This window comes from Lepus europaeus, chromosome 6 (assembly GCF_033115175.1).
Source record: "Lepus europaeus isolate LE1 chromosome 6, mLepTim1.pri, whole genome shotgun sequence".
Classification (NCBI taxonomy): Eukaryota; Metazoa; Chordata; class Mammalia; order Lagomorpha; family Leporidae; genus Lepus; species Lepus europaeus.
Window position 1 is genome coordinate 98632556 of NC_084832.1, and position 243793 is coordinate 98876348.

General features: G+C 52.7%; 12 protein-coding genes and 2 non-coding genes across 43 annotated transcripts; 10 read left to right on the forward strand and 4 right to left on the reverse strand.

Moving 5' to 3' along the window:
- Window positions 1–13884: 13884 nt before the first annotated feature.
- COPS7A (COP9 signalosome subunit 7A) lies at window positions 13885–19541 on the reverse strand. 5 transcript variants are annotated; one of them, XM_062194708.1, is made up of 8 exons: window positions 19426–19541; window positions 18787–18990; window positions 17182–17257; window positions 16854–16942; window positions 15846–16048; window positions 15208–15313; window positions 14905–15056; window positions 13885–14737 (listed from the first exon to the last, which is right to left on the reverse strand). In XM_062194708.1, the coding sequence occupies exons 2-8, from the start codon at window positions 18946–18948 to the stop codon at window positions 14698–14700; spliced, it is 828 nt and encodes a 275-aa protein (XP_062050692.1). In that variant the 5' UTR covers window positions 18949–18990; window positions 19426–19541; the 3' UTR covers window positions 13885–14697. The 5 variants fall into 5 exon arrangements, with proteins under 5 accessions (XP_062050692.1, XP_062050693.1, XP_062050691.1 ...); XM_062194709.1 differs by having other exon boundaries at window positions 19399–19541; XM_062194707.1 differs by having other exon boundaries at window positions 19328–19541.
- A 17203-nt stretch (window positions 19542–36744) lies between these two features.
- On the forward strand, window positions 36745–42551 carry PIANP (PILR alpha associated neural protein). Its single transcript, XM_062195444.1, is given in 7 exon segments — window positions 36745–36836; window positions 38662–38721; window positions 38961–39326; window positions 39328–39464; window positions 40132–40213; window positions 40953–41174; window positions 41490–42551. Coding segments are annotated over 6 exon segments (846 nt in total). The 5' UTR covers window positions 36745–36836; window positions 38662–38704; the 3' UTR covers window positions 41512–42551.
- Window positions 42552–48525: 5974 nt separating this feature from the next.
- Window positions 48526–75347, forward strand: ZNF384 (zinc finger protein 384). Of its 9 annotated transcripts, none has more exons than XM_062194716.1 (12): window positions 48526–48631; window positions 49765–49824; window positions 58702–58817; window positions 61645–61715; window positions 61969–62206; window positions 62437–62484; window positions 62686–63019; window positions 67664–67888; window positions 68584–68766; window positions 70258–70336; window positions 73087–73245; window positions 73776–75345. In XM_062194716.1, the coding sequence occupies exons 4-12, from the start codon at window positions 61650–61652 to the stop codon at window positions 74181–74183; spliced, it is 1740 nt and encodes a 579-aa protein (XP_062050700.1). In that variant the 5' UTR covers window positions 48526–48631; window positions 49765–49824; window positions 58702–58817; window positions 61645–61649; the 3' UTR covers window positions 74184–75345. The 9 variants fall into 9 exon arrangements, with proteins under 9 accessions (XP_062050700.1, XP_062050697.1, XP_062050699.1 ...); XM_062194715.1 differs by lacking the exon at window positions 48526–48631 and adding an exon at window positions 48708–48896; XM_062194713.1 differs by lacking the exon at window positions 58702–58817.
- Window positions 75348–77327: 1980 nt separating this feature from the next.
- ING4 (inhibitor of growth family member 4) lies at window positions 77328–90143 on the forward strand. 3 transcript variants are annotated; one of them, XM_062194721.1, is made up of 8 exons: window positions 77328–77391; window positions 85403–85474; window positions 87437–87603; window positions 87782–87896; window positions 88065–88170; window positions 88429–88576; window positions 88823–88884; window positions 88996–89900. In XM_062194721.1, the coding sequence occupies exons 1-8, from the start codon at window positions 77355–77357 to the stop codon at window positions 89033–89035; spliced, it is 747 nt and encodes a 248-aa protein (XP_062050705.1). In that variant the 5' UTR covers window positions 77328–77354; the 3' UTR covers window positions 89036–89900. The 3 variants fall into 3 exon arrangements, with proteins under 3 accessions (XP_062050705.1, XP_062050706.1, XP_062050707.1); XM_062194722.1 differs by having other exon boundaries at window positions 87782–87887; XM_062194723.1 differs by lacking the exon at window positions 88429–88576 and having other exon boundaries at window positions 88996–90143.
- Window positions 90144–90469: 326 nt separating this feature from the next.
- On the forward strand, window positions 90470–101091 carry ACRBP (acrosin binding protein). Its single transcript, XM_062195445.1, has 10 exons — window positions 90470–90599; window positions 90882–91100; window positions 91300–91394; window positions 92547–92664; window positions 95136–95586; window positions 96068–96200; window positions 99178–99357; window positions 99445–99612; window positions 100433–100516; window positions 100969–101091. The coding sequence occupies exons 1-10, from the start codon at window positions 90557–90559 to the stop codon at window positions 101089–101091; spliced, it is 1614 nt and encodes a 537-aa protein (XP_062051429.1). The 5' UTR covers window positions 90470–90556.
- Window positions 101092–102726: 1635 nt separating this feature from the next.
- LPAR5 (lysophosphatidic acid receptor 5) lies at window positions 102727–118326 on the forward strand. Its single transcript, XM_062195446.1, has 2 exons — window positions 102727–102761; window positions 115803–118326. The coding sequence occupies exon 2, from the start codon at window positions 116018–116020 to the stop codon at window positions 117128–117130; it is 1113 nt and encodes a 370-aa protein (XP_062051430.1). The 5' UTR covers window positions 102727–102761; window positions 115803–116017; the 3' UTR covers window positions 117131–118326.
- Window positions 118327–127721: 9395 nt separating this feature from the next.
- Window positions 127722–162867, forward strand: CHD4 (chromodomain helicase DNA binding protein 4). Of its 12 annotated transcripts, none has more exons than XM_062194725.1 (40): window positions 127722–127827; window positions 128668–128848; window positions 132133–132254; window positions 132436–132651; window positions 132849–132967; window positions 133087–133328; window positions 133560–133687; window positions 133928–134063; window positions 134192–134370; window positions 134571–134810; window positions 135422–135625; window positions 135749–135954; window positions 137245–137376; window positions 137457–137553; window positions 138237–138428; window positions 138900–139100; window positions 139286–139423; window positions 139679–139800; window positions 139905–140078; window positions 140410–140551; window positions 140642–140773; window positions 140885–141002; window positions 145129–145253; window positions 145540–145777; window positions 145915–146090; window positions 150413–150593; window positions 150678–150764; window positions 150854–150942; window positions 151043–151176; window positions 151516–151660; window positions 151774–151939; window positions 152199–152296; window positions 152383–152512; window positions 152943–153014; window positions 153286–153423; window positions 153669–153777; window positions 153886–154018; window positions 160619–160817; window positions 162053–162216; window positions 162353–162867. In XM_062194725.1, exons 2-40 carry the CDS (start codon window positions 128749–128751, stop codon window positions 162368–162370), a joined length of 5742 nt encoding a protein of 1913 aa, XP_062050709.1. In that variant the 5' UTR covers window positions 127722–127827; window positions 128668–128748; the 3' UTR covers window positions 162371–162867. The 12 variants fall into 12 exon arrangements, with proteins under 12 accessions (XP_062050709.1, XP_062050710.1, XP_062050711.1 ...); XM_062194726.1 differs by having other exon boundaries at window positions 160619–160814; XM_062194727.1 differs by having other exon boundaries at window positions 150416–150593.
- Window positions 151978–152113, forward strand: LOC133762667 (small Cajal body-specific RNA 11). Its single transcript, XR_009866334.1, has one exon. It is a non-coding gene; the product is annotated as a small Cajal body-specific RNA 11 (non-coding RNA).
- Window positions 162868–163732: 865 nt separating the features above from the next.
- NOP2 (NOP2 nucleolar protein) lies at window positions 163733–173761 on the forward strand. 2 transcript variants are annotated; one of them, XM_062194736.1, is made up of 16 exons: window positions 163733–163816; window positions 164032–164141; window positions 165881–165926; window positions 166096–166184; window positions 166344–166576; window positions 168056–168108; window positions 168202–168353; window positions 168449–168648; window positions 168770–168859; window positions 169281–169368; window positions 169445–169585; window positions 170108–170247; window positions 170399–170488; window positions 170618–170740; window positions 170845–171073; window positions 173017–173761. In XM_062194736.1, the coding sequence occupies exons 2-16, from the start codon at window positions 164036–164038 to the stop codon at window positions 173640–173642; spliced, it is 2406 nt and encodes an 801-aa protein (XP_062050720.1). In that variant the 5' UTR covers window positions 163733–163816; window positions 164032–164035; the 3' UTR covers window positions 173643–173761. The 2 variants fall into 2 exon arrangements, with proteins under 2 accessions (XP_062050720.1, XP_062050721.1); XM_062194737.1 differs by having other exon boundaries at window positions 166347–166576.
- Window positions 173762–174304: 543 nt separating this feature from the next.
- On the forward strand, window positions 174305–193849 carry IFFO1 (intermediate filament family orphan 1). Of its 3 annotated transcripts, XM_062194740.1 has the most exons (10): window positions 174305–175077; window positions 178259–178319; window positions 178463–178558; window positions 183284–183424; window positions 183680–183688; window positions 184235–184416; window positions 184505–184625; window positions 184833–184928; window positions 192322–192452; window positions 192947–193849. In XM_062194740.1, the coding sequence occupies exons 1-10, from the start codon at window positions 174305–174307 to the stop codon at window positions 193050–193052; spliced, it is 1716 nt and encodes a 571-aa protein (XP_062050724.1). In that variant the 3' UTR covers window positions 193053–193849. The 3 variants fall into 3 exon arrangements, with proteins under 3 accessions (XP_062050724.1, XP_062050722.1, XP_062050723.1); XM_062194738.1 differs by lacking the exon at window positions 183680–183688 and having other exon boundaries at window positions 184259–184416; XM_062194739.1 differs by lacking the exon at window positions 183680–183688 and having other exon boundaries at window positions 184259–184416; window positions 184836–184928.
- Window positions 193850–194431: 582 nt separating this feature from the next.
- Window positions 194432–198160, reverse strand: GAPDH (glyceraldehyde-3-phosphate dehydrogenase). Its single transcript, XM_062194741.1, has 9 exons — window positions 198121–198160; window positions 196175–196274; window positions 195986–196092; window positions 195787–195877; window positions 195582–195697; window positions 195181–195493; window positions 195000–195083; window positions 194814–194911; window positions 194432–194709 (listed from the first exon to the last, which is right to left on the reverse strand). Exons 1-9 carry the CDS (start codon window positions 198141–198143, stop codon window positions 194640–194642), a joined length of 1002 nt encoding a protein of 333 aa, XP_062050725.1. The 5' UTR covers window positions 198144–198160; the 3' UTR covers window positions 194432–194639.
- A 2757-nt stretch (window positions 198161–200917) lies between these two features.
- On the reverse strand, window positions 200918–230282 carry NCAPD2 (non-SMC condensin I complex subunit D2). 2 transcript variants are annotated; one of them, XM_062194743.1, is made up of 32 exons: window positions 230034–230282; window positions 228476–228625; window positions 221782–221857; window positions 221104–221162; window positions 220441–220622; window positions 220003–220145; window positions 218610–218737; window positions 218416–218539; window positions 218088–218235; window positions 214478–214675; window positions 214045–214179; window positions 213863–213950; window positions 213603–213777; window positions 209746–209870; window positions 209174–209404; window positions 208725–208899; window positions 208389–208473; window positions 206475–206608; window positions 206076–206208; window positions 205896–205980; window positions 205647–205814; window positions 205244–205416; window positions 204522–204633; window positions 204317–204440; window positions 204082–204237; window positions 203614–203791; window positions 203435–203529; window positions 202985–203065; window positions 202692–202875; window positions 201653–201779; window positions 201416–201559; window positions 200918–201232 (listed from the first exon to the last, which is right to left on the reverse strand). In XM_062194743.1, exons 2-32 carry the CDS (start codon window positions 228600–228602, stop codon window positions 201147–201149), a joined length of 4179 nt encoding a protein of 1392 aa, XP_062050727.1. In that variant the 5' UTR covers window positions 228603–228625; window positions 230034–230282; the 3' UTR covers window positions 200918–201146. The 2 variants fall into 2 exon arrangements, with proteins under 2 accessions (XP_062050727.1, XP_062050726.1); XM_062194742.1 differs by having other exon boundaries at window positions 213603–213783.
- On the reverse strand, window positions 220699–221030 carry LOC133762676 (small nucleolar RNA U85). Its single transcript, XR_009866342.1, has one exon. It is a non-coding gene; the product is annotated as a small nucleolar RNA U85 (small nucleolar RNA).
- Window positions 230283–230973: 691 nt separating the features above from the next.
- MRPL51 (mitochondrial ribosomal protein L51) lies at window positions 230974–232311 on the forward strand. The gene is made up of 3 exons (XM_062194744.1): window positions 230974–231166; window positions 231240–231350; window positions 232001–232311. Exons 1-3 carry the CDS (start codon window positions 231088–231090, stop codon window positions 232195–232197), a joined length of 387 nt encoding a protein of 128 aa, XP_062050728.1. The 5' UTR covers window positions 230974–231087; the 3' UTR covers window positions 232198–232311.
- The last annotated feature ends 11482 nt before the right edge of the window (window positions 232312–243793 follow it).

The following is a 243793-nucleotide window of genomic DNA, read 5'->3' on the forward strand; positions in this document are numbered from 1 at the left end:
TGGCTCAACAGGCTAATCCTCCGCCTAGTGGCGCTGGCACACTGGGTTCTAGTCCTGGTCGGGGTGCCGGATTCTGTCCCGGTTGCCCCTCTTCCAGGCCAGCTCTCTGCTATGGCCCGGGAGTACAGTGGAGGATGGCCCAAGTCCTTGGGCCCTGCACCCCATGGGAGACCAGGAGAAGCACCTGGCTCCTGGCTTCGGATCAGCACGGTGCGCCGGCCGCAGTGCGCCGGCCACGGCGGCCATTGGAGGGTGAACCAATGGCAAAGGAAGACCTTTCTCTCTGTCTCTCTCATTGTCCACTCTGCCTGTCAAAAAATAAAAAGAAAAAAAAAGAAAAAAAGAAGAAGATGGGCTAGGTACTTGGAGAGACCAGGATAGAGTTCCTGGCTCCTGACTGACCTTCCTTCCTCCTCTCCCCCTTCTCTCTTTTTTCTTCTTTTCTTTCTTTCTTGATTTATTTTATTTATTTGAAAGACAGAGTTACAGAGAGAGGCAGAGACAGAGAGGTCTTCCATCCACTGGTTCACTCCTCAGATGGCTGCAACAGCCAGAGCTGCGCCGACCTGAAGCCAGGCCTGGCTCCTGATTTCAACCTGGCCCCAGCCCAGCTGTTGCAGCCATATGGAGAGCAAACCATCAGCTAGAAGATTCTCCTATTACTCTAATTTTGTCAGTCTGCCTTTCAAATAAACAAATGTTTATTTTAAAAAAAAAAATAGTTCATGCCCAGCCTGTCAGCTTGGTTTCTGTCCCAGGGCCCACACTCAGAGGCATAGTTCTGAGTGGGGGCTGGGCAGGGTAGCAGCTCCCACCTCAGTCTGAGTGAGTGGGCCTGGGTGCTGTAAGTTTTTCGTGTTAGTACACATGGACTAATTTTCACCCCTGCCCCCGACTCTGGTGAGGCCCACGCTTCAGCCTGGGGCCTGTGCCTGGTTCTCAGCAGGGATACGTGTGGGGGTCAGGTGCTGGCAGTGGTGGGGTACGATGCCCAGGAACCAGCCCCTGGCACTTCCTCACCTGTCTGCCACTGTGGGGTGAGGATCAGGCAGCAGAGAGGGAAGGAAGGCTCCCGGCTCTGCCCCTCAGCCCTAGCCCAGCACGTGGGTGGAGGACGTGGGCAGGCTCACGTTATTTCCCCTGCCCCAGATAATTACTGGTGGGAAGAAGCTGGTATTTGGGCTGAGACAAAGCAGAGTGGCAGCAGTGACTTCATGCATGCTCATTGGCAAGAGCAAGGCCTGGCTCCCCCACGTAGTAGCAATGACCGTAGCAAAGCTTTTTCTTTCCCCTGAAAGTAATGCTTTTCATTTTATTCCCATTTTACTTAAAAGGCAGAGACAGGTCTTGCATCCTCTGGTTCACTCCCCAAATGCATACTAACAACAAGAGCTGGGCCAAGCTGAAGCCAGGAGCATGGAACTCAATCTGGGTATCTCATGTGGATTGCAGGGAACCAAGTACTTGAACTATTACCTGCTGCTCCCAGGGTGCACATGATAGGAAGCTGGATTGGAAGTGGTGGAGCTGTGTCGTGTGGGCATCCCAAGGGGTTCTTAACCATTGCACGAAGCATTCACCCTGTCTAGGGAAGATTCTTAATCTAGCTCCACATCGGCTCCCTATCTTCTACGCTGGGCCCTTCTGGCATTGGCACCAGAATGGTGAGCAGGGAGTGCACCCGACAGCGCAGTGCATTGCTGGGATTCCTCCCCAGTTACTTTATCCTTTTTCTTTCCGTTCTCCCTGGTGGTCGGTCCTCAGGACATTTTTTGTCCTGTCCCTGCTTCAGCCCCACACAGGATCCCTGGCCTGTGTGCAGTTTGGGATTTGTTCCCCCACTGTTTTAAGAAACCCAGGTCCTAGCCATACCCCTTCTCCCTTTTTCCTACCCATAACCAGGCCAGATAAGGTAAAGCCACCCAGAACCCAGTGCTCTGGCTGCCTAACCCACACATAGTCCATGTCTAACTCCTACGGGCTCCCAGTCCCGGGAATGTCATTCCAGGGGCTGAAGGGGCAGCACAGGTCAAGGGTTCCTTCTCAGGCCATCCCAGTTGGGCTGGGATAAGAAAGCAGCCTTTACTTCTCTTGCGCTTATGTGTGACAGGGTCTTTGGATTGAAGAGGTGGGAGCCAGGTGAGGCTGGGAGAGGCCGCAAAGAGGAGGTTGGTTAGACAAGGAGGAGCTGGTGTCGCTGGTTCTGCTAAGGAGCCTCCCAGCTGGTCTGGGTGAACCTCAGCAGGTGGGAACTGTGGAGCCAGCACAGCTGACTGTAAGGGCGACACAGGGGACCTGGGGATGCAGAAGGCTAGCAGAGCTGCCAGGCAGGGGTGGGCTGGGGGTGCAGAACAGCCCCCTCCACCAGGAAGGGTGGGCTGATGGCTCTGAGCCTACCCAGCTGCAAGGTCTGCTCTTTTTTTTTTTTTTTTTTTTTTGACAGAGTGGACAATGAGAGAGAGAGAAAGGTCTTCCTTTTCCATTGGTTCACCTCCCAAATGGCTGCTGCGGCCGGCGCACCGTGCTGATCCGAAGCCAGGAGCCAGTTGCTTATTCTGGTCTCCCATGCAAGTGCAGGGCCCGAGGACTTGGGCCATCCTCCACTGCACTCCTGGGCCACAGCAGATAGCTAGACTGGAAGAGGAGCAACCAGGACAGAATCTGGCGCCCTGACTGGGACTAGAACCTGGGGTGCCGGAGCCACAGGCAGAGGATTAGCCTAGTGAGCCATGGCACTGGCCCAGGGTCTGCTCTTAAACCAGGTCTCTAGGCTCAAACTCCCTGGACTATTCCTGAGTTGAGATGAGCTGGATCCACATTGAAAGTTCCTTCCCTTTGAGATTCCTCTGTCCTTTCAGATTCTTTTTAAGATTTATTTACTTCATGGCCAGTGTTGTGCACTGCCTATGACATTAGCATCCTCTGATTCCAGTTCAAGTCCTGGTTGCTCCACTTCTGATCCAGCTCCCTGCTAATGTGCCTAGGAAAGCAGCAGAAGGTGATCTAAGTACTTGGGCCATGTGGGTACCAATTCAAGTCCTGGCTGCTCAACTTCTGATCTAGCTCTCTGCTATGGCCTGGGAAGCAGTAGAAGATAGCCCAAGTGCTTGGGTCCCTGCACTCATGTGGGAGACCTGGATGAAGCTCCAGGCTTCTGGTTTGACCTGATCCAGCCCCGGTTGTTGTGGCCATTTGGAGAGTGAACCAGCAGATGGAAGATCTTTCTTCCTTTCCTGTAACTCTGCCTTTCAAAAAAGGAGATATACTTAATTAAAAAGCAAGTGATAGAGGAGGAAACAAAACTTGCATCTGCTGGTTCATTCCCCCAAATGTCTACAACAGCTTTGGGTAGGCCAGGCAGAAGCCAGGAGCTTGGAACTCCATCTGAGCCTCCCATGTTGGATAACAGGAACTCAAGTACTTGGGCCATCATCTGCTGCCTCCCAGGTGTGGTAACGGGAAGATGGATGGGAAGTGGAGACAGGATGTGATCCTAGGCACTCTGATAAGTGATGCAGGCATCCCAGGCAGCAGCGTAACTTGCTGCACCACATCGCCTGCCCTGCTTTGGGATTCTCCGCCCTGAGGTCCTTGCCTTTTGGATGGGAAGAGTGAGGTGCTCCTGGTTTCTCCCACGTCCATCCCTTCCTCTCCCTCTGCCACCTGCAGAGTTTGCAATTCCAGACCATCATCATCCTCAAGACATGGCCAGCCCAGTCTGTGAGGGGCTGGAGCAAGCACACTGGGCCACTTGAAGCTGGGGGGCTGGGGGAAGGGGCCTGGGAAATGATTGCAGGGGTGGGGTTGGGTCTCTGAAAAAGGGATGGCGGGGAAAGGTCAAGGTGATTTGGAGCAGGGAATGCTTTGGTGAAAGGAAACAAAGCTGTATTCTTAGAAGGCCACTGGTGGGGTGCCAGCAGCAGGTAAAGCCACTGCCTGCGACGTTGCCAGCATCCCATAGGGATGCCAGTTCGAGTTCCCTACTGCTCCACTTCCAGTCCAGCTCCCTGCTAATGGCCTGAGAAAGCAGTGAAAAATGGCCCAAGTGCTTGGGCCCCTGCACCCCTGTGAGAGACCCAGAGAAAGCTCCTGGCTCTTGGCTTCAGTCTGGCCCAGTCCTAGCTGTGCGGCCATTTGGGGAGTGAACCAGTGGATGGAAGATCTCTCTCTTCCTCTCTCTCTAACTCTGCCTTTGAAGTAAAATAAATAAAAAAATAAAAGGCAGGGTGGGGATGTCCCTGGGCATAGCGGGTAATGCAGCCGCCTGCAGTGCTGGCATCCCATATGGGCTCTGGTTCCAATCCCAGCTGCTATACTTCCAATCCTGGTGTCTATAATGTGCCTGGGAAAGCAGTGGAAGATGGTCCAAGTCCTTGGGCCCCTGCACCCATGTGGGAGATCCAGAAGAAGCTCTTGGCTCCTGGCTTTGGATCAGCCCAGCTCCGGCCATTGCAGCCATTTGGGGAGTGAACCAGCAGATGGGAAATCTCTCTCTCTCTCTCTCTCTCTCTCTCTCTCTCTCTCTCTCTCTCTCTCTCTCTCTGCCTCTGCCTCTGCCTCTCTGTAACTCTGCCTTTTAAATAAATAAATCTTTTAAAAAATAAAACAACCTTTTATCATTGTGTGATGTCCCTCTTTATCACTGATAATTTTCTTTGCTCTGGAACATGTGTGGTGCTTCAGTGAGTTAAGCTGACACTTAGGATGCCAGCATCCCATGTCAGAGTGCCTAATTTGAGTCCTGGCTACTCCACATTTCACATCCAGGCCAAACCCAAGAACCAGGAACTCAGTGCAGGCCTACCACTTGAATGGCAGGGACCGGACCCAACTACTTGAGCCATTACCTGCTGCCTCCCAGGATGCTTAGCAGAAAGCCGGAATGGGAAGTAGATCTGGAACGTGGACCCAGGTAAGGACTCCAGTAAGGGATGCAGGCATTCCTGGTGTGTATTAACTGCTGCCCTGGTGTGCATCAAATTGCCTACCCCTTAAAGTGGGTTTTTTTGAAGATAGCATGTAGTTGCATCTTTTTAAAAAAAATATTTATTAAAAAAGCAGAGTTATAGAGAGGAAGAGAAGAGAGAGAGAGGTAAGGGAGAGAGGAAAAGAGTCTTCTGTCCACTGGTTCGTGCCCCAGATGGCCGCAACAGCTAGAGCTGTGCCAGGCCAAAGCCAGGAGCCAGGAGCTTCTTCCAGATCTCCCACATAGGTTCAGGGACCCAAGGAGTTGGGTCATCTGCTGCTGTTTTCCTAGGTGCATTAGCAGGGAGCTGAATTGGAAGTGGAGCAGTTGAAACTCAAACTGGTGTCTCTATGAAATGCCTGTGTTGCAACTGGTACTTAATCCGTTACACCGGATTTTTTTTTTTTTTTTAAACAGGCAGAGTGGATAGTGAGAGAGAGAGAGAGACAGAGAAAGGTCTTCCTTTTTGCTGTTGGTTCACCCTCCAATGGCCACTGCAGCCAGCGCATCTCGCTGATCCGAAGCCAGGAGCCAGGTGCTTCTCCTGGTCCCCCATGTGGGTGCAGGGCCCAAGGACTTGGGCCATCCTCCACTGCCTTGCCGGGCCACAGCAGAGAGCTGGCCTGGAAGAGGGGCAACCGGGATAGAATCCGGTGCCCCGACCGGGACTAGAACCCGGTGTGCTGGCACCGCAAGGTGGAGGATTCGCCTGTTAAGCCATGGCGCCGGCTGGATTTTTTTTTTTAATTACCTTATTAATTCCTGTATTTTAAATGTATATTTAGTGGCTGGCGCATCAGCTCAATAGGCGAATCCTCCGCCTGCGGCGCCGGCACACTGGGTTCTAGTCCCGGTCGGGGCGCCGGATTCTGTCCCAGTTGCCCCTCTTCCAGGCCAGCTCTCTGCTGTGGCCCGGGAGTGCAGTGGAGGATGGCCCAAGTGCTTGGGCCCTGCACCCGCATGGGAGACCAGGAGAAGCACCTGGCTCCTGCCTTCAGATCAGCGCGGTGCGCCGGCTGCAGTGCGCCGGCTGCGGCGGCCATTGGAGGGTGAACCAATGGCAAAGGAAGACCTTTCTCTCTGTCTCTCTCTCTCACTGTCCACTCTGCCTGTCAAAAATAAATAAATAAATAAATAAATAAAATGTATATTTAGTCCATTTACATTTAAATGTTTATTTTTTTTTCTTTTTTTCTCTTTTTTGACAGAGTGGATAGTGAGAGAGAGAGAGAGAAAGGTCTTCCTTTTTGCCGTTGGTTCACCCTCCAATGGCCGCTGCAGCCGGCGCATCTCCCTGATCCGAAGCCAGGAGCCAGGTGCTTCTCCTGGTCTCCCATGGGGTGCAGGGCCCAAGGACTTGGGCCATCCTCCACTGCCTTCCCGGGCCATAGCAGAGAGCTGGCCTGGAAGAGGGGCAACTGGGATAGAATCCGGTGCCCCAACCGGGACTAGAACCCGGTGTGCCGGCGCCGCAAGGCAGAGGATTAGCCTGTTAAGCCACGGCACCGGCCTTATTTTTATCTACTTGAAAGGCAGAGAAAAAAAAAATTAAGACTTATTTATTTGAAAGGCAGAGTTAGAGAAGGAGAGACAGAGAGATCTTCCATCTGCTGGTTCACTCCCCAAATGGCCACAACAGCCAGGGCTGGACCAGGCCAAAGACAAGAGCCTAGAGCTTAATCCGGGTTTTCTATGTGGGTGCAGCAACCCAAGTGCTTGGGCCACTCCTTTTGCTGTTTCCCAGGTGTATCCAGCAGGGAGCTGGCTGGGAAGTGGAGAAGCCAGGAATTGAACTCACACCCATGTGGAATGGTAGCATCGCAAGCAGTGGCTTAACCCAGTATGCCACAACACTGACCCAATAGATTCTCTCTCTGCTCATTCACTCCCCAAATGCCTGCAACAGTCAAGGCTAGAACCGGGTAAAGCCGTGAGCCATCCAGGTCTCCCATATAGGTGGATGATCCCAAGCACTTGCATCATCACCTGCTAGCTGGATTGGAAGCAGAGTAGAAGGGACTCAAACTCAGATACCCCAATAGGGGATGCGGGTGTCCCAAGAGGGGCTCAACCCACTGCACCACAATGCCTGCCTAAGTCTCTTTACATTTAACATTATTATTAATGTTTGGATTTGTCATTTTAAAATTATTTTCTCTTTGCTCCCTCTGTAATTCCTCTGTCTGTACTTTCCAGCCCTGTTTTGGGTTAGTTGAATGTTATTGAGTCCACTTTTGCTGTGAATTGTTTTTCACTAAATCCCTGTGTCATTTTCTTGACTGGCAAGTTTTCTCCATACAGGGCCAGATAATAACCATGCTGGGCTTGGCAGCAACACTCCTCATGAAAAGCAACCATGTATAATATGTAACTGAACGAGACCTACCTACCCTCCAGCAAGATTATATTTACATAAACAGACAGTGGGCTGGATTTGGCCCAAGGCGTTTGGTTTACTAAGCCCTACTCTATAAAGATTACAAAATGTGTACTTGCCACAGTCTACCTAGAATTTGTTTTCCCTCTTCAAGTGAAACACAGATATTTTGTTGCCATGTTGGCCCCTTTACCTTTTCTCCTTATACATTGTTGTCATACAGATAACAAATACTAAAACTTCGCTTACTGAAAGCTTAAAATTCTTAGTTGTAGACAAAGTTATAAGAACATTGAAACATTATAACGAGAATTTCCTCTTAAGGAAACAAACATTTAATTTATAATTTTTATTTTCAACTGTAAGAAACATTTTTTAAAGATTTATTTTATTTATTTGGAAGACAGTTACTGAGAGAGGTAGAGACAGAGAAAAAGGGGTCTTCCATCCACTGGTTCACTCCCCAACCCCAAATGGCTGCAAGTGCTGGAGCTGAGCCGATCCGAAGCCAGGAGCCAGGAGCTTCTTCCGGGTCTCCCACACGGGTACAGGGGCCCCAGGACTTGGGCCATCCTCGCTGCTTTCCCAGGCCACGTCAGAGAGCTGGATCAGAAGTGGAGTAAATGGAACTAGAACTGGTGCCCATATGGGATGCCAGCACTGCAGGCTGGGTTTTAACCCACTGCGCCACAGCGTCAGCCACCCCCCCACCCCCTTTATTTGAAATGTTTATTTTCATCTACTTGAAAGACTGAGACAGACATATACAGACATGGAGACATGGAGAAGGGAAGAGAGAAGAGAGGAGAGAGAGAGAGAGAGAGAGACAGAGAGAGAGAGACAGAGAGAGAATGAATCTTCCATCAGCTGGTTCACTGCCCAAATGCAACAACCCGGGCTGGACCAGGCCAAAGTCAGGAGCCCAGAACTCCATTCAGGTCTCCCACGTGGATGTCAGGGGCTCAAGCACTTGAGCCATCATCTGCTGCCTCCCCAGATGCATTAGCAGGAAGCTGTATTGGAAGCAGAGTAGCTGAGATTGAAACCAGCCCTCCAATATAGGATGCGGGTGTCCTAAGTGGTGGCTTAACCCACTGTGCCACATGCCTATCCCTCTTCATTGGTGATGTCTGAAATTTCCTCTGGTGTCATTTTCCCTTATGTCTGTAGGAATTCTTTAGTATTAATTATATTTTAAATTTGAGTTGACTATACCTTTTTAAAATTTTTCAGTTTATTAGAGAGAGTATGCACTAGAGGGAGCGATCTTCCATCTGCTGGCTTACTCCTCAAATGCCCTAACAGCGTAGACTGGACCAGACTAAAGCCATGAGCCTTAAAATCAATCTAGGTTGGTGGTGAGGACCCAAGTACTTGAGTCATCACCACTGCCTCCCAGAGTGTGCATGAGCAGGAAGCTGGAATCAGAAGTAGATGCGGGACTCCAATCAGGCACTCTGAGCTGGTGCGTAGGTATCCAAATGTGCCCTAACCCTGTGACAAAGACTGTTCCAGCATTAAAAATTTTGATTTAGCCGGCGCCGTGGCTCAACAGGCTAATCCTCCGCCTTGCGGTGCAGGCACACCGGGTTCTAGTCCCGGTCGGGGCACTGGATTCTGTCCCGGTTGCCCCTCTTCCAGGCCAGCTCTCTGCTGTGGCCCGGGAAGACAGTGGAGGATGGCCCAAGTGCTTGGGCCCTGCACCCGCATGGGAGACCAGGAGAAGCACCTGGCTCCTGCCTTTGGATCAGCGCGGTGCGCCGGCCGCGGCGGCCATTGGAGGGTGAACCAACGGCAAAAGGAAGACCTTTCTCTCTGTCTCTCTCACTGTCCACTCTGCCTGTCAAAAAAAATTTTTTTTTCTGATTTATTCATTTTGAAAGAGAGGCAAGCAGATCTCTCCCAGTCACTGGTTCACTCCCTAAATGTCTGCAGTGATGGGCTGAGCCAGCCTGATACCAGACACTGGCGACTCAGTCCAGGTCTCTGAAGTGCGGGGGAAGTACACAGCTACTTGCTGGGACCTGCTGCCTCCCAGGGTGTACATCAGCAGAAGCTGTACTTGAACCTGGGCACTCTGATGGGGATACAGGCGTCCCATTGACGTCTTAACTGCTGTGCCAAAAAACTGCCCCTCCTTTAGCGTTTTACAGCAGGTTTGCTGGTGACAATTTCTTTTACTCTTCCCCCACCTGAGAATATCTCTATCTCACATTCATTCCTTATTGCTATTTTCACTGGGTTCAGAATTTTATGTACTGCAGCATAGAATGTAGGGATCTTTTTTTTTGGGGGGGGGGGGAGTAATTGTAACAGCTTTAATCTGTGGTAGTTAACATTACCTGAGACTGCACTGACCCTTGCTCTCTGCTTCCAGGCAAGAAGAGTCATTATTTCTTTATTTATTTCTCTTTCTTTCTTTTTCTTTCTTTCTTTCTTTCTTTCTTTCTTTCTTTCTTTTTTTAAGACAGAGCTACAGAGAGAGGTAGAGACAGAGAGAGAGGTCTTCCTTCTGTTGGTTCACTCCCCAGATGGCCGCAATGGCCAGAGCTGCGCCGATCCAAAGCCAGGAGCCAGGAGCTTCTTCTGGGTCTCCCACGTGGGAATTGGGCTTGGGCCATCTTCTACTGCTTTCCCAGGCCATAGCAGAGAGCTGGATCAGAAGAGGAGCAGCTGGGACTTGAACCAGTGCCCATACGGGATGCCAGCATTTCAGGCCGCTTTAAACCGTTGCGCCACAGTGCCGCCCCTTCTTTTTTTTAAATATTGATTTTATTTATTTGAAAGGCAGAGCTACAAGGAGAGGGAGAGGGAGGTCCTCCATCAGCTGGTTCACTCCCCGAATGGCAGCAATGGTCAGGACTAGGCCAGGCCAAAGCCAGGAGTTTTTTCTGTGTCTCCCACATGGGTGCAGGGGCCCAAATACTTGGGCCATGCTCTGCTGCTTCCCCAGGTGCACTAACAGGGAGCTGAATTGGAAGTGGAGCAGCTGAGACTCGAACTGGTGCCCATATGGGATGGCAGTGCTGCAGGCTGGTCCTTTAACCTGCTGTGCCACAGCACCTGCCCCTACCTTGTCATTTTTAGAAGAGGATAATAGTGGTACCAATCTCAGAAGCATTAAATCAATTTATACATGTAAAGCACTTAGAATATGGCCTGACCACAGTAACCACCCAGTAAGTATTAGCTTTTATTAACAATTACAGAAACAGACAAATGTCACTCAAAACTGAATGCCTAAATAGTGTAACACAATCATTATGGTTTACATTTCAGACTTTTTCAGTCAAGATACATATACCATTTTGTTGGATGACAAGTGGCCCATAAGTACAGGACTGGACAGCTGGTCCCATCCCCCAAATTATGCCCATCCTGTTAGGGGAGAGGCAGGCAGACTCAGGGTGCAGTCTGCTCCTCCAGGCCTTCAGCTCACCCTTCTCCCCAGGCAAACTCCTACTTGGGCTTCTAGGCTGTTTCAAGATCACGTCCTCAGAGGTTTTTCCAACCTCAAGCAAGACATAGGCATCCCCAACGGAATGCTTTCGTGTCCCCCACTACTTCTGAGCACTCAGCACACAGGACCTCAGAGGACAGGACAAGTCCTTTCTTGCCCTGTACCATTTTGCCTTTGCTCACTCTCCTCTTCCATATGGTGACCTGGGCCCCTTCCCTAGCCTCCAAGGCCCTGCAGAAGCCTTGTCAGCTGACCCATGTTGGCACTAATCTGGGCCAGGGTGCTTACATCCAAGGGGTGTCACAGCTCAGAGCTAAATGACTGAGATCTGTGACTGCATTTCCAGTTCACATCCTGGACAATCTACTCTAATGGGAACTAGGGTGCGGGCAGGATCAAATGACAAATTTGACACATTTTCCAAGACTCTAATGATTTTTAGAGAATTTTTATTTCTATATGAAAGGCAGAGATGAGATCTTCTATGTGCTGGTTCACTCCCCAAACGCCTGCAAACAATCAAGGGCTGGGCCAGGCCAAAGCCAGGAGCCCAGAACTCAATCCAGGTCTCCTGTGTGGGTGGTAGGGACTGGAGCACTTGAGCCACCACTGCTGCTTCCCAAGGTGCACATGAGCAGTGGAAGTGGAGCCAGGCCTTGAACCCAGGCGCTCCGATAGGACATGTGGGTGTCCCGACCACTACACCAGACAACTGACTGATCCAGATGATTTTGATGCTAGTGACCCACAGAAATACTGTCTGTGATAGACAAAGAGAAATGAACTTTCATCTGCTTGTTTACTCCCCAAATAATGGTCTAGAACTGGTTCCAGTGGCCAGGAACACCCCTCAGGTTTCCCACGTGGGTGGCCAGGACCTGCTGCCTCTCAAGGTGAACATTGACAGAAGGTGGAGCAGGAGCAGGACATGGGCCCAGGCACTCTTCATGTTTGTGTTTGTCCCGAGTGGAGACTTAACCCACTGCACCACAACAGTCACTTGGGTAGGCAACTTAAAACATTTATTTATTTGAAAAGCAGAATGACAGAGAGGAGGAACAAAGGGATCTTCCATCCACTGGTTCATTCCCCAAAGCCAGAAGCCTGGAACTCCATCTGGTTTTCCCACTTGGGTGGCAGGGGCCCAAAAACTTGGGCTGCTTCCCACTGCTCTCACAGGCACGCTAGCAGAGAGCTGGATGGAAAACAGTAGCTGAGACTTCAAACGGAGCGCAGATATGGGATGCTGGTTTTGCCAGCAGAGGCTTAAAGTGCCATGCTACAATGCCAGCCCTTGAATCCCTAAACCTTGAACCAAATTTCCTGGTCAAAACTGTGCCTTCAGTACTTTCCAAATAACCTGCTGACTCCTCCTCCATTCTTGATAGCCAAGAGCTTGCTCTTTGTAAATCAAATTGCATTTGCATGGCCCTGGCAATGAGAACAATTCCTCTCTCTCTCTGGGTATGAAGCCAAGCAGTCAGAGCCCAGCCTCCAGTGAGGCCTTCAGAGCCATGCGCTGGAGTCTGGAACCAGGGGTCTAGAGAGTTACGGGGCCTTCAGCTGGGGGAAGCTCACAGGAAAAGGGGACGCTAAACTCCAAAGGAGAAGCTGGCGTACAGGCACAGGTTGAAAGTACCAGGAACTCGGCCGGCGCCGTGGCTCAACAGGCTAATCCTCCGCCTTGCGGCGCCGGCACACCGGGTTCTAGTCCCGGTCGGGGCACCGATCCTGTCCCGGTTGCCCCTCTTCCAGGCCAGCTCTCTGCTGTGGCCAGGGAGTGCAGTGGAGGATAGCCCAAGTGTTTGGGCTCTGCACCCCATGGGAGACCAGGAGAAGCACCTGGCTCCTGCCATCGGAACAGCGCGGTGCGCCGGCCGCAGCGCGCTACCGCGGCGGCCATTGGAGGGTGAACCAACGGCAAAGGAAGACCTTTCTCTCTGTCTCTCTCTCTCACTGTCCACTCTGCCTGTCAAAAAAAAAAAAGTACCAGGAACTCACAATTCCTACACTTGAGTGGGAGAGGAAGACGCTGAGAACCAATGCAAAACAGGTTCAAACCCGATTCACAACAGCTTGTCTAGGGCAAAGCTGAGAAGCCAAGTGTGTCTGAAATGAGGCTCACCGCACGGGTCCCGTGTGGTCTTCATTCCCCTCACAGTACGGGAAGCCTGGGGTGGGTGTTGTGTTGAATGGCTGCACGGGATGCCCACATCCCCTAATCAGAGTGCCTGTTCCAGGCCTGGCTACTCTGTGCTACCAATACGGCCTCCTGCTGATGCGCCTGAGAGGCAGCCGACGATGGCCCAGTACTTGGGTCCCTAGCACTCCTGTGGGAGACCTGGATGGAGTTCTGGGCTCCCGGCTTTGTCATGGCACTGTCATGGCTATTGAGGGCATCTGGGGAGCAAACTAACAAATGGAGATCAATGTCCCTCTCTAGTTCTGCTTGTCAAGTAGGTGACAATAAACATAAAACACAACAAAAAACCCACTAAACTCACCTAGTCTAGTTTTACTCAAAAAACTCAAGACCCCACTCCTACTTGCTGGCTCTGTGACTGACAGCTGCAGGGCCGGTGTGGAGTGGTCTCTCTTCAGCCTCCACCTAGACAACTAGTGCGAGCTCTGCAGAGAGGGCTCCCTGCCGCTCTGCCACAGCCTCCCGGTTCCCAGGCGTTCCCGGCAGCACTCTGGGCCAGGCTAGCAGACTTCCTGTGAAGTCCTAACTTGGAAGAAGGGCAGGAGCCCAACTGCGTGCTCCTGCCAGATACGATGGCTGTGACTGTGACGTGAAATCCAAGTTCGTCATCAACTCTTCCCCTGAGGATTCTCTGATGATGCAGGAGGCAGGGAGCGTGACCGGCACATGTGGGTGCTCAGGAAGGAGCGCTCAGGTATGGAGCAGTCTGTCCAAAGTCACAGGGCACCAGCATCCAGGGGTCCTGGCTGCCAGGCCAGGACTTGGGATTTAGAATCTGGTTCTGTCATTTTCCAGCCCTTTTTTAGAGTAGACTGGGAATGAGTCTTCATCCCATCCACAAATATCAAACACAGAAGATAGCCAGTGCAGGACATGTGTGTAGATAGACTTCTCATAGATTTATTTCTGTGTCATGTTATATATAGATATATGCATATATACCTTTTTAAATACAATCTATATGCCCTCCCTTCCCCACCAAAGTCACAACAGGGGACATAAAGCCTTGCAGGACTGCCACCAGGCTTCCCAAGACAGTCAGGGCCCACAGAGCCATCTCTCAACATCCTAATAACAGCCGCCCTCCTTGGGCTCTGGGGTTACTGAAGGTGCAGCACTCCCAGGATCCAAGAGGAGGAAAGAGGAGAGGAGACAACCGTAGTGTGAGAGAATTCTAGGATGAAAGTGTCCAGTCATTCAGAATGGCAAGCTGGCTCCCAAACTCTCAGGGTGGGCATAAAGGTAAGGGCCCATGGCTCTTGAGATGCCACCCATAGGTGGGGGTAGGGAGTGATGGGGGGGGGGACAGGCATGCAGCAACAGGGCAGGAGAAGGAACACCTGTGGGTTATGCTGGAGACAGAGCAAGCCCCATCAGAGCTAGCTCCTTATCTGGCGACAGATGTAAGGAACAGGACAGATGTCGAGCTCTTAAAGAAACAGAGCACGATGGGGAAGGGGGCAATGCAACACATTAGAAAGTCACATAAAACAAGAGTACCAGTAAAAATGTGACCTGTACTTGCCTCCTCCCCAGAGGAGGTGTGATCTATGCTTGAGGGTGGGGGGTGGGTGAAAGGTCATGAACGGAGGATTATCAGCTGGCCAGGGGCACAGGAAAGCTCTCTGAGAACTCCTAAGGGCAGGCAGGCAGCTGGGACCCACAGTCCCAAGGAAGAAATGACAGTCCCTTCAGTTCGACTTGGACCAAATCTTGGCACTCCCTCGGAGCCTGGCAAGGGGAAGAGAAAGAGAATGGGTGCAGGGACTCCCTACCCCCGAAGCCTCCCCCAACTCCCTATCCCCATGCAAAGGATGAAAGGAGAGGATGCAAGAGCAGCCGGGTCCCTGAGCTGAGAGTGGAGTGCCCCGGAGCAAGAGCTCCGCCGCTCGGCTCACCCTTTGCCCTTTGAGGCCTTCTTGCTGGGCTGGCGCTGGTTGGTGCCTGCAGCTGGTTCTCTCAGCTCAGTCAGGTGTTGCTCAGGGTCCTGAGATGTGGCTGCAGCCGCTGCTGCCGTGGTAACTTTAATGGTTTTCTTAAGGTTGGCAACCTACCAGGATGAAAGCCATAGGGGGGAGCAAAGAAGTTTCCAGAACATGACAGACTCTGCCCATCTAACCTGTCTGCTACAGTCATGGTCCAAACCCCTCTGCACAGGACAAGTGGCCCAGGCTGGGGCAGTGTGGGTGAGCCCTGCTCACCTCACTCTCAATCTGCTGCTTCAGGCCCAGCTGCTGCTCCTTGTGCTGGTTGGCCCGGCTCACCTGCTCCTCAATGCCTGACAGCACAACCTCACAGCCCACACACCTGCAGGGCGGGGCGATGAGACGCGTCAGCACAGAGGGCTGCGAGCGCACTCACGACAAACAGACTCCAAAAGACCCGTAGCTCCCAGCATCTAACCCCTGTCCGAGTTGGGCCTTGGCAACCACCTACAGCAGTCCCCACAGTGAGACAGACCCTCACGTGGGACAGGGGAGGGGCGGGGAAGTGCCGCAAGTGCTGGGCAAGTCGGAGGAGAAGCGGAAAACCAAAGGGGTGGGGGATGAATGAGGACGGACAGTGAGGCTAGACAGGAGCAGACAGAGGCCTGTGGCTAACGGCAGTCACAAACCAATGAGTTGAATCCAGCCTAGACAGGTGACCGACCTGGGTAGCATCCCCGCTCCCAAGGACACTGCCTCCTGCCTCCTGCCTCCGATGCCTTTGGAGGAATGGCTCACTTTGCTTCAGCCTCCTGGGTCGCAGCCCAGCCCAGCCCCTGCTCTCTCCTGCCCTGAAGTACCTCTCCCTTTCTTGGGGTGAGGAGGGGAGGGACAGTGCCGCCCTCGGCTCTCACCACTCCTGCAGGGTTCGGGCAATGGCGCTGAGGTCCTGGCGCTGGATGTCTCGCCCGATGCTGTAGTCCACCTCCAGCCGCTGATTGCGCTGGTCCAGGGAGCCGCGGAGCACATCTGCGTACACGGCCTCGATCACCAGGTCCTCCAGCTGCCGCACATTCCGCAGGGCCAGCGCCTCCAGCAACACTGCGTATGGGATGCACTGGGCCGGGAGGCCAGATTTGTGAGGAGCCGCAGCAGGAAGGGGTTTCCAAAAATTATCTGCCCTCCGCTCTGTTCCTACACCACTTCCTCTAGGGCATGGTAAGTTAATGTATTCCCACCTCAAGAAAACAGCATGAGAAGGCCAATCTTAAATAAAACACAAGACTTAAGCTCCCTTACCACCCTATTTCTCCAGACCAGAGGGAGCAAGCAAGTCACACCTGCCTGGGGTCATTCCTCTGGCCACAGCTCAGGAGCTCAGGCAGCCCTAGGTCAAGATCACCCTGGCACAGTGGGAATATGCGGCAGGGGAGAGGTCTGACTTCTGCACAGGCATTGCACAATGGAGAGCTCGGTTTAAATCAAGTCAGGACAGTAACAAGACAGTCAAATAACAACTGGGAAACCTCAGCTTGGGGGTGTGGCAGGAAAACGAGGCCAGCAGGAATACAGAGATCCTTCTGCGTTATATGCGTGCCTTACTCCACCAAACAGAAGCCTGGCACCTTGTCAGAAGAGAGCCTGTTCCAGCTGAGGCCAGGGGAACGGAAGTAATTGTACAACACATGCATGGCACCCTAGTTGCTACTTCCAGCAACATACACAAGATGTTTACTTAGAACTTAAGGTGACTGAAAACCTACAAAAAGAAAACTAAGAGAAGGCTCAGCCTAAACGGCTCGGTGATGGACTCCAGACAGACCCTGAGGGGGGCAGGATGAGGCAAGTCTGGTCCTGAGACATCCTAGCGTCACCTCCCGGACACAGAGAAAGATGCCTAGGCCTGGGAGACTGCCACTCACCTTGACTTTGGCAGCCAGTGTGACCACGGAGAGGTGTCGAAGCTTATTCTTCTGAGCCTCTGTGAGTGGGGGGAGGTTCCGGGCTTCAGCTGGGGAAGAGGACAAAGTGGAGGAAATCGATTTAGTTTTGTGGGAAGCCTACACTTCCTTCACCCTTGTTTTTTGTTTTGTTTTGTTCTGAGTTTTTCAATCCAATTCAGGTCTTGACCCTGAAACTGTGCATCCAGGGTACCTACGTAGGGTATCCCAAGAATTTTCTCTTCAAGTTCCTCCAAAAATCACCCTTCTTCCATTCCCATTACTGCACGGCTCCAGCCCCCCTGGTTACCTAAGTAGTCGGCATACGTCCCATAAGCAAACACGGTGAGCAGCCGGAACGTGGAAGCAAAGTCACTTTCGGCGAGCTGCAGGGTGAGGCAAGAGACGTGGTGATGGCAAGGGCTTCCCCTGCCACCCTCCCTCTGTTTCCAGCCCCACTTCCTGGCCCCATCTTTCATGGAAAATGTCACCCCTCCCAGCTCACCAAGAGGGGCTCTCTGATCACTCTCCCCACAGGTAGGGCTCATTTCCACCTTTGCTTGGACTACTTCCCCAATGCATACACACCCTCCAGTAAACTCAAGGTTGAAAACATTCAGTGTTCCAAATGTAAGACACATCCTCCAGGAGCGGCCAGCTGTACTGTCTGGCCCTGGGCATGTCTGCTCTTCCTGAATCTGAACACCCTCTGCAGTCCAGTCTCCGACCCCTCTGTTCACCAGTCTGGCCTCCCGTGTTGACAGCTGCATACCCGCAGGCATCTGAGCTGTGGTCTCTGCCGCAGCCCCGCATCGGTGGGAGGTGGTCTTCCATCACCCAGTCCAGCCCACCCATGCCTCCTCGTCTATCTGATCACTCATTTGGGCATTTAACCCATCAATCCCTGCAGAAGGGTCTGAAATTAGAATATCTTTCAATAGGATTCCAGACCAAGTCTCTGGTATCCCACCAAGAGAAAACAGACCTCTGCGTGTGGTCAGCCCTCGCAGTACATACTTGCTGAACCAATGATTTATACGGCACTATCCATCATCCCATCTCTTCCACTGGTTCCTAAGACTCCTGTTTGGTACTGAACACCACAGCAGAGGGCCACACGGGCACTCAGTGCTTCTCTGTGTTCCCCTTATTAGCGGATACTTTTTGGATCCACTGCAGATGAAAGCAGGGGGAAAAAAGCCCCAATTTTTTCCATATCACAGTGACCTCAAAAAGCCATATCCACTGACTCAATCCCAAGCCCGCACAAACTGGCTAACAGTTTACCTACACATCTCTGTCACAGCGTCTCAGGGCATGGGCGGGGATCACACATCGTGATGACTCATCCGCCCTGGACTTTCAACCTTGCAACTTCTCTGTGAAAGTCTGCTGTGTTCCAGCAGTCTGCCATGTGTCTCTGGGGGGGAAAGACACCTCCTCTCTTTCCTTTCTCAGGTGGATTAACACAGGCTGCCCAGGGAGAGCACCGTCTGCTAATTTAACCTGTTCATTTCATCTGTATCAGGCCTAACACCTTCCCATGATCTTACTGGAATTCTACAGTGGCCGTTGAGAAATATCATCTCCATCTTTAAAAGAGGAAACCGAGGCCCTCAACGAGACGCCCCGATTGTCAGGAGGTATTACACTGGGGGGGACAGACTGGAACCCAAGCTTCCTATTTGCAATGACATGCTCTTTTGCTTACAAATGCAAATACTGCATTCTCTCTGTTACAAGGACAGACAAACTAAGACGTTCACTTGCTTATTTACTTTTGCAACGCGCCAGTTAATCATCACTGTGTTCTTGTTCAACAGAATGGTTTCGTGGGGTTGCGAAATGAGTCCATTCTCAAAGCCAGACTTCTGCCCCATGCTTCCCTGAGGGGCTACCCAGGCCAGCAACCCACCTCTCTAACATTAGGCATATCCAGCAGTTCCCCAAATACGTAGACACCAGGGGCCTCCAACACCTGGTGGATGAGTGTGGCCAGCGCTGCCCCCTTAGCCGACTTGGCCAGCAGCAAAAACTGCTCCTGGTTCTGCCCTGTCACCTTCACCTCCGCACTCATGGCTGTACTGAGCTGGGGGACCTGGGCTCAGGATGACTGGAGCTGCAAGGAAAGAGGACGTGAAACTGCAGGTCCCTGAGCACTGGCGGGATGGCAAAGGCGAGGGCAAAGGGGCCGGACCGTAGAAGCAACAAGCCATTTCTGCAGGGAGGAATCAGAGCAGGAGCAATGGAGAACGTGGCCCCTAAAGGCAGCCGCCCCACAGGGCTGCCACGCCCACCCTCTCCCCCTGCCCCGGGACTAACTCCCAAGGCACAGGATGCAGCGCGGCGACGGCTGGGGTCACAGGTCATGCACCCCAACGACAACGCACCCCTCGGTTCTCCACTCGCTCCCACACGTGCCCCCGACCACGTGACCTCACCCCCACGCTCCTTACACGTGGCTCCACCTCCTCCCTTAAAGAGGCCGCCCAGGGACCATGGGCTCCCGCCGACGGTCCCGTCGTACCCTGGGCCAGTCTCTGCGGGCCGCTACCTGGAAGCTTCGTCTTCCAGCGCACCGGGCGGGGCCGTCGTTCCGTCACCTCCGGCAGCTGTTCCAAGCCTTTCCTGCCACCTCCCTGCAGGGCCGCTCTGGCCACTGAACTCGATGGCCGGCTTCCGGCCGTACTTCCGCCCCGGGGCGCAGGTGGCGGAGGCCCCGCCCCGCCGGCCGCCGAGAGCCCGGCGCGCTGCTCTTTGGATTGGTTGCCGGGGGAAGGATGGCGGGAGCCTTTTTTTCTGCTGTTTCAATAAAACTTTATGAGTGGAAGAGTGCTAGGGACTGAATCCCGAGGGGACCCCTGGTCCCAGGCTGTGGTTGGCGGTCTGGGCATCCGGGCCGCGCCGCGTGGCCGGGGCGAGAGGAAGACGGTGATGGCAGGAGACGGGGAGGTGGAGGAGGAAACAGTAGGCAAGCGTAGAGGCTCCGCCGAGAGCACGTGGGGAGGCCAACCGCCCACCTGTTGGAGGAGCAGGAGAGACAGCAGGCTCCTTTGTGACTTGTGCGTGCGGACAGCTGTTCTGCACCCCGTTCGACTCCTGGACGCCCCTACCGTGATGACGTCATGTACTCAGTGAGGTTTCTGGCTCACTGACTTAATTCAAGAGGCGAGAGGGAGAAAACCCTCGGTGGAAGAGAGCCGTATGTCATCTTTCTTATTCTTACATAAGTAAGTTGAGGCTCGTAAAAATCAGATTTACTTGGAATTTAAGTCTTTTTGAATTCAAAATCATCTTTCCACGTCACCTCTGACACTTTAAAAAATTTAGAGGCTGCTTGTTATGTTCAGCACTGAACTATGAGCTTTACCTAATTCATTCGATTCTCACAGCAATCTAGTAGTTATCTCCACTTTGCAGATAGAAAAACTGAGTTTGGCCCGCGCCGTGGCTTAACAGGCTAATCCTCCGCCTTGCGGCGCCAGCACACCGGGTTCTAGTCCCAGTTGGGGCGCTGGAGTCTATCCCGGTTGCCCCTCTTCCAGGCCAGCTCTCTGCTATGGCCCGGGAAGGCAGTGGAGGATGGCCCAAGTGCTTGGGCCCTGCACCTGCATGGGAGACCAGGAGAAGCACCTGGCTCCTGGCTTCGGATCAGCGAGATGCGCCGTCCGCAGCGGCCATTGGAGGGTGAACCAACGGCAAAAAGGAAGACCTTTCTCTCTGTCTCTCTCTCTCTCACTATCCACTCTGCCTGTTAAAAAAAAAAAAAAAAAAAAAAAAAAGAAAAAAAAAAAAAAACTGAGTTAAGTAACCTGCAAGTAGGGGAAAGATGAGAAAGTGCAAAACCAGAAAAGATGGGAAGACAATATCCTAGGACTGGTGGGCCGCTAGGGCTGAAGGGCTTTAAATACTAGAGCTTATGGGGCCGCTGCTGTGGTGTGGTGGGTAAAGCTGCTGCCTGCAGTTCCAGCATCCCATATGGGCGTCAGTTCCAGCGCCGGCTGCTCCACTTCCGGTCCAGCTCTGCTATGGGCTGGGAAAGCAGTAGACAATGGCCCAAGTCCAACCACCCACGTGAGAGACCCAGAAGAGGCTCCTGGCTCCGATGGCTGAGATTGGCCCTGCTCAGGCCATTGTGGTTATTGGGGGAGTGAACCAGAGGATGGAAGACTTTTCCCTCTCTCTCTGCCTTTCTGTAACTCTGCCTTTCAAATACATAAATAAACCTTTTTTTAAAAATAAAGAGCTTATGGTCCTTATCCCTTGGCTTGTGGTGGAAAAATGAGAAGCATAACACAGAAGGGAGAGAGAGCAGGAAGGAGGGGGAGGGGAGGAGAAGTGAGTGGAAGAGAGAAAACGGAAGTGAGAAGGAGTCAAAGGCATAACGGCATAACAAAATACTAAAAATTTGAAATAGCTAAAAAGTTAATAAGTCCTAGCTCATCTTTTTTTTTTTTTAAAGATTTATTTATTTATTTGAAAGTCAGAGTTACAAAGAGAAGGAGAAGCAGAGAGAAAGAGAGAAGTCTTCCATCTGCCTGTTCACTCCTCAATTGGCCGCAGTGGCTGGAGCTGCGCCTATCCAAAGCCAAAAGCCAGGAGCTTGTTCCAGGTCTCCTACACGGGTGCAGGGGTCCAAGGACTTGGGCCATCTTCTGCTGCTTTCCCAGGCCATAGTAGAGAGCTGGATCAGAAGTGGAGCAGCTGGGACTAGAACCGGCACCCATATGGGATGCCAGCAATAGAGGCGGTGGCTTTACCTGCTTTGCCACAGCGCTGGCCCCCAAGCTTATCATTTTAAAAGATGGTAGGAGGCCGGCGCCGTGGCTCACTAGGCTAATCCTCCACCTTGCGGCGCCGGCACACCGGGTTCTAGTCCCGGTCGGGGCACCGGATTCTGTCCCAGTTGCCCCTCTTCCAGGCCAGCTCTCTGCTGTGGCCAGGGAGTGCAGTGAAGGATGGCCCAAGTCCTTGGGCCCTGCACCCCATGGGAGACCAGGAGAAGCACCTGGCTCCTGCCATCGGATCAGCGCGGTGCGCTGGCCGCAGCGCGCCAGCCGCGGCGGCCATTGGAGGGTGAACCAACGGCAAAGGAAGACCTTTCTCTCTGTCTCTCTCTCACTGTTCACTCTGCCTGTTAAAAAAAAAAAAAAAAAAAAAAAAAGAGGGTAGGAAAAAGAAAAATCTAAGCAGGCACACACTGGTACAGCAAGTTAAGCAACTTCTTGGGACTTCCTATCCCATATCAGAGCACTGGCTGGAGTCCCTGCTGCTCTCTCACTTCCCACTCAGCTCCCTGCTAATGTGCCCGGGAAGCAGCTAATGACAGCTCAGTACTTGAGCTCCTTCCACCCACATGGAGACCCTGGCTTTATCCTGGCCCAGCCCTGGCTGTTATGGCCATTCAACAGTAGATGGAAGATATCTCTGTCTCACTGTGCCTGTCAAATAAATAAATCTTTTAAAAGAAAGAAAGAAAAATTAAGAGGAAAGAATGGGAGTAGGACCAATATTTGTTTTATTGTGTGCCAGGGTTTATTTATTTAACTCTTTTAAAAAATATATTTATTTGAAAGGGAGAGAGAGGGGCTGGTGCTGTGGCATAGAGGGTAAAACCTCTACCTGTAGTGCTGGCATCCCAAATGGGCGCTGGATCAAATCCGACTGCTCCACTTCTGATCCAGCTCTCTGCTGTGGCCTTCCATTGAAGACAGCCCAAGTCCTTGGACCCCTGCACCTGCGTGGGAGACCCAGAAGCAGCTCCTGGCTTTGGAATAGCTCAGCTCAGCTCCAGCTGTTGTAGCCATTTGGGGAGTGAACCAGCAGATGTAAGACCTCTCTCTCTCTCCCTTTCAAATAAATAAATCTTAAAAAAAAAAAAAAAGGAAAGAAATAAAAGGGCAAAGAGAGATATCTTCCATCTGCTAGTTCACTTCCCAAATGGCTGCAATGGCTGGAGCTAGGCCAAGCTGAAGCCAGAAGCCTGGAAGTCCATCTGGGTCTCTCACATGGGTGCAGGGGCCCAAGCACTTGGGCCATCTTCACTGCTTTCTCAGGCCATTAGCAGGGAGCTGGTTTAGAAGTGGAGCAGCTGGGACTCAAAGCAGTGTTCAGGGCCAGCGCCGTGGCTCACTAGATTAATCCTCCGCCTGCGGTGCCGGCACAGCAGGTTCTAATCCTGGTCGGGGCACCGTATTCTGTCCCGGTTGCCCCTCTTCCAGGCCAGCTCTCTGCTTGGCCCGGGAGTGCAGTGGAGGATGGCCCAAGTGCTTGGGCCCTGCATCCACAGGGGAGACCAGGAGAAGCACCTGGCTCCTGCCTTCAGATCAGTGTGGTGCGCCAGCCGCAGCGCGCCGCCGTGGTGGCCATTGGAGGGTGAACTAACGGCAAAAGGAAGACCTTTCTCTTTGTCTCTCTCTCTCACTGTCTACTCTGCCTGTCAAAAAAACAAACAAACAAACAAACAAAAAAACAGTGTTCATAGGGGAACTGGCATTTCAGGTGGTGGCTTAACCCGCTGTACCACAATGCCAGTGCCTGAACTTTCTTTTTTAATTAAAGCATTATTTTTCATTGATTTATTTGAAAGAGAGAGCAAGTTCCCATTCACTGGTTCCCTCCCCAAGGGAGGGAATGCCCGAGTCCCGTATCAGAGTGCTGGAATCAGTGCCAGCTCTTGCTCCTGATTCCAGCTTCCTGCTAATGCAGACCACGGAAGGCAGTAGAAATAGCTCAAATAGTTGGATTTCTGTCACTCATGTGGGAGACCTGGATTGACTTCCTGGGTTCTAGTTTCAGCTGCAACCACTGTGGGCATTTGTGGGATGAACCAGCTGATGGGAGCTATATAGAGAACATAAATAGGAACATATATATATATATATATATGTATGTATGAACATATATATAGAACATATATATATATATATATGGAACATATATATATATGGGACACACATATATATATATGGAACAAATAAATGAGTAGGGGGACGGCCTTGTGATGCAGTGAGCTACACCACCACCTGCAATGCCAGCATCCCATATCAGAGCACTTGTTTGTGTCCTGGCTGTTCCACTTACAAGCCAGATCCCTGCTAATGTGCCTGGGAAGGCAGAGGAGGATGGCCCAAGTACTTGGGCCCCTGGCACCCACGTGGGAGACTCGGATAGAGCTCTGGGCTCCTGGCTTCAGCCTAGACCAGTACTGAGCATTGTGGCCATTTTTTGGAAGTGAGCCAGAGGATGCAAGATCTCTCTCTCTCTCCCTTCTTCGTTCCCTCCCTCTCTTTCTGCCTTTCAAATAGACAGATAAATAAATCTTTTTTAAAAAATAAACTAGGCAAAGAATAGTTTTAAAAGTATTTAATAGCATTAAAAATACCAAATACCAATATATGTTTATGGTAGAACATGTGTAAGATATATCTAAAGCAAATTATAATTTATTGTGAGACACAGAAGGAAACCTAACAAATGGAAAGATATCATGTCGGGGCCGGCACTTTGGCCCAGCGGGTTAAAGCTCTGCCCTGAAATGTCGGCATCCCATATGGGTGCCAGTTCTAGTCCTGGCTGCTCCTCTTCTGATCCAGCTCTCTGCTATGGCCTGGGAAAGCGGTAGAAGATGGCCCAAGTCCTTGGGCCCCTACACCCGTGTGGGAGATCTGGAGGAAACTCCTGGCTCCTGGCTTCAGATCGGCGCAGATCTGGCCGTTGCATCTGAGGAGTGAACCAGCAATGGAAGACCTCTCTTTGTGTCTCTACCTCTCTCTGTAACTCTGTCTTTCAAATAAATAAAATAAATCTTAAAAAAAAAAAAAGGATATCATGCCTATAGATTAGAAGACTCTGTATCATGAGGGAGTCACTTTTCCACAGAGTGATTTATAGGTTCAGTATAGCTGTTGTCAGAGCTGAACAAGGCGGGCACAGATGTGGTACAGTGGGTTGAGCTGCTGCGTGGAACACCTGCATTACACACCAGAGCTCCAGCTGCTCCACCTGTGACTCAGCTTTCTGCTGATGCGTCCTGGGGAGCAGCGGATGACGGCTTGAGGAGTTCTGCCCACCCAGTCTCAAATCCAGGCTTTTGTCCCAAACTTTCCTCTCGGTTACCCAGGCCAGCAATCCACCTATCTGATATTAGGCATTTTTTAAAAATATAAGCAAGGTTTTTGTGAGTGTATGGAACCAATAAATAGATTCCCGTAAAAGACTATAAATAGCCTCTTGTAGATAAACAAGGAGGAAAGAGCTGTTTTATCAGATTCCAGGACACAATTACAAAGCCATAAAAATTCAGATGTATAGTACAGCGCAGAGATAAACTGATCCTTGGAACATAATACATAGTTCAGAAACATATATGCATGTACATAGTACATGGTTTATGACAGAGTTTGCACTTTTGAGCAGGGGAAAAAGCACATTCCAATGACACTGTGATAATTATAGACAAGAAACAAATTTAAACTGAACCCCCGAGTTAAGCCACATACAAAAATGATTCCCACTACATGATAGACTAAATGTAAAAGGCAGCTTGAAAGGCTTTGTAATATAATATGGAAGAATATATTCATGTGTATTATCAGCTCTTTGTTATTTGAAATAAAATACAGGAGAAGAACTTCCTGTGTAGCGGAAGGTTTATTTGGCCTTACATTTTGGAGATTCCCAGCTCAAGATCAGGTTGCCTCATTAGTCTGGCATGTGGTGGAGGCTGGCTGTGGTGGAGCAGGTGCAGAAGAGCAATCAAGAGATGAGTCAGGTAGCAAAGCAGACACAAGAAACCAGACTGGCTCAGAGAAGTAACCCACCAGCACGAATGACCTGCACAGGGCCAGCCCCAGTGACGTACTGACCTCCAGAGGCCATCACAGATCAGTCTCTACCTTTAATGCATCAACCAGCAACATAGACTTCAAGGTTTAAACACCTGCATGAATTTGGGAGCCAAGTGCTGTTCAATCCATAACGCCATGAATTTAGAATGGGAAATATTTCTTAGAACTCAAATACACTGACTCTAAAGGAAAAGATTGACAAATTTGGTGACCTCTGTTCATCAAAAGACAAAGCACAGTATGGAACGCATATAAGTGACAAAGGATATGTCCAGATGTGTATCTATCAATAAGAAAAACAAAAATAGGGCCAGCATTGTGGTGCAGAGGGTTAAGCTGCTGCTTTAGATGCAAGCATCCCATATGGGCACCGGTTCAAGTCCTGGCTGCTCCTCTTCTGATCTAGCTCTGCTATGGCCTGGGAAAGTAGCAGAGGATGGCCCAAGCACTTGGACCCTTGCACCTGTGGGAGACCTGGAAGAGGGTCCTGGCTCCTGGCTTTGGCTTAGCTCAGCTGCAGCCATTGTGGCCATTTGGGGTGTGAACCAGAGGATGGAAGATCTCGCTCTCTTTCTCTCTCTCTCTGTAACTCTGCTTTCAAATAAATAAAACAGCTTTCTCCCTTTCTCTCTCCCCCTCTACTTCTTCCTCTCTCTCTCTTTCCCTCTCTCCCTCTTCCTGTCTCCTCTCTCCTTCTTTCAAATGAAATAATGAAAAAATTAACACAAATAAATAAATAAATAAATAAATCTTTTGACACTGTGGCTCACTAGGCTAATCCTCCACCTGCGGCGCTGGTACCCCGGGTTCTAGTCCCGGTTGGGGCGCCGGATTCTGTCCTGGTTGCTCCTCTTCCAGTCCAGCTCTCTGCTATGGCCCGGGAAGGCAGTGGAGGATGGCCCAAGTGCTTGGGTCCTGCACCCACATGGGAGATCAGGAGGAAACACTGGCTCCTGACTTCGGATCGGCACAGGGTGCTGGCTGTAGTGGCCATTTTGGGGGTGAACCAACGGAAGGAAGACCTTTCTCTCTCTCTCTCTCTAACTCTGCCTGTCAAAAAAATATATAAAAAAGAAGGAAGAAGTGACTGTCCTAAAATCAGTCTTCGGTTTGTCTCTGGTGAGGTGAGATTGGTGTGTCAGTGGACAGAAACGTGTAGGTCCCTTTGGAGGACAGGCAAGGCCTGGACGGTGCTTATATTCCCTTTATGTGTATTTTCCCTGTAAATACTCATTATGCTTTACATTTTGCTGCACTTCTCCTTATGTGTGTTTTATTTCATAATAAAAGGCATTTTAAAAAGCATTAAATTCAATACCCATATATGATAAAACTCTTAGCAAATTAGTGATAAGAGGTATCTTCCTTACAATGTAATAATTAAGCTTTCAAAAACATTTAAAATTTATTTTATTTATTGAAAAGGCAAAGTAATATACTTAGAAAGAGAGAGAGAAAGAGGTCTTCCATCCTTGGTTCACTCCCCAAATGTCTACAACAGACAGGGCTGAGCCAGGCCAAAGCCAGGAGTCAGGAAGCTGGATTTGAAGCGGGGTAGTTGGGACTCACTCCTAGGCACACTGAGGTGGGATGCAGATGTAACCAGCAGTGTAGCAATCGGCAGTGTCACGACGTCAGCCTCCTTTTATAATTTTTAAATTTATATTTGTTTATTTAAGAGGCAGAGAGACAGAGAGCTCCCGTCTATTGGTTCCCTCTCAGGCTGCTACAATGGCCAGGACTGGGCAGGGACCCAAGCCAGGAGCTCAGAACTCAATGCAGATCTTCCATGTGGGTGATGGGAACATAATTATTTGAGCCGTTGCTGCTGTCTCCTGAGGTCTGCATCAGCAGGAAGCTGGAATTGGGAGCTGCAGCTGGGTAGCAAAGCAGGCACTCTGATGTGGGGCGGGAGCATCTCCACCAGCATCTTAACCACTAGGCCAAAATCCTGCCCCCATAACAGTTGTTACAAATAACAGTTATTACAAATAAAATAAATAAAATAAAAAGAACTTAGGGGTCAGTGCTGCGGCACAGCAGGTAAAGCCACCCTCTGCAGTGCCAGTATCCCATATGGGTGCCAGTTTGAGTCCTGGTTGCTCCACTTATGATTCAGCTCCCTGTTAATGGCCTGGGAAAAGCAGCAGAAGATGGCCCAAGTGTTGGGACTCTGTCACCCACATGGGAGACCCAGATGAAGCTCCTGGCTCCTGGCTTCAGCCTAGCACAGCCCTGGCCTTTGTGGCCATTTGGGGAATGAACCAGCAGACAGAAGATCTCTCTCTCTGTCTCTCCCTCTCTCTCTGTAACTCTACCTTTCAAATAAATAACTAAATTTAAAAAAAAAAGGGTGTGTGTGTGTGTGTGTGTGTGTAGTGGGCACTGTGGTACAGCTGGTTAAAGCTCCAGACAGCAGCACCAGCATCCCAGATGGGCTGTTCGAGTCTCCCATGCTCCACTTCTGATCCAGCTGTCTGCTAACGCACCTGGGAAAGCAGTAGAGGATGGCCCAAGTGCTTGGGCCCTGCACCCACATGGGAATGGAAGAAGCTCTTGGCTCCTGGCTTCAGCCTGGCACAGCCTTGGTTATTTCAGCCATCTGGGAAATGAACCAGTGGATGGAAGACTCTTTCTCTCTCTCTCTCTCTCTCTCTCTCTCTCTCTGTGTCTCCCTCAATCTCTCTGCAACTCTGCCTTTCAAATAAATAAATCTTAAAAAAAAAAAGAAGAAGAAAAGAAGAAAGCAAACCATTGCCATTTACAGATTCCATGATTGGTTTGTAGAGCTTCATAAAGTCTATAGAAAAATTATCACACAGAATAGAGAGCTTGTCAAGTTATTGCCTCTATAATCAATAATGCAAATCAATTGCATTTCTTCTTTTTTGTGTGGGTGTGTATTTATTTATTGTCCTTTGTTCTGAAACACACAATTAGCCTAGGTGAATTGATAACATTTGTCAGATGCCTCCACACCTGGAAGCACACACAAAATGAATGATGTTGTGTGGGGATGTGCTTGCCTCTCAAAGCAATTGTATTTCCGTATGCCAGCAAAAAGCACTTGGAAAATGTAATCTTCAAAAAGTACTATTTATGGGACTGGCATTGTGGCGTAGTGGGTACAGCCTCCGCCTGAGATGCTAGCATCCCGTGTGGAAGCTGGTTCGTGTCCCAGCTGCTCCACTTCTAATCCAGTGCCCTGTTAATGGCCTGAAAAAGTAGCATAAGATTGCTCAAGTGGTAGGGACCCTGTAACCCAAGTGAGAGACCTGGAGGAAGCTCCTGGCCCAGCCCTGACTGTTGCAGCCATTTGGGGAGTGAAACAACAGATGGAAGACTTCTCTCTGTCTCTCCCTCTCTATAACTCTTTAAACATAAGTAAAATAAAATCTTTAAAAAGAACAAGAACCATTTATGGGGTAGGTATTCAGTGCAGTGGTAAACATGCCATTCAGATGCCCCATTCCATATAGGAGTGCCTGTGTTTGAGCCCCAGTTTCATTTCTTTTTTCTTTTTTTAAGATTTTATTTATTTATTTGAGAGGTAGAGTTACAGACAGTGAGAGGGAGAGACAGAGAGAAAGGTCTTCCTTCCGTTGGTTCACTCCCTAAATGGCCACAATGGCTGGAACTGCACCATTCCGAAGCCAGGAGCGGCAGCGCACTGGCCGTGGGTGTAGGGGCCCAAGCACTTGGGCCATCTTCTGCTGCTTTCCCAGGCCACAGCAGAGAGTTGGATTGGAAGAGGAGCAGCCGGGACTCGAACCGGTGCCCATATGGGATGTCGGCGCCGAAGGCAGAGGATTAACCTATTGTGCTACTGTGCCGGCCCGCCAGTTTAATTTCTGAGCCCAGCTTCCTACTAATGTACACCCTGGGAGGCAGCAGGTAATGAAAACTCAAGTACTTGGATCCCTGCCACCCATGTGAAAGATATGATGGAGTCCCTGCCTTCTGACTTTGGCCTGGCCCAGCCCCCTTACTGCAGGCATTTGGGGAATGAGCCAGAGGAAGTTATCTCTCTGTCTCTCTGCCTTTCAAATGAAATGAAAGAAAAAAAATACCAGAACAGAAAAAAATTCATATGAATAATTAAAACAGAAGGCATGTATCATCTGTATGCAGAAAATTATACATATCCATTGAAAGATGTTAAGGAAGACCTAAAGTGGCCAGTGCTGCAGTTCAATAGGCTAATCCTTTGCCTGCGGCACTGGCACCCGGGGTTCTAGTCCCGGTCAGGGCACTGGATTCTGTCCCAGTTGCTCCTCTTCCAGTCCAGCTCTCTGCTGTGGCCCGGGAAGGCAGTGGAAGATGGCCCAAGTGCTTGGGCCCTGCACCCACATGGGAGACCAGGGGAAGCATCTGGCTCCCGGCTTCAGATCAGCGTGGTGCGCCGGGCGCAGCGCACTGGCCGCAGCGGCCATTTGGGGTGAACCAATGGAAAAGGAAGACCTTTCTCTCTGTCTATCTCTCACTGTCCACTCTACCTGTCGAAAAAAAAAAAGACCTAAAGTTTTAATATCAGAAAGATATCAATTTGCCTCAAATTGGACTTTAGATTCAGTGCAATTCCAGTACAAATCCTGCAGAACTTTGCAAGCTGATTTTCAAATACAGAAGGGGTTGAGAAATGACAAGATACTACTGAAGAAGAGTATATTATCAGCAAGGTGGTCTTTACTAAGGGAGATACCAAGATTTATTTTACAGTTACAGATTTTTACAGAATGTGTTATTAGTACAAGTTTACAAAAGTTGGCCAATGGAACAGAATATATCATCACATATAATAGGACTTTGATATGTAACAGAGAGCAAAACAAATAAGGCAGAGTGAAGGACTAGTTAGTAAATGAGGCTGGGGGGCGAGCACTGTGGCACAGCAGGTTAAGCTGGTGCTTAGAAAGTTTGCATTCCACGTCAGAGTATCTGGTTTTTTGTTTTTGTGTTTTTTGTTTTGTTTTTTGTTTTTTGTTTTTTTTTTTTGGATAGGCAGAGTTAGATAGTGAGAGAGAGAGAGAGAGAGACAGAGAGAAAAGGTCTTCCTTCTGTTTGCTCTCCTAATGGCCACTACTGCCGCAATGCTGTGCAGATCCGAAGCCAGGAGCCAGGGGCTTCCTCCTGGTCTCCCATATGGGTGGAGGGACCCAAGCACTTGGGTCATTCTCTGGTGCCCTCCCAGGCCACAGCAAAGAGCTGGACTGGAAGAGGAGCAACCGGGACTAGAACCCGGAGTACCAGCGCCTCAGGCGGAGGATTAGCCTAGTGAGCCGTGGCGCTGGCCCGGAGTATCTAGTTTGAGTCCCCACTACTCCACACTCTAGCCCACTTTCTTACTATATGAGCCTGGGAGGCAGAAGATGACGGCTCCTGTGCTTGGGTCCCTGCCACCCACGTGGGAGACCCAAATCGGGAGTTCCTAGCTCCTAGCTTCACCCTTGCTGAGTACTGGCTGTTGTGGCCATTTGGGGAGTGAACCAGCAAGCAGAAGGCCTCTCTTGGGGCCGGAGCTGTGGCACAGTGGGTTAACGCCCTTGCCTGGAGCACTGGCATCCATATGGGCGTCGGTTCGAGACCTGGCTACTCCACTTCCAATCCAGCTCTCTGCTATGGCCTGGGAAGGCAGTAGAAGATGGCCCAAGTCTTTGGGCCCCTGCACCCACATGTGAGACCCAGAAGAAGCTCCTGGCTCCTGGCTTTGGATAGGTGAGTTCCGGCCGTTGTGGCCAATTGGGGAATGAACCAGCAGATGGAAGACCTTTCTCTCTCTCTCTGCCTCTCTTCTGTCTGTGTAACTCTGACTTAAAAAATCTTAAAAATAAAATCTTAAGAAAAAAAAGAAGGAGGAATTGACAAAGAAAACAGAGGGGTGAGCTTTGGCACAGTGATTAAGATCTGCTCAGCACACCTGCATCCCATATATAAGTGCTGGGTTTATGTCCTCCCTCTGCTTCCAACTCCAGCTTCCTGCTGGTGTGCAACCTGGGGGGCAGCAGATGATGGCCCAAGTACTTACTTGGAACCCTGCTGCCACGTGGGGCTCCTGACTTCAGCCTGGCCTAGCCCTGGCTGTTGAGGGCATTTGAAGAATGAACAGGCAAATAGAGGACCTCTCTCTCTTCCTCACTCTCTCTCTCTCTCTCTCTCTCACTCTCTCCCTCCCTCCCTTTCAAATAAATAAAATTTTGTCACTTAGATAAAAAAGTTCTATTTAAGAAAGAGAGAGGCCGGCGCCGTGGCTCAACAGGCTAATCCTCCGCCTTGCGGCGCCGGCACACCGGGTTCTAGTCCCGGTCGGGGCACCGATCCTGTCCCGGTTGCCCCTCTTCCAGGCCAGCTCTCTGCTGTGGCCAGGGAGTGCAGTGGAGGATGGCCCAAGTCCTTGGGCCCTGCACCCCATGGGAGACCAGGATAAGCACCTGGCTCCTGCCATCGGAACAGCGCGGTGCGCCGGCCGCAGCGCGCTACCGCGGCGGCCATTAGAGGGTGAACCAACGGCAAAAGGAAGACCTTTCTCTCTGTCTCTCTCTCTCTCACTGTCCACTCTGCCTGTCAAAAAAAAAAAAAAAAGAAAAAGAGAGAGAGAGAGACTTTAAGTGCCACCTGCAACACCAACATCCCGTGTGGCCACTGGTTGGAGTCCTGGCTGCTCCACTTCCAATCCAGTTCCCTGCTTTGTGCCTGGAAAGACAACAGAGGATGGCTCAAGTGTGTGGGCCCCTGCACCCACGTGGGAGACCTGGAAGAAGCTCCTGGTTCCTGGCTTCAGCCTGGCCCACCCCCAGCCATTGCAGCCATCTGGGGAGTGAGCCAGCAAATGGTATATTTCTCTCCCTCTCTCTGTCACTCTGCCTTTCAAATAAATAAATTGCTAAAAAAAGAAAAGAACCGGGGCCAGCGCTGTGGTGCAGGTTAATCCTCCGCCTGCAGTGGAGGATTAAACCGGTTCAAGTCCTGGCTGCTCCATTTCCAATCCAGCTCTCTGCTATGGCCTGGGAAAGCAGTAGAAGATGGCCCCTGTACCTGCATGGGAGACCAGAAGAAGCTTCTGGCTTTGCATTAGCCCAGCTCCAGCCATTGTGGCCATCTAGGGAGTGAACTAGTGGATGGAAGACCTTTCTCTCCTCTCTCTCTCTCTCTCTCTCTCTCTCCTCACTGTCTGTAACTCTACCTCTCAAATAAATAAATAAAATCTTATTAAAAAATAAAGAAAGAAAAGAAAAGAACCACAGAAATTAAATACTTAGACGCCAGTTGATCATGGAGAAGGAACAGGCAGAGACGTCCAGGAGACAATGGCTGCCAATCATCCTTTGAGACAGCTTTGCTGTACAAGGAGGCAGAGAAGGGCAGATGCTGGAGGTGAGCATAAGGGGGCCTGGCTTCCACGGGAGGACCACAGCGCGCTCGTGTGCAGCTGGCAGTGACCATCAGATTGCAGGGGGACGACGGCCACTGGAGTGATGGCCCTGGGCAGGTGGCAGGGGCAGAGGCGCCCCACAGGAGGATCAGCGGGGCTGGGACATGATGGTGGGATGGACAAGTGTTCTTCAGCTTCCTTGTGTATTCTCAGAAAAGCAGCAAGACCGTGAGCTGAGAGAGAGGAGTTCAGAGAAAGGACACTGGACATTTGATGACAGACAGAAATGTTCCCTGACAAATGCCCAGAGGTGGTGATGGAGAGCCCAGCAGAGCTGGAGACCGGGCAAGGGCGTGGAGACTGTGGAGCGTGGGAAGGTGTGGAAACGCCTGTGAAGACACACTCGTCACTCTGTACGTCATTGTCCTGCCTCCTCAGGATGCACCAAGGCTCACCAGGGCCGGAATAGGGCAGGAGCTGTGCACTATGCCTCACAAGGCCCTGTGGCCAGATTCCTTCCAGCGTGCGCTCTCTCCTGCCGATGGGAGACCCCAGGAGGACGGCTCCCACACTGCTGCTCTGACCTCAGATGAAGGGCTGTCACGGAGAGGCAAGCAGAGGGCGGCACTGCGGCCGCTTCCTTCCGGGAGGCGGGAGTGCAGGGCTAATGACAGTAATAACGCAGCAGATGGGAAGGGAGCGCTGGGAGGGGCAGAGGCCAGGGAAGAAAGGCAGGTGGAGAGCAGAGGACAGAAATGCAAACAGCTCAGAGTGGGCAGGGGGCCCAGGAGAAGTTCACTACGTAATAAACAGTGGTCATCTTTCTGTGTCCCAAGGCACTGCGGTAGGAGTTGGGGTGCGGAGTGAAGTAGGCCAGGGAGGTCTGTGCACTCCAGGGTATGTGGGGACAGGGCGCAGACAATAGACACTGCACAAACAGAAGGGCTAAGTAGGAAAGGCAACAAAATCGGGTAATGAAATAGAGTGGGGGCCGCTGGAGATTCTAAGCAGACACTTGAGTGACATGAAGAAGTCAGCTAGGCAAGGGGTGGCGAGGCATTCCAGGAGGGGGAATCAAAGGAGAGGGATGCTGGGAGGATGGTCTCTGATGTCCTAGAAGAGGAAGAAGTCCAGTCTGGTGGGAGCCGTGTGCATGAAGCGGGACACAAATTGGAGGGCTTCTCCTTACAAGAAGTTAAAATCACTACAAGTACGATGAAAACTTGACTATTTTTTTCTTTATTTTTCAAGATTATTTGAGACATTGAGTTACAGAGAAAGGGAGAGACAGAAAGGTCTTCCATCTGCTGCTTCACTCCCCAAATGGCCACAATGGCCAGAGCTGGGCCAATCCGAAGCCTGGAGCCAGGAGCTTCTTCTGGGTCTCCCACATGGGTGCAGGGGCCCAAGCACTTTGGCCATCCTCTACTGCTTTTCCAGCCCATGGCAGAGAGCTGGATCAAAAGAGGAGCAGCTGGGAGATGAACCAGTGCCCATATGGGATGCCAGAGCTGCAGGCAGAGGCTTAGTCTACCACACCACAGCACCAGCCCTTTGACTTTTTTTTTTTTTTTTAAGAAAAAATTTATTTGGGTCCGGCACTGTAGCATAGCAGGTAAAGCTGCCGCCTGCAGTGCCAGCATCCCATATGGGCTCCAGTTGGAGACCTGGCTGCTCCACTTCTGATCCAGCTCTCTGCTATGGCCTGGGAAAGCAGTAGAAGATGGCCCAAGTCCTTGGGCCCCTGCACCCATGTGGGAGACATGGAAGAAGCTCCTGGTTCCTGGCTTCGGATTGGCGCAGCTCCAGCTGTTGCGGCCAACTGGGGAGTGAATCAGAGGATGGAAGACCTCTCTCCCTCTCTCTGCCTCTCCTTCTCTCTGTACTTCCAAGTAAAATAAATAAATCTTTTTTTTTTTTAAAGAAAAGATTCATTTATGTATTTGAAGGGCAGAGTGTTGGGGGTGGGGGAGAGAGAGAGAGAGAGAGATCGATCTTCCATCTGCTGATTTTCTCCCAAATACCAGCAACAGCCCGGGCCAGGTCATGTTGAAGCCAGGAGTCCGGATCTCCATCTGGGATTCCTATAAAGGTGGCAGGAACTCAAGCACTTGGGCCATCATCCTCCACTGTGTTCCCCAGTATCACCAGCTGAGGCTTCACCCGCTGTGCCACAACACTGCCCCTGCCACTCAACTATTTTAAATGGGAACAGCATGATTCGATTTAAACACAGAAAACATGACTGATACTGTGAAGGCTGGTTTGTAAGGGCAGGGTGGAACTGAGGGACCAGCGTGGGAGCTATTGCAATACTCCACTTATGAGACGATGCTTTGAGCCTGGGTTTCACCAATAAAGTAGATGGATTTTGGATGCAAAGCCTGTAGGACTTTCTGGTGAATACAGCAAGGGAATCAGCGAAAGTGGTGGTGGTGGGGGGAGGCTGCTTCCCAGGTTTCCAGGCTGAACAGCTAGGAGTTGTTATTTTCCAGGATGGGGAAGACAGGGAGAGAAATGGGTCGGGAGTGGGGGAATACAACACATCCATTTTAGTCACGTTTGCTGTGCATGGCTATTAGACACCCAAGTGGAGATGTCAAATAGCTGTTGGATAAATGAGTCTGGCTCTCTGGATATAAATTTAGGACTCACTGACATTTACATAGTATTTAAGCCCTGGGACTGGATGAGATCACTGGACAGAGAATGTGGAAAGAGAAGAGCGCCAAGACTGAGCCCTAGGAGGCGCCAACATTTAGAGGTCAAGCCTGGGAAAGAAGTCGGTGAGGCTGGAAGGAAAGGAGGGGTCCCAGCAGTGCAGCCTGGGATCACGGAGTAGTCATTCGGTGGGCAGGGACTTGGGAGAGACTCTGGGAAAAACGGCAGAGTGCATCACTGTGCGAGCCCAGGAGAGAGCATTTCAGACAGGAACGCCAAGTGCAAAGGCCCAGAGGCAGGCTAGGTTTGTCTCCTAGGCCACCGCTCAGGTTGGCTGTGGCTGAGGCATAGACGTGTTCAGGAAGGAGGTAGAAGGCTGCTTAGGAGCCAGGCCTGGATCTTCTGAGCTGAGCAATTGCGACCCCATCTCCCTGTTTTAAAGACCATTTCGGTTGCTTCGGAGGAAAATGCTCTGTAGCAGGGTCAGAGGGGAATAAAGGATTCAGGCTGTTGGGCAATCCGTTGTCGCCGAGGGTTCTTCTGCTCCACACACCCACCCCCCACACCCACCCCCGACTCCCGGCCTTGACCTCGGGCACGGATCTCCACCGGGGGTGAGGGCAAGACAGAGTCGGAGACGCAGAGCTTGGAAGACTCATCGGGCGACCGCGGGTGCCCACTGCGTTGCGGCGCAGACGGTAGAGACTTCCGCGGTCAGAACTTAGCGAGGCAGGTGGTCCTCGCCCCCCCCCCCCCCCCGGCCGCCTTCTCCGGCCCTCCACCAAGGACAGAGCTCGGCGCGACTCCTGCAGCGCGGTGGCGAGAGAGTTAAACCGCGCGCAGCCCACGGGCGGGAGCGCGAGAGGCGGAGACCGCGCCGAGCTCAGCCGAGCCGAGCCGAGCCGAGCCGAGCATCTCCCGTCGCCGCCGCCCCGCTCCCCAGGCGCCCGCCCCCCACCAGCTCCCGCTCCCAGCCGCGGGCCAAACCTCCCGACCATGCCCCGCGCTCCACGCGCTGCCGCGACCCCCCAGCCTAGCGCAGCCTTGGCCCCCCGCAGCCGTCTCACCGCCGCGCCAGACATGCAGGTGAGTGACAGGGACGCCCACCCCCATACCCCATCCCGCAGGGCGCTCGGCCCTGCCCTCCCACCGACTCCGCGCCCTACCCCGGTGGTCGAGCCTGCAGCCGCAAGCTCGCCTTCCCTCTGCCGGTCCAGCCTGCACCCTGCCCTCCTCGGTGCGGCAGTCGCCATCCCCGCCTTCGGCTCAGCATCCTCTGCTCCGGTCCCTCTTCTCGTCTTGCCGCTGCCTCCCTTTCCGCGTTTCCCCGCACTCTCGCCGCTTTCCAGCCCTGCCCGGGGAGTGCGGGCCCGTGGGATGGACGGGATGGGGGCCACGCCGGGGATGGGGCCCGGTTCCCCCACCATGAGGCTCCCGCCCCACCCCCCGCGCGTCTCCTGCGCACAACAGGTCGGTGAGCGGCGGGGAGAGGCTGGGGGGTGGCGCGCCAGCCGGGGGATTGCGGGGTCCAGGGGCTGGAGGTGACGACGCTGGCGGCTGGGGAGGCACAAGGTGGAGCGGCAAGTGAGTCCAGGAGCCAGAGGGCCATAGATGTCCCTGGGATCCCTTCTCCGCGTCACCGGTTTGCTCTAGCGGTGCTTCCTCCCTCCTGCAGCCTCCCTGTCCCCACCGCGCCCCCATCCCCAGCTCCTTTTCCCTGCAAATTGGAGATGATTTCCACCCCTCCATCTTCGCGGGTCCTGATGCCCTGTCCGGTCCCTTTCCTCTTCTCATTCTGTTATCTGTGTGGTGCTTGCTGTACCCCTCCCCACCTCTCCCCTGGCCTCCACTCTCTCCACTTGGCTGCCGGTCCAGCCTGGCCCCTTCCTGGCTCTGCCTTCCTTCGGCCTCCGCCTCCGCCAGTTCCCATCTTCCTGCGCCCTCTCCCCTCTGGCCAGCCCACACTCTCAGGACTGCCTCTTTCCTCACTGAGCACGCTGTGCCCCCTGCCCCCTCCCCTCCCCCTCCCCTTCTCACCTGAACCAACCTCTCCCCTGCCAATCCCCTCATCCAGTTCCCCAGACTCGCCTATTTTACTCCACTGGGAGCATTCAGGGTGCAGATGCAGGGACCCAGAACTGCCACCTCCTCATTCCCTCCAGGGAGTCCGCCATCCCTGGCTCTGAGGACCTGCTCGTCCTCCCTCAAAGCCGACACGCAGACTCCCCCGGCTGTCTGTACCCAGGAGAGCTACATCTGAGGGGGTGGCCTCTTCCCACTGCACCTTCTTTCAAAGGGTACCTATGCATTTGGATGGTTACACACTGAAAGCAAACATTATATTGTGTGTGTCTCCAACCCACCCCCTCGTTTCTTTCCTTCCATTCCTCCATCTCGTCTTTCCTTTCTCCTGAAGAGGCAGACTCCTGGGGCCAATCCTAAGAGTAACGCCAGGAACACCAGGGACTACTGTCCCTGTCAGTGTCAGGGCGAGCGGCAGGGCTGGCAGGCAGGCCCCTGCACACTTACTCAGGTTGACTTCCCTTCCCCCCCCCCCTCCCCGGCGGTGGGTGCTCAAGGAATCACAAGGTTCTTGGCTCTAAATTAAGATCTAGAGAAGCCCTGGCGCTGTGGGCAGAGGAAGTGAGAAGGAAGGAAGCCAGGGAAGCAAGGGTAGACCCTGGGTGGGAAGGTGACAGGGACCTGGGAAGTTGTTGTAGGCGGGGCTGGGGGCTCATCAGGGAACCCCTAGGGGGGTTTTTTTCCCAAAAGGGTGCTGAGGAGCAGTGGCTCCTGGCTGGCAGCTGCGTGGCCTGGGAGAGAGGCTGGGCTAGGCTGGTGGTGAAGGAGTGGGGAGGTGCACAGGGGTAGGGCTGCGATGTGACCATGTGACAGCCCCCTTTTCCCCCAGTGAAGGCTGAAAATCTGGGTCACAGCTGAGGAAGACCTCAGACATGGAGTCCAGGATGTGGTAAGTCTGGCCCAGCAGAGGGAGCCTGGAGCCCACCTTCCCTCTGGGGTCTTGGCCCCTCTCCTTCCTAGGCCCACCCAGGGCCTTCCATCCCAAGGGCTAGGCCTCAGCCAAGACAGGAAAGGAGGCCAGAGTCTCCCCAAGGCCCACCTGCTTCCACTGAGACCCCTGGAGGGAAGCAGCCCTGTAGGAGCGTGCCCTCTCCGCATAAGCCCACCCACTCTCTCTCCTTCTTGCAGGCCTGTGCTGCTGCTGTCCCACCTCCTCCCTCTCTGGCCTCTGCTGTTGCTGCCTCTGCCACCGCCTGCTCAGGGCTCCTCTTCTTCCCCTCGAACCCCACCAGCCCCAGCCCGCCCCCCATGTGCCCGGGGAGGCCCCTCGGCCCCACGCCACGTGTGCGTGTGGGAACGGGCACCTCCTCCGAGCCGATCCCCTCGGGTCCCAAGATCACGTCGGCAAGTCCTGCCAGGCACTGCGCCCCCTGCCACCCCATCCGGCTTTGAGGAGGGGCCGCCCTCATCCCAGTACCCCTGGGCTATTGTGTGGGGCCCCACGGTGTCTCGAGAGGATGGGGGCGACCCCAACTCTGCCAATCCTGGATTTCTGCTATGGTTTTGCAGCCCCTCATGGGCTGGCTACCCCACACCCCAACTCAGACTCCATGCGGGGTGATGGAGATGGGCTCATCCTTGGAGAAGCACCTGCCACCCTGCGGCCGTTCCTGTTCGGGGGGCGTGGGGAAGGTGAGCAGTAGAGGCTGGGAGGGCAGAGGGCGGTGGTGGCTGGTTGAGGACCCCCAGGGGCAGGAATAGAGGCCTCTGTGTTAGCTTCCTCAGCATACGCGTCAGGCAGGATGGAGATGCCGTCGGAGCCCTCCCAGAGTTCAGGTTCCCTAACAGAGACAGATGTGTGAACACTCCAGCATGAGGCAACCTCACAGATGCTCCGACTGGGGCACGGGCAGCTCGTTTTCAGGAAAAGAGAGGAGCGATCTGCCTAGGGATCATGACAGCTCCAAAGAACTGACGTTGGAGCAGGGCCTTGAAAACACAGTGGGCATATTCCCATGCAGGAAGGGGACTGGCAGGGTGACTGGAAGATCAGGGCCAGTAGTTTGGGGCTTGCGTCAGGGCAGAGACTGTCTCGTCACCCTTAGGTTCTGTACACAGACCAGTTCTGATTTTGGAGGCTTGTTCTCGTGGCTATGTTGAAATGCATTTGGGAAGGTGATGGAAAAGAGCAGAAACCTCAGGGGGAAAACTGGCGGTAAGGACAGAGAGGTTCTGGAGATGCAGAGCTGGGCAGTGTGGGGTCACATGGCGAGACCTGAACCCACACCTAGCCCCACCTTCCACCCTCTTGGCTCCTACCACCTCCCGCTCCCTCAGACTCTCTCCCTGCCTCAATCAGGTGTGGACCCCCAGCTCTATGTCACAATCACCATCTCCATCATCATTGTTCTGGTTGCCACCGGCATCATCTTCAAGTTCTGGTAAGCTGGGGGTAGGAGGTGCTGGCGGCTGGACACCAAGTGTTGGGCAATTAAGGTCGCAGGCAGGGAGGGGGCAAAGGCAGTGATGGGACTGGGGCTGGGGCTGGGGTAGGAAGGGGTGGATGGAGGCAAGACCTTGGGAGGACTGCCAGAAGTCAGGAGACATCCCCTCTCCCAAAAAAGGTCAAGAGTAGTAGCGGGGGAAGGAGAATTATTTGTGTGGACCGGGGGCTTTGGTGGTCATCCCGCCTCCCCACTTCCTCCCAGACATGGAGAACTGACTCAAGTCTGCAGAGCCCTTCTTAGGGCTGCCAGTGGGTGGGATGGAGGAAGGAAGTCAGAGCTTTCTTTGCACACATCTGATGGTGGGTCACTCAGTCCTTCACACCTTACCGAGAGTCTGTTAGACTCAGGTGTCCAGGTCATTAGCTGACTTTGACCTAGAACTCAAGCTGCCTGGAGCCTGCGGAGGACAGAAATGGCTCTTCTGGACCTGCATGAGGGTGGGCAGTAGAGGTGGTGGAGGAATCCAGATGGGGCTGGGAGGCTGGTTTAGATCCCTGAGTCTCCTGGGGAATGAGGGAAGAGTTTTATAGACTCAGACCCCCAGGAGATGTGGCGCAGGGAACTGCTGGAGGCCAGTTTCTTTGCTGGAGGATGCTGGGAGTCCTTAGCTGGGGGGGCCCAGGGCAAGGGCTACAGGAGCACGTGAGGGAATCTCCTTTCTCCCGTGCACCAGCTGGGACCGCAGCCAGAAGCGGCGCCGGCCCTCGGGGCAGCAAGGTGCCCTGAGGCAGGAGGAGAGCCAGCAGCCACTGACTGACCTGTCCCCGGCTGGAGTCACTGTGCTGGGGGCCTTCGGGGACTCGCCTACCCCCACCCCTGACCACGAGGAACCCCGAGGGGGACCCCGGCCTGGGATGCCCCAGTCCAAGGGGGCTCCAGCCTTCCAGTTGAACCGGTGAGGGCAGGGGCAATGGGAAGGGAGGGTGAGGAGGGAAGGTGACTTAAGGTATCCAGAACGGGGGTGGGGGTCCTACTTGGGTGGGTGGCAAGGAGGGCAGGTCTGGTCTTCCCACAGTCCCGGGCCCTCCTGAAGCCGGGGATGGGAGGCTTCCTTCTCCCACCGTCTTCAGATCTGCGTCCTGTTCTCACACTGCCCCTGAACTCCGACTCTGCCCTCTTAACCTCAATGCCCTTGCTTTGTCTTGGACTTCCCCTTTGGTTCTAGCCTCCCCCTTGGTTCCTGACTGTTCCCTTTCCCTCTTCCTCTCAGGATTCCCCTGGTGAATCTGTGATGCTCCCCAATGTTGGGGTGCTGCCAAGCAGGAGGCCAAGGGGCCGGCACAGCCCTCATCCCACTGACGTGGGGCCACTGTGGGGGACTGGGGCCACAGGTGCCCCCGCCTTCTGCCCTTGCTCACCACCCTGAAACACTCATTGGCCCCGGGGGCAAGCCTACTTGCCCTCCCGTAGGTGGGGGCCTTGCATACCTGTGGCTTTGGGTCCCCATCTCCACCCTTGCACACTCACATGAAAGCCTTGCACACTCACCTCCACCCTCGCAGGCCGCTGCGTATACTCGTGCTCCTGTGTGGCCCGTCTCCTGCACCCTCTCCAATCCACACCTGTCTGCTCAGCGGACCTCTTACGGTCACCCTCTTGTGCACACGTCCACGTTCTCCCCCGCCATTCCGTGTGCGGCTCGGCCCCTCGGTGACCCGAGCCCAGGCACACCTTACCTCTCTCTCACGTGCATCTCCTGGCCCAGTGTGGTGGTGTTGCGTGACTCTCATCCTGGCCCTGCGGGACTCCCACTAATTGTTTCTGTGGCCCCTGCATGCTGACCCAGAGGTGGGTGGGGGGTGAGCTGGGGGCCCCTCGTGCCCTCGTCTGTCACAGTCCCATCCCACCCCATGTCATGTCTGTCTCCTCTGTCCCACTCCAAGGGCCCTCGGGGTTCCCCCTGGGAATGGGGTGGTGAGACCCCCTCAGTGTCTCCCCTGCCCCACTGCTAAATTCTGTTGTCTGAGAGATGGGTTCTGGGGCACCGCCTGCTGCACTACATGAGAAAGGGACTCCCCGTGTCCTTCCCTTCCTCCCCAGGCCCCTCTTGTCCTGTCCTGTGTGTGTGTGTGTGTGTGTATGTGTGTGAGACTTTCTGAAATTCAGAGCCCCTGAGCCTGTTCTCCCCTTCCCAGCCTTCCTTGGGGCCTCCCTAACTCCACCTAGGCTGCCGGGACTGGAGCCAGCTGGTTCAAGGCCATCAGGAGCTCTGCCTCCAAATCCACCCCTCTCCTTCCTGGGCTCCCTCCTCATGCCCCTCCTTTGTCCCTCCTTCCTCACTTTCTCCTCCTTCTCAGCTTCCTCCTCGGCTCAGGTTCTTCCCTACTTCTCACCAGTTTTTCCACCTCCCTTCTTCCCTGCCTCCTATGCTGTGATATATATTTTTGTATTATCTCTTTCTTCTTCTTGTGGTGATAATCTTGAATTCTTGTGGGATGTAAGTTTCAAAATTTTCAAATAAAGCCTTTGCAAGATACTAGAGTCCCTGGCTCTGCCTTGTGACCCCTGTAGAGAGGACAAGGGGAGTGAGGTGGACAGCCTGGAGGGCGGAACAGAGGAGGTGGGACCCCTCCAGACCCCATGGGACCTGGTCTGCTGTGACCTGGAGCTGGGGACCAACAAAAGGCCTCACCTTGGGACAGAATGGAAGGGAGAGGAAAGGCAGAGAATGGATGGAAGGAAGCAGTCCTGAGGAGCAGCTGGTGCAAGAGAGAAACCGGCATCGCTTGTTCCTCACCAGCTAAGGTCACAAGAGCCCATGACAAAGGAGATGGGAAGACTGGGAAAACCAGGTAGGACAGGCAGGGAAGCAAGCAAGAGACAGAAGAAGAAGGCTCAGGACACAGGCGGAGGAGGATAAAGGGTGAAAGGAGAGAGAGGGAGCTGAGTGGGAGCCGCAGGGAAGAGGCAGCCCTGCTTGGTTTATTTTCAGCCTTGTTCCCTGACCTGCCCCCACCCACAGCTGCCCCCCAAAAGCCAGGCAGCCCGAGAAGCCCTGTGGTTAACGCATCAGCTTTCCTCTCTCTGCTGTCTCTGAGAAAGCAGCAGGGCCACGGTGTGGGGGAGGGAACAGAGGCTGCCCAGCTGGGACCCGTCACCCCTGAGACCCCAGTTCTAGGTCTGGCTCTTATAACAGCTCTGTAAAGGCCAACACAGCAATGCGCAGCCTCTCAGCTGTAGCTAGGCCCTGTTGCCATGGTAACCACCCAGGTCCCATTTCTCACCACCCCCATCGGTGCCCCACTTGTTCCCTGGAAGTGGGGTAGCCCCAAGGAGGACAGAAGGCAGTGCCGGGGCCAGAGGGCAGTCTGGGCCACCCTGGATTGTGTGCCTCCGGGTATCCAGCTTGGGAGCTAGAACCAGGACTGTGTATGTGTGCTGTGTGCCTGAGGGGCCGGGAGCTTTACTATGTGCCCAGGGATGCGTGGCTGAGTCCATGCAGAACATAATGGTGACGGCGAGGAGGAGGGGGCGGGTATCTCAGGAGCAGGGCAGAGTGTGCGTCTAGGGCATCCGCCTCCCTAAGAAATAGACAGCTGTAGCTGGAAGCAGCAGACAGGGGCCACAGTGAGGACCCAGTTGAAAGCAGAGCTGCCAGGCAAACAAGCTGCTGAGGACAGCTTGAGTTAACAGTGGGGCCGGGAGAGGTCTCAGCAGGCAACTGGTGGGAGGGAGGGGGCAGGGCGAGCTGCTGCTGGGATCCCACAGGCTTCTAGTCCTTGGGTGCTGAGAGGGGACAGAAGAATGACACTGGCACAGAAGTGGGGAGGCCCTCGACTGCCCGAAAGCACACTGGGCTGTCACCTTCAGAGGGACACTGTGACCTCGAGGCTCATCCATATGCAAAAGGCACACATGAAGGCCCTAATGCAGAGGGAATTAATTACTGCCTGATTAGACTGCTGTTTCTACAAATTTAAATAAATTAAAATACACCAAGAAGACTGGAAATCCTCACTCATTCTGTCTCCCTAAATGCCCTACTTATCCATGGGAAGTCACATGGCAAAGAAAGAAGGAAAAAGGAGATGGTGCGAGACTTCCGAACTGTCCCACGAGGAAGTCACAGGTCATGCTAACCATGAAGAGCTCAGGACCTAGGGAAGAGCCCTCACTTTCTCTCTCCTGGAGTTGCTGCAGAGACCATGAGGCCCTCGGAAAGCTGTGCATCACAGAGCAGTCACTGACCAAGAACAAAGCAGCAGCCAGACTGCACCTCTAATCGGGGACCACATATTGCGGGCACCTTTGGAAGCAGTCTCTCAACACCATGCTTTCTTTGCCTCTTGGGCTGTAAAGCCAACTAGGTAGGCTTCTCTTAAGTATTTTTCCAGAATGCTCACCACTGTGACTCTGACCAGACCTGGGAATGGGGAAGGCCCCCAGGAGGAGGGATCTCCCGGGTATAGCTCAGGGTGTGGAAGTGATTCAAGATGGAAACAGTGTGCCAGCTGGAGACCCCTAGGCTAAAATTAACAACCCTCCTCCCCTTCCGCCCCACATTTTTGGCTCTAAAGCTTCTAAGGAGTTCAAAGCACTTAAAACTCGCTTCTGGAGTGGGTGTTCAGCCCAGCAGTTAGGATGCCCGAGTTCCGCACCCCCGTGCCTGAGTTCTAGTCTTGGCTCCAGCTCCTGACTCCCAGCTTCCTGCTAATGCGGACCCTGGGAGGCAGCAGTGACGGCTCCGGTAATTGGGTTTCTGCCAACACATGGAAGACCTGAACTGCATTCTGGCTCCTGGCCAGCCTCAGTTCCTGATGTGGAGGGCATTTGGGGAGTAAACCAATGGTTGGGACCTGTCTGCCTCTCAAATAAATCAAAGATTTTAAAAAATATTTCTTTGTTATCTTTTTTTTTTTTTTTTTTTTTTTTTTACAGTCAGAGTGGATAGTGAGAGAGAGACAGAGAGAGAGAAAGGTCTTCCTTTTTGCCGTTGGTTCAGCCTCCAATGGCCGCTGCAGCCGGCGCATCGTGCTGATCCGAAGCCAGGAGCCAGGTGCTTCTCCTGGTCTCCCATGCGGGTGCAGGACCCAAGCACTTGGGCCATCCTCCACTGCCTTCCCGGGCCATAGCAGAGAGCTGGACTGGAAGAGGGGCAACCGGGATAGACTCCGGCGCCCCAACCGGGACTAGAACCCGGTGTGCCGGCGCCGCAAGGCGGAGGATTAACCTGTTAAGCCACGGCGCTGGCCCAAAAAATATTTCTTATAGCAAGGGCAGCAGAGGGCTGACAGACATTGTGGCACGGAAAGTGGCCAGTTGATGTAAGCAGAGGAGGAGAACCAGGGCTTACAACGATTACTACCACTTTGCTCCCCCTTTTCCCTATGAGCCTTCAAAGTTAAGGTTTCTCAAGTCGGCAATCTCCAACCTGTGCAGCAATCAGTTCTGGGCACGTCTGGGCCATCAAGTCCCATGTTCTTTCAATTGTCGCCACTCAGTTCACACAGGTTTAGTGTTGAGCCTCAAAATGGGATAAAGTGAGCAGGTGCTTTTAAAAAGAGATGGGTGGGGCTGGCGCTGTGGCGTAGCTGTGGGTAAGGCCGCCACCTGCAGTGCCGGCATCCCAAAAGGTCGCCAGTTCGAGTCCTGGCTGCTGCACTTCCTATCCAGCTCTCTGCTATGGCCTGGGAAAACAGTAGAAGATGGCCCAACTCCTTGGGCCCCTGCACTCTGTGGGAGACCTGGAAAAAGCTCCTGGCTCCTGGCTTTGGATTGGTGCAGCTCCAGCCACAGTGGCCATCTGGGGAGTGAACCAACAGATGGAAGACCTCTCTCTCTCTCTGCCTCTCTTTCTCTGTGTAACTCCTTCAAATAAATAAATAAATCTTTAAAAAATAAGAAAAGAAAAAGAGACAGGGGTGGGGCCGGTGCTGTGGTGGAGCAGGTTAAGCAGCCTCCTGCAGTGCCACCATCCCATATGGGTTCGAGCCCCAGCTGCTCCACTTCTGATCCAGCTCCCTGCTAATGGCCTGGGAAAGCAGTGGAAGATGGCCCAGGTGCTTGGGTACCTGCACCCAAATGGGAGACCTGGAAGAAACTCCTGGCTCTTGGGTTCAGCCTGGCCCAGCTCCAGCTGTTACAGCCATTTGGAGAGTGAGCCAGCAGCTGTAAGACCTCTCTCTGTAAATCTGCTTTTCAAATCAATCAATCTTTAAAAAATAAAAAAAGAACATCTGGGCCAGTGATGGACTTCATATACCAATGATGGATCCGTAGGATTATAATGCTTAGTTGTTGCTGTTGATTTGTTCTGAGAGGAGGAGCGTGGTGGGGGAGAGGCGCGGGGTCACCACACAGACCCTGGGAGCTGAGTGAAAACCAGCTTGAGGCAAGCAGCCTGCAGACTCATTTATTTCAGTTGGTATAGCAGCTTAAATAGCCAAGGCAGCCAATCCGGTCAAGAGGCGGTTTATGCCCTAACCAATCATAGCCTGTTGCCAGGCAGTATCCGAAGCCATCCAATCGCAGCCTGTTGCCAGGCAGGCTCTGTTGCCATGTGGTTTCTGAAGCCATCCAATCACAGCCTGCTGCCAGGCAGTTTCCGTTGCCAGCGGCCATCTTGGCATGGCCTTCTCATTCCACCACACTTAGTAACATAACCGTCTTAGTTTGTGTACTCTTTGTTGTTCACACAATGTGATTCCCAGAATGTCTCCCATTGTTCAGCAATGTAAGATTGTGTACCACCTACTAAACATTTAATTTAAAAATGTCATTTGCTGTGACTTTGGAAAAATTCCCTTAAACCTTCAGTGTTATTCTCGTATCTGTAAAATGACCATTATAATGATCTCTGTGAGGGTTTATTTCTCTTCCTCAGCAAGGGCTATCACTGTTAAGAGGAGAGATCTCAATTTTGCTTCAGCCAAAACAGAGCTGAGCACAGAGGAATTCCAGCCAGATCAGTCAGTGTGGCAACTTCACTGACTCAGACAACATATTCATTCAGCATTTACTATGAGCTCAGTAAAACCATGTGAATAGTTTCTTCCTTGAGGAGCTGGGGAATCACATATATCAAATAAAGTAGAAATAAGAAGTACAAGCTAAATGCTGTGGAATAAAGAGAAAGGGACCATTATAGGCTACAGTAATCGGGGAAACTTCTTCCTCAAAGAGTTCACATTAGGTGTATACAATAAACTAGTTCATTTAGGGGAAAAAAAAAGCAGAAGTTTACTGACCACTTACTATGTGCTAGGCTCCGAAGGCACATAGGGAAGAATTCAAAGTCCTCTCCCTCATGGAGACAATACTTTAGTGGGAGCAGTGAACAGCAGGCAGGCAGCAGGCATGGCCTTTGGCACCGTGGCTAACACACCTACATGCCACACCTAGTGCCTGGGTTGGAGTCGTGGCTCTGCTTCCAAAGCCAGCTTCTAGCTCATGTGCACCTGGGAGGGAGCGGGTGATGGCTCAGGTACTTGGGTCCCTGCCACCCACGTGGGAGACCAGGATGGAATTCCGGGCATGTGGGGAATGAAGCAGAAGTTGGAAGACCTCTCTCCATCTGTGTGTCTGTACCCTTCAAACTCAAAAGGAAAGAGGTGAACAGCAGTCCATCAGGCAGTGACGAGTGGTATATTTAAAAGTAAAGCAGGGTGAAGGGATAGAGCTGTGTATGAGGATAGTAAGATCCAAGCACAGAAAGTAAAGACGGCCGTCAGAAAGGTTTTAATGGCTGGGAGATACTGTCACTTTTTAGGTCTACCACGAACCTCAGAAAACTACTGAACCTTTTTATCTCATCCTATATATTCAAAGCATCGAGACATTCTCCAACATACAAGAAAAAATAATGCTAACTTCCCATACCAGCCTATTCCACCCTCAGGGAAGGAAAACAGGACCCTAGTCTTTTAAGAATCCAAACCTTCCTCCGTACCTTGATGCATAATTCATGAACCTGTCGTGTTCCCACCCTCCCACTTCCCCTGAAGTCCCTTCCGAAAGCCCGGAACCGCACTTCCGCAGGTTCAGCTTCTACCCCTGAGCAGAACCCGCCTCCATTTCCGTTCTGGCGTCACATCCACTTAGGGCTCTCCGGCGTCCTGTGGCAGAAGCTACTTCCGCCCCTACTTTTCGTCACTTCCGCCCTGAGTATCCCGAAGCTAGAGGAGCGCCGGAAGTGATCTCGCCGCTCCCGGAAGTGACTCGGCCTTTGCACTCCCCCCCCTTCCCCTTACCGCCCCCCCACACGCTGCTATTTCCCTCCCTCCCCCCCTTTTCGTTTCCGGCGCTCCCGCCTTCTCTCCGCTGCAGTCTTCTCTGAGCCTGTGGGGGGAGGGAGGGAGGGGGGCGTGGAGGAATTGGGGTTCTCGGGAGCACGAGCTGCAGCACCACTTCCGGGTGAGTGTTAGGGGCGGGAGGGAGGGGGGCCACCCACTGCCTCGCGCCCCCGCCCTGCGGGTGTCTCGCGCGCATTCCGTGCGTGTGAGTGTGTGGGTCTGTCTCGCGCCTCAAGTGCGTGCCCGCGCGCTCCGCCTCGCGCTTTCCCCCCTCCCTCGCCCCCTCCTGGTCCTCCCACCCCACTCGGCTCCCTCCTTTCCCATCAAACGCCGCCCCTCCCGCGCTCTGGCTCAGGCGCTGGCGCCGCCGCAGCCGTCGCCGCCGGGTGAGTCTCGCGCCGCTGCAGCCGGCGCGCGCCCAGCTCCCTGCTCCTCCCCCTCCCCTTTTCCTTGGGGGGGCGAGGGGGGGACACGATGTGACTGTATGTGTGTCCGTCCCGGAACCGGAAGTGGTTGTGGAGGAGCGGGCGATGGGGAGGAATGGGGGGGTTTTAGGGGGCGGGTGCCTGTCTGGTGGGTGGCAGAGTTCAGCTCCCTGGAGGGGAAGGAGGGTCGTCCCAAGGCAGGGTCTTTGAGAAAAGGGTGGGGGGCGACATCAGGAGGAGGCTCCCAGGGGCGCTCTCAGGGGGACGAAGGTTCTGGGGGGGACAGTTGGGGTCTCCAGTAGGTAGACCACTGTGCAGACTGAGCGAGCTACTTCTTGGCACAAGGCCTTGGGTAGGCAGGGGGCGAAGTCCTAGCAGAAGTGTGGAGGGGAGGCTGGAGGAAGTGGCTGGGCCTGAGCTGGCACTGTGCCTGACACAGGGGCCCGTGCATCCCCCCTGCCCTCAGCCTACCTCCTGAAGTCCCTGCTCGGGGGCGGGGACCCTCCTCTTCTTCCAACTGTTCTGTTCTCTGACCCCTGGTTACCTGTGGCCGGGAAAGGAAGAACCCGTGCCTGAGCCTAGGAGTGGAAGCCAAACCCGGGGGATAGGATTGATCTTAGTTCTGGGAATCAGATGTATTTCCCTTGTGTGCAGATACGAGGTGGCACTAGGCTTCTGCTACTGTATCTTTCCCTTCTTGAATTGTCGGGCGGTCAGGGGTGCGCCTGCCTTCCAGACCCACTGCCGACAAAGAATTCCTGAGGTTCTTCACAGTCCTCTGGCGACTGCACCCTGACTGGCCCCTGTAACCTAGAGAATTTGTTTACAGAAAGTTCAGGAGCCCTGGAAAGGAGAAGGAATAAGACGACAGGAGGAAGAGAGAGAGAGGGTAAGACAATCTTTGGGCTAATGGCTTTTCTGGTTTTGGGGGAGAAGGGGTTATGATCAGTTATGATCAGATGACTTTTTTTTTTTTTTCTTTTTGGACAGTATGACAGACTTCAAGTAATGGCAGTTGTAATACTGGTGTTGTGGTGGGAGGGAAAATTAGCCTTTTCCTCTTAACTTTTGAGGGTTCCTAGGAAGTTGTTGGCTAAGAAGTTGGCATTAAACTCCTGTCACTTTCCTTTCCCACTAGCACTCATCAGGAGTGCAAGGTGACATGTTCAAGTGAAACCACTGAGGAGTTTTGTGTTGTGTCCCAAGGAGAAATTCGTTCTGCTTTGGAGCACATGGGTCCTAACTGCGGATGTAGTCCTTGTGGCAGAGCTTAGGGTTCCTGTAGTGAAAACAAGTAGTGCTGCGTTCAGAGGGGGGTTCCTATTCTTAATATCCCAGTGGCGTGTTTGAAGTGGATCTGTTGAGTGATGAGAACCCGAGACAAAGGATTATTTGAATTTGGTGTGGCAGGGTGAGGTTTTTACTGCTTGTTTCAGGTAAAGAGGATAAAACTGTATGGACTGAACCCCAGGAATGGGTCTAGAAGAATTCAAATTATGAAGCCTAGTGGTGATAGAGTTTTAGACTGCCTGAAAATAACAATGTACAGACCCAAAAGGCTTCAAAGCAGTTATCCTAGAGATATCTTGTAATTTTTAAAGAATTTATTTAAGATTTATTTGCAGGGGCCGGCGCTGTGGCACAGTGGGTTAATGCCCTGGCCTGAAGCGCCAGCATCCCATATAGGTGCTGGTTCTAGTCCCAGCTGCTCCTCTTCCGATTCAGCTCTCTGCTATGGCCTGGGAAAGCAGTAGAAGATGACCCAAGTTCTTGGGCCCCTGCACCCATGTGGGAGACTCAGAAGAAGCTCCTGGCTCCTGGCTTTGGATCGGCGCAGCTCCAGCCGTTGCAGCCAATTTGGGAGTGAACCAGCCGATGGAAGCCCTCTCTCTCTCTGCCTCTCCTCTGTGTAACTCTGACTTTCAAATAAATAAATAAATCTTTAAAAAATTAAAAAAAGATTTATTTGCAAGGCAGAGTGACAGAGAAATATCTTCCATCCCCTGGTTTACTCCTCACATGCCCACAACAGCTGGGATTAGGCCAGCCTGAAGTCGGGACCCAGGAACTCCATCTGGGTCTCCTGTATGAGTGGCTGGAACCCAAGTACTTTGGGCCATCTTCTGCTGCCTCCTAGGTGCATTAGCAGGAAAGTGGATTGGCAGCAGATAGGACTCCATCCCAGGCACATGGATACGGTATGTGGGCTTCCCAAGTGGCAGCTTAACCCGCTCCACCACAGTGCCCATGCCCCAGAGATAGTGTGTAAGAACCAATTCCAGATTGGTATAAAATCTGTTCCCCATAGGTTTCTGAGGCAAGTTTATGATTAAATACTAGGTGCATATTTCCTCTTTCCACCTTGTTTATTTTTCCATTTTATCTGATAGAGATTTCTCATCTGCTGGTTCACTCCCCAAGTGCCTCCTGCAGCTGGGGCTGGGCCAGGCCAGTGCTGGGATCTAGGAGCTCAATCCAGGTCTCCCACATAGGTTGGCAGGTACCCAACTATTTAAGCCATCACCTCTGACCTCCTAAGGTTTACATTAGCCGCAAACTGGAATAGTGGGGCCTAGGACTCGAACCATGGTACTCTGGTATTGGATGCAGGTGAACCAAATGCCCATTGTATTTTGCCTTACATTTGTCAGATTATTGCTAGCAGAGCAGGTTGGGAAGAACCATGATGCTGCCTTTCACCAGGGTACAGGGTACGATGGTCCAGTGGTGGCAGCATAGGGGCTGCTTGATACTCATGGATCTGTTGATTTGTTTGTGTGTTGTGTGATGGTCTTTCCCAGTATCATTGAAGTAAACGTGTTCTGAGTTATTTTGCACTTGGAAGAGTTCACAGATAGTACAGTCTGAGTTGAAGATCCCTTGTCAGAAATAATTGGTTTGAGAGTTTTTAAGATTTTGGAATATTTGCCTAGATGTTAACCTGTTGATATTACTCATCTAGCAAATCTGAAACATTTTGAGCATGATGTTACCATGCAAAAAGTGTTGAGTTTTGGAGCTTTTAAAATTTTGGATTTATGTATTAGAGGTGCTCGACCTGTAGTAGGATCCTGAAAGATTTGTCTCCTTATTGAGAAAAAAATAGATTTTTTAAAAGATTTATTTATTTATTTAAAAGACAGGGTTATAAAGAAGCAGAGGCAGAGAGAGAGAGAGAGAGAGAGGTCTTCCATCTGCTGGTTCACTGCCCAGATGGCTGAAATGGCGGGAGCTGTGCCGATCCGAAGCCAGAAGCCAGGAGCTTCATCCAGGTCTTCCATGGAGGTGCAGGGGCCCAAGGACTTGGGCCATCTTTTACTGTCTTCCCAGGCCATAGTAGAGAGTTGGATCAGAAGTGGATCAGCCGGACTTGAACCTGCACCTATATGGGATGCCGGCACTGCAGGTGGCGGCTTTACCAGCTATGCCACAGCGCTGGCCCTGAAGCCAATGGTTTTCTATTTTTTCTCATTTCGTGTCCTTAGCTAATATTGCAGCCCTTCTACAGTTGTTCATTCTGGAACTATTTCTCTCAGAGTGTCTTAACATCTTATAGTTGAATTCAAATTGATTGTTTTTTTGCATCTTTTTCTAACTGATGCTACTTATAGATGATTACTAAGCTGGAGGCTATAGACCCATTACTTTGGGGGTCGTTCCTTTGTAATTATGTAGTCTTTATGTAATTTTCACTAATTGTAACTGATCACCCTCATCATGTGGAAGAATTTCTCTGACTCTTTTTATGAGCACTTTGAGCATTTTATTCTTTCTCTTTTTTCTGCTGAGTCCATCTCCTCACAAGAAACCATATGAACTGGCTGTAAAGAGTTCGTTCACCTCCATTCTCCACGCTGATAAATACCTAGAAGCATAGAGGGATAGCTAATTATTGTGCTGGACCTAGAATTAGAATCCACAGATCTTGATTCCTAGGTCTCTTCTCTAGCTACTGAACTTGATTCATGTAAATTTAATGGGTGCAGATATTTCTTGAGTTTTCTAAAGATTGGTTGCATTAAGGAAATGTTATATACTTGAGAAAAGAGTGCTTTACTTGAAAAGCAGCAGTAAAAAAAAACAGTAGTTGCAAGTGGTAAGTAAGTGGTGATCTTTACCATATCTGCCAAAACCAACTAGAAGCCATGATACCTTTAATCCTGATTGGTTGTAGTACTGTGGAAGACTGGGCAGGTGAGCAAAGCTCTGGTGCCAGAATTCAAGTCCTGCTATGTGTTTTGCATGTGTTACTTTAATATTCTCTCTTCTTCACCTCCCCGGTCTTCCAATATTTCTTTTGAAACTGGAGAAAATATGTAGCTCCTTGAACCTCTAGAAAGAAGAGTATCATCCAACCTAATTATAGTAAATGTCCCTTATTAACAGCACAGTTGAGACTTGGTGCAATAGTGAAGTTGAAATTAGAACCCATATTTTTAATCTGCCAGCATTCTTCTTTCTATTATATATTTCTTGCTTGCTCTTTGGGGCTATAATGGAAGTCTTCCTCTGCTCAGTGTAGAGTAAACTAGTTCTTTTTTTTTTTTTCCCTTCTGTGAATTGGCGTAATCATCAAAGCCAGCATTCTATATAGAGATGAGTTTGGGTTTGAGTTGTACGAATGCTGGTGTGTGCCGCTTGGATGTTGGGATGGTGAGGTTTCCTGTGTGAAAGATAGGGTGAGAGGGTAAGTGGTAAAATGGACAGTAAGTGAGTGGTTGAGTGATTGGGCACCTGGGCGCGCTGCTGCACAGCTCCAGGGAGCACCATTTACGTTGTGTGCTGACATAGCCTTCGTGCTTGGCTTTTCACCTGAGCCCATTTTGAGGAGTACAGAGATTGAGTCAAGCTTACCAGTAGCACAGTGCTACAGCATTTCTCAGATGTCCTTTTGTAGGTAAATATTGCTTCGAGTTGGTTGAGCAGTACTTTCCATGTGCTCTGCTTTTGGGCTGACCTGTCTGTCAGAAGTCCATAAGGCACATATATTGTCTTATCTTGGCCCAGGACCAGCTGTGGTTCTGACCTTTAGCTTTTTTCTGTTAAGAACCAAAGCAGGGGCAGGTATTTGGTGTGGTGGTTAAGACACTGCTTGGGATACCTGCATTCCCTCTCAGAGTGCCCAGGTTCGAGTCCCTGCTCTGCTCCCAATTCCAGCTTCCTGCTAGGCTCACCCTGAGAGGCTCAGGTGAGTGCTCAGTACTTGAGTCTGTGCCGCACATGTGGGAGATCTGGGTGAAGCTCCTGGCTCCTGGCTGCAGCAGCCCTGGCTGTTGGGGGGTATTTGGGAGTGACCCAGCAGATGGAAGATCTCTCTTTGTATGTCTGCCTTACTCTATGTGTCTCTTTTCCCTTTAAATAAATAGAAAACAAAAATTTTAAAAGTAAAACAAACCAAAGCAGAGTGATGGACTGGGTATCCAAGGAAATGGAGAGCCTTTTATTTATTTTCCTGTGAATGGCCTTTTTGTCCAGACCCCATCATTTTAAAATCACTTATCTTGAGCCAAGAGAGGTTTCACAGGATGTGGACAGAGAATATGATCTTGAGCTGCTTGTCATTTTGCTGTTATCAGGACTTCAATTTTAAAAATACTTAATTGCGACCTTCCTAAAGAATGTATAGTTACTTCCTGGAAATACTCTAAATTTTGGCCGGCGCTGCGGCTCAATAGGCTAATCCTCCGCCTTGCGGCGCCGGCACACCGGGTTCTAGTCCCGGTTGGGGCGCCGGATTCTGTCCCGGTTGCCCCTCTTCCAGGCCAGCTTTCTGCTATGGCCAGGGAGTGCAGTGGAGGATGGCACAAGTCCTTGGGCCCTGCACCCGCATGGGAGACCAGGAGAAGCACCTGGCTCCTGCCTTCGGATCAGCACAATGTGCCGGCCGCAATACGCCGGCCGCGGCGGCCATTGGAGGGTGAACCAATGGAAAAAGGAAGACCTTTCTCTCTGTCTCTCTCTCTCACTGTCCACTCTGCCTGTCAAAAAAAAAAAAAAAACTCTACATTTTAATTCCTGGGTCAAACTGTAAGGTCAGAAAGTATGTCCTTCAGCTGTTTTGGTCCCTTGGGAACCACTTTCCTTAACTTGCTGTTTGGTATCTGGGTTGAGATCTTTGCATTGCTATTTACTTTTGACTCTGTGCCTTCAATTTTCTCATTTGAAAAATGGGGGTTATAGTGTCTACCATATAGAGCTGTTTGGGAGATTCAATGATGAAGTTAGAAAGTACTTAGAACACTACCTTGAAGACAGTAAGCACATAATAAATAATCATGATGACGGTAGTGGTGATGTTGTCCACCACATCACTTTGTATGTCCTCTCTGTAAGACTTTATAAGGGTGGGCTGGCATCGTGGCGCAGTGCGTTAAGCTGCCACCTGCAAGGCCGCCATCCATGTGGGCACTGGTGTGAGTCCTGGTGGCTCCACTTCCTGTCCAGTTCCCTGCTAATGTGCCTGGAAAGCAGCAGAAGATGGCCCAAGTGCTTGGGCTCCTGTACCCATGTGGGAGACCCAGGAGAAGCTCCTGGCTTCAGCCTGGCCATTGTGGCCATTTGGGGAGTGACCCAGGGGATGGAAGAGCTCTGTCTCTCCTTTTCTCTCTCTAACTTTGCTTTACAAATAAATAAATAAATCTTTAAAAAAAAATTTACAAGGGTATCCTCAGAACCCCTCAGAAAGCCTGTTTCAGCTGACCCTCCTGTAGGACAGTATGAATGGATGCTGTCTTGGGATAGAAGAAGGCACTTTGTTCATTAGAATCTTATATGGGACTGTTCTTGTTTTCAGATTTTCTGTTCTTCCCTCCTAAATTTTTACAGCCATAATGCATTTATTTCCAACATTCTTAAGGGAGAAATTATATGCTAGGCCTTCCTTTTACTTTCTAGTGTAATTTTCTACTTCATTTCCACCATCCATCAGCATTCTCGTCTATTTTACTTCTCGTGTGTAGAGCACACTGTTGTTTGGTTCATTAAATATTGCTTCTTGGATGATGAGCCTTAGTCAGGGACAAAGGGAAGAAATGTGTAGAAGTCGTACCTCCCAAAAAGCTGGGCAAGATTGAATGTCCTCAGACTGAGCTAATCTTTTCTTGATTCTGTTGCCTCAGGAGGACCTGAGACCCCTTTATAAAGGTAGGGCTGGGGCCAGCGCTGTGGCACAGTGGGTTATCACCCTGGCCTGAAGCGCTGGCATCCCACATATGCGCCGGTTCGAGACCCGGCTGCTCCACTTCCGATCCAGCTCTCTGCTGTGGCCTGGGAAGGCAGTAGAAGATGGCCCAGGTCCTTGGGCCCCTGCACGCGCGTGGGAGACCCTGGCTCCTGGCTTTGGGTTGGCACAGTTCTGGCTGTTGCGGCCAATTGGGGAGTGAACCAGTGGATGGAAGACCTCTCTCTCTTTCTCTTTCTCTCTCTCTCTCTCTCTCTCTCTGCCTCTCCTCTCTCTGTGTAACTCTGACTTTCAAATAAATAAATAAATCTTAAAAAAATAAATAAATAAAGGTAGGGCTATGGGGACAGCATTGTAGCTTAGCAGGTGAAGCTGCCGCCTGCAGTACTGACATCCCATATGGCACCGGTTCATGTCCTGGGTGCTCCACTTCCAATCCAGCTCCCTGCTAATGGCCTGGGAAAGCAGTGGAGGACAACTCCAGTGCTTGAGCCCCTGCTACCCATGTGGGAGACCAAGAAGAAGCTCCTGGGTTTGGCCTGGCCCAGCCTTGACCATTGCCATCTGGGGAGTGAACCAGTGGATGAAAGATCTCTCTCTCTGTCTTTTCTTCTCTCTCTGTGACTCTAACTTTTTTTTTTTTTTTAAACAGGGCTGAACCCTGTAAATTCCAAAAACAAAAACAAACAAACAAACAAACAAAAATCCCCACAAAACCAGGGCTAGAAAGGCTAAGTTTGCATCTGTGTCCAGAACTGTCTAGTTTTACTGTCTAGTTTTATCTTGGGTTCCGATCAACAGACTCAACCAAAACAGTCTTACATTGCCGTTGTATATTATGTAGTTAGGCTTACAGACTTTATTTCTTTGTAATTACTCCCTGAACAACATAGTATAAAAACAATTTAGCATTTATATTGTATTAGGCATTATATGTAATCTAGAGGTGATTTAAATTATATAGGGGGGTCATTTGATTAAGATACCACTTGGGACACCTGCATCCCAGTCACCAGGTTCAAGTGCTGGCTCCACTTCTGATCCAGCGTCCTGTTAATGAGTACCCTGGGAGGCAGCAGGTGATGGCTCAGATACTTGGGTCCCCACCATTGAGTTCCTGGCTCCTGGATTTGGCTAGACCCAGCCCCAGCTGTTGAAGGCATTGGGGGAGTAAACTAGTAGATGGAAAATCTGCCCCCCACACTATGTGTCTTTCTGCTTTTCAAATAAATACATACATAGATTTTTAAATAAAAGATTTATTTAGTTAAGAAAAATAAAGTATATGGAAGAGTGTGCCTAGGTTTTGTGTAAATACCACAACATTTTATGTAAGGGACTTGAGCTTCTGCAAATTTTGGTGTGCATTGGACCAGTGCCCTGTGGATACTGGGGGATGACTATATATATATATATATATATATTTTTTTTTTTTTTTTTTTTGGACAGGCAGAGTAGACAGTGAGAGAGAGAGACAGAGAGAAAGGTCTTCCTTTTGCCATTGGTTCACCCTCCAATGGCCACTGTGGCCACCACACCGCGCTGATCCGAAGCCAGGAGCCAGGTGCTTCTCCTGGTCTCCCATGTGGATGCAGGGCCCAAGCACTTGGGCCATCCTCCACTGCACTCCAGGGCCACAGCAGAGAGCTGGACTGGAAGAGGAGCAACCGGGATAGAATCTGGCGCCCCCCGTGGCTCAACAGGCTAATCCTCCGCCTTGCGGCGCCGGCACACCGGGTTCTAGTCCCAGTTGGGGCACCGATCCTGTCCCGGTTGCCCCTCTTCCAGGCCAGCTCTCTGCTGTGGCTAGGGAGTGCAGTGGAGGATGGCCCAAGTCCTTGGGTCCTGCACCCCATGGGAGACCAGGAGAAGCACCTGGCTCCTGCCATCGGAACAGCACGGTGCGCCGGCCGCAGCGCGCTACCGCGGCGGCCATTGGAGGGTGAACCAACGGCAAAGGAAGACCTTTCTCTCTGTCTCTCTCTCTCACTGTCCACTCTGCCTGTCAAAAAAAAAAAAAAAAAAAGAATCTGGCGCCCCAACCGGGACTGGAACCCAGGGTGCCAGCGCCACAGGCGGAGGATTAGCCAATTGAGCCGCGGCGCTGGCCCTTTTTTAAAGACTTATTTATTTGAAAGTCAGAGTTACACAGAGAGAGAGAGAGGTCTTCCATCCGATGGTTCACTCCCCAATTGGCTGCAACGGCTGGAGCTGCGCCGATCTGAAGCCAGGAACCAGGAGCATCTTCTGGGTCTCCCACTCGGGTGCAGGGGCCCAAGGACTTGGGCCATCTTCTACTGCTATCCCAGGCCATAGCAGAGAGCCGGATCAGAAGTGGAGCAGCTGGGACTAGAACCGGCACCCATATGGGATGCCAGTGCTTCAGGCCAGGGCGTTAACCTGCTGTGCCATAGCACCGGCCCCTATATTTTATAACTCTAAATAGGGCTTCCCTGTTGTTGATCCTCAGTCACTTAACATTGAACTTAATTGTGCAAAGCTGTTATTTGTATCAGAGCATTCCTCTCTTGCTACTGTTTAAGAAAAAGTAGCCTGAAATTCAGTTCTCCCTTTTGTATGTTTTAGGGAAATTGAGGGGGCCGTTTAATAGAGGAAAAAGTGTGAGGAGCCTTCTGGAGAAAGACAAGAAATAGAGTGACGCTTAGGGCGCTATCCTTTCGGCGTCACCTCCTTCGTTGAAGGTATTGCCTAATTTCCTTCGCCACTAGAGGCATTCTTCCCTCTAACTCTTCGTGCCTCTGGTGTTTGCCTCCGGCATATTCTCCGTGGCTCTAACCTAGGGGTGGTTCTAACACGTTGTTAGCCATGGATCTTTCCTCCCACCCAGACCTTGGTTGATCTTGGCTCAGAGTAGTAGCATAATGTTGATTTCCTGCCGTTCTTCATTTTCCCTTTGCCCTCGTCTCATACTCCTTTTTACGTGCCTTAGGCAGGCTGGATCTTTTCTTAGGAGTCCAGGATTTTGGGAAGCTGCTCATTACCAACTTACTACCAGTGAAGACTTGCTAGAAGTGATCGCAATGTGAACAGCAGTGGTGGGATGCTGTGCCTATGTGTGGCCTGACAACAGGACTCTGAGGGATTACTTTTCCTGCAGCTTATTCCTCATGCAGAACGTTTAGCTTAATTATCATCCACACTTAGAAGAATTTGAACTCTTGGAAGCAGTGTTTAAGAAACAAAAAGCAAAAGCAGGCATTTGGGCGGCAGTTTTGTTACCGTTTGGCATGCCTGCATGCCATAGTGGAGTGCCTGGTTCGATTCCTGGCTCCTCTAATTCTGATCCAGCTTCCTGCTGGCGCCTACCTGGGTAGGCAGCAGGTGATGGCTCAAGTACTTGGATTCCTGTCAGCCATGTGAGAGGTACAAATGGAGTTTCTGGCTTCTGCCTGCCCAGCCATGTCTGTTGCAGGCATCTGGGGAGTGAATCACTAGATGGAAGATCCCTCTCTCTCTCTACCTTTTAAATAGAAAGTAAATAAATAAAAATTTAAAAATAAATAGAGGGGCCAGGGCAGTAGGTTAATCCTGTGCCTGTAGTGCCGGCTTCCCATATGGGCACTGGTTCTAGTCCCAGCTGCTCTTCTTCTGAACCAGCTCCCTGCTGTGGCAAGGTAAAGCAGTAGAAGATGGCTCAAGTCCTTGGGCCCCTGCACCCAAGTGGGAGACCCGGAAGAAGCTCCTGGTTCTTGGTTCCAGATCAGCGCAGCTCCAGCCGTTGCAGCCATTTGGGGAGTGAACCAGCAGATGGAAGACCTGTCTCTCCCTCTCACTCTCTGTAACTCTGTCTTTCAAATAAATAAATAAAATCTTAAAAAAGAAAGAAAGCAGGAGTATAGTACTATGTATGTGTCCTGGCCTACCATTCCCTTTTCCAAAACCCTTTAGGTGGAAATCTGGGTGCTAAGTCTGGTGCCAAACATGTTTTTTGTTTGTTTTTTAAGATTTATTTATTTACATGAGAGGCAGAAAGAAAGCAAGAGAGAAGTTTTCTTTTTCTTTCTTTCTTTTTTTTTTTTTTTTTTTTTGACAGGCAGAGTGGACAGTGAGAGAGAGACAGAGAGAAAGGTCTTCCTTTTGCCGTTGGTTCACCCTCCAATGGCTGCCGCGGTAGGCGCGCTGCGGCCGGCGCACCGCGCTGACCCGATGGCAGGAGCCAGGTGCTTCTCCTGGTCTCCCATGGGGTGCAGGGCCCAAGGACTTGGGCCATCCTCCACTGCACTCCCTGGCCACAGCAGAGAGCTGGCCTGGAAGAGGGGCAACCGGGACAGGATCGGTGCCCCTACCGGGACTAGAACCCGGTGTGCCGGCGCCGCAAGGTGGAGGATTAGCCTAGTGAGCCGCGGCGCCGGCCGCAAGAGAGAAGTTTTCTATCTACTGATACACTCCCCAAATGGCTGCAATGGCCAGAGCTGGGCCTATCCAAAGCCAGGAGCCAGGAGCTTCTTCTGGGTCTCTCATGCAGGTGCAGGGGCCCAGATACTTGGGCCGTCTTCTGCTGTTTTCCCAAGTCATAGAGAGCTGGATCAGAAGTGGAGCAGCCGGGACTTGAACCGGCGCTCGTATGGGATGCTGGCACTGCAAGTGGTGGCTTTACCCACTGCACTGTAGCACTGGCCCCCAAAACACTGCTGTTGTTTGTTTGTTTTTTAAGATTTTTTATTTATTTATTTGACAGAGTTTACAGACAGAGAGAAAGGTCTTCTTTCCATTGGTTCACTCTCCAAATGGCCGCAACAGCTGGAGCTGCGCAGATCCAAAGCCAAGAGCCAGGAGTTTCTTCCTGGTCTTCCATTTGGATGCAGGGGCCCAAGCACTTGGGCCATCCTCCACTGTTACCCCAGGCCACAGCAGAGAGCTGGACTGGAAAAGGAGCAACCTGGAGTAGAACCTGTTGCTCATATGGGATGCCGGCACAGCAGGTAGAGGATTAACCTAGTGTGCCACAGTGCCAGCCCCCCAAAACACTGCTTTTTAAACTGGCCATCTTCTAGGTCTCATTTCTCAGCCCAGCAGTTGTGGTACCAAGTTGTACAGAAGCATACATGTGTTAATTTGATCTGGACATTTTTGTTTCGAGGAAGGTGGATTTGAGGGATAAGGGGAAAAGAGGAACAGTGAGAGATACTCTGGCTGTTTTCAAGTCAGTCAGTGATTTGCTGCCTGTGACTGTGGGTATATCCCTTCCCCTCTTAGGACCAGCTTCTCCTGTCCACAAAGGAAAGTCATATCAATTCTGTTTCTTCAGGCGAGAGAAGCATTGCATGGACCAATGAGATATGTGTAAGGTCTTTCATAAGGGTTAACTCAGATTCTCTCTGTTGGATTAGGATATAGTGCTGAGTGGCTCTGACAAAGAGGACAGACAGGCTGGACACAAGGACCTTGGCTGCTGATTCCTAGCCGGGTGGTCTTGTGCCAAAGAAGAGACCAGGAGCTCCCAACACTCTTTCTCCATGGTTGAGGTTCACATTTATTCAGTGTGTGATATGGTCTGTCTGTCTGCAGGTAGAATGGAAGAATCTCACTTCAATTCTAACCCGTACTTCTGGCCTTCCATCCCCACGGTCTCAGGACAGGTAAGTGGTACTCGCTTTTTGTTCTTCCCCATCATTTACTTTCTTCAGTTTGGAGTAGTGAGTTCTGTTACTGCGGTGATAAGCAAGATAAAACACATGCTGTTTCCCTGGATCCCTTTGGCTGACTTCTTTCTAGAAAGAAAGGCATTAACTACCCATTCCTTGATCTGTAAGGAGGGCAAACACTGAAGAGTGCTTAGGAAACAGATGAAATCAGACTCGATCGGTCTGAAGACCCCTTCTTCTCTTTCAGATTGAGAACACGATGTTCATCAACAAGATGAAGGATCAGCTGTTGCCGGAGAAGGGCTGTGGGCTGGCTCCGCCTCACTATCCCACCTTGCTGACGGTGCCTGCCTCGGTGTCTTTGCCCTCGGGCATCAGCATGGAGACAGAGTCCAAGTCAGACCAGCTGACGCCACACAGTCAGGCGTCCGTGACCCAGAACATCACGGTGGTCCCTGTGCCGTCTACAGGACTCATGACTGCTGGTGAGCGCCGCCGCCAACTCCAATCTGAGGTGTTGATCTTCCATGATCAGTACCCCAGGCTGGAGGGCTCCAAGCACGTGGGGAGTGGGATATGTGTTTGATTACTCAAATTTTTATTAAGTGCCTACTGTGTGCCTAGCACTGTGCTAGGCATTGTGGGGGATACAAAGAAGTAGAAGATGCGGTCCCTGCCTTTGAGGAGGTGACATTCTTTCCTTCTCTGAATCAAGGAGTCTCCTGTTCTCAGAGGTGGAGAAGAGAAGGGAGTCAATCAAGGGGTAAATCTCACTGTTACCGGGGGTGGGGCGGGGACAGGGGTTAGGAGACCGTTCTTTTTCTACAGGGTTTGGGGTTTCCTACATACTGTGGGCTGGGGGTGGTGGTGAGGGGTTTTTTAGACAATGCTCTGGGGGAAATGAAAAAGACTTAGCATCAGAACTGAACAACGTGACACCATCTCCTTTTTCTCCCAATCCTAGGTCCGGGTTTGGTAATCACGTCCCCCTCAGGCTCTCTTGTGACCACAGCCTCATCAGCTCAGACCTTCCCCATTTCGGCTCCCATGATTGTCTCAGCTCTTCCCCCTGGCTCACAAGCCCTGCAGGTGGTCCCTGATCTCTCCAAGAAGGTAGCATCAACCCTAACAGAGGAAGGAGGTGGAGGCGGAGGTGGAGGTGGCAGTGTGGCTCCCAAGCCCCCCCGGGGTCGAAAGAAGAAGCGGATGCTGGAGTCGGGGTTGCCTGAGATGAATGACCCTTATGTCCTCTCCCCTGAGGATGATGATGACCATCAGAAAGACGGCAAGACCTACAGGTAAGACTCAGAGCCGGGGGCAAGACGCGGGTGAGGATCACTGCCTCGACCTCCCCTGCCATCTTCACGTCTGGCCCCAGTCAGGCTCCACACTCCGGAGCTTTCCGCTGCAGAGCCACTTGCATGTCAGCTATTCTGTCATGGGGTCGGGAGGCAGAGCTGCTGGCACGCCTCCCGTGCCTGTTCCCCCACAGGGCAGGCCCTTTGGACCCCTCCCATTTGTAAGCCCCGGTTTTGGTGACCATCAGCATGGACTTGTTTTAGAGTGACAGTAGAAGTTTCTTTTTTGCAATAAGGCTCTAGACTGGGTTTGAGACTGTCTTCAGCTCCGTTTTGCTTTCTCCATTCTCCATTCTTATTTTTCCAAGAAATCTTTCTGGTAAGCACCTCATGTAACTTGTGTGCCGTCCACTGGTTCTTGGGCCATATTGGAGCACTGAGCCTGCCTGACCCTGCATGGCTGGGGTGATGGGAGGGGTTTACATACAAAGGTGGGAGGAATAGGAATGTATGTTTGTAAAATGACTATTTATTTATCTTCTAATTCCTGGAAGTCATTTCAGTCCTTCACTTACTCTAAGTTGTCGATGACAAAGAAAGCATTACATGCATATTTGCATGTGGTGCTGTAATTACATAAGTAAGCTCCCTGCTCTTTGAAAACTGAAAATCTTTTCATCCCCTTGAGAGCTTTTGGGCCCTTGTGGGTTTGGTCCCGGGACACAGAGTGGGATTACTGCTGTCACAGCTTTGGTGCAGACAGGGGCAAATGTGCATGGCTGGGAGACGGGTCTGTCCTTAGTGTACCGAGATGGGCAATGTTGTTCCCATTTTAGGAGCGAAGGGAACTGCGGCACAGGAAATGGACAGAGCCTTGGGCTCATGGATTCAGTTCCTGGCTCCACCACGAACTTGCTGTGTGACCCTGGGCAAGTCCTTTTCCCCCTCTCTGGGCCTCAGTTTCCTCATCTGTGAAATGGGGAGAATTCTGCTTCTGCCTCCCATTTGTTGGGAGTATAAATCAAATAAGATTTGAAATGTTGGGAACTTCTAAAGCAAGATAAATAGTCAGCATGTAGTCTTGATTTTTATTTTTGTTGTACCAGTTTCTCTGTGGAGAACAGTCTTGACTATAGTGTTTAAATCCCTCTTTATTAGTGAAATGAGGACAGTGATGCTATGCAGAAAGTATTGAGCACTGCAGAATTCCAGCTCGTAATCCCAAAGTTCATTGCAGCTTTATTATTACAGGTGTACCCCACTTTATACAATAAAAGTGTTCCTGGAAAATGTTTACATCATGTCATATAATAAAGGTATCTGAACAGTTTGATTCATTTAAAGGCCTTTTTAAATATATCACTTCATAAAATGAAAATCTATTTTGTTAAGGTGATTTTGTAGAGGTCTGGGTTTTTATGTGTCTGCCTCCTGTGAGGTCACTGTGACCTGGAGATACACCTATATGAAATGCAGGGCTGCAGGAGTAGCGGGAGGGTTTTGTGACACTCAGTGTAGTCCTTGTACTTACCTCAGGGTCCTCTGATTCTGCTGACTTTGTTTCTGGACCCACATTAAAACTATCTCTGGACTTTCCAGATTGGGTATATGAAAAGAAATGTGAATGTGCTGTTGGAAGGAAGCCTTAAAGGACTTTCCACACCTTCAGTGCTTTGGAAATCCTTGGAAGATCCTGTGCTCTGGTGACAGCAGTTTGAGGCTGACTAATTGTATCGTAGTAAACAGAATTTCTTCAGAAACTCAGAACTGGAGATCCAAAGGAATGTTTCTTGATCACAAAGAATCTGTTTTGATGCCTGTGTGGGTCAGCCACATCCATTCCAGTGATCACTAGCATTTGACTGGGTGTTGAGTTACTTCTGGCAAGAAGTTCTGTTACTTTGGGAAGACAATGTTTGTGTCTGTTCCCATCTATGAAATGGGAAGATCAATCACCTCATTTATCACGTGGAAATGTTTTAAGGGAAAATTCAAAGTATTTAACATTGTTTTGAATATCTTTAGGGAGGGGATAAATGGGATGTTAATTCAAAGTTGTCTCTGAGACCAAGGCCATCCTGTTACTTGCCTCCAAGGGGCACTGTTCTCATTATGCTAGGTGTGAATGGTGTTCCCTGGGCTGGCTTTCTGTCCCCTGCTAACTGCCTGCTGCCACAACTCCTAAACCAGCGTCTTTCTGACCACCTAACACGTTGCATTTAAGGACTTTGACCCTGTGGTTTGGCGTCATGGGATTTAAGAGTTGGAGTAGTTCACTGCTTACGTTCATTGGCAGATGACTATCCGGCCTGTGCTTGTACACCTCTGGTGTCAGATGTCTTCAGCGAGGCATCGTGACTTCGTAGTCCGTCGTTGCCCTTGACAGTTCACTTGCTTTCTTTGCCTTTGTGTTTGCTTCTGTCAAACAGGAATGATACTTGCCAGGTTGTTGTGAGGAGTGAAATAATGTGTTTAAAGCTCTTAACCCAGAGCCTGGCAACACCAGATAGCAGACAGCAGTTACTGTCATTGTCATCATTCCAACCATCACCATTACACCAAGTACCTTTGGAGACTGCTTGTTCTGTCGTCAGTCTGCTGTCAGTGAACTTCCATTCACTGGTTCACTCCCCACGTGGCTGCAATGACTGGGGCTGGGCCAGGCCGAAGCCAAGAGCCTGGAACTCCATCTTGGTCTCCCATGTTGGTTGCAGGGGCCTACGTGCTTGGGACATCTGCTTTCCAGGCGCATTGGCAGGGAGCTTGATTGGAAGTGGAGCAGCCGGGGCTCAAACTGGCACCCATATGGGATGCTGGTGTCCCAGGTGGTGGCTTAATCTGCTGCACCGCAATGCCGATCCCTTTCTTATTAGTAAACTTTCATGTTAAGGGCACGGTTGTATGTTGACATCCTCATACATAAACTAATGAGATTTTATTTGAGAACATGTTGTTCTACCCATTTGAGAAATTTTAGCAATCAAGGGAAATTATTTTGCAACTTTAATAGAGTTGCTTTCCAAGTGACAGTGTGTCCAGTTTCTAACTTTAGTCTTAGTAAAATATTAGTAGAATGAGCTTATCTGTCAGTGCTGATGCTGTTAGCACTAGTGGATTTTTACTACTCGAGAACACTTGGTAAGCCTTTGACTATCCTGCTTGCTGGGTATTTCAGGGGCAAGACTTTAGCTCTCCATTTTACAGACCAGAAAATTGAGGTCTAGGTTAATGAGCAAGCCTGTAACTGAACTGTGAGTAGAACCTAGGTGTCCAGACTCCCATTGGACCATGCTGCATCTAAACAGAATGTCTCCTCCTCTGGTGTGGTCATGAGGCTTCTCATACAACAGCAGGGATTGATAAATTGGTAGTCAGATTTCCTTCAGAGTTAACAGGTGACCAACGAAGTAGAAATTGATGTGAATGATTGAAATTTCAGTTAAAGCATTAATGCAGGGTCCATACCCCAACTAACAATGATACCAGTTTCTCCAAGGAACTCTGTATTCTGTTTAATCTTGATCCTGGTTATTCTGTAAAAAAAATTTTCCTGGGATGAAAAGTCAACACCCCACACCATCCCAAGACCCTGCTGCAAGATAAGTTAGGAGAACCCACAGAAAAGAGACCTGTAGCTGCCTGGCTTCCAGGCCCCTGTCTTACTTGCTCACATTGAGACCTGCTGAGTTGTTTATGAAAATGACAAGGTTCCAGCACCCATATATAGAGCTTTTACCCAGCAAAGACTAAATAGTCATGCCGTAATTTACACAGAAGCCTCCTTATTTGATATTGTTGGACAGCATCAGAGAAGGAAGGATTACCAACTCAGGTGACAACTGAAAGTACATTCAGGTGCTTTTGATGTCACCCCAAAGTGTTGACCTTGACTCCTTGCGCTAGGAAAGAGGAAAGTATGGAAGACTGTTGTTTCACAAACCTTTTGTCCTAGATACTTAAGGGATGTAACCCACTCCCAACAGATAACTGAGCTTTCTGGAAGAGTGCTTCTCCCTTGATTACCAAGGGGCTATAGGAGGGTGGTAGATGAATGGTGGAGAGCAGACATCTGTGGGTTGGGAAAAGTCACTTCAAATAATCCTGACACTTCCCCACCCCCACCCCTCTAGGAATTACTGCCAAACAGAAAGTAAAGGAAACTGAGAGAAGAAAACTTTGGATTGGAGAGAATCTAGTCAGTTGTTCCTCAACTCCAAGGGGGCTTGAGAAATACCAAAGGATGTACCTTATACATGGGGAAACTGGGGAGTGGAGTTTGAAAGTTTGAAATTGGGTTAAGGGCAGGAGGAAACAGACGTTAGCTGGTACTCTGTTTCAGTGAAATCCACATCCTCCCAGAGCCCATCATGCGTGTTGGCCTTATCTGGTTGAATTCTTGTTTTTGCACATTTAGGGAATCCAGGCATTCAGCAAACATTATTTATAATGTTCGGGGCACCATGTAAGAGGCTCAGGCTATAGAAGTAAATAAAAGAGAGCTCCTGCTCTCAAGGGCCTCGCTCGCAATGTAGTTAGGAGTAGGAGAGAGATCAGATAGGAAGGCTTCTCTTGGAAATGGAGGGGAGGGCTCAGCAATGCCTTGGTGGTGGGAACGATTCTAACCGCTGCCCTCATTTGGCCCAGGTGCCGGATGTGCTCCCTGACATTCTACTCAAAGTCGGAGATGCAGATCCACTCCAAGTCACACACCGAGACCAAGCCCCACAAGTGCCCACATTGTTCCAAGACCTTCGCCAACAGCTCCTACCTGGCCCAGCATATCCGTATCCACTCAGGGGCTAAACCCTACAGTTGTAACTTCTGTGAGAAATCCTTCCGCCAGCTCTCTCACCTTCAGCAGCACACCCGGTAAGGCTGCTCTTGGTTCTACCCCACTACCTGGCCATAATCCCCACCCCAAGGCCATGATGCCTGCACCTACTCCTGTCTCCACGTGTATTCTTTTTTCCCTTTCACCTTTCCCTTTGGGAGCCTCAAATCTCTCCTATTACTGCCTGAAAAAATAAACTGTATCCTAGAAATTGGGGGGGGGGGCCTTGAAAATTGTGGTCTTCAATCCCAAAGTCTGGAACAATTTTTGTGGTTTCTCTCTGTGTCTGTGTTTGGAAATCTTCTGCAGAGCAGGCCCTGCTTTTACTATATGCTTCAGTTCAGAGCCAAGGTGTGCATTCAACTTCAGGTCCATGGGGACCAGGCGGTATTGGTCTTTGTTCAAATTGCTATTTGGAAGCAGGGTAACTGTGGTGAGTGTGTAACCTTAGGAAAAAGCAGAGGGTTGACGAGACTGGATTCTTTAAGATTACCAGGAGCCCTGGGTTACAGCTCTTCATCATCTCACTGCCATTCTAGCCACCGACTTCCGATCAGCAACAACCTAGCTCTGGGTGTCCTCTTCATTAGCCTCTCCAGGCCGGAGTGTGTTTGGGAGGAGGGAGGAGGGGTGCTCTCATCCGTCAAGCAACATCATTTCACCCAGCAGAGAGCTGAGCCCGTGGTGTCGAACTGCTTCCTCCTCCCCCCTTCCCTCCTCTCCTCTCCGGCAGGATCCACTCCAAGATGCACACGGAGACCATCAAGCCCCACAAGTGCCCGCACTGCTCCAAGACCTTCGCCAACACCTCCTACCTGGCCCAGCACCTCCGTATCCACTCGGGGGCCAAGCCCTACAACTGTTCCTACTGCCAGAAGGCCTTCCGCCAGCTCTCCCACCTCCAGCAGCACACACGGTAAGGGAGAGTGGCGGGCCACTGACCCTGCCCCGCTGGCATGCCCTCCCCACCCCCGCCCCGGACACACACAACAACCCGCATGCGGGGGGCGGGGGAGAGACCTGGCTGGCATCTGGAACAAAGAAGACCAAGCAACAACACTGGCAACGCAAAGTGGACGCTAACAGAAATAGCCTTTCTGGGACCAGAGCTACAGTGGGGAGATGGTCGACTGTGTAATATTCACTGATTGATGGATCAGTGGGAGGCAGAAACATGAAACACACCTGGAACAAAGACAACTTTTAGTTCACACATTTTCCTCCCTGAAAATATCCATGCACACACCTTGCAAGATTCTCTACTTGATGCCAAAGCAGAGGCATTTGAATGAAGACCATACCTATAGGCCTTGAGGCACCAGTTGTAAACAGGAGATAAAATCAGACATCGCCAGGCCCCAGCCTGGTGACAAAGCAACAGGCAAGGCTCTGAAGGATGCCAGGAGAAGAGACCAAAACAAAGTCTGCTAAATATTCACCAAAAGCTGGCAAACGGAAAATGGAAAAGCTCACCTCGTCAAGGAAGGCCACTGTTGACCCCGTGGATCTGGAGTGACTGACTAGGAGGAAGTGATCCTGCCGACTGGGAGAGCTGATGGTTTCCTTCGTGACATGTCAAGTTCGACCACAGCCCAGACTCCTGCTGGCCGTAGGCCTTCACACCCAGCTTCTTGTGGACCCAGTGATCTCACCTTAAAGTGAATAGACATCCTGCTTTTCAAAGAGAAGTCAGACTTTCTTCACAGAGACGAGACCTGGCCTGTGATGTCCTTGAGATTTTCTACCAGAGGTCCAGAAAAGGATCTGGTCATAGAGATGGCTCTGAAACCCTCGTGAGGAGCAGGTGTCAGTGCATCCTCAAGTCCTTGGGTCACCTTAGCAGGAGGTCAGATTGGTACGAAACTAGGTATTTCTTGCCATCAGGGAGTGAAACTGGGAAAAGTCCCAAGGAGTTTCTTTGAGTTTCCTTTACTATCACTGCTACCCTCATCAGTCAGCATAACTCTGCTTTTCTTTGATACCAGAACTTACTCTGGAAGCGATGTTCAAGGCTGAAGGGCTAGGTTCTGACTATAGAGGGACCAAGAAAGCAATGTTGTGTTTTTCTTTTTCCTTGCTGTTGTGTTTGCCTTGTGTTTCTGAATGTTCCTTAGGACAATTACTACAGGAGCTGACTTGTATGCTAATTTGTGAACTGTCTGTCTCTTGGGTGCCAAGGTGCAGTTCTTCCTTCACCGGCGAGAGGAGGCTTAGCTTGAGCTGTGTGGTGCAGGTGGTGGCCAGAAGCCAGGCATTATAGCCTGATGGGGCTCAGAGAGGGCCTGAGCCTGCAGCTCCTGGAGGCCCATCTGGTGTGCTTCCTCAGGAGACCTTATGGAGGTTTAGTAAGGAGCCAGTCCCTAAGTGACCTTGCTGACATCTTTCCCTCTCTTCTCATCCTGTGCAGAATCCACACCGGTGATAGGCCGTACAAATGTGCACACCCAGGCTGTGAGAAAGCCTTCACACAGCTCTCCAACCTACAGGTAAATGTTCCACCCTCCGCAGAAGACCTTGAGTCTGAGACGTGGGTTCAGAGTGACACTGGACTAGTTCAGTGATTCTCTTTTTTAGCACTCCTTTACATTCTAGAAGTTACTGAGGAACCAAAAGAGTTTTTGTTTTATGTAATTATGAGGGTGCTTCAAAAAGTCATGGAAAAATAGAATTATGAGATAAATTTAGGGGCAGACATTTTGGCACTGCTGGGGAAGCACATCCCATATCAGAGTGTCAGTTGGAGTCCTGTTTTCCTCCATTTCTGGTCTAACTTCCCATTCATGTATCATGGGAGGCAGTGGATGGTGGCTGAAGTACTTGGGTACTTGTGTCACCACATGGTAGACTTGGATGGAGCTCCAGACTTGGGGCATCAGCCTGCCTGCCTGCCCTTGGCTGCTGCAGGCATTTGAGGAGTGAACCAGAAAGATGGAAAATATCTCTGTCACTTCTTCTCAAGTAAATATACATAAACTTTGTTTTTTAGAGAAAAGATTCTTTATTTTCTCATAATTTTTTCATGTTTTCCATGAACTTAACACCCCTTGTATCTGTCTATATAGATGTCATAAACTGAGAAACTTGAAAGGTACTTAGTGATCTGTTTAAAAATAACTATAAATTCATTGCATGTTAACTTATATAATACATTCCCAAATGTCAAAAAAAAACTTAATGGGAAGAGTAATTTTTTATAATGATTTATTTATTTGAAAGTCAGAGTTACACAGAGAGAGAAGGAGAAGCAGAGAGAGAGAGAGGTCTTCCATCTGCTGGTTCACCCCTCATTTGGTCGCAATGGCTGGAGCTGCACTGATCAGGAGCCAGGAGCTTCTTCTGGGTTTCCCACTCGGGTGCAGGGGCGCAAGCACTTGGGCCATCTTCATCTGCTTTCCCAGGCCATAGCAGAGAGCTGGATTGGAGGTGGAGCAGCCAGGACTTGAACCGGCACCCATATGGGATGCTGGCACAGCAGGCGGCGGTTTTAGCCACTATACCACAGTGCCTGCCCCGGGAAGAGTAATTTATTTACTTATTTTTAAAAATCTATTTGAAAGGCAGAGGCAGACACACAGAGCAAGTTCTTCCATCTGCTAATCCACACCCCAAATGGCCACAACGGCCAGGGTTTGGCCAGACTGAAACCTGAGCCTTGAGCTTCTTCCAAGTCTCCCACGTGGGTACAGGGGCCCAAGCACTTGGGCCATCTTCCTCTGCTTTCCCAGGAACATTAGCAGGGCGCTGAATCAGAAGTGGAGCAGCTGGGTCTCAAACTGGTGCCCATATGGGATGCCTGCGTCCCACACTACCGACCCGTGTTTAATAGTTTGTGTTTCTTTAATGTCTGGCTTAACAGAAGATTAATAGATTCTCTGAACTGATGCATTCAGTCTATTGCAAGATCATACACATCATGTGATCTCTGTACAGTCATAAAAGCATGATCTCTTTTTTTTTTTTTTTTTTTTAATTTTTGACAGGCAGAGTGGACAGTGAGAGAGAGAGACAGAGAGAAAGGTCTTCCTTTTGCCGTTGGTTCACCCTCCAATGGCTGCCGCGGTAGGCGCGCTGCGGCTGGCGCACCGCGCTGATCCGATGGCAGGAGCCAGGTACTTATCCTGGTCTCCCATGGGGTGCAGGGCCCAAGTACTTGGGCCATCCTCCACTGCACTCCCTGGCCACAGCAGAGAGCTGGCCTGGAAGAGGGGCAACCGGGACAGGATCGGTGCCCCTACCGGGACTAGAACCCGGTGTGCCGGCGCCGCAAGGCAGAGGATTAGCCTAGTGAGCCGTGGCGCCGGCCTCTTATTATTTTTTAATATTTATGTATTTAAGAAGTAGAGCTATAGGGGCCGGCGCTGTGGCATAGCGGGTTAATGCCCTGGCCTGAAGCACCAGCATCCCATGTGGGCGCCGGTTCTAGTCCTAGCTGCTCCACTTACGATCCAGCTCTCTGCTATTGCCTGGGATAGCAGTAGAAGATGGCCCAAGTCCTTGGGCCCCTGCACCCACGTAGGAGACCCAGAAGAAGCTCCTGGCTCCTGGCTTCGGATCGGCGCAGCTCCGGCTGTTGCAGCCAATTTGGGAGTGAACCAGCAGATGGAAGACCTCTCTCTGTCTTTCAAATAAATTTTAAAAAAAGAAGAAGTAGAGCTAGAGAGAGAGAGAGGGAGAGACATAAAGGTCTTCTATCCACTGGTTCATTCCCCAAATGGTCACAATGGCCAGAGCTAAGCCAGTCCAAAGCCAGGAGCTTCTTCTGGATCTCCCACACAGGTGCAGGGGCCTAACCACTTGGGTCATCTCCTGCTGCTTTCCCAGGCCATAGCAGATAGCTGGATCGGAAGCAGAGCAGCTGGGACATGAACCGGTGCCCATAAGGGATGCCGGCACTGCAGGCAGAGGCTTACTTACTTAACCACAGCACTGGACCCCTCTCATGTCATTTCAAAGAGTTTTGGCTTTGTGGCCCCCTAGATAAAGCCCTCCTGTGTCCATGCCTCACTTGGAGAACTGGCATAAACTGTCATTCTGTCTCCATCCTGGTCTGGGCTGCATGACATGTTTTCTCCCTGAGCCTCTAGCTCCTGAAGTTCCTTTTGGAACAGTTTCTGCTGCTTTTAGATGGAACAAGAAGCTCGGAGGCCTGACACGCACCTTAGGGCTTTCTGTAAAGATCAAGGAGGCAGGAGGAAAGCGTGCAGTGCACTCAACAGGTTTCTCCCAATTTTTTCAGTCCCACAGACGGCAACACAACAAAGATAAACCTTTCAAGTGCCACAACTGTCATCGGGCGTACACAGATGCAGCCTCACTAGAGGTCCACCTATCTACGCATACGGTGAAGCACGCCAAGGTGTACACCTGCACTATCTGTAGCCGGGCGTATACATCAGTGAGTACTCAGCTTCTTCTCTCCTCCCCCAGTCCTGCAAGATGCCACCCCACCCCAGTCTTTCAGGTTGCAGCAAATACCCCATCTCCCTGGCTCCAACTTGGCAGAATCATTGAAGATTCAGAAATTAATTAGACTTACAGTTGAATTTAGGAGATGCCTAATCCCCTAAGCCTGTAGAGATAGATAAATCATCTTTCTTTGTTTGACTTAAATATAAGGCAAAACAAAACCACCTGAAATCTGGGGGAGAAAAAGACTTTTCCAGTAGATTCTGGAAAAGTGTTGTAAAGTTGTCCCCTTCAAAACTCTTTAAGAAAAATGGCAGCATTTCCTTTTCAGTGTCCATAGTGACTTTAAAGGTCGCCTTCTGCCTGTGTGTGGTGCTGAGCCCTGGAAGTGCTGCTTGAGTTCTGACTCCTGGCTCCGGAATGTCTGTAAATATTAGCCTAATGCACAGCAGCCCAGATGCTAGGTGTGAGGAACCTGTGTTGTCTCATCCCTCAGCTTGTTTTTGCTGTCTCTCTCAGGAAACATACCTTATGAAACACATGCGCAAACACAACCCTCCTGATCTCCAGCAGCAAGTACAGGCGGCGGCGGCGGCAGCAGCAGTAGCCCAGGCCCAGGCACAAGCCCAAGCCCAGGCACAAGCCCAGGCCCAGGCACAAGCCCAGGCCCAGGCCCAGGCCTCCCAGGCATCGCAGCAGCAGCAGCAGCAGCAACAGCAGCAGCAGCAACAGCAGCAGCCACAACCACCACACTTCCAGTCTCCTGGGGCAGCCCCCCAGGGTGGGGGTGGTGGGGACAGCAACCCTAACCCTCCACCCCAGTGTTCCTTTGACCTGACCCCCTATAAGACGGCGGAGCATCATAAGGACATCTGCCTCACTGTCACCACCAGCACCATCCAGGTGGAGCACCTGGCCAGCTCCTAGAGATCCGTGCTACCGCCCACTGGGAAGAGGAGGAAGAAGTTCTGGTCCCTTCTTTCTCCAACTCCTCTTGGTAGAAAAAGTCCTCTTCTTCTTGACAAGCCTTGGCTACGTCTCCTTGGGCCTCAGGCACGGCTTTTTCATCATAAGACATCATCCTTACTCTCCACTCCTCTTCAAAAGGAACATCAGCCTTCCTGATTGGCAAAGGAATCCTGAGCTGATGGTGAACCCAGCAGCTTCCCCTCCCAAGCAAAGCTTTTAAGTTGGGGGTTGGTGCTCACGGGAAGGATTGCTATGACCTCAAAAGAACTTGCCCTTTGTGGGTATTTGCCCTAACCCTCCTCATCCTCAAAATTTGGGCTGATGTGGACTAGAGGCTGGCCCTTCCTGATCACAGAGAAGAGGGAGCCCTAGCTGCAACCAACCTCCTGTTCTGTCCTTGCCGGCAAAAGAACAGAGGCTTTTCATGTGCCCGAATCCCTGAGAGCCATTCTCTTCCTCCATGATCTCGCTTCACGATTGGGGGGAATTAGACCTTTTCTTTCTAAGGGGGCAGGGGCTGAGATGTGGTCCCCAAGGGGCCAGAGGTGGTGAAGGGTGGCTTGGAAGTGTGGGTTATGGTTTTCCTTGGAGCCTCTCCCCCCTTCTCAGCCAGCCAAGGCCCTATACACTCAGTCTACCTATCCCAAACCCCAAGGAGCTGTGGGATTTTGTGTTCTCTGAAACTCCAAAACAAAGGGTGTTGCAGAGAAGGGGAGAGTCAGGGCAAACACACGGACTGGACTTAGCTCCCCAGGTGCCACGGTCAGATGCCGGACACGGATTTATATATAAATATATATATAAATATATATATACCCACTCATCACGGCCATCTTTGTTGTAACCATTTCTGTGTTTATAAATGCATTATCTCTGAGAATTTTCATATTTGATGTTTTGTTTATTTTTGTCTTTTTTTTCTCCACCCTGTCCTCTGGCCATGACATTTTTCTTTCCTTTTGACTTTTTAAAAAAAAAAATCATGGCAGATTTCAGAGAAAAGAGAAAATTAAAAAAAAAAATCAGGAAACAAGTTGTTATAAAGCGATTTAAAAATGAAGAAAAAAAGAAACTTATGTACAAACTAAGGGGTGTTTTTAGAACATTGTATAGAAATAAATTCATGTAAAAGGATCAGAGGCAGTGGAGCTACTGATGTGAGCAAGTATGGGACAAAGCTCTGGGGACATGTTCAAGGCCAGTGCTGAGGGTTTACGCCAGTGGATGTATGCAGAGTGAGTGCTTGTGTGACGAGGCTCCATGTGTGTAACTCCCCAGCCAGAAAAGGATGCCCTTTCATTATCTCTTAAGTGAACTCTTGGTTTATGAGGGTTTCTACACACTAATTCTGTCATGAGGTTTGCATTGCCTAAATATGTGAGAATAGGGTTTTGGTTCTCACCGTCGAAAAAATCAAAGAGAAAGGTGGCCTCTCCAAAGGACCTATGATGGGCTCCGGGAATTGCAGTTGGCAAAGTGTGTACACACACACCCTGTGCACCTTCAACCAGAGGCTCCCAGTGGTGGGGACCCTCATGAGTGCAGGATTAACAATGCAGAATGGAGTTCTGAGGAGTGAGCATTGTCAGGAAGCTCAGACCTGGGTCCTGACCCCACCACCTCCAGTGTTGGCCCCAGTGCCTCTTGGAGCTGTTAACTGAAGTGATTTGGTAATTTCCAAGATTTACTTTCAAGAATTAAAGACTAAACACAGAGAGTTGTGACCAAACTTCAACACCTGAGAACTGGTGGATCTCTGGGACTACTTGGCATACAGTGTTTGGCATAGCACAGATCTTTGGTTATTCAATAATGCCAGCTTGACTTGTGTGGGCAGGCAAGATGATGGCTCATGCTGCAATATTGAGCCATTAGCGAGTATATTTGGTGACCAAATATGCCAGTGTTTGGTCGCTTCCTAAGCATTTACTGCCTCTAGTCGCGGGCAGAACAGGGCGTGATGGTCTTCACCAATATTAGAACTGGAACCTGTTTTTAAGGATACACAGACACTGCAACAACCCTGTGAGGGAGGTACTGTTCCTACTGTATAGAAAGTGAAAAGTGCACAGATTACTTGTCTAAGGGCAAGGCACCTGTAACTTTAGAGGGGAGATCCTGTACCTTACCACTGCTCAGTGGCCAACTAGGGGTCCACCTTGCCCTTCCACGTACTTAAATTACGTGACTGAAAATACTAGAAACCTGCCGCATGGCATTGATGGTAATTACGATGGATGGGGTGACTATATAACTCACCACTATTTGGTTACGGGTTTTGAGTTCTGATTCTCCCATGAGGTGGCAGCCCTGATGGAAAACATTGAGACCACTAGACTACAGCTGACCAGGGCGATGGCTGGCATTTAACTGGCCCAATTGTGGTAAGAGTTCCATGCTCCAACTCCTTCATAATTATGTTAACATCACATAAGAACTCAGAAGGGAAGCAAAACGTGAGATTTCCTCAGTGACACGAGGGTAAGGTCAGAAGCATTCCATTTGCGCTGCTGATAAACGCCGTACAAAATTACCTTTATTTTCTAATTGTTCGTATTTAAAAGCAGGAAGTTTATAAATAATCTTTCTCAACTGGAGAAATAATCCAGGGGAGATAGTGTTCATGTGAACACAAATACGGAGCGTTTAAATCTCAGAGCCTCATACTGCTTTCCAACTTCCTAGCTTGCCTAAAAGTCCTGTTTCAGCCGGGACCTCCTCTGCTTACCAGACTCAAGCTCTGCAAAAGAAAAAAAAAAGTTGGCCTCCCTTCTTGCAGAAAAGAGACCTTTACGGGCCCAATCCTAAAGAGAAGCTTCTATCCCCATTACCACACATCCCGATTTGGAGGGAAAAAAAAAGATTTGCAAGAGAATGCAAAATGGCGACCTCCAGTGACGTCATACCTGTCTCGGTCGCGCACTGGAGTCTCAGTAAGGGCGGAAGTCGGCCACAGCCGCCTCACTTCGGGCGCTCGTGGCTACACACGCAAAAGGAAAACATCCAACGTCGGGCGGATGTGTCCGGGCAGGTAATTTACTAAGGGCGGAAGTTCTTTTAAGGGCGGAAATACTATGACCCAAGAACAGCTTCCGGGGCGAATCGGAAGTTGCTTTGTTTTGCTCCAAGATGGCTGCGGGGATGTATTTGGAACATTATCTGGACAGTAAGAGCAGGCTGGAGGAGGGGGTCAGGGGTCGTAGAATGGTGTGGGGATTGGGGTTGAGAGGATCTGTGGTCCCGAAGTCCCGGCGGTGAGCAGCTCCTAATTGTGCAGGGGTTCCGTGGGAGGCAATACTGAACGGTGTCAAGAAAGAGGGGGCGGGGCAGTAGGGTCGAGGCCTCTGTGTTGAGGGTCGGCGAGGGAGGACTTGCGCGGAGGGTCTCAGGATTTGTCTTAAATGGCTGGTCGACGTAATCAGGAAGATTTTGCCGCTCCAGTTCTTCAGAGTCCCCAGCCCCGGGGTAGATTGTTTCCCCCCGGGGGTGGTTCAGAGTCGGTGTCACCCACTGCCTTTTGGAGCAACGACCAAGACCTGCTCTAGTCTCCTGGTTCTTTCCCAAGTGGTTTCTCTTGAGGCTGGGGTGGTGTTGAGTGACCGCTGTCAGATGGTGAACCGGAACGCCTCAGGGAGTAAAGGTCTGATTCCCATCAAATGGAAATTAGTGCTGTTTATGCCGTTTGTGTAACCCACCCCTTCACAAAGCCTGGCCCCTGCTGCGCTTACGTTTGTCTTAGTGTCACCAGTCATTCCTTCGATAAATACTGTTCCTGCTATGGGTCAGACATAGGGAGGTTTTTTTTTTGTTTTGTTTTCTTTTTTTAAAGATTTATTTAATTGAAAGGCAGAGAGGCAGAGGCAGAGAGGGAGAGGGCTTCCATCCACTGGTTCACTCCCCAAATGGCCACGATGGCCAGAGCTGGGCCTATGCAAAGCCAGGAACCTGGAGCTTCTTCCAAGTCTCCCAGCCGGGTGCAGGGGCCCAAGGACTTGGGCCATCTTCTACTGCTTTCCTACGCCATAGCAGAGAGCTGGATTGGAAGTGGAGCAGCTGGGAATTGAACCAGCGCCCATATGGGATGCTGGCACTGCAGATCAGAGCTTTAACCGGCTGAGGCACAGCGCTGGCCTCATGAGGATATTTTTTAAAATGAGGAAGACACAGGCCCTGTCCTCAAGAAGCACGTGATCTAGCAGAAGTCAGATTCTGCCAGTACTCATATATATATATTTATAAAAGTGTGGCAGGAAATATAGAGATATAAGTACAGTGGTTAACAGTAGAGAGAAAGGGGCTAATTACCTGGGGATGTAGCTGAGGCTTTGCAGAGGAGGCAATATTTGAATAGAATCTTGAAGATTTAACTGTTTACTTGCTGTATGGGGAAGGAAAAGTAATGCTATGGCAAAGGTATCGTGTGATGTGCTTGTCGCAAGATCATGGGACGATGAGGTCAGAGTCTGTGATATATACAAGGAGACTTCCTAAAGCTCATGGAGAATAGAATTAAAAGGTGTTTATTTTGGTCCATATTTTTTATTTGAAACATTTATTTATTTGAAAGGCTGGGTGGTAGAGAGGGAGAGAAAGAGGTCTTCCACCGTCTGGTTCACTGCCCAAATCCCGGCAACAGCCAGGGCTGGGCCAGCTGAAGCCAGGGTCCAGGAGCTCCATCCAGGTCTCCCACATGGGTGGCGGGAACCCAGGGACTTGGGCCGTCTTCTGTGTCCTTCCCAGGCACGTTAGCAGGAAGCTGATTAGCAGGATTGGAAGTGGAGTAGCTGGGTCTTGAACTGGCCCTCTGATATAGGATGCTGGCATTGTAAAAGGCTGCTTAACCTGCTGCACCAAAACACTGCCCCGACCCAATTATTTTTTAAAATCCTGGCATATGTGAGATCTCCAAAAGGTTCATGGCAAGTGCATATTCTGAAAAATATACATTGATTTCAGTCTTGTCTGGAACCAAACTTTTTTTGAAGATTTATTTATTTATTTGAGAGTTACAGACAGAGAGGGAGAGACACAGAGAAAGGTCTTCTATCACTCCCCAAATAAATAGCTGCAACAACTGGGGCTGGGCCAGGCCAGAGCCAGGAGCTTCTTCTGGGTCTCCCACACGGTGCAGAGCTGGAGCGGAAGTGGGGCAGCTGGAACAACTTGGTGCCCATATGGGATGCCAGCGCTGCAGGCATGGCTTTAACCTGTTGCACTGCAGTGCCAGCCTCAACCTGTTTTTTCTGAATTCTGTTTTTCCATTACTATGTTAAAGTACTATCACATGACCCTAAAGAGAGAGCTTGGGAAATGAGACTAAAGGAGGAGGCTAGAGTTAGATTGGGCAAGCTCTTTTTTTTTCCTCCTAAAGATTTTATTTTTTATCTGAGAGACGGGGTCACAGAGAGGGAGAGAGAGAGAGAGAGAGAGCGCGAGCTTCCATTTACTGGTTCACTTCCCAAAGGGCCACAACAGCCAAGGCTGGACAAGCCAAAGTCAGGAGCCTGGGACCTCCAATCTCCCACATTGGTGCAGGAGCCCAAGCACTTGGGCCATCTTCTGCTGCTTTCCCAAGTGCATTAGCAGGGAGCTGGATGGGAAGTGGAGGGCCACGACTCGAACAAGTGCTCATATGTGATGCCAGTGCTGCAGGCAGCAACTTAACCTGCTACGCCATCGCTGGTCCCTGGGCCAGGTCTTTTCATCCAAGCTAAGAAGTTTGGATTTTAAACTCCAGTGATTATTTTGAGAATAATGCTTTTTGGTTTTTTAAAATTATTATTTTTGTTGTTTTAAGATTTATTTATTTATTTATCTGAAAGCAGAGAGAGATAGACAGAATGAGATCTTCCTGGTTCATTCCAACAAGTGGCTTCAGTGGCTGGGGCTGGGGCTGGGTCAGGCCAAAGATACGAGCCTGAAGCTCCATCCGGGTCTCCTACGTGGGTGTCAGTGACTCAAGCACCTGGGCCATCTTCTGCTGCTTTCCCAGGCACATTAGCAGGGAGCTGGATCAGAAGTGGAGCAGCTGGGGCTGGAACTCGTGCTCTGATTTGGGATGCTGGATCACGGGCAGCACTGTGCCACAATGCAGGCCCTCAGTGTTATTTTTATAAAGGAAAATAAGCGACGTATGATAAATTGGATCCAGATAAATTTGGTAACGTAGGGATCAGTTAGTGAAAACAGTCTGGGTCAGAGATGTGGGCCTGATCTCAGAGAGTAGAAGTTAAATATGCCAGTGCTGACTGAATGAGGGTTGAGCGAGAAGGGAGAATTTCTGGTGACTTCTTCCTGCTGGAAAGTGAGGCAGATGTGTACCATCAACGAGATGGGAAATCCAGGAGAAACAACAGTGTGTTTAATTCCATTTAGAGGTAAGCACAGGACTGGTTATTATAGCTATGAGGGTGAACAAGATTCTTCAAGAAAACAAAATGAGAAAATGAGAGGACTGAAGCGTAATCTCAAGAAATCATTCACATTGAAAGGATAGAGCAAGACATGTCAGTGCTGAAATCACCAGGAGGTATATAATCAGATGTGACTCCTAAGAGGCAGAAAGGTACTCCAAGGAGGGAAGATGGTGTCAGCTGCTGCATGACATTTATTTTTCGGTTATTTTTGAATTGTACAGAAGGCAATCTGCCATCCACTGGTTCACCTCCCAAATGCCAGCAACAGCTGGAGCGAGTCAAAGCCAAAACCAGGGCCAGGAACTCACTATGGGTCCCCCATCTGTGTGTCAAAGATCCAGCTACTTGCACCATCACCACCGCCTTCCAGGGTGCACATTAGCAGGAATGTGGGATTGGAAGCAGAGCTTGGACTCCATCCCAGGCGTTCTGACACAGCTGTGTGAGTCCAAAATTGCATTTTAATTGTTAGGCCAAACATCCACCCCTCCACAGATTTTTTTTTTTTTTTAGAATAGAAGTAATAACAGATCATTTGATTGGATAAGTCATTTTTGATTTGAAGCACTAAGTGACCTGGTGATAGCAGACCTGAGGTGGATTAAAGCAGAAGCATTTTGAAAGTTTGAGGTAGAGGCCGGCGCCACGGCTCACTTGGCTAATCCTTTGCCTGCGGCGCCGGCACACTGAGTTCTAGTTCCAGTTGGAGCACCGGATTCTGTCCCAGTTGCTCCTCTTCCAGTCCAGCTCTCTGCTGTGGCCCGGGAAAGCAGTGGAGGATGATGGCCCAAGTGCTTGGGCCCTGCACCCGCATGGGAGACCAGGAGGAAGCACTTGGCTCCTGGCTTCAGATTGGCGCAGCGTATCAGCCGTAGCAGCCATTTGGGGAAAGGAAGACTCTCTCTCTCTCTCTCTCTCTCTCTCTCACTCTCACTCTCACTCTTACTCTCACTGTCTAACTCTGCCTGTCAAAAAAAAAAAAAAGAGTTTGAGGTAGAGTCATGAGAAGAGGAAAAAACTTTTCTTTATGGAAAAATAAATTATTTCAAGTATTTATTGAGTACCTTCTGTATGCAAGGCATAATTCTAAACACTAGGGAAATAGGCGAATGAGACAGACATGTTTCTGCTCTTGTGGAGAGCTAGGGAGACAGATACCAAATAACTAATTGTGTAGTTATTCAAGCTGGATAAGTGTTTAAAAAAAAATTGAGATGTAGGGGCCGGTGCTGTGGCTTAGTGGGTTAAGCCACTGCCTACAGTGCCGGCATCCCATATAGGTGCCGGCTTGTGTCCCTACTGCTCCACTTCATTCCAGTTCTCTGGTGTGGCCTAGGAAAGTAGTAGAAGATGGCCCAAGTCCTTGGGCCTCTGCACCTGCGTGGGAGACCCGGAAGATGCTCTTGGCTCCTGGCTTCGGATCAGCACAGTTCTGTCCGTTGTGGCCATCTGGGGAGTGAAACAACGGAAGGAAGACCTCTCTCTCTCTCTCTCTGCCTCTCTAACTCTGCCTTTCAAATAAAATAAATCTTTTTTTTTTTTTTAATTGAGGTATAGTACCTTGATAGTATGCATCTGAACACTCGCTCATGAGAGTCTGGGCAAGTCAGGTTTGAGCTGACCTCTGAGCCGTGAACAGGAAGAAGCCCAAGAGACATAGTAGGGGCAGGTGAGGAAGACCCAGCAGTGTGTGCAGGCAGAGAGAACAGCGTGTGGAAGTCTGTGTGGCAGGAGCAGCCCTGGTGAGTTTGCACAACTCAGGGATGGCCAGTATAGCCAGAGCAGAGAGTATGAAGAGACGCCAGGACGACCTGAGGCTGCTGGGAGGTGTGTGAGGACCTCAAAGTAGAGAGCTTCCAAGAGCAATCAGGCGATACTGGAAGGCTTAAGGAGGAGAATGACTTGATCAGGTTGTCAATTTTTTTTTAATTGTCATTATTTATTTGAGAGGCAGAGAGACGGTCCATCCACTGAATGACTCCCCAAATGCCTGCAACAGCCAGGGCTGGGCCAGGCTAATGCTAGAAGCCAGGAACTCCATCTGGATCTCTTATGTAGGCGGCAGAGCCCCAGCTGCTTGAGTCATCACCTGCTGCCTCTCAGGGTACCCACTAGCAGGAAGCCAGAATCAGGAATAGAGCTGGGACTTGAGCCTGGGTGTTCCGAGATGGCACACGGGTGACCTGGTTGGCTTTTTTTTTTTTTTTTTAAATTTATTTATTTATTTTTGACAGGCAGAGTGGACAGTGAGAGAGAGAGACAGAGAGAAAGGTCTTCCTTTTGCCGTTGGTTCACCCTCCAATGGCCGCCGCGGTAGCGCGCTGCGGCCGGCGCACCGCGCTGTTCCGATGGCAGGAGCCAGGTGCTTATCCTGGTCTCCCATGGGGTGCAGGGCCCAAGAACTTGGGCCATCCTCCACTGCACTCCCTGGCCACAGCAGAGAGCTGGCCTGGAAGAGGGGCAACCGGGACAGGATCGGTGCCCCGACCGGGACTAGAACCCGGTGTGCCGGCGCCGCAAGGCGGAGGATTAGCCTGTTGAGCCACGGCGCCGGCCGGCTTTTTTTTTTTTTTTTTTTTTAAGATTTTATTTATCTATTTGAGAGGTAGAGTTATAGACAGTGAGAGGGAGAGACAGAGAGGTCTTCTATCCGCTGATTCACTCCCCAGATGGCCACAACAGCCAGAGCCGAGCTGATATCTGGGTCTCCCATGCAGGTGCAGGGACCCAACCACTTGGGCCGTCTTCTACTGCTTTCCCAGGCCATAACAGAGAGTTGGATAGGAAGAGGAGCAGCCAGGACTAGAACCAGCACCCATATGGGATGCCAGCGCCCCAGAAAGAGGAGTAACCTACTGCTCCACAGCGCCGGCCCCCCAGTTGGCATCTTAACAGCTATACCAGATGCCAAGTCCCGGTTTGCATTTTCACAAAGAATATTTAGGCTACTATATGGACAGTAGTTGGAGGTGTGTGTGTGGTGAGGAGCAGTAGTCCTAGGAGACAAGGAAGGCATTTGCAAGTTGAGGGTAGGGCCAGCATTGTGGTACAGTGGGTTTTAGCCACAGTGTTTCATAGTTTCATATTGGAATGCTGATTCGAGTCCCAGCTGTTCCACTTTTTTTTTTTTTTTTTTTTTGACAGGCAGAGTGGACAGTGAGAGAGAGAGACAGAGAGAAAGGTCTTCCTTTGCCGTTGGTTCACCCTCCAATGGCTGCTGCTGCCGGCGCATCACGCTGATCCGAAGCCAGGAGCCAGGTGCTTTTCCTGGTCTCCCATGGGGTGCAGGGCCTAAGCACTTGGGCCATCCTCCACTGCACTCCCTGGCCACAGCAGAGAGCTGGCCTGGAAGAGGGGCAACTGGGACAGAATCCGGCGCCCCGACCGGGACTAGAACCCCGGGGTGCCAGCGCCGCAAGCCGGAGGATTAGCTTAGTGAGCCACGGCACCGGCCTGTTCCACTTCTGATCCAGTTCCCTGCTAATGTGCCCAGGAAAGCAGTGGAAGGTGGCTCAAGTACTTGGGCCCCTGCCACCCATCTTGGAGACCAGGATGGAGTTTCTAGGCTCCTGGCTCAGTGAACCAGCAGATGGAAGATCTCTGTCTCTGTTGCTCTGCCTTTCAAATAAATAAGTCCTTTAAAAAGAAAAGAAAGTTGGAGATTGTAAGTAAGAGGTTTGGAGGCAGAGACTGAGAAAAAGGGAAAGGATTGGCATTGTGGCCAAAGCGCTTGGGCCCCTGCCACCGACATGGGAGATATGGGTGGAGTCAGGCTCCTGGCTCAGCCCTGGCCATTGTGGCCATTTGGGGAGTGAATCAGCGGATAGAAGACCTGTGTCTCTGTCTCTCTCTCTCTAACTGTGCATTTCAAATAAATATATCTTAAATAAAATAAGGAAAAGGCAGGAGTTATTAGAGTAAGGTCACCAGAAAGGAAAATGGTGGGATAGCCATGGAGATTTGAAGAGGTGAGCTTGGGACAGGGAGGGAGGTGAACACGGCTTCATGTTTGAAAGGAACAGTGGGGACTGGTGTTGTGGCACAGTGGGTTAAGCTGTTTCCTGTGGTGCCTGCATCCCATATAGGAGCACAGGTTTGAGTCCTGGCTTTTCTACTTCTGATCCACCTCCCTGCTAACACACCTGGAAGGCAGCAGAGAATGCCCAAATACTTGGGGCCCTGCCACTCATGTGGAGTCCATGATGGACTTCCGGGCTTCTGGGTTTGGCCTGGCCCAGCCCTGGCCATTGTGACCATTTGGGGAGTGAACTAGCAGATCTAAGATTGTTTCCTCTGTCACTTTGCCTTTCAAATAAATAAATTTTTTTAAAAAATATTTATTTGAAAGAGTTACAAAGAGGGAGAGGCAGAGGCAGAGACAGAGGTCTTCCATCCACTGGTTCACTCCCCAAATGGCTGCAATGACCAGGGCTGGGTCAGGCCATAGCCAGAAGCTTCATCTAGGTCTCCTGTGTGGGTGCAGGGGCGCAAGGATTTGGGCCATCCTCTGCTGTTTTCCCAGGTGCATCAGCAGGGGGCTGAAAAGGAAGTGGAGCAGCCAGGACTTGAACCGGTGCCCATATGGAATGTCGGCACTGCAGGCAGCAGTTTTATCTGCCACACCACAGTCGTGGCCCCCAAATAAAGTCTTTAAAAAGAATAAAGCTGTCACAGATGGATCCCAGAAACCCAACTGCACTTGGAAAGGAGCTTTCGGGCAGTGTGCAGCCCAGTGATGCTCAGCTCCCTTCTCTTCCCTAGGTATCGAAAACCTGCCCTTTGAGTTACAGAGAAACTTTCAGCTCATGAGGGACCTGGACCAGAGAACAGAAGGTGCGTACAGAGTATGGGGAGTGTGTGCCATCGTTTGCTTCTCTGCTTGGTGTCGCCAGGTCATCTGGTGTGATCTGGAGAAATGTGGCTTCCCTCTCTCCTTTTTTGCTCTCGTAATTCCTGAGCGAGGATAATGATGAGCCTCCTTCCTCCGTCAGTTTCTCCGTAACAAATGGAGTATTTAGACAGTACTGGAGAGCTCAAAGACGTCACATTGCTTACACTTTTCTCAAGAAGAATTCAAGCTAACAAAGTTGAGAGTCTAGAGTCATTTCTACTCTCCATGGTCAGTATGAGGATGGGATGACCGCATTATTAATGCACTGTGACAGAAATCAGTGTGGCTTTAGACTGCAACTCATCTTGGGAGATAGGAGCTTTGCTGTATAAGAAATTCTGAAAAAGAGAAGAAGGAAAGGAAAGCAGAAATTAACGTCAAGATCTCTGTACCATATTCTTCAACCTCCTAGAAGCATTAGATTCCGTCTCTGGCCTTGGACATTGAGCAAATTTGGCTGCATTGAGACGTTCACTTGGAGCCAGAGAAAGGCTACTGCAGTGGTCAGGTTGGTCTCTTCAAGATCAAAGATCCCTGTTGGAGCTGTCCTCACACCCACCGAGGGCTGTGCAGGTCTTATCTTCCATCCCGTGTAAGCACACTCACGGATGTGACAAGCTGGTGTTGGGGTACACGCAGCTGTGTCCAGAGTTACTCTGGGTAAGTTTACTCATGAAAAGGGACGTCATCTACAGTCCTGGACACAGACCGCTGAGCTCTGCCTGCCAAGCCGTGAGAACCAGCTTGCTTGCTTTATAACACAGATGGACCTCTGAGTTCATGCACGGAAGGAGCACTGGGAGATTATGGAACTGCCTGCTTTTGCAGCTTCGTTCAAGGCCGGCGTGAAGTAGGGTATAAACATGGTGTGTTCACAGAGCCTGCCTGTGATCTGTTAGAGTCAGACTTTGTCTCTTCCTGGGACTTTTTTTCTGAGTCTTACCGAACGCGAGGGAGTGAACATCTACAGTCTCGATGTCCTGGGACATCAGCAGCTTTCCAGTATCAGAATGTTCAGAGCAGTATCAAAGACGCACAAAGAGAAACAGCACAACGGGAAAGCTGAGCAGGTGGACGACAAGCAGAATCGTGTGTGGGCGGCAAGGTGAGCAGAAGAACGGCTACCCGGACGGGGTAGGGCCTGCTGCCGCCTCGGGAGGGAGTGAGCACAGACCTGGCAAGCCAGCAGCTGCAGGTGCCCCAGCCTGGCGTGCCACTGGCAGTCAGAGCTGCTGTGGGATGTTCTTGAGAAGAAACAAGGCGTCTTTGGAGACAAAATTCATGGTCAAGGAGCAGCACGCCTGCAAAGAAGCATCTTCAGACTTCCACAAAAGAATACTGCATATTTTTTGAAAGATTTTATTTATTTGAGAGGTAGAGTTACAGAGAGAGGGAGAGACAGAGAGAGAGGTCTTCCATTTGCTGGTTCACTCTCCAAATGACCCCAACGACCGAAGCTGAGCCGATCTGAAGCCAGGGGCCCAAGCACTTGGGTCATCTACTACTGCTTTCCCAGGCCATTAGCAGAGAGCTGGATCGGAAGTGGAGCAGCTGGGACATGAACCGGTGCCTATGTGGGATGCCGATGCAGCAGGCTCAGCCTCCTACGCCACAGCGCCGGCCAGTGTGCTGCATATTAATGTGTGCAAAGGCTCCCTGGATGAGTTTCAGTAATTTAGGTTTCAGCTATAATAGCAGTGTTTTCCACCCCTCGAAGGCTCCTGTCAAATGCATATTGTCCTTGTGTTGCATTACTTGAGTACGTGGCACAGGGCCTGTGAACGTTCAGCCCATTTTAGTCTGAGAGTTTTGGTCAGTGACAAAGGTCCAAGGAACAAGAGAAGAAGTGTGTTTCACCCAGCCACTCAGGGGCCATTGTGACCTGGCCTCTGTCTCTGTTGTAGACCTGAAGGCTGAAATTGACAAGTTGGCCACTGAGTATATGAGTAGCGCCCGCAGCCTGAGCTCCGAGGAAAAATTGGCCCTTCTCAAACAGATCCAGGAGGCCTATGGCAAGTGCAAGGAGTTTGGTGACGACAAGGTGCAGCTGGCCATGCAGACCTATGAGATGGTATGGCCCTGTTCATGGCCCCCCACCTTACCTCCCGTCTCGTCCTCAGGGTCTTAGACCCCGCCTTCAGCTGTACTGGGCTCTGTTTGGGGTCTGGGAGAACCGTGGAATCTGCCTTCGCCTAGCTTTTTATTGGAACCAGCCTTACACGGTTCTCTTCTCTTTCCTTCCCACGCAGGTGGACAAACACATTCGGCGACTGGACACGGACCTGGCCCGTTTTGAGGCTGATCTGAAGGAGAAACAGATTGAGTCAAGTGACTATGACAGCTCTTCCAGCAAAGGCAAAAAGAGTGAGGAGGGGGGCGGGGCTACGAGGCCCGGGGCAAGGAGTCCAAGGGAGAAGCAGCCAGCTTTTCACCCCCGAGGGCGGGGCACAGGTTTGGAAAGAGGGGGGAGAAGGAGGACTTAACCCATCTTCCTGTCTCCCCGCCTCTGGCTCCCCCCTTCTCCCCCGGAAGGTCGGACTCAGAAGGAGAAGAAAGCTGCCCGCGCTCGTTCCAAAGGGAAAAACTCAGACGAGGAAACCCCCAAGGCTGCCCAGAAGAAGCTAAAACTTGTGCGCACGTGAGTGAGGCAGGGCGCCCTTCTCCAGATGGCACACTCTTCTGTCCCCAGGCCCCACTCGCACCCAGCACTGCCGCTTGCCGTTTTCCCTGGCTTCTGTGCCAGACACTCTCTTCCTTAGCGTTTTGGCTTCTGCTCGTTAGAGAGGAGAAGCTCTGGCCCTCGGCCCCGCCGGGGCCTCCACCTGCCACCTCTGAGAGCCTCAGGTTGCAGCTTCCCTTTCTGCAGATGACACTTTCTCTTCCTCTTGGCATGCAGAAGTCCTGAGTATGGGATGCCCTCAGTGACCTTTGGCAGTGTCCACCCCTCTGATGTGTTGGATATGCCTGTGGATCCCAACGAACCCACCTATTGCCTTTGTCACCAGGTCTCCTATGGAGAGATGATTGGCTGTGACAACCCTGATGTGAGAACCATTTTGCTTCAGATGGGGGTGCTGAGGGGCGTAAAGGGAGTGGGCGCAAGCGGTGAGGGGGTGCCTTTGGTTGAATAGTGGTAATTCAGCACAGGAGGATGGTGGTCGGGGCTGGCTGGGCATGGGACCTCCAAGAACTCCCCCAGTGGGATGGACTAAAGGGCTACTCCCAGGCAGTGTGTGTGTGGGGCTGTCTCACCCTGGCCTCTGACCGCGTCCCTCTTCCTCTTTTTCCAGTGTTCCATTGAGTGGTTCCACTTTGCCTGTGTGGGGCTGACCACCAAGCCTCGGGGAAAATGGTAAGAGAGGATGTGGCAAGAGCTAGCTGCCCTGAGCCCAGTGGTCCAGAGTGGTCTGTCTCCCTGTTGCTCACTTTTGTCCGCCCTCTTTTTTCTCCTGTTCCTTCGTAGGTTTTGCCCACGCTGTTCGCAAGAACGGAAGAAGAAATAGATAAGGGCCTTGGATTCCAACAGTTTTTTCCACATCCCCTGCCCTGGGCTCGTGGGCAGAGGAATGCCTGTGCTGGGGCCAGGGGTTCAGGGAGAGGTGGATGGCACCACGCTGTCATCCCTTCTTCCCCTACTCTACTCCCGACTCCTGGTGCCCGGGCTGCGCCCAAGCCCAGCGAGGGAGGGTGCCACAGCCGCCAACAGATGTGCTCTCGTTCGGCCTCCCCTCCGGGGGAAGTGGTCTTGCCCACTGTCCTTCGCCCCCGTGCTGGCGTCGGTGCTGTATTTCCGAGGGAGGGTCCACTTTGTTCCCCTTGTTTTGTATATAAAGACCGGGGCAGTTAGCTTGGGGGCAGTTGCCCCAGCCCTCTTAATTCCCCTACCCCTTTTCAGGGGGCTAGGTGTAACGAACTTGCTTCTCCCTTCTCTTCCTGCTTTCTTCATGGGGGGATGCCCCACATCATCTGGGCTTGGGCCCTTCTTTTGGGGCCTCCCCTTTCCTCCGTGCCAAGGGGATTTATCCTCGCCTTGTGAGTGGGAGAAGGCTTACGTGTTAAAGGCATCTGGGTGGGTAAATAAAAGCTGTACATGTTGGCCTGCTGTGTTTATTGTGGAGACACTAATCCATGGGGGAGCATTCTTTGTGTATCTTGCGGGTTGGATAAGAGGTGTGGGAGGCTGGCATGCCAGAAGTAGGGCAAGACCCGAGACCAGAAGTTTCTGTACCAGAATCCACAGCTTCTCGGCTGAGGGAGACAAAGCTGGCGGGAGGGAGTGCCTCACACCAGGGTCTCCAAAACGTTATCAACCATGCCTCTTTTCTCCATAAAACATCTTCACTCAGTGGCTAATGAATGATGAGCTTGTGTGGTATGTGTGTACTATTATACTAATTAATAGCTCGATTTCTTATCCCAAAACAGACAAAAAGGCAGGGGTTTTTCTTGCCATACCTTGATGGACTGTATTGCTCCCTGGCCTCTGGGGGGCCCCTTCCCTGGGCTTTCCGCTGAGCTCTCCCACCGCGAACCCTGCTGTGGTCTTGCCCCTCAGCCCACTCCTTGCATGAAGGTGTCCTCTCTAGTTCCTGTTTCGGACACTGCTCGCCCCAGAGCCCTGTCCATGCTCACAAGCAGGTCGCAAGACCGCCATCTGGGCACGCTGCTCCCCTGGGCCCGGGTGCCCTCCTCAGTACGCTCGGATGATAGAGAACCCACCTTCTGGGCTTAGAGCGTAAATTTAAAAATGGGAGTACGCGTGGAGAACCACGCAAGGCCTACGCCACCGGAGCCGCGTTTGCCCGCCACGCATGGAGTCAGCCGAGGTCACTCGCGAGGACCTGCACTGCCGCCTCCGCGGCGGTTTCCGAGGCCCCGCCCCCGGCCCTCGGCCCTTTATGACGTCCGGGCCACGTCTCCTTTGTGCTTTGCCTCGGACCCCGCACCCGCGCCGGGCGGCTCCCTGTGACTGTGGCCCGTTAGAGGACGCTTTGGTCGAGAAGCTCCGGTGAAGCTTCGGGACCATGAGGAAGCTAGCTGCCCGTTTCCTTCCCTCCCTCCTCAAGGGTGAGAGGGCGCGCACCTGCCAACAGACCTCCCGCGGCCCAGTCTTCTGCCCTCCCGAGAGCCCCTCTGCGGTTTCTGGGGCGGTCTGCTTTTTTAACGCTGGGGTCTAACCTTTGCCTCTGTCTCCCAGTCTCCTTACCCAGTTCCACGGGGATCACCTGCAGCTCCTAAGTTACGGGAAGGTGGGGGACCCGCTTGCCTGTCTGGGTGTGACCTTGGCCAGCAGCAGGTTGCGGGTTCGGACCGGCCCATCCATCCCTCTGTTCCCCTGCCCCTCCACAGTGCTGCTGCTGCCTCTGGCACCTGCTCCAGCCCAGGACTCGACCTCGGCTTCCACCCCAGGCAGCCCTCTTTCTCCCACCGAATATGAACGCTTCTTTGCGCTGCTGACCCCAACCTGGAAGGCAGAAACCACCTGCCGCCTCCGAGCAACCCATGGCTGCCGGAATCCCACGCTCGTCCAGCTGGACCAGTATGAAAACCACGGCTTGGTGCCTGATGGTGAGGGCTGCACTAGTGGGGAGACTGGTCAAAGCAGACTCCCTGTGCTCTCGTGAGGACGCGAGTCCGGGGCAGGGTCTGGCTGGCCCCGCACCCGGAGGCCATGTTCTCCACTGCAGACACCAGGGGGGCGCTGGACCTCCACCCCCACCCGCCCTGGGAGGTCCACGTGCTCACCTTCACCCCTGCCCTTCCTCAGGTGCCGTCTGCTCTGACCTCCCTTACGCCTCCTGGTTTGAGTCGTTCTGCCAGTTTACTCAGTACCGGTGCTCCAACCACGTCTACTACGCCAAGGTGAGGCCAGCACAAGGGCTAGATCTGTGTCCCGGGACCAAGGTGGAGCTGGAGGCAGCACCACGGCTCCAGGGCTCCATAGGGCCACCCTCAGCGTCTCCATGCCAGTCATTTACCCAGAGGAGTTATGACTGGTGTTCAGGTGTCTTTAACAATCCTAATACTGTGAGAAAAGGAGAAAAAAGGAAGAGATTAGCCCTTCTCTCTCTTCTTAAAGGTCGGGATATGATTGAAGTCCAATGCAAGAGTGGAGTCCAGGGGCCAGCACTGTGGCGCAGCAGGTTAAAGCCCTGGCCTGAAGTGCCGGCATCCCAATATGGGCGCTGGTTCTAGTCCTAGCTGCTCCTCTCCCAATCCAGCTCTCTGCTATGGCCTGGGAAATCAGTAGAAGATGGCCTGAGTCTTTGGGCCCCTTTAGCTGTGTGGGAGACCTGGAAGAAACTCCTGGCTTCAGATCGCCGCAGCTTTGGCCATTGTGGTCATCTGGGGAGTGAACCAGCAGATGGAAGACCTCTCTCTCTGTCTCTACCTTTCTCTGTAACTCTTTCAAATAAATAAAATAAATCATTAAAAATATATATATAAAAAGAGTGGAGTCCAAGGTGGGTTCCAGAGAGGGGCAGGCTTTCTTTCTTTCTTTCTTTTTTTTTTTTTTTTTGACAGGCAGAGTGGATAGAGAGAGAGAGAGAAAGGTCTTCCTTTTTGCCGTTGGTTCACCCTCCAATGGCCACTGCGGCCGGCGCATCTCGCTGATCCGAAGCCAGGAGCAAGGTGCTTCTCCTGGTCTCCCATGCGGGTGCAGGGCCCAAGGGCTTGGGCCATCCTCCACTGCCTTCCCGGGCCATAGCAGAGAGCTGGCCTGGAAGAGGGGCAACCGGGATAGAATCTGGCACCCCAACCGGGACTAGAACCCGGTGTGCCGGCGCCGCAAGGCGGAGGATTAGCCTGTTAAGCCATGGCACCAGCCCAAGGCAGGCTTTCTGTTCCAGAGGAACAGCTCCTCAGTTTAGGGGTGTCCAGCTGGGACCACGCCCCTTCCTGTGTACCCAGGAACCATGAGAGACGGGCATGCTGGAGAAGGCACGGAGGGATCGGCTGCAGCGGAGGTCTTCCCTCGCCACAGCGTGCCCACTTTTCCTTCTCTCCTTGCAGAGGGTCCGGTGCTCCCAGCCAGTGTCCATCCTCTCACCTAGCAGTCTCAAGGAAGTAGAATCTTCAGCCGAGGTCCCACCCACCACCGTGGCCTCCTCCCTTGCATCCCACGTCACAGGTGAGAGATCTCCCGGCATCTGGCAGACCACCCTTTGCTCCTTCCACAATCGCTGGGGCGAGGATATTGGGGAAAGGGGTACTCAAGGGACAGCCCTCCTGGGGCAGGACCTCTGCTGCCCTGGCACTCCTGCACTGGACAGCCTCTGGGACTTTCGGAGCTAACAGCTTCGCTGTTGAAAGGACGAGTTGCCGGCCACGTAGAATTCCTGGTGTTTCTGGAGGGAGAGGGCCCAGAGGTGGCCCTGGAAGTTAGGGAAGAACAGCTTCTTCTGGGGAGGTGGGAAGAGGACCCGTGCCTCCAGCACCACAGTTGCCATGGAAAGTCTTTGTTTTTTTTTTTTAAGATTTATTTATTATTTATTTGAAAGAGTTACACAGAGAGAGGAGAGGCAAAGAGAGAGAGAGATCTTCCATCCAATGGTTCACTCTCCAGATGGCCGCAATAGTCAGAACTACACCAATCTGAAGCCAGGAGCTAGGAGCTTCTTCCTGGTCTCCCAAGTGGGTGCAGGGGCCCAAGGACTTGGGCCATCTTCTACTGCTTTCCCAGGCCACAGCAGAGAGCTGGATTGGAAGTGGAGCAGCCAGGACTAGAACCAGCACCCATATGGGATGTTGGCGCTTCAGGCCAGGGCATTAACCCATTGTGCCACAGTGCTGGCCCCGTGTTTTGTTTTTTTTTTTTTTTTTTTTTTTTTTTAATTTGAGAGGTAGAGTTACAATGAGAGAGAGAGAGAGAGAGAGAGAGGTCTTCCATCCGCTGGTTCACTCCCCAGATGGTCGCAACGGCCAGAGCTGGGCTGATCTGAAGCCAGGAGCTTCTTCCGGGTCTCCCATGCATGTGCAGGGGCCCAAGGACTCGGACCATCTTCTACTGCTTTCTGAGGCCATAGCAGAGAGCTGGATTGGAAGAGGAGTAGCTGGGATTAGAACTGGTGCCCATATGGGATGCCGGCGCCGCAGGCAGAAGATTAACCTGTGCCATGGAGCCGGCCCCAAAAGTGTTTGGTTTTAAAGATTTAATTTACTTCTGTGAAAGGCAGAGAGAGAGAGAGAGAGAGAGAAGAAATCTTCCATCCAACAGACAGAGCTGGGCCAGGCCAGAGCCAGGAGCCTGGAACTCTGTCCCAGGTCTCCTACATGGGCAGCAGAGGCCCAAGCACTTGAGCCATCTTCTGTTGCTTTTCCAGGTTCATTAGCACGGAGCTGGGGCCAGCGCTGTGGTATAGGGGGCTAAGCCTCCACCTGCAGTGCTGGCATCCTGTATGGGCACCGGTTCTAGTCCTGGCTGCTCTTCTTCTAATCCAGTTCTCTGCTTATGGCCTGGGAAAGCAGTGGAAGATAGTGCAAGTGCTTGGGCTCCTACAACCGCATGGGAGACCTGGAAGAAGCTTCTGGCTCCTGGCTTCAGACTGGCTCAGCTCCAGCCATTGCAGCCATTTGGAGATTGAACCAATGGTTGGAAAACCTTTCTGTCTTTCATCTCTCTGTAATGCTGCTTCTCAAATAAAGAAAAAGAAAAAAAAAAAAAAAGGCAGGAGCTGGATGGGAAGTGGAGCATCCAGGACTCCAGTCTGGATGGATGCTGGTGTCACAGGGAGTGGCTTAACCTACTGCACTCCAACACTGACACTGGAAATATTCCTTTTTTTTTTTTTTTAAGATTTATTTATTTATTTGAAAGAGTTACACAGAGAGAGGAAAAGCAGAGAGAGAGAGGTCTTCCATCCGATGGTTCACTCTCCCAACTGGCCGCAACGGCTGGAGCTCACCAATCTGAAGCCAGGAACCAGGAGCCAGGAGCTTCTTCTGGGTCTCCCACGCAGGTGCAGGGGCCCAAGGACCTGGGCCATCTTCTACTTCTTTCCCAGGCCATAGCAGAGAGCTGGATCAGAAGTGGAGCAGCCGGGACTAGAACCGGCACCCATTTGGGATGCCGGCACTTCAGTCCAGGGTGTTAACCTGCTGTGCCACAGTGCCAGCACCTCCTTTATTTTTATATGCACATTCTCTTCTGGCTTTTTTTTTTTTTTATTAAACTGTGTTTGCTTCTGCCTTTCTCTGTTTAGCCCTCTATGAACTAAGACACAGAAGCCTGTCTCTAATTTTTAAAAACATGTTATCTATTTAGTTTTATTTAAAGGAGAGAGAGAGATTTTCCAATTGCTGGTTCACTCCACAAATGTCTACAACAACCAGAGCTAAGCCAGGTTGAAGCCAGGAGCCGGGAACTCCACCCGGCTTTCCCACGTGAGTGACTGGGACCCAGGTACATGAGTGGTCACCTGCTGCCTCTCAGAGTACACACTAGCAAGAAGCTGAGATGAGGGATACAGCTGGGGCCCAAACCCAGGCACTCAGCTGTGGGACGTGAGCCTCCACGCAGCGTCTGAACCACCTCGCCGCGCACCTGCCCCCTTACTGGCTCTTTCTCTTCTCTTTCTCGGTGCCTGCCAAACCCTGCTGCAGCCACGGAGCGCCAGGCCTTCCAGCCCTGGCCTGAGCGACTGAGCAACAACGTGGAGGAGCTGCTGCAGTCTTCCTTGTCCCTGGGGGGCCAGGAGCAAGCGCCTGATCACAAGCAGGACCAAGGGCAGGAGCAGCACAAGCAGGAGCAAGGACAAGAACATAAGCAGGAGGAAGCGCAGGAGGAGGAAGAACAGGAGGAACAAGAGGAGGAGGGGAAGCAGGAAGAGGGGCAGAGCACCGAGGAGGGCCTAGGGGCCGCGTCCAGCCTGCAGACAGACCCGGACACGGCTTTGTCCTCCAACCCGCCCTCCCTCCCTCCCCGCGTGCGGGAAGTGGAGTCGACTCCCATGATGATGGAGAACATCCAGCAGCTCATCCGGTCAGCCCAGGAAATGGATGAAATGAATGAGATGTACGATGACAGCTACTGGAGGAGCCAGAACTCCGGGAGGTACAAGAAGTTCTGACTCCTCCTGGGCCCTGCCGGTCCTGCTGCGGCTCAGGGGATGCCAAGTTCCCTTGCCCCAGCCTCAGCCTCCAGACTCGCCCAGAGCTGGGGCGGGGGCGGGGGCGGGGGGTGCACCTCAAGCACAGCCATTCCTGTTCAGTGCCTAGGGCTGACTTAGTCATGGCCCTAGGTGTTCCTTTCTCTGTGTGCTGTAGTAAAATGAGCCCTGGTACCGCCATGCTTGGGTTCTGGTCTTCTCTCTCGCCCTGGTTAGCACGGAGCCTTGAGAAAGCGATTTCTCCTTTCAGTTCCTCATCTGTCAAAGGAGGCAGTCGGATCTGAGGGCCTCACAGGCCCCACGCTAAGGAAGCGTGCTGAGTGTGTGTGACCGAGACCAGATGGCCAGGGGAGGGGAAGCAGGAGCGGAGGGGGCCTCCTGCCCAGCCCTCCAGCCCCTCCCGCAGCCAGTGCCGTCTTCTTGCAGCCTCCTGCAGCTGCCGCACACGGAGGCGTTGCTGGTGCTGTGCTACTCAATTGTGGAGAACAACTGCATCATAACCCCCACAGCCAAGGCCTGGAAGTACATCGAGGATGAGGTCCTTGGTTTCGGGAAGCCGGTATGCCTGCCATGCTATCTGATGGGTACAGGCCACTGGGTACCCCAGGGGCCTGGCAGGCCTGGCGCCGATCTCTAGGCAAGCCACGAGAGTAGAGGTGAACAGGAAAGCGTGAGGCTTGGTTAGAGAGATTCTGCCCAAGTGGAACACCCTTGTTTGAAGGGTCTCTCCAGCCAACCTTAAAGCAAGAAGTTCCAGAACGCAGTCTGGGATCCGGCAGTCCCTGAGTTGTTAGGCTTTGAGCCACCTCTTGATCCTGTCTGCACCTCCAGGACCTAACTTGTTGTAGACACGGCTCTCCTTTGCCCCAGAGCATTCACAGAAACCATTGCAGGGCATCCGTCAAGGGACCGCAGTCTCATTGTGTCCTTAACACCCAACAAGTTTATTCCAAAGAATGCAGCTTAAAAATGGAGTGTGGCGGCTACCGTGGTCGGCATTCCCCGGTTTCTTCAACAAATTGAGTGGGCACTAGTCTCGAGCAGGTATTTGAGATGTTAGCACTACATACAGTGAGCCCAGTCCTTTTGTTGTCCTGGGACCTGGAAGCGGAGAAGACAAAACAGGCAGGACAGTGTGGTAGGATCAGTTCTGCAAAACAGAGGAGCGCAAAGTGCAGAGACACACGCTGAGGCAGAGCGTTAAGCTGCTGCACCAGAGCGCCGGGGTCACGTCCCAGCTCCTCTGCTTCTGACTTCCTGCTGAGGGGCAGCAGCAGATGACAAGTACATGGGAGACCCAGATGGAGTTCTGGCTCCTGGCCTCAGCCAGGAGTGAACAGTGGTTCCAAGCGTTCTCTCTCTCTCTCTCTCTCCCGCTCTCTCTCTCCCTTTCAAATAAATAAATAAACTCTTGACAAGACCTCAGAGATAATAGGTGAAGTGGGGGGCAGCTTCCCATGTTTTGAGGATGGGAGACTGCCTCTTAGAGGAGCTGAGACCTGTAGGTTAAAGAAGTTAACCAGGCAAAAGAAGAGGCCTGGCAGGAGGTTCTTGGCGGAGGACATGGCACGGGCCAACAGGGGCAGAAGTTTTGGGAGGGGTAGGATGGGGTGAGCACACTGTTTATGCCCCTTAAGGCATAAACACTCAGGCAGAGGGGTCAGGGGGTACTCTGGGTACAGTGGTATTGTAGGGGAGTGTGGTAGGTGGTGGCAAGGGGTGTATTTAGAACAGCTGAGAAGTCCAGAGGTCACGGGGAGAGCTTGCTGGGTGCTTGGTCCATTTCACCTGAAGCAGAGCAGCAGGAGATAGTCTGAGGCAGTCAAGGATATAATGTGGAAATGCTGAATGGCAGTCTTAAGCATTTGTATTTTTTTTTAAAGATTTATTTATTTATTTGAAAGGCAGAGTTACAGAGAGGCAGAGAGAGAAAGAGAGGTCTTCCATCTGCTGGTTCACTCCCCAGATGGCCACAATGGCCAGAGCTGTGCCAATCCGAAGCCAGGAGCTAGGAGCTTCTTCTGGGTCTCCCATGGGGGTGCAGGGGCCCAAGGACTTGGGCCATCTTCTACTGCCTTCCCAGGCCATAGCAGAGAGCTGGATTGGAAGTGGAGCAGCCGGGACTTGAACAAGTACCCATATGGGATGCCAGCAGTGCAAGCAGAGGCATAACCTATGCCACAGCACTGGCCCCAAATTATTTATTTATTTATTTAGAAAGAGAGAGAGAAAGTGATATTCTATATTGCTGGTTTACTCCCCAAATGACCATGGCAAACGGGGCTACACCAAGCCAAATCCAGGAACCAGGAACTCCATCCAGATCTCCCACATAGGTAGCAGGGGCCCAAGCACTTGGGCCATCTTCCACTGCTTACCCAGGTGCATTAGCAGGGAGCTGGATTAGAAGTGGAGCAGCCAGGACTCAAACCGGTGCTCTGATAAGGGATGCCAGCATCACAGGTGGCAGCTTAACAAGCTGTGTCACAACATTGGCCCCCGGGTTCAACGCTACCTAGGAAGATCCTCCTGACAGACTTCAGGACCCTCAGCGAGGAGGGCAGCGAGCACCTGGGCACCTCTTCTCCATAGGGGATCCTTCTAGAACATGAAGGTTTCAAACCGAGGCACTTGGGGCAACATAGTTTTTGAGTTTGAGGATGTGGGTCCATGTCCCACCCCCACAGCCACCACCATCTATTAGGTGAGTCTGAGCGACTTCTCAGCCTCACTGAGCCTCAGCTAGGCAGCAGGGAGTGGGATGTTGTCAGCACCCATTGCCACAGGGTCCTTGTGATGACCAAGACATGCATGTGTGTAGCCAGTGCCATCGCCGGGTCACCTCTTTGTAAATGGTAGCATTACGGTGAGCAGAGACAGAGAAGTGGGGAGGGGCATGAGTTCTTTCCAGGTGGGCTAGGTAGGGGGGGAGTGTCGGCCATGGCTGATGCCTGTCAGGCACTTGGCAATGAAGTTTCGCAGCTTCAGAAAGAGATCAGAGCTGGCGATGAAGATGTAGGTGTTACCCGTGGATAGGCGAGGTTTACATAGGTGTAGATCAACTGCCAGGAAATGGGTGAAGAAACCGAGTTGGGAGTGAGATTTGGTGCAGCAATGAAGATGCCAGATACCTACAGCGCACATGGGAGTGCCGGGCTCAGATCCTGGTGCTGCTTCTGATTCCGGCTTCCTGCTCGTGGGCACCCTGGGAGGTGGTGTTCCAGCCACATGGGGGACCCAGATTGGGTTGCTGGTTCCCGCTTTGGCCTGACCCAGTCCTGGCTGTTGATGGCATTTGAGGGGAGTGAACTGGCAGATGGAAAATCTTTGTCTGTTTGCCTCTGTCTCTGTCCTTAACTGTCTCTCTCCCTTTCAAACAAATGAACAATAAATAAAAATGACAAGAAATCACGGAGGGGGGTGTCCTTGAGGAACTCGTGGGAGAGAAGCTGCTGGAAGAGCCGGCACGCAAACACTGGGGGGCTGAGGGCCGGGGAGGGAGCCAGCCTTGGCCTCATCAAAGCCTCCCGCCCCAGGTCTGTGACAGCCTTGGCCGGCGCCACACGTCCACCTGTCCGCTCTGCGACTTCTGCTCCCTGAAGTTGGAGCAGTGCCACTCAGAGGTCAACCTGCAGCGGCAGCCGTGTGACAACTCCCACAAGACGGCCTTCGTCAGCCCCCTGCTCACAGCTCAGAGCGTGTCCGTGGGCACCCAGGTACCCGGCCGGTGGCCTGCAGTGGGGGAGGCAGGACCAGGCAGGGCAGGCCTGCAGGGCACGCCTCTCGCATCTCCTGCACCGCAGGTCGGGGCCACGGAAAGAGGCCGCTTTTATGGGCTGGACATGTACGGCGGGCTGCGCATGGACTTCTGGTGCGCGCGGCTGGCCACAAAGGGCTGCGAGGACAGTCGCGTCTCTGGCTGGCTCCAGACTGAGTTCCTCAGCTTCCAGGACGGCGATTACCCCACCAAGGTCAGAGCCTGCCCCCCACGCTCAGCCCCACGCCCCTCACCGCCACTTCTCCCAGTTAACTTGCTCTCGGAAGTGGGAGGGGGCTTGGCCCCTGGCTTGTGAGGAGCAGCCCTCACCCAGCCTCCCACCGCTCTCCAAGAGACCACTGAGCACACACTGCACAGAGCGAAGGAGTGGGAGCCCCGGGTGACGAGAAAACACAGGAGCCATAGGCAGGGGAGGGGCGTTCTGCCCCCAGCTCCACCAGTCACCTGCCAGGTGACTTTGGTCAAGTCTCTCGCCTCTCTCAGCCAGTGAAAGGCCAGGTGATGCATGAGGTGGGATCAACCTGTAGGTGCAGAGGCCCAGGTCCCCCAAAACCAAGGCAAGGCAAAGGGAGGGGCTGCTCAGGAAGGCTGTGGTGGCTGAGCTGAGACCCCAGATGTGGAGGGAGTGTCAGAGGTCATCTCAGTGCCCCCCACCCCACCCTGGGCAGCATGCTCACCATCACCAGAAGAATCCCTCACCTGGACCCTGAACCAGCCCCCTCTCTGTAGCCATTCCTCAGTCACTTGCCCTGCAAGCTGACCAACAGGGCAGCCTCTTCCTCTCCCAGGCTCCCTGATTCTTCCCAGCAATCTGTGAGTGGGGTGGGGGGCGGGGGGGAGGGGACGGAGGCACCCGCCTCAGGGAGGAGAGAGCTGCCCGCCCACGTGTCCAGGGCCTGCTTCTGAAGGGCCACGCCGCGTCCCTGGCTCTGCCACCGCGGCTTCCCTGCAGGGCTACTGCCTTGTGTGGTTTCTGATATCTCACCCCTGTCGGTCCCTGGCTCGCGCCGCAGGTTTGCGACACAGACTACATCCAGTATCCAAACTACTGCTCCTTCAAAAGCCAACAGTGCCTGATGAGAAACCGGAACAGGAAGGTGAACCCCGCCCCTGGCCCCTCTTCCTCTCACCAGCCCCACCTTGTATCCGCACACGAGAACACAAGCCACTCTGAGATGCCGTTTGCATCCCCCTGAGCGCCTTCCTCCGCCAAGGCCGCCTCAGCCAGGCCCTCCCAGTGGGAGGGGCTGGGGACAGGGCTGTGGTGGTGGTGTTGGGCTCGAAGGGCGGGCCTGCGAGGGGCCCCAAGGGCGGGCCTGCGAGGGGCCCCACAGGAGGTGTGGAGTCTCCCAGTCTTACTCACCAGGTAGCCCAGGGTAAGTCACTTCCCCTTTGGGCTTCAGCCTCCTGTGTCTGAAACAAGGAGGTGGGGCTCCTGGGTGACAAGCACCCCACCTCTGCTGCCCTGCGCCCATGCCAGCGCTCCCCTCCACCTTGTCCTGTGGGGCTCCTGACCCCGCCCGGCTGTGACATGGTGTCCCCTGCCTAGGTGTCCCGCATGAGGTGCCTGCAGAACGAGACCTACAGTGTGCTGACCCTGGGTAAGAGTGAGGACGTGGTGCTTCGCTGGAGCCAGGAGTTCAGCACCTTGACCCTGGGCCACTTTGGATGAGCTGACGTCTGTTCTGTGGCCCCCCCACCCCAGCCCGACCTCTCCACGTTCTCCATCGCTTTGAGACCCCATCTGTCAGTTTGCTTCCAGACTGCCTGTTAGGGTCTCTTACTTACCTTACTACCTACCCTTACTCACATTTTCCTTGGGTTGGGGCAGCAGTTCCCAGAGAGGCCTGTGAGGGGCGCTCTTACTCCCCAACCCCACCCCCTACCCCCCCTCCCCCCCGTTAAAGAGCTATCTTTCCATAAAGTATTTCTTTTGAGCTGGTGTGGCCTGTTTGGGTTACGATCCCCACCCTCAGCACTGCCCCCTTGCCCCATCTCCCTGACTGGGCCCGAGGGGAGAGCCTCATAGAAATGGGACTCCAGGAAGCAGCCGGCTGGCTGCCGGGAGGAGAAGGGGAGCTGGTCTCAGGGATCACGCAGACCAGAGAGTGTGGGCGCCTCCCTGCAGAAGTCCTGCAACCCAGGACCTCAGAAGTGCATGGAGGATGCCCCTCTGCAGCGTAAGCGCCAGAGCCTGACCGAGCCCGTGTCCAGGGACCCAGTCCCTGGGAGGGAGAGTGTAGCTTGCACTTCACCAGGACAGAGGAAGGCAGAGCTGCAGCCCAGCACTAGGAAACCCTTGCTTTTTACATGCAAGAATTGGCCATGTTGAGATGACAATATCCAGTATTGGTCTTGGATAACCTGGGGTCTCCCCAAGCATCTTCTGGAGAAACCAGGCTCTCTCCCTGCTCTGTGGCTCACAGGAATTAATAGCATTTAAAACAGTGTTTACTATGGCAAAGTGCAAACATGCACGAACATACAATAGGGCAATGCACCCCCATGTGCCCTGCACCAAGCTTCAGTTATCAGCCCATGGCCTCTCATTCAACAGCATGGTTGAGCCTCTACCAAGACCTGCAACAGAGACGCTTCTTAACCTAGGGTTTCTCAAACTCACTTAGCCACGTGCATTGTCCACCTACCTCCAGGAAGCTGATTTTATCAGTTGTAGCTCCCAGCGCTTGCTGAGGAGCTTGGTCAGGGGTGCAGAGATGAGGGGGTGGTACCTGAGCTCCCTGCTTCTCCCAGCGCTCTGAGCCCAGGTGCAATGGCCGTGAGCAAAGAGGAACCACCCAGCCTGGTAGCTGCTGTGCTGGAGGAACTGAGTGGCCTCTGCAGAGGTGTCTGGCAGAGCAGGGCCTGCAGAGGAGCCCTGAGCAGGGCTAGGGGCTATACCACCTGCCAGACCCAAGGGAGGAAGAAAGATAGCCCGGAACCGGTGAGAACACAAGAGGCTAGTGGGTTAGTCATCTGGCTCCGGCGGCTGGGTGTGCCAGAAAGAGTTCCCGGAAACTGTGGGGAGTGTGTGAGTGACTTGGGGCGGGGGGAGAGACTTACGACTTGGCTGGATGAAGTCATTAGCTGCGGGAGTTTCTTCTCTGGCCAGTCCCTGAGGTCCTTTGAGATCGATAATTGCTCTTCACTCCCTCCGTGGCCTGAGTGTGTGAGTGCAAGGAGCTGGGAGGGATGTGCCGTGACCTGAGGAGGTAGGTGTGTCCCCTCCGGCCCAGGAGCAGGTCCTACCAGCCCAGCCCAGCCCAGCCTAGCCTAGCCCAGCCCAGCCAGAGCAGGCAGGGGAAGGCAGCTCGGGCAGCGGCAGAGCGACGGGGAGCACAGGTACGGGGGTGTCACGGATGGGCTGAACCGCAGAGGGGGCACCAGGGGCAGCAGCTCTCCTGGAGAAATGGGGGACTTGGTGGGGATGGAGATGAGGGGCCGTCCCTGGGAACCCTGTCTGAATAGAGTAAAAAGCCCAAAGGGGCTTCTGTGAGCAGGCATCTTTCCCCACGGAGGCTGAGGCAGCTGGCACGCCTCACCCTGGGTGCCCTCCTGAAGCTGGAGGCCCCCCCACTCCGAAGCCTCTCCAAGGGTCTTTCCCTCCACCCCCAGGAGGGCCCACCCCACACATACCCCACCCATCCCCCAGGGCCAGGCCCTCTGCTACTGAACCGGGAGCTAATCTGGTTAAACCCTGCTAATGGGTTCAGTGGCACAGATGGATTCTCACTGTTAATCTTCCCAGCCATCCAAGGTGGATCCAAACGGGAGCTTCTAGAAGCACTGCCTTTACCCCAAGGATTCTCCCGCAATGGAGACTTGACCGGATGGTCTGCTAGGGTGTAGCTCGTGGTGGCATGAAGGGGATGAGGATCTTTGAGATGTTGAACACAGGAATATCTGGGGGCCAGGGGGCTGTGTGTCACACCCATGAAGGTGGCGGCCTCCCTGTCACCTGTGATGTAGGGGCCTCCCCCAGGCCCTGTCTCCAGGGCTACTTCAAAGTTGAAGCTCTCAGGGGAGATGGAGGCAAAGACTGAGGGGATGGGGAAACTGACTAGTGTGTGTGAGCCTCCCCTCCTGGCCACCCAGACACACCAGAGCCCAGCCCATCTGTCTTATGCCTTGGCCTCCCCATCCTGTTGCCGGGTGCACCCCACCCACACAGAGAACTTTTACAAGTTCAGGGACATTGAAAACAAAATGCAAACCAAACAGAAGGAGACAGCAGAAAGCACAGGGCTGAAGCCAGTGGTGCACATGAAGTTCAAAGTGAGGTCATTGTGTCCAGAGGCCTCCAGCAGATCTGTCCCCAAGAGGCCGGCCCTGCCAGGCCCACAGGGAGAGGGTGAGACCGACGCGGGCCACAGGTCGGGGGGGGCCCAGCCTGTCTCAGCGGCTTCTCTGGGTTGGGACTTTGTTTCCTGTTTTTCCAGCTCTTGAAAACAGGGTAGAGGGAAATAGGCAGGTGGCAAGGTGACATCCGGTCACACATCTGGGAAAGCTAATTAGCAGGCTGGAGACCAGGTTGGCTTCCTTGGCTTGTCCCAGGAAAATGTGGAGAGGGATGCGGTCAGCATCCCCTGGGAGGGAGAAGATGTGGCTGTCGGTGATGTTGGAAACGCAGGAAGAGACAGGCTCAGGTGCAGGAGGGGAGGGAGCGGCGGCAGCAGGAATGTTGGCTGGAGGAAAGGCGGCAGGTCCGGGCAGGGAGAAGGGAGGAGGGAGGCAGGCAATAAGACAGGTACCTGGGCCTGGCTGGCCTGCCCTGCCTGGGAAGAAAAGTGGCCCCGGGCCACAGGGAGGCCTCCTCCTGGCCCTCTGACCCCGTGTCACTTGCGCCTCCGCATTGCGCCTGCCCCTCTGAACGGGGAAGCTGATGAGCAGGATTCATTCGGGCGCCCCGAGAAGCTGCAGGTGGAACTCTTCCCAGAGCCTCTAGGGTGAGCTAAGCTTCTGCCCAAGGCTTCACATATTTGGATCTGTTTGAGGCCCTGAAGATGCAGATATGAGGGGATTTTTATAATTTTAAAAAAATATTTATGTATTTTAAAGGCAGAGTTACAGAGGGTGAGACAGGGGTGGGGGTGGGAGAGAGAGATCTTCCATCCGCTGGTTCACTCCTCAAATGGCTGTAGTGACCGGGGCTGGGCCAGACCGAAGCCAGGAGCCTGGAACTCCATCTGGGTCTCCTAGGTGGGTGGCAGCAGCCCATGTACTTGTGCCATCTTCTGCTGCCTTCCCAGGTTCATTAGCAAGGAGCTGAATTGGAAGTGAGGCAGCTGGGACTTGAACCAGTGATCTGGTATGGGATGCTGGCATTGCAAGTGGCAGCTTAAACCGCTGTGCCACAGAGCCGGCCCTGGGTCCTTTATAACTGAGTCTGTGTGGAAAGGGTGCAGCAGGGGCAAGGTTGCCTGAACACAGAGGCAGAAGGAGAAGTCTTAACTAATTTAGCTAGAGGATTAGAACTCACACTGAAGGGGCATTTCTTGTGTCTGGGGTGAAACCTTGAGTGACCATGAGCATCTCCAATGAGGTTGCAGGGGCTGGCAGCAGCTAAGCCGCACCCAGGACACCTGCACCCCTTATCAGAGTGCCCGTTCTTGTCCTGCCTCTTCTGCTTTCCACCCCGCTTCCTACTACAGTACTACTGTACTGTACTACTATAGGTACTTCCTACAAGTACCTAAGTCCTACTGTACTGTACTACTATAGGTACTTCCTACAAGTACCTAAGTCCTTCCAACCCAGGTGGGAGACCCAGATGGAGTTCTGGCTCCTGGGTTCCACCTGGCCCAGCCCTGGCTGTTGGGAGCAATCTGGAGAGTGAATCAACAGGTGGAAGATCTCTGTCTGTCTCTGTCTCTCTGTCTTCCAAAATAAAATAGAAATAGGTAAATATAAATGTTCAAAAATCAGTATTAGGGTCCAGTGTTGTGGTGCAATTGGTAAAACTGCCGCCCAGACACCGGCATCCCATATGGGCGCTGGTTTGTGTCCTCACTTCTGCACTTCCAATCCAGCTCTCCTGTTAATGCGCCTGGGAAAGCAGCAGAGGAGGTCCCAAGTCCATTGGCCCCTGCATCCACGTGCGAGACATGGAAGAAGTTCCTGGCTTCAGCCTGGCCCAACCTTGGCCGTTGCAGCCATCTGGGGAGTAAACCAGTAGATGAAAGATCTCTCTTTCTGTCTCTCCCTCTCTCTCTAACTCTTTCATATAAATAAATATTTAAAATAACAATAATGATAATAAACACAGTGAGGTTAGGGCTTCCCAGAGCTGATCTTCAGGGGTAAGGAGGATGGAGAGATCCCAGAATCCTTCTTTTCAATTTCCTGCCCTCGGGAATTGGGGTCCAAGGAGACAGAAGGATGGGAATGACTAAAAAGCCTTCCCTCGGTGCATGGGGGGGCGCAGGGGTGGGGAAGCGTGGGGAGGAGGCGCACAGAGGCGGGACCAAGAGGAAGAATTTTTCTCCCCCTTCCTGACCCGCCACTCTCCCGGTCCTTTCTCCTTGGCTCCTGTCTGCCCTGTGGCCTCTTGCCAAGGGGGAGGCAACCACGGGCAGGGTGTGTGGATGAGTGAGGGAATGATCATGAGCTCGCCTCCTGCCCACTTTTACTCCCTTGTTCTTACTTCCTGCCTGCGGCAGAAAAGCCCTGCCCCCCTGGCTTATCTCAGCCAAGAGCAGAGCCCAGCCCAGCTCAGAGGGCAATGGTTCAGGTCCTGGAGACCCAGGAGAGGTGAGCAACCTGGCGCCCGCGGGTGTGCACATGGGTGGCTGGAGGGTGGCTGCAGGCCCCGGGGTGCAGGTCAGGGGCGCTGGCTGATGTGGAGCGAGCTGGCGCTGGGTGCCTCAGTGTGGATGGTGTTGTCGGCCCCTCCTGCCCTGAGGTTCCGATCCACTGGTGCACATCTGTCTGGTTCTGTAGGTCTGTGTGTGCAAAAGGAGATCATCTCCTTCTCTTTCTCCTCCGGCCTGACACTGCACAGACGTGTGTTCTACGGGCTGCGTGCACATCTTGGCGTGTACCACACTCACAAGCTGTGTGCACAACTCCCAGTGTGCCCTCACCACTGCGTGCCTTTGTGTAGTGGTGTGCGTGACGTTACTGAGCCTGCGAGGGCTCCCATGCCTCCTTCTCCCTGGTGAACTGAAGACCCTAGTGTTCGCTCTCTCCTAAGGCAGCTGCTGTTGCTTTGATTCCTGCTTTAACAGCCTGACCTCTTCCTCAAGGCAGGACTGGGAGTGAGGGTCTGGGCTGCCCCTCCCCCACACCAACTCACCCCCTCCTCCCCTTCCGTTTCCTGTTTGCCTCCTCTTTGGCAGTTTTTCCATCTTTGCCATCTGGCCTGGCACTGGGCCCACTCAGCTCCATGGATGGGAGCCCCAGGGCTCAGGGAAGCAGAGGAACGGGGGGGGTGGGGAGGACCAAGGGCAGGGGCCTGGAAGCTCTCAGTGCTTAGCTGGGGCCGTTTTGTGCGGTCCTAGCAGAAAGAAGTGGGATTTCTGACAACTCAGCTCCACTCTAAAGCAGCCCAAGGACTTCTCCCCTTGGGAACAGAGTAAGAGCATTGCCACGTCCATTGCTGAAGGACCCCCGGCTTTACCTTTCGGCAGCAGCTCACTTAGTCCCGCTTGGTTTGTTTCACATTGCAATTTGTATATTAGAAAAAACATTTTTCTTTTTTTCTTTATTTGAAAAGCAGAGAGACAGACACAGAGAGATCTCCCATTGGCTGGTTCACTTCCTAAATGCTTGCAACAGCTGAGCCCAGGCTAGGCTGAGGCCAGGAGCCAGGAACTCCAACCAGGTCTACCATGACCTGCTGTCTCCCAGGCGTGCATTTGCAGGGAGCTGGGATTGGAAGCTCAGTTTGGTCTCAATCCCAGGCACCCCAATGTGGGATGTGGCATCCCAAGCAGAGTCTTAACCATTGCACTGAACGCCTGCCTCCTGTGATATTTTCAAAATGAGTTAGCTGTCTGTTTACCTATCTGAAAGTCAGAGTGACAAAGGGAAAAACAGGGAGAGAGAGAGAGAGAGAGAGAGAGAGAGAGAGAGAGATCTTCATCTGCTGGTTCACTCCCCAAATGCCCCCAACAGCTATGACTGGGCTAGCCCGAAGTCAGGCACCAGGAACTCCACGTGGGTCTCCCACATGGGTGTCAGGGACTTGGGCCATACTGCCATTGTCTGCTGTTTCCCAGGTGCATTACCGGGAAGCTGGATCAGAAGGAGGCTGGACTCAATCCCAGGCACCCTGATGTAGGATGCGGGCGTCCCAAGTGGCGCTTCATCTGCTGTGGCCACACCTCCCCCTTGTAATCACCTTTTTAACAGGCAGACTTCTTTTCCAAGAATCCCTCCGTCCACTCATTCAGTCTGTGCATCCCAAGTGTAAGCAGCCACTGCTCCTATGAGTAATGGTTAAGAACGATGGACTGTCAGTGTGATGACAGTGTAAATTGTTATTGAAATCTTCATGCAAGCTGTTTTTAAACAGCTCTTTCAAGGTATAAGGTCTTTGACTAGTCAGGACTGTGCTAAGAACGGGTTATGTGACTGCAGGGACACAGTGGCTGTTGTAACAGGATGGCAAGGTGGGCTAACGCACCTGTGTGTGTTGGGGTGGGGGCACAAGTTTCCCACCAGGCACCCAGTTGAGTATCATTTGGGACCTGCTAGTGCAGACTGAAGTGTGAGAGCCTGCAGGATGCAGTCCCCGCTCCAAAACCTCCCCATCCAGTAGGGGAGATGGAGCAAATATACACGAAACAACTGAAGGGTTCAAACTGAGTGCTTAAGAACTCAAGGGGAGGCTGGCGCCGCGGCTCACTTGGCTAATCCTCCGCCTGCGGCGCCAGCATGCCAGGTTCTAGTCCCGGTTGGGGCGCTGGATTCTGTCCCAGTTGCTCCTCTTCTAGTTCAGCTCTCTGCTGTGGCCTGGGAGGGCAGCGGAGCATGGCCCAAGTGCTTGGGCCCTGCACCTGCATGGGAGACCAGGAGAAGCACCTGGCTCTTAGCTTCCGATCGGCGCAGTGCCTGCCATTGTGGCCATTTGGGGGGTGAACCAATAGCAGGAAGACCTTTCTCTCTGTCTCCCTCTCTCACTGTCTAACTCTGCCTGTCAAAAAAAAAAAAAAAAAAGGAACTCAAGGGGAAGTCATAAGAGGGCATATTTGTGTGCATGGAAAGGTACTGATCTGCAAGTAGGAGATAGAAGTGGGTTGGTAGAAAGTATGTGTTGGGACCAGTGCTGTGGCATAGTAGGTAAAGCTGTCGCTTGCAATGCTGGCATCCCATATGGGCGCCAGTTCAAGTCCTGGATGCTCCATTTCTGATCCAGCTCCTTGCTGTGGCCTGGGAAAGCAGTAGAAGATGGCCCAAGTCCACATGGGAGACCCGAAGGAAGCTTCTGCCTCCTGGCTTTGGATCAGTGCAACTCCAGGCTGTTGTGGCCATCTGGGGAGTAAACCATCAATGGAAGACTCTCTCTCTCTCTCTCTCTGCATTTCTGTAACTCTGCCTTTCAAGTAAATAAATAAATAAATCTTAAAAAGTCTGTGTTTTGCATGGACGTCTGGCCTAAGTGATTAAGATGCCACGTCCCACGTCAGAGTTTGTGGGTTCATTACCGATGACTCTGACTCCTGACTGCAACTTTCTGGTAATGCAGACCCTGGGAGCTGTAGTGATGGCTCAGGTAGGAGAGTTCCTGCCATGCATGTGGGACACCTGGACACCATGCTTAGATTCTGGCTTCGGCCTGGCCCAGTCCAGGCAGCTGTGAGCATTTGAGAGTCAACCATCAGATGGCAACTCTGTCCCTCTCTCTCTGCCTTTCAAACAAACAACAAAACCCAGCACTCACTTGTGATAAAACCCATTCTCAGCAAGCAGGAACTTCTTGAACCTGTAAAAGGGTATCTACAAAATAAGAAAAAAAAAGTATCTGCTTCAGTTGCACGAAAGAGGAAGTAGGGGCTGGCATTGTGGCACAGTAAGCCAAGTGCAATGAGGTGGGGTGCAATGCCAGCACCCCCCATCAGAGTGCCGGGAAGGATCCCGGCTGCTCCACTTCCCATCCAACTCCTTGCTAAAGCACCTGGGAAAGCAGCAGAAGATGGCCCAAGTGCTTGGGCCCCTGCCACCCACATGGGAGACCTGGATAGAGTTTCAGGCTCCTGGTTTTGGCCTGGGCCAGACCTGGCAATTGTGGCCATTTTCAGGGGTAGCGGTGGTGTGTGTGTGATCTCTCTCTGTCTCCTTTCTCTTTCACTCTCCCCTTCAAATAAGTAAATCTTAAAGAAAAAAAAAAAAAAAAAGGAAGTAAAATAACTGCAGGCACAGATTTCTTATAGGCAACTGTAAAAGAGCAGGTGCTCTGTCCAGCTCCCGTGCACACAGTTCACCATGCACTCTGTGGCAAACAGCAGGGTACGGCTCGAACTTTGGAGCCTGGCGGTCTTGGGTTTGGCCCTGGACTTCATTGCTCCTTGGCGAGCTCTTTAGCTTGCTTCCTTTCCTCTAAAAACGAGGACAAACACCCACCTGTTTGAAGCTTAGAGACAAAGTCTATAAAACAGCCTAGGACACAGGGACGGGGCAGTAAGTGACGGCTGTGTATTCCTTCTCACTCAGCATTTATTGAAGTAGGTGCTGGGGGAATGCAAATGCCACAGTCCACGGCCCCGCCCTCCAGGAGCTCACAGACTCCTGGGAAAGGCGGCCTGAGAGCAGCTGATCCCCGCACACACGAAGGAACAGCTTGGAGGAAGCTGTGCACTGCCCTGGGGCCGGGGAGGGGGTCAGGAGAGGCTGCAGAGAAAGGCACGCAGAGGAGTGGAACAGCGAGTGTGAAGGCAGAATCCTGAACACCCTAAGGTATGTGCAGACTCAGGCCGAGTCTGCTGTGACTGGAGCCAGGGAGCCTGCTTTTATTTGCTTTTCAGCATGATTTTAAGACCCATTGCGGGGGACCTTCATGTCTCGGACACGGATTCCAAGGGCCCTCCGCAGATAGCATGCACGCTGAAGTCTCTTGTATAAGGTGGCCTGGTGCTTGCACATAACTCACCCACATCCTGCCGTATACTTTAAGCCATCCTTTTATTACTTGGGATACCTAATACAAGGTAAATGCTGTGTGGATCGTTGTTGGATTGTATTGTTTAGGGAATAATGACGGGTAGAAAGCCTGTCCGTGTTCAGCACAGGCACAGTTTTTTGCCAAATGTCTGTGATCCCCAGTTGGGTGAATCTGCGAATGGGGAACTTGTGGATTCAGAGGGCCAACTGTATTTGTGTTGCTGACGCTGGTGTTTTGCGGAGGAGATGTTTCTTCCCTTTAATTGTCCTACTGTACCTCTTGCAAATCTCAAACTGCTGGTTGCGGTGGTTGGAGGAACAAACCAAAAACCCACAAGAAAAACTGTTGCCAGTCAGGTTTACATGCAAGAATTCCAAGAGTGCCTTTAGAAAGGAATAGCAGTGTGTCTAGGGGTAATGGCTCAGGGCCTCTGACAGCTTCTCTCCCTGATGGCCTCTAGCCACAACCTTCAAGCAGCGTGACTCTATTAGCCAAAACGTGGAAACAGCCCTGTGTCCCCTGACAGACGAATGGAGAAGCAAAATGTGCTTTATACATGAATGGGATATTGTCTTTTTTTATTAATTAATCATTTTACATTTTATTTTTAAAATATTTTTATTTCCTTGGACTAGAGTGACAGACAGAAAGGGAGAGACAGAGACAGAAAAGAGAGCTTCCACCTGCTGGTTCACTACCCAAATGGTCATCACAGCAGGGGCTGGGCCAAGCAGAAGCCAGGAGTCTGTTACTCCACCTGTCTCCCATGTGGGCGCAGGGGCCAAGTACTCCGGCCATCTTCCACTGTTTTCCTGGGCACATTAGCAGGGAGCTGGATCAGAACCGGAGCAGTTGAACTCAAACTGGTGCTGTGATATGGGGTGCTGGGCCATAGTGGCAGCTTAACCTGCTGTGCCACAATGCCAGCCCCAATTAATTTGTTTAATTTGAAAGGCAGACAGACAGACAGAGATCTCCCACCCACTGGTTGACTCCCCAGGTGCTGTCAACAGCATTTGGGCGGCTGGGAACCAATCAGTTGAGCTGTCACCTCCTACCTCCCAGGATGTGCAATAGCAGGAAGCTGAAACTGGAATGGAGTTCAGACTCAAGCCCCAACCCTCTGATGGGGGATGTGGGCGTCCCAAGCAGTGTCTCCAGCATTGCACCGAATGCTGCCCCTGAATACGTTTTGTAGCTATGAAAAGAATAAAATTCTGTTCCATGCCACAGACATGGATGGGCCCTAGAAGCACCATACTAAGCACAATAAGGACCACACAAAAGGACAAATATTGTACACTTCCCATGAGGCATCTGGACTAGGCAAACTCAGAGACAGAAAGTACTTGGGCTGGGCTGACAAGGTGGGGTGGGGTGAGCAGTGTTGATTCAAGGGTATACAGTTGTTTGGGATAATGAAAAAGTTCTATTTTTGGAAACTATTACCGTGGTGATTATGCAACAGTGTGAATGTATTTAATGACACCGAATTACTACACTTAAGAATGGTAATTGGAGGGCAGGCATTGTCGTGCAGCAGGTAAAGCTGTCCCTTGCTACCATAGCATCCCATACTGGAGTGCAGGTTCGAGTCCCCGCTGCTCTGCTTCTGATAACAGCTCCCTGCTAACATGCCTGGGAGGAGAGTGGAAGAGGGTCCAAGTGCTTGGGTGCCTGCCACCCATGTGGGAGACCTGGATGGAGTTCTTGGCTCTTGGCTTCGGCCTAGCCTGGCCCTGGCTGTGCAGCCATTTGGGAAATGAACCAGTGGATGGATGATTTTTCTGTCTCTGTCACTCTCTACCTTTAAAATATATTCTTATAAAATCTTTTTAAAAATGGTGTTTTCGTTGTGTGTACTGTGCTCCACATACGAACAACAGATAACATCACGGGCTGCACTGGAGGGGTAGCTTCTGTGGCCTTGCTGGGCTGAGGAAGGTGTCGTCTTCAAACCACGTCCTGTCCTCTGTCTCCTGTACTGCTTAGTCATATCCTTTGTCTGCCAACTTAAAAAATATTTATTTACTTGAGAGGTAGACAGACACACTGACAGAACTCCCATCAGCTAGTTCACCCCCGACCCCTCAATGCTTGCAACAGCTGGGAAGGCAAATCTAGGAGCCAGGAACTCAATATAGGTCTCTCTGTCTCTCTCTCTCTCCTTAAAAAGTTTTGATTTGAGAGAAAAAGAGAGAGAGAGAGAGATATCTCCCATCTGCTGGTTCAGTCCCCAGATGCCTGTAGCAACAGGGGCTGAGTCAGGCCAAAGCCAGCCAGGAGCTGGGAACTCAACCCAGGTCTCCCATGGGTGGCAGGGGCTCAAGTACTTAAGCCATCACCTGCTGCCTCTCAGAGTCCACATTAGCAGGAAGCTGGAATCAGGAGCCAGAGGCAGGAACTGAACTAGGCACTGCAAGGTGGGACACAAGCACTGTTACTAGTGGCTTAAGCACTAGGCTAACCACTCACCCATCTGCCAACTTTTGCCTGAGGACTGTGGCTACCACGCTCTCTCACTGGGAACCTCGTCAATACCTTCGTGGTCCTACTTCCTCACCTCCCTCCACCCTCTCTGGGTCTAGGTTCCCCATGGAAAATTTATTTATTTGGAAGTCAGAGTTACAGAGAGAGGAGAGGCAGAAAGAGAGAGAGGTCTTCCATCCGCTGGTTCACTCTCCAATTGGCCGCAATGACTGGAGCTGCGACGATCCTAAGCCAGGAGCCAGGAGCTTCTCTGGGTCTTCCCACGTAGGTGCAGGGGCCCAAGGACTTGGGCCATCTTCTGCTGCTTTCCCAGGCCACAGCAGAGAGCTGGATCAGAAGTGGAAAAGCCAGGACTCGAACCAGCGCCCATATGGGATGCCAGCACTGCAGGCAGCTTTACTCACTACGCCACAGCGCCAGCCCCTTAGGGTCCCCTTTCAACCCTCGTTATCAAGCCATCATCTCCCCTCAACACAGAACCCCTCTCTGGGAAGCTCTCTAGTTAGAACCTCTAGGGAAGCACCTGGAAAAGGTCAACCCACAGACCCTCCCCCCGCCTGGCAAGGCTGCACGGTCAAGGTCACTCTGATGTGGCCTGCCCGAGGCTGGGGTGCAGTCAGCCCAGACAAGCACTCTTACATTATTCCCATTTTATAGATGAAGAAGTGGGATTAGATCAAACGATCAAGCTGGCCCAGGCTGCTGTGACCACAAACCCAGGCCACCCAGGAGCAAGGGTGGATGTGATGAGTGAGGCTGGGCTTCTGTACTGTACTCAGGAGTTTGAACTTTATTCTTTAGATAACGGGGAGCCAGCCGAGCACCAGGGCCAGGGGAGTGCTCCACGGTACTTCTTCTTGTCTTCTCCTTTTTTAAAAGATTTATTTATTTGAAAGGCAGAGCAACAGAAAGAGGGAGGGAGGGGGAGAGAGAGAGAGAGAGAGAGAGAGAGAGAGAGAGAGAGAGAGAAAGGTCTTCCATCTCCTGGTTCACACCCCAGGTGCCTGCCATGGCCAAGGCCGGGCAAGGCTGAAGCCAGGGGTGCTGAACTCCATCTGGGTCTCCCATGTGGATGACAGGAACCTGTACTTGTTTTTTGTTTTTTGTTTTTTTTTTTTTAATTTTTGACAGGCAGAGTGGACAGTGAAAGAGAGACAGAGAGAAAGGTCTTCCTTTGCCATTGGTTCACCCTCCAATGGCCGCCGCGGTTGGCGCGCTGCGGCCAGTGCACCGCGCTGATCCGAAGGCAGGAGCCAGGTACTTCTCCTGGTCTCCCATGGGGTGCAGGGCCCAAGGACTTGGGCCATCCTCCACTGCACTCCTGGACCATAGCAGAGAGCTGGCCTGGAAAAGAGGTAACCGGGATAGAATCCGGCACCCTAACCGGGACTAGAACCTGGTGTGCCGGCACCGTTAGGCAGAGGATTAGCCTGTTGAGCCACGGCGCCGGCAGAAACCTGTACTTGTGCCATCATCATCTGCCTCCCAGGTGCATTATCAGGATATTGGATCAGAAACAGAGTAGCTGGGACTCAAACCAGGCACTGTGATATAGGATCCCAGATATAGGATCCCACTGGGATACGGGCATCCCAAGCAGTGGCTCAACCCCGTTGCATCACAACCTCTGCCCCAGGAGAGCCAATATTTATTTATTTATTTATTTATTTATTAAAATCTAGTTGAAAAGCAGAATGACAGAAAGAGAAGGGGAGAGAGAAAGACTCTGACCTTCTGTTGGCTGGTTTATTCCCCAAATGGCTGCAACAGCCACATCTGGGTCAAGCAGAAGCTAGAAGCCAGGAACTCCACCCTGATCTCTCACACGGGTGGCAGAGGCCCATCTACTTGGGCCATCTTCCACTGCCTTTCCAGGTGCATTAGCAAGAGGCTGGATTTGAAGTGGAGCAGCCAGGAATGGAACTGGCACTCTGATATGGGATAAGAGCACTGCAAGTGGTTGGCTTAACCTGCTTAACCACAACAGTCCCACAGCCAACATTTAACCCCAGGCAGAACCAGTACTGTGGCGTGGCTGGTAAAGCCACCATCTGTGGTGCCCGCATCCCATATGGGCGCTGGTTCGAGTCCCGGCTGCTCCTCTTCTGATCCAGCTCCCTGCTAATGTGCCTGGGAAAGCAGTGGAGGATGGACCAAGTGCTTGGGCCCCTGCACCTATATGGAGACCCGGAAGAAGCTCCTCACTTCTGGCTTCAGATCAACCCAGCTCTGGCCATTGCAGCCATTTGGGGAATGAACCAGCAGATGGAAGACACCCCCCCACCCCTTCCTCTCCCTCTCTCTCTGTAACTCTTTCACAAATAAATAAGTACATCTTTAAAGCCAGGCAGGGGCAGGCGGTTACCCAAGCACTTAACATGCCCATGTTCCACACTGGACTCCCTGGGTTTGGTTCCTGGCTCCGGCTCCTGACTCCAGCTTCCCACCAATGCAGACCCTGGGAGGCCCCAGTGATGACTTGAGTCCCTGCCACCCACATGGGAGACCTGGGTTGAATCTCGGCTCCTGGCATTTGCTAAGTGAACCCTGCTCTCTCTGCCTCTCACATTATTTTAATAAACAAAACAGACAGCCTCTAGAATCGGTGTATTTAGCCTTGTGCTATTTAGTTGTGCTACGGGGAAGTTATTTTGGCCAGATGGTAGGCGATGAAAAACCTGAGCCTAAGAAAAAGCTTCAGGTCGTCAGGCAGGTCAGGGAGACAAACGTGTGTTATGTCTGTGGCCCTGTCCCCGCCTAACTCTGACTCCTGGTTTGCTTTCCTCCTCCAGGTCTTCACTGCTGATGACGCTGTGACCAAGGCGTCCCAGCCCGGGCGGCGGCCGGCCCCTGCTGCCACAGCCCACCTCTCCATGCCCTGCCCCTGCCGCCTTTGGGACCCTCTCGCCGCGGCCTGCAGACCCTCCTGCTGGAGGTGAATGTGATGCCGGGCCCTTGGTGCACCCCATGACGCCCCCAGCCTAGCTCCCCTTCCCACCTGGGCAGGATGTTGGCCAACTCCTCCGCCAACACTTCTGCCAACAGCTCGGCACCTCCGTGCCCTGACTACCGGCCCACTCACCGCCTGCACCTGGTGGTCTACAGCCTGGTCCTGGCAGCCGGGTTCCCCCTCAACGCCCTGGCCCTCTGGGTCTTCCTGCGCGCGCTGCGCGTGCACTCGGTAGTGAGCATATACATGTGCAACCTGGCGGCCAGCGACCTGCTCTTCACCCTCTCGCTGCCCGTGCGCCTCTCCTACTACGCGCTGCACTACTGGCCCTTCCCTGATCTGCTGTGCCAGACAGCGGGCGCTATCTTCCAGATGAACATGTACGGCAGCTGCATCTTCCTGATGCTCATCAACGTGGACCGCTACGCCGCCATCGTGCACCCGCTGCGGCTGCGCCACCTGCGGCGGCCCCGCGTGGCGCGCCTGCTGTGCCTGGGCGTGTGGGTGCTCATCCTGGTGTTCGCCGTGCCCGCCGCCCGCGTGCACAGGCCTTCGCGCTGCACCTACCAGGGCCACGAGGTGCGCCTGTGCTTCGAGAGCTTCAGCGACGAGCTGTGGAAAGGCAGGCTGCTGCCGCTCGTGCTGCTGGCCGAGGCGCTGGGCTTCGGGCTGCCGCTCGTCGCCGTGGCGTACTCGTCGGGCCGGGTCTTCTGCACGCTGGCGCGGCCCGACTCCACGCGCAGCCAGCGGCGACGGAAGACCGTGCGCCTCCTGCTGGCCAACCTCGTCATCTTCCTGCTGTGCTTCGTGCCCTACAACACCACGCTGGCCGTCTACGGGCTGCTGCGGAGCCACCTGGTGGTGGCCAGCCAGGCGGCCCGCGATCAGGTGCGCGGGGTGCTCATGGTGATGGTGCTGCTGGCCGGCGCCAACTGCGTGCTGGACCCGCTGGTGTACTACTTCAGCGCCGAGGGTTTTCGCAACACCCTGCGCGGTCTGCGCACTCAGCGCAGTGCGAGGACCTTGGCCACCAACGGGGATCGAGGGGCGCTCGCTGAACGGCCTTCAGAGATCCACATCACCAGGCTGGATGCCACCAGTCAGGGGCTTCTCCAGCCGTCCGGCCCCGGGGCGCCCCTCACCCAGTGTCCCCAGGATTCAGCCCTCTGAAAGGACAATGCATCTTATTGCAGGCCGCCCGGCCCCCAGCGCCCTGGGTGCAGGCTGGCAGTCTGTGCACGTGGACCTGGCACTTGGACTTCCGGTCCCAACGTCAGCTCATGAATGCAGAAACACCTCGGTGTGGAAGCTCAAGGGCCCCAGGGAAGGAAGAGTGCTGCTGAGATGGCTTCTTTCAGCGGGGCTACAGAGCCGCGGAGGACCCCTTCTCCCATTGGAGGGAAACAGAACCTTGAGCCAGCCGCTGGCTAAGAGCTGGCAGGCAGAATAGAAAATGGGGACCTCGGAGTTGGATGGCTGGAGGGTCTGAGAGCTGAAGGGCCTCCCGGCTTTGGCACCAAGCTCCCGAGGGGTTCTTTCCTTTGCTCCGGGCCAACCCGAGAGCCAGGGTGGCCACCCGCTCTCCATTCCACCTAGGCTTCCTGTGCTCAGCGTTGAGCAACACACCAGGGTTTGTTTGACGTGGACAGGATCGTGTTCCCTTTTTCTTAGGGACTTGTAACAATTTAGGCCTGACACCCAACACGGGGACTTGGGCCAGAGCTTCCCCCCAAATCCTATCCCTGCTCCCTCTTCTAGGTCGTCCATTCTGGCACCACCACCCTTTCAGGGCTTCTCAACTCTGGGTTCTTAATTTTCCCTCTCTTCCTCTTCACCTGCTTTGTCCAGAGTAAAGAGAAATTTTTTGGTACTAAAGCATCAGAACTCAAAATTTTTGGTCTCAGACCCTTTTAACAGTCTTAAAACTGAGAATCCCAGATAGCTTTCGCTTATTCTTTGTTCTTTGAGTGCTTAGCCATATTAGATACGAAACGGGTACTTAGAACACAGAAATACACAAACGCACGTTCCAATAACTATGAGAGCAACAAAGCCATCACACCCCGTGAAGCCTCTGGAAGGCTCCACTTGTGAGGAGTGAGGATGAAGGGACACGTGACCCGGTAGCTGTGACCTCAGGGGCTTCATCAAAGAGTTGGTCTCTGGATTAAGCTTTGAGAACCACTTGCCTTAGTGTTCCAGCTCATGTCCAACTTCTCCCAGGCCATTGCAGACATTTGCAGTCTTCATTTGTGTGGGGAGAGGGTAGTGTTCAGCAAAGTGAGTGCTAATCAGAGGCCCTAAGGCCTGGGGTTTCCTGAGCGCTGCTGGGGCTGGCACACCCAGGGGAACACTACCTATGAGCCCTGGGGACGGGGTGAAACTAGGAGGGGAGGGAGGGGGCCTCTCTGCCACAGCCAGGAGACAGCTCACAGGGAAGTAAGGGGGAGACGACGGGAGCACAGGAACAGCTGGGCTGTTCCTGGCGAGCTGGAGGCAAGGGAACCAGGCCATCTACTGTTTCCTTTCCTCCTCACCCAAGTGGGGCGCTGGGAGGGGCTGTAGAGCTGCGGCTTCAACACCTTCCGATTCTGACGGTGGTGAGGGCACTTGTTGCTGCACACCGGTCCTGTGTGCATTTCTTCTCCTGTCTCTCAATGCTGTATGTTTTTCCTCTCTGTGTTTTAGTTCAGAATAAGCCGTGTGTGTGTGTGTGTGTGTGTGCACGCGCCTGTGTGTTTCTGGGAGTGCCACAGTTGGAGATTTACTGGGGTAAAACGACCCCTGGTGGCTAAACCCAGGAACTGACCCAGATTCCTCAGAAGTAACCTCCCAGCTGGGTCCTTTCTCACCTGGGTGGAAGTTAGAGGCCTGGGCCAGGCCCTTAACTCGCCCTGCACTAGAAAGAGGCCTGGTGGGTCGCACCTGCTCCATCCTGCTTCATCCTCAGGGGTCAAGACCAGTGCTCTTTCTACCCTGAGAACACCAATGGTTTCAGATCATGGTGGTCCCAACTCTCAGCACTTTGCCCTATCCAAACTGAACTGAACACAATTTTCCAAAATTACTCGAGTACTCTTATGTGCAGGTTACACGAGTGAATTCCAAAGTAACTCAAACTCACCGTATGTGTCACTTTCTAACATACCACGTAATGTACTTATTTATTTATTTCCCCTTTCACAGCTTTTTGCCTGTCTCCTCCCACCCATCTCCCTAGGTAGAACGTGAGCTCCGTTAGGGTAGAATGTTTGTGTTTCGGTTTTCTGATGAGTCCCCCTCCCAGACCTCTGCCCCCAACACCTAGAACAGTGCCTGGCACAGAGGAAGTGCTCAATAAATATTTGTTGCATGAATGGACAGTCATCTCTTGCTGTGAAGTGGTTTGCAATCTAGCAGGGACCACAGAAAAGACAGTGATAACAGTTATGCAAGACAGAAGATGCTGAAGCACAGGGGAAGGCGCTGGCCCTTCATTTAGAGGACAATGGGCAGCCCCCAAAGGTTCTGGGTAGGCTTTTGCTCACACGGACACTGTGTGTAGGGAAGCGAGGTGGGCCGGCTTTAAGGAGAAGAAGGGCTGTTCTTGGAGCTCCTGCACCAGCTGGGAGACGTGTGCCATGATGGATGGGAGACGCTGCTGGGAATGGCTGTGTCCAGTGTGACATCTCTGGCGTTACAGCGCTGCTGGGTTGTTACCCACATTCACATTTACAAAGGGTTCCCCCGTGAGAACAGAGAGGCGAGAAGAGATTGTAGGCAGAGGAGGACTGAACAGAACCCTACAGGGAACAGGCTGGGGAGGGTTAAGATCTGTCGCAGTCATCACTTTCCCAGGGTTCCCCACAATTCCTGAGCGAGCTGTATGAGGGAGGCAAGATGCAGAAAATCCAGGTCCTGGAGCTGCCTCCTGTGAGCTGCGGGAAAACCCAAAGTAGGGGGAGGAGAAACATTTGAGAGGCAGGGCCAGAGTCAGAGGGTTAACGGGATTTTAAAATATGCTCCTGTATGTGTATGGTGCAAGATCTTATTTAATTATTACACAAACCCTCTGAGTTGGGGACACTGTTCCACCTTGGAGAATCTGAGTTCTTAAGGTCCCCCAGGAGGAAGTGGCTCCCATATTCCCACCCTTTGCCACCCGTCCTACACTGCCTGCTTTTCCTGGTGTTTCTCCCTTCCTCATCCCTGGCTCCATTCTGTACCACCGCTGGTTTCTTCTTCGCCCCTCAGGCAAGGCCACCTCTCCCGACTGCCCGTGTCCCTGTGCTGTAACACCTCTGCCCCCCTCTTCCCATGTTCCTAATCCATTTCTCTGTCTGCACACCTGCCCTGCCCTCCCCGGGGACACAGGCAGGCTGCACCCCATAGAGGGCTCAGGGAGAAGTAGCCTGTGGGTGACACGCAGGCAGGGGGGCTCAGGCTTCCTCTCCCCCCACCCCGGAGCTCCCAGGCAGCCCTCCCACTGCCCATCAGCTAAAATGGGGGAGCAGGCTGTCTCCTGGTTCTCTAGTTCCTGGACATCTGTCTCCTTGCAGGATACATCATGCCTCGTGTTGAGAGTAGTTGGAAGAAGAGCAATCATCAGTTTGGGAAATAGGAACGGGCTCAGAGCACGAGGGCAGAGGCGAGGGGTCCCGAAGCTGGGTGGAGATGCTTCCTTCTTGGTCCTGGCCGTCTTGAGGGAAATCCCTGCCACTTGGGTGCCTGGGAAGAAAAGGGGCAGGGGAGGCAGATCTCTCAGGGAGCCTTGCTCCTCCATTCTTTCAGGGGGAGCCCTGGGGGCCAAGAGCGATGGGTGTATTCTCCCCATGCTTTCCTCTCCAGAGGAACTCTGAGTGAACGGGAGCGAAGGTGGAGTTTGTCACAGGAAGTCTGGGAGCTCTCAAGGCTCGGAGGACTGGAGTCAGACCATCTTGAGTACTAATTTCAGCTGTCACTTCTTGGCAGGGCCATTTCAGCCACCCCTGAAACTCCCTGGAGCCTCTTTCTTTGCCTCCGTGAAATGGGGCTTCTAATACCTACGTCCTGGGTCAATGAGATCACCTCTGAAAGTCTCTTTAGGGGCCCAAAGACGTGAGGTCTTTGTCCAAGGAGAGTATGGGAGGAGATGCCATGGGCAGAGTCTGCTTGTGATGCCCAAGGCGAGCTGGAAGGCTGCAGGACTCCAGGTGACGCCTCACCGGGGCTGGGCTGCCGCCACCACCACTCGCAACCAGGGCCGGGGGCTGGGGCCCGAGCTAGGCTGGGCACGGCGCCAGGGCGCCAGGTCAAGCAGTCTCCAGGGGCCGCCCGCCCCACCAGCCTGAGGTCCACCCCACGGGCCTAAGGGCTAGGTGGAGAAGCGCATTTGGAAGAAGAGGGGGTTCGCGGGAAGAACCCAGTCGTGAGGAGAAGGGCAAGGGAGGCGGCTGGAGGGGAAGCAAGGGCCCAGGCAGGCACGGGGTGGGGCCGGGCGAGGGGCCCGGGGCAGCGGGGCGGGAGAGCGCCCGCGAGGGAGCGCGCCGGCTGGGGGAGGAGGGACGGGGAGGGAGACCGGCGGCGCTGACACAGCCTCGATGTGTGGAACGGGCTGGGGTTTGGCCCACAGGTCAGGCGTCTGGCAGTATTATGGGATGGAGAGGCCTTAGGAGACAGGGAGAGTATTATGGGCTGGAACAGCCTTAGGAGACTGGGAAATATTATGGGCTGGTGAGGCCCGGCTCCAACTGGAGGCGGGAGGAAGGGGTGCGGGGCGGGAAGGGGGGGGTGGTGGTGGAAGGGAGTATTATGGGCTGGAGGCCTCCTGCGACCAGAGGCAAGAGTATTATGGGCTGGCAAGGCCTTCGGTGGCCAGAGGGGGGAGCAGCGGGGATGGCACCGGCTGCATGTGACGGAGGGGGGGCCAGGTTGGGGGGGGTGGCGAGTGGGGGTGGGGAAGCTTATTATGGGATAGCTCTTTGTACCTACTGCGGGGACTGCTTCTCCAGAAGATATTATGGGATGTCGCGTGTGGGAGGGGGAGTGGGGCTGGGGGGATTATTATGGGATGGTGGTGCAGGGTGGGGAGGGCCCGAGGAGCTCTTCTCTAGCCCCCCACCCCTCACCCCTCACTCCCTTCCCAGCCTCTCCAAGGTCAGCCTCCTCTCGCCTCTCTTTCAGAGGGACACCTGAAAGCCACCCCCTGGGCACCCCGACTCATCCTGGCATCTCCCTGACTAGCAGCCTCCTCCGGGTGCCGATGGGCAAAGGCAGCCCCTGGGGACCGGGAAGAAAGCCCCGAGGCGGGGCTGGGGTGGCCAGGGGCTCCTTCCTCCCACCTGCACGACGTCCTCTCTGGCTTTCTAACCCCTGCTGCACTCTCCCTCTCCTTCTCCCTCCCTTCCACAAGTGGGGGCCCTAGAGCCACCTCCCCTCCCCCTCCCCTCCATTTCCTCTCCAGCTCCCTCCACAGCCGTAACCAGTAAAACAGGCGGCCGGCTATTATGGGATGGCTGCTCCCAGCAGCTCTGCAGGGAGGGGGCGGTCACCGCGGAATGTCTCTTGTGGGTGGCTATTATGGGATGGCCGCCTCTCTTTTGGGGGGGTGGGGGCTAGCGAGGAGGATTATTATGGGATGTGCCCTGCACAGCTGGGTGGGGCTGTCCAGGGTAGGTGAAGCTCTGGGGAGGGGGAGGGGGAAGGAAAGGAAGGAAGGCGCTGGGGAGGGTGGGGTGAGCCCTGGAGCCAGACCTGAGGCCTGGCAGGAGTAACTGGCTAGAGAGGTTTCTTTGGTGACAGCTGTTTGAAGGGGCCCCTGGGGCAGGCTCAAGGGAGCCAAATCTGAACCCTGGGCCACCTGGGTCCTTGTCACCACTTGGTGAGCTTACAGGGATGCCAGCCCAGGACCTGCAGTGCCTGCTGGAAGCAAGACCTTCCATGTGCTTGCTGGGTGGTACACCAAGGGGACCACAGGGCCCAAGGACTCCTGTTCCTCTCTCACTTCTGGGGTTTGAGGCTTGGGACCAACACTCGGGCAGGGAGTGTGCACAGGTTGCTTTGCTTCCATGCAGCCCGTCCCCAGACCCCACAGGCTGTGCATCCTGTCCAGTGCACGGTCACCGGGACTTGTGTTGTCTTCCCGGTCCCCGTCTCTAATGGAGCATAACACTGCGGCCCCTCGGACCTCTTAGGAGCAGGGCCCCTCGGACCTCTTAGGAGCAGGGTTTCTCTGGCTCACACAGAACAGGGATGCAAGGAGAGGCGTTGTACAGCACATGCCAGAAATTTCATGGACAACCTCTCTGTTATTCAAGGTTCTTTTGTACCATGGGATGGAAACAGAATTCTGAGGCAAGGGGCTGGCGCCTGCAGTGCCAGCATCCCATATTGGCACTAGTTCGAGTCTCGGCTGCTCCACATCTGATCCAGCTCTCTGCTATGGCCTGGGGAAAGCCATAGAATATGGCCCAAGTGCTTGGGCCGTGCACCTGCATGGGAGACCCAGAGGAAGCGCCTGGCTCCTAGCTCCTGGCTTCGGATCCAGCGGCCCAACTCCCACCGCTGTGGCCTTTTAGGCGGTGAATCAGTGGATGGAAGACCTCTCTCTCTCTGCCTCTTTGTAACTCTGCCTTTCAAATAAATAAATCTTAAAAAAAAAAAACTAAGGCAATTGACTGAGGGGGGGTGTCCTCCTGGGTGCATTAATTAGGAGATTATCCTACCCTCAGTCTCTATGGGCCAATCATGTCAATGTTTATTTATTAAACTTATCTGGTAGGGTAGCATGGGGCTAGAGTAGGAAGGGGAGCCCTGGAAATATGGAGACCACAAAAGCAGCAGGCACACATCCTGGCTCTCTGGAACTCAAGCAGAGAAGAAGGGATTTAACCTTGTCCTTGTGGTGGGACCGGGGGGGGGGGGGGGGGGAGGAGAAGTAAGGGAATACAAGGGTGGAACCTTAGGGATGGGGGCCAGAGAGAATGTGGTGGGCAAAAGGTGCCAGTATTGTACATCACAGAGAAGATGCAGGGACTACCGAGTTAGAACTCCTTAGGAGTCATTGTGGTAATGTGGTATGTGGAAGACAGGAAGGGTTTGGGGCAGATGAAGAAATCAACACAAGGGAATTTGAGGTCCAGTGACAGACTGGAGACCCTAGGGAAATGGGGACAGAAAAAGCCATAATGGGTGTCTGAAAACTCCATGTAGGCAGAAGAAACTCGTTGGGAGGAGACACACCCATGTTATATGTCTCCTCTCCCTCATTGCAGGGCATACATGTCATCTCTAGTCCTCTGTGCACGGGGGAGGATCTGCACAAGGGAGGGGCCCAATGGCAGGAGAATTCAGTGAGGGACACTACGGCAGCCTTGCAGAATACGGGAAATGGCCACACACCACAGCGCCGGCAGCAAGAGGGTGGTCCAGGAAGTTGGAGTGGATGTTGGAAAAAGAAAACACGAACTTCAAAGGTGACAGTGGGAACTTCTGGCGAGACCTGAGGTCTTTGATGCTGCAAACTCTTGTCCTAAGAAGACAGTTCCACGGGGAATACAATCAGGTAGGAGCTGGTGCAGAGACCCGTCAGCTGCATCTCTAGTGCTCTGCTTGGGAAAAAGGGACTGCGAATGCCCAAAGCAAGCTCTTGCCTCTCCTGAACTCACTCCTTGTCAGTTCTCCAGTCCTTTGAGTCCTGAAGGGGTGAGGGCCATCTGCAAAAGCCCGAAGGGCAGCACAGAGATGGTTGTGAGGGTCAGGTCACCCACTTCGGGCCAGGAAGGGCCCTTCCCATGAGCATGTTCAGGTTTCTTTTCCATCTTCCCCACTCCTGCAGGGCAAAAGGCATAGGAGAGCCAAGGGACACCTTCCCTCGGTTTAGGGGCCAGGGGCAGCCAGGCAGTGGTGTTGGGACATTAGTTTTTCATGCAGGTCCTGATTCTCCCCGGGTCAGGAAGAAGGAAAAATGGACAGACTGAGGACCAAAGAGTTTTAAGATTGGTTTCTTTCAGCTCCAGGGCTGGGTCCTCAGGGTGACAGGAGAGAAAGCACAGTTGGTGGGGGATGGTTTATGTTGGAAGGCTACCTTGTAGCCTAACTGAATGAAGGCATTTTGGAATGTTCACTACAGATGGGAAGGGGAACACGTAAGATTAAAAAAAATTTTTTTTGTTAATGTTTTTGAAAGGCAAAGAGACAAAAAGAGACAGATCTTCTGTCTGCCGATTCACCCCCCAAATGCCCACAGCAGCCAGGGCTGGGTCAGGCTGAAGCCAGGAACCCAGAACTCAAGATGGGTAGCAGGGACCCAACCACTTGGGCCATCCCTTGCTGTCTCCCAGAGTGTGCATTCACAGGAACTGTACTGCAGTGGAGCTGGGACTTGAACCCAGGGACTCTGACGTGGCAGGCAGGCATCACAAACTCCAGCCCATAAGCACGGTTTTTCTCAGAAGGAAGGGGTTCAACAGGAAGAAGACGGGGGCAATTGAAAGTATTATGAGACTTCAGGAGATAGAAAGGGGAAAGTGCCTGAAAAATATGAGACATTGAGGATAAATAAGCAAGATTTGGTGTTCAAGAATAGGGTAAAATTCTGGCACGCTGATGAATCTCTTAAGAAAGGAGGATGTGGTATACGTTTCAGGTTTTTTTTTTTTAAATAAAGATTTATTTATTTATTTGAAAATCAGAGTTACACAGAGAGAGAAGGGGCGGGGGGTGTCTTCCATCTGCTGGTTCACTCCCCAGTTGGCCTCGATTGGCTGATCTGAGGCCAGGAGGCTGGGGCTTCTTCCAGCTGCCCCCTAGGTTTCAGCACTGGCGCCCTAGGTTTCAGTGTTAAGAACGCAGGAAGGAGCAACGTTGCCTTCCAGTTGAAGTCTCTCAGGATGTAGGGACCAGATAGGAGATTATCTGGAGCAGTCATCTGTAAGTCCTTTTGGAATAACTTCCAGCCTTTTCTAGAAGGACCTCCAAGAACTTTGCTGATACATGATCTCTGCTGAGACCAGTTGGGATTTGTTTTATCCTCCGAACAGGAAATTGGGAAATGGCAGTTGGTAGTTCTCTCTTGATGCAAGGGTATTCTAACTTGTATCACAGTTTGTTTCCTTGGGTCCTTAATGGTGCCAGCTCTGTGCCTTGCTAGGCACTCTGTCAATATATGTTGAAAGGATGTGAATAGTGGGGAGAGGAGGGAGAACAGGTCTCACTGGGGTCTTGGTGTGTTAATATGGCAGGACCCTCAGGTCACAACGTGATGGGGTGTTCCATCCATAGGAGTGGACTGAGAGTGTTGATCAAAGATCCCTGACCTGAGAGGGGTGGAGACAAGACGGCTGGAATGTTGAGAAGTAGTCTTTGGATGGCAATTTGTGATTACTGGGGTGTTCTGGGGCAAATTAAACTTTATGTAAATGTTTCATCTGGTCAGCATGGTATCTGGTTAGTCTTACTCAAAACTAAGAGCTGGAAGTAAACATCTGGAAAATACTTGGATTTTGGTGAGACTGGGGTGGAGCCCTAGGTTGGTGGTGCTCAGCTGCTGAGTGTCTGGAAATGACCGGATGAGGGAAAATAGGGTCTTAGACATCTAGACATCAAGAGACTGTTTATGCCAGGATACTGCTCTGGCCGAGGAAGGGAATAAGGTGTCTGCAAGTGGGGGCGGGCACAGGGCAGTGTGGGTAGCCTGTCTCTCCGAGCTCTGGGTGTTAGAACAGACTGACAGCTTCTGCAGGTGGGGGAGGTAGGCACAGGAGTATTATGGGATGCCTGGCTGAGTGGAGATGGAGCATTATGGGATGTGACACTGGGTTGTGCTGGGAGTATTATGGTATGTCTGCTTGACCACAGGTTCCTTGAAATTATGGGATGTCAGGGTGTGGGTGGGGGAGTAAAATTATTATGGGATGTTTTTGCAGTGTTAGGGAAGGTTAGATGTTCATCTGGGGGGGTGACAGTGGGGCTGCTGATCATTATGGGATATCTTTTTGACAGGGGAGGAGTGGAGCTAGAAGGAGAGCATGAAGCCTGGGCGTGGAGTTGTAAGCATTCTAGACCCTAGCCTTCTGGGACTGAGGGCAGCTCTAGGGGGTTGGTTATTATGGGATGTCAGTATAGAAAGTGGGAGACTGATTATTATGGGATGTGTGTGGGAGGAGGCCGAGTGTCCGTTGTAGTATGTGTGTGTGGGGGGTGAGTTTCTGATTATTATGGGATATCAAACTGGGGGTGGATGAAGGGTGGTTATTATGGGATGTCTGTGGGGGGGTGGGGAATGAGTATTATGGGATATGAGGCTGAAGTACTGGGAGGGGTGCTTATTATGGGATGGCCCTGGGGAGGGAGAGGTGATGAATTATTATGGGATGTTAGCATTAGAGCCAAGAGTGAAGAAGTTGGCAAAGGATGGTTATTATGGGATGTCAGAGGGAGGAGAGGGTTAGTTGCAAAAGGCCGGTAATATTATGTCAGCTGGCCCCCACCCCGCATATATGTATATGGAGTGTGGGGGGGAAATCGGTTTGTGTGAGTGTATGTGGGGTGTCCGTGTGTATTATGGGATGGCCAGGAGGTGGGCGGTTGCCCGGGTGACGCGCGCGCGCTCGCGCGCTCTGAGGGGGCGTGGCCAATGGTTGCCTGAGCGACGAGGGGGCGGGGGTTGCCCGGGAGACCTAGGGAGGAGGGTGGCGGTAGTGGAGGGGGGGTTGGAGTTGGTTGAGGTTATTATGGGCTGTCCGTGGGGGGGCGGGGCCTGTGCGGTGGGATTTCCCGGCCGGTGTTTCGGGCCCTTTAAGAGGCGACGCCGGAGCCGGAGCCATTTTCCCCCCTTCGGCCGCGGCGAGGAGGAGCCGGAGCGGGAGTGACAACCGGCCGGACCCAGCACGACCTGCGGCGGCTCGAGGGTGAGGAGAGTGCCGGGTTTCCGCAGGGACGCTCCCCTCAGCCCGACAAGCCCCGAGAGCCATCCCCTCAGCCGCTCCGTCCTCGGGCTCCTCAGACCCGCGGACCGCCCCCTGCCCTGAGGGGCCGACTCTTCCCGTCCCCTCCCTGCAGGGTGCCTGGCTTCCCCGCACCCCCGCCCCGCTCCCCGCGACCCCCGGCTCGGGCTGGGTCTCCCACAGTGCCCGGCGCCCGCCCCCTCGCCCTTTGCTCACTTGCCCCCCGGGACACGTGGCCCGGCCCCCTTCCGGGTGGGCGCTCTCCTGCCCCCCACGTCCCTGCCTCCGGCCCCCCCACCCCGGCGCACCCGAGCCTCCACGCCCCCCTGGTCCCCGCGGCTCCGGAGCAGAACCTGAGTTGTCCCAGAGGACAGCCCTTGGAGAGCTGCCCTGTCTGGGAACTGGCCCCTCCCCGGGCGCAGGGAGGCGCCCCCCCACCCCCAAGTGACCTTGTGTCCCCGAGCGCCTCGCCGCCGGCCGCCTCGCCGCCCCCCCAGCCCGCGCCGCGGTCACTCGGACCCCCTCCCCCGTCACACCCTGCTCGGTCCCGGCCGGCTGCTCCCCTCCCCACGCCTGCACCAGTCTGTCCTGGGGGCGTCGCTGCCTCTCTTCGCGGGGGCGCTTGTTGGGGCGCCGGCTTCCGGGCTGCCCCCGAGGAGTGTGGAACTAAGTTCAGCCTGAGTGGTTCGGGTGCCCTGCCGGGGTGGCTGGGGTTGGGGGGGTGGCGGAAAGAACGGGTGGGGGTGGGGGAGGGGGCCGGTGCGCGTCACTGACTGTTCTCTTTCTCCCCCCTCCCCCGCACAGTGACTCGGGCCAGTGTAGAGGGCCCCAGGCCGCAGGCAGGAGCAGCTGGGCCAATTCCCTGGCCGGGAGCAGCGGAAGGGGATGGCGTCGGGCCTGGGCTCACCGTCCCCCTGCTCAGCGGGCAGTGAGGAGGAGGATATGGATGCACTTTTGAACAACAGCCTGCCCCCACCCCACCCAGGTAACACCTTCCCAGGGGCCCTGGGGCAGGAAGGAGGCCTTTGCGCCCTCCCTAGTGACTCTGGGGAGGCAGGGCGTTGTGGCTGGCTGTGCAGAGCCCGAGGTGGAAGGACATCCGAAGGGAGTGGTTCCCTTTGAGGAGCTCTTGTTGAGGGGGGTGGCAGCCACGCGCCTCCCGGGCACCGCGGGCCCAGATGCGAGCCTGCTGCACCCGGTTGTCTGGAGGAATGCCATGCAGTTCCCGGCTGAGGGAGCTCTCCTGACTGGCAGGCGTTCCCTTGCGTGGGTCTGGGGAGCACCGCAGGTCTCTGGGACCCCGGGGCGGCTCTTTGAGGGTGGTGGGGGCGTTGGAGGGTGCAGTCGGAGGATCCTGTGGTCGCTGCTGTGGGAAAGACAGAGGGAGTGTTGGTTACTTGCTATCTGATTATTTTTAGCTTCTGATCAGTTACCGGTTTTCTGTGCTGTTTCAACTGTGTGAAGTTTGAATCTCGCTCCCTAGCAGGATCTACAGTGCTTCTGGCAAATTGCTGGAATGTTTTGAGTGTGGCTGTGATGGGGACTAGGGGGGCATTTAGTAGCCTGAGGAGCCTCCCATGAGGGGGGCAGGAGGAGCTAGGGCCCCTCTCTGCTCTGCCCAGTGGCCATGAGGCTGGCTTTTTTCCCTAGAGGCTTCTTTTTGCCTGTGATGTAGCCTGGGGTTTGTGCTGGCAGTGTCTAGTGTTTGTGTGGGTGTGTTAAGGGTTGCGCTATCTGTGTTTTGGGGTGGCTCCGTGAACTGGCCAAACCCGTATGGTTATAACCAGCCTGCCCGATTGGAATAGCCCTTCTCTACCCTCAGATGAGGGCTGATGTCATGGACCTCGGCGCTGTCTCCCTCGTCCTCTTCAGAGCCCCTAGCTAACGCACCTGCTTGTTTTCTTGACCTCTTTTTTCCCTTGAGGGCCACGCTTCATCCTCTCTGCTTCTACTTTTCTGACTGTGGAGCCCACTGGTCCTGTTTTATTTCCCATGAAGCGTTTTCCACTTCTGCCTTCTCTCTCAGCTGCAGCTGGAAGTTGAGGTGGTCCGGGAGAGATGCTTTCGTATCTGGCATTTTCTGAGTTGGAATTCTTCACGTCGAGCAGGTCATTTAGGAGAGGGGTCAGTCTCGTTACTGGGTCTCCCGGTGTTGGGTCAGAAACTTAGGCTTGAGTTTCATTGCTGTGCAGAGTGGGATTTGCCTTTGCCCAGGGTGGGGGCTGGGCGCTGGGGGTGGGTGGCAGTGAGGTGAGGAGAGCCTGTCTTTTCTGTGCTGGGAGGAGTAGTGGTGCCATCTGGCCACGGTTGGTTCTGCATCTTGGCCTCCCATTGGGCCCTTGGTCTGGGACTGTCCCCCAAATTGCTAGCAGTTGTGCAGGCTTCCAGGGTGAACTCTGCCCCAAGCTGCAGCATGACCTAGTTTTTCCACTTGCCACACCCCATTCCTGCCCCTTTCCCAAATCTCTATCTCAGCCGGCTTGCCGCTCGCCATTTCAGCATGGTGTCTGAGAGGTCTGGGAGTCGTCCGTGGATGGGAGGATGTCCCCCTTGCCTCTGTGGCTTTGTCCTTGTCTCTGAGATGTGGGTGGTGATGGAGTGATGACCTGGGGATTACTGGGGAGAAGCCCTTAAGAAAATGATTGGGGCTGCTGTCCTATTCCCATGGGAATGTGAGGGGCTTTCTTGTGCCTGATCCTGGGCTGAGTCAGAGGGGGAGGCTGATGGGGCTTTGTCCAGCCTAATGTCTTATGTTCCGTAGTATATGGTTAACTCCAGAAGGGCGGAGCCAGAAGCATTTGGGGGGGGGGGAAGGGGGAGGGTCAGGAGCTAAGCTCCTTGTGGTATTGAAGGAAACATTGTTTCCTATCACTGTCTACCTTCTTAAAATTTGGGGGCTTTGGACATGGCTTCTGTGTGCCTGATGGGACTTTGGATGGGGTCGAGGAGGAAGCTGAGCGCTTGCAGACTTCAGCTCTGTCTCTGGTGACGGAAAACCTGACGACAGTTCGGTTTGAGGAGTGGTCCAGTCCCTCCCAGAGTTTGACCCTTCATGTTTGTGTTGGTGTCCTTGGGTTTCCTTGCCTAGGACATAGGGGTGACCTCTCGAGAACTGGGTCATCCCAGAGTAGGTGTTAGAGATGGGTTGCATTTGGACCTGGGGCCAGGTAGCTATTTGGGAAGTCTCTTGTGAGGGCAGTCTCTCTGTCAACCCCGCCCCCCTCCCCTGCTACTTCCTGTCTGTCCTATGTTGGCAGCTGGGTGCCCTGGGCCGGCTTCTGCGGTCAGGAGCCATTTTCCCTTTCCTCAGTGGGTGAGGCACTCCCTTCTTCTCTCCACTCCCTTCTGCACTCCCCGCCTCCCCCCCTCCACGGGGGTGGCTTGGGAAGAGGGAGGGAGGGGGGAGGAGGGAGCTGGTGTGCTGGTGTGAATGTCTGCTACAAAGGGAGCTGCCTCCTGGCCTCTCCAACCCCCTCTGTGCCCCTTCCCACCTATCCCTGCCCAGGAGCTCTCAGTACTACCCCAGGCTTTGTGTGTGCTTCCAGCCAGGGGAGGAGGTGGAGCCAGATGGGAGGAGGATTGGCTGAGGGGGGAGATGGTGACAGCTGGGCTGATTTGGGCCCCTAGAGAGAAGAGGCTACTGACCCAGGAGGAGCTGGGGAAGAAGAGTAGGGCTGAGATGGGGGAAGGAAATTGTGTGTGGTAGAGGGCACGAGGTTGGGCTGGCAACTGAACCTGGGGCGTGGAGAGTCTGGTTGTTTGGAGCAGTGATGATCCCAGAGGGATTCCAGAAAGGTGTGGTGTCTGGGACCCCTGAAGCTGATGGTGTTCTGGGCATGCGCTGAGCCTCCGTTCTGTAGTGTTTGCCTTTGGGTAGACCTTTCATTCTCACTCCCTGGTGTATAGAGTGCTTGGTGGCCAGCTGCAGGAGGCTTGGGCCTAGTTCTCTTGTTTGGTGAGCTGTAGGCATCTCGGTTCAGTTGCACTGGTGAGCACCTGAGGTCTGCTGGAGACACGGGAAGAGGGACTGGGCTCTGGCCAGCGGCCTGAGGTGGGCCTGCTCGGAGCTGCCAGGCCTGTTCTGGGTATCTCCAGCGCTCTCGGTGTTTTTGTCCTGAGGATCAGCGTCCTTCCGCGGAGAGCATAGCAGTTCTCTTCAGGAAAATCTGGGGCAGGAGGTGGGGAATGAAGTTGGAAGCCTCTGGATTAGGGCCTGACCTTTTGCTATTGATCTCTTCCCTGCGCATCGCTATTGGCCAATGTGTGCAGAGAACGAAGAGGACCCAGAAGAGGATTTATCGGAAGCAGAGACTCCAAAGCTCAAGAAGAAGAAAAAGCCTAAGAAACCTCGGGACCCTAAAATCCCCAAGAGCAAACGCCAAAAAAAGGAGGTGAGTGGGTGATTGAATGTTACTGGGACGACAGGAAGAGGGGAGCTCTGGGAAGGTTCGGGGTCCTTGGCTCCTCTGGAGTGGCGGGCTGGGTCTTGGCGATGAGCCTCAGGGCTGTCCTGAGGTCAGCATGTGTGTAGCATGTGCGTGTCTGTCTCCCTCTCCCCCTTCCCTGCTCCAGCGTATGCTCTTATGCCGGCAGCTGGGGGACAGCTCTGGGGAGGGGCCGGAGTTTGTGGAGGAGGAGGAAGAGGTGGCTCTGCGCTCAGACAGTGAGGGCAGCGACTATACCCCTGGCAAGAAGAAGAAGAAGAAGCTTGGGCCTAAGAAAGAGAAGAAGAACAAATCCAAACGGAAGGAGGAGGAGGAGGAAGACGACGATGACGATGATTCCAAGGTGCTGGGCCTCTGTCTCCTTTTCTTAGCTGTTAACTTCTGTCCTTGCAGCCCCCTGGAACGTTCTCTGTCCACCTCTTTCTATTTATTTCCTGTTAACTCTCTTACCCGGATCTCACAAGCCATAGTTTGAACTCAAATTCCCTTAGCAAGTGTGGGCACCGGGTGGCAGGTCCTTGACCTTGCTCTCTTCTGCAGGAGCCTAAATCATCCGCTCAGCTCCTAGAAGATTGGGGCATGGAAGACATTGACCATGTGTTCTCGGAGGAGGATTATCGCACCCTCACCAACTACAAGGCCTTCAGCCAGTTTGTCCGGTAAACCAGCAGGGGCTTGGTGGGGAGGAGACTTCTTCTATGATCTCTTCTTGCTTCTCTTTCTCTTTTTTTACTCTTAAACATTTTCTCTTCTCTGTTCTTTTCCATTCCTCTACCAGACCCCTCATTGCAGCCAAAAACCCCAAGATTGCTGTCTCCAAGATGATGATGGTTTTGGGTGCTAAGTGGCGGGAGTTCAGTACCAACAACCCCTTCAAAGGGAGTTCTGGGGCTTCGGTGGCAGCAGCAGCAGCGGCTGCAGTGGCTGTGGTGGAGAGCATGGTGACAGCCACCGAAGTGGCACCACCACCTCCCCCTGTGGAGGTGCCTATCCGCAAAGCCAAGACCAAGGAGGGCAAAGGTGAGATGGGGTGCAGAGGGGGAGGGGTCTGCTGTGGGCTTGGGATGTCAGACAGAGCACGGAGTGTCCTGTCGGCCCTGAGGTAGAAGATGGGAGGGAGTGCTGGGTCTTGAGTTTAGGAAGGAGATTGGGGAAGCCGGACACGTGAAGCAAGCTGAGGGAGAGAAGATTGGATTTTCCACACTCTTTTACCCCTGTGAGATATCTACTTGGATGCATTCTGATTTTTAGGTCCCAATGCTCGGAGGAAGCCCAAGGGTAGCCCTCGTGTACCTGATGCCAAGAAGCCTAAACCCAAGAAAGTAGCACCTCTGAAAATTAAGCTGGGAGGCTTTGGTTCCAAGCGTAAGAGATCTTCGGTGAGTCTCCAGCCCATCCCTTTGCCCAAGGTGCCCTAATAGAAAGATGTTGCCTCATGTCGGGACCTGCCCTTCACGTAGAATGTGGGGATTTGGCCACAGAACAGCGTGTAGCTGGGCTCCCTGTCTGAGAGTCCCTAATGGCTGCCGATGGCCCTGGTGAAAGAGTGAGCCCCTCTCCACCACTCTCCTTCCTCTTGGCTGGCACTTCTAACCTGACTCATTGTTTTCATTCTCTAGAGTGAGGATGATGACTTAGACGTGGAATCTGACTTCGATGATGCCAGTATCAATAGCTACTCTGTTTCTGATGGTTCCACCAGCCGCAGTAGCCGGAGCCGCAAGAAACTCCGAACCACTAAAAAGAAAAAGAAAGGTGTGTTTCCTGTCTGTATCTGTGGAGGGATGACGTGGGAGTGGCTGGGGCAGAATCTCCCTTAGGAGATGGGGTGGGGGGGAGGTGGTTTTTTTCTAATAACTGGGCTTTCCCTCTTCCTTGCCCAGGCGAGGAGGAGGTGACTGCTGTGGATGGTTATGAGACAGACCACCAGGACTATTGCGAGGTGTGCCAGCAAGGCGGCGAGATCATCCTGTGTGATACCTGTCCCCGAGCTTACCACATGGTCTGCCTGGACCCGGATATGGAGAAGGCTCCCGAGGGCAAGTGGAGCTGCCCACATTGCGTGAGTGTCTGGCCCCTGTGGCCCCTGGGCACCCGTGGAGGTGGGGGTGGGAGGGTTAACCCTTTGGGGCTAGGGTGGAGATGGAAATGGTTGTGCTGCTGGCCCTGAGCTCTGGGAAACATCCTAAGGGTGATGGGCAGGAGGTTGGGACCTGGGTGGGTGGGGTGGTAATAACGGGAGTCTGTGGTCCTTGACTACAGGAGAAGGAGGGCATCCAGTGGGAGGCCAAAGAGGACAATTCGGAAGGCGAAGAGATCCTGGAAGAGGTGGGGGGAGACCCCGAAGAGGAGGATGACCACCACATGGAGTTCTGCCGGGTGTGCAAGGATGGTGGGGAGCTACTGTGCTGCGACACCTGTCCTTCGTCGTACCACATCCACTGCCTCAACCCGCCGCTGCCCGAGATTCCCAACGGCGAGTGGCTGTGCCCCCGGTGTACAGTGAGTGACCGACTTCAGCCAGGGTGGGCGAGGTGGGAAGAGCATTCTAGTGGAAGGATTTCCCGCTGCTGTGTGTAGCTGTTGTGAGGCTGAGGTGTGTGTGTGTCGGGGGTCATTGGAGAATTAGAGACTTTCAGCCTGAGACAGGTATTTCCTTCCTCCTGTGGTCTCAGGATACCTTTGTTTTGGGAAAATGTAGGACTAACTTTGAACAGAGGAGCTGTTGTTTTGTCAGCTTCCCAAGAGGGACAGAGCCGTTTCTTTAGCTGAGAGCTTCTGTCTGTCCTCGCCTTGACGCCTGACTTGGGTCTTGGGTGCTTGGATTGTTTCCTGGGGCTGCTTGCTGCTTTTAGGTCACTTGTGGGAGGGTCCCTGGGCTTGAGGTCGGATTTTTCTGTGTGAACTTCTGGGTAATTGCTGAAGTCCAGCTGCAGGATCTGTTAGGCAAGTAGGAGTGGGGGTGAAGTTCAGAAAGGAGAGGGAATTCTGGCCCTGGGATTAGGTCTTACTTGAAATGAGATTTAGTAATCCTGTGATGAGATTGATGCTGTGGGCCGTCCCGTGTCCTCCCTGTTTGGGATTCGGGTTGAGTTCTCTCTCTTTTTCCTCAGTGTCCAGCTCTGAAGGGTAAAGTGCAGAAGATCCTAATCTGGAAGTGGGGCCAGCCACCGTCTCCCACTCCGGTGCCTAGGCCCCCAGATGCTGATCCCAACACTCCTTCACCCAAGCCCTTGGAGGGGCGGCCAGAGCGGCAGTTCTTTGTGAAGTGGCAAGGCATGTCTTACTGGCACTGCTCCTGGGTGTCTGAACTGCAGGTATGTCTGAGCTAGGCTGGGAGGCGGAAGCCATAGCGAAGAGGGTATTGAGAAAAGGAGAGCCTTTTAGGAGAAGGAATGAACACAGCTCCTTGGGGCTGACTTTTCTCTTTCTGCGCACAGTTGGAGCTACATTGTCAGGTGATGTTCCGGAATTATCAGCGGAAGAATGATATGGATGAGCCGCCCTCTGGGGACTTTGGTGGTGATGAAGAGAAGAGCCGGAAGCGAAAGAACAAGGACCCAAAATTTGCAGAGATGGAGGAACGCTTCTATCGCTATGGGATAAAACCTGAGTGGATGATGATCCATCGAATCCTCAACCACAGGTATCAAGAAGGGCACCTTGGAGGTGCACAGGACATTTATGGCACTTGTGCCAAAGGGATTAAGAAAATGATGTCAGAGCGGCATTTGGCCTAGTGGTTAAGACACCTGCATCCCATATTGGGGAGCCTGAGTTCAAGCCCTGGCTCTCCTCCCAATTCCAGCTTCCTGTCAGTGCACACTTTGGAAGGCAGCAGGTGATGGTGGCTGAAGTGGTTGGGTCCTTGCCACCTGTATAGGAGACCCAGATTGAGTTCCCAGCTCTTAGCTTTCATCTGGCCTACCTCTGGCTGTTGGAGGCAAAGTTTGGGGAGTGAATCAAGGTATGGCTGGCTGTCTGTCTTTCAAATAAACAAATAAAAATTTTAAAAGACAAAAGGAAATCTTTGTCACTAGTAACCTACACTTGGAAGGCACTGTATTATTAACTGATTGAATCCTGATAGATGAACCATAGTGGATTATATTTATTTATTTATTTATTTATTGACAGGCAGAGTGGATAGTGAGAGAGAGAGACAGAGAGAAAGGTCTTCCTTTTTGTCGTTGGTTCACCCTCCAATGGCCGCTGCGGCCAGCGCATCTCGCTAATCCGAAGCCAGGAGCCAGGTGCTTCTCCTGGTCTCCCATGGGGTGCAGGGCCTAAGCACTTGGGCCATCCTCCACTGCCTTCCCGGGCCATAGAAGAGAGCTGGCCTGGAAGAGGGGCGAACAGGACAGAATCCGGCGCCCCAACCGGGACTAGAACCCGGTGTGCTGGCATCGCAAGGCAGAGGATTAGCCTGTTAAGCCATGGCGCCGGCCTATAGTGGATTATAGATTAGAGGTAGCTTTTGGTCCAAAGACCGGTATACCAGAGGTTCTGAAAAGCTTGGGTCTCTGGTATACTTTCAGGTCTGGTTTGGAATGTACATTGTTGTCAGGTTTTTCCTTTTTTTTTTTTTAAGACTTATTTTTAATTATTTGAAAGTGTTAGAGTAAGAGAGAGGAAGAGAGACCTTCCATCTGGGCCAGGCTGAAGCCAGGAGCCAGGAGCTTCTTCTGGGTCTCTTGTGTGGGTACAGGGGTCCAAGGACTTGGATTGTCTTCTGCTGCCTTCCCAGGTGCATTAGCAGAGAGGTGGATCGGAAAGGGAACAGCCACAACTCGAACCAAAGCCAGTGTTGCAGGTGGCAGCCTAACCTGCTATGCCACAATGCCGGCAGCCCCTGTTGTTTTGAGAGCAAGTCTGACTTAGAAGGGGAGGAGGGTTGCCTCCTGGCTCTGAGAACTTTCTCTCCATGACCTTGCAGTGTGGACAAGAAGGGCCACGTCCACTACTTGATCAAGTGGCGGGACTTACCCTATGATCAGGCGTCTTGGGAGAGTGAGGATGTGGAGATCCAGGACTATGACCTGTTCAAGCAGAGCTACTGGAATCACAGGTGAGTGATTTGGGGAGAGGATTCAAGTTGCTCCTTGTTGAAAGGACTCTGGGCAGCTGTGTGATGTCTGTCTGCTTTAGGGAGCTGATGAGGGGTGAGGAAGGACGACCAGGCAAGAAGCTCAAGAAGGTGAAGCTGAGGAAGTTGGAGCGGCCTCCTGAGACTCCAACAGTTGACGTGAGTCAGCAGAAGGGGCAGAGTGTGCTGGATGGAGCCATTTGTCTTACCTGCTCCCACCTCTCGGTGGCGCTACAGCAAGTGATGGAGCTGAGAGGGCATCCTGAGGGCCGCTTCCCTCCATCTCTGGAAATCAGAAAACACTAGGATCACTCCCTTTTCATCATCAGAAAAAAAGCACAAAAATTATAGATGGAATATTTTATGTGATTGAGGAAGCATTACCTGGGGAGCGGGTCACACAACTGAGTTTCTTTGAAACTTGCATTGCAGCCTAGGTCTTCTGACCCTTAATTCATGGCTCAATTCATCTGATTTCTGTTTGTGTGCCATAGTGTGAGGACAGGTAAGGATAAAGGAATAAATCTAGGAGGGATGTGTGATTACTTGCTGAGTGGATCCTGAGCAGTTGAATTCTAGTATTGCTAGGGAATCTGATGAGGGGTTTTTCCTCAGTGATCAGGATAGGGCCAAGATCAGGTCTACTGAATAGGTTAGTTGCCTAATTGCGTTAGATCCAAAATCAAACACCAAATGGCAGCAACCAATGAGGCGCTTTCTTGCCAGGACGTTTTGTGGCTCTCCTGGGAGGATCTAGTGAAGATACAGAGAAAGCAGCTGCTTTGTCACGGGAGGAAGGGAACTCCTTGCCAGCTCTTGACTTCTATAATTTCATCCTTCAGCCAACAGTGAAGTACGAGCGACAGCCAGAGTACCTGGACGCCACGGGGGGAACCCTGCATCCCTATCAAATGGAGGGCTTGAATTGGCTGCGATTCTCCTGGGCTCAAGGCACCGACACCATCTTGGCTGATGAGATGGGCCTTGGGAAAACTGTGCAGACGGCTGTCTTCCTCTACTCCCTCTATAAGGAGGTGAAAAAGCTGGGCTGTTAGATTTTTGTGAGGGTGTTTTGTGTTTATAGTCTTTCTTTGCATACTGAGGAGAGTCAGAAAGGAGGAACAGTCAGTCTCTGACCTTGAAAAAGAATGATAGCAAGATAGACATGTATACCGCAGAGACTCAAGGGAATGGAGCCATGGCTAGAACTAGCAATGGGTGCAGAGCCTCGGTCCCAGGGGAATGAATCTGTGTGGAGGTAAGCAGAATCAGAGGTGGAATTAGTATGGGAAGACTTCATTGAAGAAGTGTGGTTTCAAGGTCTCCGTCAAGGTGGACTTTTGCTTTTTGGAAAGGAGTGGGCAGGGTGCTTCACAGATACGGTGAGGGTAGGAGCAGCACAGGTACCAGTCTGCGGCTCTGCTTGAGCGCCTGGAGAGAGAGGTGGAGTCGGGGTTGTAATATGATGAGGCCCTTGGTTGTGACTCTGCGTCTCTTCTTCAAAGGGTCACTCCAAAGGCCCCTTCCTAGTGAGTGCTCCTCTTTCTACCATCATCAACTGGGAGCGGGAGTTTGAAATGTGGGCTCCAGATATGTATGTGGTAACCTACGTGGGTGACAAGGACAGCCGTGCCATCATCCGGGAGAATGAGTTCTCCTTTGAAGACAATGCCATCCGTGGTGGCAAGAAGGCCTCTCGCATGAAGGTATCTCAGTGGGAGGGGGCCGCCCTCCATGAGGAGTTGCTGCTTTGGCTTAGTTTGTCTGCTTGTGACCTAGTCCCTGGGTGAGGCAAGAGGATAACCCTGGGAGGGGAGACCCGTGCCAGTTCCCTGGCTGTGGTTACACTGGAGGAGCTGCCCAGTAGTGACCAGGTTACTTTTGCACACAGAAAGAGGCATCTGTGAAATTCCATGTGCTGCTGACATCCTATGAGTTGATCACCATCGACATGGCTATTTTGGGTTCTATTGACTGGGCCTGCCTCATTGTGGACGAAGCCCATCGGCTGAAGAACAACCAGTCTAAGGTGAGAGGTAGGGAGGGTCTGTGTCTCCTAGCACCGCCTGCTCATTAAGGGAAACCCTTTCAGGAGAGGAAAAGGGAGAATGCTGTCTGTCTGCCTTTGTCTTCCTCTGCCTTCCTCCCATGTGACAGCCATTGGTGGCCAGGCCTTTGCAAAGGATGACGGTGGGAGTGGGAGGCCTGACTGTTGGGCAGTGGAACAGCTTGGAATTCTGCAGAGATATCACTGAATCGCACCTCTCTCCATCTGCTCCCCCAGTTCTTCCGGGTCTTGAATGGTTACTCACTGCAGCACAAGCTGTTGCTGACAGGAACTCCGCTGCAGAACAACCTGGAAGAGTTGTTTCATCTGCTCAACTTCCTCACCCCCGAGAGGTTCCAGTAAGTGCGTCTCTCCATCAGCAGACTGAAATTCTTCTCTCTCTGGTGGTTCTGGTGTCCTGTCTGTCTCCTTTTCCAACAGCTTCTCTCCTTTCTTTCTGCAGCAACTTGGAGGGTTTCTTGGAGGAGTTTGCTGACATCGCCAAAGAGGACCAGATTAAAAAACTTCATGACATGCTGGGGCCTCACATGTTGCGGCGGCTCAAAGCTGACGTGTTCAAGAATATGCCGTCCAAGACAGAGCTGATTGTGCGTGTGGAGCTGAGTCCTATGCAGAAGTGAGTTGGAAGGGACAGGAAGCACTGAGCCTGTTTTGCGAGTACAGTTAGGCACCTGCCAGTCTGCAGTGTTTCTTCCTCCTACCCCCACTCAGCTTCCTGGCATCCGGTGACAGGAGCAAGCCAGGCCTAAAGAAACCTGATGCCAGGGAACCTGGGCACACAGTTCTTTCTGAGTTCTGCCTTCCCTTATTTAAATGACGGTGTGGGTCGTGGTGCTTGTTAGGTTTCCTAACCCCAGAGTGAGACACGTTGGAAGATCTCAGTCTGGAGACTGCGTGATCCGTCATCTGAATGCCCTCGCATCTGACCTGTCTATCTTGTCATGTAGGAAATACTACAAGTACATTCTCACTCGAAATTTTGAAGCACTCAATGCTCGCGGTGGTGGCAACCAGGTCTCTCTGCTGAATGTGGTAATGGATCTTAAAAAGTGCTGCAACCACCCATACCTCTTCCCTGTGGCTGCAATGGTAGGTTGTTGGTGCCACCTCCTGGTCCTTCCTGCATTGGAAATTCTCTGGGTGGGTTTCTCTCAGTGTTTTCTCTACTTCTGTCCGCAGGAAGCCCCTAAGATGCCCAATGGCATGTATGATGGCAGTGCCCTCATCAGAGCATCTGGGAAATTACTGCTGCTGCAGAAGATGCTTAAGAACCTCAAGGAGGGTGGACATCGTGTCCTCATCTTCTCTCAGGTATTATGTGGGCCAGGCTGGGAGCTTGGACAACAGCGCTGTTCACACAGCTGTCAGGGATACGAGGAGAAGGATTACATCCGACTCCTCCATAAACTGCTCATTTAACAGATGACCAAGATGCTGGACCTGTTAGAGGATTTCTTGGAACACGAAGGTTACAAATACGAACGGATTGATGGTGGAATCACTGGGAACATGCGTCAAGAGGCCATTGACCGCTTCAATGGTAAGAGAGGGGTGGTGTGACTTCAGGCATCCTCACCCCTTTTGTCTGTGCACCGATCACTTGTACTCCTGCGTCTCTTCCTCCTCTTAGTTCTGGGTCTTTGTCAATTGAGGTGGATGAGTAAAGTTGTTGAATGTCTCAATTGGAGGAATGTGGTGGACTATTCCTGGGAGAGTTTTTTTATTCCTGTCGAGCCTTTGTTCTTTGCTAGAAAGAAGAAAGCATTTTATCTGTCCCTCAGTGTATCTGAAGGCTGAGAAGGATCATGAGTTTTCAAGCTCAAATAACAAGTTAGTGGCAAACTCACCTGCCTTGGTAGATGCTGCTACTTACTTTTTTGAACTTTATTTTGAAGTCGTGTTGTACTTAAAAGTTGTAAAAGCAGTACAAAGTGTTCATTATACCCTTCCGTCTTCCAGTAGTAATAACTTATATGTGTCTACTTAAAAGAGTTTGTGGAGGCTGGCGCCGCAGCTCAATAGGCTAATCTTCCACCTTGCGGCGCCGGCACACTGGGTTCTAGTCCCGGTTGGGGCGCCGGATTCTGTCCCAGTTGCCCCTCTTCCAGGCCAGCTCTCTGCTGTGGCATGGGAGTGCAGTGGAGGATGGCCCAAGTACTTGGGCCCTGTACCCCATTGGAGACCAGGATAAGCACCTGGCTCCTGCCTTCGGATCAGTGCGGTGCGCTGGCCGCGGCAGCCATTGGAGAGTGAACCAATGGCAAAGGAAGACCTTTTTCTCTGTCTCTCTCTCTCACTGTCCACTCTGCCTATCAAAAAAAAAAAAAGTTTGTGGAGGGGCGGGCGGGCATTATGGTGCAGTAGGCTAAACCACTGCTTGGGATGCCCACATCCGGTTCTGGAGTGCAAATTCCAGTCCTGGTTACTCTTCACTTCTGCTTCAGCTTCCTGTTGATGGGCCTGGGAGGCAGCAGATGATGACCCAGGTGCTTGGGTTCCTACTACTTATGTGGTAGGCTCAATGGAGTTCCTGGCTTCAGTCTTGGCCCAGTGCTAGCTGTTGCAGGCATTTGAGGCGTGAGCTATGGATGGAAGGTCTTTCTCTCTGTCTTCTTCTCTCTGTCACTCTGGCTTTCAAATAAATAATTCTTTAAAAAACAAAAGAAGGGGCCAGCCCTGTGGCACAGTGGGTTGAATCCACTGCCTGCAGCACCAGCTTCCCATTTGGACGCCAGTTTGAGTCCTGGCTGCTCCACTTCCAGTCCAACTCCTTGCTAATGTGCCTGGGAAAGCAGTGGAGGATGGCTCAAGTCCTTGGGCCCCTGCACCCATGTGGGAGGTCCGGAAGGAGCTCCTGGCTTTGGATTTGCTCAGCTCTGGCTGTTGTGGCCATTTGGGGCTAACCTAGTGGATGGAAGACCTCTCTGTGTCTCTACCTTTCTCTGTGACTCTGTCTTTCAAATAAATTAAAATGAATCTTTAAAAAAAAGTTTATGGAAAATGAAATTAATAGGTAAGTTTATTGATACAAAAATTTAAATCTGTGCATAGTTTTTTCATAATACCCATTTAAAATATTATTCGAAAGGCAGGAGAGTGATTCTATCTTTTGGTTCACTTCCCAATGCCCATGATATTTAGTGGTAAGCCAAGGTGGAAGCCTGGAGTTGGGACCAGGTCTCCCATGTGGGTAGCAGGAACCTAATTACTTTACCCATCACCTGCTGTCTCCTAGGGTCTGCATTAGTAGGAAGCTGGAGTCAGGAATCAAAAGTGGTTATTGAACCTAGGTACTCTGGGAGAATGTAGACTTTTTTTTTTTAAAGTAAACTTTTTAATTTATTTACTTGAGATACAGAGTTATATATAGAGAGGGAGGTCTTCTACCCACTGATTCATTCCCCAAATGGCCATAATGGCTGGAGCTGGGCCGATCTGAAGCCAGGATCCAGGAGCTTTCTCTGGGTCTACCCACAGGGGTGCAGGGGCCCAAGCACTTGGGCCATCTTCCATTGTTTTCCCAGGCCATCAGCAGGAAGTTGGGTTGGAAGTAGAGCAGCTGGGACTCCAACTGGTGCCTGTATGGGATGCCGGCGCCACAAGTGGATGCTTAACCTACTAAGCTACAGCGCTGGCTCAGGGATGTAGACTTTTTACTGTTAGACTAAATGCCTATTTCCATAAAACAAATTTTTGTGTACTTTTTGAAGATTCCTTGTATAGCAAAAATACAATTATGGACACAGGAAATTAATTTTGGGATTATATTTTAAACTAAAACCTAAGTGAATGTCCTCACTTTTTCCCTTAATGTTTTTCTTTTCCAGGATCATCCAGTCCCAGATCCTACATTGCATTGAGTTATTATGCCTCCTCCTGTAACGTTCTTGATTTTTCCCCTTTGTTTTAGGACTCTGATACTTTTTTTCTTTTTTGTTTTCCTTTTCCCTCCCTCCTTCACTCTACCATTTGAAAGGGGGGTATGGCAGAGTGAGAGCGAGAAAGATACTGATCTTCTATCCACTGGCTTACTCCCCAAGTGGCCACAGTGGCCAGGGCTGGGCCAGGTCAAATTCAGAAGCTGGAAATGCAACTGGGTCTCCCATGTGAGTAGCAAGGGCCCAAACACTTGGGCCATCTCGTGCTGCTTACCCAGGTACATTAATAGGGAGCTAGATTGGAAGTGGAACAGCTGAGACTCAAACTGGAGCCCATATGGGATGCTGATGTTGTAGATGGCAGCTTAAACTATTGTACCACAGTGCCAATGCCAGTCCTAGATATTCATTCATTCATTCTTTCCTTTTTTCTTTCTTTCTTTCTTTTTTTTTTTTTTTTTTAAGATTTATTTATTTGAAAGAGTTACAGAGACAGGTAGAGACAGAGAGAGAGGTCTTCCATCCGCGGGTTCACTCCCCAGATGGCTGCAACGGCTGGAGCTGTGCTGATCCGAAGCCAAGAGCCAGGAGCTTCTTCCGGGTCTCCCACGTGGGTGCAGGGGCCCAAGGACTTGGGCCGTCTTCTGCTTTCCCAGGCAATAGCAGAGAGCTGGATTGGAAGAGGAGCAGCTGGGACTAGAACTGGCGCCCATTTGAGATGCTGGTGCTTCAGGCCAGGGATTTAACCTGCTGTGCCACAACACTGGCCACTCTTTCTTTCTTTCTTTCTTTTTTTTTTTTAGATTTATTTATTTGAAAGTCAGAGTTAGGGAGAATCAGGTGGGTGGCAAGGGATGCCAGTTTCACAGTTGGTGGCTTTGCCCACTGTGCTGCAATACCAGCCCCTAGATGCTTTTCTGTGAATTAAAAAGTATATATTTTTATTTGTCAGAAAGTGAGTGAACTGTAGTTCAGGTGCATGATGAGAAAGCTGGAGAGCTGGGACTTGCACGCAGACACTACAAAATGCGATGCAGGAGTTCCAACTGGTGCCTTAACCTAGGCCAAATGCTAGCCCCTAAATTTTAAAAATTTGATTGATTTATTTGAGAGGCAAAGAGAAAGCTAGACTGACTCCCCAAATGCCTGCAACATCCTGGGCTGAGCCATGACAAAGCCAGGAGGCAGGAACTCGGTCCAGGTTTTCCACATGGGTGGCAGAGATGCAGCCACTTGAGCTGTCATCAGTTACCTTCCAGGGTGTGCATTAGCAGGATGCTGGGAGCTGGAGCAGAGCCAAGACTTGAACCCAGGCAGTCTGAGAAGGGATGTGGGCAGCCCAAGGCAGCATCTTAACCTTTATGCAACAGCCTGATGTAATGCTTGTGAATACTGGTCAATTGTTTTATAGAATATCTGATTTGGTTTTGTCTGATGGCTTCTCTTGATTAGATTAGGGCAAGAGGGCTGCAAAAATGATGCTGTGTTTGGGGGATGGACACCATGTCCTTAGGTCTCATTATTGGATGACAGTTGGTTAAGGTGCTGTTTAACAAGTTACTCTTCTTCCCATTGGATGTGGTAAGTGTCTTGAGATATTAGAGATTATGCTAATGTCCAGTTTCTTAAACTTATACATGGATTTCAGTATCCACTGGTGGACTTTACTTGCAATCATTGTTCCTGTGGTATTTGACTAATGAGGTTTTGTGTTTCTGACTTCCTTCTACTTTCATTAATTGGAATTGGACACAGTTCTCATCCTTTTGTTGTTGTTCTTTTTTTTAGCACCGGGTGCTCAGCAGTTCTGCTTCTTGCTTTCCACTCGAGCTGGGGGCCTTGGAATCAACCTGGCCACTGCAGACACAGTTATCATCTATGACTCTGACTGGAACCCTCATAATGATATCCAGGTGAGCAGAGGCCACAGCAGTGGCATGCATCAACTTGCTGGAAATGCTGGATTCTTTGTGAGGACTCCACATCTGGAATTAGTTGTTTAAGTGAGAAATACCAGATTCTTTTTATGTCATTTACCCTACTGTGAGCTAGAGACTTGGGTTAGCTATGGCCCTATTTTGGGCAACATGATAATAGAGGGCAGTGTCTGGGGGCAGGAGTGTGAAAGAAAGTTTCACATGAAGGCAAATGTGGCAGCAGGAAAATAGGTCTCTGGCTTTGTTTCCTGCTCATCTCCAGGCTTTCAGCCGCGCGCACCGCATTGGACAAAATAAGAAGGTGATGATCTACCGATTTGTGACCCGAGCGTCAGTGGAGGAGCGCATCACGCAGGTGGCAAAGAAGAAGATGATGCTGACGCATCTTGTGGTGCGGCCTGGGCTGGGCTCCAAGACTGGATCCATGTCCAAGCAGGAGCTTGATGATATCCTCAAATTTGGCACTGAGGAACTGTTTAAGGACGAAGCCACAGATGGAGGTGAGCTGGTCAGGAACTTGAATTTCAGCCTCTCTGAGGGATGGGAATGTCTGATGCCAGGGTCTCCTATGGGACCTGCTTTTTCCACGGCAGCTGCTGAAGCTGACTTTGGGGTTATGGGCCCCTGATTCTTACAGGAGGAGACAACAAAGAGGGAGAAGATAGCAGTGTTATCCACTATGATGATAAGGCCATTGAACGACTGCTGGACCGCAACCAGGATGAGACAGAAGACACGGAGTTGCAGGGCATGAATGAATATCTGAGCTCATTCAAAGTGGCCCAGTATGTGGTGCGGGAAGAAGAGATGGGGGTGAGTACGAGTCCAGGGCAGTGCTGGGCTTGGTGACTGGTCTGGAAATCGGACTGAGTCCAGGACGGTACTCGAGATGAGAGGAAAATACCTACTGTAAATTCACATGTGAATTGGTATACCTTTTCCTTTGAAAACAGAGACTTTATGTTAAAGGAAGTTTTGTATCAGTGAAGTGAAGTAGCTCAAGAACGTCTGTGAGGTGGAGCGTGGTGTCAGCCCGTGTGCAAAAGCGAGGTTCTCAACATCTGGGAGAACTGGCTGGGAGAGCCCACCGCGTGCTGTGGTCGGTGGCAGGAGGTGCTCCAGAGCTTCTGAGGGCACTGGTGTCAGGCAGCGCTCAGGAACAAGGAGCTGCGCAGCCAGGTCCTGGGCTGGGCCTGGAAATGCATCATTTGTGCCTTGGGGTGGGGACAGGTGTGCTGTAGCAGTATCTGTGGCTTGGCTGTCAGGAAATTGACAGCCAGATTTCACACTCAGAACAGTTACATTGGCTCTTCAGAATCTCAAATTTTTTTTTTTTTTTGACAGGCAGAGTGGATAGAGAGAGAGAGACAGAGAGAAAGGTCTTCCTTTTGGCTGTTGGTTCACCCTCCAATGGCCGCTGCGGCTGGCGCATGTTGCTGATCCGAAGCCAGGAGCCAGGTGCTTCTCCTGGTCTCCCATGCGGGTGCAGGGCCCAAGGACTTGGGCCATCCTCCACTGCCTTCCCGGGCCATAGCAGAGAGCTGGCCTGGAAGAGGGGCAACCGGGATAGAATCCGGCGCCCTGACTGGGATTAGAACCCGGTGTGCCGGCGCCGCAAGGTGGAGGATTAGCCTGTTAAGCCACGGCGCCGGCCTTCAATTTTTTTTTTAAGGTTTTATTTATTTGAGAGGCAGAGTTAGAGACCGATTTTGTATTTGCTGGTTCACTCCCCAAATGGCTGCCATGGCTGGAGTTGGGCTGATCAGGAGCTGGAGCCAGGAGGTTCTTCTGGGTCTCCCACTTGGGTACAGGGACCCAAGAAGTTGAGCCATTTGCTGCTTTCCCAGGGCAAAGCAGAGAGCTGGGTCAGAATAGGAGCAGCCAAGGACATGAACTGGTGCCTATATGGAATGCTGGCGCTGCAGGCAGAGACTTAACCTACTATGCCACAGTGCCAACCCCAGAATTTCATTTTTTCTTAAGCATTTTATTACTGTATTTAAAAAAAAAAAAAAGTGTTTCAAATACTACCTCAAGCCTGTTTGGAACAAAAGGAAGAGGTAAGATATATACCTAGGTAATATATCTTATTGTGGGTTTTTTATTTTATTTTGATTTGTTAGTTTTTAAAGAGTTGGTTATTTGAAAGAGAGGGAGAGACAGAGCTTCTGTCCACTGGTTCACTCCCCAGATGGTTGCATTTGCTGGGTCAGGAGCCAGGAACTCCCTCTTGGGTCTCCCACGTGGGTGGCAGGGGCCCAGATACTTGGGCCATATGCTGCTGCTTTTCCAGGTTCATTAGCAGGAAGCTGGATTGGAAGCAGAGCAGCCAGGACTTAAACTGGTGCTGTGGTGCTCTGTTAGAGGATGCTGGTGTCACAAGCAGCAGATGAACCTGCTGGTTCCCAGTGTGACAGAGGGAGAGACAGAGATCTTCTGATAGCTGGTTTATTCCCCAAGTGGCTGCAACAGCCAGATTGGGCCAGGTAAAAGCCAGATGCCAGGAATCTCATCTTGGTCTTTCACATGGGTGGCAGGGCCTAAGTGCTACAGCCGTCTTCCTCTGCCTTTTTAGGCACATTAGAAGCAACCTGGATTGAAAGCAGAGCAAGAGAGATTGAAACCAGCACTCTCCTATATGGGATGCTGGCATCATAGGTGATGGGTTAGCCTGCTGTGCAGCACTCCTGTATGGGATGCTGGCTTAACCTGTTGTGCTGCAATGTCCTCCAGTGTTTATTTATCTGAAAGGCAGAGAGACAGACAGAGCCCTCGTCATTTCCAAATGTCTGCAATAGTCAGGGTTGGACCAGTCTGAAGCCAGGAGCCCATCACTCGATCCACGATCCACATCTCCCCCATGGGACAGGATCCTGATGTGTTGAGCTGTCACCTGCTGCCTCCCAGGGACTGGATTAGCAGGAAGCTGCATCTGAAACAGAGGAGCCAACACTCAAACCAGGTGCTGTGATACAGTGCCTGGGTGCCCAGGCTTCCCTACCCACTGCCTCAGACACCTACCCCTCCCCTTATGTTTTTGAAAGATTAAAATCTCTCTTTTTTTTTTAAAACTTCTTTTCCATTTCTTGGTCTTTTATAGTAAAAACCAAGAAACAATGCACGAGTGGTAATCTTTTTCCTCATAAATGATAGAGTATAACAATGAGGAGTGAGGGACTGCTGTTGTGCAGCAGGATAAGTGGCCCCCTGCAGTGCCGGCATCCCACAGCAGACAGAGTGCCAGCTGAGTCCCGGCTGCACTGTTTCTGAGTCAGCTCCTTGTTAATGTGCTGGGAGGCAGCAGAAGATGATCCAAGTGCTTGGTCCTGACCACCTGTGTGGGAGACCCATATGGAGATCTTGGCTCCTGGTTTCAACCTGGTCCAGACCAGGCTGTTGTGGGCACTGGTGAGTGAACCAGCAGATGGCTGATCTCTCTGTCTCTCCCTTTGCCTCTCAAATAAATAAATATTTAAAATATTTATTGAAAAATAAAGTTGGCTTTCTCCTCTGGTCTCCTTTAAACCATTGAACTTGGGGTTCTTTGAATTGGCAGAAAGAGGTGTTTAGTTATCTCTGACATCTTTTCTCATCCTTTTGACCCAGAAACATTCTTGTGTTTTTCTCATTTATAACTGTTGTCTTTGCTCTTGAAGGTGATGCTGCTAACCTCAGTCTATGTATGCCTGTGGCTGAGAAGTCTGACATAGGTCTCTAGACCAGCGGCACTCAGTCAGAAATTGCCCAGCTGACTGGGTGCTCTGCGTGCCTTTCCACAGCAGTGTGTGCACCTGGGCATGACTGGCTGGGACAGCGTGCGCCCACTTGGTCCTCCCTGCTAGTGACTGCACGGGAGCACAAGTTATTGTTGGGTAGTGACCACAGCTGCTGTGTACTTTGAAAATAGTTTTCAGTTTTATTGTTTGAATAAGTAGTAAGTCATATGGTTTAAATTTCAACAGATACAAGGTGGTCACGTGGTTCAGTTTCAGAAGACACAAAAGTATCTCACTCTCTGCTCTACCTGCCTACTTTCCTTCTCTGGGGGGAGGGGAAACTGATGTTCAGCTTCTTACCTGTCTTGCCAAAAATATTTTATGTGCCTACAAATTATACATGCACATGTTCATACCCTGTGTACACATATGCACACATCTGTATGCACACAAACACCTTTTTTACTTTTAAGCACTAAAGTAATTCATGGTATGTGATGTTTTCACCTTGCTTTTGTATACTTAGTGAATCTGGGAGATAAACAGGAATCAGAACATAAAGGCCCCCCTAATTTCTCGCTGAATATTATGTCCTTGTTTGGAAGGACAGTGTTACTTCCCTGAAACGCCCGGGACCAGAAGTGTTTCAGCTGCTGGAGGGCTCAGATCTCGGAATATTTGTGTGCACTTTGCAGCTGAGCCTGCCTAATTGGAAAGTCAGAAATCTCAAATCTGAATCCTCTTGAGAATTGAGTTTTGGATTTTGGATAAATTTGTATTTTGAGTTTCAGTTAGTTGCATAATGATGGACCACCTAGTTTGTTTTTAATATTATGCTATTAGCACTAGCTTAATTCTAGTATAAATGATTAGGAATTAATCAATGATCATGAAATGTCTGAAAATAACAACTTTTTATAAGACTTTCAGAGAAGCATGAGAGGATATATATAATCTTGTTGTTTTGTTTTTTGCAGATAGTTGGTAAACTTCTGTGAAGTTTATGAAGAGCACAGGGCTTGTGGCCCTTCAGTTTTATCTCTGAAGCTCTTTTGCAGTATTACAGAAGCTTCTCCGTTCTGCCTTGCTAACCTTTCTTTCCTTTCTTTTGCTGCCTCCCAACTCTGTGCGTCTCAGTGGAAAGGGCTAGAAGAAAGCACACTGTCCCTTCCTCCCTCTCTTGAGATAACAGCTCCGACACGTGTGCTTCTTCAGTGTGTGGACTCCTACTCTGTGTAATTATGAGGCGCCTGTCCTGTCCATTAAATCTCTTCTAAGTTCTTAGGTCCCAGCAGGCATGCCAAGTACTCGAGAGGCCAGTTGTGAAAAGGAGCTAGCAGAATGGGAACCGTGAGGGCCAGGGGTAGCTGGTGGTGCTGAATTCAGCACCCCTGAGTCCTGGCCCACCCTCTGTCCCAGGAGGAAGAGGAGGTAGAACGGGAAATCATAAAACAGGAAGAAAGTGTGGATCCTGACTACTGGGAGAAATTGCTGCGGCACCATTATGAGCAGCAGCAAGAAGATCTAGCCCGAAATCTGGGCAAAGGAAAAAGAATCCGTAAACAGGTCAACTACAATGATGGCTCCCAGGAGGACCGAGGTGTGTGTGGCCGGCCCCGCCCCCCACCCATGGGCCGTTCCACTAGAGCAGTGGGCCCCGCTCATCTGCCCTCTCTCCCTCCAGATTGGCAGGACGACCAGTCCGACAACCAGTCCGATTACTCGGTGGCCTCAGAGGAAGGTGATGAAGACTTTGATGAACGCTCAGAAGGTGAGGGCTGTGCTTTGCTGCTGGTTGGCTCAGTAGTGCTTTATGTGCTGTCCCACCAGTGTCACTCACACATCCCTTTGTTCTTGCAGCTCCCCGCAGGCCCAGTCGCAAGGGCCTGCGGAACGATAAAGATAAGCCATTGCCTCCTCTGTTGGCCCGAGTTGGGGGGAATATTGAAGTAAGTGCTGTACGATTCTGTTGGGGTGCCGAGTACCTGGTATTGTGTCTTCCATGAAGTGAGACCTGCTCCCATTCACCTGGATTTCCTTTCCCCCCAGGTACTTGGTTTTAATGCTCGTCAGCGAAAAGCCTTTCTTAATGCAATTATGCGCTATGGGATGCCACCTCAGGATGCTTTCACCACCCAGTGGCTCGTGAGAGATCTGCGAGGCAAGTCAGAGAAAGAGTTCAAGTGAGTTGAAGGCCAGGACAACCAGTCTAGAGCAAGGACTTCTGCTGTTGGGTCTTTGCGTGGTACTGGTCTGGGCTGTCCAGGGAAACAGGCTCTTTGCTCTGCTGACGTTGGCAGGTGAAGCCACTTGTAATGGGAGTTTCTTGTGTTTGTAGCTTTCCTGGAAGAGAACCTGGGGGGCTATACAGAGCCTGCAGACCAGCCCCCCTCCCCGTGCTGGTGGGCTTTACTTCAAGGGGGAGCTGGGTCATTGCCTGTCAAGGCCTAACTGGTTGGCAAAGGGTCTGATCTAGGAGTTGCTGCACTCCCTGCCTAACTCGCTTCTCTGCATTGCTACAGGGCCTATGTCTCTCTATTTATGCGGCATTTGTGCGAGCCTGGAGCAGATGGGGCTGAGACCTTTGCCGATGGTGTGCCCCGAGAAGGCCTGTCCCGTCAGCATGTCCTCACTAGAATCGGTGTGATGTCCTTGATTCGCAAGAAGGTGAGCATCAAACTTCTCTCCATTAGTAAAGGTTTCAAGGGAAACTGGGGGGCCAGCAGGAGAGGAGCCTAGGGCTGGACCTGGGTCTTCAGCGTCTTGTCCTGTGGTCACAGGTTCAGGAATTTGAACATGTTAATGGGCGCTGGAGCATGCCCGAACTGGCTGAAGTAGAGGAAAACAAGAAAATGTCCCAGCCTGGGTCGCCCTCCCCAAAGACTCCTACACCCTCTACTCCTGGGGACACACAACCCAATACTCCTGCACCTGTCCCACCTGCTGGTAAGTCTGCCTGTCGTGTCACTTTTGTCCCTGTCTCCTTGTCCTGGCCTGTGCCTCTCCTCGCCTGTGCCCAGTTCTCACAGGGGAGTCCGGCGGGACACACAGCACGCTCCCTCTCAGTTTAGGAGGCCGTCCTAAGAATGGGGCTGGTTCTTAAAGGCACGAGAGGACAATTTAAGATGAGACAGATGGGGAAAGCGTGGCCACCTCTCTGATCTACGACTTCCTTCGTAATTGATTGTCTCCTGTTGGTCTGCAGAGGATGGGATAAAGATAGAAGAAAATAGCGTCAAAGAAGAAGAGAGCACAGAAGGTGAAAAGGAGGTTAAACCTGCAGCCCCCGAGGCCCCCATGGAGGTGAGAGGCGGGGTGGCCGGTGTCACACTACAGGCGGGTGGACGCTAGCCTGTCTGCTTCATCTTCTGTCTCTGTTTCTTTTGAAGTGTACACAGCCCTCTGCCCCTGCCTCAGAGGATGAGAAGGTTGTTGGTGAACCTCCTGAGGGAGAGGAGAAAGTAGAAAAGGCAGAGGTGAAGGAGAGAACAGAGGAGCCTATGGAGATGGAGCCCAAAGGTAACCCCATTTTCTTTTCTTATTTTTTAAGATTTATTTATTTGAAAGGCAGAGTTAGAGAGAGAGAGAGGTCTTTCATCCTCTGATTCACTCCCCAAATGGCCATATTGGCCAGAATTGGGCCGATCTGAAGCCGGGAGCCGGAGCTTCTTCCGGGTCTCTCACATGGGTGCAGGGGCCCAAGGAGTTGGGCCATCTTCCACTGCTTTCCCAGGCCACATCAGGGAGCTGGATGGGAAGTGGAGCAGCCGGGACTTGAACTGGCACTGGGCATGCTGGTGCCGCAGCACTAACCTACTACGCCATAGCACTGGCCCTGCTTCATGACCTTCATGACAGAGGTTTAGGTGTGGGACGGTTGTGGTTGGATAATAGTGTGGAACGGAGGGGAGCCTTCCTCATTCATGATTCTCTGTGTCTGTGCCTGCAGGGGTTGCCGATGTGGAGAAGGTGGAGGAGAAGTCAGCACTGGATCTGACCCCTATTGTGGTGGAGGACAAAGGTGAGTGCAGGACCTGGCGGGGGGGTAGAAGAACTCTAAAACCAGAGGCAGCGAGTTTATTTTCCCCTGCCTGCACTTCCACAGCTCCGTGGCTGTTTTTATCCCCAAATAAGAGGCTCTCTCTCTCTCTCTGTCCCTGTATTTGATTGTCAGTGAGCTGCTGGTACCTTTTCTGGGTCTGCAAAGACACCTGTGAGGAGGAGGGTGGAGGTGGCTGAGCATCTTGGAGGATGTAGTGTGGAGCTGACGTTTTCCTTTGCATCTCCTGTAGAAGAGAAGAAGGAAGAAGAAGAGAAAAAGGAAGTGATGCTTCAGAATGGAGAGACCCCTAAGGAACTGAATGATGAGAAGCAGAAGAAAAATATTAAGCAGCGCTTCATGTTCAATATTGCGGATGGTGGTTTTACTGGTACGGAAATGCAGAGCCTGCTGGGGTCAGAAGGATCAGAGGTGCAGTGGGGGCTGTTGTCAGAAACTGGACCTGTCCCCGGGGAGGAATGCCAGGCTGATTGTGCCCCCTCCGGGTTCTGTGTTAGCCAGAAGCAAAGTCTACGGGGGTGGTCCCTGCGGGGAGGGCAGGAGTACACAGAGGGCTGACTTCTCACAGGTGTTTGTCTTCTCCTGCTCTCCCGCCTCCCCTGAATTCCTCCGCAGAGTTGCACTCCCTTTGGCAGAATGAGGAGCGGGCAGCCACAGTCACCAAGAAGACCTATGAGATCTGGCATCGGCGGCACGACTACTGGCTGCTGGCTGGCATCATCAAGTATCCTTTGCCTGAGTGTGCACCGAGGTCGTGGTGAAGGGTTCTGGAGTCCCTCGATACGAGGCTCTAAGGTTCCTTGTTGGTTTTTCCTGAGCACTTTGCTAATAGCCACGGCTATGCCCGGTGGCAGGACATCCAGAATGACCCTCGCTATGCCATCCTCAATGAGCCTTTCAAGGGTGAAATGAATCGTGGCAATTTCTTAGAAATCAAGAATAAGTTCCTAGCTCGAAGGTTCAAGGTGAGCAGCACGGGGAGGAGTGTGGCATTTAAGGGACAGAACTTTAACATGAAGAATGGTCGGTGAGGGAAGAGGGTTGGTTCATTCAGCCACACTCAACAGTATTTATTGAGCAATAGTTTTCTGTATCCCATGAAAGGCTTTGCTCCCAAGTAACTTAAGTGGAAGACGCACAGACTTGACTGCCAACTGGAAAAGAGCTGTAGATGGCTGTGTGTCCGTGAGTGATGCAGACTAGTACAGGGCGTTGTCATGGGAGCCCTGCAGGCTGCGGTGTTTGGGAGAGACACAGAGGTGGTGTTGAATTGCCTCTCTGAAGAGGTAGGGGTGTCGGGGGCTTTGGCCCTTTTTTTATGGGTCAAAGAGTGCCTACTGTGTGGATAAAGCGGAGGACTGGGTGTGAAGTGGAAATGTGAGAGTAGAGCTCCATTTTCCTTCCTTCTTTCCTTCCTTCCTTTCTTTCCTTCCTTCTTCCCGCCCTCCCTTTCTTCCTTTTTTAAAAGATTTATTTATTTATTTGAAAGAGTTACAGAGGGAAAGAGAGAGACACAGAGATCTTCCATCCACTGGTCACTCCCCAAACGGCCACAATGGCCGGAGCTGGACCAGTTCGAAAGCCAGGAGCTTCCTCCTGGTCTCCCGTGTGGGTGCAGGGGTTCAAGCACTTGGGCCATCTTCCAGTGCTTTCCCAGGCACATTAGCAGGGAGCTGGATAAGAAGTGGAGCAACTGGAACTCAAACCAGTTCCCCTATGGGATGCTGGCACTGCACTTACCCGCCATACCACACCACCAGCCCCAAGCTCTGTTTTCAGAACCACAAGGCCTATGGCCACTGAAGGGAGCCTCACTTGGGATTCTGGATGCTTGTTGAGGGCATTGTATGTGTAGAGAAATGGAGTGCTATGAAAACAAGACACGTGTTTCTTAAGCTGAGTGTGAGTTTAATTGGGGAAATAAAAAATAGAGGTTATGTGCCAAACAATGATTGGTACAGGGGTACAGAGACAAATAGGGTAGGTGCCTTTTCTCAGGGGGCTCTCGGCTTCCAGGGGAAGCAAATATGTGGTTGAGTGATTGCTTTCCTGTGTTTCGGGGGGGCCAATGCCGAATGCTCTAAGAAAGTCCCCCGAGGGACTGGAGAAGCAGGGAGGGAATACACAAATGGGCTTATGGAGATTCTGGCGTTGCCATTGGCTTTTGAGGAATGGGCTGGAGATGTCAGGTAGAAATGGATGGCAAAGGGATGAGTTTGGACAGAGCTGTGGAGACAGGAAGCTTAGGTGTTCGTGAGCAGTAGATAGCCCAGCTGAGCTGTAGAAAACATGTTAACAGTGGGAGGTAGGTTGTTGGAAAGAGAGGGGTAAGGGCTAGGAATCAGTAGGTGGGTTGTTGGCACCAGGTGAGAGCTTGGCCTCTGCCCTGTGTTACTGGACAGCCATTGGAGGTTTGGGCTGAGTTTTGGTAGGACCCAGGGAAATGGAGATGCAGTCGTGAGATGATGAACTCATGAGGTGTTAAGGGCCTGGGCTGTTGTGCTGGTTGTAGGGAAATGAATAAAACGATAAGGGTACAGGAAACAAAGCACTGAAGAATTTATAAGACTGAGTGATTTACTGTACAGATTAGCAAACTTTGCTTTTTTTTTTTTGACAGAGTGGATAGTGAGAGAGAGAGACAGAGAGAAAGGTCTTCCTTTTTGCCGTTGGTTCACCCTCCAATGGCCGCTGCGGCTGGCACATCTCGCTGATCCGAAGCCAGGAGCCAGGTGCTTCTCCTGGTCTCCCATGTGGGTGCAGGGCCCAAAGACTTGGGCCATCCTCCACTGCCTTCCCGGGCCACAGCAGAGAGCCGGCCTGGAAGAGGGGCAACCGGGATAGAATCCGGCGCCCCAACCGGGACTAGAACCCGGTGTGCTGGCGCCACAAGGCGGAGGATTATCCTGTTAAGCCACGGGGCCGGCGCAAACTTTGCTATTAATAGGCCTAGATACTAAATATTTCCAGGCTTTGTGGGATGTACAATTAAAACTGCAAATACTCAACTCTCGTTGTGTGACTAGCTATGGGTGATTTTCACAGACAAATCAGTATGAGTGTGTCCCAGTAAAAGTTTGTATGTGGACACTAAAACTTGGATTTCATGTCATTTTTTTTCTATAAAGATTTATTTATTTATTTGAAAGGCAGAGTGACAGAGAGAGAAGAGGGGAAGCCAGATCTTTCAACCGCTGTTTGACTCCCCAAATGGCTGCAGCAGGTGGGGCTGGGCCAGGCCAAAACCAGGAGCCTAGAACTCCATCCGGGTCTCCCACATGATGGCAGTTCCCAAGCACTTGAGCCGTCCTCCACTGCTTTCCCAGGCACATTAGCAGGGAGCTGGATCAGAAGTGGAGCAGCCGAGGTAGGAACCAGAACTACCATATGGCCGGCTAATGTCTACAAGCAGCACCGTGACCCACTGCACAACGCCAGCCCTCATGTAATTTTCACAAGGCATTTAATCATTTTACTTTTACTTTCTTCCCACCATTTAAAGATATGCAACCCAGAGTCAGCTCTTGAGCCCTACAAAACTGACAGTGGGGCATATTTGGCTCCCAAGCTAGTTTGTCAACTCCTGATTTCGTGGATCTGAGGTACAAAGGAGTGAGACTCCAAAAATAACTGGTGTTTTGAGCCTGCGTCAGAAAGTTAAATGATCAATTTATTTTTATTTTATTATTTTTAAAAAAGATTGATTTATTCAAAAGGCAGAGTTATAGAGAAGCACAGAAAGAGGGATCTTCATCCACTGGTTCACTCCCCAAATGACCACAACAGCCAGTGCTGACCCAGGCCAGAGCCAGGAGCTTTTTCGGGTCTCTCATGTGGGTGCAGGGGCCCAAGTACTTGGGCCATCTTTTGCTGCTTTCCCAGCCACAATAGCAAGGAGCTGTAAGTGGAGTAGCCAGGATGCTAACTGGTGCATGTATGGGATGCTAGTGCTGCAGGTGGTGGCTTTACCCCCTGTGCCACAGTGCCAGCCCCTAAATGGCCATTTTAGAGGAGAGGGAGTGGTTTGAAGAGAATGATAAATTCAGTTTTAGACAAATCGTTCAGTGTTTCTTACAAGTCAGTAGTCTCCCACTGGCTCCCGCACCATCTGTGAGTGGGGCCAGTCATCCGCACTCCAGATGCGTGCTTGAGAAGCAGCTGCATAGAGGTGCTGGCTGGCGCTGGCAGAGGAGAGAGACTGTGGGAGACTGTTCTAACGGAAGAGCTTTGGGCCAAAGGCTGAACCTGAAACATGCTCACTGGTTAGGGCATAAAGAGGCAGTTGGTGAAGGAGACTCTATTGGGGCGAATGACTAGGCCCCAGTGGAGCTGCATCTCTTTTCCCTAGATTTACTTATTTATTTGAAAGGCAGAGTTACAGAGAGAGAAGGAGAGACGGAGGTCTTGCATCTGCTGGTTTATTCCCCAGATGGCTGCAATGGTCAGGGCTCAGCCAGACCGAGGCCTGGAGCCAGGAACTTCATCCAGGTCTCCCATGTGGGTGTTGGGGTACAGGGGCTTGGTCCATCTTCCGCTGCTTTCCAAAGCTATCAGGGAACTGGATTAAAAGTGGAGCAGCCAGGACTCGAACCTGCGCACATATGAGATGCCAGCACTGCAGGCGATGGCTTTACTCACTACATCACAGTGCTGGCCTCTTATTTTATTTATTTTTCTAAGATTTACTTATTTATTTGAAAGTCAGAGAGAGAAGGAGAAGCAGAAAGAGAGAGAGAGGCCTTCCATCCGCTGGTTCACTCCCCAGTTGGCCACAATGGCCGGAGCTGTGCCAATCCGAAGCCAGGAGCCAGGAGCTTCTTCCAGGTCTCCCATGCGGGTGCAGGGGCCCAAGGACTTGAGCCATCTTCTTCTGCTTTCCCAGGCTACAGCAGAGAGCTGGATCAGAAGTAGAGCAGCTGGGACATGAACTGGCGCCCATATGGGATTATGCTAGCACTGCAGGTGGCGGCTTTACCCACTACGCCACAGTGCTGGCTCTCTTACTTATTTATTTATTTTAAAAAAAATTTTTTTTTTTTTTTGGTCAGGCAGAGTTAGAGAGAGAGAGAGACAGAGAGAAAGGCCCTCCTCTTCCGTTGGTTCACCCCCAAAATGGCAACTGCGGCCGGCGCTGCGCCGATCTGAAGCCAGGAGCCAGGCGCCTCCCCCTGGTCTCCCATGCGGGTGCAGGGCCCAAGCACTTGGGCCATCCTCCACTGCCCTCCCGGGCCACAGCAGAGAGCTGGACCGAAAAAGGAGCAACTGGGACAGAATCCTGTGCCCCAACCGGGACTAAAGATTTATTTATTTATTTGAAAGTCAGAGTTACACAGAGAGGAGAAGCAGAGAGAGAGAGAGGCAGAGAGAGTTGACTGCAACGGCCAGAGTTACGCCGATCCGAAGCAGGAGCCAGGAGCTTCTTCCAGGTCTGTCACACGAGTGCAGGGGGCCAAGCATTTGAGCCATCTTCTACTGCTTTCCCAGGCCACAGCAGAGAGCTGGATCAGAAGTGGAGCAGCCGGGTCTCGAACCAGCGCCCTTACGGGATGCCTGCGCTTCAGGCCAGGGTGTTAACCCGTTGCAACACAGCGCCGGCCTCCCCTTATTTTATTTTTTAAAAGACTGATTTATTTGTTTGAAAGACAGAGTTAGAGAAAGAGGAGACAGAGTCAGATCTTGTGGAAGAAACAACAACCCATTCTCATACCGTACTTTTTCTTGGCTTCTCATTGACTGACTCTAAGATAATTCTCATAAGTTAAGAACCAATATTCTGCCTGTTTATTTTGAAAAATTCTTTATTATTTGAAAGGTAGTGGGTGGTAGGGGAGAGATAGCTTCCATTTGCTGGTTTGCTCCTCAAATGGCCACAAGCACTGGAGCTGAGTCAGGCTGAAACCAGGAGCCAGAAACTCCATCCAGGTCTCCCGCGTAGTGGCAGGGGCCCAGGCACTTGAGCTGCCTTCCCGGCTGTTTAGCAGGGAGCTAGATCGGAAGTGGAGCAGGTGTCAGCATTTTAAATGGTGGGCTGTACCACAGTGCTGGCTTCTGGAATATATTTTAAAGAACCTTGCCCGTGGCCCCATCAGGCAACAGGTGGAAGAGTATCATTGCAGTATGATGGGGGAGAGGGGTTGCCTGGAGGCAGTTTAAATGTTTGACATTGGGAAAGTGGATAGGTAGAATGTGGCTTCATGTCATAGAACGTTAGCAGAAGCAACAAAATGCATGTTCACTTAACACCACAAAGGGACCTTTAAAAATATTAGGAAAATATTAAAAAGCATTTTTTTAAGATTTATTTTTATTTTTATTTATTTGAAAGTCACAGAGAGAGGAGAGGCAGAGAGAGAAAGAGAGGTCTTCCATCCGATGGTTCATTCCCCAGATGGCCGCAACGGCTGGAGCTGCGCTGATCCAAAGTCAGGAGCCAGGAGCTTCTTCCGGGTCTCCCACGGGGATGCAGAGGCCCAAGGACTTGGGCCATCTTCTGCTGCTTTCCCAGGCCACAACAGAGAGCTGGATTGGAAGAGGAGCAGCCGGGACTCGAACCGGCGCCCATATGGGATTCTGGCACCTCAGGCCAGGGCGTTAACCTGCTGTGCCACAGGGCCAACCCCAAGATTTATTTTTATTTATTTGAAAGACAGAGTTACAGAGAGAGGTAGAGACAGAAAGAGAGGTCTTCCATCTGCTGGTTCACTCCCCAGATGGCCGGAATGGCTGGAGCTGTGTCGATCCGAAGCCAGGAGCCAGGAGTTTCTTCCGGGTCTCCCGCGTGGGTGCAGTGACCCAAGGACTTGGGCCATCTTCTACTGCTATCCCAGGCCACAGCAGAGAGCTGGGTCGGAAGAGGAGCAGCCGGCACTAGAACCGGTGCCCATATGGGATGCTGGTGCTTCAGGCCAGGGTGTTAACCCACTGTGCCACAGCGCCGGCCCCTAAAAAGCATTTTATACCCATAAAACATCATCCTGTAAATCATATGTGCATATGAAACAACTCCCAACCTTCAAAGCACATGCAAAAGTCACAGTAAATCTATAGGAGGTTTGCCTTTTGGGGTAGAAGGAATGGTATTGAGTTGGAGATAACCAAAAATATTTTTATAAAGTAAAAACCCTAAATGATACAGGTATATCCATAGGATGGATGACCGTTAACCATTATGTGTGTTTTTGAAGAGTTGTTAATGTAAAAGGGAGTTGGGTGCTTACTCTGAAAATATAACGTGGATATGTATTTAGTGTGATCTCAGCTATGTTAAAAAATGTGCATAGAACAACCTCAAAACAAACATGAGAATGTTAATAGCTCTGTGTTTTTACCCTTTTTGTCTTAAGAGAGACCCCAACAGGTAAAGGTTTTAAAAGCATGTCCTTCCAAACAGGAGGAAGGTGGCAATGCAGTGTTGAACTGCTGGGGTGTGAGGAGTGGTGTTGGGGAGCCAGCCGTGACGTTCTTCCTAAGTTCTCATTACCTGCAGGAAGCGGTGAGCTGAGGGGTCCATTAACAGCGAGCAAAGTGGGTGTCAGTCCAACTCTGTCTCTTTATCCCCTGTCCAGCTCTTGGAACAAGCCCTGGTGATCGAGGAACAGCTGCGCCGCGCTGCCTACCTGAACATGTCAGAGGACCCTTCTCACCCTTCCATGGCCCTGAACACTCGCTTCGCGGAAGTCGAGTGTCTGGCAGAAAGTCACCAGCACTTGTCCAAGGAGTCCATGGCAGGGAACAAGCCAGCCAATGCGGTCCTGCACAAAGGTAGCCAGTGGCTCCCCTGCCTCCTGCTCATTCAGCCTCCACCCAGAGCACGCGGAAGCCTTTTCAGAGCCCACTTGGGAGTGCAGGTCGTACCAAGGATCTTTGCCATCCTCCTTGGGGAGCCGAGGTCCGAGAGGCAGTCAAGGACGGCCATGGCTGGCCTCAGAGCATGCAGGTTCTTGGTGCAGAGTGGCACAGAGAGATCCAGTGTCACTCGGGGATCTTAGGATGTCCTCTTCAGATCGCTGCAGATTCTAGACCCTTTCCAACATTCACTTCTATTTAAAGTAAAACAGCACGAGGAGGTGGAGCGTGAAGTGAGGAAAAGGCGGCTGTCATAAAGGAAGTGGGGGACAGATCCAGAAGGCAAACAGCAGGAATAAACTCCTCTCGAGTGGAAGAAGTGCAGACAGTCGCGAGCAGGGGGTGTGAGGGCTGGGCGATTTTAAAGGCCTATGAGCATGGACAGCTGATATGAATATGGGGCATGAGGGTTCGGGTGTGGTGGAGTCCAGATCATCAGGTATCTCAGTCACTGGTCATTGAGGAGTGTGTGTGTTGGGGCTAGTCCACTAAGGGAGGTCTTTTTTTTTTTTTTTTTTTGGACAGGCAGAGTTAGTGAGAGAGAGAGAGAAACGTCTTCCTTCTCTTGGTTCACCCCCCAAATGGCCGCTTCGGCCGGCACTGTGCCAATCCGAAGCCAGGAGCCAGGTGCTTCTTCCTGGTCTCCCATGTGGGTACAGGGCCCAAGGACTTGGGCCATCCTCCACTGCCTTCCCGGGCCACAGCAGAGAGCTGGCCTGGAAGAGGAGCAACCGGGACAGAACCGGTGCCCCAACTGGGACTAGAACCTGGGGTGCCGGCGCTGCAGGCGGAGGATTAGCCTAGTGAGCCGCGGCGCCGGCCATGGAGATCATTTAAAAAAAAAAAATTATTTGAAACGCAGAGTTTAGAGAGAGAGACAGAGATCTTCCATCTCCCAAATGGCAAAAGCCAAGGCTGAAGCCAGGACCCAAGAGATTCATCCAGGTCTCCCATGTGGATGCTGGGCTGGCCTCTGCTGCTTTCCCAGGTGCATTAGCAGGGAGCCGGATCAAAAGTGGGGCAGCAGGGACTTGAACCGGTGCCCATGTGGGATGCCAGCGTCGCAGGTGGCGACTTTACCTGCCCCGCCATAGCGCCGGCCCCAGAGCATCTTTCTTGCCCAGCACAGCTCAACCCCTGTTTTCCCTCTGCAGTTCTCAAACAGCTGGAAGAGCTGCTGAGTGACATGAAAGCTGATGTGACTCGACTCCCAGCGACCATTGCCCGGATTCCTCCCGTGGCTGTGAGGTTACAGATGTCAGAGCGTAACATTCTCAGCCGCCTGGCCAACCGGGCACCGGAGCCTCCGCCACAGCAGGTGGGATCATTGGTTCTCCACACCAACACTTCCCACAGACCCATCCTGAAGCTGTAACTTTGCTGTCAGTGAGTTCTCAGGCAGGCTGGATCCCTGTGGCCCGCGAAGTTCTGACCCCCTGTCTTGTCTCCTCCAGGTAGCCCAGCAGCAGTGAAGAGCCAGCCTGACACCACCTCCACCGCTGAGCAGTGACCTTCCTCACTTCCTCTTGTCCCGGCTTCTCCCCGGGGGCCCGAGAGACCCTCGCCTTCCTCCTGCCCATCTTCCATGTTGTAAAGGAACAGCCCCCGTGCACTGGGGAGGGGAGGGAGTGCGGGGCAGTGGTGCCCTTCCTGCTGGAGACACGGGCAGCAGCAGTAGCGCCGGCGCCATCTGCAGGGAGCTGGCGGGCTGGCCTTCTGGACCCTGGCTTTCCCCACTGTAACGTCTGTTACACACAAACTGTTGTGGGTTCCTGCCGGGCTTGAAGAAAATGATCTGAATTTCTTCCTCCTTTTGGTTTTATTTTGCTGGTTTATTTTGTGTTTTCTCCTTTTTGGGGTATTCAAGAGTGGGCCGGGCCCCTGGGTGAGACACAGCTACCTCTGTTGGCATCTTTTTAATACCAGGAACCCAGCGGCTCCAGCCACTGTGCGGCTAGAGTGAAATAAAGTGGAAAAAAAAAAAAAAAGGAAAAAGAACCAAAAGCATAAAAAACCGCAACAAATTTCTTGATGAAAATTGAAAATAAAAGTTTCCTTGTATTTTAGTCCTCTGGTTCAGTGTGGGTGTAGGCGCAGGTGGGTGAAGGTGAAAGGCAGGAGCCCCCCCTGAAACTCATCGGATATTTAAGGGCTGCTTCGAGCCATCCTCCCATCCCCCTCAGAAGAGCCCCGAGCCCCCTGCACCGGCCCGGGTGCCTCCGTACGCGCAGTCCCCTGCACCGCCGCCTGGTGGCGCTGTGGCTGCGCCGAAGTCCACTTCGGGCTTCCGGCTGCCGGTGGGAAAACAGAACCAGCCGCCTCGCAAAAACCGGCGAGGCGCTCGGTGGGGCCGCTCCGAACGTCTGAGCAGCACCTCGGTGCCGGTTTGCAGTGGAGCTCATGGGATGCCGGCGCACAGGCTGCAGCTTGACCCACTGAGCCATAACAGCAGCCCAGAGATTGAGCTGTGTGAGACGAGGATGCAAGACGCCTCCCTCGCCCTCCGGATGGGCACTGGGTCGGGTGGACTGACGGGGCGATCAGGGCGCGGGCCACCCAGGAAGCAGGTTTCCTAGCCAAGGCTTGGGGATGCGGGAGAGGCGGCAGGGAATTTCACCATCTGGAGGCGGGGCCTGGGGCACCCCTTGTGCTGGAGGCCAGGGCATGGGACGGCATTCGCGCACCAGCGTTTCCGACTGAAGCCGGCCGCGAGGGGCGGTCGGCACGCCGAGAACAGCTGCATCTCCATCTCGGCGGCCCTCAGCCGGCGGCGCGGTCCGGGACCGGCGGGACCGGAAGAGGCGGGGCCGCGGGCGGTGCTTCCCGTGCGCCTGCGCGGGCCGTTTCCGCGCACCGAGGCCTGCGAGGGTTCCCCGGGTGCACGTGGAGCGCCGTACTCGCGCGGAGCCCGTTTTCGGGTGAGCGGAGGCTGCGGGTGGCCCTGGAGGGAGGCGGGAGGCAACAGGTGCCCGCCGACCGGGACCGGGACCGGGGCGTGGGGAGAGGAGCGCGGGCCCCGGCCCTCGGGACGCCTCGAGGGGGCTGCCGGGGGTACGTTTCCCAGCGGGATAAAACCCGTGTCCGCGTTGCAATAATCGCAGCGCCACCTCTTCCCCGTTTCTCTTTTTTCCAGCACCATGGGGCGCAAGTTGGACCCTACAAAGAAGGCGAAGCGCGGGCCTGGCCGAAAGGCCCGAAAGCAGAAGGGTGCGGAGACGGAGCTCCTCCGGTTCTTGCCTGCAGGTAAGGGCGTGGGCCCCCGACCCCCAGTCTGTTCGCCGTTCTGCGTGTTAACCGCGTCCCCGTTTTAGCGTCCGTGGAGTCCTCTGTGTGTGAGTGACGGGGAAGTGAGTGCGAGCGAAGGGCTGTCGTGGGTGCGTGGAGCGCGAGGGGACACGGGTATCCGAGCGAGGGGTTGTGACAGTCGTCGGTAATCTGGGTTTTGGAAAGTAGGTTACAGATTAGCAAGTGGAAGCTGGGGAAGGGGCCGGCCAGTCGGAGCTGCCCCGTGGGAGGGATGGAGCTGAGAAAGGAAGTGGGGGAGACTGCTTGGGGAGCGTGTGTCAAAGATAAAATTTATTGACTTGTTAGCAAGTCCCAGGTGCTCCTCGCAACTCTGGGCTTCATCCTCCTAAGCCCTGGAAGAGAGGCACCGGCAAGGCAATGGATGTTGAGTTTTAAGTGACTCACCTGCAGTTATGAAATGATTAGGGTGATGTTTTTATTTCTTGGAGAATGCATGAAAAACAGCAGTAGTGAAGTTAAAGTGCATTGAACTTGGGAAAGAAAGGGCAGAAGAAAAGTTGAGAATCCATGTGATGAGGCTGTTCCTTGAAGCCTGCAGGGAGGCCCACTTTGGATTTGGTTGTTGAACAGTCTCCTTACATCTTTTTAAAGATATTTGAGAAGCAGAGAGAGATCTTGCTTCTGCCTACTGGTTTACCCCCACCCCAGATTCTTGCAGTGGCTGCAGCTAAGGCCAAAGCTGGGAGCCAGGAACTTAATCAAGGTCTCCTACGTGGGTGACAGAGACCTAGTTACTTGAGCTGCTACCTGCTGCCTTCTAGATGTGTGCATTAGCAGGAAGCTTAGATGGGGGCAGAGCAGGGACTTGAACCCAGACACTCCAATGTGGGATGCAAGCATCTCAGCCAGCAGCGTAGCTGTGCCTGGGCTCAGTTCCTAGTGAGGGGCTGTGGTGTAAGCTTCAGTCTCTGGGCTGTTACCGCTCAGTGGGTGGTGCTGCTGCCTGCTGTGCAGGCACATCCCACTTCAAGACCCAACTGCTCCACTTCCGATCCGGCTCCCTGCTAATGTGCCTAAGAAAGCAGTGGAAAGTGGCCCAAGCATGCTTGGACCCCTGTCACTCACGGGAGAAACCTGGATGGAAGTCCTAGCTCCTGGCTTTGGTCTGGGCCAGCCCTGGCCATTGTGACCATTTGGGGAGTGAACCAGTAGATAGAAAATTGTGTGCACGCTGTCTCTTTCTCTTTTTTTTTGACAGGCAGAGTGGATAGTGAGAGAGAGAGACAGAGAGAAAGGTCTTCCTTTTTGCCATTGGTTCACCCTCCAATGGCCGCTGCGGCTGGCACATCTCGCTGATCCGAAGCCAGGAGCCAGGTGCCTCTCCTGGTCTCCCATGCGGGTGCAGGGCCCAAGCACTTGGGCCATCCTCCACTGCCTTCCCGGGCCATAGCAGAGAGCTGGCCTGGAAGAGGGGCAACCAGGATAGAATCCGGCGCCCCAACCGGGACTAGAACCCGGTGTGCCGGCGCCGCAAGGCGGAGGATTAGCCTGTTAAGCCACGGTGCTGGCCGTCTCTTAATCTCTGTAACTCCACCTTTCAAATATTAAATCTTTCTAAAAAAAAGTTAACAACCTCTTCTTTTTAAGGGCTATACTAATTCTCTTCCCACTTTTATTTCTGCTCCTAATTCTCGTTTTCACTTCTCCTATAATCTATTCTGCCTCTTTTTTTACAGCTGATGACGAAAATTCTAAGAGACTATCCAGTCGTGCCCGAAAGAGGTAAGTGTGGGGTCCAGATTTGCCAAGATTGAACGGGTCCTGCTCGTCTTAAGCCTCGTGGGATGGGTCAGTGGAGAGTGCCGACTGTGGACTCCTGCGTTTCCGTGGGGGGGGGATGTGGCAGAGCTCGGAGGTGTGTCCCCTGTACCTCACTGCTGTGTTTTTCCAGGGCAGCCAAGAGGAGGTTGAGCTCTGCTGAAACTCCCAAGACAAATAAGCCTCCTGGGGCCAAGTCCTTGCCCAGAAAGCTCCCCAAAGGTCAGTGAACACAGGAGGTGGGTGCTGCATGAGCAGCCCCGGGTGCTGGGTTCCAGGGAACTCAGTGAACATTTCCGAAGGGCAGCGAGTACAGGCCCCAGGGGCGTGGGGCAGGCGGCTGTGTCTTGGGTTCTTTCAAACTCTCAGGGGTCTCTGCAGGAGCTGTGCAGACTCCTGGTAAGAAGGGAGCGCCCCCATCATTTGACACTGCTCGGGGCAAGAAGCGGCCAGCACCAGCCCACAGCAGCGATGAGGAAGAGGAGGAGGAAGAGTCTGAAGAGGATGGTGTGGAGAACCAGGGGGGCCTCTGGGACTCAGAGGACAGTGATGCTGATGTCATAGACGACTACGGGGCCGACTCCGGCTCAGAGGGAGAGGATGAAGATGAAGAGGTGAGAGTCGCCTCCCTGGGTGTTCGTAAAGGATCCTTGCCTTTCAGTTCCTTTGTAGACCCTTGTGGCTGCGTATGCCTGACTGAGGAAGGGGATTGTTCCGTCTCCGTTTCCCTGACGCTTTCCCTTCTCACTCGGTGCACTTGCAGATTTCTTTTTTTTTTTTTTAAGATTGATTTATTTGAAAGAGCATGGGGGAGTGTGATGGGGAGACAGAAAGAGATTGATCTTCTGTCTGCTGGTTCATTCCCCAAATGGCTGCAATAGCCAGGCCTGGTCCAGGCCAAAGCCAGGAGCCTGGGACTCTGTCTGGGTTTCCCACGTGGGTACAGAGGCCCAAGCCCTTGAGCCATCCTCCAGTGCCTTCCCAGGTGTATTAGCAGGGAGCTGGATTGGAAGTGGAGCAGCTGGGATGCAAACTGGTGCTCTGAAATGGGCTGCCGGCAGCACAAGGGGCGGCTGACCGTGCTGGGCCACAGCGCCCCTGGAGGCTGGGGCCCGTCTGCCCCACTGGTGGGGACATAGCTGCTCTGTGTTTCCAGAAAATATGTGTTTATTTATTTGAAAGGCAGAGTTACAGAGAGGTAAAGGCAGAGAGAGAGAGAGAGATCTTCCATCTACTGGTTCACTTCCCAGATGGCCACAAGCTTCATCTGGGTCTCCCACGTAGTTGCAAGGATCCAAACAGCTGGGCCATCTTCCTCTGCTCTCCCAGGCCATAGCAGAGAGCTGGGTAGGAAGTAAAGCAGCCAGGACTCAAACGGGTGCCCATGTAGACTGCAGGTGATGGCTTAACCCACTGCGCCACAGCATTGGCCCCTAAGAAAACATGTCTCAAGATGTAGGCAAGGATTTATGTAATGAGTGTAAGCAGTTTCTTATTACACAGGTAGCATGAGTGTGTTGTTAGAGAAGCTAAAACCATAGCAGGTTGTGTGGACTAAAAAGAGAAAAATCCCCCTTTTTACTCCTTTGTATTCCTTTTCCACACCCCCGTTAACTGGAGGTACTGTTATCAGGTGCACAGGCATCACGTGGATCCAGCGCCCCAGATTCTGGAAACTTCCGAGACAGTCAGGCATATGCTGAATAACGTTGGCCATTACATCTTGTGAGCTGATTGATAGCCTAAAATAGCAAGAAACAAAATGTGCAAGTGCATGCGATTTGAGGTATATGAAAGAGTAGTATACATAGTGAGTCTGCAAGGAAATACGGCAAAACAGCTCCCCAGGGCATGGTTGGGTCCCTGAGTTTGTGTGTCAGATGCTTCTGAAAGGACAAAGGAAACACAAAAGCAGACAGAACACATAGTGCACCCTCTTGATCCATCACCGGGCTCTAACAGTGATGGCCCATGTGCCAGTGTTTCCTGGTGTTTCCTTCTACCAGCAAGTGTTACGTTTGTATCTAGGGAAACAGTGCTGGGAGGGATGACAGGAGGGCAGGCTGGCATCCCAAGCCCCTTTCTCTCTTCAGTTGCTGCCCATTGAAAAAATGGCTCGGAAGCAGAAGGCCCAGGAAGCTGCGGGGTGAGTTTGGAAGCCCTCGGGATGGAGGTTACGAGGAGGGAGGAGATGTCGGTGTGGCTCTGTGAGTCACTCTGTTCCTGGCCCTGCGTCTAGGGGCCAGTGGAGTGAGGAAGATTCTGATGAAGAGGAGGAAATGGCCACTGCATCAGGTCCCACAAAGGAGCAGGAAGCCGACTCCAGCCTGCAGATCAACGTGGAAGAGGAGGAGCCCTTTGTGCTTCCCCCTGATGGGCAGATGGAGCAGGATATCCTTCCAGGGTGGGGTGGGGGGTGCGGGGGCGGGTGATTGGGAGGTTACCCCAGGCAAGGACTCAACGCAGCAGTTCCTTAATGGGCCCACATGCCCAGGCCCCAGACCTGCAGCGAATTCACAAGCGCATCCAGGACATTGTGGGCGTACTGCGTGATTTTGGGGCCCAGCGGGAGGAAGGTCGGTCTCGGGCTGAGTACCTGAGTCGTCTTCGGAAGGACCTGGCCACTTACTACTCCTACGGGGACTTCCTGCTTAGCAAGCTCATGGACCTCTTCCCTCTGTCTGAGGTACTGCGCTGCTAGGCCAACGCCTCTGCCGCTCTCTCTTTCTCCCGGTCTCGCCCCGAGTGAGGAGGGCATCCAGCCCCACCTGGCCACCCTGACCATCCCTGCTCTCTTGCCTCTCCAGCTGGTGGAGTTCTTAGAGGCCAATGAGGTGCCTCGGCCCGTCACCCTCCGGACCAACACCTTGAAAACCCGCCGCCGAGACCTGGCCCAGGTGAGGGAGAGATTTTGAGGTTTGCTTATCCCAGGGAAGGACCGATTTCTGCTAGTTCCAGGGGTCCCCCAGTCCCATGGGACAGGTTGGGTCTCAGGACAGAGCCAGTCTTGGTTAAGCACGATCCCGGGAGACTTGTCCCTCCAGCCTCTGCTTCCTGAGACTGGGCGAAGGCCTGTGCCTCCCAGGGGAATTGGAGGAGGGTCAGGGAGAAGCCGGGGAGACTGATTCCTGCCCAGAAGACTCACATACACGAATGCTTTTTTAAAAAGATTTATTTATTTATCTGAAAGTTACAGTGAGAGAGGGGGCAGGCTGCCCAGTTCTGTGGAGTGAGTACTGCGGCAGCAGGGTGCCCTGGACCTGCCGCCAGGACCATGTTTTCACGAAGTCCTGTCCTCACTGTCCTTCCTACCCCTAGGCGCTGATCAATCGTGGGGTTAACCTGGACCCCTTGGGCAAGTGGTCAAAGACTGGACTAGTGGTGTATGATTCTTCAGTGCCCATTGGTAAGTGTCCCCTGCCCTGCGGCCCTTCTGCCCGCATCCTTGTCCCAGCTTGTCACAGGACGGTCTCCCTCCACAGGTGCTACCCCTGAGTACCTGGCAGGGCACTACATGCTTCAGGGGGCCTCCAGCATGTTACCTGTCATGGCCCTTGCCCCCCAGGAACACGAGCGGATCCTTGACATGTGTTGTGCGCCAGGAGGGAAGACCAGCTACATAGGTACGAGGGGCAGGCAGGGCTGGGATGCCTCTGGCTCGCCGTTGTCCAGAGGTGGGGTCGGGTGCCTGAGTCCCGGAGCACAGTGTAGGGGCAGCCAGCCCAGCGGTGAGCATAGTAGAGTCAACCAGTGCCCCTTGTGACCCATCTCTCCTTGGGCAGGCCTCTGGTGGGCTTGCGTCGTCCACACGCGTGGCGGGCGTAGCTGCGCTCGGGTTGGCTGTTGTATTATACTTGGGTTGTGAGCATTAAGATGGCGAACTGAGAAGTCTAGCCCTTAGTAAGCACTTGTCCTCATTGTACGAGCTGTCAGCACTTAGGGAAGTCTTTTCAGTTTGCGAGGCAAGAGGGATGTTTAGTCGTAATGGGAAAACCTCACTGGGAGGCTTGCCGGTCACCAGGGCTGGGGCAGTCAGGCCACGCCTCCACAGTGGGCAGAGGGGAGCAGGCTGAAGGGTTGAGACTGGGGTGGAGGATGGGTGTGGGGGCACTGGCCGCTCAGCACCGTGGATCTCCTGTCTGTAGCCCAGCTGATGAAGAACACGGGTGTGATCCTTGCCAATGATGCCAACGCCGAGCGGCTCAAGAGTGTTGTGGGCAACCTGCACCGGCTGGGGGTCACCAACACCATCATCAGCCACCACGATGGGCGTCATTTCCCCAAGGTAGGACCCCGCCCCCACCCTGTGTCCCTGCTGAGGCTCTTCCAGCTCCCTCCCTGTTTCCCGATACCAGAACATGTAGATTTGCCCATAGGCAATTCCTGCCGCATTGCAGGTTGCAGAAAACATCTGACTGGCCCATCCTTTTCCCTAGGTGGTTGGGGGTTTTGACCGAGTACTGCTGGACGCTCCCTGCAGTGGCACTGGGGTCATCTCCAAAGACCCGGCTGTGAAGACAAACAAGGTGAGCTGGGTGGCTGGGTCTGGCAGGGTTGGTGGGAGGTGGAGGAGCACTCGGGGAGGCAGGGGCCCAGCTGCCCGCCCGAGGCTGACTTTTGAAATTGTGACGTGCGGGCCCCGGTCTCTGGGACAGGACGAGAAGGATATCCTACGCTGTGCCCACCTTCAGAAGGAGTTGCTGCTGAGTGCTATCGATTCTGTCAACGCCGCCTCCAAGACAGGCGGCTACCTCGTCTACTGCACCTGTTCTGTCATGGTGAGGCGCTGCCGCGGCTGAGCCGGGGAGGCCGTTTGCCCCAAGAGCTCCCTTCAGCTTCAACTCTGCTTTTTCCGTTTGTCTCCTCCTCGCCACATACCCAGGTGGAAGAGAACGAGTGGGTGGTGGACTATGCCCTGAAGAAGAGGAACGTGCGGCTGGTGCCCACAGGCCTAGACTTTGGCCAGGAAGGCTTTACCCGCTTTCGGGAAAGGCGCTTCCATCCTAGTCTGCGTTCCACCCGGCGCTTCTACCCTCACACCCACAACATGGATGGCTTCTTTATCGCCAAGTTCAAGAAATTTTCCAACTCTATCCCCCAGTCCCAGCCAGGTAAGAGCCTTTCGAGAGGCTTTGCGGTGGGGTTGGAGGCGAGGGCAGCGGTTAAGCTTCCTCATCCAGCCTCTGCGTTCTTGGAGAGGCTCCTTCACCCCGGCTCCGGCCCCAGGCCCCACCGGAATGGGTTCGAGGTCTGCTCGGAAGGGACCGTTCCCTGTCTTCTGCCAGGCAGCTGCAGTCTTTGAGCACTAAGTGCATCCAAATGCAGGCTGTGGTTTCTCTCGCTTCTTGGCCCAGTGCTGACTTACTGGTAATTCCTCTCTGCTGGCCCAGCAGCCTCAGCACTGGCTGGCACAGGGCTCTGCAGAACTATCGGCCGCTCTCCAAGCCCATCTCACTAATTGCTGATGGTGTGGTCCGCCATCTTGAGGAGTCTGACCCTGCTCTCAAGGGGGGGAGGGTGGGGCTTCAGAAACAGGCTTGAGAGCGCTGCATGCTGGGCTAGAACCCTAGGAAGAGCAGCTCTGAATCCAGACTGCATCATTTGAGTGGATGTTTTTCTGTTCAAATCATGCTCCTTACAAAAGTCAGATTTGGCCGGCGCCGTGGCTCAATAGGCTAATCCTCCGCCTTGCGGCGCTGGCACACCGGGTTCTAGTCCCGGTCAGGGCACCAGATTCTCTCCCGGTTGCCCCTCTTCCAGGCCAGCTCTCTGCTGTGGCCAGGGAGTGCAGTGGAGGATGGCCCAAGTGCTTGGGCCCTGCACCCCATGGGAGACCAGGAGAAGCACCTGGCTCCGCGGCGGCCATTAGAGGGTGAACCAACGGCAAAAGGAAGACCTTTCTCTCTGTCTCTCTCTCTCACTGTCCACTCTGCCTGTCAAAAAAAAAAAAAAAAAAAAAAAAAAAAAAGTCAGATCTGAATGTTAACACGGAACAAAAAGCCTTTTATTTTCAAGATTTTTATTTATTTGAGATGTAGAGTTACAGACAGAGAGAAAGGTCTTCCATCCACTGGTTCAGTCCCCAAATGGCTGCAACTGCTGGAGCTGAGCCGATCCTAAGCCAGGAGCTTCTTCCGCTCTCCCACATGGGTGCAGGGGCCCAAGCACTTGGCTCATCCTTCGCTGCTTTCCCAGGCCATAGCAGAGAGCTGGATCGATCTTAATTGCAAAATTTGCTATAACTTAAGTAGATATTTAATATGTCAGTTTTCACTGGTGTCTTACTAGTTTGTTTCTAGTTATTGTGGGTGTGCCCCTTTGTTTTTCTGCATTTCATCAAAATCCTTATGAAGAGACAGTTGTCTGACTTAACAGTGCTTTGGGTTTGTTGTGGAGCCCCTAGGAGTCACCTGTTAAAAGGGTGTCTTGTTATCTACTGTCCTCAAGGGGGCGCAGCTTCCTGAAAATCGTTCCACCCAAAGATGGGCAGTGATTCACCTCTCCCCCTCCCCCGCCCCTCTCCCTTTTAAAACATTTATTTATTTGAAAGGCAAAATTAGAAGATGAGACAAAGAGGTCTTCCATCTGCTGGTTCAACTCCCTGATGGCTGCAATGGCAGGGACTGGGCCAAGCCAAAGTCAGGAGCTTCATCTGAGGTCTCCCACATGGATGTCAGGAGCCCAAACCCTTGGGCCCATCTTCCTCAGCCTTCCCAGGCTCAGTAGCAGGGAGTGGGTTTGGAAGTGGAGCAGCTGGCATTCAAACTGGTGTTCATTTGGGATGCTGGTGTTGCCGGTGACAGCCTAACCTGCACCACAGCATGGCGCCAATTCCTTAACACCAGGCTTAAAGAGCACTTGAGTAGGAGGCCAGGTGATGGTAAGTTACGTGAACCTAGGTACTCTCTTGGGGCACTGTCCTGATTGTGTAGAGTGCTTGGCTGAGAGGGGCAGTTCCCTGTTGTCATACACAACTTCCACTTATTCCACTGTGATCGTGACCTCTCAGTGCTGAGGCCTGTTGTCTCAAACATCTGTTTGATTTTAACCACAGGAGATTCTGCCACAGCCACGCCTGCAGGCCTAGGCTTGTCTGACGCGAAGGGTCAGGCCGCCCCCAGGTCTGAGAGCAGCAGCCAGCCGGCCCCGAAGGCTGCAAAGGCAAAGCAGCAGGCGCAGAAGCGGCAACATCCCAAGAAGCTCAACGGCATCGCCAAAAGGGCAGGCGCGGAACTGGCCGCTGCACCTTCGGGCACAAAGGCCCAGGCCTCCCCCAAGCTCAAGGAGAACCGTCAGCCAGCTGAGAAAGCTGACGGGATCAGGGAGCCGGAGGTGAGAGGGCAGCCCAAGCGACCGGTGCGTAAACGGCAGACCCCCAAGAAGGGCGCCACCCTGAAGCAGAACGCCCCTCCCAAGGGCACGGACACAGAAACACCTGCCGTGCCCGCCTTCTCCAAGCCCAAGGATGGCGCTCAGCCCCTTGGGAAGGCCAGAGGGGCCAAGAGGCTCAAGCAGCATTTGCAAGAGCAGTCTTTGAAGAAGGCTCCCGTCCAGACTCAGAATGGCACCGCCGAGGGACCTCCGGTTCCCACCGCACCTTCCCTCACTTCCAGCCGGCCCCCACCTGCAAAAAGGAGGAGATCTCGGTCTAGGGGCCACAGCCAGCCCCTGCTGGCCTAGACAGATGCCCGCGAACCACACTGGGCTGACTCGCTGCCGTGGGCACGGGGCTGGAACTTTTTCCTCTGCGAGGATGGCGTCCCCACTGCGCACGCTCATGAAATTATATGCATTTCACAGCCTCTGGCTACTGTGTTTCTTCCGGGGACGGGGTACTGCCTTGGCTGTTTGAAGGGTGGAGGAGGGTGGGCGGGAGTGGGAACCTGTAAAGAGGAACAGCTGGCCCCCCCCCCCCCCCCGAGAAATCGGGTCAGCTTCAGGCCCCGTCAGTCCTTGGCCTCCCCAGGGAAGGAGTGCGAGCAAGGGCGGGGAGAGGCAGGCAGGGGGGGAAGGGGCCTCCTGCCACCGGGACCCGTGGGATACTGGCGGTCCTGCGGTTCAGGCCACCCTGGCTGGGTTCCAGGCAGCTGCGCCGGAGGAGGAGCTGGGGTCTGGCGGGGGCTCCTCCGCTTCGGCTCGGCCTCAGACCCGGAAGGGTCCAGAGCCCCGTGTCCTGTGAAGGCCTTTCATTGGCTCCCTGTCTGCCCGCCCCCCTGACCTCTGCCCCGCCGCCGGCGGCCTGATTGGCCGGCCGCGTTCCCCGGCCTCCTCATTGGCTCTTCTCGTTCGCCCTCCATCCCGGCTCTGGCACCGGGCTCCGTCTCCCAGCAGAAGGCGCAGCCATGAATCCGTTATTCGGGCCCAACCTCTTCCTCCTACAGCAGGAGCAGCAGGGCCTGGCCGGGCCGCTGGGGGAACCCCTGGGGGGCGACCACTTCTCCGGGGGAGGGGACTTGCCCGCCGCGCCGCTCGCTCCCGCCGGCCCCGCGGCCTTCTCGCCGCCAGGCCCGGGCCCGGGCCCGGGCCCGGCGCCCCCCGCAGCCATGGCGCTCCGCAACGACCTGGGCTCCAACATCAACGTGCTCAAGACCCTGAACCTCCGCTTCCGCTGCTTCCTGGCCAAGGTGCACGAGCTGGAGCGCCGGAACCGGCTGCTGGAGAAGCAGCTGCAGCAGGCTCTGGAGGAGGGTAAGCAGGGCCGGAGGGGCCTGGCTCGCCGCGACCAGGCCGTGCAGACCGGCTTCGTCAGCCCCATCCGGCCGCTGGGGCTACCCCTGAGCGCGCGGCAGGCCGCCGTCTGCTCCCCGGCGGCGCGGGTGCTGGGCTCGCCCGCGCGCTCGCCGGCCGGCCCCGCGGCGTCCCCCGCGGCGCCCGCCACCTCCGCCTCGGCCGCCTACTCCTCGTCTGCCCGCTTCATGCCCGGCACCATCTGGTCCTTCTCGCACGCCCGCCGGCTCGGCCCGGGACTGGAGCCCACGCTGGTGCAAGGGCCTGGCCTGTCGTGGGTGCACCCCGACGGGGTGGGCGTCCAGATCGACACCATCACCCCCGAGATCCGAGCGCTCTACAACGTGCTGGCTAAAGTGAAGCGGGAGCGAGACGAGTACAAGCGGAGGTAGGGGCCGGGAGGGTGGGGACAGGGCTCCGTGGCGGCTCCATGCAAGGGGCTGGCTTGGCGCGGGGTCCCGAGCAGGGGTGAAGTTGATACTGTGTAAGGAGGAGGTGGAAATAGATGGGCCCAGGGACAGACCGCTGGGGAGTGCATGCTTGCTTCTGGCATGGCTCCCCATCTCACCAGGGCTGCAGTGTTGGGAGGACTGTTTATCCACTGTGGGGTTTCGTGAGATGGGAGATACTGCATCCGGGGTTTGGGGCTGTAAGCACCACACACCACCAAAGCTTTAATTTGGGAGACTGACTTTAGGGAGCTCAGAAGAGGGTGGTGAGGGAGGGGATGTGCCCAGCAGTCCCAGGGTTCTCCAAAGGAATGCCCCCCCCGCCCCCCGGAACCAGGGACCCCCTTCTGCCTCCATAAGAAACCCTTGCTGCTTGCCGTAAGTCAAAAGAGCAAGAAAAGGAGGAGTGAAGGGGATTTCCTAGGGCAAGGGGTGGGTATCACAGGGCCCTCGGGGAACCCGAGCAAGTGTAAATATAGCACCAAAGGCAGCGGAAGCAAGCATGGAACCAGCAAGCAACTGGGTAGGAAAAAGTTGAGACTATGGACACACCCTATGACTGTACTTTGGTTTGGGGCCGAGCCAACCTGGTGACACGAGGGGCCAGGGTGGTGGCCCGGCACCATGTGGAGTCCCTGGGTGGCTGGTAACCAGGCCCATAGCACGGGAGCAGCAGCAGAGCCAGGCCCTGCAGACTGAGGGATGCGGCCAAGGTGGAGGAGGAAGGGGATGACAGGCAGCTTTGGTTTGGGGGCCTCCAGCCTCAAGCCAGCTACTCTGACCCCTTGTGGACAGGCCGGGGAACTGCCTCTGCAGTTTGGGCATGCAACCCAACCCAACCCGTTTTGGGTTGGTGCCTGAGTTAGCAGTGGGTGGTTTTGCTGATTAGCTGACCATTCTGGGAAGTTATTGCTGAGTCTGGGGGAGGGGCGCCCTTTGGGGATCTATAATCTGCCAGACCCGGGCAAGTTGCAGATCAGTTGGCTTCCTGGGGCTGAGTCCTGTCCTCGTGCTGGCTTCCTTAATCATAGGCCACATTATAAGTCTCAGTTGTCTGAAAACCATCCATCAGGTGCCACCCGGAACCCTGGCCCTGCCCCCCGGGGTGGGGGGAGTTAATTAATGCAGGCAGCCGTGGAACATGATGGTTCTGGAATACATCCACAACCACAGGAACAACTGCTCTTCTCAGGGCATTTTTTTTTTTTAAGCTGAAAGAGTGTTTGTCCTTGGTGCAGCTGTCCAGGGTGGCAGCAGTTATTCCTTGGGGACTGATTAGCTCATTGCTCTGCAGCGGGTTGCTGTGCAGAGGGCCCAGAGCTAGAACCATGTGGTACGTGCTGCTGGCACTTACTTGGTCTTCCACCCCAGATCCCCTGCCCTCATTCTGGTCTCCTTATAGCAACACTGTAGCTCCTGTCTTTAGCCTGAAAGGCCTGGCATAGCTTGAGTACTAAACTGGGAAGGAGCTGAGGCCTCCCGGCTTCCATTTTCAGCCCCTCTGCCTCTTGTGACCTCCCCCCCACCCCCCAGGCCTCAGTTTTTCCCGTACAGGAACGGCCCCTGCCTTCTCTCTTCAACTCAAAGATAGAATTTCTTTGGAGGAGAGATGTTTGGTAGCTGCAGGATGCATGGAAATTGCTCCAAGTCTGCCCATGTTAGGGGAGCCCTGAGAGACCGTATCTGAGTGAAGGTTACAACAAACCCACTTGGGGGAAGAAAGTCCGGCTCCAGGGCAGATCGAATCCCAGCGAGCTTGTGGGCGATTCAGTTTTTACCCTGTGAGCTTTCATTAGCCTGAATCTCACGGAAGTTTCCACCTGAATGTGTTCATCTCGCTGCCACGCAGTACTTGGTGCCTCCCCTGATGTACGAGGGGTAATGTCCCCTCGGCAGTCTTGCTGGCTTTTTCCAAGGGACCTGGGGACTCCAGGGACAGGAGGCTACCACATCCCAATCTTTTATGTTGTAGATGAAGAAAGCAAGGCCCACAAAAGATAATGCAGAACCAGAGGAGAGGGACATGTGGCGGCCGGCAGGGAAGGAGGCGGGAGCCAAGGCGCCCAGGGCGGAGGCCCTGCCTGCCCGGGAGGGGCGCGAGGTGCTGCCGAGGAGGAGTTATTATTAGGAACACTGCAGTGCGGCTGCGGGTGAGCTGCACAGGAGGGCACGAGGAGGGCCGGCCTGGAGAGGGCCACGGAGGGAGGGGCCTGAAGAGACGGAATCCCCGGCTCTGGGCGCGCGCTCTTGGTTTTGATTTCTTGGCTGTCCTCCTCGCTGCTTGCTACCCAGCTTTCTGTCTCGGTGCAGCCCCCGTTCTGATGAGGCGGCGAGGGGGGTCTGAGTGTGATAGGTGAAGAGGTCCTGGGGTGACAGGGGCGTCGTTCCCGCCTCCCCTTCCCATTGGGCCCTGGGCTCTGCCCCGTGGCTGCCAGTGCCTTGGAGCCCACGTGTGGCCCCTTAGTGTCTGCGTTCTGAGTCATGGGGACTGTAGCCTCTGCCCCTTGTGCCCTCATCTCCCTTTCCCCCTGGGTGTGGGCGTTGCTCTCTCCGCCTCCTGCTGTCTACTGCTTTCAGGCTGCTGGAGAGTTGAGGCCCCTGGGCCGGCCCTGCCTGCTCTCTGCGGCTCCTGTAGAGGGGGCTCGGGTGGGGGTTGGGGGGTGGGGCAGGAGTCTGAGCATCTCCTCCCTCCCAGGCTCCTGACAGCCCTGTTGATAACGGTGTGTGTCCTGCAGATGCTTTGCAGGGTTAAATGGTCCCACGGGAGGCAGGGCAGCGGGCTAGACGAGCTCTGTTCTGGTGCGGGCAGGAGGCGGGAGACCGGATCTGTGCCACTGAAGGTGGGAGACTGGGCCGGGTGGGCCTGGCAGTCTGGTGTGGGCAGGCGGTGGGTGTCGAGGCCGGCCAGACAGCTGTGGGAGCCGGGGTGCCAGGGCCTAGAGCAGCAGCAGCTGCTCTTAAATATAGTCCTGGGGCGTGGCCTGGAGTTCCGGGCAGGCAGCCGGTAAGCAGCTGACAGCTGCTGCTGGCCCCCGCCTGGGGGCTGAGCCTGACCTGGGAGCTGCAGGCCAGGGAGGCCCCAGTGCCTGAGTTCTCTCCCCTCCTTGCCTTGTGTGTCAGGTGGGAAGAGGAGTACACGGTGCGCATGCAGCTGCAAGACCGAGTGACCGAGCTCCAGGAGGTGAGGGCGGCTGGCCTGTTGCCTGTGCTCCCCTCGGGGTCCCCCCACGGGCCTCTGGCCCCGGGGCCGGCTCCTGGTGCCTCCTTGTCGTCGTAAGCTTCTGCCCACGTGGCCACTGATGTCATGGTCTTCCCCGCACGTAGGAAGCCCAGGAGGCCGACGCGTGCCAAGAGGAGCTGGCCATGAAGGTGGAGCAGCTGAAAGCAGAGCTGGTGGTCTTCAAGGGGCTCATGAGCAATGTGAGTGCGGCACCTTCGCCGACCCTGCTGGCTCCCGGCGGGCAGCCCTTTCTAGAGTGCTGTGCCGTGGCCTGTGCTCAGCCCTGCCCTTTCTTGTTTTTAAAGATTTATTTATTTATTTTATTTACTTGAAAGAGTTACAGAGAGGTAGAGACAGAGAGAGAGAGAGAGGTCTCCCATCCACTGGTTCACTCCCCAGATAGCTGCAACGGCCGGAGCTGAGCCAATCGGTAGGCAGGAGCCAGGATCCTCCTCTAGGTCTCCCATGTGGGAGCAGGGACCCAAGCACTTGGGACATCCTCCGGTGTTTTCCCAGGCACATGAGCAGGGAGCTGGATCAGAAGAGGAGCAGCTGGAACTCGAACTGGCGCCCATGTGGGATGCCATCGCCGCAGGCCGGGACCAACCCTCTGGGCCACAGCGCCGCCCTCCACTCCTTCCCTCTTACTGGCCCCCATGCAAAAGCTGAAGAAGGAGTAAGGTCTGGTGCTGGGTCATACGTGGCCTGCACGTTACTGGGGGCTGTTCAGCTCTAGTAAGAGCGCAGCTTCAGAGCCGGCAGCCAGGTTCATGTCCAGGCGCTGCAGCTTGGAGTGTGGCCTTGGGCGAGTCCAGTGCTTGGGAATATTCATCTGCTGGACCCTCAGCCTTGGCTGGGGGGCAAAAAGACCTGCCTTTGGGAGAATTATAGTGAATGTTTTATGTACCCAGGGCAGGGCCTGGCGAGCACAAGCGTACTTCAAATCATTCACAGAGAGGTCAACATTGGGGTACAGTGGGTTAAGCCACAGTCTTCAATACTAGCATCCCATATGAACACCAGTTCGAGTCCCAACCACTCCTCTTCCTGCTAATGTGTCTGGGAAAGTAGCAGAAGATGGTCCAAGTGCTTGGGCCCCTGCACCCACATGGGAGACCATGATGGAGTTCTGGTTTCTGCCTGGCTGGGCCCTGGCCATTGTAGCCATTTGGGGGATGAACCAGAAGATGGAAGATATCTCCTTCTCTACCTTTCTCTGTCTTTCTATAAGTCTGCCTTTCAAATAAATAAATACATCTTAAAGAAAAAATCATGGAGGTACACGCATTGTGGCATAGCAGGTTAAGCCTCTGCCTACAGTGCCAGCACCCCATATGGGCACCAGTTGGAGTCCCCGCTGCTCCTCTTCTGATCCAGTTCCCTGCTAATGTGCCTGGGAAAGTAGCAGAGGATGGTACAAGTGCTTGGGCCCCTGTACCCACATTGGAGACCCAGATGGAGCTCCTGGCTCCTGGCTTCACTCTGGCCCATCCTGGCCATTGTGGCCATTTTGGGAGTCAATCAGCAGATGGAAGACTCCCCCCCCCTTCTCTGTAACTCTACCTTTCAAATAAATAAAATAAATTTTTTTAAAATGCATGGAAAATCAAATTAAAAGAGGTATTTAAAGGCAGGTGTGCCCTGGTGGTTAGAACACTGCTTAGGATATCCACATGCCATAGATTTGCTTCCGATTTCAGCTTCCTGCTGATGTGCACCCTGGGAGGCAGCATGTGATGGCTCAAGTAGTTGAGTCCCCACCATCCACATGGGAGAACTGGATTGAGTTCCTTCCTTCCTTCCTTCCTTCCTTCCTTCCTATTTATTTATTTATTTATTTGAGAGGCAGAGAGAGAGAGATCCACTGGTTCACTCCATAATTGGCTGCAACAACCAGAGCTGCACCAATCCGAAGCCAGGAGCCAGGAGCTTCTTCTGGGTCTCCCACATGGGTGCAGGGGCCCAACGACTTGGGCCATCCTCCACTGCTTTTCCAGGCCATAGCAGAGAGCTGGATTGGTAATGGAGCAGCCGGGACTTGAACTGGCACCCATATGGGATGCTGGCACTGCAGGCGGCGGCTTTACCCACTACGCCATTGCAGCCCCATGGATTGAGTTTCTAGCTCTCAGCTTTGGCCTGGCCCAACTCCAGCTGTTGCAGGTGTTTGGGAGTGAACCAATGGGTTTTAGTCTGTCTCTCCCTTGCTCCGTCTGCTTTTCAAGTAAATATAAATGAATTTATTTATTTGAGCGGTAAAGTTATAGATAGAGGGAGAGACAGAGAGACAGGACTTCCATCCTCTGGTTCGCTCCCCAAATGTCCACAACAGCCAGAACTGGGCTGATCTGAAGCCAGGAGCCAGGAGCTTCTTCTGGGTCTCTCATGTGAGTGCAAGGGCCCAAGCGGTTGGGCCATCTTCCACTACTTTCCCAGGCCATAGCAGAGAGCTGGACTGGAAGAGTAACAGCTGAGACACCAGCACCATAGGCAGAGGGTTAGCTTACTACACCACAGTGCTGGACCCAATTGATTTTTTTTTTTAGGATTTATTTTATTTATTTGAAAGATCCAGTTAGAGGCCAGCGCCACGGCTCAATAGGCTAATCCTCCGCCTGTGGCGCCGGCACACCAGGTTCTAGTCCCGGTTGGGGCGCTGGATTCTGTCCCAGTTGCTCCTCTTCCAGTTCAGCTCTCTGCTGTGGCCCGGGAGTGCAGTGGAGGATGGCCCAAGTCCTTGGGTCCTGCACCTGCATGGGAGACCAGGAGAAGCACCTGGCTCCTGGCTTCAGATCGGCGCGATGCACTGGCCACAGTGCACCAGCCATAGCGGCCATTGAGGGGTGAACCAATGGAAAAGGAAAACCTTTCTCTCTGTCTCTCTCTCACTGTCCACTCTGCCTGTCAAAACAAAAATTAAAAAAATAAAAAATAATCCAGTTAGAGAAAGGGAAAGACAGAGAAGAGAGAGATCTTCCATCTGCTGGTTAATTCCTCAAATGGCTGCAACAACCAGGTCTGGGCCAGATGTAAGCCTGGAGCCAGGAGCTTCTTCCAGATCTCCCTCATGGATGCAGGACGCAAGGGCTTGGGCCATCCTCTTGCTATTTTCCCAGGTGTATTAGCAGGGAGCTGGATCAGAAGTAGAGCAGTTGGGACTTGAACCAGCGCCCATATGGGATGCTGGCATCACAGGTGATGACTTAACATGCTGTGCCACAACAGGTTTTTTTTTTTTTTTTTTTTTTAAGATTTATTTAGTTATTTGAAAGTCAGAGTTAGAGAGAGAGAGAGAGGTCTTCCATCCGCTGGTTTACTCCCCAGTTGGCAGCAAGGGCTGGAGCTGTGCTAATCTGAAGCCAGGAGCCAGGAGCTTCTTCTGGGTCTCCTAAGTGGGTGCAGGGGCCCAAGGACTTGCGCCATTCTGTGCTGCTTTCCCAGGCCACAGCAGAGAGCTGGATCAGAAGTGGAGCAGGCATGATTTGAACCATTGCCCAAATGGGATGCTGGCACTGCAAGTGGTGGCATCCACTACGCCACAGTGCTGGCCCCTCTAAATAGATTTTTTAAGAAACCCAAAAACCAAGATGGGGCCTGGCATTGTGGTCGAGCAAATTCAGTGGCTGCCTGCAACCCAACACCTAAATCTGAGTGCTGGTTTGAATCCTGGCTGCTCCGCTTCCAATCTAGCTCCCTGCTTATGTGCTGGGAAGGCAGTGGAGGACGGCCCTGAGTACTTGGGGCCTCTGCCACCCACATGAGACCCCCAGGTGGGACTCAGGCTCCTGGCTTTGGCTTGGACCAGCCCTAGGCCTTGACCAAGCCTTTTTTTTTTTTTTTTTTTTTTCAAGATTTATTTGAAAGGCAAGGTTACAAAGAGAGAGGGAAGGAGGGAGGAAGGAAGCGAGAGAGAGGGAGGGAGATCCTCCATCTGCTGTTTCACTTCCCAAATGGCTGCAATGACCAGCCACGTGGGTGCAGGAAGCTGGATCAGAAATAGAGCAGCTGGGACGTGAATCAGCACTTATATGGGTGCCAGTGCCGTAGCGGCTTTATCTGCTGAAGGGCCCTGAATAGATCTTTAAAAAAAAAAAAAAAAAGATGGAGGATGCCATTAAAAACGTGTATAGTTTCCATAATCTCTTGTTTTAGTTTTTATTATTTTCATTTTCTTTGAAAGGTATAGAGACAGAAGAGACAGGGAGAGAACTTCCTTCCATCTGCAGGTTCAGTCCCCAAATGTCTGCAGCAGCTAGGGCTGGGCTAGGCAGAAGCCAGGAGCCTAGAACTCCACCCTGGTCTCCCATAAGGGCGGCAGGGGCCCAAGTACTTGAGCCATCACCTGCTGCCTTCCAGGGTGTGCATTAGCAGGAGGCTGAAATCTGAGGCAGAGACACTACAATATAGGATGCGGGCATCCCTGAGTGGCAACTTAACTGGTATGCCAGGTGCCTATCCCCCCATAAACTCTTTGAAGACCCCTGGTATGCATGGGTTTCAAAAATTTCCTGCACCAAAACAAACTTTCCTTTTAAACGCTGTGAATTCCTCTTGTGTTTAGTACTGAGTGTAAGCTGCCGTGATTACTATTCCCATACGGCACCTGCTTGTAGAGTTCCCGGTAGTCGCGCCTCGCCCTCAGTTCCAGGAGGGTGGGGTCTGCTGTTGGCCCCAGGCAGCCCCTGTAGGTCCCAAGCACCAGGCCACATCCTCCAGGGCTCCCTCCTGGCCAGGGAGCCAGTTGGACAACAGCACCGGCATAGCAGGCGTGGTGCCGTAGTGGGGGGGCGCTAGGAAAAGGGATGCGTTCTGCCCAGGGAGTCGGGGGCTTCCTGGTGGAGCTGACAGTGACGTGCAGGAAGGCTGGAGATCTTGCCACGGCTGTATGAGTCCCAGTCTGGGTCCTGTTCCCATTTCCCACACAGAACCTGTCGGAGCTGGACACCAAGATCCAGGAGAAGGCCATGAAGGTGGACATGGACATCTGCCGCCGCATCGACATCACCGCCAAGCTCTGCGACGTGGCTCAGCAGCGCAACTGCGAGGACATGATCCAGATGTTCCAGGTGAGGACCCCGCTGGCCCTGGCTCCGGGGGGAGGGGGCGGCGAGAGACTCCCCCACGCTGGCCCGGGGGCTCGGGCCCTGCCCCCTTCTTTGGGGGGCCCTTATCCTGGTCCCTGGGACCCTCCGTGGGACTAGGCTGGGGGCCAGCGCCAGCCGCAGGAGAGCGTTGGGAAGCTGTCTAACGCCGTCTCCCTCTCTCTCCTCTGTCTGCTTCTCTCCTCTCTTCCTTCATCTTCTCTCGTGCCGTCCTCACAGAGGCAGCTGGTTAGTCTGACCTCACGCACGCTTGTTCGTGTCCCAGGCCCAGGCCCTCTGGCCGTCGGGTCTGCCCTCAGCGCAGGTCTCTCCTGCACTCCGTGTCCTGGCTCTCGGCCCTGTTCTGTCTCCCCTCCCCGCTTTCCAGATCTGGATGTGACGTGAGGTCTGCTCTGTCACGCCCTGGCCTCATCCTTCGCGCAGCCCAGAGCTCTGTGCCCTTGAGTTCCTCTCACCAGACAGACTTTCTTCTAGAAAACACAATTCCTCCTTGGCCATCCTACACATCTGACGTGATCCTAACGAGCCATTGCCCCTCTTATCTTACTGCTCTATTTTCTCTCTCTCTCTCTCTCTCTCTCTCCTTTGTCTTCCTGCTCAGCCTGCAGCCCTGCCCGCTCCGTGTCTGTCCGCCTGTCTCTCGGTGACCTGCGTGTTTCTCTTGCTGCCCTCATAACTGTGTCTTTTCTCTCTGCCCTCCCCGCTGGTTCCCGCTTCTCGCCCCGGCCTCCCCGCCTGCCCTCGCTCCTCACGCACCCGGCCTCGTCTCTGTAGTCTCTGCACTTGTCTCCCATTAAGGTCCCATCCATGGGGGGGCGGAAGCGGGAGCGCAAGGCCGCTGTGGAGGAGGACCCCTCCCTGTCGGAGAGTGACGGGCCCCGCCAGCCCGCTGGGGACGAGGAGGAGAGCACGGCCCTCAGCATCAACGAGGAGATGCAGCGCATGTTCAACCAGCTGTGAGTGCGGGCCGCCCCAGCGCCCCCAGCCCACGCAGCCCGAGGCCGGCGCCCCGCAGCCCCTGACCCGCGGGCTCCCTGTCTCTAGGAGGGAGTGTGATTTTGAGGACGACTGTGACAGCCTGACTTGGGAGGAGACCGAGGAGACTCTGCTGCTCTGGGAGGATTTCTCAGGCTATGCCATGGCAGCGGCAGAGGCCCAGGGAGAGGTAACGCCCCTCCCGGCCCGGGGCCCCTCAGCGCCCCCCCCCCCCCCCCCCCCGCTCTGTTCCCCGTGTAGTCTCAGCCTCTCCCTGCTTCTGCCCTCTTTCTTTTTCCTCCTCCTCCACTCTCTGCAGCTGCCTTTAACCCGACGTTCTCTCTCTCTCTGACCTTGGCCCTGTCCCCCCCACCCTCCCCTCCCCGTGGCCCACCAGCAGCAGGAAGACAGCTTGGAGAAGGTGATCAAGGACACGGAGTCTCTGTTCAAAACCCGGGAGAAAGAGTACCAGGAAACCATTGACCAGATAGAGGTGAGGGTGCACACTGGGCGGCTCAGCCCCGGAGGGGGGCCCCTGCGGCCTGGGCCTTTCCTTCTCTTGGGGGTGGGGGTCGTCTCAGCTGTGGTACCCCAGGAGGGCTCTCAAGACCTCCAGAGATGGACAGGTCTACTCGAACAAGCTCCTTGTTCTCTCTGTGGCCAGTCTGTGATGTCTAAGACCGGGAGCTTAGTAACACCTGCCCCAGAGGGCTCCTTTGAACAGCAAATGAGGTAGTACACACACAAGGGGACCTCCGAAAGATAGTTTATTTTGGTGCAGAAAATTTTGAAAACATATGTATAAGGAACTTCAAAAAGTTGTCGAGGGCCCAGTGGGTCCACATCCCGTATCAGAGCACAGATTCAGGTCCTGGCCTCTCCGCTTCTGATCTAGCGCCCTGCTAGTGCACCTGGGAAGAGCACTACAGCGGAAGGTGGTGAAAGTGCTCGGGCCCCTGCCACCGTGTGGGAGACCTGGGTGGAATTCCAGGCTTCTGGCTTCAGCCTGGCCCAACTCCAGCTGTTATGGCCACTTGGGGAGTGAACCTGAACCAGCAGATGGAAGATTTTGCTCTCTGTCATTCTGCCTTTCAAATACAATTGTTTTTTTTTTTTTTTTTTTGACAGGCAGAGTGGACAGTGAGAGAGAGAGACAGAGAGAAAGGTCTTCCTTTGCCGTTGGTTCACCCTCTAATGGCCGCCGCGGTAGCGCGCTGCGGCCGGCGCACCGCAGTGATCCGATGGCAGGAGCCAGGTGCTTCTCCTGGTCTCCCATGGGGTGCAGGGCCCAAGCACTTGGGCCATCCTCCACTGCACTCCCTGGCCACAGCAGAGAGCTGGCCTGGAAGAGGGGCAACCGGGACAGGACCGGTGCCCCGACCGGGACTAGAACCCGGTGTGCCGGCGCCGCAAGGCGGAGGATTAGCCTGTTGAGCCACGGCGCCGGCCCAAATACAATTGTTTTAAAAAATTCGTGAAAAATCTATTATAAAGAAACTATAAGATTTTTTTTTTTTTTGAGAGGTAGAGTTACAGACAGTGAGAGAAAGAGACAGAGAGGTCTTCCATCTGTTCCCCAAATGGCTGCAATGGTTGGAGCTGGGCCAATCTGAAGCCAGGAGCCAGGAGCTTCTTCCAGGTCTCCCATGCAGGTACAGGGGTCCAAGCACTTGGGCCATCTTCTACTGCTTTCCCAGGCCATTAGCAAAGAGCTGGATCAGAAGAGGAGCAACCATATGGGATGCCAGTGCCGCAGGTGGAGGCTTAACCTACTATGCTGCAGTGCTGGCCCCTATGAGTACATTTCAAATAAACTTTTTTTTTTTTTTTTGACAGGCAGAGTGGATAGTGAGAGAGAGAAACAGAGAGAAAGGTCTTCCTTTTTGCCGTTGGTTCACCCTCCAATGGTCGCTGTGGCTGGCGCATTGTGCTGATCCGAAGCCAGGAGCCAGGTGCTTCTCCTGGTCTCCCATGGGGTGCATGGCCCAAGGACTTGGGCCATCCTCCACTGCCTTCCCAGGCCATAGCAGAGAGCTGGCCTGGAAGAAGGGCAACCGGGATAGAATCCGGTGCCCCGCCCGGGACTAGAACCCGGTGTGCCGGCGCCGCAAGGCGGAGGATTAGCCTGTTAAGCCATGGCGCCGGCCTCAAATAAACTTTTAAAATATATATATCTTATTTTATTTAAGAGGCAAAGAAACACAGAGAGAGGGACACCCCCCCCACACACACACACACAGAGCTTTCATCTACTGGTTCACTTCTCAGATGTCTACAATTGCTGGGTCTGGAACAGGATGAAACTGGGAGCTAGAAACCCAAACCAGGTCTCCCAGGTGGGCAGCAGGAACCCAAATACTGAGCAACTGCTGCTGCCTCCCCAGGCCTGCGTTGGCAGGAAGCTGGGGTCTGGAGTCAGGACTCGAACCCAGGCACTCCAGTGTGGGATGCATCCGTCTAGCTGGCAACTGCAAAGCCAGCTGCCACCCCTCAAAATTTTTTTTGTGCTAAAATAAGCTTATATTTATTACTTATATGAAAGGCAGTGGGGTTGGGGGAGAGAGAGAGAGCATATGTCTGCTCATTCACTCCCCAGATGTCTGTGACGACTTGGGCTGGCTGAGGCCAGAGCCAAGACCTGGAACTCAACCCAGGCTGGGTGGCAGGAACCCAGTTAACCTGGAGCCATTGCTGCTGCCTTCAGGATGAGGTTAGCAGGAAGCTGGGCACTCAGGGCAGGGTGTGGGCATCCTGACTGGCACTGGAACCACTAGGCCAGTGCGCAGCCCTCAGATTTTTTGAACCAAAATAAACTTATCTCCCCCCTTCCTTCCTCCATCCCTTCCTTCCTTTTTCTTTTTTCTTTCTTTTTCTTTCTCTCTCTCCCCTCCCCTCCCTTCCCCTCCCCTCTCCCTCCCCTCCCCTTTCCCTCCCCTTCCCTTCCCTCCCCTCCCCTCCCCTCCCCTTTCCCTCCCCTCCCCTTCCCTCCCCTTCTCTCCCCTCCCCTCCCCTCCTGTTCCCTCCCCTCCCCTCTCCTCCCCTCCCCTCTCCTCTCCTGTGATGGGCATTTGGGGAGTGAACCAGTGGCTGGAAGATCTCCTCACCTCCCCTCCCTTCCCTTCCCTCTCCCTTTCCCTCTCCCTCCCCTCTCCCTCCCTTCTCCCTCCCCTCTCCCTCTCCCTCCCTTCCCTTCCCCTCCCTCCCCCTCCCCTCCCCCCTCCCCTCCCCTCCCTTCCCCTCCCCTCCTCTCTCCTCTTCTTTCCTCTCCTCTCTCATTCAGTCCCCCAATGTCTGTGTGGGCTGGAACTGGGCCAAGGCTGGCACTGGAAGTTGGGAACTCCATGTAGTCTCCCATGGGAATGGCAGAAACCCATTACTTGAGCCATCGCTGCCTGCTGGGGTCTGTATTAGCAGGAAGCTGGATCAGAAGCCAGAAGAAGGCATCAAGTCCATAGACTTAATCTTTTAAAAATGTTTACTGGGGGCCGGTGCTGCGGCTCAATAGGCTAATCCTCCGCCTTGCGGCGCCGGCACACCGGGTTCTAGTCCCGGTCGGGGCACCGATCCTGTCCCGGTTGCCCCTCTTCCAGGCCAGCTCTCTGCTGTGGCCAGGGAGTGCAGTGGAGGATGGCCCAAGTGCTTGGGCCCTGCACCCCATGGGAGACCAGGAGAAGCACCTGGCTCCTGCCATCGGATCACTGCGGTGCGCCGGCCGCAGCGCGCCAACCGCGGCGGCCATTGGAGGGTGAACCAACGGCAAAAGGAAGACCTTTCTCTCTGTCTCTCTCACTGTCCACTCTGCCTGTCAAAAAAATAAAAATTAAAAAATTAAAAAAAAAAAAGAAAATGTTTACTGGGCCAGTGCTGAGGTGTAGCGGGTAGAGCTGCTGCCTGCAGTGCTGGCATCCCACATGGGCACTGAGTCAAGTCCTGGCCATTCCACTTCTGATCCAGCTCCCTGCTGATGCACCTGGGAAAGCAGAAGATGACCCAAGTCCTTGGGCTCCTGCACCCACGTGGGAGAACTGGATGAAGCTCCTAGCTCCTGGCTTCATCCTGGCCCAGCCCTGGCCATGGCAGCCATTTGGGGAGTGAACCAGTAGATGGAAGACTTCTCTCTGTGTCTCTCTCTCATCTCTCTCTTCCTCTCCCTCTCTATAATTCTGACTTTCAAGTAAATAGACTTTTTAAAATTTATTTATTTATTTTCATCTACTTGAAAGGCAGAGTGACAGAGAGAGAGAGAGAGAGAGAGAGAGAGATCTTCCATCAGCTGGTGCACTCCCCAAATGCCCACAATTGAAGCCAGGAGCCTGGTGCTACATCCAGGTCTCCCGCAGAGTGGCAAGTCCCAAGTATATGAGGCAGCTGCTGGCACCTCCCAGGATGTATTAACAGGAAGCAGAATTGGAAGCAGAGGAGCCGGGACTCAGAGCAAGGCCCTTTGATATGGGATCTGGGCATCCCCAGCGGTGGCATAACCTTCTGCGCCACAGTGCCCACCCCCAGACACTTTTAATCTCATTTTTTCCTGCCCTTTTGGAAGGGTCCTCATGCAGGGCTGAGGGCAGGGCCTGGCTTATAAGTATACCCTAGTGGCCATTGTTGTTGTTTGTTGTTAAAGACTTACTCATTTGGAAGGCGTAGTGTCAGAGAGGGAGAGAGAGATCTACTGGTTCACTCCCTAAATGGCTGCAGTAGCCAGGGCTGGGCCATGAAGCCAGGAGTCAAAAAGTCCATCGGCGTCTCCCTTGTGGGTGGCAAAGTACTTGGACCATCTTCTGCTGCTCTCCCAGGCACATTCGCAGGGCACTGGAGTGGAAGTGGAACTTGAACTGGCGCTCTGTTAGGGCATGCCGGCATCCCTGGCAGCAGCTTAACCTGCTGCGCCACCGCGCCGGCCACGGCCATCATTCGTTAGCACTGGCAGGGTTGTAGCACTCCGCTCAGCCTTGGAGGTCATGGAGGAGTCTCCATTCTTATTCTCGAGCCTGGGGGAGCCCTTGAGAGGGGCAGGTGCAGCTGGTGCTTTAACTTGACCTGCAGGCCTTCGGGGGCTGCCAGGACAGAGGTTGCCCTGGGTGGAGGGTTGGGTTGTTCCCCGGGAGCCACCGCAGGCACTACTGTGTGCCTCCCTGGCCTCTCTTCCAGCCCACACTGCTCGCTTGCGCTCAGGGCTCTCACACCGCCTGCACTTTCAGAAGGAAGTTGCAAAACTGTTTTCCCACTTCCTCATTCTCCCAACGTACCAGATGGTCCTGCTCCTGGGTTTTCTTTGCCTGCACAGACAAATGCTACATTTTAAAGGCACAGCCGGATTGGTGCTCCTTAGGACTGGTCCTGTTTATGCCTTGTGTCTCCCCGTGTCCCCTCCCCCCCTTAGCTGATCTGGGCCCCCCTCCAGTGCCACACTGAAGTGACATGGGGACATGGGGCTGCCATCTCTGCTGGGCTCTTGCCCTGGACCGGAAGTGCCTGCTCTGACGTATGCCCTGATGAGGAAGGACAGAACATTCTAGATGGAGGCGTGCCTTTCAGGCTGTGTTCTGAGTGGTGCGGCTCTCCTCTCCGCAGAATGAAACCCGGAAGTGTTAGGGGAGCTGGCTTGGTGGCCTCGGCGGCAGTGTTGCCCGTGGTGGTCCATCTGGAGCAGCCAAGGTGCCTGGGTCTCTGTGGCCTTGATCTCTCAGGGTTGCTGACATGGCCATAGGCCTTTCCCATCGGTGGATGGTGGAGCCTGGTGCTCCCTCCCACCTTCTCGTCCCCACCCACAGTCCTCTGCTCGCACAGAGGCCGCAGTTTTCCGGGGAGGCTGTTGAGGATTCAGCACCTAACTTCCGGTCATGTCCTTGCCTTGCCCGTGCTTTAAGTGTGTGGGTGCAGGGGGCACACACCCAGGTGCAGTCGGACGGAAGCGACAGGTCCTGGGGTTCCGCAGCCCAGCGGGGCGACTGCCCTTCTGGATAAAGAGCTGGCAGAGCGGAGCTCCGGCCGCAGACACAGGAGAGGATGAGGACGTGCAGGGGCTGGTTGGCTGCTTGGGTCATTTTGCTCCGTTTCTGAGTGTGGAAGTATTGCACTGGAGCCGTGGAAATGTACAAGTGTTCCACACGAATCAGAACTCACGAGCGGTGGGAGAGGGGGTGTAGAAATACGTAGACTGCTGGTGGCGGCGCTTAGCCTTTGGGTACAAGTGCTTGGCTCACTGCCTTCTTCCCTGTCCCCTGGACCTCCAGTTCCCAAATGCACACCCTCCACGCTGCCTTCCCGAGTGGAGAGGCTGGGGGACCGGTGGGTGGTGTCGCTGTTTTCTCCCTGGCTTGAACGGTCAGCACTTCCTGCTCCGCTCCTAGCCCCAGGCCTGTGGCTGCAGTCCCAGCTTCGGGAGGCCTGCCACTCCAGGAGAGCCCCCGCCGCACCCACATGCCGCCGTCCTGGCCGCCCCTTTTGTGTGGCCCTGGGACCCGTCAGCTCCTTTCCCACGTTCCCACCCTCGCCGGCCAGCACACATTACTCGGGTGGCTTCTTCTGCCCTCCGCCGATTGCTCACGGGCGGCTTCCTCCCCTTTCTCTTTGCTCTCAAGCCGTTGAGCAAATCACTTCCAGGCGGTTTGCTTCTCTTCCCGTCCTGGCCTCTGTCCTTTGTACCCAAAACAGAGGCCGCAGATTGTTGCCAGCCCAGAGCGTTCCCACCGCAGCCGCCGCCTCCCTGCCCGGAGCCTCTGCCGCAGAATCAGGCTCTGGGAGGGAGCCTGCCTATCCCGATGAGCCCCACGTTTTCTTTCTTTTTCAAAGATGTACTTATTTTATTTAAAGTCAGAGTTACAGAGAGAGAGAGAGAGACAAAGAGATCTTCCATCCACTGGTTCACTCCCTCACATAGCTGGGCCAGGCCAAAGCCAGGGGCCAGGAGCTTCTTCTGGGTCTCCCATATGGGTGCAGGGACCCAAGCACTTGGGCCATCTTCCACTACTTTCCCAGGCGCATTAGCAGGGAGCTGGATTGGAAGTGGAGCAGCTGGGACTTGAACCGGTGCACATATGGGATGCGGGAGCCGCAGGTAGCAGCTTTTCCTGTTACACCACAGCAGCAGCTCCCTAGCCCCACATTTTCTACACAGAACATTTCTGAAGTTGGCATACATCTTACTTTTGTTTCAAAAGATTTATTTATTTTAATGGCAGAGTGACAAGATCTTCCATCCGCTGGTTCATTCCCCAGATGCCTGTGACAGCTGGGGCTGGGCCAGACCAAAGGAGGAACCAGGAGTTCCACCTGGTTCTCCCGCGCCTGTGGCAGGGCCCCAGGTACTACTGCTTTCCTAGGTGTGTTAGCAGGAGCCACGTTGGAAGCAGAGTAGCCAGGGTTTGGAGCTGACACTCCGACTTAGGGAGGACGCAGGTGTCCCAGGTGGCGGCTTGCCTGTTTTGCCACAGCTGCCACCCGGGATACATCTCCTAATCAGCCGGACATTCAGCGTGGCGGTGGTCCTTTTAGCATCTGGACGTGGGTTACAAGTGAGACGATAAGTAAGGAAGAGAACATGGTGAGGAGCGAGCCGCGTGCGCAGCGCGCTCAGGTTACCTTCTGCGTGCTGGGAGTCCTCTGCTCCCAGAGGTGGCCTGGGGCAGTGGAGAGTGGTGGCCGCTCCCTCCTGTCCTTTTCCCTCTTATCAGGTTTTTGAGGAATGCAGCTCACACAGACATCTTAGCTTTGCCCTGTAGGCAGAGACTCTGGGAAACCGGTTGAGAGGAGAATGTATCGGGTGCCTGGGCCGTGGCCCAGCTGCTTCTCCTGGTGTGCCAGCCTCTGGCACGGGGAGCTGGGCACTGCCGGCCCTGGGCCTGCTAACCCCTGTGGCCCCGCCCCGCCCCACCCTGTCGCAGCTGGAGCTGGCCACGGCCAAGAACGACATGAACCGGCACCTGCACGAGTACATGGAGATGTGCAGCATGAAGCGGGGCCTGGACGTGCAGATGGAGACCTGCCGCCGGCTCATCACGCAGTCGGGGGACCGGTAAGGGCCTCCCTGGAGTGGGGGGGCAGCACCCCGTGGCCGGCAGTGGTGGTGGCACTTGATGTGGGGGTGCCCAGACACTTCCCCCGCCACCAGCTCTGTGCTTGCCCTGGCCGGGAGCATCTGACAAACTAGCAAGGAGCAGAGGGGATGTGAGGACTGGTTTTTATCTGAAAGTTGGAGCCTCATCCCGTGGAAGTTAGAGTTTATCAACAAAGCAGATCTAGAAAAGCAAAAAGTCAGGAAAATGCAAACCAGGCCCAGGCCCCAGGGTCTGCACTCGGGCCCTGTGGCTTCAGACTTTCCTCACCTGCCCCCAGGATACAGACAGGGTGGTGTGGGGGAGAACTCTGCTCCCACCCTCCCCTCCCTCCCCCCACGTGCTGCCTGCCCTTGTCAGTCCTCAGCTGCCAGAGGATGAGCCCGGGGGACGAGGGTCGGCTGCCCCCGGGGACCCGGGCCTTCCCCTGGTGACGGTGCGTGTTTTTTTCTAGAAAGTCTCCTGCTTTCACTGCGGTCCCGCTTAGCGACCCGCCGCCACCGCCAAGCGAGACTGAGGACTCGGATCGCGATGTCTCATCCGACAGCTCCATGAGATAGGGGCCGCCCTCCCCCTCGGCACTCCCACAGCCCACCAAGGCAGAGGGTGGGGGCGCACAGAGGGACGTGTCCCTGGCCCCTGGGGATGGGGCGCTCCTGCCTGGGCCTTCCCGGGCTTCTGGACTGTTTGGAGCGAGGCTGGGCCCGGCCCTCCCTGGCCACCCCCCCCCCCCCACGGTTGGGCCCCCTGCCCTCCCACGTGGGTATCTGCTACTCGCCCATTGCTGATCTGCTGGAGTGAGCACGGCCCCTTCCTGTGTCCGCTGTGTGAGGCATGTGAATGTGGGCCCTGGCCTCCACGCCTGGGGTTCCAGCCAGCTCGCTCTGACCCGTACTGGTGCTAACTGGCCCGAGCACTGGTATGAAGTGGATTCAGCTTGGGGTTCCATCGTGGTGTGGGACACACCTAGGCCTGGCCATGGCGCTCTGGCCCGCTCCGGCCCACGTTGTCAGCTGTGGGTGTCTGTGGCCTCCCCTGTGGAGGCGCCATGCACTAAAGGGACGCCCCCGCCCCCTGCGCCCGCGCGGCGGACTGGGTACAGCAGCGTCAGGAGGGCAGTGAAGCTTCTCCCAGGCACGGCTTCCGGCTGCGTGCGCGAGCGCTCAGGGTCTCCGCTTCAAGCAGCAGCCCAGGATGAGCCGCCTCCGGGGGGCATGGCCTACCCCAAGACTGACTGGCTGACTTCCCTGGAGACCGCACGGAGGCCTCCCTCAGTGCAGGCGGCTGTGCGGAGCTGGAGTCGTTAACAATGAAGCTGGCAGTATTTATTGAACACTCTGTCACGGTTTCAAGCACTTTGTTCACTGCGGCCCCCACCGCGCTGCGTGCTGCTGTGTCCGGCATCACCCTTTTGCAAAGGTACAAGGCACGGGTTACAGGAACTTGCTCAGAGTAAAAGCCTGCAAGTGGCGGGCCAGGATCTGAACCTCGGCCACCAAGCTGGCTCCTGCCAGCTAAACCATCGCCTCACCTGAAGATGGTGTCCCAGCCCACGTGGCCAGCCACCTCCCTCGAACCTACCAGGGGCGGCCAGCAGCCTTACTTCAGGTTCTACGGTGCTTAGTGCATTGGGCAAGTGCTAGGGGCCTGTGCCGTCTGCCTCATCCAGTCTCCAAAGACCTGAGCAGCTCAGGTGACGTCACAGCTCGGTTTGCACACTGCCACGTGTGCTGTGCGTGGTCACAGCCCTGACTTCCCGTGTTCAGCCAAGCACTAGTGACCTGGTGCTGTTCTTGCAGCACCCAGAGCCTCAGAGGGGGGCTGCCAAGGAAGGGCAAGGCAGGTAGTCCCATGGGTGTACCGGGTCCCTCTTGGGTACCTGAGCCAGCCTTCAGCCCCGCCCACCCAGCACCCTCCCCTATGCCCTGGGACAAGAGAGTTGGCTGGGTGCAGAAGACTTTATTGATGGTGACATGACAAGGTAGGGCTCCCTAAGCCCCTCCCCTCCTCCAGGGGGTCTGGGATGGAAACCGTGAAGAGGGGCAGATTCTCAGTGTGGTGGGGACTGAGTGGGGGCAGGGACTCCCCAGCAGCTGAGGGCCTCTCGTCCTCCGGTGCTCTTGCTGGGGCCGCTGGTTTCAGGGCTCTTACTCCTTGGAGGCCATGTGGACCATGAGGTCCACCACCCTGTTGCTGTAGCCAAATTCATTGTCGTACCTAGAATGTCATCAGGGAATTAAGGGTTATTTTCTGAGAAGGCCACCAGATCCCAACTGACTTCGTTAAGTTTTGTCCTGTGCCCCCAACCCCCAGCCACATACCAGGAAATGAGCTTCACAAAGTGGTCATTGAGGGCAATGCCAGCCCCAGCATCGAAGGTGGAGGAGTGGGTGTCACTGTTGAAGTCGCAGGAGACGACCTGGGGAGGAGAGGGCTAAGTGTGGGAACCCCGTCCTGATGAGCAGGGCCACGGCGGCGCCAGGGCGCCAGGGCTCGTCCTATCGTACCTGGTCCTCGGTGTAGCCCAGGATGCCCTTCAGGGGGCCCTCGGACGCCTGCTTCACCACCTTCTTGATGTCGTCATACTTAGCCTAGGAAGGTAAGAACAGGTCAGACAGCCAAGCTCCACGTGAGCGCCGCTGAGCAGCCGGCCCGCCAGCCCACCACCGGCACCCGACCCAGACGTACAGCTTTCTCCAGGCGGCAGGTCAGGTCCACGACCGACACGTTGGGGGTGGGCACACGGAAGGCCATGCCAGTGAGCTTCCCGTTCAGCTCAGGGATGACCTTGCCCACGGCCTTGGCAGCGCCAGTGGAGGCGGGGATGATGTTCTGGGCGGCCCCGCGGCCGTCACGCCACAGCTTCCCGGAGGGCCCGTCCACGGTCTTCTGGGTGGCAGTGATGGCGTGCACTGTGGTCATGAGCCCCTCCACGATGCCGAAGTGGTCGTGGATGACTTTGGCCAGGGGGGCTAAGCAGTTGGTGGTGCAGGACGCGTTGCTGCAACATGAGGGAGGGAGGGCATAAGTCAGGGCAAAGCCACCCCCCCCCCCCCCCCCGTGCAGCCTCTCACCTCCGCCCACCTCACCTGACAATCTTGAGGGAGTTGTCATACTTCTCGTGGTTCACGCCCATCACAAACATGGGGGCATCGGCGGAGGGGGCGGAGATAATGACCCTTTTGGCTCCGCCCTTCAAATGAGCCTGCAGCAGAGGAGTTGGTTGTAAGCTCACTCAGCAGCCTGCCTCCTCCCCCACATCCCAGGGTCAGGGCCCGTCCCCAGCCCACTCACCCCGGCCTTCTCCATGGTGGTGAAGACGCCAGTGGACTCCACAACGTACTCGGCACCAGCATCACCCCACTTGATGTTGGCGGGATCTCGCCTGCGGGGGTGGTGGGAGGACAGAACTCAGAGATGTGACGTGCCCCATACCCAAGGCAGCCCTCAGTCCTAGTCACCGCCCCAAAGCTGGTCCGTCTTCCGCACTCACTCCTGGAAGATGGTGATGGCCTTCCCGTTGATGACCAGCTTCCCGTTCTCAGCCTTGACCGTGCCATGGAACTTGCCGTGGGTGGAATCATACTGGAACATGTAGACCTGGGGGAGCAAGCGAGGGCCCTCAAGGGGGCTGCCTTCAGCCAGGCTGTTCCTGCTACCAGCGCCAGGGGGCAGCACTCACCATGTAGTGGAGGTCAATGAATGGATCGTTGATGGCGACAACATCCACTTTGCCAGAGTTAAAAGCAGCCCTGGTGACCAGGCGCCCAATGCGGCCAAATCTGAGGGAGACAAGAGGCAAGGAAGAATGAATGAGCAGAGAGTCCTTGCAGGCACGCACGCAGTCCTCAGGCCACCAAACCCTTCCAGGGAGCAGAGCCCGGTCATCTGAAGGGGATGCGGCTACCAGGCCCTTCCCCTGGACACAAAACCCAAATACTCGGCTTCCTCCTGTAGGAAGTGCTGTGGCAGCCAGCGGCAGGCATCTCCTCCCCACGCCCCCCTGCAGACTTTGGACCACGTCTGGGTGACGGATGCTACCTAGCAAATATTTATTTCCACGTCATTTCATCTGAGTGGATTTGCTGCTGGACTCGGTGGGAGGTAAACTGATTTTTTTTAGAATGTTCTGGAATTTCCTAACCTCAGGAATATTTTCCATGCACAGTAGGCTAAACCCACGGATGCAGAACCCCTGGGTACAGAGGGCTGCTTGTCTAAGATTTCCCCAGCCCCAGAGCCCCAAGGGGCCTAATCTTGTTGCCTTTAAGACACCCTGCCAGGCTGGCCTGGCTTCACCCGGTGAAATGGAGTCTCCTTTTCCATCCAAGAGGTTAAGATCAGGCTCGAAGACTTGCCCCAACCTTACCCCGGTCCCCACCCAAGTCTTTCCAGGAGCCACTGCCACTGGCTGGGCATGAGCTTGGCACATGGCAGCCATCACCCCTCCGCGCTATCTGTGCTGGCTCCTGGGAAGAGCTGTACACTCAGCATCACCAAGCTCAAAGGGCAGGAGTAAAGGTCAGAGAGGCGCAGGCCAGGCTAAGCCCACCCCCTCTGCAAGCCCCTCCTCCAGAGAGCCGGGGAGATGGCCCTAATGCCACAGCTCTCTCCTCTAATCTACCTGAGCTCCCCATCCAGAAACCCGAGGGGGGGCAGTTACTGGGGGGCTGGAGGGAGGCCCCCAGCCGCAGCAAAGGTCAGGCAGCTAAATTTAACTCGAGTGGGGTGGAGCCAGGATCTGGTTTCTGGAAGGCGGACGGCGGAGCAGGGCAGGCTTCCTGGGCCCTCGGACACCCAATCCCCCCGGTGACCTTTACAGCCTGGCCCTTGGGGCGGGGTCAGCGCTAGGCTGGGCTGGGCAGCAGACAGCTGCGAGGTGAGCGCGCAGGAGGGCCAGGTGCGGCTGCTGCAGGAGCCATTTTGCCGTGGAAAATTTCTTTTCTCATCATCCATGACTCAGCTCCCCCAAGCCTGGCGCTGAGCCACAGCTACCACTGCTGCTGGGGCGGGGGCGCACGGCGGGCCCTCCACACACCCACTCGGATTCAGCTGAGGAGCAATGATCTAGAAAGAGCATCATGGCGGGGCGGGGATCGGGCTGGACCAGGGCTAGGATTCTGAGGTCCGGCGCGGCGTCCCGGCCGCGGGCGCCCCACCCTGGCAGGGCAGGGGCGGGAGGGTTAGTCATCGCAGCGCCAGGGCGGGGAGGAAGCGAGAACGCAGGTTTCCTAACGGTGCTTCATTCATTTCCTTCCCGGTTGCAACATGGCGGCCGGGCGCCCGCACCCCCAGCCGCGCTGCGGGCAGTGCACGCAGCAGGCCCCGCGCACCCCCGCGCCGTGGGGGAGGGGCGCCCGCGGGCACGTGACCCTGCAGGGCGCGAAAGCAGAGAAAGGGGCGCGGGGCCAGGGGATTAGGGGGATGGAGCCACCGCGAGGGATGGGGACGCTCCGCAGGGGCGGAGTCCCCGGAGGCGCCACGGCTGAGGGGTGAGGGACACGAGGCCCTCGGAGGCGTCCGGGCGCTGACCTTGAGCTCTCCTTGGGGGGTTCGGCCACCCCACCCGCCTCCCCACGCCACTGCGGAGACCCCAGTCCCGCCCGGGCCCAGCCCCTGCTCACTCACCCGTTCACTCCGACCTTCACCATCGTGTCTCGGGGGCGCGCTGTGGGGACGGCAGAGTGAGCATCAGGACAGTCGGCAAAGCCCAGCGGCCAGAGCCCTCGGCGCCCCTCCCCCCGGCCTCCATTCCCACCCCAGGGCACGGCACGTACTCCGCTCGCCCCCTGCAATGCGGGTCCCCGCCCGGCGGCTCCGCTCCGGGGGGCCCAGCACCGCCTCGGGGCTGCCCGAGCCCCGGCCAGCACGCCCCCTCCTCCCGCCGGCCCCCAAGCCCCCAGGGCCCCTGCCGTGGTCACCTTGCACTGCACGAAGAAGCGGCTGCCTGTCGAACGGGGCGGAGCAGAGAGCACCGGAGGAGCCCGCAGCCTCAATTTATAGGCACTGGGGGCGGCGGGGCGTGGGTGACGTGCGCCCCGCCTCCCGCGCTGCTCGCCCAGTCCCAGCCCAAGGGCGAGGAGGCCTGAGCTACGTGCGCCCGTAAACCCGCGAGTAGCCGGGCCTCCCCGTTTTTCTTTTTGCGGGCCCGCCTGGTTCCCCAGTGCACGCACGAGGCGTGTGGGCCCAGGGCTGAGAGGGGGAGGGGACCGAGGTGGCCCGCGGGGGCGGTGAGGGCTAAAGGTTCCCGGGACGGGACTGTGGGCACGCAAGCCACTATGGACTCGGGGACGGGGGTCCTGGCGGGAACCAGAGACGTCCAGGAGCCCAGGCCGCGCCAAGGGGCCGCACGGACGACCCGGGAGCGGCTGGCATGGGGAGTCGGAGCCTGAGCCCGGTCGCCTTGGGGCAGCACGCGCCACTCCCTTCCCCTATTCTTTCAAAGGCTGGGAGGCGGGCAAGCTGAGGAACTTCTCCAGGTTTTTTGGTAGTGACACAGCTGAGGATCAGGCCCCGGAGGGGCCTGGGGCTCCCGCGGGCCCGTCCCAGCCCCCACTCCCCCTTCCCCACCTCCTGGCTGCGGGCCTCACTGGGCGAGGGGCCTGGCCTGGGCCCCGGGCAGCGGGGGCCTGGAGAGGAAGGAGGCTTGCGGGGGGGGGGGGGGGGTGCGGTTTCTGCACGGAAGGTCACGATGTCCTGCAAGCTTGGGCAGCCTGGACATCTGATAATTGGAGCAGACAAACCAGGCCCTGTGTGCACCCGCTGGGCCCCGCCAGGCCGGGGCCGGGGGCCCCGGGGGAGGACGGCATCACTGGGGTGGGGGGGCTGGGTAAAGTTGCTCTTGGAACCTGAGGGCTGCGCCGCCCCGGCTGGGAGACAGTGCCCCTCTCAGCCCCTCCAGCCCAGGGCGGAGAGCGGGACGTGAGAGCGGAAGTCCCTCCCCATCCAGGGACGTGCTGCCAGGCCCAGGAGCCAGGGTGGCTGTGTGCAGGGGATGTTGGGGGCAGGGCGAGTCCAGCAGAGGAAGGAAGGTGGAGCAGAGATCTCAGCACAAAGTGGGAATATCCCCGTCGCGAGGTAGAGGAGGGGATCCGAGGTAGAGGAGGGGATCCGTTCCCCTCTAGCCAGGTGAAGAGCCTGGGCTGGGCCAGGCTGGTGGCCTGAGGATGGAGGAAGGGCTGAGCGCTGGGTTAGCAGGGGGTGGGTGGGGTGGAGTGGACATTGCCATCAGCAGGTGCAGGGGAAGGGGAGATCCTGGGGCCTCTGCTAGCCCAGCGTAACCTGACACCCGCCCCCTGCCCTTCTAGCCTAAAAGCTTGAGGCTAAGTTTAGCCTGCGGCCTGGTGATAACCTTTGCTTAAAAGGAAGAGAGCACGAAGTCCTGCACCCCACTCGGGCCCCAGGCCTGGCCTTTCTGGGAGTGCCCTCCCTCCTTGGGCCCTAGAGCCAAGGCTGTGTCCATGTCTGGCAGCCGTATGCAGGGCCGTTGCCCAGGCTGTTGGAGAGCAGCAGGAGGCAGGCGAGAGGGCTGGGAGGTGCCGCAATGCGAATGGCAGCGCTGCAGTGCAGTGGGGGGAAGCAGAGGCCTTCCAGGACTCAGCCACTCAGCTGCGCTTCCATCCTGCAGAGGCTCCCGGGAGCATTAACCCTTTCCCGCCAAGGCCTTCGGGATTCCAAGCTACCATGTGCCTCTTGGCCTCATGCTTGCGGCTTTTCCTTACTGTACTCTGCCAGCAACAGCGGGAGCGTGACTGACATGGTGTGCTGTTGTCATGACAGCAGAGACACTAGGATGGTCACGACTGCTGCTCACTGCCTCCCCGCACAGGTGACTCAGCAGAGATTTGGGGAACCTGAGGGGTGCACAGGCTTGAGGGCAGCACAGCGGCAGCAGCCTGCACGGGCTGGGCTCCACCTGCTGCAGTCGCTTAACGGGGCGAGGAGTCCTTGGGGGACGGACTTTGTCTCCCAGAGCTGTTCTTCCATGGGCCTGGCCAGGCTTCAGCGAGGGGAGCAGGACCACAAGGTGGGTGGGTGGGTAGGGCAGACAGGGGAAGCCAACCCTTGGTCTAGAACAGGGTTTCTCAACCTCAGCACTACTGACATTTGGGGCCAAATAATTGTTGGGAGGGCTGTCCCCTCGCTGTGCAAGGTAGGATGTTTAGCAACATCCCACGGGATCAGACAGACTCTGCAGCTTAGGAAGCTCTGATAGGAGGCCTGGACACCATGTCTCCACAACGGTGATCCTGTCACGTGTGCAGGGGTGAGGATGCCGGGAAGGGAGAGGTGAGGCCTGAGGGAGCACGAAGCTCATCTGAGAGCGAGACAGGCCCTGGGCCTCGGCTTCTCTGCACTGAGGGCCTCTATCTGCTGCTTCAGTCCGATGTGGAAAAGAAACAAAGACAAGTCGAGGAAAAGCATCTAAAAGTATAAAAACCACATTTATTCACAGGGAAACGGGGAGTCAGCAAGTAGTGCACACAGCGGGACTGCGGCCAGCGAGGCGAGTTGAAGAGACGCTTTGTGCCCTGAAGGTTGCTTCAGCGTTAAAAACACAAGGAGGCAGGAGAGTACTTTACAGGGGGGTGGGCTGAGGTCGGGCCATCTCCTAAGATCCCTGCACGGCAGGGAGGGGACAGGCAGGCGACGCCCTAGGACCTGCGCCTGCGGGTGCTGGCTCGGCGGAGGGGGGTTGTCTTCCTGGGTGTCTCTTCTTCCGTCATCTCTGCTGACAGCTCTAGACCGAGAATCAGAGGAAGAAAACGCTGAGTCACAGACATGGAAAAATAAGGCAGAGAACAGATGGAAGCTTCGGACCACACTACGGAACTCAAGCCCCCACCGTCCAGGGAGGGTGGCAGTCGGGCGGGTCTGCACTCAGCAGGACCAGCCGCCCCCAGGGCCACACGGAGTGCCCTACCGTCCTCGCTGGACTCGTCGCTGGAGAAGACGATTTGGGGTTTCTTTTTGAAAGCTCGCTGCTGGGTGTGTGGCTGGCGACGGGTGGGCCGGCGGGCCGCAGGTGTGGCGAAGTCACTGTCTGAGGCTGCCTGGTGCCTGGGGGCTGGAAGGGGCAAGGAGCCGGGTTCAGACAGGGGACCGGGCACTGCGGCCTGAGGGGCGGTCCTGGCGGTGGCACCCGGGCTGCCCACCATACCTGGGGCTGGCTTCTTGGCTGACGGGGCTCTCTGGCTACCCCCTTGGCCCGTCTCAAGCTCCTCTACTCCGTCCAAGCCTCTGGTGTGACAGGCCCGAAGCTTCTGCTCAAATTCATCTATCATGGCCTGGAGGGAAAAGGAGATTAGGAGCAGGCCTGGAGACAGTTACAGGGCCATGAAAGACATGGTAGGAACTTCACTGCCTAATACTGAGTGGGAAAGGCCCTCCGAGAGGGCTACCCGCACACTGAAGGATCCTAACCGGATCCCGCTGTGAAAAGCAAAACCCCGGATGCGCTGGGACAGGGAGGGCAGGCAGGCTCAGTCCTCTGTGACGCGGTCACAAGGGCACGTGTCATGTGGAGTGCGCTGCGGTGCAATGATGGCCTGGGGGCTGCGTACCCACACAGGTTCTGCAGCCGTAATGGGGCGGTGAGGCTGGGAGCTAGCCAGGGGTACACGGCATTTCTATACTCTGGCTCAATTTTGCTTTCAACTGCTTTCAAAAACAAAATCTGTCTTTTTTTTTTTTTTTGACAGGCAGAGTGGACAGTGAGAGAGAGAGAGAATGAGAGAAAGGTCTTCCTTTTTGCAGTTGGTTCACCCTCCAATGGCCGCTGCGGCCAGCGCATCTCGCTGATCCGAAGCCAGGAGCCAGGTGCTTCTCCTGGTCTCCCATGGGGTGCAGGGCCCAAGCACTTGGGCCATCCTCCACTGCCTTCCTGGGCCGTAGCAGAGAGCTGGCCTGGAAGAGGGGCAACCGGGACAGAATCTGGCACCCTAACCGGGACAAGAACCCGGTGTGCCAGCGTCGCAGGGCGGAGGATTAGCCTGTTGAGCCACAGCGCCGGCCCAAAATCTGTCTTTAAAAGAAAAGAAGCAGGAACCAGAGACAGGACGATGGGGCGTGAGGCCGCTCTGGGAACTGACAGGTGCAGCAGTCGGGCACCACAGAGCCTCCGCTGCAGCTGGGGGAGCGGACCCTGCGAAGCAGCACTGGGACAGTGGCGCCCGGGCACACATCCCCGGCCTGCGCACCTTGCTTTCGGGCTTGGCCCCGCGCCGCAGCTTGCCCACGACCGACAAGAAGGCGCTGAAGACGGACTCATCTGACAGTTTGTCTCCAAAGCAGTCAAAGCTGTCCAGCATCTTGCGGAGGCCTCGCTCCGTGAGGGGCAGCTGTGCCACGCAGTAGGCCAGGTCCCGGTGCTGCCGCTCGGTTCTGCACGTGGGAAGGGCAGTGTGGGGAGAGTGAGACTGGGAGGTGACAGCTCTGCCCTCCCCCGCTGTCCCTTGCAGCTCCGGGGATGCCACAGGGCGCCTCTGTGTACCGGGCGGTGCGGAAGCGCTGGCACAGCTTCTCCACCAAGCTCTCGGTCTGCTTGTCCTTGGTGATGTAGGAGAGCAGCTGCCTGCGGGAAAGGGAGGGGAGGGTGTTCGATGCCAGCCAAGACCAACCCCGGCCCCGCCCAGCACCACTTTCCCGCTCACACCCTTGCCCCTTTAGGGCAGTGACTGGGCTGTGACCCTGGCCCGCCTCACTGCTCCTCTCGCCCTCACCCTGTATCAGACGGGCGCGCCCACCCCTGCGGAAATGCAGGTGCACAGGAAGTCCGCCAGTCACCTCCCTCCACCTGAGCAACTGTCTTGGTGCATTCTCCAGAACGCCCTGATCCCCAGAGGGCACAGAGAGGTCAAGCGAGAGCTGAAGGCTGCGCAGCTACAGAGCAGGCAGCGGGCCGTGCTCTACGTGAGGAAGGTGCCCCGGGCCTGGAACCTACTTCATGATGGTGCGGAAAGGCTCCTCCTCCACCCCAGCCTCGGGGTCGGACAGGCGGCTGATGATGTCCGGGAGCAGGTTGTAGACAGCGTTGCCCTGTGAGGGAGAGTCATGCTGAAGCGGTGCAGTGACCTACATACTCCCTGTGCAGCGAGCCCAGGCCACCTCGCGGCCGCGTACCTTGTGCGAAAGCTCATTGAAGAAGTTCTTGGCCAGGGCAGCGATCTGAGGCTCGGGGTCGATGAGCAGCACAGCCATCTCGCTCACCTGCCCCTTCACCTTCACCATGTCCTTTAGGATCAGGTGGGTCATCACCAGCCCTGCTGTCTTGCGCACTTGGGGAGCTGGGTCTCGGAGACTAGGAATGAAATCTCAAGTCACTGGAGCCGAGCCCTCTGGGTTACACTGTAATATTGGTAGGGAAGGCCCTGGCAGGAACCTGTTACCTCACAGCATGCCATTCTAGAAGCACTTAGAAAGCTGCCTAGAGTTGAAAGCCAGACAGGAGCTTTAATAATCCCTTTAGGGTCAAGTAGCAAGCAGATGTTCTAGGTCACACTAGTCTAGGGAGAGAGTCTTAGCGATTCCCACACCAGCTCCAGACTGCCAGAGCTCGGAGGCCACTGGGGCGGCGTCAGGGATCCTTACCGAGCATAGAGGTGCGGGGTCCAGGGGTCCACCAGGTTGGGGAAGCGGATGGCCAGGTCCCCGGTAGCAACCATGAGATTAGACCGCACAGTGGGGAGGGAGGACTTTTCCAGCATGGTGAACAGAAGACGCAGCTGGGAGTCACAGAAAGTGGCACTAGGGGCGAGGAGAGGGCCATCAGGAAGCCCTGTTCTCTCCGTTCCCCTTGAGAAGGCGGGGCCGGCCCACGATCTACCTGATCATGCAGAACTTGCCGAGAGCGAGCGAAGCAGCCGCAGCGAGGTCTGGGTTGCTGTAGAGGCCTGGGTTGTTGCAGACTTTGAGCAGCAGCGGGACGAAGGCAGCCAGCACTTGTTTGCCTGTTGGGAGCACAACTCGAGGTTCAGGGCAGGTTACCTCCCTGGTGGGGCTGGGCTGTGTCCACCCGCCACTTCCCTCACCATCCAACAGTTCCATCTCGCAGACGCTGCGGACGAGCTCCGCCTCTGTGTCATCAGCGGTAGCCCCGACCAGTCCGAGCTCCTCCTCCATGGCGGTCTCAGAGCCTGCGTTCTGAAAGGGGATCACGGCTGATCACAGTTTTGCTTTCAGCCTGATACTCCATTTTGCATGAGCACATCTGAGGTGAGGCGAGTTCTGCCAAGCCATTCAGACTTGTGTGAAGAGAAAGGACTCTTGAATCAAACAGGCAAAGAGCTAGGTCCCCTATATGTGTTTTTAGGTTGCCACAGTGTTTCTATATCTCTTCATTCAGCCTCACAAAAGAATGTGCTGCAAATGACCAACAGAAGGACTGTGCCAGACAAGGGCTCGAGGTCCCAAGGCTCTGTCACATCTGTCTGCAAGACAGCTGGCTCTGAGGTGAGGATGAGCGGTTCCATCAGGTGCCAGGCCGGCAGCACGGGCAGGGAAGGGGGCCGGGTGTGAGCATGTTCCAACAAACGCTGCTGCCGTCAGACCCCCTTACACGGGGGTCTCTAACACCCTAAGACTGTTCCCGCTTTGTGCACACTGACTTTCCCAGGACAGCAGCAACAGAGACCGAGCATCCCGCCACTGGAGGGACGCACAGCTCCCCCGAAGGAGACGTCCTGTCCTGAGGCCGCGGGAAGCCATGGGGAAATGCTTCGGGAGTAAGCCCAGCTGCCCGCGCTTCGTTCACCTTCTCCTTTGGCTCCTTGGTCTTGTGCTCCTGTTCCTCCCGGAGAACTCGCCGCCGACAGAGCTCTCCGCTCACTGCCTGTTCCAAGTGTACCAGCTGCTGCAGAGCCACGTCCCCCGCCAGGGACAGCAGATTCATCAACAGGAAAGTGGGGAGCATTGGGACGGCCTCCTCTGGAGCAAAGACATAACCAAGTCCCCTCCAGCCTGAACCTGGTCTTTACTGATTGTCTGCTTGCTCAAACCCGTGAAGAAGAGGTGCGGGGGTGGGGGTGGGGCTGGGGGTGGAGGGGACCTGGCCCAGCTTCTGCCAGTGTGGGCTCTGGTGGCAGTGGCTTCTGGCCCTGCAGAACAGCAGAAGCTGGCTGCCCCCTGCTGGGCCCTCCGCGCCTCTGCTCACTTACTCTGGCTCTCCTGGGATGGGCTCTTCTCCTCCAGCTTCTCCAGGGCCTGCTTCGCACAGCCCTGCAAGATCCGGGCACAGATCACCTCGGGGCCCTCGGCCAGTTGGTAAATGAGGGCCACTGCCACCTCTTTGAATGGGATCCAGAGTGGGTCTGGGTGCACAAAGCCTGCAGAGAGGAGGGGGAAGCTGTTCACTGCACTGCAGACAAGGGGCCTAGTTCTGCCCAGCACCCTTCCCGCTGGCCCACCTTTCGTGACCAAGTCCTGCAGTCGCTCAAATAACCTATGTTCCTGAGGCAGCCGGAAGGGAGGCTGACGCTTGCCCAGAGAAGGCTGAGGGAAACAAGAGAGATACAAAGTGGCTGCGTGCAGAGGGCGAGTGGGAGATCTGGGCTCAGCTCCCTCTGGACGCTGCCACCCCTGCATACCTTCCTCCTGTCAGAGATGTTGGCAATGGCATGGCACACCTGCTGAGCCAGCCTGTAGTCCTGCGGGGCCTTCTCCTCCAGCCCGAGGCTCACCAGCGTGTCCAAATTGCTTCCCACAATTTCTGGTTTTCCCCTGGGGGAAGGAAACCACAGAGTTAAAGGCAGCCCTGGACAGGGCTATGTGGGGGACACAAGGCCGATGGGAGTACATGCCAGCCCCCAACACAGGGCAGCCCTGGGGTCCCTTTTGCTCTACTGAATGCCACTGTTCCCACCAGGCAGGGGGCCGCTCCTCTCCTTGTTTGCTTTCCCGTTTAGGGAGCAGGGCTCGCCGGCCTGCCTGCTGTCACTGCAGGCGGAGGAACTGTCTGCCCGACTGCCTGCGGACCTGGGCCTTACCGTGCCAGCATGCCGAGCAGCATGACAGAGCAGCAACGCTCCAGGGACGAGCAGGGGGCCTTCTCGGTGGCTCGCTCCCATAGCAGCTGGATCACTGCTGGCTTCAGCTCATCTTTCTGCACGAACTCACGAAGCTGGAAGAGAAAAGAGAAAAGATTCAGGCCAAAACTTCACAATTCCCTTTTCTCGCTCCACGTCTCTGAGGACACCACTGATGATCTGAAGTGGGGGCAAGCAATACTTAGGAAGGGGAGAGCAAGGAGGCCTGAGGAGGAGGTACTTCCGGTCTCTACATTTTTACTCTTGTACTTGGAAAACTGTTTATTCAAGTGACACATCAAAACTGACTGTTATGAGTTCCAGGTGGGTCCTGACTACATTCTAGAGATTTCTAGGTTTTTCTGCTGTTACTACAAGCTCAAATTGTCTAAAATGAAGCCAACATCCTTTTTTGCCTTTACATGTTACCAACAGTACCAACACTCTGCTAGTTACATATGCTTACAATCTCAGTCACCCAATTTTTTTTTTAAGTCTACTGGTTCAATCCCCCGATGTCTGCAACAGCTAGGGCTGGAGCGGGCCAAACACTGCTGCTTCCAGGGTGCACATTAGCAGAAAGCTGGCCTGGAAGTGGGGGCAGGATCGCACTCCTGGCGTTCCAACATGGGACGCAGGTATCTGAGGCACAGCCTAACCTGCTGCAAACAATGCCTACCCAGTCACCTCATTTTTTAGGAGTCAGTCATTTATTCCTATTTTGCCTTTAAAATTTGTCTTCTTTGAAGTCCAACTCTGCATGATGCCTCCTGCCCCTGCCCCTGCACGGCTACGGCAGCCCCCTTCCTGCCCTGTCCTCAGCCTTCTCTGAGCAGCCGGGATGCTGTTGCAGATACGTTTCTCCCCGCCACACGCCCGCTGCTCACGGATCTGAAATAGCTCCCCTTGCCCTGTCGTAGGGGCTCCTGACCAGGAGCCGGCCCATGAGCCCCCACCCAGGCTCCTGCCTCACCCCAGCGAGGAGGAAAGGGTGGCAGGTGGTACTGCTCCTCCAAGGACACTGTGCGAGCCAGCACCTCCTCCACTTCTGTCCCCACAGCACAAACGCTCCAGAGCAAGTTGGCCTTGCTAAAGTGCTGGGCCCGCTGGCTAACAAAGTCGAAATCCTGGACTCCTGAGGGGATCCAGGGACCTCACAGTTCAGCTCCAACTCACATTCTGAACTTTATCGTCTCTTCTACCTAAGGATTTTGAGCCGCAAACAAAGCATTTTCCTTGAGCTTACAGTAAGTAAGGGCCATGCTCTTGCTTCGGTTCTGTTTGCAGTGTTCTTCCTCCTGTCTTTCCCCCAGGGAAGTCCTTCCACCTTCAGGAGACTTCCCGTGGCCATGCCACCTCCAGCCTTCTCCCTCCCGCTCCGCACTCCTGAGGACAGCACAGAAGCTGAAGGTTGTCTGGAGTTCTTGCCTGACTCTGGGTGTCAAACTTCAGCCAGCAGGACCTCATGGGGTTGTTAGGAGAACAAGTTAATATGAGCAAAGTGCTCACAACAGTGCTTGGGCTGGCTGTCTGGTGCAATGGTTAAGACACCCGTTGGGCTTCGTCCACTGTCTCTCTGCCTTTCACAAAATAAACATTCTAAAATCTACTTTAGAAAACCACAACAGTGCCTGGCTTTCCATACCTTGTAAATGGTGTTACTGGTGTCTAATTATCATTGTCACACTCATTAGTTGTGCTACTCAATTCTGTCACTTACTTATCCACCTGTTGCTCTGCTTTAAAAATGTTTTCTGTTTTCTGGTTGCCCACTGGACTGGGCACATGGAAACGAGCAGTGCCAGCCTCCTGCAGGGCTGACTAGAGCACTCCTCACTAACACCTGCTGAATAAAGAAACAGTGAGAAGACTTACGATTTCCTCAAGACACTGAATGGTCCCAACTGAGGCATCCACTAGCAGCAAGGAGAGATTCTGAATCAAAGCCTGGGCCTTGGCTCTGAGGGGAACAGAAGAGATGCGGGCGTTAAGATGGACTAGCTGAGGCTGGCAAACAGGCTGTCGGGGCTCTCCCACCATCGCATCAGACCACTGCTCAGGCTGGTCTTCACTGGACACGCTGCCCCAGTCTGACCCCGGTGTGGATCTGCCTATGGATCGGCACCCTCCCCCATTCCCTTAGGGACTAGAAGGTCCTATGTGAGAAGCGGAGCTCAGCGGAGTCAGCAGAGGTGAAAGTCCTCCACGCACCTGGCCGAGTCCCCTTTGGTGTTGAGGTAGAGCTGGCGGTAGGCGTTAAGCACAGCTTCCCGGACACCAGGCTCCTTAGACCAGATGAGAGGCAGCATGCGGCGCACCCCAAACAGGGCCTGGGGTACCCCAAATTGGAACACCATCACAAAAAATTCAATCACCTCCTGTACCACTGAGAGGACAGACACAAATGTCACCCATCTACTTGGCAAAACGCTCCTAATACCTAAAGAAAGAATATGTCATTTGCCTGAGAAGCTGACTTCCTGCTACACCTCATTATGAAGCACTCTGTGTGTTACAATAATCAATCAACAAGGGGCTTTACAAAGCAAACAGAAGTATCCTCGCTTTCTAAAGAAGCAGTCAGATTATCATTAAAATGTGGACAAGACTAGGGCTCCAACCCCAGGACCCAGTCCCCATAGAAAGTGGCTCCAGCATACCTGTGGTTGTGTTTTCGTACATCATCTTGCTAATGATGCTGATGGCCTCTGTAATTTTGCGAGAGAAGCTGTAGGCGTCCTGCAGGTACTGCACCAGCATCTCCTGCTTCACCAGTTCATCGCTGCCCCGGGCCTCCTCCAGCTCTGACGCACTGGGCTTGTCTGTACCGACAGGCTGCCCCGGGCCCGTGTTCTCTGCCTGGGGATTCTTCTTCGTGGAAACTGCTGGGCCTGGGAGTTACACAAGGACAGGGTGGTTTTTGTTCAAGGGTAATGGGGGAATCCGATAGCTATCAATATCCCTCAATATTTTCTTCCACAATGTGAAGGTACAAAATTAGAACCTACTCTAAAATATTTCTCAAAAAGACCCCCAAGGACCTCTGTAGTCTGGAGAGTTACCCTGTGATTATCAGTCTTAGGTCCTGGGGCTGCTTCCATTCCAAGCAAAAGCAGTGCCAACTGCCTCCAGGCCTCTTTCCGACCAGGTTCTGTCAGCCAGGCCAGCGTCCGGCGTATAAAGTAAATGCTCCATAAACACTACTGTAGATGTTGTTTGAAGAAGGGATTACCTTTGAAGATGGTCGCTAAGAGATTCAGGAACCCGGTCTCCTCCGAATCCTCCGGGTCTACGTGACTGAAGGGCTTGGACTCGGGGAAGTGGCCTGTGGCTTCGCGGGTGAGAATGATGGCCTGTCTGAAAGAATGCCAGCCTGTCACCAACTCGGCCCCCACCACAGTGTCACTGCAGCCTTCTGAAGGGAGCCTCTCATGATTCCATCAAGTCCCTGGACCTATGCCCAAAGAAAAGGAACACTCCTCACGCTTACACAGCTGAGCCGGACACACCAAGGGGTGGGACTCCACACACTCCCTTAAGACGCCCTTGGCCCATGTCAGAGTGCCTGGGTTGACTCCAAGCTCCTGAGTGCAGATCCTGAGAGGCAGGTGATGGCCCAAGTACTGTCACTGCGTGTGGAGACCTGGATTGGGTGCCTGGCTCCCGATCAGCCCAACCCTGGCAGACGCAGGCCACTGGGTGAGTGAACCAGTGGATGGGAGTTCTCTTTCTCAAATTGAAACAAACAAATAAATGAAAACACTTGATCGAGGCCTTCAATGTCTGGCATGAAGTTGGAGGCAGGAGCTGGAGGCAGGAACTAAACCCAGGAACTTCGATACGGGATGCAAGAGTCTCAACTGCCTGGCTAGACACCAGCTCCAGCTTTTACAAGTTTTTTTTTTTTTTTAAGATTTACTTATTTATTTGAAAGGCAAAGTTACAGAGAGGCAGAGGCAGAGGCAGAGAGAGAGAGAGGTCTTTCGTCCGCTGGTTTACTCCCCAGGTGGCCACAACGGCCGGAGCTGGGCCGATCCGAAGCCAGGAGCCAGGAGCTTTTTCCGGGTCTCCCACACAGGTGCAGGGGCCCAAGGACTTGGCCCATCCTCTACTGCTTTCCCAGGCCATAGCAGAGAGCTGGAATGAAGTAGAGCAGCCGGGACTTGAACCGGCGCCCATATGGGATGCCAGTGATACAGGCGGCAGCTTTACCCACTACGCCACAGCGCCGGCCCCTAGTTTTAAAATCACAAAATTACCCATTTAAAAACTTGGCTAGCTGGAAGTTAAGGGGCCAGCACTGTGGTATAGCGGGTTAGGATGCCTTTTGTAATGCCAGCTCCCCACATTGGTACCAGTTCAAGTCCTGGCTGCTCTGCTTTTTATCCAGCTCCCTGCTAACGTGCCTGGGAAGCAGTGGAAGATGGCCCAAGTGCTTGGGCCCTTGTACCCATGTGGGAGACTCGGAGGAAGTTCCTGGCTTCATCCTGGCCCAACCTCGGCCACTGTAGCCATTTGGGGAGTCAACCAGTGGATGGAAGATCTCTGTCTCTCCTCTCTCTCTGTAACTCTCTCAAGATTTTTTTTTTTTATTTGACAGGTAGAATTACAGACAGTGAAAGAGAGACAGAGAGAAAGGTCTTCCTTCCGTTGTTCACTCCGCAAATGGCTGCAATGGACAGAGCTGCGCTGATCCGAAGCCAGAAGCCAGGTGCTTCCTCCTGGTCTGCCACGCGGGTGCAGGGGCCCAAGCACCTGGGCCATCCTCCACTGCCCTCCCAGGGCACAGCAGAGAGCCGGACTGGAAGAGGAGCAGCTGGGACTAGAACCGGCGCCCATATGGGATGCTGGCACCACAGGCAGAGGATTAACCTAGTGTGCCACAGTGCCGGCCCCTCTGTAACTCTTTCAAATAAATAAATAAATATTAAAAAGAAGTTAAGAAAAAAAATAAAATTTCAATAGTTGCCTAATGATTGTAAATTCACACAATGGGATTCTATGTAGCCAAAAAAACCCAAGGAAGCTATCTGTGTATATATACATGATTGAGGGGTCGCACTGTGGCACAGCAGGTTAAGCTGCTGCCTGCAAAGCTGGCATCCTATATGGGAACCAGTTTGAGTCCTGGTTGTTCCTCTTCTGATGCAGCTCCCTGCTAATAGCCTGGGAAAAGCAGCAGAAGATGGCCCCTGCACCCATGTGCAACTGGCTGTTGCAGTCATCTGGAGAGTGAACCAGTAGATGGAATCTCTCTCTCTCTTTCCCTTTCTCCACAATTCTGCCTTTCAAAAAAAAAAAAAAAAAAAATCTTAAAAAAATTTAATTGAAAAAAGCAAGGTGCCAGGACAATGGATAGAGAATTCTATTACTTGCGCAGAAAGGGGAAAAAGAACATAGGTTTGATTGGCTATCTGTGTGCTAACTTTAGGATAATTCTCAATAAATTCTGCTCCTGGGGCAGGAGTTTGGCATGGTGCTGACATTCCACCCTGGGGTGCCTGGGTTCACCAGTGCCTCCTGAATTCCAGCTTCCTGCTGGTGCTGATGCATATTCTCGGAGGCAGCAGCAATGACTCAGTAGAGCTGGATCCGTGCCACCCCTGTGGGGGACCTGGATTGATTTCTTGGCTCCTGGCTCCGGCTGGACAAGCCAGGGCTGTTGTGGTCATTTGGGGAGTGAACCAGCAGATGAGAACTGTCTTTCAAAAAAAAAAAAAAAAAAAAAAAAGTTTTGTTGTAATGTGTTTAAAACATAGTAACTGGAAGCAAAACAACTCAGCTTTCATAATCTAAAGCCTTAGGTCCAGTTCTACTATTTACCAGCTGTGCGTGTGACAGGCAAGCAACTAACCCAATCTGTTTCCTTATCTGCAAAATGGGCAAGACAACCTGATAACATCAGCTGCCCAAAGTGACACAGACTTAAAGCAAATTATACAACAAGCAGAGGAAAAGCTGCTGGCTGTTAGACCACACATTTTAGTCATTAAGATCTTGTCCCAGCATCTATTGGTAAACATTTCTGAAGGAGGGGGTGAACTCTCTTTTTATTTATTTATTTTGAAAGAGTTAATAAAGAGAAACTGAGGGGAAGAGAGAGATCTTCCATCTGTTGGTTCACTACCCAGATGACTACAACAGGCCAGGAGCTTCATCCCAGGTCTCCCACGTGGGTGCAGGGGCCCAAGCACTTGGGCCATCTTCCACTGCTTTCCCAGGTGCATTAGCAGGGAGCTGGACTGGAAGCAGAGCAGCCGGGACACCAACAGGTGGCCACATGGGATGTCTGCATTGCAGGTGGCAGCCTAATCTACTGTGCCACAATGTGAGTCCTGAACATTTTTAACATGAGAAGAAATCTTCTGCCAGTTGATAGGAGAAAATACTAGAATGCTTGGAGGAAGAAGAAAGCAACAGTTCTAAAACTACAGTGCCTATGCTCTGGCAAAATTCGGAGACACTGGAGAGATAGTAGAGCCAGAGGGTAAACCAGCCTCCCCCTACAACAGCCTAATTTGGTAAGAATTAGGGAAGCAACTATGCCTAAGGTTTAAGGACAGCTCTCACTAAGGGCTCGCTAAACTGCTCTGAAGTTCTAGGCACACAAACTCTGGGAGAGATCCTTTCTCTAAGACCAGGTCTCATACAAGGCTTATTTGAAGACCAAGGTAGTTATATTAAGCAAGTTTGATATTTATTGGCCCACAGAGTTCAAAATTAGGAAGTCATTAGAGATGAGTTAATGGACGTCTTTACTTTTATAGATAGCAAAAGTAAGACCCAGAAAGTTAAGCAAGTTACTCAAGATTACACAAATAGAATTCTATCTACAGGACTTCTTCTTCAAATGAAGGGGACTGATGTTTAATTACAATAAAATACATTTCGTTGTCTGAGTAGTCTTTTAAAACATTCATGGAAGTAGCAAAGCATGCCAATGCCTTGATCAGACCATCACTATATACAAACACCTACTAACACCTGGTCGCAGTATACCTAAGTACAGTTCATGTTAAAGAAATCTTGTGTAAGATTCTCAAAGGCTACCTCTACGCCTAAACACAGAATACTGACTCTTCCACATACTTGTAGCTGGCTTTGGCAAGCAGCTGACGGATGCGTCTCTCCACGTCTTCAGCAGTCTCAGTACTAGCAATTTGCTCAGGAATCTCCTCTTCCTCCTGGGGAGGCTGCAGAAGCTGCTGCAGCGTGGACTTCAGCTCCGGCAGCATGGCTTCCCACTCCTCCGCGGGGTCAAGCTCTGCAGTTGTATGACAGTCTCACGTAAGTCCCTCTCACCAGAGCTGCCGGCTGTGGGGTGAGGACTGCTAGGCGGTAATACTCACGGGCAGCTGCAGCTCGCCTCTGGGCTCTCATCTCTTGTAATTTCTGGGTCTCCTTCTGCAGTGGTCCAGCAAGGTCAGTATCACTAAGCTGTCAAGGTAAAATGAACATCAGAGTCACTAAGTGACCCAATTTCATCCTTCTAGTTAATTCTTTCTCTTTTAGAGAGACCAAGTCTACTTACCTTGCAGGAAAAGGGATTATTGGCCAGAAAACTGGCCAGCAGCTGGATGGCATTTTTGCACACCAGCACTGACTTGTCTGCCAGACGTCCCACAGCTAAGGCCACCACAGCCTGGAAACGGGTCAGGGGCAGAGCCTACAGGAGGAAGGCAGAAAGGGATCAGTTTCCATCTCAGCATCCACGCTGTCCAAGATGACCTGGGAGTATACCCTAAACTGAACTACTTGGTCATTGTAAAGAAGCTTTAGGTGGGACATAAAATAGGTGCAGAATTCTCTCAGTGGTGGGTAAGACACATTACAGTCCTCAAATGGAGCCAGGCATCCTTATTCTTAGTAGAGGAAGACTTACTGCTGGTAGTAAATGAACTCTAGGCTCTTCTTTTGGGGAGACGTTATCTTTGGCTGTACACCTCACACAGAAGCATGCTCACCTTCTGCTGAACGATACGGGTGAACAACTGCAAAACCCGGCTCCGCACAAAGGAGTTGACGTCATGGCCGTGGGCTTGCAAGGTATCCAAGAACTGGTCTCTGGTTTCTCGGGCTGCTTCCTCCAGCTGATCACCATTCAGGACCTGCAGTACCATCTCTGCCATGGCTGCTAGCACAGCATTGCGCATCACGTAATTCTAGGAGTGAGAAATCAGGTAGGTATGAACCTCTGTACTCATTTCCTGAAACTCTTGTGCCCATCCAGGCACAAAGAGAGGGCAAGGCTTTTTTTTTTTTTTTTTTTTTTTTAAGATTTACTTATTTATTTGAAGGGCAGAGTTAACAGAGAGAGAGAGACAGACAGACAGCGAGATCTTCCATCTGCTGGTTCACTTTCCAAATGATCACAAAGGCTTGAGTTGAGCTAGTCCAAAGCCACGAGCCAGGCCCTTCTTCTGGGTCTCCCATATGGGTACAGGGGCCCAAGCACTTGGAGTGTCTTCCACTGCTTTCCCAGGCCATTGGCAGGGAGCTGGATCAGAAATGGAGCAGCTGGGAATTGAACCAGCACCTGTATTGGATGCTGGTGCCGCAGGCAGGAGCTTTACACATAATGCTATGGCGCCACCTTTAGTCAAAGTTAAGCTTGCTTGTGCTCAGCTATGACTTTTTTGGTCAACAGCCTAGGTAATCACGCCTGAGATCACAGCTGAATCCCAGAGACTTGTCAGCTCAGAGGAGAACATAGGGACAAAACAAGAGCTCAAACCAAGTTCCCAAAAGGCTCACCTAGGTAAGCATGGTGGTAACTGAACATGAAATAGCATTCATCCACCAACACGCATTTGGGAAGCATTTACTACTATATTTCAATGAGGTCCTTTTATAAGTTTGTTTAATTTTTTGAAAGGCAGAGAGCAGGGCCGGCACCGTGGTGCAGTGGGTTAATCCTCCACCTGTGGTGCCGGCATCCCATATGGGCACCGGTTCTAGTCCCGGCTGCCCCTCTTCCAATCCAGCTCTCTGCTATGGCCTTGGAAAGCAGTAGAAGATGGCCCAAGTCCTTGGGCCCTTGTACCTGCGTGGGAGACCTGAAAGAAGCTCCTGGCTTCTGGCTTTGGATCGGCGCAGCTCCGGCTGTTGCCACCATCTGGGGAGTGAACCAACGGAAGGAAGACCTCTCTCTGTCTCTCCCTCTCACTGTCTGTAACTCTACCTCTCAAAAAAAAAAAAAAAAAAAAAAAAAAGGCAGAGAGCAGACAGAGAGAAACAGATCTGTCATCTGCTGATTTAATCCCTAAATACCCACAACAGCGGAGGCTGGGCTAGGCTAAAGCCAGGAGCTAGAAACACAATCCAGGTCTCCAGTGTGGGTAGCAGGGACCAAAATACTTGAGCCATCACCTGCTGCCTGCCAGGGTGAACATCAGTAAGAAGATCAACTCAGGAGCAGAGTGAAGACTCAAACAAGGTACACCAATGTGGGAAGTGGGCGTCCCAGGCAGTGTCTTAACTGCTAAGCCAAATGCCTGTTTGCCCCCACCTGAGGTCTTAAAGCCTTAAATTCTTTTTTTTCTTTTTAAAGATTTATGATTTATTTTACTTGAAAGGCAGAGCTAGAGAAAGCGAGAGAGTGAGAGGGAAAGAGATCTTCTATCTGCTGGTTCACTTCCCAAATGACTACAATGGTCAGGGCTGGGGCCAGGCTGAAGTCAAGAACTCCATCTTTTGTCTCCTATAGGGAGACAGGGGTCCGAGTATTTGGGCCATCTTCTGCTGCCTTCCCAGGCATATCAGCAAGGAGCTGGATTGGAAGTAGAGCAGCCACGACTAGAATCGGTGCTCCGATATGAATGCCAGCATTGCAGCCAATAGCTTCAGTTGCTGTGTCACAACCCGGCCCTGTCTTTAATTCTTACTTATAAATATCCTCTTTCCTCCTACACTTTACTGATGGAAACTGAGACAAAGAAAAGCAGAAATCAAGAGCAAGCACTGTGTGGTGTGGCAGGTTAAGCCACTGACTGCAATGCTGGTATTACATATGGGAGTGCCAGGTCAAGTCCCAGCCATTCTGCTGCTGTTGCTGCTTCTTTTTTTAAAAAAGATTTATTATTTATTTGAAAGTCTGAGTTACACAGAGAGAGGAGGAGAGGCAGAGAGAGAGAGAGAGAGAGAGAGGGAGAGAAAGTCCTCCATCCGCTGGTTCATTCGCCTGTTGGCTGCAATGGCCAGAGCTGCGCTGATCTGAAGCCAGAAGCCAGGAGCCAGGAGCCTCCTCCAGGTTTCCCACACAGATGCAGGGGCCCAAGGACTTGGACCATCTTCTATTGCTTTCCCAGGCCATAGCAGAGAGCTGGATCAGAAGTGGAGCAGCCTGGACTCAAACCGGTGCCCATATGGGATGCCGGCTCACAGGTGGCAGGGCTTTATCTGCTACACCACAGTGCCAGCCCCCACTCTGCTTCTGATCCAGCTCCCTGCTAATGTGACTGGGAATGCAATAGATGATGGCCCAAGTCCTTGGGCCCCTGCCATCCATATGGGAGACATGGATGGAGCTCCTGGTTCCTGGCTTTGGCCCGGTCCAGACCTGGCTGTTGTGATCATTTGGGGAAATGAACCAGCAGATGTAAGACTTCTCTTTCTCTTGCCTTCTCTCTCTGTTGCACTACCTTTTAAATAAATAATAAGTAAAGCTTAAAAAAAAAAAGCAGAAATCAGCTCCAGAGCATCAAGCAAGTCAAGTCCCTGACAACATCTGGTGGAGAATGGAGTAGAGGGTTCTTGCCAAGCCAAGAGATAGAGAACATGGACTTACAAAGTTAAAGTAAATTAGATAAATGGGGGGATTGTCTTTTCTCCTTGACATTCACCTAGGAGTGCCCAGCATCAGTTAGAGAAGCAGACAGGTCAGCATTCAGGGATGAGAGAATGAGAGAGATGACAAGGGTTGATTGGAGAAAGGACCAGGTTCGGCGAAAGCAGGACAAACCAGATGGTAGGAAGAGGGAAGGAGGGTACTCAGAATCAAAGCCGAGTCACTTTCAACAGACTGAAGCTGTGGAACTGTTATTTCACCCGCTAGACCTGGATAAATCCAGCATGACACTGAAATAAGATTAATAAAGGATCCCTTGTTCAATAAACTGGAACTGTTTCACTGCCCTAGTGATAAGCCCGAACAACGTTGCTTCCTGTGAAAGTCCTCTCATCCTGTTAAGAAACAGCTGGGGCAGGTGTCTGACACAGAGGTTGAGACACTGCTTGGAATGCCTGCATCCCATATCAGAGTGCCTGGGTTCAAGTCCTGGCACAGCCCCGATTCTAGATTCCTGCTAGTGCACACCCTGGAAAGTAGCAGGTGATGGGCCAAGTACTTGGGTCCTTGTCACTCATGGGAACCATGAGGCCCATATGAAGTTCTTGGCCCCTGGCTCAAGCCTGGCTATTGTGGGCATTTGGGGAGTGAACTAATAGATGGGAGATTGAACTCTCTGTCTTCCAAATAAAATTAAAAAGTTAAAATAATATAAAAAGGAAATAGCCTTTCAATAATGGACTTAACGTGTCCAAGAGAACCTCAGCACTTCCAAGCGGTCTACCCACCTCTCCGTCCAGATGATCCAGCAGAATGCACATGCTGGACATCAGGATAGCTGGGACACGTTCTGCAAGTTCTGTCAGGAAGGCTGCAAAGCCCTTTGCCCCTGAAGGATCCCGGCTCAGCTCCTGGGGACATTTCTGTCCAATCTCTCTACGAAACGAAGGAAACACAGCTGCAGCAACACAGCTCAGAGATTCAGCTCCTTCAAGGGAAGGTAAGAATCGGGTCTAATGTCTGACGGAATCTGCTGCTGCAGGAACGTAATTCCTATCTTTCTTTATCCCTCCCTGAGGAAATGGGAATTAGGAACTCTGAGGAAGGAAGAATCACCTTACAATCTCTCCCACTATGCTCTTCATTCCATACTCTGTCGCCCACAGACTCACAGCCGCCACCAGCACAGGTGCCAGGTGTTCAAAGTGCTGCAGCATCTGAATGATCTTCACAGTGGCACCTGCGGATGTACTCGCATGAGAAATAGTGGGCAAAATGCAAAAGGTAGAGCAGGTGGAGGGATAACTTACTGAGCATGTGGTTATAACGTGTCAGGGCCACACCAAGCAGGTGTGTTATGGCTTCCCGTGTGGGCCGGTTCTTCTGGTGATTGATGGTGGGGTTCTCCAGAAGGCGATAGCAACAGCCAGTAACCAAACTGAGAAATGCAGAAAATAGACAAGCAGATCAGCTGTCTGGATTCATTCCTATCAGGGGCTCTGTTCAATTACTAAAGCCCCCAAAGTTGGTGTCTGCTCATTTTCACCCTTCAAGCGCCTTCTGTATCAAGTTGCTTTGCTGATCCCAGCTGGGTACGTTCCTGCCTTCAAGATCAGCAGCACTGTAGAACAGTAGGTAAAGCTGCCACCTGCAATGCTGGCATCCCCTATGAGCACTCGCTCATGTCCTGGCTGCTCTACTTCCTATCCAGCCAGGCTAAGTCCCAGCCACTCTGCTTCTGATGCAGCTCCCTACTAATGGCCTGGGAAAGCAGACGATTGGAGATGGAACAGCCGGGGCATGAACTGGCACCCATATGGGATGTTGGTGCAGCAGCTGGAGGCTTTACTGGCTACACCATATCAGCCCCACAAATAATTAAATCTTTTTTAAAAAATAATAAAATCACAACACTCTGCCATCAAATTACCCATCTCGCTCTTCTTTGTTTCATAGCAATAAACCATAAAACATCTATCTATCTATCTATCTATCTTACTTGTTTTTAAAATTTGTCTTCTTCTTTTTTTTATTATTATTATTATTATTTTTTTTTTGACAGGCAGAGTGGACAGTAGAGGGAGACAGAGAGAAAGGTCTTCCTTTTTTGCTGTTGGTTCACCCTCCAATGGCCGCCGCGGTAGGTGCGCTGCGGCCGGCGCACCGCGCCGTTCCGATGGCAGGAGCCAGGTGCCTATCCTGGTCTCCCATGGGGGTGCAGGGCCCAAGGACTTGGGCCATCCTCCACTGCACTCCTGGCCACAGCAGAGAGCTGGCCTGGAAGAGGGGCAACCGGGAGAGAATCTGGTGCCCCGACCGGGACTAGAACCCGGTGTGCCGGCGCCGCAAGGTGGAGGATTAGCCTGTTAAGCCACGGCGCCGGCTTAAAATTTGTCTTCTATTGTGTACTATAAACTCCAGGGTCGGGGGACAAGAACATTTGTTTCCAGAGCCAATAACAATGGCAGGCACACACCGAGGAGATTCTCTGTAAATACTGTCTCATGAATAAATGGGCATTAGAGATGAGAGATTCACATTTGTCTCTAACACTCTGTTATCTACTTTCCAGTAATCCCATGCTACGATTGTACTAGCATGTATTACAAGCAGAACCGAGACGTAAAGTGAAGTATTTAAGAGGCATTTCTAGCAGCAGAGCCCTCATGGCTCTGGCTTCGCTGTACCCATCCTAACTCCTACCTGACAAACTCCTCTTCAATGATTGAGTGGTTCCATAGGTGACGAATATCTAATTGGAGCAGCTGCGTTAAAAGCTGAAGAATTGGTTGTCTCTCTTCCTCCCAATCAAAACCATGCGTTGCCTTGTTCCGGGCTTTCTTACCCTAAAAGGAGCATATATACACACTTAGGAAAAAAATAAAGAAACAAAGAGGGCCAAACTCTGCTGGTCTGAGTGCCCTAACTATCCAGTATCAAGATAAGGTAGAAAGTAACATAGGAGAAGGAGAAGGATCACAGGTACTACTTATCAGGAAAGGAAATGTGAGGATATGTTTGAGTCCTTCTCCTAAATCCTAAGAGGGTAAACATATTTTCAGAATCATTGGATTCTCTTCTTTACTCTCAATTCCCCTTTCCCCTAGACCTCATATGAAGTAAGCCAGGACTCTAAATTACCTTCCCACCAAGGTCCAGGTCCATGTGGTTTGTCTGGCTGGCCATGGTCTCGAAAGATTCCAGGAGGCGTATGAGAACATAGCAGTTCATCTTCAGAGCATTTAGATGGGCATTTCTATCTGATACACTCAAAGTTGCATCATCCAAGATGGCTGGAAGCTCCTGGGAGTGGCGGGACACCACTGTGAGGGGAGAATCTGGGAGTCAGTTTCATTTGCTTTCTTCATGTATTCCAACTTCACGAAACCCAGCACTTGCAGCCATCAGATTACCAAAGATCTGTGTTTCATCTCTCAGTGGCCGTGATACAAGCTAAGTCCTTTGGGACCTCTGACTCCTGATAACCCGAACGTGCCCTGTTCCTGCTCTCTCACTCCAGCTACCACAATTCTCTCTGGCAACTGGAAGATTGACCTCTATTCAAGAGAGCCAGCTCAAAAGTAGGAAACAGTAGTTTGTGTTGGTCTGCCCTTACAGCGAACGCACACTACTCTGTATCGCCCACCAAGATTACAGACCCTAAGATGTCAAAAGTCCCAGGGCTTAGCCTGACCAACTGAATCACAACAGCCTTGATATCATCATGTGGCTGACAAAATGGAGGAAATAATAAATGCAAACTACAGAAACCTTCCGCCTCCCCACCCTCTGACCCATAAACACCTTTCATCAGGAATTCCAGAGTATCTTCCTTGAGGCCAGGATCTATACTTCGAAAGTGACTACAAGGGAAACAAAGTGCGAGGGTGAGACAGGAACCTGCAGAGACATTGTAATAGTTCAGATCGAACCTGAGGAATCCTACATTTGACAACACATGGGAAATTGCTCAACAGAATACATACAGCAGCAAATTGGGCAAATGCTGATCAGTAGAGATGTGCACCCACGACCATTTATCAGTGCACTTAGAATTTGGAATTTCAGGCCGGCGCCGCGGCTCACTAGGCTAATCCTCCGCCTTGCGGCGCCGGCACACCGGGTTCTAGTCCCGGTCGGGGCACCGATCCTGTCCCGGTTGCCCCCCTTCCAGGCCAGCTCTCTGCTGTGGCTAGGGAGTGCAGTAGAGGATGGCCCAAGTCCTTGGGTCCTGCACCCCATGGGAGACCAGGAGAAGCACCTGGCTCCTGCCATCGGAACAGCGCGGTGCGCTGGCCGCAGCGCGCTACCGCGGCGGCCATTGGAGGGTGAACCAACGGCAAAAGGAAGACCTTTCTCTCTGTCTCTCTCTCTCACTGTCCACTCTGCCTGTCAAAAAAAAAAAAAAGAATTTGGAATTTCAGGACTAGCATACAAGGTCAGGGCAATAGCCACCATGCGCCAGCTGGGTATTTTACTTACTGTAAAATGCTGTAGATGGTATCAAAGTGCTGCAGGATAGCCAGGGGCCCCTGAGCTCGGAAGGCAGCTTGAAATGCTATAAAGGATCAAAGAAACTGGTCAATATGGAAGGGAAAAGAGACCTTTTTGGTAAATTCTATTCATGGCATAAAACCAGGCTTATTGCTTTAATTGCTAGAATCACAAAAGACAGATGGAAAACTTTTCCTTGAAACCTGCAATAATTATGATATATATATTTCACAATTAAAACCCCAGTTGAGTTTCCCCACACATCTAAGCTAGATCCAGCAGACACTCTCATGCCTATCTCATGGGAAAATAAACTATGTCTTCATAGTTCTTATGGGACTTGTCCAAGTTATAGCAAACAGAATTTTTTAAATTAACTTTTTATTTTGAAATTACAAAAAAGTGGTAACAGTATAGTTCCTGTACCTTTCACCTAGATACTTTTAAAATTCTATATAACTAGGCCAGCACCATGGCTTAACAGGCTAATCCTCCGCCTTGCGGTGCTGGCACACCGGGTTCTAGTCCCAGTTGGGGCGCCAGATTCTATCCCGGTTACCCCTCTTCCAGGCCAGCTCTCTGCTATGGCCCGGGAAGGCAGTGGAGGATGGCCCAAGTCCTTGGGCCCTGCACCCGCATGGGAGACCAGGCGAGGCACCTGGCTCCTGGCTTCGGATCAGCGAGATGCGCCGGCCGCAGCAGCCATTGGAAGGTGAACCAACGGCAAAAAGGAAGACCTTTCTCTCTGTCTCTCTCTCTCACTATCCACTCTGCCTGTCAAAAAAAAAAAAAAAAAAAAAAAAAAAATTCTATATAACTATAGTGCAAATATTTATTTCAAATAAAAAAATTAACTTTGGAGCCAGTGCTATGGTATGGCTGGTAAAACCACCGCCTAGAGTGCCAGCATCCCATATGGGCACTGGTTTGAGATCTGGCAGCTCCACTTCCAATCCTTCCCTCTGCTATGGCCTGGGAAGGCAGTGGAGGATGGCCCAAGTCCTTGGGCCCTTGCACCTGCGGGGGAGACCCGGAAGAAGCTCCTGGGTCCTGGCTTCTGATTGGCCCAGTTCCAGCCATTGTGGCCATTTGGGGAATGAACCAGAGGATGGAGGATCTCTCTGCCTCTCTGTAACTCTGACTTTCAAATAAATAAATAAATAAATCTTTTTAAAAATGTTAAACTTAAAAAAATTACCTTCAATTCAGTATTAATAAATCCACCAACCTTATTTATCAGAATTTTTGCCAACTGTCCTACTTATGTCTTTTTTTTTGGTCTACGATCCCTCAAGGCAATAAGTTATTAAGTCTCCTTAGTCTTTTATGACTTTCGTCTTCCATGATTTCTTTTTTAAAAAATATTGGCTAATTGTTTTGTAAAATGTTACTTGGGCTTTTCTGATATTTTCTCATGATTACATTGAGGTTAGACATCTCTGACAAGACTATTGCACTGTTTCCTCTCTCTCTGATCATGACGAGTAATGCTGACCTTTTTATTTACTTTAGAATTTTCATTTTATTTGAAAGGCAGAAAGAGAGAGATCTTTCATCTCTTGGTTCACTCTGAATGCCCACAACATCTAGGGCTAGGCCAGGCTTACTCCAGGAGCTGGGAACTCAATTTGGGCCTCCCATGAGAGTGGCAGGAAGCTGGATCAGAAGTGGAGGAGCTAGGACTTGAAACAGGCACTCTGATATGGGATGCAGGCATCCCAAGCAGCATCTTTTCTTTTTTTAAGATTTATTTATTTATTTGAAAGGCAGAATTACAGAGCGGCAGAAGCAGAGAGAGAGGTCTTTCATCCACTGGTTTACTCTTCAGATGGCTACAATGGCTGGAGCTGGGCAGATCTGAAACAAGGAGCCAGGAGCTTCTTCTTGATCTCCCATGTGGGTGCAGGAGCCCAAGCACTTGAGCCATCTTCCACTGCCAAGCAGCATCTTAATCACTATGTTAAACTCATGCCCTAATGGTGCTTATTTTTAAAAAGAAACAGTTATTTTGGGGCTGGCGCTGTAGCTCACTTGGTTAATCCTCTGCCTGCGGCGCCTGCATCCCATATGGGTGCTGGGTTCTAGTCCTGGTTGCTCCTCTTCCAGTCCTGCTCTCTGCTGTGGCCCAGAAGGGTAGTGGAGGATGGCCCAAGTGCTTGGGGCTCTGCACCCGCATGGGAGACCAGAAAGAAGCACCTGGCTCCTGGCTTCGGATCGGCGTAGTGCCGGCTGTAGTGGCCATTTGGGGAGTGAACCAATGGAAGGAATACCTTTCTCTCACTCTCTCACTGTCTGAAACTCTACCTGTCCAAAACAAAACAAAAAGAGAAATAGTTATCTCATCATCTCTTATCTCTCTCTTTCCCTTTTCTCATTTTTAAAAAATATTTTTATTCATTTATTCGAAAGGCAGAGTTAAAGAGAGAGAGAGAGATCTTCTATCTGCTGGTTCACTCCCTAAATAGCTGCAACAGCTGGAGCTGGGCTGATCTGAAGCCAGAACCAGGAGCTTCTTCCATGTCTCCCATATGGGTGCAAGTGCCCAATCACTTAGGCCATCCTCTGCTGTTTTCCCAGGCACATTAGCAGGGAGCTAGATTAGAAGTGGAGCAGGCGGGACTTGAACTGGCACCCATATGGGCTGCCAGCATCGCAGGTGGCAGCTTAACCTGCTATGCCACAAAACTGGCCTCTGGTATTATTTTTTAAATGTATTTATATTTGAAAGGCAGAGGGTGGGAGAGGGAGACAAAGAGAGATTTTCCATCCTCTAGTCCAGGGTGAACCTAGGAGCCAGGAACTCCATCTGTCTCCCACATGGAAGGCGGGGACTCAACACTCGCGCCATCAATTGCTGCTTCCCAGGTGTACTTGCAGGAAGCTAGAGTGGAAGCAGAGTAGCTAGGACTCTAGCTGGTCCTCCAAAATGGGATACGGGTATCCTGCCCAATACCAGCAGTATTGTGTTGGCCTCTTAAGTAGTTTTCCCGTGGCTTTTCCTATCTCTATACTGTCTTAATTTTTCAAATGAAAGATGATGTCACTCCCATGCTCAAAACCCTGCAATGCCATTGAAGCTTCTTCACACTGAAGCTGAAGTCTTTACCACAACCTCTAAGATTCTATATGTCAAAGCTTCTCAAACTTCTAAGTGTAACCGAATTATAAATTAATATCTATACCACTTCCCACCTGACCTCTTTTCCCTAGTTTACTACTTCAACTGCACTGCCATTTTCCCACTTCAGGACTTTTGCACTGGCTTTCTGTCTGCTTGGAATGCCCTTCCTAAGAATCTGAATGGCTGATGTCCATCTCCTCACTTCCATAAAGTCTGTTCAGATGTCACATTTGAGGGGCTTGCATTGTGTCATAGGTTAAGCTGCTGCCTGTGATGCCATCATACCATATGAGCACAGGTTAGAGTCCCAGCGGCTCCATTTCCGATTCAGCTCCTTGCTTACGTGCCTGGGAAAGCAGCAAAAGATGGCCCAAATGCTTGGACCTGTCACCCGCATCGGAAACTTAAGACAGTGCCAGGCACCTGGCTCCAGCCTAGACCAGCTCAGGCCTTTGGGGTCATTTGGAAAGTGAACCAGTGAATAGAGTATCTCTCTGTCTCTCCCTCTCTTTTTGTAACTGTTTCAAATAAATAAATTTTTAAGAAAAAAGGTCACCTATGAGCAAGCCTTCTGTGCTCATACAACATAAAACGGCAGTCTCTACCCTGGCACACTCTTTATCTTGCTTTATTTGTCTCCTTGGTCTTTACAACCATCCGACACACCTCACATTTATTTTCTGCTGCGAGCCTTGAGAGAAAGAACTCTGTCATTTTGTGTTTTATTTACTGTTGTATCCTCAGTGTTTAGAAGACTGCCTGGCCCAAAGCATGATCAGTAAATACTTGATAAATAACTTAAATCATTTGACCTTGTGTATTTATAGCAGAAATTGTATTGAGGATTCTAAACAGCAAAATCAAAACAATGTAACTGTTCTAAAAATGACTATAATGACCATCCACTTAAAAAATAATGCATTGTAATAACTGAGGAATAACTTGCTATAGTGTGCAGCATGAACAATAAGTGATACACATATCTACATACTAGGGACACTGTCATTTAGCCACCCATCAGTCAACCTCCACACTCTATCTTCTTCCTTGTTTATCAAATGGTGATATGTTAAGGCCAAGTGAGATTCCAAGGTAATGCCTGATCAATGTAACCCATCTGTAATTCCATTTCCCTTACCCATAATTAGCAACATAGGCACATGATTCAATTCTGGTTAAGGCTGTCAGGAACTTCTGGTAGAGTTTTAAATAAAAGAAGAAAAAGCATAAAAATAGAAAATCTCCTTTTCCACTCTCAGACAACAGATCAAGCAGCTTTCTCTGGGAACCATGGCGTAAAGGTCAAGAGGAGACAGGCTGGAGTCATACTCAAGCTGCCACATTAACCAGCCCTTTTGTCACAGGACACAGGAAAGTAGCTTACTATTCCTATCTCTGCAGATGGGAAAACTGGGGCACAGAGTGGTAACTTGTTCAAGGTCAGAGCACTAGAGCCTGGCCTTAAATCCGGGCAGTCTGGGGCCACAGTTTTTACTCTGTGTAACCTCTCCACATCAACCTAATACAAGATTAACTCCAACAAGTACAGTGGCATCATGGGGTCTTGTTGGTAATGCGCAATTGGTTTAGGTTATTTACAGATTTGTGGGTAACATATGGGTACATACAGTCACACACCACCTAACAATAAATGACATTTTGGTCAATGCTGGCCCACATGTCTAATGATGTAGCTGTAGTAATATCATAGCGCAAGCCATCACTCCTGTGTTTGTGGTAATGCTGGTAAACAAACTTACTTTCTGTCAGTCATCTAAAAGTACGGCATTTGGGGGCTGGCACCGTGATAGTGGGCTAAGCCTCTGCCTCCAGGAGCCAGCATCTCATATGGGTGCCAGTTTGTGTCCCAGCTGCCTCTTCCCACCCAGCTCTCTGTTATGGCCTGGGAAAGCAGAAGATGGCCCAGGTGCTTGGGCCTCTGCACCCATGTGGGAGACTTGGAAGAAGCCCCTGACTTTGGATTAGCCCAGCTCCGGCTGTTGCAGCCATCTGGGGAATGAACCAGTGAATGGGAGATCCTTCTCTCTGTCTCTCCCTCTCTCTGTCTGTAACTCTACCTCTCAAATAAATAAAATCTTTGAAAGAAAAAGTATAGCACATATAGGCAGGCAATTGTTAAGACAGTGTGTATGACACGTACACCCCATATTGCACCCACATGGGAGACCAGGAAGAAGCACCTGGCTCCTGGCTTCGGATCGGTGCAGCTCTGGTCATTGTGGACATTTGGGGAGTGAACCAACGGAAGGAAGACCGTTCTCTCTGTCTCTCCCTCTCTCTGTCTGTAACTCTACCTCTCAAATAAGTAATTAAAATCTCTCTCTCTCTCTTTTTTTTTTTTTTTTTTTTTGAGAGGCAGAGTGGACAGTGAGAGACAGAGAGAAAGGTCCTCCTTTTTTCCGTTGGTTCAACCCCCAATAGCCGCTGTGGCCGGTGCACTGTACTGATTCAAAGCCAGGAGCCAGATGCTTCTCCTGGTCTCCTATGCGGGTGCAGGGCCCAAGCACTTGGGCCATCCTCCACTGCACTCCCGGGCCATAGCAGAGAGCTGGACTGGAAGAGGAGCAACTGGGACAGAATCCGGCGCCCCTACCGGGACTAGAACCTGGTGTGCTGGCGCCGCAGGTGGAGGATTAGCCTATTGAGCCGCAGTGCCGGCCAATAATTAAAAGCTTAAAAAAAAATAAAGTATAGCACATACAATTAGATGTAGTACTTGGGACTTGATAATAAACAATTATGTTACTGGTTTATGTATTTTCTATACATAAGTATTTTGCATAGTTATTTTAGGATATATTCCTACTTATTAAAAAAAATCTACTATAAATAATATGCTGTGTTAGGCCAGCATTTGCCAAGTCTCTTGACTTAGTCATTTTCTCTTGGACTTAATTTAATCTCATATTATTTTATGCGCGGTGGCCCTAGGATCAATAGGCTATGCACCATGCCCTCCCCCCCACACCATATAGCCTAGGTGTGTAGTAGGCTACACCTTTGAGGTCTGTGTAAGTAAACACTACCATAAACACACAATGACAAAATCACCTAAAATGTCTTCTGCATATCTTTTGCATTCCTCCCAGCATTTTCCTATTGTGTTGCAGTTTTAGGCATATGTATTTTACATTATTGCACATCTTGGAAACAAGGTATCCAGACTCTAAAAACCATTCACATAAAACAGTTCAGGTCAGGTTTCAGACATGAGAAAGCTCTCTTTTCCTGTACCTTTTAAAACCCACCAGGGTTTATTTTAGCATATAAAAAGGTAAAGATCTAAAATAATGTTCTCCCAAAGAGTCACCATGTACAACAAGACTGCTTACTGAATAATCCAGAGAAGGCAGTTAATGGGCTTAGGCACTCGTTGGGTCATGCACTCCAAGCAATGCTAGGGAGCAAACGGCAGAGACTAGGAAAGCCAGGTCCCTCGCCATCAGGAAGCTCCAGGGTGTACTGCGCCAGAAATGCTAACTACAGTACGTGGGATGCTGCTCTGAAGTGGGAGGCCCAACAGCAGGTGTGGAGTCTTACCTCTGAGCTGTAGCGGAAGGTGTCTGACGGACAGTACCTCTTGCACAACATACTGATTCACCCCGCCACTTTTCAACAGCTCCTCTGGGGCTAAGGGCAGATGGAACTCAAACAGCAGGGGAGACATCCTTCACTCACCAGCTCACAGGGCTGAAAACCAAACAGGTTAAGGGATCAGGGCCTGTATCTAGGGTTTGCCTTTTTATCTGATTCTATTATTTTCCCACCTCCAATAAATAATGGCTTTTAGCCTCACAACAAACTGATAACATGATCTTAAGAGGACGTGAGGTTAACCCTGGACAAGAATTTAATTCTAATTGTAACTGCACTTGATCATGTTACTTAACTTTTTTTTTTTTTTTTTTAAGATTTATTTATTTGAGGTAGGGTTATGGACTGTGAGAGGGAGAGACAGAGAGAAAGGTCTTCCATCCACTGGTTCACTCCCCAGATGGCTGCAACAGCCAGAGCTGCGCTGATCCAAAGCCAGGAGCCAGGAGCCAGGAGCTTCCTCCGGGTCTCCCATGTGGGTGCAGGGACCCAAGGACTTGGGCCATCTTCTACTGCTGGATATGAAGAGGAGCAGCCGGGACTAGAACCTGTGCCCATATGGATGCCAGCACTGCAGGCGGAGGGTTAACCTATTGCACCACACTGCCTGCCCCAACACAGGTTTCCTAATTTCTGATTATTTCACAAAGTTTCTTCCAGAATCAAAATGGGTTATGAAAGAGTTTAAAGAACTGTAAAGTGGTATGTCAACATGTACAGTTAGCATTATCTCTACTTTTATGTGCCAGATTCCTTAAGGATAGAAAGATTGTCTCACCTGAGGCCAGAACACTGGCCAAGCATGGACTAGTGGGTTTCCTAGCTTCAGAAGGAGAGAGCATTAACATTTACTATCTGTTCACTCTGTACCAGATTCTGTTAAACCATTTGAATGTGCCATATTTGATCCAATTCTCTTAATCTTAATCCCATGCACACGATAATTATACAACCCAGGTTACAAATGAGGATACTGAGGTTAAGAAAGGCATAGCTAGGGACTGGCGCCGAGGCACCGGCATCCCATAGTGGCACCCGGTTCAAATGCTGGCTGCTCCTCTTCCGATCCGGCTCTCTGCTCTCTGCTTCTGTTCTGGGAAAGCAGTGGAAGATGGTCCAAGTGCTTGGGCCCCTGCGCCCACGTGGGAGACCCGGAGGAAGCCCTGAGCTCCTGGCTTCGGATCACCTCAGCTCCGGCTGTTGCAGCCATCCGGGGAGTGAACCAGCAGATGGAAGACCTTTCTGTCTTTCCCTCTCTCCTTCTGTAACTCTGCCTCTCGAATAAATAAATTTTTTAAAAAAAATCTTTAAAAAAAAAAGAAAGACATAGCTATTTGCCCAAATTACACACATTTCGTCGCGGATCTGTGTCTGTTTCTCTCAAATCGCACCTCCCGTATGTGCGTACTAGATCCCCCTGCCTACTGTCTACTGCTGAACACAGCATCACAGTACCCGAGTTCCCCAGGCTTTCGCTCCCCGCTCCCTGTATACCACGCATCACCTGAGGACTTCACTCGCCGACCCTTGGGCTCCCGCAGTCGGGCTGAAATGGCAGGAAAAAACACGAGTGCGCGATGCGCGCCAATCAGCGAGGCAGTGTCCAAGCTGGCAGCGAGATCAGGCAATCCTACGCGGGCTGCGACAAACACCCGCCTCCGAGTCAAGCACCGCGCGGGCAAAGCCACAAAAACGGAGTTCAAAACTCAACGGCTGCAAGGCGCCCAATCGCGACGCTCATTGGACGGGCCAGCCAATCACAGCGCAGGGGCTGCCCGGCGGCCCCGCCCTAAGGGGGCGGAACCTAGAGTCCAGCTCCGCCTCACCGCCGCAGCCGGGCCGCCGCCTCACCACCTTGGCGCTCGCCGCGACCGGGTCCTCCGTTGCCCCTTTTGCTGTGGAGGCCCTAGCAGCGCCTGCCACAGTGGTCGCGTCCGTTTGCTGGGCAGCGGTGCTGCCCTTGCAACGGCAACACTGTCAGTCACTCCCTGGACCGGAGGCAAGTCCAGGCCGGGGCCGTAATCCAGGTTCCGCCATCTCCGCTGTGACATCCAGAGTCACTTACTCTCTGAAACTCAATTTTTCCCCCCTGTAAAATGGCGTTAATGAAAACAGCTGCAGCGCAAGACTGTGGTGAGGCACAGGCTTGGTTTGAACACTGTCAAGTTCCGGATCCCAGGCTCTGATCCTTCATCTCCCTCACAGTTGAGGAACCTCCAACAGAGCAGGAAAGTGAACTCTCTTGAAATGCCAGTTTTGGGATGCCCTAGACTCGATACTTCCCTCAGCTGCTTGGCGCATCGAAACTTCCGGGGAGCAGACCGGAAGTACAAGGGAGGCGCGAGTTGTTGAGATCGCCGCTGCCCGGAACTGGAGGGGCGGGGCCTCCGGCTGGGGAAGGCGGGACAGAGGCGGGCCCTGCTCGCAGAGCTCTCTGGGTAAGGTCCAAAATGGCTGCCTCCATCCGAGTATCTTCGTGAGACCTTTGCCGGTAGCAGTCGCCTGGTTCTCACTCTTGGGCTCGTTTGGTGTGTCGCTAAGGGCGAGGGACCAGAGCAATGGCAGGGGCCCTCTCTTGGAGGGCCGGTAGGACGCTGTGGGGCTGGGTGCCCCTGGCCTGTAGAAGCTTCTCTCTGGGTAAGTGGCTGAGATGCCTCTAGAACGGCTTCTTAGTAGTCGGCTTAGATTCATTCTCTCTTCCCATCCCTAGGTGTTCCTGTATTGTCCCGTGTGAGGCTCACGCTCCCGCCCCCGAAAATAGTGGATCGTTGGAACGAGAAGAGGGCCATGTTCGGAGTGTATGACAACATCGGGATCCTCGGTAAGACTTGGCTCCGTGGCACCGCATTTCAGAATGGTGACTAGGCTGTAACAGCTGCTACTTTAATGTGTAGGGAATTGTACGGGGCCCAGTAGTAAGAGCAAACATTTATGTGCCTGTTTTCATGGTGATCACCACCTTTCTGAATGCCTTGTATGTATGAACTCATTTAACCCTTATCTTTATAATGACCTTTTCACTTTACAGGTGAGGAAACCGAGGAGCTAGGAGATTAAGTAATTTCTCCAAAACTAGTTAATAGTAGTATTAGAATTTGAACTCTAAGTAGTCTGGCTCTTAATACCGTACTGTAATGCATCTTGGAGGCTTCAAAACATTCATTGAAAAACAGAATTAAAGGATAAGTTTGGGTGTGGAAAAATGTTGAAATCCATGCATACTTTTAAAATAATGTGCATTTTCTATTATGTTTTTAAAGACCCCCTGTACCTATGTGTTTCAATGTTTTGGGTTTGTTTGTTTTGTTTGTTTGTTTGCATGAAAGTATATTTAATTTCATTTTTCCATCAACTTTTTGAAGGACCCTTGTAGGCACTGCTCATTAAGATACAACTGTGGGTTGAAGGCTTAGCTAGTCTGGGTGGGGTTCTCTTGTCTTGAAACTAATTCATATATTTCACATTTCCCAGGAAACTTTGAAAAGCACCCAAAAGAACTAATCAAGGGCCCCAGATGGCTTCGAGGCTGGAAGGGAAATGAATTGCAGCGTTGTATCCGAAAGAAAAGAATGGTTGGAAATCGAATGTTCATTGATGACTTGCACAATCTTAACAAACGCATCCGTTATCTCTACAAACACTTTAACCGACATGGGAAGTACCGGTAGAAGAGAAAGCCGGAAACTGCAGAAGAGGCACTTAAGTCATCTTGGAGAAGAACAGTACTTTTCCCTATAAAGGGCTTTGTGTGTGCTCTGTAATAAAATGGGATTTCTCTGGAATTTGATATTCAAACACTGATTTCTTGTGGATGCTGCTTCTACTCATTCACGTAGACTTGAAGTCTGATTCGTCTCCAGTCTTAGGGTGTTAGATTTAGACTTCACCGCTTGCCCCTTCGAATCTAGCTATATCAGTGGCCTCTTAAGGAAAAAACTGGTGAGAATACTTCATTGGTGGCAGTTTTTGACATTTGGCCTTTCGTGTATCAAAGTGGCAATTTTTAATTGCCCCATAATACTATCATATTGAAAGTACTTCTGAAGTTTCACCACTGGGATGAAATGTAATAGAAAAATGGAATTTTATTTATAGTTTCATCATAAAATATGGGGTATTTTCTCTGTCTAGGAACTATTGGGGTAGGAGGTGTAAGATAACCTTCCCACTTTAACCTGCAGTAATTACTGTATAAATGAAATAGATGGCATTTCCTAAGCCTGACTGGTCATCAGAATCATCTAGAAAGCTTAACACTTTTTTTGTTTGGGGCTGGTGCTGTGGCGCAGTGGGTTAACTCCCTGGCCTGGAGCGCCAGCATCCCATATGGGTGCTGGTTTGAGACCCAGCTGTTCCACTTCTGATCTGACTCTCTGCTATGGGCTGGGAAAGCAGTAGAAGATGGGCCAAGTCCTTGAGCCCCTGCACCTGCTGCATGGGAGACCCAGAGGAAGCTCCTGGCTCCTGGTTTCAGATCGGTGCAACTCCGGTCATTGTGGCCAATTGGGGAGTGAACCAGCGGGTGGAGGAACACTCTCTCTCTCTGCCTCTCCTCTCTCTGTGTAACTCTGACTTTCAAATAAAATAAATAAATCTAACAATTTTTTTTGTTTTAAAGATTTTATGTATTTGAGAGAGTTACAGATAGAGAGAGGGAGAGAGAGAGGTCTTCCATCCACTGGTTCACTCCCCAAATGGCCACAACAGCCAGAGCTGCACCAATCCAAAGCCAGAAGCCAGGAGCCAGGAGCTTCTTCCAGGTCTCCCATGCGAGTACAAGGGCCCAAGGACTTGGGCCATCTTCTACTGCTTTCTCAGGCCATAGCAGAGAGCTGGATTGGAAGTGGAGCAGCTGGGACTCAAACTGGCACTCATATGGGATGCTAGCGCCACAGGCAGAGGATTAACCCACTGCGCTACAGCGCCTGTTGGGTGATCTACTGCTTTCCCAGGCCATAGCAGAAAGCTAGATCGGAAGAGGAGCAGCCAGTACTTGAGCTGGCGCCTGTGTGGGATGCCGGCGCTACAGGCAGAGGCTTAACCCACTATGCCACAGCCTCAACATTTAAAAAAAAAAAAGATTTATTTTGGCCAGCGCCGTGGCTTAACAGGCTAATCCTCCGCCTTGTGGCGCTGGCACACCGGGTTCTAGTCCCGGTCGGGGCACCGGATTCTGTCTTGGTTGCCCCTCTTCCAGGCCAGCTCTCTGCTATGGCCCGGGAAGGCAGTGGAGGATGGCCCAAGTCCTTGGGCCCTGCACCCGCATGGGAGACCAGGAGAAGCACCTGGCTCCTGGCTTCTGATCAGTGCGATGTGCTGGCCGCAGTGGCCATTGGAGGGTGAGCCAATGGCAAAAAGGAAGACCTTTCTCTCTGTCTCTCTCACTATCCACTCTGCCTGTCAAAAAAAAAAAAAAAAAAAAGATTTATTTTGGGGCTGGCGCTGTGGCGCCAGGGTTAAGCCGCTGTTTGCAGTGCCAGCATCCCATATGGATGCTGGTTCAAGTCTTGACTGCTCTGCTCCTGATCCAACTCCCTGCTAATGTGACTAGGAAAGCAGCAGAAGACAGCCCGAGTCCTTGGGCCCCTGTACCCACATGGGAGAACTGGATGAAGCTCCTGGCTCCTGACTTTGGCCTAGCACAGCTCTGATGGTTGTGACCATTTGGGGTGTGAACCAGTGGATGGAAGATCTCTGTTTCTTCCTCTCTTTAACTCTGACTTTTAAATAAGTAAATAACAACAACAACAACAACAAAAGATTTATTTACTTATTTGAAAAGCAGACTTGACAGCGAGTTTTTATCTGCTGGTTCACTCCCCAAATGGCTGCAATGTTTGGGGCTGGGTCAAGCCAAAGCCAGAAATCTGGAACTCCATCTGGGTCTCCCATGTGGGTGGCAGAGGCCCAAGGACTTGGACCACGTGCTGTTGCTTTTCCAGACAGATTAGCAGGGAGCTGGATTGGAAGTGGAGCAGCCAGGACTTGAACTGTGCTCATCACTTATCAGCATCACTTGCAGCAGCTCAACCTGTTGTGCCATGAAATCGGCCCCCTAGTGTAACATTTCTGAGTCCTTGTACCAACCTCTGAAGATGGGATCAGTAGGCTGAGCTGACTCGAGTATTTATTTATTTTGGGTAATTTTTTAAAAAAGATTTTGTTTATTTATTTGATAGAGTTACAGAGGAGAAACAGAGATCTTCCATCCATTGGTTCCCTCCACAAATGGCCACAATGGCCAAGGCTGAGCCAGGCTGAAGCCAGGGGCCAGGAGCTTCTGAGTCTCCCACATGGGTGCAGGGGCCCAAGCACTTGGGCCATCTTCTACTGCTTTCCCAGGCCATAGCAGAGAGCTGGATTGGAAATGGAGCAGCCAGATCCTGAATCAGTGCCCATATGGATGCCAGCACCACAGGCGGAGGCTTTACCTGCTATACCACAGCGCTGGCTCCACCTATATACTTTTTAAAAGGAGGATTCCAGGGGTATGTGTTTAGCTTAGTAGTTAAGATGTCAGTTAAGATATCCATGTTTTAGGGAGGCATTTTGGTCACATTCAATAAGTAAGTCTTTAAAATAAATCTTAAAAAAATAAGATACCCATGTTCCACATTGGAGTACCTGGATTCAATTCTTAGCTCTAGATTCCAACTTCTTGCTAATGCAGACCCTGGGAGGCAGCAGGTAATTGAGTTCCTGCCACCAAGTGTCACAGGCCAGCCCATTTTCAAGGGGTTGAGGAAATATACTCTATTTTTTTCTTAAAGATTTGTTTGTTTATTTATTGTTTATTTGTTTGAGAGAGAAAGGGTCTCCCATCCACTGGTTCACTCTCCAGATGACTGCAATGGCCGGAGCTGCGCCGATCCAAAGCCAGGAGCCAGGAGTTTCTTCTGGTTCTCCTACGCGGGTGCAGGGGCCCAAGGACTTGGGCCATCTTCTACCGCTTTCCCAGGCCATAGCAGAGCTGGATCGGAAGTGGAGCAGCCGGGAATCCAACTGGCACCCCAGCACTGCAGGCAGCGGCTTTACCCACTACGCCACAGCACCGGCCCCTATTTTTTTATTTTTATTTTTATTTTTTTGATAAAAGAAACAGCACACAATAAGAGGGATGTGAGACAGTGCTGGCAGACTTCTATTTGCAGTCTACTATGGCAATGTCTGATGGTTTGTTGGGATTTTATCATCTGGTAGGCTCAGTGAAAGGTTTGGTTAGTAAGTACTTGCTAAACGACAAGTGGATTGATGGGTATAGAGGTAAATGAAAGCATATTATGATCCTGCTATGTATGAGTGAGCTTTCAAGGGGTGGCTGGAGAGGAGCTATGTAGAGAAGAGAAAGTTGGTGTGATGTGCAGGTGGCTGTGATGCTTGACATGACTTGGTGCTACTAAAGTAGAGAAATATTTGAGACTGAAGTGAAGGTGCTCTGAAGAATATATCTACATGTTTTAGTAGAACCTTAGTGAAGAACAAAGTTGTTCAACACCATGTATAAAATATGCTGTGACGATACCAAAGCTCTTGTTTTCAAGGACAAAACAATCTTATTTCTGGTAGGAAATAGGATAAAACATTTTCCTTTAATAAGCATTGTACAGGGGCCAGCGCTGTGGCTCCCTTGGTTAATCCTCCGCCTGCGGTGCCAGCATCCCATATGGGCACCAGTTCTAGTCCTGGCTGCTCCTCTTCCAGTCCTGCTCTCTGCTGTGGCCCAGGAAGGCAGTGGAGGATGGCCCAAGTGCTTGGGCCCCTGCACCTGCATGGGAGACCAGGAGGAAGCACCTGGCTCCTGGCTTCGGATTGGCACAGTGCTGGCCATAGTGGCCATTTGGGGGGTGAACCAACGGAAGGAAGACCTTTCTCTCTGCCTCTCTCTCTCACTGTCTATAACTCTACCTGTCAAATAAATAAAATAAAATAAATAAAAAATATATTTAAAAAAAAGCATTGTACAAAGATATTTGGAGGAACATAAATCACCAAGGTAGGGTTTGTTCTTGCCTCCAAGTAGCCTTCATTCTACTTAAGAAATGTAAAGGTAGGGCTGGCACTGTGGCATAGTGGGTGAAGCCTCCACCTGCAGTGCCAGCATCCTATATGGGTACCAGTTTGAGTCCCGGCTGCTCCACTTCTGATCCAATTCACTGCTATGACCTGGGAAAGCAGTGGAAGATGGCCCAAGGCATTGGGCCCCTGCATCTGTGTGGTAGATCTGGAAGAAGCTCGTGGCTCCTGGCTTCAGACTGGCCCAGCCCTGGCCATTGTGGCCATTTGGGGAGTGAACCAGCAGATGGAAGTTCTCTCCTTTTCTGCCTCTGCCTCTCTCTAACTCTGCCTTTCAAATAAATAAATAAATAGATAAATAAATAAATAAATAAATATATTTTTTAAAAAGTGTAGGTAAACAAAATATACATTTGAATATAGCTGCATAGGAAAATTATAGAGTTCTATGAGAGGGGCTGGCACTGTGGCATAGCAGTTAAAAGCTACTGCTTGCAGCACCAGCATCCCATATGGGTATCAGTTTGAGACCTGGCTGCTCCAATTCTAATCCAGCTCCCTGCTAAGGTGCCTGGGAAAGCAACAGAAGATAACTCAAGTCCTTGGGCCCCTGCACCCACATGGAAGACCCAGATGAAGCTCCTGGCTCCTGGCTGCAGCCTGGCCCAGTTCTGGTCATTGGGGCCATTTGGGGAGTGAACCAGAGGCTGGAAGATTTCTTTCTCTCTCTCTGCCTCTGCCTCTCCTCTGTAACTCAGTAACCCTGACTTTCAAATAAATAAGTAAAGCTTAAAAAAAAAAGAAAAGAAAAGAAAAAGCCAGCAGTGCCGCAGCTCAATTGGCTAATCCTCCGCCCGCGGCGCCGGCACACCGGGTTCTAGTCCCGGTTGGGGCGCTGGATTCTATCCCGGTTGCCCCTCTTCCAGGCCAGCTCTCTGCTATGGCCCGGGAGTGCAGTGGAGGATGGCCCAAATCCTTGGGCCCTGCACCCGCATGGGAGACCAGGAGGAAGAACCTGGTTCCTGGCTTCGCATCAGCGTGATGCACCGGCTGCAGCGCGCCGCCCGCAGCGGCCATTGGAGGGTGAACCAACGGCAAAGGAAGACCTTTCTCTCTGTCTCTCTCCTCACTGTCCACTCTGCCTGTCAAAAAAAGACTTCTATGAGAGGGTGTATTTTTTTTTTGGTGGGGGTGGGGAGGCAGTCAGAAAAGTTATTTTATCAAAGAGATAGTATTAGAACCAGGCCTTATAAGATTTCATCTGGTAGAGGAATGAGAAAATAGGACTGGAATTGTAGTGCAGTGGATTAAGTCACCAACTGCAACATTGGCATTCCATATGAGCACTGGTTCTAGTTCCACTTCCAATCCAGCTCCCTGCTAATGTGCCTGGGAAAGCAGCAGAAGATGGCCCAAGTATTTGGGTTCCTGCACCCATATGGGAGACTCGGATGAAGTTACAGGCTTCCAGCTTTGGCCTGGCCCAGCCCCAGCTACTGTGGACATCTAGGGAGTGAACCAGCAGATGGAAGAGTCTCTCAACTCTGCCCTTCAAATAAATAAATCAATCTTTAAAAAAAAAAAGAAATGAAAAATGAGTGCTAATTATGGATAATAACGCGGGGAGGAGCTTTCAAGAAGGGCTAACTCAGGCCAGCACTGCGGCTCACTTAGCTAATCCTCCGCCTGCGGCGCCAGCATCCCAGGTTTTAGTCCCAGTTGGGGCACCGGATTCTGTCCCAGTTGCTCCTCTTCCAGTCCAGCTCTCTGCTGTGGCCCTGGAAGGTAGTGGAGGATGGCCCAAGTCCTTGGGCCCTGCACCTGCATGGGAGACCAGGAGGAAGAACCTGGTTCCTGGCTTTGGATTGGCACAGCTCTGGCCATTGCGGCCAATTGGGGAGTGAACTAGCGGATGGAAGACCTCTCTCTCTCTCTCTCTCTCTCTCTCTCTCTCTGCCTCTCCACTCTTTGTAACTCTGCCTTTCAAATAAATAAATCTTTACAAATATATTATTAATTCAGAGGCTCAGATAAATCAAGGTAGAGGAACCTGAAAACATTTCAGCACCTGGTTCCTGGCTTCAGATCGGCACAGCATGCCAGCCACAGCAGCCATTTGGGGGGTGATCCAATGGAAAAGGACAACCTTTCTCTCTGTCTCTCTATCTCTCACTGTCTAAATCCGCCTGTCCAAAAAAAAAAAAAAAAAGGCTAATTCAGATGGGTAAGGAGAATGGGTCAGCCATGTCAAGGGTACAAAGACATGTGAACAAAGGTAGGAATTAATGGTTCAAAAGTCACAGCAGGTAGGTGTTCTCCAATAGGACATAAGATTGAATAGCAAATCTAGTGCCAAATAACTAGGAGTATTGAATGACAGCCAGGATGAAATTTTCCTATATACAACAGCTGCTCAATCCTGACATAGAATTCTCAGAGCTTCAAAAGAAAAAAAAACAAAACAAAACAAAAACCCTAGGATCCATCCAAATGCCTGCCAACCCAACCAGACAAAATCAATCAAGTAATTGGGTCCCTGCACCTCACAGGGGGACCTGGATTGTGTTCTTCACTTTCAGCTTCTGCCTGGTCCAAACACAACTGTCTCTGGCATTTGGGCAGTGAACCCAGGATGTGAGTTCCCTGTCTGTCTCTGTCTCTCTGCCTGTCAAATAAAAAATGAATCAACCTCTGAGTTAGGGTCCCAGACAGCCACATTTTTAAAAGCTGCCCCAAGAGATCCTAATTGAGCTAGGGTTGAATACCACTGTTTTAGAAGATGGGGAAAGGTGAGAAACTGAAATGTTTTCAGGTTCCTCTACCTTGATTTATCTGAGCCTCCGAATTAATAATATATTTTTAAAGATTTATTTATTTATTTGAAAGGCAGAGGTACAGAGAGAGGAGAGGCAGAGAAAGAGAGAGAGAGAGAGAGAGAGAGAGAGAGAGAGAGAGAGAGAGAGAGATATCTTCCATCCACTGGTTCACTCCCCAGTTGGCCGCAATGGCCAGAGCTGTGCCAATCCAAAGCCAGGAGCCAGGTGCTTCTTCTGGGTCTCCTACACAGGTGCAGAGGCCCAAGGACTTGAGCCATCTCCCACTGCTTTCCCAGGTCATAGCAGAGAGCTATGTGGAGCAGCCAGGACTCGAACCAAAGCCCATATGGGATGCCAGCACTGCAGGCGGCAGCTTCACCTGCTATGCCACAGTGCCATCCTCATTAATAATATTTTTAAAGACAGGTATTTGCTTGGTTTAATGTGTTTGTGTCAGTCTTCTGCATTAGCTAGGCCTTGTCATCATTAAAGGCAGGGACTATCTTGTGCATATTTGATTACTGCAGTAGTCTAATAACTGATTTCTTTGTATACTGGCTTTTTACAGGCCCCTTCTAAATATCTGTAGAAGTCATTCATTTGAAGGCTTTTAGTTACTAGATAGTATGCTAGGTACTAGGGATATAAGGATTAAAAAGCTCCTGCATGTAAAGAATTCCACCCAAGTCAGGAGATAGAAACAAAGAAACATAGTGATAATGGATTATTTCATGCATAAGTGAAGAGAGGAGGAACCCTTATCCCATCCTGGAAGAGCAGAAGTAGGTTGGAGACTTCCCAGAGGAGGTGTTCACTGAGTTGTCTTTTTTAATTGCTTACTTATTTTTTATTTATTTGAAAGACAACTCTTCCATCTGTTGGTTCACTTCCCAAATGTCAGCAACAGCCAGGGCTGAACCAGGCCAAATCCAGGAGCCTAGAATTCCATCCAGGTCCCCCATCCTCATACATGAGCCATAATCTGCTGCCTCCCGGGTTGCATTAACAGGAAGCTGGATCAGAAGCAGAGGTGTCAGACTTGAATCCACACTCCAATATGGGATGCAGGTATCCCAAGCATGGCTTAACCTGCTGTGCCATAATACCTGCCCTCTTTTTTCAAGATTAAAAAAACAGGCCAGCTGTGGCTAGGCCTCCACCTGTGGCACCAGCATCCCATATGGGCACTGGTTCGTGTCTTGGCTGCTCCTCTTCTGATCCAGCTCTCTACTTATGGCCTGGGAAATCAGTGGAAGATGGCCCAAGTGCTTGGGCTCCTGCATCCGCATGGGAGACCTGGAAGAAGCTCCTGGCTCCTGGCTTCAAATTGGCACAGCTCTGACCATTGTTGCCATTTGGCGAAGGAACCAGTGGATGGAAGACCTCTCTGTCTCTCCCTCTCTGTTTGTAACTTTACCTCTCAAATAAATAAAGCTTTAACAAAAAAGATTAAATTTTTGTATTTGAGAGGCAGACACTCAGAAGCAGCTCATATCCATTGGTTCACTCCTCCAAACGCCCACAATGGCAGGAGCTGGAAACTCAATACACGTTTCCCATGTGGGAGGCAGGAACCCACCTACTTGAGCCATCACCGGCTGCCTCCCACAGAGTGCATGATCAGAGAAGCTGGAATCAGAGCAGAACTGGGATTCAAGCCCAGATAGTTGGATACGACATGTGGGCATCCCAAGCAGCATCTACCTGCCTCCAAACTCTCTTAAAGGAATGGAGGCTATGGCACCACCACTGTGGCCCACTGTGTTAAATATACAATACTTTGTAATTAACTCCAGCCACCATGTTGTACCATAGAGCTATTCAATGGAATATTATTCAGCCATAAAAAATGAGGTACTGATGTATGCTGAATCTTGAAATCATGCTAACTGAAGGAAGCCAGTCACAAAAGGCTACATGTTGTCTGATTACATTTATTTGGAATGTCTCAAACAGACAAATCCACAGATACAGAAAGTCAATTAGTTGTGACTTGAAGATGGGTTAAAGGGAAGGGTCTGGGGAGTGACTTCTTCTTCTTCTTCTTCTTCTTCTTTTTTTTTTTTTTTTTTGACAGACAGAGTGGACAATGAGAGAGAGAGAGAGAGACAGAAAGGTCTTCCTTTTCCGTTGCTTCATCCCCCAGTGGCCGCTGCGGCCGGCGCACCGCGCTGATCCAAAGCCAGGAGCCAGGTGCTTCTCCTGGTTTCCCATGCGGGTGCAGGGCCCAAGGACTTGGGCCATCCTCCACTGCAGGGAGTAACTTCTAACACCTATGGGGTTTCTTTTTAGAGTAAAGAAAAAGTTCTGGGACAGGAGGTGTTGGGAGAAGCTGGCTAAAGAATACAAAGTTTCAGTTAAGGGGAGTCCTTAGAGCAATCTTTTGTACAACATGGTGACTACAGTTAGTTAGGATGTATTATACACTTGAAAAAATAGCTGAGTTGAATTTAAGTATTCTCACCACAAACAAGAAAATGAAAAGCATGTGAAGGTAATAATATAATTTTGGAGGTCGGCATTGTGGCATAGCAGGTTAAATCATTGTTTTGCAATGCCAGCATCTCATATGGGCGCTGGTTCAAGACCTGGCTGCTCCACTTCCGATCCTGCTCCCTGCTAATTCGCCTGGCAAAGCAGCAGGGGATGACCCAAGCCCCTGGGCTCCTGCAACCACATAGTAGACCAGGAAGAAGCTCTGGGCTCAGCCCAGATCTTTGCAGCCATTTAGGGAGTGAATCAGCAGATGGAAGATTCTCTCTCTCTCAACTCTGCCTCTCAAATAAAAATTTTAAAAAATATACTTGTATATAGTAAATAGCTCAATTTAGTCATACCTCAATGTATACATATTTAAAAATATCACTTACACACCATAAATAAATACAACCTTTTTGGGCAAAATAAAAAATTTTAAGTGTTCTGGAATTATCTTTTTGAAAAGAAAATTTTTTGGAATCAGTGGGGATGATTGCACAATTTCATAAATATACTAAAAACCATTTACAAGATTTCTTTTAGAAATATATATTTATTTATTTGAAAGACACAACAGCTGGGACTGGGCCAGGCTAAAACTGGGAGCCAGGAACTCCACCCTGAGCTTCCACATGGGTGGTAGGGACTCATGTCCTTGAGCCATCATCTGTTGCTTCCCAGGCACATTAGCAAGGTGCTAGATTGGAAGCAGAGTAGCTGGGACTTGAATTGCCACTTTGAATTGGAATGCAAGTGTCCCAAGTGGCAGCTTAATCCACTGTGCCACAACATCTTCCCCCCCAAATTTTTTTATCATCATTAAGATATAATTCACACACCATACAATTCACCCAATTCAATGGCTTGTAGTATATTCCATCACCACAATCAATTTTTGAATATTTTCATCACCACCCCAAAATGAACTCTTATACCTCTTATCCATCACCCAAAATTCTCCTTCCCCTCCAGTTCTAGGCAATTACTAATCCATTTTGTGTCTCTATAGATGCTTGCATATATGATATAATTTATAAATGGAATTGCAATGAGTGATCCTTGTGACTGGCTTCTTTTTTTTTTTTTTCAAAGATTTACTTATTTATTTGAAAGTCAGAGTTACACAGAGTGAAGAGAAGGAGAGAGAGAGAGAGAAAGAGAGAGAGAGAGAGAGAAAGTCTTCCATCCGATGGTTCATTCCCAAATTGGCTGCAATGGCTGGAACTGCACCAATCCGAAGCCAGGAGCCAGGAGCTTCTTCCGAGTTCCCCAAGAGGGTGCAGGGGCCCAAGGACTTGGGCCATCTTCTACTGCTTTCCCAGGCCATTGCAGAGAGCTGGATTAGAAGTGGAGCAGCCGGGTCTTGAACTGGTGACCATATGGGATGCCAACGTTTCAGGCCAGGGCATTAACCTGTTGCGCCACAGTGCCGGCCCCTGGCTTCTTTTTTTGATTGATTTATTTATTTGAAGTCTAGTGATAGAGAGAGAGAGAGGGAGAGATCTTCCATCCACTGGTTCACTCTCCAAACAACCACAACAACCAGGACTGGGCCAGACCAAAGCTGGAGCCAGGAGCTTTTTCTGGTACCACACATGGGTGGCAGGGGCCCAAATACTTGGGCCATCTTCCACTGCTTTCCCAAGCACATTGGCAGGGAGTTGGAAAGGCAGCAGAGCAGCTGGGACTCAAACCAGCCCTCTAGTACGGGATACAGGTGTTCCAAGTCGAAGCCTATCTTGCTGCAGCATAGCATCAGTACCTGTTCTAGCTTCTGTCACTTAGCACAGTGCTTTCAGGGTTCACCTATGCTGTGGCATTCCATTAGCACTTCATTCCTTTTTATTGTCAAATAATGTTCCATTGTATGGTTATACCATATTGAATTTAACCATTTAGTAATTGACGGACATTTGGGTTGTTTTCATTTTTTGGCTATTTCAAATAACATTGCTAA

Excerpts from the sequence above, each read along its gene's own strand:
- COPS7A (XM_062194708.1), bottom strand. The coding sequence starts at position 18,948 with ATGAGTGCGGAGGTGAAGGTGACAGGGCAGAACCAGGAGCAGTTTTTG. Across the intron at positions 16,049-16,853 it reads CACTGGCTGCCAAAGTCAAG|TGCATCCCATACGCAGTGTT; the intron begins GTGAGTGGCAGT and ends CTCCCGGCCCAG. Across the intron at positions 15,057-15,207 it reads AGCAGCAGATTGAGAGTGAG|GTTGCCAACCTTAAGAAAAC; the intron begins GTGAGCAGGGCT and ends TCATCCTGGTAG.
- ZNF384 (XM_062194720.1), top strand. The coding sequence starts at position 61,650 with ATGGAAGAATCTCACTTCAATTCTAACCCGTACTTCTGGCCTTCCATC. Across the intron at positions 62,207-62,436 it reads TACAGGACTCATGACTGCTG|GAGTCTCCTGTTCTCAGAGG; the intron begins GTGAGCGCCGCC and ends CTCTGAATCAAG. Across the intron at positions 73,246-73,775 it reads GTAGCCGGGCGTATACATCA|GAAACATACCTTATGAAACA; the intron begins GTGAGTACTCAG and ends TGTCTCTCTCAG.
- ING4 (XM_062194721.1), top strand. The coding sequence starts at position 77,355 with ATGGCTGCGGGGATGTATTTGGAACATTATCTGGACA. Across the intron at positions 88,171-88,428 it reads AAGCTAAAACTTGTGCGCAC|AAGTCCTGAGTATGGGATGC; the intron begins GTGAGTGAGGCA and ends CTTGGCATGCAG. Across the intron at positions 88,577-88,822 it reads TTGGCTGTGACAACCCTGAT|TGTTCCATTGAGTGGTTCCA; the intron begins GTGAGAACCATT and ends CTCTTTTTCCAG.
- ACRBP (XM_062195445.1), top strand. The coding sequence starts at position 90,557 with ATGAGGAAGCTAGCTGCCCGTTTCCTTCCCTCCCTCCTCAAGG. Across the intron at positions 96,201-99,177 it reads TCCTTGGTTTCGGGAAGCCG|GTCTGTGACAGCCTTGGCCG; the intron begins GTATGCCTGCCA and ends CTCCCGCCCCAG. Across the intron at positions 100,517-100,968 it reads TGAGAAACCGGAACAGGAAG|GTGTCCCGCATGAGGTGCCT; the intron begins GTGAACCCCGCC and ends TCCCCTGCCTAG.
- LPAR5 (XM_062195446.1), top strand. The coding sequence starts at position 116,018 with ATGTTGGCCAACTCCTCCGCCAACACTTCTGCCAACAGCTCGGCACCT.
- CHD4 (XM_062194724.1), top strand. The coding sequence starts at position 128,749 with ATGGCGTCGGGCCTGGGCTCACCGTCCCCCTGCTCAGCGGGCAGTGAG. Across the intron at positions 128,849-132,132 it reads CCTGCCCCCACCCCACCCAG|AGAACGAAGAGGACCCAGAA; the intron begins GTAACACCTTCC and ends CAATGTGTGCAG. Across the intron at positions 138,429-138,899 it reads TCTACTCCCTCTATAAGGAG|GGTCACTCCAAAGGCCCCTT; the intron begins GTGAAAAAGCTG and ends TCTTCTTCAAAG.
- NOP2 (XM_062194736.1), top strand. The coding sequence starts at position 164,036 with ATGGGGCGCAAGTTGGACCCTACAAAGAAGGCGAAGCGCGGGCCTGGC. Across the intron at positions 169,586-170,107 it reads AGGGAAGACCAGCTACATAG|CCCAGCTGATGAAGAACACG; the intron begins GTACGAGGGGCA and ends TCCTGTCTGTAG. Across the intron at positions 170,741-170,844 it reads ACTGCACCTGTTCTGTCATG|GTGGAAGAGAACGAGTGGGT; the intron begins GTGAGGCGCTGC and ends CCACATACCCAG.
- IFFO1 (XM_062194740.1), top strand. The coding sequence starts at position 174,305 with ATGAATCCGTTATTCGGGCCCAACCTCTTCCTCCTACAGCAGGAGCAG. Across the intron at positions 178,320-178,462 it reads GAGTGACCGAGCTCCAGGAG|GAAGCCCAGGAGGCCGACGC; the intron begins GTGAGGGCGGCT and ends CCCCGCACGTAG. Across the intron at positions 192,453-192,946 it reads ATCACGCAGTCGGGGGACCG|AAAGTCTCCTGCTTTCACTG; the intron begins GTAAGGGCCTCC and ends GTTTTTTTCTAG.
- GAPDH (XM_062194741.1), bottom strand. The coding sequence starts at position 198,143 with ATGGTGAAGGTCGGAGTGAACGG. Across the intron at positions 195,084-195,180 it reads CCTGCCGCCTGGAGAAAGCT|GCTAAGTATGACGACATCAA; the intron begins GTACGTCTGGGT and ends TTACCTTCCTAG. Across the intron at positions 194,912-194,999 it reads TGGGCTACACCGAGGACCAG|GTCGTCTCCTGCGACTTCAA; the intron begins GTACGATAGGAC and ends TCTCCTCCCCAG.
- NCAPD2 (XM_062194742.1), bottom strand. The coding sequence starts at position 228,602 with ATGTCTCCCCTGCTGTTTGAGTTCCATCTGCCCTTAGCCCCAGAGGAG. Across the intron at positions 218,236-218,415 it reads ATAGTGGGAGAGATTGTAAG|AGAGATTGGACAGAAATGTC; the intron begins GTGATTCTTCCT and ends TTCGTTTCGTAG. Across the intron at positions 201,780-202,691 it reads GGGCCAAGCCCGAAAGCAAG|GCCATGATAGATGAATTTGA; the intron begins GTGCGCAGGCCG and ends TTTTCCCTCCAG.
- MRPL51 (XM_062194744.1), top strand. The coding sequence starts at position 231,088 with ATGGCAGGGGCCCTCTCTTGGAGGGCCGGTAGGACGCTGTGGGGCTGG. Across the intron at positions 231,167-231,239 it reads CTGTAGAAGCTTCTCTCTGG|GTGTTCCTGTATTGTCCCGT; the intron begins GTAAGTGGCTGA and ends TCCCATCCCTAG. Across the intron at positions 231,351-232,000 it reads TGACAACATCGGGATCCTCG|GAAACTTTGAAAAGCACCCA; the intron begins GTAAGACTTGGC and ends CACATTTCCCAG.